General features: G+C 38.9%; 1 protein-coding gene across 2 annotated transcripts; it reads right to left on the bottom strand.

Annotated features, from left to right (window-relative positions):
• Positions 1–73268: 73268 nt before the first annotated feature.
• On the bottom strand, positions 73269–236270 carry AR (androgen receptor). 2 transcript variants are annotated; one of them, XM_065900896.1, is made up of 8 exons: positions 234735–236270; positions 145693–145844; positions 104144–104260; positions 85297–85584; positions 79291–79435; positions 75233–75363; positions 74185–74342; positions 73269–73524 (listed from the first exon to the last, which is right to left on the bottom strand). In XM_065900896.1, exons 1-8 carry the CDS (start codon positions 236267–236269, stop codon positions 73369–73371), a joined length of 2682 nt encoding a protein of 893 aa, XP_065756968.1. In that variant the 5' UTR covers position 236270; the 3' UTR covers positions 73269–73368. The 2 variants fall into 2 exon arrangements, with proteins under 2 accessions (XP_065756968.1, XP_065756969.1); XM_065900897.1 differs by lacking the exons at positions 73269–73524; positions 74185–74342; positions 75233–75363; positions 79291–79435; positions 85297–85584 and adding an exon at positions 100705–100766 and having other exon boundaries at positions 234735–236269.
• Between the last annotated feature and the right edge of the window lie 52088 nt (positions 236271–288358).

Here is a 288358-nt window from a genome sequence, read left to right as displayed (position 1 = left end):
CAATAAAATATTATACTTAATGTTGATGACTCTAAAGACATGTCTATATTAATTAGATCAACAAACAAACATTAATATCAGGTATTAATTTAATACTGAATATTTCTCAGTTCACTTGAACCTGAAATTCAGTTGGCTTATTTTTTCTTGTATTTAGAATTGTTCGGTTTGTAAGGGCTTACTTTCCTTTAAGCTAATTAAATAGAGCTCATCCAAAAATCAACCTCAGCAATGTTATCCAAAGACAAAGACACATACAAGGACACAAGCAAACAGAGAGACATCATAGGTCTCATTTCAAAATTTCAGCCCTGAGTTAGGTACAGCAATGTAAAACCCATCAGTTTACAAAAAGAGGTTGGATTAAAATTAGGTTTTTGGCAGATGGAACAAATCAAGCTCACCTGTGTAGATGGCTAAATTTTTACAGAAAAGACACTTAGGTATTTTACTTATCTTTGACAAGTCAATTTCTAAATTATTTTATCCTCTTTTCAAAGTTTGCATTTAAAAAAGATGGCAGAGATGCCGGTTCCTGAGAAGACCAGATAGGACATTTGCATCTTAAAATACAGGCAAGTTTTTCCTAGGATGATTTGTTTCCCCTTTGTTTAATATTTACAAGCCTCTTAAGATAAATAGGTGAGGTTTGGGGAATGGTATCTATTAAAGAGTCAATCAACTTGTTCCCCACTGTCAAAGTTACCTGGGGGCTCCTGTGGGGAAATTAGAATCAGACACCTCAAGTCCAAGGGAGTCCGCTGGCCTCTTACAGGATGTCAGATCAAGGGAAATAGCCCTGCTGCGGAAGTGGTTTCCAGTCCAAATTGGGTGCCCTGTCGGGTCTTAGATGGTGATACTAAATCAGGCTCCTGTGCTCTGGGGGTTAACATAGAAACTTCTATTTGATTCCCATGGGTAAGGGAAACAGGTGGCGGTGAATGATGACGGCATGGAGGGGGGCAGTTGGAACAACTGCCAGTGCAGGCTGCTCTTTTGCAAAACATTTCTAACGTCAAGATCATATAATTGAGGGAGCCATTCAGGGGCCATCGCTCTTCTGATCTTAAATATTGGGTCCACATTGTATTACAATAGTACATCATGTCTTTCTTAGTCATAGGCTTGTGGCTATGTTTCACCCATTTATCTAATATATGCCCCAAAGGGCTCACCTTCGGGATAGATGGAGTATTTCCCATTTTTATAAGTTTGATAACACCAAAATACAAAAAGGCACAAGTAAATTCCAACAAAAAAGGCCCCCAAAACTCTAGCATTGATGCACACAAAACTAAAACAAGACCAAGACGAAAACCGGTTCCGGAATCAGGTAGACTTACCATACAAAAACAATGAACTATTTCCCAAATTGGGTAGACTTACTCTACAAAACCAATGAACTAGTTCCCAACAAAACGATTCCAAATCAGGTAGAGTCCAACAACAATTCCCCTTCCAACAAGGTACCCCAATCAAATAAATTGGCTTATCCCATAAAGGAAAAGCCCAAATTGAGAGGGGAATATGTTTCTGGTGTGCACCCTGGAGCGACTTACCCTACAAACTCTAGTCTGTCGACTTGCAACACAAAAGGATATGCAAAAAAAAACAAGACCAAAACCAAAACCAAAGAACTGGTTACAGAATTGGGTAGACTTACCCTACAAAATTGAGTCCGTCAACTAACAGAAGGTGGTCACTTCCTTGTTTCAACTGACAAGTGCTGGGGTAACTGGTGCCACGTCAGGGAATTTTGAAGGGAACATCCTTAGGATAAATGATCCCTGCAGCTGCTAGGGCCTTGCCCCAATGTTCCCTGACCAGGGCTGGCTAACCACAAGCAGCAAGCCTCCTGATTGGCTAAGCCAAATTTGTTACCGAGTCCAAGTTCTCTCTGTTCGCCACATGACAGGCCAATAAATCCGAGATGAGGTGTTGAGGCAAGGAATACTTTATTCGGAAAGCTGGTAGACCAAGAAGATGGCAGACTACATTATCAAAATAACCATCTTATGGGGGTTTGGATGCCAGTTTCTTTTATAGCAGGGAGAGGGGGAGGAGATGAGGAAGTAAAGTAAAAAGGCCATAAGATTTGCAAATATCCCCTGGAAAGACCAGCCTCAGGGAGGGGATGTGTTAATTTCTTCTTTCTTGCAGCCATCCACAAGTGGACAGGGTCTGGATGTTTCCCTGAACAAAGGCACTTTGGTTTAACATTCAGACAGAGGAGCAGGGTTCCCTAAGGCAGGCCATTATATATAGACAGTATCCTTTTAGTGAACTAAGGCAATGGGAAGCAAAGGTTAAAGTAAAAGAAACTGATCCAACATGTAGTCAGATTTGGCTCTTTCCAGTTACATAGCGATAAGTTTATTTTCTACCTCTGTAACTCTATTTCTGTTTTGCAAATAAGTTCATTTGTATATTTTTTTTAGATTCTACATATAAGTGACATATGATATTTGTCTTTCTCTGTTTGACTTACTTCACTTAGTATGTTAATCTCTAGATCCATCCATGTCGCTGTAAATGATATTATTTCATCCCTTTTTATAGCTGAGTAATATTCTATTGTGTATATGTACCCCATCTTCTTTAACCATTCCTCTGTTGATAGACATTTAGGTTGCTTCCATGTCCTGGCTATTATTGTAAATAGTGCTGCAATGAGCATTGGAGTGCATGTATCTTTTCAAATTATGGTTTTCTCTGTGTATATGCCCAGGAGTGGGATTGCTGGACCATACAGTAGTCCTATTTTTAGTTTTTTAAGGAAACTCCATACTGTTCTCCATAGTGGCTGTACCAGTTTACATTTTCACCAACAGTGTAGGAGGGTTCCCTTTTCTCCACACCCTCTCCTGAATTTATTGTTTGTAGATTTTTTGATGATGACTATTCTGACCAATATGAGGTAATACCTCATTATACCTTTGATTTGCTTTTCTCTAATGATTAGTGATGTTAAGCATCTTTTCATGTGTTTGTTTGCCATCTGTATGTCTTCTTTGGATGCAGCTCAATATCAAAGAAACAAATAACCCAACAAAAGAATGGGTGCATTTACTCCTAACCAGGGAAATATGACTGTGCTAAAGGAAGCTATTCCTGAATTATAAATGCCTCCTCGTATGTTCTTTCTAGAACATTTAGGGACACAATTAGATAATCTAAGAGGCGTTGCTAGGTTATGTGCCAGTTATCTAAGCATTCATAGGCCCAAGAAGAATGATAACCATCACAGACAAAGACAAATCCTGTCAGGGCACAATATGGTCTCAGGCAACCTCAGCCTGCAGCATCTTGGAGCAGGATTTTGGTTCCCAGACAGAGATTGAAGACAGCCTGCGGCAGTGAGATTGCTGAGTTCTAGCAACTAGACCAGGGGCCAGTGACAAGGCCTTCATCCTTCAGCTTTGCAGAAATGAATTCCCACGAAGACAGAAAGAAGTGAAACAAGTAAAGTGTTTATTAGGAGGAAAAATAGTACATGGGGATAGACACACAGGCGGACTCAGAGACAGAGTCACACACTCGTGGTAGTTTAAATCACTTATATAGAGCATTTCTCCCAGCTTCCTTTGGCCAATCTTGCTTTACCTGGTTCTGAGTCCATATTTGGCATATCTCAGGATCCTCCTATGTGTGTGCACACATTTCTTAGCCAAGATGGATTCCAGTGAAGAGACCTATGGGTAGGTTGACATCACTCCCCTATTGATTTCCAAGGAGATTTTCTGTGCATGTATAGTTGGGAAGGTCTCCTTGACCTCAAGAATAAGAAATATGTGGTCTCTGTCTCTTATCTGGGCAGGGCTCCGCTCCTCCTCCTCTTCATCCTGGAGTATATGTCCACTGGGGACAAACTCCAGGTGTTTATCCTGGAGCCCATCTATCTCCTGCCTCAAAGCTACTTCCACTAAGATGGCACTGTTAATGGATTTATTCACAAGAATTGCTTCATTTGCCTATTCAAGCCAGGCGTTAGTTAGATTTTTTCCTAACCTGAAGTAAAAAGTTGTTCTAAATTCCAGAGGTTACCCCCATAACAATGGTCTGGGTTATATGAATGCTGGTGTTATCTTTCCAGGCCAATGCCAGAGTAAAGGAATGAAAGAAAAGATTTCATGTTTAGCTAAAGTGTAAAGTATTGATCTGTTGTCTTGGGTGGAAACAGTCTACCTCCCTCAATGTCAGTTACTTCTTTTACTCCTAAATTTGATTTAGAAGTCTCCAGAGTTTGTACAGGACCAGGTGTCAGTTGGAATCCTCCTTAGTTATGAGGTATGTACCCAAGGCTTAACACTTTCTACTTTTGTAGCAGTGTCAGTGTTTAGAAGCACTTGGTAAGGTCCCTGCCAAAGGGGCTCGAGGACAGCCTTCACTCCTAGTGATTACAAATCAAAAGAGTAGGAGAAATTTGGAAATGTTAATTTGGTGAGTCATAGCCAGATACTTGAGGAAACTACAAGAATTCAGGATCCAGTCCAGTTTACAATATGTAACAAAACCTCAAAGACAAAAGGACTAGAATTTAATATCTACAAAGGTTTAAACATAATTTTTCCCCCTACAATTACCCCCTTTTTTTTTACCAAATATAATCACAGTAAAAGAAATTTTTTTTGTAATGAACTTGACCTGATTATTTAAATATGGATAAGAATACTCACTGAGAGTTTCTTAATTCTGGAGGGACAAGGAAGGGAGAAAAAGTAAATGTTTCATCTTTATTCACGAAGTTATAGCTTAGCAAGTTGCTAGCTTAAGAGAAAAGATTTTTTTAAATTGGGAAAAAATTAAAGAATCAGTAGTATTTTAAACAAAGTCATAAAAATTATAATTATCCTCATCAGTTCTTTCAGTCTCATGTTATTAATTCTTGTCCTGCTTGAATACTGTTTTTCCATTAGTTCTCTCAACCTTGCCTGATGATTAAGGGTGATAAGGATAGTAATAATTTTCCAAGAAATTTGCAAGATTTTTGTTAAGGCTCATATGATTTGTCCAGTGAAGCAGGTGCCTCAATCACTGGAAATTGTGGAAGGTATACCCCAAGTGGAAAACACATTTTCTAATAGTTTCTCTACCACTATGAAGACATTGGCCTTACAACAGGGGAAAGCTTCAGCCCTTCCAGAAAACATACACACAATAACAAGAACATATTGATAACCCATACTAAGTAGCAGTTGAATGAATTCCAGCTGCAGGTGTAAAAGCGTCCAGAGGGAGGCCTCTAGGGACAAAAACTGTTTTTCTTAAATGCACTGTGGTGGGTGAAATAACATAAAAACCAAAAATTGAGGTTTGTCAGGGAGCCAAGAAGAACCAAGTGGTCACCTTGGGTTTCACACAGCCCTGACTCTTAGTTGAATTTATAGCCATTGTTTACCCAACCTAATTTTTCTGATTCAGGAGCAGACTGTTGCCTTGTTACAAGGACATCAGAATGGCAAAAGTTTGGTAATGAGGGTTTATTTTCTGCAGAAGCAGAACAGACTTCATCTACATGTGCTACAATCTTTATAGATTCTGTTGCTGCCACCTTTACATAAAAGCCAGCAAAGGCATTTCCCTGATACTCAGGTTCAGTTCTTTTAGTGTGAGACTCAATTTTGATGATGGCAATTTCAGAAGGTAAAAAAATAGCAGTAAAAAGATTATTTACTTATTGCCCATTTCTGATTGGGGTCCCAGAGGACGTCATACAACAATTTAAGATAATAAACTAGAATTACAAGTGAAAACATTATACCAGTATCAGATTTCTAAGAATTTCACACAATTCCTAGAATATTTGTATTAATAACATATATCTACACAAATATAATCAAACTTTAGCATCATTTATTTGACAATGCTTCTCATGCAATTTAACGTACCAAATATGCCTAATTAGTTTAATACCTCCCTTTTTATAAGGAGAGAGAACACTCTTTTGAAATGTTCCAGGAATCCTCTAGAAAATGTCAAAGTTAGTTTGTGGTCAAAATACTTCAATTACAATTTGCTTTTGGAAAGTTTGCCAAAAATAAATTTAAAAGTTTTAAAACACTTGCCTAAATAGGATCACAGATCATTATGAAACTTAATACTTAATTATCTACTAGCAAAACTTAGCTCTCTTAGTATTAAGAGGACTCGGTTTACTTAAGTAATCAAAGACCCAATTAAGACATCATAAAACAAAAAATTATTTTGATTAAACACAGAATTTTTGCTTTCTAGGCAGATTACTTCAAAGGTAAAGAAAAACCTTTCATAATCTCTTATTATCAAGAGCAGATCAATAGTCTAAAAAAACATTATCCTTTTAACAAATGAAGGGAAATTAACTTCTTGTTTTACATAAGTACATTACTGATATTAAAGCTTAATATATTATTATTATTTTTTAATTGAAATGTAGTTAATTCACAATGTTGTGTTAGATTCTGAAGTATGGCAAAATGATTCAATTATACATATATATATATTCTTTTTAAAATTATTTATTTAATTAATTAATTTATTTATTTAACTAAGATCCATGCACTGGATCTTAGTTGTGGCATGCAGGATCTTTTGTTGCGGCATGTGGGCTCTTCGTTGCAGTGCATGGACTTCTCTCTAGTTGTGGCATGCAGGCTCCAGCACACGTGGGCTCAGTAGTTGTGGCATGCAGTCTTTATTTGCCCCATGGCATGTGGGATCTTAGTTCCCTGACCAGGGATTGAACCAGCATCCCCTGCATTGCTAGATAGATTCTTAACCACTAGACAACCAGGGAAGTTCCTACATATATTCTTTTTCATTACAGGTTATTACAAGATATTGAATATAAGTCCCTGTGCTATACACTAGGACCTTGTTGCTTATCTATTTTATATATAGTAGTTTGTATGTGCTAATCCCAAACTCCTAATTTATCCCTCAACCGCCCCACTTCTCCTTTGGTAACCATAAGTTTGTTTTCTATGTCTGTGAGACTGTTTCTATTTTGTAAATGAGAAAGCTTAATTTTTGTAACCCTTACAATAACAATTCAATTTAGCCAGCTTTATTACACAAGTTAAAATTCTCTTTCTCTCTTTCTTTCTACATACATTTAGTTTGTCCTTCATCTTCTTGCTTCCCATTCTTAAATAACCAGAAGTTCTAGCTTAGACAAAATTATTCTCATTTTCCTTAACAAAAACGCATCTTCATTTCTTGTACCTTTTGTAAATCCAAAAACACATCCTTTTCCTTGTATATATTATTTCCAGTAGCTTCAATTACATATATTAGAATTTTTAACCCTTAGAAGCCTTAATTTCTAGTAAAAACCACATAACTATGAACCATATGTCATACTAGCATTTAATTAATTAATTATTTTTGCGACAAATTTTGCAACAAAAATAAAATGAATTTATTTGACTAATAAACCCATCTAGAATAAAAGTTGTTTATCTACATTTCAATCAATGTTGATAACTTTAAAGACATGTCTGTTTTAATTAAACCAACAAACTTTAACTATTATTTACTGAAGATTATCCCAGAACATGTGAACTTGAAAAACATTTGGGTTAGTTTCTGTATATATATATATATATATATATATATATATATATATATATATATATACAAACAGCATAAGGACAGATGCAACACAGAGATCTTACTAATGTTTGTGGAGAAAACACTTAAGATTTTTCATTTGCTCAATTTCAAAATATTTCTCTCTTTTTTTTTCTTTCTGAGGAGAAGCTTCTGCCTAAAGTTTGCATTTTCAAAGAATGGATCCTAGGTCCTAGAGAAGATGGGGGTAGAAAATCTACATTACAAAGGCACATATTAAGTGCAGGACCATTCTGTTTCCAGTATCTTGAATTTTTAAAGCATTTTGAGATGAAGAGGAGAGGTTTGGAGGATTGGCAAAAAGGGAAGGTGAACTTTAAATTTCTAGAGCGACACTGTGACCCTGAATACATTTACAAGACAAAGACAGTTTTCCCAATTCCCCCAAAGAACTTACAGTCTGAATGACAAAAAGGCTGATCTGCCCTTCCAACTTCATTTTCTCCAATTTTATTTCCCTCTAGGTGCATAGTTTTATTTTAGCCTAGGGAGAAAGCCTAAAAAATTCCTATCACGTTCTGAATATCAGCTTCTAGTTTTCCCAAATTTCTAGTCATAAAGTTATTAAATCCTTTCAGATATCTTGTCAGGGTTCAGCTGGAACAAACAGTAAATATTTCTGACAGTATTGAGTAACCCCATTAATTTTAACTTTAGTTTCCCCTTGGTTGTTTAAAGGAATAATATAGCAGTTTACCAAGAACATCAAAAATCCCTCAGAATTTCATCCACTTTGGAAGAGGCCCATATGGGGGCATTTAAACTGATGTTGAAGAATTTCCAAAGTGCCTTTGAGGACAATCTCTTTTGCAGTGTCCCAGTTGATTACTTTGGTAATCTACTTTTGTGCCAGTGTTTTGATAATGGACCCTTAGGAGGGTGAAATTGGGAGGCCTAGGTGTTGTTTTAAATCCTATTTGTATATTTAATTTTTCAGTAGCTTTTGGCAATGACTGTTTCAATTAATTTATTTTAGAACTTTAAAAACTTTTGTAGGCTTCCGTATACTAATTAAAATAACTATTCCATTTTGTTTGTTAGATTTCGGAGCTCTTGCTTTTAAGTGTACTTTTAAAATTATCTTTGGAACATAACTCACAATGGCCATTGTAATTCTAGGTTTTCTTTGGTAAAATCTTACCATCTTCTTATATACTGCTGCTTTTAGGACGGTAATTATTAAACATAAAATAAGCAGGTGTGCTGAAAGGTGGTTCACTCAACACTTTGGATATCAATGATCCCATTTCTTTGAGCTAGGGCTTTGGGTTTCTCAGAGCCAAACAAATACATAAGAGAGATATGCCACAGGGTTGGAAACTGTGGGGTGTTTTACAGTGTGCCTCATTGCATGGAAATTTTCTTGAGGTTGGTGGGTGATGTGGTGTCAATCTAACCCATTTTGTGACCAACTTATCCAATCACAGGAGTCTTCTTGAGATGGCTAGAATTCTAATAGCTTTTAAAGGCTTGGCTCATGGCCACCAATTTTTGCAGCTTTTTCGCTTCTGAGATTCCCATTTAGCAATAGCTTTTACCTTATTTGCACATTAACAGAAAGCAGCAGGAACAAAAATATCTAGAGATTGGGGAAAAGATTTAATCAGCAGACCTCAAAGAATGGATATTGATTCCACACAAACGGAGAAGTACAGCGGCCACAAACAATTCCCCAACATGGAATCTGGGGAAAAATTCCAAACAAATGCAGAACTGCAGACTAAAGTGTCAGAAGTTCCCAATATGGAATTGAGGAACAAAACCAAGGGCTGGGATTTAAATAATTACCGTGGCCTAAGTTGGACCCAGTCCATCCCAGTCATATTCCAGTTTTAGGTTTGACCCAGTCGAAATCAGGCCAGCAACACTCAACAGTTCCCTATGTGGAATCTGGGGACAGGGAAGAGGAATAAACCAGCAGGCTGCAAAGAATAGGGGCTGCAGACTGACTCCAAGAAAATGGAGAACAGCAGCTGTCACCAGCAGTTCTCAACATGGAATATGGGGAACGATTCCAAGCAAATGGGGAGCTGCAAACACGATACCAAACCCAGAAAAAGATGCCACAAAAAGAAAACTACAGGCCAATATCACTGATGAACATACATGCAAAAATACCCAACAAAATATTAGCAAACAGAAAACAGAATCCAACAGCACACTAAAAGGATCATACACGATGATCAAGTGGGGTTTATCCCAGGAATGCAAGGATTCTTCAATACAGGCAAATCAATCAATGTGATACACCATATTAACAAACTGAAGAATAAAAACAATATGATAATCTCAGTAGATGCAGACAAAGCTTTCAACAATATTCAACACCCATTATGATAAAAACTCTCCAGAAAGTGGGCATAGAGGGAACCTACCTCAACATAATAAAGGCCATAAATGACAAACTCACAGCCAACATCATCCTCAATGGTGAAAAAATGAAACCATTCCCTCTAAGATCAGGAACAAGATAAGGGTACACACTCCCATCATTATTAATCAACATAGTTTTGGAAGTATTAGCCACAGAAATCAGAGAAGAAAAAGAAATAAAAGGAATCCAAATCAGAAAAGAAGAAGTAAAACTGTCACTGCAGATGACATGATACTATACATAGAGAATCCTAAAGATGCTACCAGAAAACTACTAGAGCTAATCAATGAAGTTGTTAAAGTAGCAGGATACAAAATTAATGTACAGAAAGCTCTTGCATTCCTATACACTAACAACAAAAAATCTGAAAGAGTAATTAAGGAAACACTCCCATATACCATTGCAACAAAAAGAATAAAATACCTAGGAATAAACCTACCTAATGAGACAAAAGACCAGTATGCAGAAACTATAAGACACTGATGAAAGATATTAAAGACCATACAAATAGATGGGGAGATATACCATGTTCTTGGACTGGAAGAATCAACATTGTGAAAATGACTCTACTACCCAAAGCAATCTACAGATTCAATGCAATCCCTATCAAACTACCACTGGCATTTTTCACAGAACTAGAACAAGAAATTTCACAATTTGTATGGAAACACAAAAGACCCCAAATAGCCAAAGCAATCTTGAGAAAGAAAAACAGAGCTGGAGGAACCAGGCTCCCTGATTTCAGACTATATTACAAAGCTACAGTAATCAAGACAGTATAGTAATGGCACAAAAGCAGAAATTTAGAACAATAGAACAGGATAGAAAGCCCAGAGATAAACCCACGCACTTGTGGTCACCTTATGTTTGATAAAAGAGGCAATAGTATACAGCGGAGAAAAGACAGCCTCTTCAATAAGTGGTGCTGGGAAAACAGGACAGCTCCATGTAAAAGAATGAAATTGGAACACTCCCTAACACCATACACAAAAATAAACTCAAAATGGATTAAAGACCTAAATGTAAGGCCAGACACTATCAAACTCCTAGAGGAAAACATGGGCAGAACACTCTATGACATAAATCACAGCAAGATCCTTTTTGACCTACCTCCTAGAGAAATGGAAATAAAAACAAAAATAAACAAATGGGACCTAATGAAACTTCAAAGCTTTTGCACAGCAAAGGAAACCATAAACAAAACTAAAAGACATCCCTCAGAATGGGAGAAGATATTTGCAAATGAAGCAACTGACAAAGGATTAACCTCAAAAATATACAAGCAGTTCATGCAGCTCAATAACAAAAAACAAAAAACCCAATCCAAAAATTGGCAGAAGACATAGATATTTCTCCAAAGATGATGTACAGATTGCTGACATATAAAAGGATGTTCAACATCACTAATCATTAGAGAAATGCAAATCAAAACCACAGTGAGGTATCACCTCACACTTGTCAGAATGGCCATCATTAAAATCTACAAACAATAAATGCTGGAGAGGGTGTGGAGAAAAGGGAACCCTCTTGCACTGTTGGTGGGAATGTAAATTGATACAGCCACTATGGATAACAGTATAGGGGTTCCTTAAAAAACTAAAAATAGAACTATCATATGATCCAGCAATCACATTACTGGGCATATACCTGGAGAAAACCATAATTCAAAAAGAGTCATGCACCACAATGTTCATTGAAGTACTATTTACAATAGCCAGGACATGGAAGCAACCTAAGTGTCCATTGACAGATGAGTGGATAAAAACGATGTGGGACATATATACAATGGAATATTAGCCATAAAAAGAAATGGAATTGAGTTATTTGTAGTGAGGTGGATGGACCTAAGGTCTGTTATACAGAGTGAAGTAAGTCAGAAAGAGGAAAAACAAATACCGTATGCTAACACATATATATGGAATCTAAAAAAAATGTGCTGATAAAGCTAGGGGCAGGACAGGAATAAAGATTCAGACCTAGAGAATGGACTTGAGGACAGAGGGAGGGAGAAGGGTAACCTGGGAGGAAGTGAGAGAGTAGCATTGACATATATACACTACCAAATGTAAAATAGGTAGCTAGTGCATAGCAGCCGCATAGCTCAGGGAGATCAACTTGGTGCTTTGTGACCACCTAGAGGGGTGGGATAGGGAGTGTGGGAGGGAGACGCAAGAGGGAAGAGATATGGGGGTATATGTATATGTATAGCTGACTCACTTTGTTATACAGCAGAAACTAACACACCATTGTAAAGCAATTCTACTCCAATAAAGATGTTAAAAAAAAAGAAAAACAAAAAAAGAAACAGCAGTTCCTAAAGTGGAATCCAGGGACAGAATCAAGGTACTGGGGTTTTCCACTGTAAATAGTGAAATGTAGAAGCCAATTAGATTGGGAGTTTGACACAAAGAAAGCAGAACTCAAACTGATAGGAACTCACCCATGGCCATGGGAAACAGTGAGAAAGACAGTAAACTCATAAGGGCTCACAGGGCACCACACCTGTGTTTTTTCCATCACTGCCACCAATTGGTTAAAAAACAGAAGTCAACCAGGTAAATTTAAAGATATAATTGGCTTTATTAGTCAATTCATGAATCAGGCAGCATCCCCTCTAGCAACTAGAAGCTACCTCGAATAGTAGTACAAATGGAAGGCTATTATGAAAAGGAGGATAAGTCAAGGAAGTCATTAGCAAAAAAAAGAAGGGGTTTCTTTCAGCCAGGAAATCTTCTTTTGGGGGAAGGGAACAGTATGTGGGGGTTTTTTTTGTGCAGATTGACTCTTCTTCCTCTGGAGGATAGAGAGGGCTCTTGTGATAAGTTACCTCCACTGGTGCTGACAACAAAATTCCAGACTGGTTGATTAAGATTACATTTCTAGGGAAGGTCGAAACTGCAATTAGGTAAGTATTAAATCTGGTTTGGTATCATAGGCTTTAGCACAATTGATGCCATTCTGGGCCTGTGGGTTTTTTTAACACTGGGAAGTTTCTATAGACATATTTTCAAGCTCACTGATTCTTTCCTTGACTGTGTCCATTCTATTGATTCTTAATTTCTGTGTTTTTAGTTTTATTAATTAAATTATTTAGTTTTTATTAATTAAAAACACTTAATTTAGTGTTTTTAGTTCCTAGCATTTCCTTTTGATTCTTTCTTAGAGTTCCATCTCTCTACCTCCAACACTTATCTGTTTTTGAATGTTGTCTACTTTTTCCATTAGAGTCTTTTACATATTAATCATAATTATTTTAAACTCATTGCCTAATAATTCTAAAATCTGTATAAAGAGTCTGGTTCTGTTGTTTGCTTTGCCTCTTCAAAACATGGTTTTTTTTCCTGTCTTTTATTAGTACACCTTGGAATATTTTGTTGAAAGCTGGAAATTATGTGTCAGGTAGTAACACTTGAGGTAAATAGGACTTTGGGGAAAGTTTTTTTTTTTGGTTTGGTTAGAAGTAGGGCTTGTTTATTCTTTGCTATGGTACTAGGCTTCAGAGGCTGTACTAGAGATTTCAAATTCCTCTTTTCCTTGTTTATCCCTCCCCTACTGTCTTTACGTTTCCCTAAGACCTCCTCCTTAATTACATTCAGTGCCTTGCAGCTCTTTCTGTTTTAATCCATAGTCATTATACTGAGGCCCTGTTGGTGTAGGACTAAGGTATGGATAAGGGGAACTGTTGCTTGGTTTTATGATTAAATTTCAGTCTTGTAGTGGGCTTGGGTTACTGGATTATGACCATCTCAAATGTATTTTGTACTTTTTCCCCCAATCCTTTATGTGAAACAGGAAGGGTTCAGGGGACTGAAAAGTAAATGCCCTTCCCTGTATGAGGGATAAGACTCAGGTAAAGTCTTTTCCCAAAGAGAATAGGCCTTTGTTATATAAAATAATCTAGGTACATTTAAAAATGGTTACCTTTCCTCTACCTGCCAGAGCCACAAGGTATTTTTATCGACTCTTCACCATGAGAAAGTGATGAGATTCTTGGTGATAAACTCCATAAATTTGTGGGCCCTCCCATTAAAACAGAGGTCCCAGCTTACATTAATCCACACTCAGTCTTCAGCTATTTCTCAAATTTACAATTTAAGTGTTATTACCAGTTTATGGTTCCAGTGACATGTTTTAAACATATTTATTGGAGTATAATTGCTTTACAATGGTGTGTCAGTTTCTGCTTTATAACAAAGTGAATCAGTTATACATATACATATGTTCCCATATTTCTTCCCTCTTGCATCTCCCTTCATCCCACCCTCCTATCTCACCCCTCTAGGAGGTCACAAAGCACCGAGCTGATCTCCCTGTGCTATGCGGCTGCTTCCCACTAGCTATCTATTTTATGTTTGGCAGTGTATATATGTCTGTGCCACTCTCTCACTTTGTCACAGCTTAGCCTTCCACCTCCACGTATACCCAAGTCCATTCTCTAGAAGGTCTGTGCCTTTCTTCCTGGCTTGCCCCTAGGTTTTTCATGACCTCTTTTTTTTTTCCTAGATTCCATATATATGTGTTAGCATACGGTATTTGTTTTTATCTTTCTGACTTAAACCACCCTGTATGACACATTCTAGATCGATCCACCTCACTACAAATAACTCAATTTTGTTTCTTTTTATGGCTGAGTAATATTCCGTTGTATATACGTGCCACATCTTCTTTCTCCATTCATCTGTTGATGGATAATTAGGTTGTTTCCATGTCCTGGCTATTGTAAACAGAGCTGCAATGAACATTTTGGTACATGACACTTTTTGAATTATGGTTTGCTCAGGGTATATACCCAGTGTGGGAATGCTGGGTCACATGGTAGTTCTATTTTTAGTTTTTTAAGGAACTTTCATACTGTTCTCCATAGGGGCTGTATCAGTTTACATTCCCACCAACAGTGCAAGAGGGTTCCCTTTTCTCCACACGCTCTCCAGGATTTATTATTTGTAGATTTTTTGATGATGGACATTCTGACCAGTGTGAGGAGATATCTCATTATAGTTTTGATTTGCATTTCTCTAATGATTAATGATGTTGAGAATCCTTTCATGTGTTTGTTGGCAATCAATATCTCTTCTTTGGAGAAATGTCTATTTAGGTCTTCTGCCCATTTTTGGATTGGGTTGTTTGTTTTTTGATACTGAGCTGCATTAGCTGCTTGTAAAATTTGGAGATTAATCATTTGTCAGTTGCGTCATTTGCAAATATTTTCTCCAATTCTGAGGGTTGCCTTTTGGAATTGTTTACTGTTTCCTTTGCTGTGCAAAAATTTTTAAGTTTCATTAGGTCCCATTTGTTTATTTTCATTTTTATTTCCATTTCCCTAGGAGGTGGGTCAAAAAAGATCTTGCTGGGATTTTTGTCATAGAGTGTTCAGCCTATGTTTTCCTCTAAGAGTTTGATAGTGTCTGGCCTTATATTTAGGTCTTTAATCCATTTTGAGTTTATTTTTGTGTATGGTGTTAGGCAGTTTCTAATTTTATACTTTTCCATGCAACTGTCCAGTTTTTCCAACACCACTTATTGAAGAGGCTATCTTCTCTCCACTGTATATTCTTACATCCTTTATCAAAGATAAGGTGACCATATGTGCATGGGTTTATCTCTGGGCTTTCTATCCTGTTCCATTGATCTATCTTTCTGTTTTTGTGCCAGTACCATACTGTCTTGATTACTGTAGCTTTGTAGTATAGTCTGAATTCAGGGAGCCTTATTCCTACAGATCCGCTTTTCTTTCTCAAGATTGCTTTGGCTATTTGGGGCCTTTTGCTTTTCCATACAAATGGAGAATTTTTTTGTGCTAGTACTGTGAAAAATGCCAGTGGTAGTTTGATAGGGATTGCTTTGAATCAGTAGATTGCTTTGGGTGGTGGAGTCATTTTCACAGTTGATTCTTCCAATCCAAGAACATGGTATATCTCTCCATCTGTTTGTATCATCTTTAATAATTCATTTCAACAGTGTCTTATAATTTTCTGCATAAAGTTCTTTTGTCTCCTTAGGTAGGTTTATTCCTAGATATTTTATTCTTTTTGTTGCAATGGTAAATGGGAGTGTTTTCTTAATTTCATTTTTGGATTTTTCATCATTAATGTATAAGAATGCTAGAGATTTCTTTGCAGTAATTTTGTAATCTGCTACTTTACCAAATTCACTGGTTAGCTCTAGTAGTTTTCTGGTAGCATCTTTAGGATTCTCTATGTATAGTATTATGTCATCTGCAAACAGTGACAGCTTTACTTCTCCTTTTCTGATTTGGATTCCTTTTATTTCATTTTCTTCTCTGACTGCTGTGGCTAAACGTTCCAAAATTATGTTGAATAATAGTGGTGAGAGTGGGAAAACTTGTCCTGTTCCTGATCTTAGTGGAAATGCTTTCAGTTTTTCACCATTGAGGATGATGTTGGCTGTGGGTTTGTCATCTATGGCCTTTATTATGTTGAGGAAAGTTCCCTCTATGCCTATCTTCTGCAGGGATTTTAACATAAATGGGTGTTCAATTTTGTTGAAAGTTTTCTCTGCATCCATTGAGATGATCATATGGTTTTTCTCCTTCAATTTGTTAATATGGTGTATCACATTGATTGATTTGCTTATGTTGAAGGAGACTTGCATTCCTGGGATAAACCTCATTTGATCATGGTGTATGATCCTTTTAAGGTGCTGTTGGATTCTGTTTGCTAATATTTTGTTGAGGATTTTTGCATGTATGTTCATCAGTGATATGGGCCTATAGATTTTTTCTTTGTGACATCTTTTTCTGGTTTTGGTATCAGGGTGATGGTGGCCTCATAGAATGAGTTTGGGAGTGTTCCTCCGTCTGCTATATTTTGGAAGGGTTTGAGAAGGATAGGTGTTAGTTCTTCTCTAAATGTTTGATAGAATTCGCCTGTGAAGCCATGTTGTCCTGGGCTTTTGTTTGTTGCAAGATTTTTCATCACAGTTTCAATTTCAGTGCTTCTGATGGGTATGCTCATATTTTCTATTTCTTCCTCATTCATTCTAGGAAGTTTGTGCATTTCTAAGAATTTGCCTATTTCTTCCAGGTTGTCCATTTTATTGGCATAGAGTTGCTTGCAGTAATCTCTCAAGGTATTTTGTATTTCTGCAGTGTCAGTGGTTACTTCTCCTTTTTCATTTCTAATTCTATTGATTTGATTATTCTCCATTTTTTTCTTAATGAGTCTGGCTAATGGTTTATCAATTTGTTTTTCTTATCAAAGAACCAGCTTTTAGTTTTATTGATCTTTGCTATCGTTTCCTTCATTTCTTTTTCATTTATTTCTGATCTGATCTTTACGATTTCTTTCCTTCTGATAATTTTGGGGTTTTTTTGTCATTTTTTCTCTGATTGCTTTAGGTGTAAAGTTAAATCCTTTATTTGAGATGTTTCTTAAGGTAGGATTGTATTGCTATAAACTTCCCTTTTAGAATTGCTTTTGCTGCAACCCGTTCCCTTTGGGTGGTCGTGTTTTCATTATCATTTGTTTCTAGGTATTTTTGATTTCCTTTTTGATTTCTTCAATGATGTCTTGGTCATTAAGTAGTGTATTGTTTAGCCTCCCTGTGTTTGTATTTTTTTAACAATTTTTTTCCTGTAATTGATATCTAGTCTCATAGCACTGTGGTCGGAAAAGATGCTTGATATGATTTCAATTTTCTAAAATTTACGAAGGCTTGATTTCGACCCAAGATATGATCTATCCTGGAGAATGTTCCATGCACACTTGAGATGAAAGTGTATTCTGTTGTTTTTGGATGGAATGTCCTATAAACATCAATAAAGTCCATTTTGTTTAATGTATCATTTAAAGCTTGTGTTTCCTTATTTATTTTCATTTTGGATGATCTGTCCATTGGTGAAAGTGGGGTGTTAAAGTCCCCTACTATGACTGTGTTACTGCCGGTTTCCCCTTTTATGGCTGTTCGTATTTGCCTTATGTATTGAGGTGCTCCTATGTTGGGTGCATACATATTTACAATTGTTAAATTTCTAGGAAATATACCTTGATCATTATGTAGTGTCCTTTTTTGTCTCTTGTAATAGTCTTTTTTTTTTTTTTTTTTTTTTTTTGCGCTATGTGGGCCTCTCACTGCCATGGCCTCTCCCGTTGTGGAGCACAGGCTCCGGACGTGCAGGCTCAGCAGCCATGGGTCACGGGCCAGCCACTCCACGGCATGTGGGATCCTCCCGGACCAGGGCACAAACCCGCGTCCCCTGCATCGGCAGGCGGACCCTCAACCACTGCGCCACCAGGGAAGCCCCTAGTCTTTGTTTTAAAGTCTATTTTGTCTAATATGCGAATTGCTACTCCAGCTTTCTTTTGATTTCCATTTGCATGGAATATCTTTTTCCATCCCCTCACTTTCAGTCTGTATGTGTCCCATGTCTGAACTGGGTCTCTTGTAGACAGCATATATGTGCGTCTTGTTTTTGTATCCATTCAGCCAGTCTATGTTTTTTGGTTTTAGCATTTAATCCATTTACATTTAAAGTAATTATCAATATGTATGTTCTTATTCCCATTTTCTTAATTTTTTTTGGTTTGTTTTTGTAGGTCTTCTCCTTCTCTTCTGTTTTCTGCCTAGAGAAGTTACTTTAGCATTTGTTGTAAAGCTGGTTTGGTGGTGCTGAATTCTCTTAGCGTTTGCTTGTCTGTAAAGGTTTTAATTTCTCCATCAAATCTGAATGAGATCCTTGCTGGGTAGAGTAATCTTGGTGTAGGTTTTTCTCCTTGATCACTTTAAATTGGTCCTGCCACTCCCTTCTGGCTTGAAGAGTTTCTGCTGAAAGATCAGCTGTTAGCCTTATGGGGATTCCCTTGTGTGCTATTTGTTGTTTTTCCCTTGCTGCTTTTAATATTTTTTCTCTGTATTTAATTTTTGATAGTTTGATTAATATGTGTCTTGGCATGTTTTTCCTTAGATTTATCCTGTATGGGACTCTCTGTGCTTCCTGGACTTGATTAACTATTTCCTTTCCGATATTAGGGAAGTTTTCAACTATAATCTCTTCAAATATTTTCTCAGTCCCTTTCTTTTTCTCTTCTTCTTCTGGGACCCCTATAATTCGAATGTTGTTGCATTTAATGTTGTCCCAGAGGTCTCTGAGGCTGTCCTCATTTCTTTTCATTCTTTTATCTTTATTCTGCTCTGCAGTAGTTATGTCCACTATTTTATCTTCCAGGTCACTTATCCGTTCTTCTGCCTCAGTTATTCTGCTGTTGATTCCTTCTAGAGAATTTTTAATTTCGTTTATTGTGTTGTTCATCGTTGCTTGTTTCATGTTTAGTTCTTCTAGGTCCTTGTTAAATGTTACTTGCATTTTGTCTATTCCATTTCCAAGATTTTGGATCATCTTTACTATCATTATTCTGAATTCTTTTTCGGGTAGACTCCCTATTTCCTCTTCATTTGTCAGGTCTGGTGGGTTTTTACCTTGCTCCTTCAACTGCTGTGTGTTTTTCTGTCTTCTCATTTTGCTTATCTTACTGTGTTTGGGGTCTCCCTTTTGCAGGTGCATGTTCGTAGTTCCCATTGTTTTTGGTGTCTGTCCCCAGTGGCTAGGCCTTTTTCAGTCATTTTGTGTAGGCTTCCTGGTGGAGGGGATTAGCGTCTGTGTTCTTGTGAATAAGGCTGGATCTTGTCTTTTGGTGGGCAGGTCCTCGGCTGTTGGTGAGTTTTGAGGTGTCTGTGGCCTCATTATGATTTTAGGCAGGCTCTGTGCTAATGGATGGGGTTGTGTTCCTGTGTTGGTAGTTTTTTGGCATAGGGTGTACAGTACTGTAGCATGCTGGTTGTTGAGTGAAGCTGGGTCTTGGCATTGAGATGGAGATCTCCACCATTTGATATTACAAGGAGCTGGGAGTTCTTTTGTGTACCAGTGTCCTGAAGTTGGCTCCTCCACCTGAGAGGCACACCCCAGATGCCTGGCTGGAGCATCAAGAGCCTTTCATCCACACGGCTCAGAATAAAAGGGAAAAAAATAGAAGGGAAAAATAAAGAATATAAAATAAAATAAAGTTATTAAAATAAAAAATATTTATTAAGAAAAAAAATTTAATGTAAAAAAAATGGAGTGACAGACCCTAGGACATATGCTGAAAGCAAAGCTATAGAGACTAAATCACACACAGAAACATACACATACAGACTCACAAAAAGAGAAAAAGGGAAAAATATATATATATTTTGCTCCCAAAGCCCACCTCCTCAATTTGGGATTATTCATTGTCTCTTCAGTTAATCCACAGATGCAGGGTACAACAAGTTGATTGTGGAGATTTAATCCACTGCTCCTGAGGCTTCTGCAAGAAATTTCCATTTCTCTTCTTTGTTCACACAGCTCCCAGCATTCAGCTTTGCATTTGGACATGCCTCTGCATGTAGGTCGCCTGAGGGCGTCTGTTCTTCCCTCAGACAGGATGGGGTTAAAGGAGCAGCTGATTCGGGGGCTCTGGCTCACTCAGGCCGGGGGGAGCGAGGGTTATGGATGCAGGGCAAGCCTGCGGTGGCAGAGCCTGGCATGACATTACAACAGCCTGAGGCACACCATGTGTTCTCCTAGGGAATTTGTTCCTGGATCACAAGACCCTGGCAGTGGCGGGCTGCACAGGCTCCCAGGAGGAGTGGTGTGGGGAGTGACCCGTGGTTATGCACAGGTTTCTTTGTGGCCGCAGCAGCAGCCTTAGAGTCCCATGCCCGTCTCTAGGGTTTGCACTGATAGCCGTGGCTCGCACCCGTCTCTGGAGCTCCTTTAAGCGGCGCTCTTAATCCCCTCTCCTTGTGCACCAGGATACAAAGAGAGAAGAAAAAGTCTCTTGCCTCTTCGGCAGCTCCAGACTTTTACCCGGACTCCCTCCCAGCTAGCCTTGGCACATTAGTCCTTTCAGGCTGTGTTCATTCAGCCAACCCCAGTTCTCTCCCTGGGATTCCACCGAAGCCCGAGCCTCAGCTCTCAACCCCCACTCACCCCAGCGGGTGAGCAGACAAACCTCTCGGGCTGGTGAGTGCTGGTCGGCACCTTTCCTCTGTGTGGGAATCTCTCCCCTTTGCCCTCCGCACCCCTGTTGCTGCATTTTCCTCTGTGGCTCTGAAGCTCCCCCCCTCCACCACCAGCAGTCTCTGCCCACAAATGGGCTTCCGAGTATGTGGAAACCTTTACTCCTTCACAGCTCCTTCCCAGTGGTGCAGGTCCTGTCCTTATTCTTTTGTCTCTGTTTTTTCTTTTGCCCTACCCAGGTATGTGGGAAGTTTCTTGCCTTTTGTGAGGTCTGAGGTCTTCTGCCAGCGTTTAGTAGGTGTTCTATAGGAGCTGTTCCATATGTAGATGTATTTCTGATGTATTTGTGGAGACGAAGGTGATCTCTGCATCTTACTCTTTTGCCATCTTGAAGCTCCTCCCCGGTTCCTGTGACTTCTGCTGTAGATTTGGACTGTGATTCTGTGGATTTACCTGTTTCTCCAGATTTTGGTGTAGTGGTGTGCCTTGCAACATCAATTCTCTGATGAATCCAAGAAAAGTTATTGATGCTAAGTTTGTTCAGCCTTTTTCTTGTTTGAGGATGGGAGTGATGTTGGATCTAAAACTGGAAGTCGGGGGAAGAATTTTAAATATGCTTTTTTAGTCCATATAACAGCCTTATGAGGTGAATATATTGCCATGCTAATTTTCCAGATGAAGAAATTGAAGTTCAGAGATGCTTAAGAATTTTCCCAAGATCATTCTGTAAGTAGTGGATCTTGGATTTGAACTCAGTTCTTTGTGACTTTGATGGCTAGGACATGTATGCATATAACTAATATATGCACCAGAAATTGATGAGAATCATAAGAGAGTAGAAAAAGTAGTATGGTGCTATGGTGAATGGTGATGTCACTTCAGGATGAGGAAAATTAATCAGAAGAGGTAGCAGCTAGGTGGTTCTTGAAGGATTTAAACACAGGGGAGACCAGAGCAGAAGCCTGGAAACTTGGGGTCAGGGAATAAAGATATCTGGTTGTTAAGATTCCTTTACATGAATATCCCATGATTCCTATCCCAGACATTGCTAATTCTTCTCTACTGTAATGAGAAACAAGTAAGGTCATTCAGAGCCTGACAGGAGTCAACAGTTATTAGGGCACACTTTTTCTCTGGGCTAACATTACAAGTCAGATATCTGGGATTTGATTAGTTTTATTGTCTTCATGGGCTCCACCTTGGGAAACTGTTAGGGAGAGTGGTAGTCTCAGTGTGAGAAGGGCCTTGTCTTCCATAGTGTAACCAATGTCCTCTCCACATGGGGAGGCCAAGAAGGAGAAATGGCTGCCAGTGAATCGGGTCTTGAGAGAATTAGGAACTACAATAACTGGTTGGCACTTCTACCCACTCCCCTCAGGATAGGCATACATGTCAAAACATTCTTCATTCTGCTTTCTAACCATGACCCTGGCAACCCTTGACCTGTAAAGGAGCTAATGACAATCTCATTGCATATAATCCTGGGAACAGAGCTGATACTTTATCCTCTCTTGGGACAGTAAGATCTCTTCCTGTCTAAAAATGAATTAATCAAACACCTGCACACTGAAAACTATAAGGCATTGATGAAAGAAATTGAAGAAGACACAAATAAATGGAAAGAACTTCTTGTGCTCATGGAATGGAAGAATTCATATTGTTAAAATGTACACATGACTGAAGCACTCTACAGATTCAACACAATCCCTAACAAAATTTCAATGATATCTTTTACAGAAATAAAATAAACAATCCCAAAATTTCTATGGAACCACAAATGACTCCAGGTAGCCAAAGCAATCTTGAGAAAGAAGAACAAAACCAGGAGCAACACACTCCAAATTTTAAAGTATATTCCAAAGCCATAGTTAAAAAAAGAGTATGGTATTGGCAAACAAACAGACACAAAAGTCAATGGAACAGAGTAGGGATCCCAGAAATAAACACACGCATATATGTCAATTAATTTATGACAAAGGAAGCAAAAATATACAACGGGGAAAGGACAGTCTCTTCAACAAGTGATGTTGGGAAAACTGGACAGTCACATGCAAAAGTATGAAACTGGATCACTATCTTACACCATACACAAATATTAATTCAAACTGGGTTAAAGACTTGAATTTAAGAGTTGAAACCATGAAACTCCTAGAAGAAAACATAGGCAGTATGCTCCTTGACTTTGGTCTTGGTGATGATTTTAAAAGTCTGATTCCAAAAGCAAAGGCAACAAAAGCAAAAATAAACAAATGTGACTATGTCAAACCAAAAAGCTTCTGCAAAGCAAAGGAAATCATCAACAAAATGAAAAGGCAACCTACTGAATGGGAGAAAATTTTGCAAATCATATACCTGATAAGAGGTTAATATCCAAAATATACAAAGAATCATACAACTCAATAGCAAACAAAAAGCAATTTAATTTAAAAGTAAGCAGATTTCATTCTTTTACATGTAGCTGCCCAGTTTTCCCAGCACCACTTATTGAAGGGATTGTCTTTTCCTCATTGTATATCCTTGCTTCCTTTGTCATAGATTAGTTGACCATATGTGCATGGGTTTATCTCTGGGCTTTCTATCCTTTTCCATTAATCAATATTTCTGTTTTTGTGCCAGTACCATATTGTCTTGATTACTGTAGCTTTGTAGTATAGTCTGAAGTAAGGGAGTCTGATTCCTCCAGCTCTATTTCTTTTCCCTCAAGATTGCTTTGGCTATTCGGGATCTTTTGTGTTTTCATACATATTTTAAGATTTTTTTGTTCTGGTTCTGTAAAAATTATCACTGGTAATTGATAGAGATTGCATTGAATCTGTAGATTGCTTTGGGTAGTATAGTCATTTTCACAATATTGATTCTTCCAGTCCACGAACATGGTATATCTCTCCACCAGTTTGTGTCATCTTTGATTTCTTTCATCAGAGTCTTAGAGTTTTCTGAGTACAGGATGAAATTAGAACACTCCCTAACACCATACAAAAAAATAAACTCAAGATGGATTAAAGACCTAGATGTAAGACTGGACACTATAAAACTCTTAGTGGAAAACAGGAAAAATACTCTTTGACATAAGTCACAGCAAGATCTTTTATGACCCACCTCCTAGAGTAATGGAAATAAAAACAAAAATAAACAAATGGGACTAATGAGCTTTAAAAGCTTTTGCACAGCAAAGGAAACTATAAACAAGACAAAATGACAATCCTCAGAATGGGAAAAAATATTTGCAAATGAAACAACAAAGGATTAATCTCCAAAATATATAAACAGCCCATGCAGCTCAATATTAAAAAAGCAAACAACCAAATCAAAAAATGGGCAGAAGACCTAAATAGACATTTCTCCAAAGAAGCATACAGATGGCCAAGATTCACATGAAAAGCTTCTCAACTTCACTAATTATTAGAGAAATGCTAACCAAAACTACAATGAGGTATCACCTCATGCCAGTTAGAATGGCCATCATCAGAAAATCTACAAACAGCAAATGCTGGAGAGGGTGTGGAGAAGAGGGAACTCTCTTGCACTCTTGTTGGGAATGTAAATTGATACAGCCACTATGGAAACAGTATGGAGGTTCTTTAAAAAAACTAAAAATAGAATTATCATATGACCCAGCAATCCCACTACTGGGCATATACCCAGAGAAATCCATAATTCAAAAAGACACATGTATCCCAATGTTCATTGCAGCACTATTTACAATAACCAGGTCATGGAAGCAACCTAAATGCCCATCGATAGATGAATGAGTAAAGAAGATGTGGTACATATGTACAGTGGAATATTAGCCATGAAAAGGAACGCAATTGGGTCATTTGTAGAGACGTGGATGGGCCTAGAGACTGTCATACAGAGTGAAGTAATTCAGGAAAAGAAAAACACATATCGTATATTAACGCATATATGTTGAATCTAGAAAAATGGTACAGATGAACCTGTTTGCAAGGCAGAAATGGAGACACAGATGTAGGGAACAATCATGTGGACACTAAGGGGGGAAAGCAGGGGTGGGTGGTGGTGGGATGAATTGGGAAATTGGGATTGACATATATACACTAAAATGTATAAAATGGATAACTAATAAAAACGTGCTATATTAAAAAAAAAAGTAAGCAGAAGGTAGCCATTCTGACAGATGTGAGGTGATGTTTCATTATGGCTTTGATTTACATTTCCTTGGTGACTAGCAATGTTGAGCATCTTTCTATGTGCTTGTTGGCCATCTCCATTTCATCTTTGGAAAAAAGTCTATACATTTCTTCTTCCCATTTTTTAATTGAGTTTTTGTGTTTTTTATGTTGAGTAGTATGAGCCATTTATACAGTTTGGATATTAAGCTCTTATCAGTCACATTATTTGCAAATATTTTTTTGCATTCAGTAGGTTGTCTTTATGTTTTTCGATGGTTTTCTTCACTGTGCAAAAGCTTTTTAGTTTAATTAGGTCCCACTTGTTTATTTTTGATTTTATTTGCTTTAGGAGACAGATCAAAAACATATTGCTATAATTTATGTCAAAGAGTGTTCGACTTATGTTCTCTTTTAGTAGTTTTATGGTTTCAGGTCTTACACCTAGGTCTTTAATCCATTTGGAGTTTTTTTTTGTATATGGTGTTAGAGAATGTTCTAATTTCATTTCTTTACATGTAATTGTCCAGTTTTCCCAGCACTACTGATTGGGGAGACTGTCTTTTCTCCACAGTATATTTTTGCCTCCTTTGTCATAGATTAATTGACCATAAGTGCAAAGGTTTATTTCTGGGCTCTCTATTCTGTTCCATTGATCTATGTGTCTGTGTTTGTATCAATACCATACTGTTTTGATTACTGTAGCTTTGCAGTATAGTCTGAAGTCTGGGAGGTTTATATATCTAACTTTCTTCTCCAGTTTTGTTCTTCTTTCTCAAGTTGGCTTTGGCTATTTGGGGTCTATTGTGCTTCCATATAAATTTTAAAATTATTTGTTCTATTTCTGTGGAAAATGCCATTGTTGTTTTGTTTTTTTGTTTTTGCAGTACGTGGGCCTCTCACTGTTGTGGCCTCTCCCGTTGCGGAGCACAGGCTCCAGACGTGTAGGCTCAGCGGCCATGGCTCATGGGCCCAGCTGCTCCACGGCATGTGGGATCCTCCTGGACCTGGGCACAAACCCATGTCCCCTGCATCGGCAGGTGGACTCCCAACCACTGCACCACCAGGGAAGCCCGTCATTAGTATTTTGATAGGGATTTCACTGAATCTGTAGATTGTCATGGGTAGTGTGGTCATTTTATCAATATTGTTTCTTCCAATCCAAGAACATGGTATATATTTCCTTCTGTCTTGTCTTCAATTTCTTTCATCAATATCTTATAGTTTTCTGAGTACAGGTCTTTTATATCCTTAGGTAGGTTTATTCCTAGATATTTTATTCTGTTTCATGTGACAGTGAATGGTACTGTTTCCTTAATTTCTCTTTCTGATAGTTCATTGTTAGTTTATGAAATGCAACAGATTTCTCTACATTAATTTTCAAAAAGACCAAAAATAAAAGTTGGCAAGGATGTGAAGAAAAGGGAACCCTCATACATTGTTTGTGGGAATATAAATTGGTACAGCCACTGTGGAAAACAGAATGGAGGTTTTTCAAAAAACTGAAAATAGAATGAAATATACCAACTCCTGGGTAAATATCTGAAAAAACCAAAAACACTAATTTGAAAAGATACATGCACCCCAATGTTCATAGCAGCATTATTTATAATTGCCAAGATATGGAAGCAACCTAAGTATTCATCAACAGATGAATGGATAAAGAAGATGGGATATATCTATACAATGGAATACTACTCGGCCATAAAAAAAAAGAATGAAATTTTGCCTTTCGCAGCAACATGGATGAACTTGGAGAGTATTATGCTAAGTGAAATAAGTCAAAAAGAGAAAGGCAAATACTGTATGATATCACATATATGTGGAATGTAAAAAATACAACAAACTAGTGAATATAACAGAAAGAAGAAGATTCACAGATATAGACAACATGTTACTGATAACCAGTGGGGAGAGAGAAGGAGGTAAGGGCAATATAGGGGCATAACATTAAGAGATACAAACTATTACGTATAAAATAAGTTACAAGGCTATACGGTACAACATGGGGAATATAGCTACTATTTTATAAGAACTATACCTGGAATATAAACTTTAAAAATTGTGAATCACTACATTGTACACATGTAACATATAACATTGTACATCAACTATACTTCAATTAAAATAAATAAATAAATAACAAAAATAAAAACAAACAAAAACAAAGAAGACAAATGGGCAGAAGATCCAAATAGACATTTTTCCAACGTAGACATACAGGTGGCCAACTGGTCCATGAGAGAACACTCAACATCACTAATCATCATGGAAATACAAATCAAAACTGCAGTGAGGTATCACCTCACACCTGTTAGAATGCTTAGTATCAGAAAGACAAGAGGGAGATGAGGAAGATGGCAGAAGAGTAAGACATGGAGATCATGTTCCTCCCCACTGATACATCAGAAATACATCTACATATGGAACTGCTCCTATAGAACACCCACTGAACACTGGCAGAAGACCTCAGACCACCCAAAAGGCAAGAAACTCCCCACGTACCTGGGTAGGGCAAAAAAAAAAAAGAAAAAAGTGACAAAGAATAGGGGTGGGACCTGCACCAGTGGCAGGGACCTGTGAAGGAGGAAAGGTTTCCACACACTAGGGAGTCCCTTCACTGGTGGAGACTTTGGGCGGCGGAGGGGGAAGCTTCGGAGCTGTGGAGGAGACCGCAGCAACAGGGGTTCGGAGGGCAAAGCAGAGAGATTCACACACAGAGGATTGGTGCCGACCGGTACTCACCAGTCCAAGAGGCTTGTCTGCTCATCCGCCGGGGCAGGCGGGGGCTGGGAGCTGAGGTATGGGCTTCAGTTGGATTCCAGGGAGAGGATTGTGGTTGGCAGCATGAACACAGCCTGAAGGGGTTAGTGCACCACGGCTAGCCAGGAGGGAGTCTGGAAAAAAGTCTGGAGCTGCCTAAGAGGCAAGAGACTTTGTCTTCCCTCTTTGTATCCTGGTGTGCGAGGAGAAGGGATTAAGAGCACCTCTTAAAGGAGCTCCAGAGACGGGTATGAGCCGCGGCTATCAGCATGGACCACAGAGACGGGCATGAAACGTTAAGGATACTGCTGCCACCACCAAGAAGCCTGTGTGCGAGCACAGGTCACTATCCACCCCTCCCCTCCTGGGAGGCTGTGAAGCCCGCCACTGCCAGAGTCCTGTGATCCAGGGACAACTTCCCTGGGAGAATGAAGGGTATGCCTCAGGCTGTTGCAACGTCATGCTGGCTTCTGCTGCCACAGGCTCGCCCTGCATCCATACCGCTCCCTTCCCCCGGCCTGAGTGAGCCAGAGCCGCCCAAATCAGCTGCTCCTTTAACCCCGTCCTGTCTCAGGGAAGAAAAGATGCCCTCAGGAGACCTACATGCAGAGGCAGGGCCAAATCCAAAGCTGAACGCTGGGAGCTGTGCGAACGAAGAAGAGAAAGGGAAATTTCTCTCAACAGCCTCAGGAGCAGCAGATTAAATCTCCATAGTCAACCTGATGTACCCTGCATCTGTGGAATACCTGAATAGACAACGAATCATCCCAAATTGAGGAGGGGGACTTTGAGAGCAAGATCTATAATTTTTTTTCCCTTTTCCTCTTTTTGTGAGTGTGTATATGTATGATTCTGTGTGAGATTTTGTCTGTGTAGCTTTGATTTCACTATTTGTCCTAAGGTTCTGTCCATCTATTTTTTTAAAATTTTTAAATAAATTTTGTTCTTAATAATTATTTTTTATTTTAATTATTTTATTTTATCCTCTTTTTTTTTCTTTCTTTCTACATTTTCTCCCTTTTATTCTGAGCCATGTGGATAAAAGGCTCTTGGTGCTGCAGCCAGGAGTCAGTGCTGTGCCTCTGAGATGGGACAGCCAACTTCAGAACACTGGTCCACAAGACACCTCCCAGCTCCACATAATATCAAATGGCGAAAATCTCCCAGAGATCTCCATCTCAACACCAAGACCCAGCTTCACTCAACGACTAGCAAGCTACAATGATGGACAACCTAACCAAACAACTAGCAAGACAGGAAGACAACCCCACCCATTAGCAGAGAGGCTGCCGAAAATCATGATAAGGCCACAGACACACAAAAACACACCACCAGATGTTGACCTGCCCACCAGAAAGACAAGATGCAGCCTCATCCACCAGACCACAGGCACTAATCCCCTCCAACAGGAAGCCTACACAACCCACTGAACCAACCTTAACCACTGGGGACAGACACCAAAAACAACGGGAACTACACACTTGCAGTCTGCAAAAAGGATACCTCAAACACAGTAAGATAAGCAAAATGAGAAGACAGAAAAACACACAGCAGTTGAAGGAGCAAGGTAAAAAACCACCAGATGTAACAAATGAAGGGGAAATAGGCAGTCTACCCGAAAAAGAATTCAGAATAATGATAGTAAAGATGATCCAAAATCTTGGAAATGGAATAGACAAAATGCAAGTAACATTTAACAAGGACCTAGAAGAACTAAACATGAAACAAGCAACGATGAACAACACAATAAACGAAATTAAAAATTCTCTAGAAGGAATCAACAGCAGAATAACTGAGGCAGAAGAACGGATAAGTGACCTGGAAGATAAAATAGTGGACATAACTACTGCAGAGCAGAATAAAGAAGAAAGAATGAAAAGAAGTGAGGACAGTCTCAGAGACGTCTGGCATAACATTAAATGCACCAACATTTCAATTATAGGGGTTCCAGAAGAAGAAGAGGAAAAGAAAGGGATTGAGAAAATATTTGAAGAGATTATAGTTGAAAACTTCCCTAATATCGGAAAGGAAAGAGTTAATCACGTCCAGGAAGTACAGAGAGTCCCATACAGGATAAATCCAAGGAGAAACATGCCAAGACCCATATTAATCAAACTAACAGAAATTGAATACAAAGAACAAATATTAAAAGCAGCAAGGGAAAAACAACAAATAGCACACAAGGGAATCCCCATAAGGTTAACAGCAGATCTTTCAGCAGAAACTCTGCAAGCCAGAAGGGAGTGGCAGGACATATTTAAAGTGATCAAGGAGAAAAACCTACACCAAGATTACTCTACCCAGCAAGGAACTCAGTCAGATTTCATGGAGAAATTAAAACCTTTACAGACAAGCAAAAGCTGAGAGATTTCAGCACCACCAAACCAGCTTTACAACAAATGATAAAGGACCTTCTCTAAGCAAGAAACAAAAGAGAAGGAAAAGACCTACAATAACAAACCCAAAACAATTAAGAAAATGATAAGAGGTACATACATATCGATAATTACCTTAAATGTAAATGGAATAAATGCTTCCACCAAAACACACAGACTGGCTGAATGGATACAAGAACAAGACCCATACATATGCTATCTACAAGAGACACACTTCAGACCTAGGGACACATACAGACTGAAAGCGAGGGGTTGGAAAAAGATATTCCATGCAAATGGATTTCAACAGAAACCTGGAGTAGCAATTCTAATATCAGACAAAATAGACTTTAAAATAAATATGATTACAAGAGACAAAGAAGGAAACTACATAATAATCAAGGGATCAATCCAGAAGATATAACAATTGTAAATATGTATGCACCCAACACAGGAGCACCTCAATACATAAGGCAAATACTAACCACCATGAAAGGGGAAATCAACACTAACACAATCATAGTAGGGGACTTTAACACCCCACTTTCACCAATGGACAGATCACCCAAAATGAAAATAAATAAGGAAACACAAACTTTAAATGATACATTAAACACGATAGATTTTATTGATGTTTATAGGACAGTCCATCCAAAACCCCCAGAATACACATTTTTCTCAAGTGCTCATGGAACATTCTCCAGGATAGATCATATCTTGGGTCACAAAACAAGCCTTTGTAAATTTAAGAAAATTGAAATTGTATCAAGTATCTTTTCCGACCACAACGCTATGAGACTAGATATCTATTACAGGAAAATGTCTGTAAAAAATAGAAACACGTGGAGGATAAACGATACTCTACTTAATATGGAAGTGATCACTGAAGAAATCAAAGAGCAAATCAAAAAATACCTAGAAACAAATCACAATGGAGACTCGACAACCCAAAACATATGGGATGCAGTGAAAGCCGTTCTAAGAGGGAAGTTTATGGCAATACAGTCCTACCTTAAGAAACAGGAAACATCTCAAATGAAAAACCTAAACTTGCACCTAAAGCAATTAGAGAAAGAAGAAAAACCCCATAAAATTACCAGAAGGAAAGAAATCATAAAGATCCAATCAGAAATAAATGAAAAATAAATGAAGGAAACAATAGCAATGATCAATAAAACTAAAAACTGGTTCTTTGAGAAGATAAACAAAATTGATAAGCCATTAGCCAGACTCATCAAGAAAAGAAGGGAGAAGACTCAATTCAATAGAATTAGAAATGAAAAAGGAGAAGTAACAACTGACACTGCAGAAATACAAAAGATCATGAGAAATTACTACAAGCAACTCTATGCCAATAAAATGGACAACCTGGAAGAAATGTAAAATGTTTAGAAATGTACAACCTGCAGAGTCTGAAACAGGAAGAAATAGAAAACATGAACAGACCAATCACAAGCACTGATATTGAAACAGTGATTAAAAATCTTGCAACAAAGAAAAGGTGAGGAACAGATGACTTCACAGGCGAAGTCTATCAAACCTTTAGAGAAGAGCTAACACCTATCCTTCTCAAACTCTTCCAAAACATAGCAGAGGGAGGAACACTCCCAAACTCATCCGATGAGCCCACCATCACCCTGATATGAAAACCAAACAAAGATGTCACAAAGAAAGAAAACTACAGGCCAATATCACTGATGAACATAGATGCAAAAACCCTCAACAAAATACTAGCAAACAGAATCCAACAGCACATTAAAAGGGTCATACACCATGATCACGTGGGGTTTATTCCAGGTATGCAAGGATTCTTCAATATATGCAAACCAATCAATGTGATACACCATATTAACAAATTGAAGGAGAAAAACCATATGATCATCTCAATAGACGCAGAGAAAACTTTTGAAAAAATTCAACACCCATTTATGATAAAAACCCTCAGGAAAGTAGGCATAGAGGGAACTGACTTCAACACAATAAAGGCCATATATGACAAACCCACAGCCATCTTCATCCTCAATGGTGAAAAACCAAAAGCATTTCCACTAAGATCAGGAACAAGATAAGGTTTCCCACTCTCACCACTCTTATTCAACTTAGTTTTGGAAGTTTTAGCCACAGCAATCAGAGAAGAAAAAGAAATAAAAGGAATCCAAATCGAAAAAGAAGTAGTAAAGCTGTCACTCTTTGCAGGTGACATGATAATCTACCTAGAGAATCCTAAAGATGCAACCAGAAAACTACTAAAGCTAATCAATGAATTTGGTAAAGTAGCAGGATACAAAATTAATGCACAGAAATCTCTGGCATTCCTATACACTAATGATGAAAAATCTGAAATTGAAAACAAGAAAACACTCCCATTTACCATTGCAAAAAAAGAATAAAATATCTAGGAATAAACCTACCTAAGGAGACAAAAGACCTGTGTGCCGAGAATTATAAGACACTGTTGAAAGAAATTAAAGATGATACAAATAGATGGAGTGATATACCATGATCTTGGATTAGAAGAACCAAGATTGTGAAAATGAGTCAACTATCCAAAGCAATCTACAGATTCAATGAAATCCCTATCAAACTACCACTGGCATTTTTCACAGAACTAGAACAAAAAATCTCACAGTTTGTATGGAAACACAAAAGATCCCGAATAGCCAAAGCAATCTTGAGAACGAAAAATGGAGCTGGTGGAATCAGGCTCCCTGACTTCAGACTATACTGCAAAGCTACAGTAATCAAGACAGTATGGTAGTGGCACAAAAACAGATATATAGATGAATGGAACAGGATAGAAAGCCCAGAGATAAACCCACGCACATATGGTCACCATATCTTTGAAAATGAGTCAAGAATATACAGTGGACAAATGATAGCCTCTTCAATAAATTTTGCTGGGAAAACTGGACAGGTACATGTAAAAGTATGAAATTAGAACACTCCCTAACACCATACAGTAAAATAAGCTCAAAATCGATTAAAGACCTAAATGTAAGACCAGACACTATCAAACTCTTCAAGCAAAACATAGGCTGAACACTCTATGACATAAATCACAGCAAGATTCTTTTTGACCCACCTCCTAGAGAAATGGAAATAAAAACAGAAATAAACAAATGGGACCTAATGAAACTTGAAAGCTTTTGCACAGCAAAGGAAACCATAAATAAGACCAAAAGACAACCCTCAGAATGGGGGAAAATATTTGCAAATAAATGAACCGACAAAGGATTACTCTCCAAGATTTACAAGCAGCTCATTCAGCTCAATAGCAAATAAACAAACAACCCAATCCAAAAATGGGCAGAAGACCTAAATAGACATTTCTCCAAAGAAGAGATACTGATTGCCAACAAACACATGAAAGGATTCTCAGCATCATTAATCATTAGAGAAATGCAAATCACAACTACAATGAGATATCATCTCACACCAGTCAGAATGGCCATCATCCAAAAATCTAGAAACAATAAATGCTGGAGAGGGTATGCAGAAAAGGGAACCCTCTTGCACTGTTGGTGAGAATGCAAATTGATACAGCCACTATGGAGAACAGTATGGAGGTTCCTTAAAAAACTTAAAATAGAACTACCATATGACGTAGTAATCCCACTAGTGGGCATATACCCTGAGAAAATTATAATTCAAAAAGAGTCATGTACCAAAATATTCATTGCAGCTCTATTTACAATAGCCAGGACATGGAAGAAAGCTAAGTGTCCATCATCAGATGAATGGATAAAGAAGATGTGGCACATATATACAAAAGAATATTACTCAGCCATAAAAAGAAACAAAATTGAGATATTTGTAGTGAGGTGGATGGACCTATCGTCTGTCATACAGAGTGAAGTAAGTCAGAAAGAGAAAAACAAATACCATAAGCTAACCCATATATATGGAATCTAAGAAAAAAATATGTCATGAAGAACCTAGGGGTAAGTCGGGAATAAAGACACAAACCTAGTAGAGAATGGACTTGAGGATATTGGGAGGGGGAAGGGTAAGCTGTGACAAAGTGAGAGAGTGGCATGGACATATATATCCTACCGATAGCTAGTGGGAAGCGGCTGCATAGCACAGGGATATCAGCTCGGTGGCTTGTGACCACCTAGAGAGGTGAGATAGCGTGGGTAGGAGGGAGGGAGATGCAAGAGGGAGGAGATATGGGAATATATGTATATGTATAACTGATTCACTTTGTTATAAAGCAAAAGCTATCACTCCATTGTAAAGCAATTATACTCCAATAAAGATGTTAAAAAAAGAAAAGAAAGTTAAGAAATAACAAATTTTGTCAAGGATGTGGAGAAAAGGGAACACTTGTGTACTGTTGGTGGGAATGTAATTTGGTGCAGCTACTATGGAAAACAATTTGGAGGTTCCTCAGAAAACTATACATAGTGATAACATATGATCAAGCAATTCCACTTCTGGGTATTTAACCAAAGAAAGCAAAAGCGTTAATTAAAAAAGGCATATGTACCTCCATGTTCATTGTAGCATTATTTATAATAGCCAGGATATGGAAACAGCATAAGTGTCCATTGATGGATGAATGAATAATGAATATGCAGCATATATATATATATATATATATATATATATATACACAATGGAATATTATCAAGCCATGAAAAAGAATGAAATATTGCCTTTTCTGACAACATGGATGGACCTTGAAGGCATTATGCTAAGTGAAATAAGTCAGAAATAGAAATACAACTACTGTATGATCTCAATTACCTGTGGAATCTAAAAGTTAACAAACTCATAGATACAGAGAACCAATTAGTGGTTGCTAGAGGAAGTAGGTGCAGCTTGGGTGAAACGGGTGAAGGTGGTCAAAATGTACAAACTTCCATTTATAAAATAAGTCATGGGGATGTAATGGACAGAATGCTGACTATAGTTAATAACACTGTATTGCATACTGGAAAGTTGTTTAGACAATACATCTTAAAATCCTCATCACAAGAGAAACAATTTTTGTAACTATGTATGGTGATGAATGTTAACTAGATTTATTGTGATCATTTTGCAATATACACAAATATCAAATCATTATGTTGCATATCTGAGAGTAATATAATTGTATATGTCAATTATACCTCACAAAATGAGAATCCATGCTTTGGGAACCAGGAAGATACAGGCAGTGCTGGAGTGCCCTGTTTGTTATTCTCACTTGTAGGGAGGACACCAGGGTGAATGGGGCCTTGTGGCCCAGCAAATACTGAGGACCAAAGATGGAAGCCCCATTTCACCAATCCTGGAAGGCCCAGTTGCTCTTTTCCTTTCCAAGATGTGATTCTACATAAAAGGTCCCCTGAATACACTCCATTTTCTTGACAGGGAGGTTAGGACTACCTAAAATGTTCCAGAAGTTGTGTATTATATAAACAGAATTGGAAAATTCTACAGATAACAGAGAAGGTTGCTGCCTTTATTTGAGAAATGCTGAATCCCAAAAGACCTATGCCCAAAATTGTTTCCCCAGTGATATACTTATAGCTCACCTCTAGCCATCTTCTCTGTTTAAGGCTGTATCTTTAAACATTTTTAACTTTAACCCACAGTAAAGAATTCATTTTATACTGTGAACCAGTAATTGCTTTTACTTGTGTGTCTATGTGGGTGCATTTTCATATATATTTTCATGTACATGTGGATTGCAGTTTTTATATATCAAAAATTGCTGAATATTTGCAGTTTTATATTTTGTTTGACCAAATATAAAAACAAGTTTCACTAAACATTACTTACCTTTAGTATGTGCAATCACTGTGATATTTTCTATTTATTCTATTTCATTTTTAAGAAGTGCCAGTTGTTGACCACTAAATAGATTTCATAATCATAATTACTACTTTGTTGTGACCCACAGTTTGAAAAACACTGGGTTAAATTATTACCTCCTAAAAACTCTTCTTAAAATACAAGAATTTTGCCTGGGATAGATGATGCCACAAGTTAAGGCCAGAGGTTCCTCCAGAGAATGTGCAGATGAGAGGAATAGGGAGAGAGGGAGAAAAGAAAGGGAAAGGCCTGACATTAATAGAATGATAGGCCAAGTCAGAGTTTCTGGGAAGCCACAAAATAATAGAACTAGAAGGGTCCAAATCTGTCATGCTATTCATGGAGAAACTGAGATACAGATAAGGAAAGGACTTGCTAAAGGCCATTTTTATTTTAAATGGCCATATTTTAAATGTGTGGCAGAGCCAGGGCTAGATCCTGAGGCTCTTGACCTGTAGTCTGGGGTATCTTCCTGCAAAGGGGAATTATAGCAACACAGGGCTTATTCCCACATAGGAAGCCCCATAGACCAGAGCTGGCACAAAGTACTCATCAACATTTGGGGCCTAGAACATAAGCCAGTGGACAAGATTTAATCAGCCTCCGGCTGGATTCTGTATACAAGGATCAGCACTAGCATATTTGACATGCCTTGTCATCAGCAACATATTCTGCTGCTGACAGCTCCTGTTAGCAGAGCCAGTGTCCAGTTACATGATCATCCTAGCTAAGACAAAGGTGGGGAAGAGGAATGTGGCCCACATGCATAGCTGTTCCTTAAGCCAGCTATCTGGTTTGGTCAGGGAAGAAGTGGCTCATGGCTCATAGACTGATGGGAGCAGCTATAGACAGCAAGGAATCCTAGACTTTTCTTGTTGGAATGCTTGTACTCGAGCCTCTGCCTCCCTTATCTAAGAACAGCTAGGACATGTTGACCTGACCTGTAAGTCCAGCCTGACTTTGAACTGGGGCTTAGCACTAGCCTCAAACAAGTGCTACTTGTCTTCTTTTTACTACTGCTGTAGTACTATCTTGGGTGCCCAACTCTGGCATTCAGTTTCCTGCCTGGGTCACCTACCTTGGGCCTCCAGTCCAGGGGGTGTCACTCAGTGATTATAAGCCTGAGCAGGTAGCATGTGGTTCAGTGATTATGAACCTGTCCAGACAGCAATTTTCATTCAACTATTCTACAGTTGCCTCAGGAAAACTTCTCCCTGGTGAAGTACCTCAAATACCAAAGCCTGTGGCCTTTGGATAAGAACCATGAAATTCTGAGGAAATCTTCAAATTTTTTTCCCAGCAGAAGCAAAGGACTTGAAGCCATGCTCCTTGTGTGATAGTCTAGGTAGCTGTCTCCCAGGGAAGGCCAGACTGGCACCTGATGACATTTTTCACCTACATCCACCTTCCTGGTGGTGGTATACTCAAAGATACATTGTAGGGTTGCACTATTTATGTATTAGACAACAAAGGTGCTCAGCTGAGAGGGCAAGAAGAGACTGCCTGGCTTGTCAAGTAGCTGCTCACTTATAGTGCTGCACCCACCCAAAAGGGACACCTTTGTATAATGTCTGCCCAAAGAGGATGTTTTTTTCTAATTTATACTATATAGGCTAGGGCAGCACTGATGAGACATAAAGAACTCCTCTTAAAAGAAATGTTCAAGAAGCTTCTCTGGGCTGATCAGAGTTCTGAAAAGAGAGACCTCTGAAAACTAGGCCTTTCCCTGCTCACTTATTTTAACCATCTGGCATTTTCTATTTCAAGGCTTCAAGTCTTATCTACATGTTGATCTGTCCTTAATCCAGCTCTTCAGCCCTACTTCACTCTTGAACTTCAGACAGATATTATCTAACTATCTATCTACCATCTGTATCTGGAGAGCACACAGGTACCTCATACTCAGGGTACTTTCCAAACCACTTCTACTGCCAATATTCCCCAACTGTGCTGAACATTTTCTACTTGACCTGCAGATGCACTCTCCACTCTTCATACACTGCTCTGTTCCCTACAACTCTGACCTGTCCTCCTTACCGCCTTCCCTGATTCTCTTTCCTTCTCACATGCAGGTCAGAATCCATGATCCCTCTCTCTCAGCTCCCATAGCATTCTAGGTATGGGATGAAAAGGCTGTATATGTGAATGTCTCCTGTGCTGGAAAGTGATCCTTTTGATGGTAGAGACCATGCTGTTTTCATCTTTGTAGCTCCAGTGTCTATCGGAGGGTCTGCCACATAGTAAGCACTCAAATAATTCTCAATTGAGGTTGATTTTTTCCTATTCTTTAATTTTTGGGGTGTGTGTGTGTGTGTGTGTGTGTGTGTGTGTGTGTGCATACCTGTGCTAATAAAGGTAGGGGAGACAGGAAACAGGGTACTGGAGATCATGACAAATGAAGAGAAGGAGTTTAAAACCAAGGGTCCAGAATGGAAAAGACCACTAAGGAAGGAAGTAAAAAGCAGAAAGGGATTGAGATTTAAGGAACACCATTTATATGTCAGGCTTCTTAGCCTCAGAGAAATTAAGTAACTTGCCCAAGGTCACAAGACTAACTAAGCATCTGGGAGAAAGTTTAAGGGAAAAATAAAGGTTTGGGTGAGCTATGGAAACACAGATAGGAAGAAGAAAAGGCAGTGTTTGGAATGGCAAAATGGTGCAGGTTCTGGGGTGTAAATAAGCCCCTAAAGTGGGTAGGAGATAGCCAAGGAATTTGGTAAACATTCAGATTCCTTGATACCATTCTCCAATGATTCAGATTCAGTAGGCTTAGGGCAGAGCCTGGGAACAGGTGCTTCACATGATGCTGATGCAGAGGATCTATAAACCACACTTTGAGAAACACTGAGGTAGACAGTGGGATCCTGAAAGATTTTTTAAGTTTTTTAAAACCGTATGAAATAATTGAATCTCACAGATGGAAGAGACAAGAATCCCCTCTCCAACATCCCTGCCAAAGGGGCTTCCAGCCTCTGTCCCCATACCACTAATTGAGCCCACTCCCACATTACAAGGCAATCTACCCAGTCTATTGCTATACTGATGACCAAATTATTAGAAAATTATTCTTTAAACTGAATCTAAATTGGCCTCTCCATAGCTGTCACTCATTTGTCCTAGCTCTGACTTCTGGAGTAGCACAGGTCAGGTTTCTCTGTCACATGCTACACAGGCAGGCAGCCCCAACAAACAGGAAGTGAGGGTGCGCTGAGAATCTCTGCAGAGTGAAACTGAAATTCTCTGTAGGACTGAGTTACCACAGCTAGGAAGCGGCAGAGCCGAGGCTTAAACTCATAATGTCTGGGTTTTCTCTAGCACAAAGAGCCCTTGTCTGAGGATCTAAAGGATTAAAATTTAGCCCTAGTTCTTCTCCTAAGTCATTGTGTAACCTTCCCCTTTCCAGATCCCAGGTTCCATATTTGTAATACAATGTGTAATAAAATATGGACCAAGGGCTTCAACTAGATGACCCTTAAAATTTCTTCCAGCTCATTCGTTCATTCAGTCCCAATATGGTCACTCAAAAATCACCTCCTCAACCTGGGACTATGTGAGTAAGACACCACCTCTACCTCACAAAACTCCCACTTTAGTGAGGGCAGGGAGACCACACTAACTTGCTCTGAGTCTCAGGCAAGAGGGGAATAATCACTTGACATCTGCAAACCATAAGTGTTCTTGAATCAAGGCTCTTAAAAAGACCCAGGGTGGGAAAGGTAGCTGAAGACACATCCTGATGGCACTAGAGGAGACACAGATAAGGATTTTGGAAGGAAGCAGCATAAAAAGAAGTCAGGGAGACAACTGGGACAGCAGAGAAGAGGTGATAAAAGAGGGAAGAAAGGAAGGAGGGAGGTAAGGGGTAAGGGAAAGAGGGAGGGCAGTCATCCTAGCCAGTATGTAGAAACTAGGTTATCTATACATTCTTTTCTACAGTCTTTTGGTCTTTGAGGCCCACAGGCATCAGATGACTTGCCTTAGAACCTGACATGATTTAAAGGACCAAGGTGAGAGCATCAGCTCTATCACCTCTGTGTAGTGGCTTCTAAAGACTTTGGGTACACCAGGAGGTCCAGAGAAGCAATGAACATAGTCTGCAGATAAGAAACTTCATTTATATTCCATGCCATGAACTTTTAGCAGCCAGTCTTATCCTACGTGCCATTACTATCAGGTCTCAGCTGGCTGTCAATGAGTTGTTGCTCCGAGGCCTGCTAATAAGCCTCAGGTTGTTCACTTGGCCCCTCCCAGAGGTATGAAACACCAATGATGGAATTTCAGGCTTTGGATCAGGTGGTGGGGAGACATATTACAAGATCTGAAATGATAATCATGCAGTAAATATGCCACCATTACCCCATTCTGTGTCTGTGTACAAATCACTAATTGATCATACCACTTTCTTCTACAGAACTTAGATACTGTCTCACAATCATCCTCTGTAAATGGATAAACATTGGAATGAAAAATTATATCCATTTGCAACCCTGCTTAGGCCTATCAGATCATACTAAGCAGGCAACTATCTGCTCCATGTTTGCAAAAGTCTGTGGTTGAAAGCTGCAGTAAGTCTACAGGGGCTTGTTCAGCAATACTCTTCTTTTATACTGAGCACTATCCTGAAAAGAACCAGAAAAGACAGCCCTGAAAGTGTCCTTAGAAATAATCTAGTGTAACTGAGGCACTTATCTTACTTGCACTGAGAGGTTGAGTGCTTGAGCTTCCTAGAGGCTAGAGAAAAAAGAGATACATAGTGGGCTATGTAATTTCTATATTTGATAAAAGAAAATGAGTTGTTTAGGAGTAACAAAGTTTCTCCTGGATTAAATGGAAAGGGAATTTATGCAGGAAAAGATTTTTTGCACATATTGTTTCAACATTATGATAGGCATCCTGACATAAAATGGTGCTTTTTGCTGGTCAACATCACTAATTATTAGAGAAATACAAATCAAAACCACCTCACCCCAGTTAGAATGGGCATCATCAGAAAATCTACAAACAACAAATGCTGGAGAGGGTGTGGAGAAAAGGGAACCCTCTTGCACTGTTGGTAGGAATGTAAATTGATACAGCCACTATGGAGAACAGTATGGAGGTTCCTTGAAAAACTAAAAATAGAATTACCATATGATCCAGCAATCCCACTACTGGGCATATACCCAGAGAAAACCATAATTCAAAAAGACACATGCACCCCAATGTTCATTGCAGCACTATTTACAATAGTCAGGTCATGGAAGCAACCTAAATGTCCATCGACAGACTAATGGATAAAGAAGATGTGGTACATGTATATAATGGAATATTACTCAGCTATAAAAAGGAACAAAATTGGGTCATTTGTAGAGACATGGATGAATCTAGAGACTGTCATACAGAGTGAAGTAAGTCAGAAAGAGAAAAACAAATATTGTATATTAACGCATATATGTGGAACTTAGAAAAATGGTACAGATGAACCAGTTTGCAGGGCAGAAATTGAGACACATGTAGAGAACAAACGTATGGGCACCAAGGGGGAAAGCGGTGGGGTGGGGAGTGTGATGAATTGGGAGATTTGGATTGACATATATACACTAATATGTATAAAATGCATAACTAATAAGAACTTGCTGTATAAAAAAATAAATAAAATAAAATTCAAAAATAAAATAAAATACTGCTTTTCAATTTTGTAACAGTCCTATTAGATATGAATTATTAGTTTTATTTTGAAAGTGATGAAATTAAGGATCAGAGAGGTAAATAATCCTGCCGTAGGTCAATAGCTAGTAAGTGATAGACTCAATATTTGACCAAGATTTGAGAAATATGATTCTAAAGAATCTTTCCAACATAGCATGTTACCTCCAAAAGTAACACAAAATGACAAAATGAAATTTTATTCCGATTATTCCACAAATATATACTGAGTATATCCTATGTGCCAGGCACTGTTCCAGGCATTGTAAGAAACAAGGTAAATTGGGTTCTTGTACTCGTGGCGTTTATGTCTTGGGGGCCAAGGGGTTAAGGAAGACACAGGCAGTACTCAAAATATTATTTAGAATACATTATTATAAATTATGAAAGTGTTAATAAGGGGAAAAAGGCATATCACTGAGTTTGATATAGTCTGGGAGTTTGCATTAAATCTGTAGATAAAGGATAGGGAGAGTGCTAAAACATTCTCCAAGCTGATGGAAAAGTTTGTGCAAAAATCCTGTGGTGGGAAGACCTGAAAAAACTCCAATATGTCAGGAGCACAGAACATAAGCAGGAAATGATTGGTGAAGAAGGTCCCATAGGCCTTGTTGAGGAGCTTGGATTTTATCTTATGCACAAAAGAAACCATTGGAGAATTTTAAGCAAATGAATGAAAATGATCCAATATATATTTTAAGTAATTTTTTACCATTATAATATATAGCATGTATGTAGAAAGCTACATAAAAAGTATTTGTATAATCAGTGACAATTTATAAAATGAAATGCATATAACCATCACTGAAGTCAATAAATAACACATTGCCAAGACCACAGAAACACTTCCATGTGACCTTCCTTGATCATAATCCTCTCTTTTCCCCTAGAGGTAATTGCTATACTGACTTTTGTGATACCCATGTCTTTTTTATTTTTTTCTTTTGTAAAATTAAACTTTCCATTTGATAGCAATTTTAGATTTAGATGCAGTTGTAGAAATGATATAGGAGAGATTCTTGTACCAAATTTTCCTCAACAATAACAACTTGCAAAACTATAGTACTACATCACAACCAGGGTATTGATATTGATACAGTCAAGCTAGAGAACAGTTCTATCACTGCAAGCATCCCTCCTGTTGCCCTTTTAAAGCCACACTCACCTCCTTGCCCCTCCGCCCTACCCATTCCTGAACCCTGGAAACCACTAATCTGCTCTATATGTTCCCCATTTCTATAACTGTTTCCATTTCAAGAATGTTATATAAGTAGAATCATACATGTGACCCTTTTGGAATGGCTATTTTCACTCAGCACAATTCCCTGAAGATTCATCCAAATTGCTGAGTGTATCAATAGTTCAATCCATTTTATTGTATTCCATAGTATGGATGTAGTACAGTTTGCTTAATCATTCACCTGTTGAAGGACATGTGGGTTGCATCCAGTTTGGGTTGAGCTATTGAGAATAAAGCTGCTATACACATCAGTGTACAAGTTTTTGTGTGAACATACATTTAATTTCTTTGGGATAAATGTCCAAAAGTGCAATTTCTGGGCTTTCTGGTAATTACGTGTTTAATTTTGTAAGATATTGCCAAAATCCTTTCCAGGGTGGTTGTATCATTTCCATTCTCACCAGAAATGCACGAGTTATACAGTTTGTCCATGTGCTCCCCAGCGTCTGGTGTTGCCATTGTTTAGTTTAGCCATTCTGATAGATGTGCAGTGATGTTTCATTGTAGCTTCAGTTTGCATTTCCCAAATGTCTAATTATGTTAAACATCTTTTCGTGTGCTTATTTGCCATCTGTATACCCTCTTCATTGAAATGCCACCTCATGTCTTTTGACCATTTTCTAATGGATTGTTTGTTTACTATTGAGGTTTGAGAGTTCTTTATAGATGCTTTTCTTTGTCAGATATATATATATATATATATATATATATATATATATATATATAATATATTTAAAATGTATATATAAAATCATTTGGGTTGATTGTATTGTTCAGTTTTTCTGTCTAGTGGTTCTATAAATCTCTGAGAGTACAGTACTAAGTTTACTACAGTTATGGATTTGTCTATTTCTCCTTTCAGCTCTATCATTTTTCTGCATCTTGTGTTTTGATGCACAGTTGTTTGATGTATACAAATTTAGGAGTATGTGTCTTCCTAGTGGAATAATCCTTTTATCATTGTGCAGTGTGCTCTTTGGTCTCTAGTAATTGTTTGCTCTGAAATATACTTCATCTTATATTAATATTAGCTATTCTTGCTTTTAAATTAATGTTTGAATGACATATCTTTTCCATCCTTTTACTTTCAAATTAGTGATGTCATTGTATTTAAAGAGAGTTTCTTATAGAAAATATTTTGTTGGATAAGTTATTTTTTCACTCTGAATATCTGTATTTTAATTATATTTGGACCATTTACATTTAAAGTAATTATTGATATGTTAGTCTGTCATATTTTATTTCCTGTTTGCTCTGTTTCCTATTCCCATTCTCTTTTTTTACATTTTTCTGGGTTATTTGAACATTGTTTTTAGCATTCCATCTTGATTTATTTGTAGTATTTTTTAGTATATCACTTTGTATCATTTTCTTAGTGGTTTCTCTAGATAGTAAATATACCTACATAACTTAAAGTTTTCTGGTATTGCCGAGTTACTATTTTGATTTAAATGCAGAAACTTCACTTTCTTTAGGTCCTTTTACCCTCCCCACATAAAAAATATAATTTGTTAAGCATTTCTTCTGCCTACATTGGGTATTACATCAGATTTTAGAATTTTGGGTTCACTTATTAATTTGGATTTAAGAAATTCATGAGAAGTAAGATAGTCTACTGTATTCATCCCTAACTTTACCCATTTCAATGTTCTGCTTTCCTTTACATGGTTCTAAGCTTTCTTATGTCATCATTTATATGTAGAGAACTTCTTTTAGCCATTCTTTTAAGATAGGTCTACTGATGACAAATTCTCTCAATTTTTCTTCATTTTAGAATGTCTTTATTTTCCCTGCATCATGAAGTATAATTTAATTGGATATAGAAAACTAGATTGACAGTTATTTCCTTTCAGTACTCGAAAAATATATTACTTTCTCTTGTTCTCCATTTCTCAGACTCCAATGATACAAATGTTGGATCTTTTGTTATTGTCCCACAGGTCTCCACAGATTCATTTTCCATAGTCTATTTCCTCTCTGTTATACATATTGTGTGAGTTCTATTGTTTTGTCCTCAAGTTTACTGATTTGATCCTCTGTCATCTCCACTCTATTGTTGAGTTCAACTAGTGAGGGTATTTTTTTCCTGCTGCTATTAGTACTTTTTATGACTTCTTTTTCTTTGCTGATATTTTATAATTTTTTTCACTTGATTCAAGGGAAATTCTAATTGATTGTTGAAACATTTTTTGATGCCTGCTTTAAAATCCTGGTTAGATAATTCTAATATCAATGTTAATGTAATCTGATTATTTTTTCTCAATCAAGTTGTGATTTTCTTGGTTGGTATGGTGTGTGATTTTTTTATTGGATTCTGGATGTTTGGGACATTATAAGATGATATTCTGAGACGTATTGATTTATTTTATTTTATTTTTATTGGAGTATAGTTGATTTACAATGTTGTATTAATTTCAGGTGTACAGCAAAGTGAATCAGTTATACATATACATATATCCACTCTTTTTTAAGATTCTTTTCCCATACAGGCCATTACAGAGTATTGAGTTGAGTTCCCTGTGCTATACAGTAGGTTCTTATTAGTTATCTATTTTATATATAGTAGTGTGTATATGTCAATGCCAGTCTCACAATTTATCCCTCCTGCCTCTGAGACCTATTTAAATATTTTATTTCATGTTATCTTCTTTTCCTTAAGCAGGCAGTCCCCTTATTGTGGTATAGTGCAAGGACCAGATGGGTGTGTGTGTTCAGCTTCTTACTGGGCACTGCTGGCACCACCTTCGCAAAAGCAATGCACTTACTCATACTGCTTTATTGCAGATGGATGGTGTAGAAGTTTAGCTTCCCCCTCTACCCCTTTGATATGTGAAAGCAGGGCACCCTTTTGCTGCCTCCGAGTGAGGTGTAAAATCAACACTTCTCTGGTTCCACTGCCCTCGTGGAGGGCTGATTCAAATTGCTCTGCTGCTTCAGGGTGGAGGTGGAAGCTCAGCTTCCACTGGAATCCACTGACTTAGTGGGGAGAGGGAGCAGGAGTGCCCCCTAGCTCTGTTTCACGCTTCCTCTTACAGAGACATTGCTGCTAGGTGTGTGTGGAGGCTGAGGTTCAGCCCCAGCCCCAGCCCCACTGGGGCTACTCTATTTTGGCAGAACCAGAGTAATGTCTTTTGTAAATGTAATTTTACCATCTGCACATAAATCCATTAAAATATAGCTAGATTTGCCATTTGATAAACTATATTAATGGAATCATATAGTGTGTATTCTTCTTTGATTTCTTTTGTTCAACATTATGCTTGTGAAATCCATACATGTTGTTGTATATAACTATGATTCCTTTGCTGATATTGCTGTATAGTATTCCATTGTACAAATGCACTACAATCTATCCATTCTACTCTACATCAACACTTAGGTTTCTTCAAAGGTGTTATAGTGAACAATATTATCATGACCATTCTGGTATTTGTATCATGGTGCACAGGTACATTAACTTTCAGGTTATACCAGTTGTTGTGGAATATCTGGGTCATAGGATATGCATATGTCCATCTCTAGTAAATAATTCAAAACATCTTCACAAAGTGTTTATACAAATTTATATTGCCACCAGCAATATATGAGAGCTCCCATTACTCTATATTCTCACCACCACATCTTGTTGTCAGGTTTGTTTTTTTTTTTGTTTTTTTGGTTTTTTTGGTTTTTTTGCAGTACGCGGGCCTCTCACTGTTGTGGCCTCTCCCGTTGTAGAGCACAGGTTCCAGACGCACAGGCTCAGCAGCCATGGCTCATGAACCTAGCCGCTCCGCGGCATGTGAGATCTTCCCGGACCAGGGCATGAACCCGTGTCCCCTGCATCGGCAGGCGGACTCTCAACCACTGCGCCACCAGGGAAACCCTTGTTGTCAGTTTTTTAAATATTTTCCAATCTGATGGGCATGCCAGATGTGCAATTTTAAAAAGATCTCCCCAGCTCAATGTGATGCATGCAGTGGAAGGGGCAAGTAGAACACATCTTCAACAGCAATTTTATGGATGATGTAGACATACTGTTATTTTATTTCAGATTGCATTTACAACAAAGGACATGTTGTGGAAATAGAACTAAGGAAAGACATTTCAGCCAGTGGAGGGAAAAAAGAGGCAGTTACAACTAAGAATGTCCAAGAATATATAACCATGCGGTTCCTAAATTATGATTTGAGGTTCTTCAGGGTACCTCAGTGAACTCAAATGAGCATGTGACACATTTTAATTTTTGAGGGAAACACAGTAGTACTTGACATCTGTCAGACATCCTGCAAGCTACTAGCTTGAGGTAGTTCAAAGTTTCAACACTTGATTGTGCTACATTCCTTTTGATGGCTGCTGTGATAAAAATCAAGTACTGTGTGAAAATCCATATGGAACAAGAAATGAGAGTAGTGATGTCCAATCTGATTCAAAGATCTGAGAAGATTTACACTGCCTGAAATATGATTATTCAAGGTGACATAAAATAATATTTTACTGTATATTAATATGCATATTAATATTTTTTCTTTCAATGTATGTGTATTATTTTTAAACAGCTACTAAGTTATTAGGGCATGAATACTTTTTGACTTGTTTGGACTTAACTGTCTAATAAATGGAACTATTGGATGTTTTTTTTGGCTTAGAGACACTATGAAAAAAAATAATGAGATGCTAAGGGCGTCAATAACCAAGAAGAGTTCGGGAATTTCTGATATAACCTGATAAATGAAGAGAAATAGATGGGAAGGTGACCTAAATGTGCTTCCTTTCTTGCCTATCTCCCTGCTCTGTGTTAGAGGCCACAACACGGCCTGAAGCTTCCTTCCACTTTCTCTTTTCCTGTCTCTAACTTCTCAATGCTGGGGGAGGGGAGAGAGGACTTGAACGAGAATTTCTATATTATCTGACCTGTCTGCAGAAGAAATATTATCTCTGACTGGATCTACAAGCACCTATTATAGTTTCTGAATGGGGAGGGTTCATGGGTCCTAACATAATTTTATCTACTCTATATTAATAATACTGTCATCTGAAGGAGAGAGATGTTATTTATATGTTCCCATTATCAATGGACAAAATGAACTGATTAACTTACATTTTGAGCTTATTTTATAAGAAAAAAGGCCCACAGAGAAACAGATTACAATCAAAAGAGGAATTGTCATCCAGTTAATTGATAAGGAACTCATGTAGTAAATGCTATACTTAACACAGATAGGTATATAGGTAGGTAGATCAGTAGATAGATAGATAGATAGATAGACAGATAGATAGATAAATTGATAGATAGAGATAGAAGTTCTATAAATATATAGATTCATAATTATCCACAGAGGAAAATATTAAACTATTAAATAGTCTCATCAAGGACAGGGAAAAAAACCTCAGAGGCTAGATAATAATAGAATGTTAAGGTAGTACGGTATTTAGACACCTTCTGTCCACGTTACAGATGAGGACACCAAAGATTTAACCAGAATCTAATGGGGTAGGGGGGCACAGCAACAGGGCCAAAGCCCTTGTTTGCTAAGGAAGCAAGCACATAACAAAAGTTCTAGAATTGCCTTCCCTTTGTCACATGGTCTTGCTTTACATTGCTACCTCTAAAATTTCTTCATCAAAATCTTAGCAAGCAAAATGTCAACATATTATCTATTTTAAAAAATTAGAAACATTCCACTTCAGGAGAATATGTTCAGAGGAAGTTGCTATGTTTCTGGGAGATTCTGCGACCAAGAGAGGAAAAGGACTTTTCAAAGATACACACTCAGGAGTAGAACCCATGGCTCTTGACTAAAAGGCCAAGGCTCTGTCCAGTCAGTCCTAGAGTCTTACCTTTAATCTCAGCACCAGGGGTCAGGAAAGCTATAATACGAACTGTTTTTCTGATTTTCTCTAGGCTGGGGAACTCCTTCAACACAGGCAGCTTGACTTCTGCATCTGATTTCAGGACCAGTGCCGAGCTTGCTTTGCTTGGAAACTTCCCAGACCTGTCTGTGGCTCTTGGCTTCAATACCTAAGAACTCAAGGAAAGAGACTGGTGAATCCCTTGGGGTGGCTGGGATTTACAGCCCATCTGGGAGGCCTGCTAGAATGCTTGTTCCTAACTAGCCTGGAAGGAAATAAGAAAGGAAAGAGGAGGAAAAGTAGGGAAGGAGGCAGAGAAGCAGGGGGTTGATTTTTCCAACTGTCCCTCCTAGTAGGCACTGGCCAGGACCATTAGACCCAGCACTCACGGCCTCAGGGAGGCTGGTATCTGAGAATTACTTGCTGGCTGGGTTTTCTCCCCACCCCCTTTTCCCTCCTTCTGCTCTTTGGGTTATGGTGACCCGAAACCGTCTCTCACAGTGAGTTCTGAGGCAGCAGTGTCTGAGAATAGCTCGCAGAGCAGCAACACCCACCCTCTGAAAAGATAGGCAGGGGGAAAACTGTGGCACATTCTGCTCACCCTGCTTCAAAGTGACTTGGGGGGCTGAGCACTAGGGGTTGGGGGAATCATGAACTTGTGTTCCTTGAAGTTATTTGATGTTGGTTTTGGCTGCATTCAGGAAATTAAAAGGCATATAAAAAAATGAAGCTAATAAAACTGCAGGGCTAGGGAATGGGCCAGGCACAAGCTGTGGGCTCCCAGAGCAGCTGTGGCTGAGCTCTCAGGCCTGACTGGCTCACTATTCTTCCAAGGTGCAGGTTTGGGCCAGGCCAGAGCCAAATGGCAGAAATTAGTCAACTTTCGTGGCCTACCTTATTAGAAACACTGACTAACTTCATACACAGAGGAGGTGGACCTTTAGGCTCCATTTCTGGCAGCCATGGGTACAAGACCAAGGTTTCTTTCCTTCCAGGAAGCATTTACTCCATCCAGGCTGGAGCAATCAGGATTCTTCTGCCAGTCTGCCTACCTGGGGACTCTAGATGAAGAGTAAGGGTGAGAGCTGGTCCTACCAAGGGTAGTGGCATCTGGATGGAAATAAGAAAGAAGGGAGTCTGCTACCTAGCATCTGGTCCAGGCCAGGGAAGACAGCTTATTCAGGCAGATACTGAGAGGCTGAGATCTATGGAGTAACAGTGAAAACAGGAGCCGTCAGTACCTGCTACCTGATTACCTGGGGTGAGGCGTGATAACTAAAAGAATGCCTAGTGTGAGTGTGAGGGAAAGTTATCTGTAAATGTCTCCTCATCTCCACTATAAGTGGTGGTCTATGTATATATGAAACCAGAAGGGGACTTTTTGCTGCATAGGCCTGACTGAAGTGGAGACAGAGGATTAGGCTTTCCCAGAGGTGCTCATAGTTTCAAGGGCATTGGATGTGGAGTCAGAAAGCCAAAGTCCTGACTCTGTTGCTTCTTAACTGTGCGACTTTTCATAAGTTTATCACCTTCTTATCAGCCTTAATTTTCTCATCTGTAAAGTGATTATAGGACACTTTAAATGAGATAACAAAATGCTATGTATTTGGCTGTGTTTAGAATATGCTCTGCATTCAACAAATTCTAGTGACCCTCTTATTTACTAAAGTATAGGCTAAAAGAACAACTGGAGAGATCTGAAGTCATGTACCCTGCCTAACATAGCCACAAATGTTGGTAAATAGAGTGTAAATCTGGAGGCCTGGCAGAGCCCCACAAAGGATGGTTCCCATAGCTATTCCAAAAAGTGGAGTAGAGGCAGGGAAGAGGAAGGGAGGGAGAAGGATTTGAGCCAGGTGTCAGAAAACTTAACTGACTTAGAGCAGGACAGCTCCCACCTGATGGAGATCAAGGACACTTTCTATTTCACTGTAGGAAGTAGTAAAGATGCCGAGTGGGAGATAGGTGACCTCTCAGCTGCATTGGGCATTCTTATAGCTGCCATCTCCTCTCCACTTCCACTTGAGAATAGCCTTAACTCTGGTAATTTTTCCATTACCCTGACATCCATCCTATCTACAACCTGGCAGGGGTTACCAGACCCTTGCTCCAATCGTCCAGTAGAAGAGCCAGTTGGCCCAAGGCCCATACCACCCAGCAGCAAAGGGCAAGTGGTGCTATAATCTTGAGATTTACTGTACTGCCCTCTCTTGGTCAGCAAGAGACAGAGCTGCATTACATTCACTTAACACTGAGAAACCTCAATGAGAATATTGTGATATTATCTTCAGTTTACAGAAATGTCATCTAGTGATGGAACCAGGACTGGAACTTGGGTATGTCTGACTATGATGAAGACTTCTGGGGGAGAAGAAGAGAAGGGGAGCCAAAGAGAAAGCTCCATATGGAATTAGAATGTAAGAAAGACCTCCCCAACCCTTTTTTCTTCAACACCTGACTCCTTAAGCCATTATTCACAACCTCCCCAGTGGCCAGAATTTTGGTGCGCAGAGCCAGAGCCTCTTGCACTACAAAGACAAATTCTGTACCTGTAGTGACCCATGTGTATGCACTCTGATAGTAAGTTCAAGCCAAGCTTCTGGCTATAACAACTAACCTCTAGTCCATTGTTGAGTTTGGCTCACTCTTTCCCTTTCATCTTCAAAGAAGCATGGTTCCTTATGGTAGGTTTGGATGCCACCACCAGAGTTTTGGCTACAACTGCCCCTCAGGCAGCTCTTCCAACTCTGATTTACATTGTATCCTTTCCAGTCTGCAGACCCAGTGTTTCTCCCAAATCATGTTTTACCCAGACATCTTCTCCACTATTTCCCATTCCATTCTCATTTCATTCCTGCTTAAACCAGCATAGTCTTTGCCCCTAAGCTCACTTTTCAGTCTTTCTCACTGGAGCTTTTGGTCCAGTGGCCCTCTTGAGATTCCAAGTTCTCTCTCCTCAGATCTCCTGGTACCAAACTCTGTGTGCCCCTCTGCTTGTTTATTTCTCTTTATTCTTTTCCTTCTAGGCAACATTTACACCATCTAGGCTGGAATGATCAAGGTGCTTCTGCCAGCTAGCCTACCAGGGGACTCTAGCACAGGAATAAGTTTCAATGGCTCCATTATATTTGGAAAGATACTCCAGTTAACACTTAATATACTGAAATAATAAACTTGTATCAGAAGGGATTCCCCACCTCAATCTATGTGTACACAGGGAAGATGATATTCTGAAAACTATCATGGGGGAAGAAGAAGCCCACTTTTGTTGCTCTAAGACACCAAAAAAAGACATAGCAGGAAGTTGGGCCCTTTTGTAACTAACTATCGAATTATGATGCAGATGAGTGGGTGGCAATTACTGCAGTAAGGGGTGTGTGTTGGAATCATTATGCATCAAAATGAAATATTTGTATGACATTTTTTCTCCCATTTCCAATAAAATTAAGAGCTTTAGGGTCTAAATGCTATAACCTTCAAATGATACAGTCTGAGCGTGGCAGTGTTTGCCTATGCACTGGAATAAAGCTTATAAATTAGAATCTGTCAGTCAGAGTTCCCCATGGAAAGGTTATGTTGTACCTGAAAAACGTGTACTACCTAATTAATTCCAGTCTGGATTGTGGCCATAGAAGCAAGATAATGTGGTGGGGGAGGAGATCAGGCTCAGGCCTTCATTTAAGGCTAAACTCTGATTTCTTCATGACTCAGTCACAAGAGTTCCAGGGTCCCCAAGACCTTGGTAATGTGGGCCTGGTAGGAAGAAGATACCCCAGGAGAAGACTATCCTGACTGCAATGTTGGAACCCAGTAGATACAGGTAGCCTGGTCCAGGCAAGAGCAGGCAGGGAAGAATTGTAAGCTACTACACATCTTGCATGATATGTGATGCAATATCTGGCTGTGGGTAACAGATGGGAGGAATGGAAGGTACAGAAGTGGAACCTGCTCTAAGAGGAGGAAGGCTAAAGTGGGAGGTAGCTATGAGCATGTGTTCAGAGTCCCAGGCCTAGAGATGCATGAAGCAGGATAACAAGGCAGGAGGCCAAGATTATGCACTGGAGAAGCATGAGGTGAGGGGACAGAATACTGAAACCTAAGGGTTACACGGATGTTTATGTCTGACTCCTCACCCACCAAGTGTCAAATTCAATTAGCACCAAAAAAGACTGGTGGAAGTGGTAGATACAATATAGCAACCCAATGTCGGGTCCGGGGTTTGAGGAGTGTAACTTGTTTCCAGGGTGCATTGACGGAAGGGAATAAAAATTCTAAGATTCTTTCTATCTCGGTCAAGACTGGCTCAGGACCTGGGGCAGGAAGAGGTCTGAGAATGAAATCAAGAGTGTGGCAAATTTGGGTTGGAAAATTGGGCAGGGTGGGAGCTGGGACTTATACCACCTGGCCATTCCTCTCCCTTCCAACCTCTCCTTACACCTATTCTACACTTCTACTCTCAGTTTTAGCTCTAGAGGATAGGTATTAATCATTCCCAGCCCAGTAGAGTGAAAATAGCATGGACCTGACACAAATCTTAATGCTTACATGCAGGTGTAGTCATGCCTCTTTTCCTCACTGAACTTCAACACTCAGTTCAGTTTCCTTGCCTGTAAAATGGGAATAATAGCTCCTTATTTCTTTGCAAAGTTGTTGTGAAGAGTCAATTAAATTATGCATAATGAAACTGAGCATAATGTCTGATATATGTGGTTTCTCTATAAATATTTGTTGAATTGAAATATTTGAAGCGTTTGAGATCTCTTTAATTATAGAGATTGACCCTAGTACAATTCAAAGCTAACTACATTCTTTGGATAGTTTTGCACAGGCACCAGCAGGAATTGGCAAGATCTTAAAAGACAGGACCTGGGAGAGCTCACAGCTGAAGACTAGGGGAAGAGAGAGAGGGAGAGAGAGAGAGAGAGAGAGAGAGAGAGGGAGAGAGAGAGACTGAACTAGAAGGGTGGAAAGGGGCAGTAAAAATGAAAAAGAGCAAGAACATCAAGAGAAGGGAAAACAATAGAGAGAGAGAAAAGATAGAAAGAATGAAAGGGAAAGGAAGAAAAAGAAAAGAAAGAGAAAGTTTGGGCAACTGAGAGGGAAGGGGACAGATAGGGTAAAGAGACAAAGAAAAGACAGATTGAGGGAAAAAACAAGAGAGAAGGAAAAATAGTGAAAATGAATGAGGGCTTGGAACTAACCAAATTAAATTGCCATTTGGGCATATCTTACTCTGAGACCTAGAGAAGAGTTGGGTGGAAAGCGAGTCATAAAGGGGATTTTGGCAGAAGGCATGTTGTAGGATTTCTGTCCATATGGTGACAAAATGGGATGGTAGTAATCAAGAGAATGTAGTACTTGAATAAGGACAGACATATAGAACAATGGAATATAATTGAGAGTCAAGAAATAAACCTTTATATTTACTGTCAACTGATTTTTTACAAGGGTGCTAAGTAAATTCAGTGGGGAAGGAATAGTCTTTTCAGGAAGTGGTGCTGGATCAACCAGATATCCACATGCAAAATAATGAAGTTGGACCCCTACCTATCACTATATATAAAAATTAACTCAAAATGGATCAAAGACTTAAATGTAACTGCTCAAACTGTAAAATTCTTAGAAGAAAATATAATCATAAATCTTTGTGAGGATGGATTAGGTAATGATTCCTTAGGTATGATGCCAAAGGCAAAAACAACAAAAGAAGTAATAGATAAATTGGCCTTATCAAAATGAAGAACTTTTGCACTTCAAAGGACACTACCAAGAAAGTGAAAAGACATTCTACAGAATAAGGGGAAAATTTTGCACATCATATATTTGATAAGGGCCTTATATCTAGAATATATAAAGGATGTTACAACTCAATAATAAAAAGACAAATAAGCTAATTTGAAGTGGGCAAATGATCTGAATGGATATTTCTCAAAAGAATATATACAAATGGCCAGCAAGCACATGAAAAGATGGTCAATACCATTAGCCATCGAGGAAATGCAAATCAAAACCACAATAAGATACTACTCGACACCCACCAAAATGGCAATGATCCAAAAAAACAAAAACAAAACAAAAAAAAAGGTAACAGGTACTGGTGAGGATATGGAGAAACTGGAACCCTCATACACTGTTGGTGGAAATGTAAACTGTTGCAGCAACTATGGAAAATAGGCTGACGCTTCCTTAAAATGTTAAACACACAGTTGCCATGATACTTAGCAATTTCTCATCTATGTATATACCCAAGAGAAATGAAAACAGATGTCCACACAAAATCTTGTACATGAATGCTGTTAGCATTAATCATAGTAGCCAAAAAGTATAAACAACCCAATTGCCCATCAACTGATGAATGGATAAACAAAAAAACAACTTACCTGTAAATGTCTCCTCATCCCCACCATAAGTGGTGGTCTATGTATATATGAAACCAGAAGGGGACTTTTTGCTGCATAGACCTGACTGAAGTGGAGACAGAGGATTAGGCTTTCCCAGAGGTGCTCATAGTTTCAAGGGCATGGGATTTGGAGTCAGAAAGCCAAAGTCCTGACTCTGTTGCTTCTTAACTATGTGACTTTTTATAAGTGTATCACCTGCTTATCATTCATTGTGTTGTTCATCATTATTTATTTGCTCTTTAGTTCTTCTAGGTCCTTGTTAAATGTTGCTTGTATTTTCTCTGTTCTATTTCCAAGATTTTGGATCATCTTTACTATCATTACTCTGAATTCTTTTTCAGGTCAACTGCCTATTTCCTCTTCATTTGTATGGTCTGGTGGGTTTTTACCTTGCTCCTTCACCTGCTGTGTGTTTTTCTGTCTTCTTAATTTGCTTAACTTACTGTGTTTGTGGTCTCCTTTTCGCAGGCTGCAGGTTCGTAGGTCCCGTTGTTTTTTGTGTCTGCTCCCAGTGGCTAATGTTGGTTTAGTAGGTTGTGTAGGCTTCCTGGTGGAGGGAACTGGTGCCTGTGTTCTGGTGGATGAGGCTGGATCTTGTCTTTCTGGTGGGCAGGACTGCATCCGGTGGTGTGTATTGGGGTGTCTGTGACCTTATTATGATTTTAGGTAGGCTCTCTGCTAATGGGTGGGGTTGTGTTGCTGTCTTGCTAGTTGTTTGGCCTAGGGTGGCCAGCAATGGAGTTTGGTGGTCGTTGAGTGGAGCTGGGTCTTAGCGTCGAGACGGAGATCTCTGGGAGAGCTCTCACCGATTGATATTATATGGGGATGAGAGGTCTCTGGTGGTCCAACGTCCTGAACTCAGCTCTCCCACCTGAGAGCCTGAGCACCCGGCTGGAGCACCAAGACCCTGTCAGCCACACAGCTTACATCCAAGCCGGGCGGCTGATCCACGCTGTCCTGGACACTGCCTGGAACTGGTCCTCCTTTTCATTTTTTAGTCTCCTTACTATATCAGTTCCTGAGTGAAATATGCTAAAATCTCCCACTATAATATCAAGACTGTTAATTTTTCATGTATTTTCACATTTTTCTTTATATATTTTCAGGCTTTTTTATGAGAGGCATATAAATTTTAAATGATGTTATCTTCCTGGTAAACTGGGCTTTTTATCAATTCAAACATCTATTTTTTTAACATCTTTATTGGAGTATAATTGCTTTACAATGGTGTGTTAGTTTCTGCTTTATAACAAAGTGAATCAGTTATACATATACATATGTTCCCATATCTCTTCCTTCTTGCATCTCCCTTCCTCCTACCCTCCCTATCCCACCCCTCTAGGTGGTCACAAAGCACCGAGCTGATCTCCCTGTGCTATGTGGCTGCTTCCCACTAGCTATCTATTTTACATTTGGTAGTGTATATATGTCCATGCCACTCTTTTACTTTGTCACAGCTTACCCTTTCCCCTCCCCATATCCTCAAGTCCATGCTATAGTAGGTCTGAGTCTTTATTCTTGTCTTACCCCTAGGTTCTTCATGACATTTTTTTTCTTAAATTCCATATATATGTGTTAGCATATGGTATTTGTCTTTCTCTTTCTGACTTACTTCACTCTGTATGACAGACTCTAGGTCCATCCACCTCATTATAAATAGCACAATTTCATTTCTTTTTATGGCTGAGTAATATTCCATTGTATATATGTGCCACATCTTCTTTATCGATTCATCCAATGATGGACACTTAGGTTGTTTCCATCTCCGGGCTATTGTAAATAGAGCTGCAATGAACATTTTGGTACATGTCTCTTTTTGAATTATGGTTTTCTCTGGGTATATGCCCAGTAGTGGGATAGTTGGGTCATATGGTAGTTCTATTTGTAGTTTTTTAAGGAACCTCCATACTGTTCTCCATAATGGCTGTACCAATTCACATTCCCACCAGCAGTGCAAGAGTGTTCCCTTTTCTTCACACCCTCTCCAGCATTTATTGCTTCTAGGTTTTTTGATGATGGCCATTCTGACTGGTGTGAGACAAACATCTATTTGTAGTAATGCTTTGTCATATAGTTTATTTTGTCTGCCAATAATATAACTAAATAAGGTTTCTTTGGTTGATATTTGCCTAGTATACATTTTCTATTCTTTGACATTCAAACTTTCTGATTATTTTTAACAATATTATGTAGACATTTAACTTAATAAAGTCTAAAGTTGATGAGCAAAGTTCAATATCCATTCATGATAAAAACTCTTAACAAATTATGTGTACAAGAAACATACCTCAACATAATAAAGGCCATATATGACAAGCCCACAGCTAAGATCATACTCAGTGGTGAAAGGTTGAAAAGTTTTCCTCTAAGATCAGGAACAAGACAAACATACCCACTCTCACCACTCCTATTCAACATAGTAATGGAAGTTCTAGCCAGAGCCGTCAGGCAACCAAAAGAGAGAAAAGGCATCTGAATTGGAAATGAAGAAGTAAAATTGTCTCTAGTTGTAGATAACATGATTTCATATATAGAAAAATCCTAAATACTGCACTAGAAAACCATTATATTTAAGCAACTTCAGTAAATTTGCAGGATATAAAATTAATTTCTAAAAATCAAAGTTTCTATACACTAACAACAAATGATCTGAAAAAGAAATAAAGAAAACAATCCCATCTACAAAGCATTAGAAACAGTATAGGTTCCTCAAAAAATTAAAGGTAGAACTACCATAAGATCCAGCAATTCCACTTGTGGGGATATATTCAAAATCACTATGTTGAAGAGATATCTGCACCCTCAGATTTATAGAAGCGTTATTTATGATAGCTACGAAATGGAAAAATGTAAGTGTTTATCGACAAATGAATGGATAAAGAAGTTGTAGTATATATATACACAGTGGAATATAATGCAGCTACAAAAAGTAAAAAAAATCCTGCCTTTTGTGACAACTGGAGTGGACCTTGAGGGCATTATACTAAGTGAAATAAGTCAGACAGAGAAAGACAAATACATCTCACTTATATGTGGAATGTAAACAAAACAAAATAAAGCAACAACAAAAAATCCCAATAAAACAAACAAAAAAACAACCAAACTCATAGAAAAAGAAATCATATTTGTGGTTATGAGAAGCAGGGAGTGAGGGGCAGGGAAATTGGATGGAGGTGTTCAAAATGTACAAACTTCCAGTTATAAGATAAGTACTGGGAATGTAATGTACAACATGATGACTATAGTAACACTGTTGTATGGTATATTTGAAAATTGTTAAGAGAGTAGACCTTAAGAGTTCTCACCATAAAGAAAATAAAACATTTTTTTAGTATCTATCTGAGATGATGGATGTTAACTAAACTTACTGTGATAACCACTTCACAATATATGAAAGTCAAGTCATTATGCTGTACACCTTAAGCTTACACAGTGCTGTATGTCAGTTATCAATATATCTCAATAGAACTGGAAAAATAAAAGAACCGTATAAAAATTAAGTTAATGAGTATCTTTATCTTCTTTCTCAGCAAATTAAGGACTTCAGTTTTATAACTGTAATAATCCCCTCTCAATATATAAGCAGTTTTCAGATTCTTTAATTCTATCTTGTTATTTTCCCACAATATTAGACATCACTATATTTTTTGCATATAGTTAATATATGTTTAGATTTATTCACATATTTATGAATATCTTTGCTCACTATTACCTCTTGCATCTCAGACCTTCCATCCAAGATCTTTTCCCAAATATCTGAAGTATGTCACTTAGAATTTCCTTTACTGAGGATCTGGTCAAAAATATCTTTATTTTAACTTGAAAGATAGCTCTGCTGGGTAGAGAATTCTCTCAGTATATCAAAGTTCATTTTCCACTCTGTTCCACTACCATTATTATTATTGATAAGTTAATCTTAAGTGTAGTGGCTATTTCTTTGTAAATAATATTTTGTTCTAGTTATCCCTCCTCGCTGACTGCTTTTGTAATATTCTTTTCCTTTAGCATTCTGTAAAATCACTGTAATGTGTCTAGCATAAAAAGAAACAAAATTGAGCTAGTGTGGATTTCTTTTAATTGTCTAGCTTGGGATTTGTCAGGAATGTAGGTCTTAAAGGTGAATGTCTTTCAACAATGTTGAAAAATTCTCAGTTATTATGTTTTTGAATATTGCCTTTTTCCTACTCCATGACTATGCTCTGGAAGTCTAGTTAGATATATATTAGATCTATCTGCACTACCTTCTTGTCTCTTAACCTTTCATATTTTCCATTTTATTTCATTTCTGTTCTATATTATGGATAATTTGTTTGCATCCATCTTTCATTTCCCCAATTTTCTCTTTAGTTGCATATATTATGTGTTCTAACCAATCAATATAAATTTAATTCTACTATTCTACTTTTTTAGTTGGAGAGATCCTATTTTATACTTTTTCTAATATGTTTGGTTGTTCTTCATAGTCTCTTGTTCCTTGTATCTATTTCAAGCATTTTATAAATATACTTAATTACTTTAAGTAAAGTTAATTTTATATTCTAAATGTGATGGTTTTATATTCTATAGTCTGTGGGTCTGATTATGTTGTTTGTTATTTCTGAAGACTTTTACTCAGGGTGTCTTGTTTCTTTGTGTGTTTTGTAAATTTTGACTGTGAGATGCTTATTTTATTTGGACCTTTATGTATAGAAATTTTTGAGGTCTAGATGAAAGTTACATTCTTCTACAGAGGATTTGCTTTTGCCAGTCTCCTGTGAGAACCACCAATCTGGGATGTCATCTTTTAGTTTTTCAGACCTCATTAGTATCTTGAATTAGGACTAAAAACTATATGAAGGTCACTTATGGTTATAAATTCTCATGAGAGGTTTATTTTTCTCCTCCACCCAGTGCCAAGGTGAAGCCAGGCAGGTTTCCTTGCCATCTCCTTCTGTGAAACAGATTTAATTCTTCTTCACTCTTACATTGACTTCACTCTAGTCTTTATCTCATATTCCTTTACCTCTTGCAGTCATCAATGTAGAAATTCAGTCTTCCAGGTCTGGTAAAACCCCTAGGGCAAAATTTGGATTTGATACTCATTTACCTCAGTGTTCCTACTTTAACTTCCTTTTGGGCTGTGGATTTATTTTTTACTATCATACTAATTCAGCAATGAATTTTAAAATATTATTTTTATATTTTTACATTATATTTTAATTGTTTTCATTGGGAGAGTCATTCAGGCTATCTAGCAAAACACACTGCTAAAAATAGAAGTCTCTAGCCAACTTCTAAAATAACAGTGCTTCCTTCCTGTCACATATTTAACTGGGATATTAATAATTCCTGCTGTGCTTTCCTTATAGGGTTCATGTGAGTCTCCAATGAGATAGTTGATATCAAAGTGCTATATGGTATAAAGCACTATTTAAAAGACAATAAAATGCTATTATAACTAAGTGCAAGCCAGAGCAGTGGTGTGGGCTTAGGGGAAGGAGATTCAAAGTTTAAAAGAGAGAAAGCTGATTTCCGGCTGAGGAAATAGGGAAAACATACTGGAGTTGGCTTTTGAGCTGAGCCTTAATGTGTAGGAAGGATTTACCTAGGCAGAAGTGGAGGTGGTCATTTCAAATGAAGGGCACTGTATGAATGAAGGCTAATAGAATGTGTTGCTCTATTCCCAAAGGGAGGTCTTTGGTCTGGTCTCTTGTCCATTAGTGCTTATCTAATGGCACTGCCTGTACTCTGGTTCCTGACCTAGACCATTAATAAAGTCCATACCACGTCCACCTCAGAGATTCCTCAAACAGTCACAGTTGCCCATGTTTATTCTGTACAAGAGATATATCTAGCAGGGTCTTCGGTCCAATCAAAATTGTCCAGGTACAGAATGACCCAAAATGCATTAGGAGAAATATACTCTCACCAAGAATGACGGGTGTCTTAGGCAAGATGGCATGCTGTATGGTATAGGCTGTTGTGGAACAACAAGCAATGAAATACTGGCTATGTTGTCAAGGATGCTGGTGACTGGACATTTGCAAGTATAGCAAAAATATCATTAGTCTTTTCCATGGTACAGATTCTAAAATAGAGGAATGAGATTACAGGCATGGGAGTGAGATAAAGTTGGAAATTCCCAAATTGACAAAATTCTGGTTTTAGCCAAAAGTTTCACAGAATCTAAGGAGGCATGTAAGAGCTAGAAGAAACTAGCCTAGTTCTTATCTCCCTTGCTCTACAGATAGGGAGACTGAGGCCCAGAAAGGGGAAAGAGCTTGCTAAACTTCACCTGATGGTTAGTGGCAGAAGCTGGTACTCTGATTTCTGATCCAATGCTCTTTCCCCTGCATGCCTTTATAGACGAATATGCTCATAGGTTTTTTGGACACCCAGTGAACTGCTGTACCCCAGGCACCTCTAGCCAGAGACAGGAAAGGAAATCAAGAGGCTTGGAAAGACACTTGAGGGATGGTAGGGCTGGAACAGACAATTCTTCCTCCCAAAAGTACTCATCTGAAGTTTGGGGAGTAGGTGGCTACTCTGAGGAAATCATGGGCTCATGTACACCAGACATCTCTTTCACTCTTGGAATGAGTAGTTGTAAAGGCAATTCCATTGTGATATCATTCCTTCCTTATTCCTATTTGTAATGCTGCCTGTTTTGAGTTCCTTGGGCCTCTTTGCAAAAGACTGAGAAAATCAACTGGGCTTTCAAATAAGAAACTATACCGCAGTGATCAAAATCGTAGGCTTTGACAACAAACATACTTTAGTTTGAGTTCAGGCTTTATTACTTAGAAGTAACCTTGGGTCTGAGCCAGAAATAATTTGGGTCAGGGCCTCAGTTTCTTTCTATTATGGGAGTAATTGTGCTCAACTCATAGGGTTAATATAAGGATTATGTAAGATACGATACAAAGAGCTTTGCCTTAGCATTTCTTGGCACATAGTAAGCGCTCAATACATTTAATACTATTATTATTATTACTATTATTACTTTGAGTCAATCTCTGTGTTACCCTCTACTATATTCTTTCTTATACATGTTTTAATAAAGCTTTCAACTCCCCAAACTAATTATGTTACAGCTTTGTTCAAAAATCCTTAGTTATCTCAACTGGTGTTCTGTAATTACTTGTTAGGTGTGGCAAATAATATGTTGATAATATCTTAAACATTGAAATTGGTGAATAATTTTCTTAATATTATACTATAGGAGGTTCAAGATTTTCCTTTCAATATTGTCAGTCTAGGGCTTCCCTGGTGGCACAGTGGTTGAGAGTCCGCCTGCCGATGCAGGGGACACAGGTTCTTGCCCCGGTCCAGGAGGATCCCACATGCCACGGAACGGCTGGGCCCGTGAGCCATAGCCGCTGAGCCTGTGTGTCCGGAGCCTGTGCTCCACAGCGAAAGGAAAAAAAAATATTGTCAGTCTCACTTGTATTCGTATTTTCTCTCTTAAGTGGGAGAGAAAGGGGCTAAGTGACAGTTGTGTGTCAAGAATTGCATATAACCCTGGAGGCTCCCTTGAGGGCATGTCACATATGTGGCCATTAGCTTTCCCTTGTCACAACTGAGAATGACTGGCCTACAGAAGAAATTTCATTTCTTTGTGGCACACGCAGGCTTTTCTCAATAGACCTTAGCCCAGACTCATCTCCAACTATTCCTTTCTACTAGTTCCTATTTGCTTTGTCCCAAAGCAGTAGCCATATACTCTTTCCTGGCTGCTCAGCTACCTTTCCCTCCTGTGGAATTTCATCTCACTGTTCAAGGCCTGAGTCAGATATCATCACCTCTAGGAAGGTGGAATGTTGTATATTCTTCTCCAGCGTTTTTCCTGACTTCCTGTTTTGATGAATGAATGAGGCCCCACATCCATAGAGCACCAATTTGGTTGGCTTCCCATAGCCTCCACTACCCCTTATGGGGTATGAAGCTGCCGGTAATCCTCTCTGGGATGCCCTGTCTCTCATCCAGGAACATCATGCCAGTAAGTGTCACTTAGGAAGACCATGGAAGGTATAGGTGGCATAGTAAACAGTATATACTGTCATGACAGAGACCCTTGAACACATTCCAAGGATTATACCGTGTCCAGGTTTTTGATAGATTGTTCTAATGTGAGGAGCCTAAAACTGGAAATCAGGAGATTCAGGGCTTCCAGTTCAGACTTAGGGTCATTAATTATTCAGGAGCAGCCTTTGGGCCAATCACTTCACTGTGCTGAGCCTCAATTTCCCTATCTGATAAATGGGCTTGATCCCTGTTTTGCCTGATTTCAGGATGTTATGAGGTTCAGATGAGATCATGTGTCTGGGAACTGAAATGGTGGCAACGATTTCTATAGCTCCCTTTAACCTTGGAATAGAGGCTCAACTCTTTAGTGTGACACTTGAATACTCACTGGCTTTTGCTTGTGTTTCTTTCTTTACTCTTTTTTCTCACACCCATACCCTTTTTCAAACTTTTCACTCAGGCTAAACTAAACAATTTGTCTTTTCCCTTACAAGGTTGCTGCCTCTTGCCTGAGAAAGAATGCCCCTTTCTCTACCTTCAACCCCATCTTCACTGAACTTGGGTCACAGCATAGACTTCTCTAAGAAGTCTTCCTTGACCTTCCCACTAGACCAGGCTAGGCATCCTTCTTCTGCATCACAGCAGAAACTTGCTCTTCCCTCACCATAGCACCCATTACATTATAATTGTCTGTGTCTGTCTGTTTTTCCTACTAGACTAGAAGCTCCATAAGGACAGAGACCATGTCTGTCTTGTTCCTATGTGGGGTACATAGTGGTTACACAAATAAATAATTGTTGAATAAATGAAAGAACAAATGAATGAGGGGATAATTGGATACTGTGCCCCCATGAAGAGTCCCTGCAGTCTCTTGAGGTGGTAGGATTCTCCCACAAGTTTAGTCCAATCCTGAAATTATCTACTCTTGGCACTGTGTATAAGCATCAAAAGGACTTGTTTTCTTTGGAGACAAGTGTCACTGCCTAGGTGGTAAGTGATGTGTCTCTCACAGCACCTTCCTACTCAGTTGGCCTATTTTCTGGTCTTAGATTTGAATTGCTTCAATGGGGATTCAGGGGACAGTTTGCATAGAGTCTGGCTTAAGTCAGCTTTTTTGGTACAGTCTTGCTGATTGGCAGTCAAAGTTTTGCAAATACTCCTCTCTTCACTTGAAGTACTTTGGGAAAAAAGTTGAGGGAAGAGGGGGAAGTTGTGGCCTGAAAAAGTGGTGGCAGAAGAATCTGAGAATTTGAATCATCTGCATCTGCCTATTAACTCAGAAAACTAGGTTTTCATACTTCAGTGTGTCTTTTAAATGTTTCTCATTGCTTCTACAGTCCCAATTCCAGCTCAACAAATAATTGTCTTCTTTCACTCTCCCCTGCAATGGCATGAAGGAAACCTCTGTGAGTGGGTGGTAGGTGAAGTAGGTACTGCAGTTGGAGTAGAGATCCTTGGGCTGTATACAAGGGAACCACAGATGAGAAGTGCAGGCTCTCTCACCAAGGTTCTGAACCAGTATGCAAGGGGATGTAAGAGGTTTTCAGGTACTCTGCCACCCTGGCATGCTGCCTGCAAGCATATGAATGGGCTATGAGCTGGGTGTGCTAGAGCTAGTCCCTTGACACAGGTCCTAACTCACAATAACATTCAACAAGCTTTATGTCGTGACTCCCTTATGTAAAGAATGCAAAACTTGGACTAGATGCTAAGATCCCTTCTATCTCTAAAAGGCAGCAATTAGAAATCAGGGGTTAGACAAATCTTGTCTGAGGAATAGATGTGGGAGAGTCTGAGGAATAGATGTGATAGGTTGAAGTCCCAGACTGGCCTGGCCTAAGGCATTTAATAGACTGTAAACTCACTGAAAGCATGGACTGTGGCTTAACTCCTACTTATCTCTGCTATTTATGAGATCATCTAAATGGTAAATTATTTTACTTTTGAGCAGTATCCCCATCCATCAAGGGGTTGACAGCATTTATTACACAGGACTCAATTTTTGTTTTGACCCTCTGCCCCAGGTGTTTGGTAAATTTTTATTGAGTACAAACATGGGGATTCTAGTTACAAAACTATGCGTTCTAGGGATAATAAAAGGCCCTTTCCTTTTCCTTTTATGTTACAATTTTTAAAAGTGTTGCTGTAGTTTGCAATAACCACGGTGTACACATTGGAAGCGGCTCTACATCTCATCTAGTTCTATTTCGCATCTTCAGACACACTCATTTTATAGATGAGAAAGCTAAGGTCAAGAAAAGGGGAGAGGGTTGTCCAGTATCATACAGTGAATCAGCAGGTCTGAATCCTAGCTATATACTATATGATCATGATTAAGTCACATATAAGACTCCTGCCTCCAGGCTCTTTTTAATCCTCTAGGTGTCCTTTTCCCCCTGACCTCTGTGCTTTTCTACTCCTTGGAAAATCTATGGTGGATGATAACTACCGTGTCACTTTAGGCATGAGCTGAGTGGTCAATGAAACCAAATAGGGTGGCTGTTAGGTCACTCTCTGTAGGTCCAAGAGAAGAGAAGCTAAGCAATGGTGGTCAGAGGGGCTCTTTTGCAGGCAGGCTCTGACTTCCACACACAACCCACAAACATTCATATTCTCTCTCTCCTTACTTAGACACACACAAACAAACACACATCCTAAGAATCTCTCCGTCTCCTCTCCATCAAGCATTGCTCTCAGGAAAAGTTTGAGAAATCCATCTACTCTGAAGTGGTCAGTGATAAACATGGCTCAATGTGGGATCACTCTCAGGGGTTCTGGCATTTTATCAGGGATCAAAGCCAGAGCAATAAGCCCACCAGTTGGGTCATATACATTCTTACTGAATCCCCAATCTGGCCCAGTAAAGAGGCACTGTGACAACCCCTATTATAGGTGAGGACACTGAGACATAGAGAACTTTCCCATTATTCCTTAACACATCTGTCACACTTCATTGATGGCCTGTATCTCAAGCCCAGAATTCAATTTGGGATCTTATTAAGTATTCACACTGAGAGGAAACAGGAGTGGGCTTTGCTTGAACTTTTGCAAACCCTAAAGAAGGCTGGCTCTGATTTTACCTTGATGGTCAAGGACGATATAGGTCCTCAAAACCAGTGAGGGTGTGAACATGCCCATTCTTTACCGGAAGCTTGGCAAGAACAGGGCAGTGAAGCCCCTACCCATTTTATGCTCCCACGAGGATGAGAATGAGGGTGAACAGCTGGGTTTTGTATAGCTTTCTCCTGGTTGACAAACTCAGGCTTTTTGATAAGAAGTTGTAATGGGTGGCCAGTGTCCATCTGTGTTTTGTAGCCCAGACCTTTTGATATTTTGGTGGTCCCAGGTCAAACTATGCTAAGGCCAACACAGGACAAATGTATAACCGCTGTACAAAGATTTTTTAAAATATATTAAAATCAAAGTAGCATTAAAAAGCCACTGGGCATGATACCAATTCGACTTCAATAAAGACAGCCAATAAAAAGAGCTAATTAAAAGAACTCTGATGACATTCATCTGAAATTTTAGATTGTTTTATGTTTTAACAAATTAACAACGGTGATAAGAGGACATTAGCAGCTTTTCTTGGGTCTCTTTGTTAACAATAACTTGAGCTTGCAGCCACAACAGGGGCTGTGGCCAAGTTTTAGCTGGCAGACCAGCAAGGCAATATTTTACACAATGGATGACATTTCTGAAAGCAGAGACAGAGACAAACCCAGAGTCACACATGTATTCCAACAAACAAGTTTCTGCCATTTTTAATTGTATTTAGAGCAACAAAAGATTCCAAGATTACAAAAAGTGAATAGAACACTAGCGCTTCGGGCTGGTCCTGCTGCCCAGTGGAGGCCAAGTGCCGCTGTGAGAACTGAAGCCCCATCGAAAGAAGTTTCAAGCAAAATTAATGTTTCTTTGAAACAAAACCTTTTATATGATGCTTTTTTTCTTTTTAATTTTTTCCCTCAACATAAAAAAATAATTCTTACATCTGGTTACATAGTCTGCTCCCTCCTGCTGCCAAATGAATCTCAAGGACAGCACAAGAATGTCATGTCCAAGGCACTCCCTAATCAATGTTCCAGTCTAGGGGAAAGCAGAAAAGTGTTACTGAGTAGTGGGAGGGGACTCTCTTTTTAGTTTGGGTCATCCCAATGGTGGCTACTCTCAGCACCTGAGTGGCTTATGGGATAGGACAACCCCACATGCACTTCACTGCAGGACAGTTAGCACCAAGGGCTAAGGTTGGGAGAGACTGCAGGCCTGGTCTATGTAAATGCTCAGGGAAGAGAGTTCCAAAATATGAAGCATCAGCCCAGGAGGGTACCACCAGAGAAACAGCAGCATTCCAGAATTTCCTTTCCTTTGGGACATATGTGTGGGCTCCAGTCTTTGGTGGCCAATGGAACCTGTAGCTATGTGACAGCCTTTTTAAGTAGTGCAGGTGCAAACTGTTTTAGGCCACAAGGACCACTCAGATGATAGCTTCTCATTTAATTCTATAAAAAGCTGAGACAAGTGGGATAAGGAAAGGAATCAGCACTCCCACTCTACTGAATTGGGGTTGGAAACCAACCCATGCATATTATCTATTTTCTGGTCAAATCTAATGGGGAGAAATCAAAGATGAGTCAAAGGCTGCTTTTCCCTTTAAGACTCTGCCTGCTAAATTACAAAATTTACCACTTATTTTTGGAGTGGGAACATTCCGAATGGTTTGTTACCTCAGCTGAAGTGTCTTTGGAGGAGTGACTAATTGTGGATTTTTCTGCCTTCACCTAGAAATGGTTAAGGGTTGGGAGGCTCTGGGCAACAGACCCCAGTGTCAGTCTCTTAATTGAAGAAAAACACCCTTACCTGTGAGCAGAGATGGACCTGTACCTACAGATAAACTACTTCTAGTACAGTGATAAATTTTTTAACAAAGAAAAACACATTTTCATTGTCAAAATCTTTACAGAACGTATCCAAAACCAGAATAGACACCCAGTAGCAAGAGCACCTCAGTTGCAGGTGAGTGAATTGTTTGAAATGGAGCACTTGCTCCAGGTTCCCAAGTGCAGGAAACTGCCCTTTTCTCACAGGGATGGCGAAGAACAAAAAATACCCTTCCTTCTTCCAACTGCACAGGTCCCATTAGAGGGTCACTGGATAATTGCTTGGGTGGGCCTTTGGCCCCAAGTCTGGGCCTTCCCTATGGTAAATCCCAGTCAGTTCCAATGAGACTTCACCACCCTTTACACATTCATCTGTCTTGGGCTAGTAAAGTGCAACACATCATGTACCTTACGCTTTTCCCCCCTCTGCTCCTTTGCAAGGTCTGTGGGTCAGGCCTCAATAGGAGCAGAGATCTCTTGGTTATCTGATCAACCCAGGTGTCTTTTCCATTCTGAGAGAGCTCCCAAAACGTAGCTTTGGCCTCTCTCACAAATACATGGTATCAATTATGACCTGGAACCAAATATAAAGGTGCAGAGAAAGGTAAAGCTATCAGAACACATTATATCTATATATATAATTCAATTTTGAAACATGGATACAAATACTCATTTACAATATATTTCAACCTTCTGCCTTAAACCACAGAGAACTTTTTTGTGCCATTCAAAGTGGGCAGAAATGAGGATTACTGCCTGCTGTCCTTCTAGTGCAAAATCTAGTCCTTTAAATGCTCCTCTTATCAGCAAGGGCTTCACATCTTCAGATAAGCTAACATTGGCACTAGCAAACACAATGGCCAAGACAGCTCCACTTCTAACCATGCAATGATGGAGCTTTAAGAATTTGCTCAGCAACTACAACAGAAAAGGAAAGCTAGTTCTGCTTATAAAAAATCACTTACTGAAGGACCCATAATCCTTTTCTTTTCAAAATTATCTTCCACTCTTCTAAACGTGTATATTGTGGGGGAAACCCCACAAAACTCTTATAAGTCAGTCACCAGCAAAATCCTTTAGTCTGCCTTTGGATAGGTTACCAAAGAGGCACTAATGCTTGCTCCCTCCCTGGCCTTAAAAATTTTGGTATTTTAGCAGATACAGTGTAATCTTTGGTTACGTAATGTGATGCTCTCATCACTTTGTTTTTTAAAACTGCTTTCACAGATTTTCAAAGAGATTAGTGGTGAGAACAGACCTGCCTATAAAAGGCAGCAAGGGTAGAAATATCCTTTTATAAGAAATTGCACATGCTAAATGGCTTATTTTGACTTTAAGTTTGGGATTGGATCTTGTGTTTTAGCATTCCTGGTTCCCATGAGCCCCTACATGTGGTTGAGCATGACGGCCACTCCCTTGGCCCAGTGCCCTCTCACCTGGGCAACTGGCATAAGATAATTAGTAGTCAACCTCTTGTTTTTCCAGGGCCATGTAGGGACCATGCAGGGATACTTACTGGGCTGTCTGAAGAGAGTCTCATGAAATGCAACCTTAGCACAAGACTGGGAAGGGACAGAGGGAGTGGCTTGGGCTTTTGAGCCATGCTGAATATCAAGGGAGAAAGAAAGGCCATGTCTGTGCTCTGCCTAATGAAACAAACAGAAGCTACTTGATGCTTAAAGTTAGGTCACTTGTGTAGTGTCAGTATCATGTGAATGGTGGGCCTATTTTCTCTTAAAGTACAAATAGAATACTTCTTGCTATATATGTATATATGTATTTAGAAGTAGAGTATGAACAGAGAGGGACTCTAGCATCAGCACATTATTTCTCAACCTAGACAGTCACCTCAGCAACTACCCAGAGGACAGAGTGAAGCTTTTTCCCCCCCATATTTTAGTGCCAGTGAACATATATAAAAATATATGTATTACTGATTTTCTTTAAGATATATGACAGAATCCTTCAAAGAAACCCTTTCTCATTAAAAAAATAATGAACTCTCCAAGAACAAAGATACTGTCTGTGGCATAGAAAAGCTATGGAACAAAGAACCCAACCCCCGTTTCAACTCAGAGGCCAGGCCTGGGCAAGCTGCCCAATGAACAAGAGCTGAAACTGCCACACGACTGTTTTCTTTGACCACAGAGTTTGTGACCCTGGCTGCTGTCTGTTGCCAAACACAGATGGGGCCTTCGCCCTGGTGCTTCTTCTTTTTCTCTTCCTCACTCTCCATCCCCATTGAGCACTGCAAACCTTTTTGGAGAGAGTCCCCGTCGCTTGTCTGGTGAGTGATCCTCATCTTTAAGCTCACCAGTTGTGTGAGTGTGAGTTGCCGATCCTTCAAGGGTGAGCACAGTGTACCAACTACATCAACTCTGTTTGCAGAGCAGAGTGCATGCAAAATGAGACTTCTGTCAATTACACTGGCTGGAACAACAATGGCCAAAAGAAAAAAATAATCGCACTTTCATCTGTGGGAGACAAAGCCAAGCTAAAATCTCCTTTGCTCACTGAAACCCCAGTGCAAAAACAGTAGGCTTAAATTCTTGTTTAGGCCATTTTTCCCTAGTCTTGCCATTCGGAAATTCGGAGTAATCCAGTTGTTGCTGTTTTTAATTACACTGCCGTTTCACTGAATTTTGGCTTTCACAGATGAAAAACATATATTCATAAAGACAAGAGTCACAACTGGGAAATCCATAAAGATGAAAAACTTGATAGCCAGAGAAATGGAAAGGAGAGCATCTAATATTTACAAGGAGAGGTATTAGAATGATATAATTGAATCCATGCACCACAAAAGATGAGAATCATTTCAAAACAGATGTAAAGGAACTATTAAAAGGTAACCTAGTTTAAATGAAAAAGTAGTGAATTTTTTCTCTTTAAAACAGCTAAAAGTGATCCTGTGATCCTACATAAGCCAAATGGTGTCATAACAAAGAAAAACAGAATTGTTCTATCCTACCCCAGAAACAGAACCTGTCAGCTTTAGTTCTGTCCAGCAGTCTTGGATTGGTATAACACCCATCTTAGGTTCCCCTCTCCCTTGTTATTTAAAGAAGCTGTTTTGAAAGTTCATTTGGCTATTAATATCAACAGAAATCAGGGGAGGAAACCCATGTAGATCATATCATGTCACTCAGAAACTATCTTCTCAACGACAAGTAGAGTGAACCAACTGAAATGGGCTGCTTGGTGACTGGCCATTTCTTGTTTAGCAGATGAATTTAAGAGCTAAGTGAGGAGGCAGTGGCCAAGATGAGAAAGTAGGTGGACATTCCCCTGTACTCGCGACTGGGGGACAAACTCAACAGAACAGAGGTGTGCCAAAGGACTATATGAAACCAGTATCCCAGGAACACACCGAGTTCATGGGTGGCAGCCCATTGGAGCCACACCAAACTTTCCAACGGAGGCCATGGTTCTGTAGTCTCAATCTTTCAGCTTCCTCTGGCTGAAAGGCAGCAACAAAGGTGGGGAGTCTGAGTGAGTATGGCCAATGTCAGAGCCCAGAATCAGCAGCAGAGGAGGATGATGAGTAAACTCACCAGATGGTGCCCATCTGGCTTTAGACTTTGCTTCTGAAGACTTTTACTTCAGCAGTCAGTCTTCTCTTGGTTTCTTCTCTCTTCTTCCCATGACTTCTGCAGGTGGATATGCTGGGTGGCAAGGAGAGCATTTACAGAGTTTCTGGTTCTAGTGCCTTCATTCTTCCCACCTTAGTAATTGTGTTTTCTCTTCAACCCTGATCTGGGTAGCCCCTTTAGCTGCTCTGAAGGTGGAAGTCGGCATTTCTCCATTTTGTGGGAAGGTGTCATCTCTGGGGGACAAGAGCAAGACGCTCAGCTTGTCCAATCCCATTGATGCCTTCTTTCCAGTTTGTCTAAGGGCTCCAGAGATCTGATATTTGATGAGAGACATTTGCTAAGAAGTCTTTGAGCCTACTGGCATCTAGAGATAGACATTGAGACTGCTGGCTTGCTAGCCTTCTTAGTGGTGGGAGTTCTTAGCAGAGAGTCTGTGAACATGCCCAAGGAAGTGGACAAGCTTCACCACTGTGGATGTAATGCAGCATGGTGAAGTTCAGGCCCACAAAACACTGAAGGGAGGGTGGATGATGCTTGTAGCTGTATGGAGTCAGGCAGAAAACATTCAGATCTTTTAAAGATAAGGGCAAAGAGGGATCAAATCTTCAGTGTCCTAAGTAGGAAAACAGTCAAGCCACCACTTCCTTTTCCTCTGACTGCAGCCCCAAGCTTTTCCCTGGGCCACAAATGAGAAAGCAGACCTGGATCGGAATGGTGACTTACAAAAGGTCAGATCTCCCTCTCCCTCTTGCTGGTCTGATTCTTCAGTGGAAGTGGCCAAGTTTTGGCTAAAGAGAACATTCAGTTCAAAGCTCTTAGAAAAGCTATTGAAAGTCAATTTGAGGGTGGAGGCAGAGGATGAGAGAGAAAGGGACTGGTGGGGGGAGGCCATACAGACAAGTTTTCAAACAAGAAGTACACTTTTCAGTACCACGAACTGCGCTGCAGTCGAGCAGTCTAGCCCTCAGGAGCCAAGGCTCTGGGCAGGTACTGGTGATCCATCTGTCCTCTCTGTCCTCTCTTAAATCTGCCTCCCATCCACGTCAGCTCTGGTGTCACCCTGCCCTCTAATGGCAATAGCCATTGGCAGAAAATAAAGTCTCCCAGGGAGAGAGGGTTTGGGGAAAAAAAGCAGTGACTCCCCATGGGCTTGCAATTTTCACTTTATTCTAGTTACTGTTGGTCTCTTCAGGGATTTCTGTTTGTTTTTATATTTTTTAAGAGGCAAAACGCTAGCAATTTTTTTTGTTTGTTTGTTTGTCTTTTGTTTTCCCAGATACTCTTACCTCTCTAAACTTCACATGGCATTAGGTGAGTAAACGTTTGCATGGCTGGTATACAGTGCAGTGCTATAAACAAGCACAACTTGACACTGTGCCACAGGATCATCACAGATTTAAAGAAATACAACAGCATTCAAAACACAGATAAGGGCCACAGCGGGGAGCAGAGTTTGAGAGTGCCATGGAGGGTCAGATAGGGAGGCAAAGAAAAGAAAGGAGGAAAAGAGAAAAAAAAAGCCCAGCAAATAGAACTCAAGAACATCTTCATGACAGACTGTACATCAATAGAGGAAATTCCCCAAGGCACTGCAGAGAAGTAGTGCAGAGTTAAAACAGGCAGAAGATTTCTGAGAAAGGGAGTGGGGTGGGGGTGAGGAAATGGGGGCTTCCAAAGCTTCACTGCGTGTGAAAATAGATGGGCTTGACTTTCCCGGAAAGGATCTTGGGCACTTGCACAGAGATGATCTCTGCCATCATTTCTGGAAAGTCCACGCTCACCATGTGGGACTTGATTAGCAGGTCAAAAGTGAATTGATGCAGCTCTCGTGCAATCTGCAGAGAAAACAGGGTTGACAAGGAGTTGGCTTCTTGTCAGGGTCTATCCCCACATTCTTTGATTTCCTCCTCTTTCCTTCCATGTCCTTGGGCCTCCGTGTGTGTGTGTGTGTGTGTGTGTGTGTGTGTGTGTATGTGTGTGTGTGCGTGCATGTGTGCATACACACACGTACACTAAATTGTCTCCAGGGAGTCATTGAAGGCTCCCAAGAGATCTCTTACACCATTGCAAGCTCTCTGACTCAAGACTGCGTGTTCCTTTTCCTCAGCATAGACACACACACACACACACACACACACACACACACACACACACTCGCTCTCTCACACACACACACAAACGCACATGACTCGAGGAAGAAGGGGAAAACATCCAGGTCTGTTTTGTCTGCGTAGAGAACTTATCTACTCTAAGCCCCTTCTCTGAATCCCAACTGCTCTGTTCTCAACTCCTCCACCTCTTTCACAACATCCAGCTGGGACACTGTGACCTGTGTTCCTTTCTTCTTCATTGAATTTTCTTCCTGGACCACACTCAAAGCCAGAGGGGAATGGAAGCACCTCCCAACAGGTGGTGCCAGACCTTAGAAGAGCATATTATCACTTGGCTCTATCAGGCTGCTCTCCCTGACAAAGCACCCTCCATCGTTTGCTTACAGGCTGCACAGAGTCCAGGAGCTTGGTGAGCTGGTAGAAGCGCCTTGAGCAGGATGTGGGATTTTTTCTCTTGCATGCAATGATACGATCAAGTTCCTTGATGTAGTTCATTCGAAGTTCATCAAAGAATTTTTGATTTTTCAGCCCATCCACTGGAACTGATGTGGGATGAAGACAGAATGGGGAGGGGAAGCATGCCCACGAAGGAGCATTAGATAAAGCACCAAGTTTTCTGACCACAAACTTGACCCCCACCCCCACAGGGAGAGAACCATCTACTTGGTTTCCTGTCACTTGAGGCCTATATGCCTGGGACCTTCAGGAAGTCTGCTAGGAAGGTCTTAGGGAAAAGGCTAGCTGGACCCAGTGTGTAGGGTAATGGAAAAGCTCAGTAAATTTTATTTACTTGATAGTAAATAAAATTTACTGAGCTTTTCCATTCTCTAGACTTCTCATCTACACATTTCTTAGGACCTATGGTTTTATGCTGTTCACAGTCTGGCTCTGAATTAGAAAATTAAAACACGTGGTCTTGAATATCAAATTTTGTCTCCTTTCTCCCTCATAGAGGCTAAGCACTCTGCTTAGAAGAGACATTAAAGAAATATTCCTTGGCTGCCAAATAAGCCCTTTCTGAGTTGCTTACACAGAACTTCTCTTTTTGGCAGAAGAGGAAATTCCTTCCAGGAGGCAATCCCTTCTGCCCTACAAGACATATAAGGTGGTCCTTGCCTGTTTCTATGGTAGAAGCTATGGAAAAAATTCAGAGACCTGCTAAAACCAGACAAAAAGGCCTTGTACCAGAAAGAGATAGGGGGTAGGTGGGGATCTAATGGAGGTTGAATTATAGCAAAGAAATTGGTCTCTAGCCATGAAATTCATCCTTGTTAGGAAAAAGGATGCTAAGGGAGAGTGGAGGAGGGAAGGTGAAAGAAGAAGGGAAATGTTCAGGAGCTGGCTTCTTCCCAATAATCCTTTAATGAAAAAAGCAGCTTCCCTCTGATCCCCTATGCCCCTAGGGGCATTCTCTGCCCTTCCAGGCACTTACTAATGCTAAAGAGCAGCAGAGCCTTCATGCACAGAAATTCCTGGGGGGTGATTTGGAGCCATCCAAATTCTTGAGAGAGGTGCCTCATTCGGACACACTGGCTGTACATCCGGGACTTGTGCATGCGGTACCTGGGAAGGAAACACAGAGAAAAAAAGAGGAGTAAGGAAAGGCTTACAATAAACCCAGAGAGAATATCTGTGGTTGCCCTCCCCTTTCCAAGTTCTCCAAGAAGAGCTTGCTGTTTCTCTTGCTGGTGCTTCAGTGACAGGAACGAAGTTGTTCTTTTTTTTCCCAAAATCGTGATATCATGATAACTACTCATCTTGCCTGGCCAGGATATGGATTACCACATGGAAATTCCAGGTCCCCGTGGTCCTCCTGTTTCCTGGCACAAGGACAGGAAAGCCTAACCAAATGAATACAATGGGACTGGCACATGGTCTCCCTGACTAGTCCTAATATCTCAGCTGCAGCCAGAGCCAGAACCTGCCTCCCAGACGTTCAAACTTGGAGGATTTCTAGGAGACAGGCCTTAGAAATCAACTCTTAAAATAAGGACATCAGGATTCCCAAGTGACCACACTTCCCATATTAGAAATTTAATCATTTCTTTAAAAACTCCCAGAAAATGAGATTCCCCATTGTCCCTTTAAATGAGTTCCAATGCTTATCAAATCAGCCAGAAAATATTTCTGAATGTCAAATCTAAATGTCCCCTGCTGAAGCGGAGCCTACTCCCTCATATCCTGGCTGTTCCTTATCACAGTTTGGGAGTTATAAACACGTGTGAGCTGCTTTTATTATAGTGACTTGTGAAAACATCATCACATTATCACCTATAAATTATATAGGGAAGTGACCAAGGCTTGGACAGATTCTCGAGGGGAGCAACCTCTCTGTTCCATGACTGGCCATGACAAGCCCATAAGAGAAGATACAGCATCCTCCTGCTAGCAAACCTTCCTGGTTTTCAGCACTTCAGAAATTGTGTGTGTGTGTGTGTGTGTGTGTGTGAGAGAGAGAGAGAGAGAGAGAGAGAGAGAGAGACAAAGAGGAGAGGGAGAGAGAGAAATTGATTTTATATCTTGTGGAGAAAGGAAAGGGAATTTGACACTCACTTAAGTGGTGAGGAAAAAGCCCTCCCAGATTGGGTCTGAAGCCTGTGGTTTGACATTTTGGTCCCCAAACCACTAGCCTTGTTCACAGGTTGAGCAGACCTGGTACTGGCTGGGTGGAAGCTCAGCACCCTATCTCAGAGAGATCTTGGATGGCCTAGAGAAAGAGGGAAAGGAAGGGGCAGATAGTGTAGAAATATTCAATGCAGGCTGGAACCCAACTGGAAAAATGAAGCATTTAGATAGTATCACAAGTCAACTGACCAAAACAATGCTGCTCCAAGCTCTTTTTCCCTAAGGAATTTTTAAGTAAGATTTGCTGAGCCTTAGGGCATGGCCTTGCTCTGGTCTGTCTGTGCTTCCAAGCCTCTGTTGATGACGACACTGCAGTATTTTTACCATTGAAATTGTAATCCTGACATGAAGGATTGCTCTAATACTGCTGCAGACCCCAGGAACAGAGAAGGTGTAGAAAGGAGGGGAGAAAGGCAAGGGAAGGAATTCAAAGGGGAAAGGAATAAGACCTGAGGAGGAAAGAAAGGAATAGAGTGCAGAAGGTAGAAAGCAAGGGGCAGGAATGGAATTCAGGAGGTGAGCAGAAGTAGGTGGGATTAAAAGAGAATGGAGAAGTGGGGAGACGAACATTGGAAATAGATGATGGAGCACAGTGCCTGGCACATAGTAATTGCTCAAAAAATGATATGTTGGAAAGTGCCATTATGATTCTATTCACTATTCTACAGATGAGAAGAATAAGCCTCAGAGAAGTTCAGTAATTTACCCAAGGTCACACAGCTAGGGCTCAGGTCCATTACCCTCACAAACTGTGTTCTCCACAAAGAGAGGAGGAGAAAAGAAGAAAGCAGGGTTGATGACAGGGTTTGGTGTCAGAGAGGTTAGCAAATGGGTTGGCCCAGAGTCCCTGTCTTTTTCTTTGGACCTCCGTTTCCCCATTGGTACCTTGAGGAGGCTAGCAGCAACTGGTGGCTTTTAACTGGAGAGGTACTGCTCCCTTAGTGGGTGCTAGAAATGTGTGGGGGCAGTTTGGGCTGTCACAGTGACTAGGATCCTATTTGGTATTTAGTGGGCAGGTACCAGGGCAGTTAAACACATTCCAATATGCAGGAATGTGCTAAAAGATGAAAAACCATTCCTCGGAAAATGTCAACAGCATCCCTGTTAAGAAACATTGGTTTAGATGATTCTAGGGACTTTAAGAGCTCTAACATGGTGGGTTCCTATAAGAGGAAGGGGGTCTGCTGTTTCAGGAGCCCTGGGGCTTGATATAGGACCCTGACTCTGTGGGGAATCCTGTGGTACCTTTTGATGAGGTACATGGAAGTGGACCAGATAGCTGAGGTAGGGTGCCACATATTTACACAGATGTGGAAAAGGAAATGAAGATTTAGAAAATAGCCAATTATCACCTTGCAAAGGTTCAAAGGTCTTCAGGCTCTGGATGGGGAGGGTAGTGCAGGTGCCCAGTAGTTGATTTAATCGCTGGAGGGCAGCAAGAGGGTGGGTTGAGAGATGAACAGGAAGAGGGCTTTTTAAGGCCTGCTCCAGAAGATGGCATCATAGGTAACTCTTTGGAGATCTGGAAACCACAAAGCAGGTTGTGCCAAAAGCCCAATGGTTATTCTTAGCTTCTGGCTACCAGGGCTGGCTGAGTTGGAAGAGGGCAGCTGGGGACGCTTATTTTCCCCCATATGGCACTGCTGTACTGGAAGGAACCACTGGCCTGTAGATTTTATTTTAAGGCTCTTCTGGGTTAAAGGGCTAAAGGGGAGGGAAGGTCAATTCCTTCCTGACCAAAGGGATTCTCTGTGGTGAGACTAGCTCAAAGTTCTTGGGAAGATTTTTTCTGGCCAGCTCCATTCACAATGCCACAAGGGACCTCAAAGAGCAGACACAGAACAGATTATCATTGTTAGGAAAAGAGAGTATTGGAAAGGTACTTCCTTTTTATTTCTTGCCCATTATGGGACAGACATTTCACATTCATTAGCTCCTATTTTAGTTGTCATAACAAAACCATTTAAGAAAGATTTATTTTATTAACAGATTAGGAAACTGCGGATCAGGGAAGGTAAGGGTCTTACCCAAAGACAATGATGTAGGAAATAACAGAATAGAGGTTTCAGTTGAGGAAAGTACAATTTTAAAACCTGAGCTCTTGGCCAAATTCATGAAGGGTAAATAGAGCTGGTGGCAGGGCAAGCATTTATTAAAACTGTTTGTAAGAGAAGGGAAGTGGCTGGGCCAAGGTCACATGGCCAGAAAATGGTGGAGCTGCACTTCCTCATCACTTACCATCAGGAGGCAGTATAAGAGCTAAGAGTTACAGAGCCATACTTTGAATTCTGTTGCCAACATGCACTAGCTGTTTGACGTTGTTGGGTAAGTCACTTTATTTTGTTGAACCTAATTTTCCCCATCCATTAAAAAAAATTTTTTTTAAAGGGGAAATCAAGTTCTCATGAGTGCTCAATGAGAAAGGATTAGGAAAATATCTAGTATGGTCCTGGCACAAAGGAGTTTCTCAACAAATGGTGACTGGCAGTAGCTTTTGATGGTAGCATAAGGGACCAAAGGAACTTCAGCCCTCACAACTAGAGTCTCTCTGTTCACTCCCTATGTTGCTCAGAGTGAAGAAAAAGGATCCTGACATGAGGGTCTGAGATAAGGGAAAAGCAGGTCAGAAGCACTGCCAAATTACCAGGATTGAGTCTTGATTGGGAAAAGCGACAGCCTTCCCCTGTTGCCTCCTACCAATTGGCCTTTCAGCCAGGCAAAGCCACCTCAGATTGAGCAGGCTGGCTGGGCTTCTACTGCCTCACCTAAAGGTCAAATGAACCAACTCTCACCATTACTTACATTACCATCATCACCACCAATGAGGTCTGTGTTTATGTGAGTTCTGGACCCATAAGCACTTACTCATTGAAAACCAGGTCAGGGGCAAAGTAGAGCATCCTGGAGTTGACATTGGTGAAGGACCGCCAGCCCATGGCAAACACCATAAGCCCCATCCAGGAGTACTGAATGATTGCCATCTGGTCGTCCACGTGCAAGTTGCGGAAGCCTGGAGATAGGGTAGAGGCAGTGGTCAGACTGAGCACTGATGGGCTGAGTGAAGTCTAGGGCTCTGCTGGGCTGAGAATTTCTGGCACTTGGGCTGCCCTTGAGGAGCCCCAGGGGCCATCAATGCTGGGGAGCAGGAGGAGAACAAACTATATGGTGGGGATAACACTCCTTGCACTCCCTACTTCATTGAGCTGCTCAAAAGAAACAGAGGCAAAAAGTGCACTGTCCATTGGAAGAGAATAATAATCTAACACTTACTGACTGCTTACAATGAATTAACTCTTTTCTAAGCATGTTACTTATATTAATTCATTTATTCCTCACAAGAATCCAATAAAGTGTATACTATTATTGTTCCCATTCTGTGAATCAATAAAAGTGAGTCACAGAAGGGTTGAAGAACTTGTCCAAGATCATAAGGCTAGTAATTGGCAGATCAAGTTCCAAAGCCAGTCTGATTCCAAAGCCTTGATCTTCAGAAAGGCTCACTGCCTTTCCAAAGACACAGTGTAATAATCATTTCTCTCACATGAACAGCACTTTTCACTTTACAAAGCTCTTTTCTAGCTATAATCTTGTTTGTACCTTCTAACAACCCTGGGAAAGGGATACTATTACATATCAGCATATGGTGGAATGCCTTTGACAGCCATGCCTTCTCCACACTACCTTCAGCTTCCATCTCTTTTCTCTGACCCTTTTCCTGCCTCCCACTTCCTCTCTATTGTTTTCTATTCAATAAATACCTGGCCCTGCTAGTTTCCTACTCTACTGCCATTCCTGCCTACTGCCATTATTATACACAAACAGGCCCTTTATGACCTGCTTTCTTAGACTAATTTCTTACCATTTGCCTTCTCATAATTTAGGTTCTAGCTATTCTGAAAAACCCACAGTTTGCTGAACATACACACACACACACACACACACACACACACACACACACACACACATCATGCCTCTAAATCTCTGCTATCTCTGCACAGGCAGCTGCCTTTCCCTAGAATGCATTCTTCCCTCCCCAGGCTTTCCATCTGATAAACACCTACTCATCTTTCAAGTCTTCACTGAAAGGCTACCTCCTCTGTGATGCCTCTTCCAACTCATCCAGACAGAAGACCTAGTGATTCTTCTCTTACCATCTTGCTGAATCCGTCCAATTATAGCACTCATTACACTGTACTGGAATTTATCTATGCACATATCTGTCTCCTCTGTGAGACTTAGAACTTCTTGAAGACAGGGACCATTCCCTTCTTATTCATCTTTTCCTCTCTAGTATATAACACAGTTCAGATATTTGAGTAGGCGTTTGAGAAATATTAATTAGACTTAGGATTCTCATTATTTTCATTTTATAAAATAAGAATTATAGATGATCTCCAAATTACCTCCCTTAAGCTCAGAGAACAGAGGCTCCCAGATGCTGCCTCCACATAGGTAGAACAGATATGGCTATGCTCTCCTGGAGGTTTCCAAATAGTTGGATACTTAAAGCATCACTTCAGAGCTCATCCCCTACCAGTGCCTCATTTATCTTCTCCCTAACAGATCCAGAATTATCTGAAATTTTGTCTTACTTACCTTATTAGGAATGCTTACATGAATTTGTATAATGCTTCTAACTTTCCTGATGATGACCTCATTTAACCCTCACAATTACCCTAGAGTGTGGGCAATGTGACACTTATTTTGTCAACAAGGAATCTGAAGGCCAGAGAAGTTAACTGACTTCCCCAAGCTCATACAGTCTGTATGTGGCTGAAATGGGACTAGAACCCAGGTGTTCTAATTCTCTTCTTCAGTGCTTCTCCCATACTACTGCTGAACAACACAGCTCAAGAACTACCAACGTCATGAGTTTTTTCTTAGCCATAGGCTCAGGTCTGAAGTCTACACTATCTAGACACATTGTTCTGTTGGTTGGTTCTTGCCACACACACCCCCTATTTACCCTTTTTTCCTTTAGGTCCCAAGCCTACCAGACATCAGGATGCTAGAGTTCCTCACATCACCACCTTTGACTGCAATCTTAGCTCCCAGGCGTGTGCCTCACATCTTCACAGGAGCTAGTCTGCTAACAGACTAGCTGGAGCCTCAGACCCCAGAGTATTTCCTGCCTGAATCCCTTCTGTAGTACAGAATACCTGGGACTGATTCTTTCCAGTAGGAGACGAAAAGCCAGGGTCAAGCATGGAACATCAAAGAATCTCTTTGGGAGGGGCCCGGGAGCTTGAACCCTGAACCCTTGGGGTGGGAGGCAATGGGAATCAAGAAAAGCCTTGGTTGGTGAGTGTGTGAATATGAGGGTGCATGGGGGCATGAGGATTAAACTGTACAAATACCAAGGAAGCCGTCAATACTGATGATTTTTCCCTCCCTGAGATGCCAGAGAACTAACAAAGAGGAGAAAAAGGGAAAGCTTAGTTTGGCTGTAATACTAATTAACAGTCCTTAGTGAGAGCTGCTTAGAACTCAAGCCTAATTACTGTATATGCATCAACAACATAGCTGCTTCAAAGGCTGGGCATTAGAGAACAGAGTTAGGTATTGTAATCAGATTAGACCTATAGGAAAATTAGCCTGCTAATGCCCATCCTTTGAAGCAGCCTGCTCAGATACTACGGCTATCAAGGGATGACTTGAGGAAACAGTAGTTCCAGTCTACAGGTTTCCCTCAACATATATTCATTCACTCAACACCTATTTGGCGCTGCATTAGGCTGTTTTGGAGAAACAGAGAGAAGTCATGGTTTCAGGTTATGAAACACACAAAACAGGTTAGGGAGCAGAGGCTAACCTGAGATTCTGTTTTCTCACTAGAATCCAATCAACATCATTTCTTAGCAATCTCCAGTAGAAACCTATAGTCTCATGTCTAGTCTGGAAGAACATACCCAAAGAAAGGTCAATTAGGAAATATTTGCTGCTTTATTGCACCTCACAGCTAAGGTCTTCAAAGAAGACAATTCATCTTTGGGACCCATGAATGAGCTTCTAGGAAAAACTAGTGGCAGCTTAAAATGATTTTAGTGGTTTAGCACTCAAGCTTGGTAATAATGACCCATCATTTACAGAGCATCTTCTATGTTTCAGCTATTATACTAGATGCTCTTTATACCTAATTTCTGTGTTGATAACAATCTGCAAGGTAGCAATTGTTCTACCATCTCTACAAATGAGGAAACAAGTACTGCAGACATGTGATTTGCTCAAAGTCACACAACTAGTGTATAGCTAAGATTCCAAGCCAGATACATCTGATTATAAATATACTGTGTACACACAGTCTACTCACCCTCCCTCAATACTAGGGTATTTACTAGGGTACCAGGTGCTGTAGTAGGCAATTTACATATATCATCACTATCACAGAAAACTTCACAACAAAATTGATCTGAGTAGGTACTTAGCACAGTGCCTCTCAAAGGACAGGAACTCAATGTGTTCAATGAGCAAATAACTTGAATTAGTAGGTGATTATTGATAATATGAATAACAGTTCTAATGAATGTGGTACTTGGCTTTCTTTTGAAGCTATTCTTTAAATTACTCAGGGTCAGAGATCATTTCCTTAGACAAGCTAGATGGTGAACTGATATTAACTTGCAGACTTGTTAATGTAAGGAAAGGGCTTCCAACCCTGGAGGTTAGGCTGAGGAAATCCAGTGGCTCCCAGTTATACAAATTGTGCCATAATGCTTTGCACCAGGTTATTGTTAAGACCATCAAACTAGAACTCAGAGGGTGTGAGCCCAAGCTCTGGCTGCATTTGTTAAGTGACCAAATGGAACAAGTTAATTAACCTCTCTGAACCTTATCATTTGAAACAGGAGTGAAAGTCCTTATGATTCATGGGACTGCTATGAGGATTAAGTGGAATCATATAAAAGAAAAGGTCCTATCCTATAAAATGAGACACTAAGGTGTCTGGCAACTGCTTGGAAAGATTAAACTGAATCTCTGTTAGACACATGACATCAGGACACCCAGCTGAATAAGTGATAAGAATTAAAGCAACTTTTTCTTTTCTTCCTTTTTTTTTTGTATTTTTTTCTTCCCTGTGTGAACTCTCTGTTTTTGGTACAGTGTATATGCAGCCAGAGTCCTTGGGCCTTCTTCCCAGGGATCTAATTGGCTAGTCAACCTCAGCTTTCCAAGCTAGGAAGGTGTTAGGGACAATCTGGTAGCTGTAACTGGGCCTTGTGAATTGGAAAGACAAAAAGGGGGCTTGACAGTCAACATGCAATGTCTTCCAAGGCAGCAAGTCCACATTATGACCCAACTGGCCTTGGATAAAGTCTTGGTCCCTCACTGTAAAGCCCGAGGCTAGAGAACTACAGTGGTACTACACAGACTATGAGTAGAGTTGGATGAGGAGGGGATTTGGAGTTAGGAGGGGATGTGGGCTCAAGTTCTGGCCCTGATACCTTCTGAATGTGCAACTGTGGGCAAGCACATCACCTCTCAGAGCGTCAGAGTATTTATCTATAAAACAGGGAAAAGAATCCCTACTTTACAGAATTCTTAGGAGGATCAAATGAAGTACTACATATGAAACTTCTCTGTTCACCATAAATTCACATCTGATTGACAGTTATTATTAAATGGCAGGTTAATCTTTGACTCCACAAGGAGAGGTTTGATTGTTGATGTTTCAAAAGAATCTTTCAGTCATGGAAGTTTAGGATTAAGAGAACCCTTAAAGAGTTTATGTTTCTCTTGTTTCCAAACTGTGTTCCCTGGAGCCCTAAGATTCTGCAAGAGTGATCTGAGGCTTCTCTAGGGGTAGTGAGGGAGAGGCACTGGCTTTAAATCAACCAGCTCCACTTGGATCTGTGTACCATGTTTTTGAGAAATAAAGAGTTTGGCTGCTAAAGGAACGTTTGTGAATCGTTGGACAGAGGATCTCTGGGGCTTCTTTAAGCTCCAATATTTTAATAATCAGACCTTTCCAAACAACAGATGGCCAAGAGAAGAAGTGAATTCCCCATCACTGGAGGTATCCATGCAGAAGTTAGAAAAACACTTCATATTTCTTTCACTATCACCTAATGTTTCCTTCCACTATGATGATGCTAAGGTAGTTTATTTTATTTCCTTTTCCTTTTTTCTTTTTTGGTCGCATGGCGCAGCTTGTGGGATCTTAGTTCCCTGACCAGGGATCGAACCCATACCTCAAGCAGTGAAAGCATGGAGTCCTAACCACTGGACTGCCAGGGAATTCCTTAAGGTAGTTTAAAGAGCACCAAGAGTTCCTTGAAGTAAAACTGGAAAACCATCAATTTAGTCCAAACCACTTTTCACACATTGTACAGTTGGAAAAACTGAGACCCAGAAAGGGAAGGGATCACATAATGAGTTACCAGCAGAGCTAAGGCTAGAACCTAACTGTTTTGACTCCCAACCCCATGTTCCTTCTATCATACCATATTATAAGAGTTCCCATGGTATGGGTTCCAAGTAATATTAAAGACAGAATATCAGTTAGGCTCAAGATTATCTTTGGGGTGAACCTGTGTGTGTACATATAGAAGAGCATCTTAAGGCATTTAAGGGTATGTCTATGTGATCCATGATTATGGGAACATTTGCTGACTAAATCTGTGGGTTGAACATAGAAACATGGTTGCTGTGTGCTGTTGTGAGGCATGTGGGATACTCAATAATGTTGCTTTTCTCCTTGATTTCTGAGTTTCCTTATTTTTAATGTAGGAATTTCTACCAATCTCTTCCCTCACAAGGTTATGGTGAGGATTGCATGAGTTAATGGATGGGAAGCAAACAGGCATGGTGCTTGGCCCAAAGGAGTCTTCACTAAATATGACCTCCCACATTCCATGCCCCCACTTTCCTTACCAGGCAAGGCCTTGGCCCACTTGACCACGTGTACAAGCTGTCTTTCACCCAGTTCATTGAGGCTAGAGAGTAAAGCTGCAAAGGAGTCAGGTTGGTTGTTGTCATGTCCAGCACACACCACACCTGGTTCAATGGCTTCCAGGACATTCAGAAAGATGGGCTGACACTCATAGCCTTCAATATGTGACACTGTCAGCTTCTGGGCTGACTCCTCAGTGGGGCTGGTGGCACTGGAAGTCTCCCCTTCCTCCTGTAGTTTCAGATTCCCAAGTTTCTTCAGCTTCCGGGCTATTGGGAAACAAGGGAAACTTGGATTTATTATCAGTGGCCAAAAACACACAGCACAGCTACCCTGTTAGAAAAGCTGTTTGAGCTAAGAAAACAAGGATGTTCATTCTCCCTAGTCACAGACTTTAAACTCCTTAAGGACAAGTGCTCAGTTTAAACACTGGTTAAATGAATGATTCATCATTCTAAATTCCTCCTAACTCAAACTTCCATATCTTGCTTTCTCTGTGATCCTCTTGCCAGACAGACCTAGTATATCCTTGGATTGGACTCTGCCTAAATGCAGTCTCCAGTATTCATACCTTGGATCTTCAATTAAATCATTTACTAATATATTCATGATTCACTCATTCGTTCATTCAACAGACATCCATTGTTAGGCCTTTGCTTTTCGGTGGCGAAAAGAACATAGGCCCTAACCCAGTTTGGTAGAGGAGAAATAAACACCCGCTAACAATTCTAACAATTAGAAAATGTCAAACTGGTGAATGTTACAACAGGAGTATTAACAAAAGAGGAAGAACAACAATCTCTCTGCATAGGTGGGGTCAGGAAATGTTTATGGTGATATATGACCTGGACCTCGAAGAATAGTGAGGATTTCACCAGGCAGAGAGGAATGGAAAGGGCATAAACAAAAGCACTGAGTGTTTAGGGGTAAAAGAGACCAGTGTGGCTGGAGTGTATATTGTATATGTGGGGAGACTGGCTATTTATGAGGTTGAAAACAAAGGTGGGGTTTGACTTTAAAGGAGCATGTATATCATATTAAGAAATTTGGGTTTTATCACACAGATGATAGGCAAATATGGAATGTTTTAAATCAAGGGAATGTTGTACTTGTGTCTATGTCTATCATGTCTAGCAAACTGCTAGGGAAGGAGACTAGAAAGGCAGATCTGTTGGAGAAGGACTAGACTTATCATCCCACTTTGGGGTCAATGAATGGGAATTTTCTGGTGTTGCAGCATTTCTCACTTCAACTACAATAGTCCCAGGTATTGTCAGACATTTACACTCATAGTTGAACATACACTGTAACACATATATTGATTTTCATCTTTAGTAAAGGGGAGAGAAAGAAGCTGAAGTCTGAAATCCCCAATTGTATCAAAGAAATAACAGAATGTCCCTACCTTTATAATCTGCCTGTAAAACAGGAACCATCCATTAAAAAGGATGATAGAAATAACATTATTTAAAAAAACAAGAATAATCTAAAACTCAAACCTTATGAACCATCCTCCCCCTGTGCTCTCATACACACAATTTACAGGTCCTTGGGCATCCTGGTGTTTACTTTGTGCTATTTTCCTTAGCATTTATATTGGCAGAAATATAAATAATTGAAAAGGTCATAACTCTGAGATCTAGCATAGGCAGTTGCACCGGGACAGACCATAAACCACTTTATCTCTAATCCCTTTAAAATAGTAATAAAATTTAAAAGGTATAAAACAAAGAGAGAAGCTGATTGCTCAATTTTAATGGATAAATACAACAAAACCTGTTGCTGATCTGTTTCTGGCTCCTGCAAAAAATGATACTTATCTGGAACTGACTCTCAGCTCTAATTAGAAAAATAAGTCTTGCAATGCAAACTCCAATCATAGTACAACTCAGTAAATCAATGAAAGAATGAATCACATGTTTGGATCAACAACCAGGGTAGAGGAGAAGAAAATAGAGGGTTTGGTGGTGCAAGAAAAGCCCAGAGAAGAACTCAGGGTAAAATAACAAGGAAGCCTGGAAAATCAACACAGAGTTCAAGATGACCTTGTCCAACAATCATTTCTGCAAGGTTTGGGCACAGTCAGTAATGAGATATGCACACTCACTGTCAACTCCCACCTCCCATCAAGGGCACAAGCTGGAGGTATGGGCAGGACTAAGCTCATCTTGTCCCAGAGCTACTGGCCTGGCCCCTAAAATTTTTTGTCATCTGGGGAACCCATTGCTGACATGGGCTCAAGTAGGCAGCTCCACAGACTGACAGTGACTTCTGGATCTGCTCCCCTGGTACAGGTTCTAGAGGTAGACATTCTCTTCCCCATCACTGGTACTTTCTGACCTTGGGCTCAGAAGTTGCCAGGCCATGTAGTCCCCCTTTCAGCCTGGGAGAAGACAGATATAATTAGCCTTATGCCTGAGGGAACTAAGAGATATAAGGTTAAATATTTTTTCTGAGCCTTCTGTATACTTCACTTCATAAACATATTATATCACTTAATTCCACAATGATCTTAGGAGGTGAGGAATATTTCCTATCTCTGTTTTGCAAGTGAGTAAACTGAGGTAACACAGCTATCAAGAAACAGAATCTAAAAATCTTAACTTAGTCTGACTATAAAGCCAATGCTCTTTCTACTATATCATACTGTATCCCCAAGGAGTCTGAAGCCCTAAACCCTACTTCTAGCCTAATAGAGTTGAGGAGTAGGGCTAGGGTTATATTTTCCCTGCCTTCCACCCTCACCCGTGACTCTAAACTTCAGTAACTAGCATCAACTCCAGAAAGGAAAAGGCAGAAGCTATGAGACTCCTCTAGTCATTTGCCCAAAGTAGAAATAAGTTTGGGGAACTACAGTGGCTTAGAGATTCATAGCATGATGAAATAGGAAGGGTCATTAGAACTCATCACATCCAGGGGGTTCACAGAATTAATATACCTTCATTGTCTACACAAATAATACAGTGTGTGTGTGTGTGTGTGTGTGTGTGTGTGTGTGTGTTTATAGGAGAATGGTGGGAACTCTGGTGAACTGAAGTGAATGCTTTACCACCTTCTTGCCCCTGCAATGCATGTGCACATAACACACACACATATACATACTCCTAGAAGGCATTCATATAATATTTTAAATTTTTCCTAAAACTCATCTGTATCCCAAAGTTGAATTCAGGCCTTAGCCATTATTTTGGGACTTCTGTTGTTAATTCAACATTTCAAGTCAAGGATGGAGAGCCTGAGGTCAGAGTGAGTGTGGTCACCTACTGGCAGAGCAGAGACTGGAACCAGGCTCTTATTCCTAATCCAGAGTTCCCTGTACCATACCAGCTCGTTTTCTGAGTAAGTAAGTCATTTCTACTCTATCTCAGTACCTGCCTCTGAATTCAAGATTTGCACTGTCCAACACAAGAGCCACTAGACGCATGTGGCTACTTAAATTTAAATTAATTAAAATTAAATAAAATTAAAAATATAATTCTTTAGTCTCACTAGCCACAGTTCAAGTGCACAAAAGACACATGTGGCTTATGGCTGCTACAATGGACAGTACAGTTACAGAGCATATCCTTCATTTCACAAAGTTCTATGGAATACTGTTGTGAATCTAGACTGTTCTCTGGGGCAGCTGTCCCATTTGTCATGCCCTACTCATGCTATTGATTAAAAAACAAATCCAAATGAATTTTATATAGAAGAATCCATGGGCTTTTCAAAAAGGTGGAACGACACAGAGGAATTGGTGCTGGTGCAATCAGCGAGGTATGCTCTGTCACCTTGACTCTCCCACCAATGACTCAGATCTCAGTGGGCTGATGACTTGTGGACCTAAGCAAACTCATTACAAGCAAGATCAATATGTGCAGAGACTTTGGGGAGAATCCATCAACCTAAAATAATTCCCCTTCTCTGCATAGTGCTAATGAAAACTTGGCTGGTATTTTCATATCTTCCTCCTCTAGACCTATATGGCATCTGCTTGAGAAAGAGAATCCGCATTCCCACTTGCCTCCACGACCTGGGTAACCTGCTGTCCCTGCGGCCACGGTGGCCCAAGCTGCACCAGGTGTTCTGGCCTCTCTGCCTGAAGAGGGTGACTGTACTGAACATAATTGAAATCAGATTCCATTCATTCTGCCGGGGGATCCTCTGTTCTCTCTGTGCAGCAGAGGCCAGCATGTTGCTAGACGACTTGGAATGCTGGACAATGAGGCTTGCTAGTCTCAGCTGTTACTCAATGCCCAAGGCCTTGTTTTCATCCATGAAGGCCGCCCCCACACCCCTCCTGTCTCCTGCACCTGAGCCCCAGAGTCATACCTAACTCTTTCATGTGAGGTACAGGCTTGTCAGGCCCCTGTGTTACCACAGAGACCCATTGGTTTGCTCAAATTGAGTGATGAAGCCAGGATAAAGGGGACAGTAAAGGTTGATAGTTCTAATGGTGTGTGAGTTGCTTTGCATCTCATCACTGTCTTTCAATCGTAGGTCAAAGCAGTGACAAGAAAGGGACATTGGCAAGGCACATCCTTGTCTGTACCTGATCTTTAGGGGAAGAGAGCCCTTGAAAACATGCCTGGATCCTGCTGCCTGGACCTTATAGGGAGCTGACTTTTCAGCATAGTGGCATTAGACCCCTATGAGGGCTGTCTCTACAGCAACAGAGAAAGATTTTTCCAATCAGGTTCAATGGTATATCCCTCAGGAGAAGTAGATGTGATTAATCTGTAGCTTCTATAGCCACTATGACCATTAGGCACTATTCCAGCCTCATTCTTTGCTACCTCAAGACAGAGGTTTTCTCATCCTTGGGCAGGGGAGAGGCAAGGTGCAGTAAAGTTTACAAAGTCTTAGAAAATTCAAGTTCCTCTCCCCAAGGTCAAGGATGTTTCTCTTTCTTGAATCTCACCATGGAGTTTGAAGGATAAAAGAATCATTTCCTGTGCTAGGTATACTTGATGGCCACCAATATTCCCAACCCTTGGTGTACACATACCTTCTTCCAGTTATTTAGTCGAGCACCAATATAGGTGCTCTTGTAAAAGGATTAGGTAGATGTAATTAAGGTCACAAGTCAGTTGAATTTTGAGGGTCGTTATCCTTGATGGGCCTGACCTAATCAGATAAGACTTAAAAGGGACTGGACTCTTTCTGGAAAGGTATTCATGGAATCAGGAGGATTCAATATAAGGAATATTCTCTGTTGCAGGCTTTGAAAGTGGAGGTGTACACATGGCAAGGAATGAGGGTGGTCTCTGGGAGCTAAAAGCAGCCTCTGACAGACAGCCAGAAAGGAAACAGAAACCTCAATCCTACGACTGCAAGGAACTGAATCCTGTGATAATCACATGAGCTTGGAAGAGGACTGTGAGCTCCAGATTAGAACAAAGCCCCTGACCAATAGTTTTATTTCATCCTTGTGAGACACTGAGCTGAGAATCCACTCATGTTGTGTCAGACTTCTGACTTACAGAACTGTGAGCTGATAAATGTGTACTAAATTTGACGTAATTTGTTATGCAGCAGTGGAAAACTAATACACTTTCCTTACAAAATTGGGGTATAGACAAGATAATAGGCTTTGGAATCAGAAGATCTTGGATTCAAACCCCAGCTCCATCAATTACTAGCTTAATAACTTTGAGCCAATTGCCTAGCTTCTCTGAGATTCTGTTTCCACCTTTATAAAATGGGGAAGCCGCTTCCTGCTTCCTAGGACACTTATGAGAACTAAATGAGAGAGAATGCCTGGCACATAGTGAACTCTCCAAAATGATTTTCTTCACTCTCCATCCATTCCTAAAGAGTAGAGAGTGACTGGATTACAGGAGACCAAACTCAGACATGGGGAAGAAGAGACAGCAGGATTAACAGAGAACCAGATATGGCAGAGAAGGGAAGGGAAGAGTGACACATTATGAGATGAAAAAAAGTAACTGAGTTTCTTCAGCATATAACTGCCTATAAAACTGAATTCAGGTCTTAAGTGTAATTCTAAATGCTAACTAAACACAAAGGTACATTTGGTGCAGAGCTTCAAATTCTTTGTGAAACCAGACTAGGCTGTACTTACGTGAATGTCTGAAATTATGTGTGTGTGTGCAGGTGCTTATATATTATAATGCTTAAATGTATGGGTCATGAATTTGAATATCTTCACTAGTCAGGCAGATACGCAAATGATCTAAAACAGCCTAGTGAACATAAATAGGGTGGGCTGGGGAACAGGAAAGTGATTGATGCCCTGCCTAGGGGCAGTCTAAGTCTGTTTGTGCTGGACAAACAATTCTGCAAGTCAATTTTGGCCTGTGGAAAACCAATTTGTGGCCTCTGGCTTAAATCATGCCAACCATCTTTTCATCCACTAGGATTAGAGTCAGGGGATCTCATTGTACAACTTTAGGTTTAGATATTCAGAGGAACACCGGATTAAGATCCAGGGGAGCTCACTGTATGATCTCCAGAACATCCTTTTCCTTCTTTTGCTCTTAGTTTCTTGATATATGTACAAAGGGTAGTAGTTAACAGCAAAAAGTCTGGAGTCAGACTGTCTCAGTGTTAAGCCTGGCTGTATTGCTCACTAGCTGTGTGACTCTGGGCAACACTTAGCCTCTCTGTACCTCAATTTCCTCATCTATAAATCGGTGATAACATTAGCACCTAACTAATAAGGTTGTTAAAGAGGAATATAGACACTGTGGTGGTGTCTGAGAGTAGAGGGAAGATTCTACACCACCAGTAGAACCCTCCAAGACTGTGGCATGGTGAAAAATTTCACTGTACTTAAGGAGGCAGAATGAAATGATGACATCAAAGTTCTAAAATGTTATTCACAAGAAAGGGCTTTTTATTATTGGTGGTGGTATTCACATTCTTATGGGATGTCTGACCTTGAACATATCCCTTGATTTATCCTACACCTCAGTTTTCTCATCTGACCTGACTACTGCATAGGACTATTATTTGGAGAAAGTGAGATGGTCTCAATGAAAGTACTCTGAATTCTGTAAAGGTGTATATCAATGGGCAGGCTATGACATTTTCCAAGAATGAATGTCTAGCTAGAAAACATTCTGAAAAACTGCTTAGGGTGGCAACCTATAAGTAATATTGTCTTCCATCTTGGTCAACTGGTCTCAAGTCAAAGATTGAGGGCCAAACTGACAGGTTCAAGAATCCTAAGATAATTATAAGATCTACCTCACAGAGTTGTAACTTTACCTAACAGAATACATGTAACGTGCTTAGCACACAGTAAATTCTGTACGTCAATACATGATGCCTCTCATTCTTTCTTGCTAGTTGCTAAACCCCACATTGCTCCACGTCATTCCCTTTATCTCAAGCAGCTGAATTTCTCTCTGAAAAAGCTAACTGATGAAACAGGGAGATCAGCTTGGTGCTTTGTGACCACCTAGAGGGGTAGGATAGGGAGGGTGGGAGGGAGACACAAGAGGGAGGGGACATGGGGATATATGTATACATAGAGATGATTCACTTTGTTATACAGCAGAAACTAACACAACATTGTAAAGCAACTATACTCCAATAAAGATGTTATAAAAGAAAAAAAAAAGAAACATACAGAGTTTCCCCAGGGATTTAAATCAATTAGGAGAGAGAATCAAAACAGAAGTTTCCCCAGACATCAATCTAGTACAGTGGTGGAGCCCCAAGGATTTTAAAGGGCCCTGAGAAGAGGCAAAGTAGGCCTGAGCATGTGGCTCCAATAAACCCTCCTTCTTTCAAAGTGGTGCTCTATTCCGTATCTTCATTTGGGACTCCGCATCAGATTTTGTTTGAAGAAAAGATTCCATTGCCAAGAAAATGTTTGAAAGCCCCAGATATTGTCTATTTCTTCCTTTCCCATTGAAACAAATCCCTATTATAAAGATGAGCAGACTGAAGGCCAAAGCTAAGTCTTGCTCAAGGTCACACAGCTAGATAGTAGCAAAGCAGGAACTAGAACCAGGTATCCTGACTTCTAGGGTAGTACTCTTTCAATTTTATCAGGTAGGGTAGCATGTTAGTGGGGAGAAGGGTCAGCTGGAAATGAGTGGGGAAGAATTAGGACAAGGATAAGAGACAGGGAACAGAGCCAGTTCTTGGCAGCCATGGAGTGAGAGATTAGTAGGGGTGCATCCAAGTATAAGTGTACACAAATAAGTGTAGGCCAAATTCTCTCAGGCAATAAGGTTTCTTGGTCCTTCCTCCCATGCCCCCATTCTCCTCACTGTCCCAATTCTGAGTCATAGGAATAGCCAGGGAAAAGAATATTGAATTTTATCTTTCAAGGTTTATGTTGGACTATTTAGTCTAATGGTTTTTAGTTCATGGAGGAGTAAACGTAATTAATAATAGAATGATATGCAATGCTGCATATGCTTGCCAAAGCACAGGACCTGGCAGAAACTATTTCCAAGTCTCCTCTCTCTGACTACTGAGCCAGAAGAAAGAGGTTCACTGTCCAGATGCCATCCTGGGTGAGGGGCACAAGGTCATTACCAAAAACCTGCTCATGTGAAATTGCAGAGCCTGGAAATGGTTTCGCATATGAGGCTTTTCTACTGGAAAAAGTAACTACGTGAATTTAGAGCATACATGCTTTTACAATTACATTTAAACTGACATTAAAAACAAATGTGAAACAGTCCAAGCCGAACAGGTCAGCATGACCTGGAAAGCAAACGAGAGAAAAAAAAAAAAAAAAAAAAAAAGAAAAGCGAAAAAGAAAAAAAGGCCCAATGTTAACAGCATTAGTCCTGTCAGTCTGTTGTAAATAAGAAAATACCATTGGTGTATTAACGGCTTTATTAAAGGAAAATTCACTAGCAGAAATATGCAACATTCAAACAAATAGAAAGCAGTTAAAAAATAAACCACATTAGCCTTTCAATTCACATTAGGGAACCTCTTGTTGGCCTGGAGATTAAAATTCTGCCCCAAGGAGGGGGAAACTCCCTTCCCTCCTTGAAGTCCTTCCTTGGCTTTTCTCCAGAGTGTTGCTGAGTCAGGGGAAGAAGAAAGAAGTGTGTGTGCGTGTGCGTGTGTGTGTGTGTGTGTGTGTGTGTGTGTGTGTGTGTGCGTGTAGATGGAGAGAGGAGAAGGAAGAGGGTGGAAAATGCAGGTCCCAGGCAAGGCTGGAAGAGTGTTTCTGACCCTCATACCTGTCTGCCCCTGGCCTCAAAGACTGCACATCCACCAGAAGGAAACTAATTTCGATATGGAGGCTCTGAGGCAGAGACAGAGCATAGCAAGGTATTACAAACTCTAAGGACCTCTCCTCTTACATCAATGCAAATTTTGAGGCTGGCTTGGGAGAAAAATAAGGCTTCATACTTGCTGGAGAAGCAAGTGTATGGTGTGAGTGAAAAGTGTGGGGCACTAAAGCTAGAAGAGGTAAAGTCTTATCTACTTTCCTCCATCATCTTAACTTTAATAGAAAACAAGAGAGTAGGCACTGGTTCTTGGATTTTGCCTTCCTCCTGCTTTATGAAAAGTTCAAGTGTGTGTGTGTTCCTAAAAGCAGAGTCACATTAACTTTGGGAATAGGGAGAAAAGAAATGTCTGACTGTAGTCTCCTGGTCTGTTTGAAGAGAGAGGCTGGCTGGCTTCTTGGGGGTGTTTCTCCAGGAAAAACAGAAATCTGGTCTTTGTTTACTGAATTTCTATGGATCAGCTACTACCTTCAGCTCAATGATGGAGCCTGAGGTTAAGATCTAGTTCCTTGGCAGTGGTCCAGCAAAATGGAGGTAAGAGGAAACTCATGAATTGCCTAATAACTAAGTGAAAATGCCACAGGAGCCTCAGATAGGCACAGTGGCTTCTTGTTCAAGGTAGCACTTTGAGTCCTATTAGCAAAGCTTCTTCCCAGCAGCAGCACACTGTGGAAAGCAAGTAACTGAGCCAGAGCTTCACTGCATCCACTTGAGTCAGTGCCTGATGCTATCATATACAATCAAAAACAATCAAAGGGCACTCTGTTAATGCCAAGTCATATTATAGAAAACAACAATCATGATGCTCATGACTACATGAATTGGTAACTCTATTATTTAGTCCTCACAATATCCCTGTGAGGTAGGGAAACACCATCAGTCCCACTGGGAGGAGTCATCAACTAAGAGAGTAGCCCCCAGTCCCAACATTAGAGTATCTGTTGAGGAGCAAAGGCTTAAGCCCCTAAGCTTGATTCCAGGTGTTTCCTGCTATCCACTAGAGCCCTCTAGAACCCTCAGTTTGAATGAGGCAGGTCAGCCTTTCTTCAGTGTCTGGTCATTTTGAGATGCTTGCAGTATCCAACCTGGATTTTTTCTAATATGAAACAGCGACACTGGTGAACATAGCAACTTAACGACGGGCTAGCACCTAGCAGGCCCCATAATCAGATACTTGAGTCAGATTCTCTGACATAGGAGGCAGCATGCAAAGTTGGGGAGAATGAGTGACTGCCATTTTGGACTGGGGGTTTCCTTGTCTCCCTACCTACCCATAATACAGAAGTGAGACTGGGAAATTCTTTACTTGGAGTTTTGCGGGTTTTTTCCCCTTTCTTTTCTGCTTTATTGACGAATATACTAAAGAGCTTATATATGTGTTTGTTATGTGCCTCTTGCTATGTAGCGGGCACGAATTAAGTGGTGGTAGTGGTTGGGCAGAGAGGATGTGGAGGAAGGGAAGGGAGGTGAAATTTAAAGGTCTCATTATAGCCACTCAGAGGTCAACAAAGACTCCTTATACAGTTTTCTGAATTTCTTGCAGCTGCCAAACAATCCCATAATATTACAAACATTATTACTCAGCTTGGAAATGGGAATGCTTCGAAATTAATGTCTGTGTGCCTAACAGCTCACTAATCAAAGCTTCCATGCCTCATTTTCCACCCTGGTGAGAGTCCTCATTCTCTTCCAGTTTCACTGTGGCCAGCATGATACACCACACTGTGGAGGCCCAGGCTGGTGACCTTCTGTCTTGGTCAAGATCCAGATTTTCTTTTTAGTTCCAAATGTCAGTCCAAGTTTTCTGCAGGTGATTTCTTCAGGATTGGTGCTTACATTGTTTTAAGTGCTGACTGTTAGAAGTCTGAAATGTCCATCAACAATCAATTTTCACTTCAGCCACAGAACCACTGGTCCAATGGGGTATTAAACAGGAGAAAGAAATACATTTCTATGCCTGGGTTAAGAGATCTAAAAAGTGTAGCAAGAATTAAATGGACTGAAGAGAATGGAACTTGATTCCAAAAGAGATGATCTAAAGTAGTGATGCCATTTGCAGTTTACTTCCTAGATATATGTTGCCATGGAAATATTATCAATAATAGATAATTTGAAGGCTCTACTGGTTTCTGGGTGGTTGTGTATTTCCCCCTTAGTTCTACTTCATACAAACATGATCCCAAAGGATGTACAAAAGTCTCTAAAAAAGCATCTTTCTCAGGTAAATTGTCTATGTATAAGTTCAGGACAATAGGAAAATATTCTAAACACTTTTGTTGATCCAATTCTCCAATTTGTAACTACAAGTGGCACTCTTCTTAAATCAAAAGTAAAATGTTTTCATACAAACCATTATGCTATCAGTTCATATGAAACTTTTTTTCTGAATTTTTATATTTGGAAAATACTTGCCTTTGTATATATGACCTATTGTGGGCTGTGTACTCTTAGCTTTCTGCATACTACTTTCAAAAAACATTGCCTGTGACATCATTTTACTCTCTCAAAAGCACCTCAGGGAATCTGGAGCACTCACAGCAAAAGTAAACAACAATAAAATCTTTCTGCTGCTATTACACTTTAAAAACTCAAGGATTTTAAGTGGAAATTTTATAAGTTAGATACTTATTCAAGAACCAGATATGTGGTATCATCAATTTTGATGATCAGAGAAAATTATTTACCTCTACCATAGTTCTCTAAAAACAAATATTCAGAGACAGACTACAGCATATATGTGCTGTACCAAATAATTTGGTTTGGAGGAAATAAGAGATACGGTCTCTCATCTCTCCATATACAAGTTCACTTGAGAACTACAGTTAGAGAGAAGTATACCTTTTTCTCTCCAATGTCACCAAATATATATGCAACCAATTGGAGGATGGCAATATTGACCCTGGAGGACAGATTGCAATGGTTAATTTAGGGGAAATTCAGAGACCAGAGAACCAAGGAACCAGTACCATAATCCACACTCCTATAGCAGAAAGAATAGGCTCCATTAGTGACTGGGAGCGCACAGACCAATTTTCATCCAAAAAGGGAGATACAGTGATATTTATTGTGTGCCTACTATGTACCAGTTTCTTTACAAATTTACCACCATTCTGTAAGGAAAATTTTATTATTCCCATAGTGTAGTTGGAAAACTGAGTCAGGGAAACTGAGGCTCAGAGCCATCTAATGATTTATCCAAGGTCATCAAGATACTAAGTGCCAGAGCCAGGACTAGAAACAAGGCCTGTATGTATCCTAGTCCACCATGCTATTTCCACTATACACAGGACCTCTTAAAACACAAAACCAAAAGAAAAAAAAAAAAGCAAAACAAAACCAGAAACTGTAAGTGCTGAGCCACATGTTGTACAGGTTGGTGTCAAAATTTATGGGGCAGTTCTGCTCCTCTGTGCATGCCTCAGTTATGCTGATCTGTAGGAGCACTCAAGTATCTAAGAAATTTGTGTGGGGAGTAGCACTTCTTAGAATTGAGACTTACTGCTTACATCTCCAACCTAGAGACTTTTTGGACTCTAATCTACAGAGTCCAAGTAGAAGGGAGGAAATTCCATTAACTGAGTTCCACATTGTTGATTCTTTATGATACTCTACTGCTTGCTGAACAGGGTTTAGAGGGGATTCAATCATTGGGTGGGCAGTGGGACACAAATTCTTAAAATCTGTGATTTCTAGGCCTCCTACATGAGCAATGAGTGTATGTGGTAGCACCATGATGAGGTTCTGGGTGGATGTTGGAATGCTAGTCAGAGAGTACACAAAAGGACTGTTAAACTTTACGGTAGAATGTCTAGATAGCCAAAATATTTAGTGATCACTTTGCATGATGCTAGAAGTCATTATATTTCTCAGAAATTATGTATCTAGCATGCTCCTTGGGTCAGGAATATGTACCTGTGGCTATTAGATAACTTGGGCCTGAATTATATCCTATCCTTTGTGTATGACAATAATACTACAGACCCAACATGGTTTACTTTAGTGGTTTTAGTAGCCTCTGGTGCATACAGTTGAGATGTGGTGAAGATGGTCTGCTCTTCGTCATGAAGTCATTCTTAATTGATTCTCCTTGTGAGCAATATACATGTAGGTATACACATCTATAAAATGGATGACCTGGGCTTGGGGTATTGCCTACTTATAGGATAGAGTATTTATCTATAACCAAGTTTTCCAAAGTACATTCCAGAAAACAGTGGTTTTATAGGATATTAACAGGTACTATGTGAAAACAGGTTTCTGTGCTTGAGTTAAATTTGGGAATACTGAATTACCAAGCTCCTCAGGTTACTTTATTGCAATACTTGACAAGGTCTGTGATATGCTAACATGCACTGTAAATCTTCCTGATCAAGACCATAATATGCAAGTTTTCCTAACTTATTTAACCATAAAAATAATTTTTCATGTATCATGTCACAGAACTATTTTTCTCAGAACCCATACTGAGAAGCACTGGCCTAGATCAAGGCAGCAGACTTGTATAAGGGAAGGACTTATGCACATGGTCAGTACTTACAGGTATCAATCCAAGCAGAGGCAACTAACCCCAGGAACCAAGGCTATAATCCTAGGTGTTTAATGAAATCGATGCTAGAAATTTCTTTCTCTCTCTCTACCTAGCATACTATCTCTTTTTATAAAATTTAAGCCCTCATCTATACAGCATTGATGTCATCGCTAATTCTCTTAAAAAAACAACCATGCAAATAAACAAAATGGTATGTGAACATGTCTATTCCATGTCATAGCTCTTCAACTGCCTGAAGTTCAAACCTTTTAGCATAATAACCAAGTACATTTTCAGTGTGGTTTCAGCTTGCCTTCCCCCTTTCTCCAGATCTGGCCATATTAAACTACTTGTGCTATTCCTTAAAACCTCAATGAATTTTTTAAATGTCTTTCTGCCTTTATTCAAACTGTGCCCTTTGCCTTGAGTGTCCTTTCCCTCTACCTCACTAAACTTCTTCCCAGCTTCTTCATTTCCTATTTAGCCTTTAAAGTTAAGGTGTATTAGTTATCATGGTCTGTCTCCCCTTGTTTAACTTTCTGAAGGCAGGAATTGTATCTCATTCACCTATGTTCCCCCAAAATGCCTACCACAGAAGCTGGCACATAGTTGGCACTCAATTAATATGTGTTAAAGGGGTAAATATATGAGTGAATGGATGGAAAGATGAAAGGGCTAGCTAGTTGGCTGGTAGGAAAGATGAATGGATAGTTTGATGGATGAATAAATGTTGTGAAACTTTTCCGCTGAAGAACAAAGCCATGAAATGGTATTTCAGCATTGGAATCACTCTCTTGCATCCAGGGCATGTGATCCAGAAGTAACAATGGTGGGCTGCTCGTGAGCATGGGGAAAGATGAAAGAGCTGACATCAAGGCTCTCTTCAACACTGGAAATGAGAAGGATGTTCATAGTGTCCATGGCAACATCAGACCAGGCCATCCTCTCAACTAGAGAATCATGGAGGTTGTTAAAACCTACAGATCTGTTAACAGTTTTGAGTCTCAGATGTGGAGTTCAGCCTCCTAGTAAGAACGAGACTTCTCAAATATGCTAGAGTAACCTCTGAAGAAAATGCTGCACATCTCAGATTCTCACATGCTCTGGGGCTCCATGTTTCTTCTCCTCTTCTGGGGTTTGGCTGTTACCTGAAATTCCTAAAAGGCTTACCATTTTCCATGTTTCAGGAGAGGAGGGAGTAGGCAGGGGACAAAGCCATTTATTAAAGGTTGAGAACTCAAAAGTTGCATAGCACAGAAAGAAATAATGTTTAGGGAGGAATAGGAGAGAAAATGAGAAGGAAGGAAGGGTCAGGGAAGAATATGGCGGGTAAAGGTAATTCTTTCTTTCTTATTCCATCTTAGAAACTGGGAGTATATCCTTGAGAAGTGCAAAGAAAAGTAAGAAATGGCTGTATATTTATTCTAATTATGAACTGTGAAAAAGCAGCAGTTAATTCATCAGGGAGAAGGTGCTTCTTTGGACATTTATATTTTTAAAAATTTTCTTAAACAAAAAGTAGGCAAGGAGGTTAGATTATTGAAGCAATTAGCAACATGTGGTTTTTCAAAAGCAGCCAGAAATGAACCATGTTCAAAGAAAGGCCTATCCTTGTTGTAGATGGGCAGTTGAGAGCCTGAAGGTAGGCTTTAAGGAAACCACTCTGAGAATCCAACCACCTCCAGGATCCTTTCAGAAACACCAAGAGCTGCTAAGATAACAAGAATCAACAGGTAGATAGGCCTAGAAGCAAAAAGGAAAAGGGTATGTGTTTTAAGTATCTCTGAGCTGAGGAGATTCCATCACCAAACATAGAGGGAACACTAAAGAGAAAGCCAAATTAGAGACCTTGAGGCATCAAGACCAAGCAGCCATCAGCTGCAGAGTGCCAGCTTTTCTAAGATATAAAGACAGTCCTTCTGCCCTCTACTCCATCAATAACCTATCCATACAGTCTAGACACATGATATATCTTATTTAGGTGTGACTTGAGGTAGCTAAAATTACTATGCAAGTCAATGCACTCAAGTCTAGACTAATCTATACCTCTGGAACAGTGAATAGACAATCCAAAAAAGGGCTGATACATCTACAATCCTTTCTCTGTGACTTTAGACATAGAATCACAAAATGGTAGTGCCTAAAAGGTCCTTGGTGAAGCCCACTACCTCGTTTTTATGATGAGAAAAATGAGCCTCAGATGGGAAAAGGGATTTGACCAAAGCTACATTCTTAGTTGCCGTTTTGGAAGATATTATACAATTTTAAATTGAGTGATGGGAAAAATAAAACAAAATTATCCAAAATCTCCTTCAAGGTGATCAAAATGTTGATGCTAAACCCACATCTTGTGAAAAAGGATGTCTATTACCAATGTATTCAGAAGGATCACTGTATTGATGCTTGCTTTCTTTTTTCCATTGTTTGAGTAAAGGTATAGTATACACTGAATTTGCAAGTTAACAATAAACTGGGAAGGGTTTGCAGCAGGGAAGCAAGGAATGTGAAGATAAGTTTAGCAAAATGGAAAGGTTTGTTTATTAAACAATGGTGTCTAAGAGGGTAAACATTTGGGTTTTTACTGACTTGGTACTTGAACATAATATATGATTCCCTTAATTACTAGAATCGGCTTCCAAGTAGGATCTTGATGGTACTTTTGTTTTGAGATGATTTCTGGTGATGGTCTGCCTGTTAGAGCTATTACATATTATAGGGCATGCTAAGTAACTCAGGATTAAAGCCAACTGGGAAGTGCTGTGTAGAGCCTTACCAGCTAAATTACCAGTGACCTTACCATTATAATAAGTCCTCACATTTGTCTAGCACTTTGTCATTTACCAAGCATGTTCACATTCATCATGTCATCTGACCCTATCATAGCTCTGTAAGAATGGTATGTCTATATCACAGATGAAGAAATTGAAGCTTAGAAGGGGCACAGTGAATAATGGAGCTGGGCCTTTAACCTAGGTCTGCCTGACTCCAAAGGCAAGATCATTTACAAGACATCAAGAATCCTTGTAGTTTTTGGACATTTCTGGAAGTTTGCCTGCCTGAGCTCTATTGCCTAGCATGGTACCTTGTACATAGCAGACACTCAGTAAATGTAAAAAGGGAACTGAAACCAAAGCCAGCCACAGCACTTCTCAGCTTCTTTTCATTGTATTGACCAAGCCCATTCAAATTTGAACACTTTAGTAAATCAATCTGAAAACTTACTTTACCACTCTCTTCAAGAAATTAATTTACAGATTTATGTTGGACTGCTATATGGAATAGTGAAATTGTTATACACAAACTTCTTTTCAAAAGAGATTCACTGTAATTATGTCACAGTCTGCTTTATAACAGAGGATATTAGCTGATACATGAAACTAATTTCACGATTTGGGCCCAAATGTTATGAGGACTTTTGTTACCATTAAACTTTACCTGTGTCAAAGCGGCTTGCAATTCATATCAGCAGATGGAAAACTAAGCAAAAGTTTTCCATACCTGGGAGCCCCCATATCTTATACATAATTCACAGAGGGCTAAATAATTGGGAGTCCAAAGTATCAGAACCCTCACCATGGGGTGACCCCCCACCATGAATGTTGTGACAACATTCATATGGAGAACACTTCATCTTGTCAACCCCTTTGTCAACTTTCCTGGCTATCTTTCTGCCCTCTCCCTCCACACCCAATCCTGTTTCTTCCTCCCCACTGTAGACCACAATTATAGGATTTTTCTGTAGTAAGCCAAGCAAAGAAGAACAAAGTTGACTTTTCTTATATTATTTGAATCTCATTTGATGCGGTTGCCTGGAAAACCACTCACAGAGGATCTGGCTGCAATGTCTAGGAGTACTAGACACTACTTGAGAGGCTGTCTCAAGCTGAATCTGCGTCAATTCATTTTTAGTACTTTGGTCTGTTTAAAGACTATCACTAGCCTGTGAGGAGGGGAGGACACAGTTACCCACATGAAGACCCACACATGGTTAGAAAACAACCATGTTGGTTTCTGTAAATATGCACATAAGCAGACAAGGTATTAAGCACCTTGCAGAAAGCCAATGATAAACAAGTACTCTAAATCAGCCTTGAGAAGGGGAGGGGAGAGGGCAGAATTATAGACACGTGGGTTTTCCAGGCTGATAATAAGTAATCAGATATGAGGCTACAGTTTCAGGTGTTCAGAAACAGGTTTGCCTTTCTTCAAATTTCCAAATCAAAGTAGACTAATAAGCTAGCTTTTCTCATGAAAAGTGCATGTTTTTGGAAGCAGCAGGCAGTAGAGAGGACCCTGGCACTGAGTAGATATAAACATGAAGAAATGAGGATTTTGAAGGGGGAAAATGTAAGTGTCAGCCAAACCTTTCTGTAATAGTGACAACAATTATGGTAGACATAGAATAAAGGACAGAGAGCATTACGATGGGGGATTACCCTTGAAAGAGCTGTATCTTCGTTCTGTCAAGTTACTCTGCTACTAAAAAAAAAATGCTTTTGGAAATGGTCAATAGATTTGCAAACAAAATGAAATGATTAAAAGGCCTGCTCATCCCTGGGAGATGTGGGATAGGAAATTGGCTCTGCTTGGCAGCCTAGTCATAGGCTCCAAAGAAAAGCAGCTTCTCATTCCAGGTGGCCAACTCCACAACACAGGCAGCAGCTAACTGAGGGATATTCCTGGGTTTTCAGGGCCAGCCTGTGCCTGGGTCATCCTGCACCTGTGACTGTTCTGGATTCCTTAGTTCTCTCATCCTAGCCACCATTTAACAACAGAAGGTCAGTACCATTATGTCCCCTGGGGAACCCTTCATAGTCAAGTCCACACTCACTCACCCTCTGATGGGTCCTGATCCCTGCTTCATACCTCCTGCTCCTATGCTGAGCCCCACAGTGCGGTGTGGCATGGTTAAAGATAAAGAAAAGCACCAGCTGGCTGATGGCCACATAGGATATGAAGGGGTCAGCCTGTATCTAGAGCATGGCTGGCCTCCATGGAAGCATCAAAGAGGAAAATCTGGTTTAAAGAGAGAATAAGAGAATGAGGGAGGGAAAGGAAGAAGCAGAAAAAGGAAGAAAAATATTGTACCTCCCAGAGTCATCCCTGCTTCATAGCATTTCCGGAGGCGACAAGATGGACAATTTTTCCTTCGGAATTTATCGATGGTGCAATCATTTCTGCTGGCACACAGGTACTTCTGTTTTCCTGGGAGAACAAATATAAGGGTAGACAGTCCTGTTAATGTGTTGCCAGAGTCTCTTTGGAAAGTATTTCTAGGCAGAAAAGTTGTGACGATATACCCTGCCCAATGAGAGAAGTGGATAGAAAATGGTCCCATACAATTTGATCACAAAGACTCTAACTATTAAACCAGGATGGCTTAATTCAATGCTATATTGTTTGGTTTTCATAGGTGTTTTTCAAAGGGATGAACAATTCAGGTCCTGCTGATACTCCTTTATTAGGATTACATACTGGCTTTTTAAATAAGATGCTCTTTACTAAAAGTCAATAATGTCCATGAGAAAATATGGTGGAAATTGTCACTCCTTTAGGATGGCATAGCAGAGACTTGGGCTCAGGCAATATTCCCTTCTCCTGACTTCTGTAATCATCATAGGATCATACTTGAGCTAATAACATCCTTATTTTTCATAATACAATTAAGCCTTCTATAAAAGAGAACTCCATGTGATTTTTAATTGTTTTTAAAATATTAGTGATCATACCCTCACTCCTTCAGGTTGTAAAAATCAAACAGATAAAGCCCACTCTTTGCAAAGTGAACACAGCAAATGAAAGGAAGTCCTCTGAAGATAGCAGAAGAAAAACAATCACTGTCATGCACATGTGAAGTTGTGAGAGATACACAGAAATATACAAACACACCACACACATTCTCAGACTCAGAAATCCCTAGGATTATAGCTGTTCAAAGAAAAACATGGAGGTCCACTCAGAAACACATATTTCACTCAATACTTTGTCTCCTTGCTCCTCGCACAGGCCTGGCACACAGTAGGCCTTCAATAAACACTGACTGAATGAATACTCGAGTGGAACAGAGAGATCCAGAGGCACATAAGGTCACCAGCAGAAATAGACAGCGGTACATACCCTGATGCTCTGAAACATGCAGAACTTACACTTGTGGCCCTGCCTCCCAGCCTGAGCCTGTGCATCCCTTCATCACACCCCTTTCTTTCTCCAAGTCCTTGGTATTTTTTCTCTCATTTACTTCTGTGCTTTACTTTATGGGATAGACCGAGATTTTAAGGAGGCTTCTTTTGGCAGAGTAAGAATGTTTGTGGTAGAGAAAAGGAATAAAAAATGAAGCACAATTGCTATTTGATATCGGGGGAAAAGCCCACAAATCTAGCTATAGCTCAGCTTTCTTCTCTCTTCACTCAGTCTATAATTTACATTACAGTCACATCTATTGTAGTAGGTTATTTTTTGTAGGAGATTCATTGTAACCAGGTTAGCAAAATTTTCTTTTCCTTCCTCTCCCCTTTTCTTTTTCCTTCCCTCCCTCCCTCCCTCTTTCTCTTCCCTTTGTCAAAGGACTCTGAAATGCTGGGCTTGAAGGAACTATTAAAAATCACCCCAGGACAACACTTTCATTCCAAGGATGAGTTCTGGGGAGGTGACTTGCCCGAAGAACACTGAATTGGAGGCACCTTAAGGAAGAAAAACTACCATTTAATAGGCACTTACTATGAACAAGGCCTGTGTGAGGGGGTTTACATATGCTATTTAAATAAATCGCCTTGGCAATGCTTTGAGGTAGGTACTGTCATCACTTTCACTCAACAATGAAAAAACTAAGGCCTCTAGGCCAATACCCTTTCTACCATACTGCAGGATTTTACTTGTATAAATAGAACACATAATTTGCTAACAGCTTCTTTCTGCTGCAAACTGAGGACTGTAATATGTACGCAGAATGGATGGTGCTTTGATGATTGCCATATAGCCTTTGGGTGTCAACTCCTAGAAGGCAGGCCCTGTACCAAATTCCAGTGGGTTCATTTCCAGTGCTGTGGGTATTCTAGACCTGGGACACCCCCACAGTATCAGTGCTGCTGCAAACCTCAAGACTACAGGCAGACCTCAGACATATTGTGGGTGTGGTTCCAGACTACTGCAATAAAGTGAATATGCCAGTAAAGGGAGTCACATGAATTTTTGGTTTCCTAGTGCATATAAAGGTTACATTTACACTCTACTATATAATACCTATTTATTTATGTATTATAAATAACATATAATAACATAAAGTAATAATAAATTAAAACCTAATATAAAGCATAATAAAATAAAATTCCATCCCATTTGATTAGCTTACAAAAGCTTGTACAAATTAAGTATAACAGGGATTACTATATACCGCATTATACAGCTGAAGAAAATGATGCTCATTAAAATGAAATTGACCTGCATGGCACCACACAGTTTATTTGTTCCATATCATAGTCCGTAAGGCTATGAATCTTACATATTGGAAAGAATTTTAAACACTGGTCACACCACCCCTACTTCTCCATAAAAAGCTTGAATCCCCTCTATATCATCCCTGCCCCATCTTTTCTTGAATTGCAGCCCACTTCATTTCTGGACTCTGTTATGAAGCTCTTACTTCCAGGAAACTCAGTGTCTGTCTCCTTGTAGCTTTGACCTATTGGTAATAATACATAATAATTATATATTATTAAAAATAGATAATCTTTGATCTGTAAAGGACTTTAAAAGCCTTCTAATAAAATGTCCCAAAGTACTGCTTGACTCTTCAGTTATGAAAATGGCCTCAAGGTATTGAAATGACATGCCCCAAATCGCAGGAAATTGGTAGAGCCAGCACAAGATCTAGTAAATGCATCCGAAGGAGACATGTTGTGGGTGGATGTAGTCTCAAGACTGAGCACTCTGAGGATGTTAAGTATCTTTGTTTATTGTCTAGTAAGTGTATGGCCTTCTCAGTTGACAAAAGAACTGTGTAAATGGGATCTGGGCCTGCTCCAAGATGGTCCTAGAAGGTCCTCTGTTCCCATGCTGTAGCCAAGGTGACTGAATAATTAACATAGAGAACACAAACTACAATCCATCTTCTTCTCCTCCTCAGATTCTACAAACATTACACCTGGCTCTTTGACACTGTTGACCTCCAACAGCAAAATTTTATCAACAACCTATAATCAGTCTCACAAAAAATGTCATTGTGAAAACTCTGGCAAAACATGAAAACCCCTCTCACATGCTGAAGGAGGTAAGTCCAAACTCTAGAACTACAAACAGATCGCACATTTAAGTACTTGATAACTCTCTTATTAGAACAGCTCAAACCCTTTATCCCTGTGAATGGTCACATAATGAACTGATATGAGGCCCTCTGCATGCCAGCTGGCTCTGAAATTCTTGACTGCCTGATAGTGTTCTGCATTTTTCTTCATGGGTCTTATTCTTCCATCATAAACCTTAAGTCTGATTCAAAGCTCCAGCAGAAACAAAGGTCACAGGACAGGCTTCAGATATTTTCTCCAGAGACTCCCCATTTCTATTGTTTTCTGTCAGCCCCTTTGGTGCTGCCATGCAGTATGAGCTGAGGTCAACGTCTGATTAGGTTTTTTTCAATTTGTTCATTGTGAAAAATCTTATTTGGAGCTGAGGAGGTAAAGTAGGGGAGTTACCCACCATCTGTGGCAACACATCATGCAAATGAGAAGAGGGTCAAGTCATCATCTTTATTATGAACCTATAGAGAAGACTGAAGAAGTAGGACTTCTCATGCTTCATAAATAGAGTGTTAGTGTAGGGCCTATATAAACAAAACTAAAAACAAAACAAAACAAAACACCTTTATCGAGGTATGTAAAAGAAGACTGGAATTAAATGGAAAGATGTACAGTGTTCCTGGATGGGAAGATGCAATACTGCAAGGATGCCAGTGTTTTCCCCATTCAAATCTATAAATTTAAGCCAATCCAAACAAAATTTTGGCAACATTATCCCAAAGTTTATCTAAAGGAATAAAATGTGTGATATTGCCAAGATATTTTTGAAAAAGAAGAGTAATAAGACTTTTCCTACTAGACATTTAAAGTATTATAATGCCATAATAATTACAACAGTTTGATATTGACTCAGCATAGACCTATCAGTGCAAGAGACCAGAAAAGCCAAAAACAGACTCTGCACATGTAATATGTCATTCCAAATCAGTAAAGAAAGGATGATTTATTCATTAAATGGTGTCAGAACAACTCGTTATTCATTTGGAAAAGATAATAAAGTTAAATTACTAGTTGAAACCAAAACAAATTCCAGATGGATTAAATATGTCAATAAAAAAAACAAAAAGGAATTATTGAAATATTGTTAGATATTGAAATATTGTAGGTGAACATTTTTTAATTTTTGAAGGTCCAAAAGGGATTTTTAAAACATGACAATAAAGAATACATAAGCAAAAATTCTGACAGACATGACTAGAAAAAAATTTAAACTTTCTTATGTGAAACAAACATAATAATACAATTTAAAGACAATCATGAACTAAAAAATACATATCAGTATCAAGTATGTAAAAGCAGTGGTCAATTTCCTTGACATATAACGATGAACAATACAACAGAAAGATGGGCAACAGACATGAACAGGCAATTAAAAGAAGAACCACAAAAGATCAGTAAGCATATGAAATTTGTGCAATTTCAATTGTATTAATAATTATAGAAATACAATTTAAATAAGATATCATTTTCACAAGGAAGACTAGTAAAAATTTAATACTAATTACTGGTGAAAAGGTATTGTTAGTGGGTGTGTAAACTTTTTAGAGAGCAATTTTGCCATATACCTAAAAAAATTAAATTCACATAAACTTCAACCAGTAATTCCACTTTTGGAATGTTTTATAAGAAGATAATAAGTTAAGCACAAAAAAGTAGTTCAGTGTAGCATTATTTAAACAGGGAATGCAGTCAGCCCTTCATAGTCGTGTGTTTCACATTCATGGATTCAACCAACCATGGATCGAAATTTCAACTATATTCATTCTATTATGCCAGTTTATTTTTATTATTTATTTATTTGTTATTCATATTTTTTTCTCTTTTTAATTGCACTATAGTGACATACAGAATTATATTAGTTTCAGTTGTACAACATAGTGATTTGATGTTTATATACTTTAGGATTTTATCAGCATGATAAGCCTAGTAACCTAGTAAATCATACAAAGTTATTACAATATTATTGATTATATTCCCTATGCTGTACATCACAGCCCTGTGACTTATTTTATAATTGGAAGCTTTTATCTCTTAATCCCCTTCACCTATTTCTCCCAACCCCTCACCCTCCTCCCCTCTGGTGACTACCAGTTTGCTCTCTGAATTTATGAGTCTGTTTTGTTTTTTCATTTGTTTTTTAAAATCCACATATAAGTGAAATCATATGGTATTTATCTTTCTCTGTCTCACTTATTTCACTTAGTATAATACCCACTGTATATATACACCACATCTTCTTTATCCATTCTTCTATTGATGGACACTTAGGTTGCTTCCATATCTTGGCTATTGTAAATGATGCTGCAATGAACATAGGGATACATATAATCTTTTTGAATTAATGTTTTCATTTTCTTCAGATAAATGCCCAGAAGTGGAACTGCTGGATCATATAGTAGTTCTATTTTTAATTTTTTGAGGACCATCCATATGGTTTTCCATAATGGCTGCACTAATTTACAATTCCACCAATAGTGCATGAGGGTCCCCTTTTCTCCACATCCTCTCCAACACTTGTTTTTTGTTTTTACTTTAAAAGATCTTTATTGGAGTATAATTGCTTCACAATACTGTGTTAGTTTCTGTTGTACAACAAAGTGATTCAGGCATATGCATACATATATCCCCATAAGCACTCCCTCTTGATCCTCCCTCCCACCCTCCCTATCCTGCCCCTCTAGGTGGTCACAAAGCACAGAGCTGATCTCCCTGCGTTATGCTGCTGCTTCCCACTAGCTATTTTACATTTGGTAGTGTATATATGTCGATGCTACTCTCAGTTTGCTCCAGCTTTCCCCTCCCCTCGGTGTCCTCAAGTCCATTCTCTATGTCTACGTCTTTATTCCTGTGCTGCCATTAGGTTCATCAGTACCGTTTTTTTTTTTTTACCTTCCATATATATGTGTTAGCATATGGTATATGCTTTTCTCTTTCTGACTTACTTCACTCTGTATGACAGACTCTAGGTCCATCCACCTCACTACAAATAACTTAATTTCATTTCTTTTTATGGCTGAGTAATATTCCATTGTTGTCTTTTTGATGATAGTCATTCTAACAGGTGTGAGGTGATATCTCACTGTGGTTTTGATTTGCATTTCTCTGATAATTAGTGATCTGCATTTCTCTGATAATTAGTGACGTTGAGCATCTTTTCATGTGCCTGTTGGCCATCTGTATGTGTTCTTTGGAAAAATGTCTATTCAGGTCCTCTGCTCATTGTTTGGGTTGTTCGGGTTTTTTTTTTTTTTTTTTTTTTCTGTGATGTTGGGTTGTGTGAGCTCTTTATATATTTTGGACATCAACCCCTTATCTGACATATCATTTGCAAATATCTTCTCCCATTCAGTAGGTTGTCTTTTTGTTTTGTCAATGGTTTCCTTCACTATGCATAAGTATTTTAGTTTGATGTAGTCCCATTTGTTTATTTTTGCTTTTGTTGCTTTTGCCTGAGGAGACAGATCCAAAAAAGGATTGCTAGGACTGATATCAAAGAGTGTACTGCCTTTGTTTTCTTCTAAGAGTTTTACAGTTTCAGGTGGACTACGTCATTTTATATAAGGGACTTGAGCATCCACATATTTTGGCATCAACCGGGGCTTCTGGAACCAATCCCCAGCAGACACCAAGGGACGACTGCATTGGAAAAATTTAAATGTCCAACATTAAGAGAATGATTAAATTATTCTATATTCATGCAAAGGAACACTGCAGTCAGTGTCTTATTTTTTAACTTGGAAGGATATTCACAATATACTATTTTATTCAAAAAACAACAATGGTGTTATCAAACAACATATGTTATTGAATCCCACTTTTAAAACTTAAGGCTTTAGAGAACATCCATTCAAGTTATTTTATTCTTTTGTGGTGAACCTTTTTATAAATGAAACATTACATAAAGGCCCCATATAACGTAACAGATAAAAATTAAACTTAATGTGCCTGAAGCAGGTATAGGAAACTTAGAACTTCTGCTAGACCTCTCCTTTTCTCCCCTTCTCTGCAGCCTTATCACTGTGGTACACCTTAGAAAAACTCTATAGGACTCCCCAGGGCTTTGTGGAAAAGTTTAGAGACCTACATGACTTAGTCCAACCCTCAGTATCTCCTATTTCACAGACTAAGAAACTTAGACTCAGAGAATGGAAAAAACTTGCTTAAGGTCATACTATGAGTCAATGTCAAAGTAGCAACAAGAATCCATGTCTCCCTATCCCCAGTCTAGCAGTTCAGTGCTATTCTCACATAAGATAATAGATGTAAAAATAACATAAAGCATTATACAGATCTTATCTATTATTATTATTATTTAAATAATAAACTCCTTGAATATCAGAAGAGGCAAGGACCTCTGCAGAGATCATCTAGTCCAACACTCTTATTTTACAGGTGAGGAAATTGAGATCCAGAAAGCAGAGTGGACTTGACCAAGGTTAAACAATGCATCAATGACAGTGATGGAACTAAAACTCAGCTTTCCTGCCCACAATGTTCTTTGCACATTTGCTTTATTACTTCAAAATCATTTTCATATTCATTATCTTGCTGAGCCTTTCTTCAAAGTAGGGAGGGTACAGAACGTTACCCTCAATTTATGAGGAAACATGAGATACAGAGTACCTATTGAGACCAAATAATATAGCTCAGTTTCAATCCAGGCTACCATATGCTTTCTACTGAACCACTATAAAACCAAGCAAATATTTTATTGAATATTTGCCTCTCTCCTGACTTATTTGCCCTGTAGTTTCTACATATACCCATTGCCTCTTCCTAGTGTCAAGGAAGAGTAATCCTTGACTTTCCTAGAGAAAGCAATGGAGAGAGGAGGTAACCCACTGTGCTTTGGGTACTATTCCAGGTGCCTTTAAAGATGCTGACTCACTTAATTCTTGCCAAAATTCTTCCAGGTAGCTACTATTCTTAATTTAGGGTTGAGGAAAATAAGGCTCAGAGATGCTGAATGACTCACCTACAGTTACCAGCTAATAAGTGGCAGAAGCAGAATCAGAAGCCAGGTCTGTGTGACCTGTGATATAGATGCTTGTCTTTGTCAATGTGATATCTTTTCTCATATGGACCCTGACACTATATTTCAAAGAAAGAGGTAGCACAGAATAGTAAAAGATCATAGAGCAGGAAGGAGGAAGACCTGAGGACCAGCCCTGTGGTCTTACTGAATCACTATGTGACCCATATTTCTACTTCTCTTTTTCTTTCTTTCTTTCTTTTTCTTTTTTTGGCTGTGTTGGGTCATAGCTATGGCACGTGGGATCTTTTGTCACAGTGTGGGCTCTTTGTTGTGTCGCACGGGCTTCTCTCTACTTGTGGCGTGCGGGTTTTCTCTCTCTAGTTGTGGTGCATGGGCTCTGTAGTTGTGGTGTGTGGGCTCTGTACTTTGCAGCAGGTGGGCTCTCTCATTGAGGCATGTGAGCTCAGTAGTTGTGGCACGTGGGCTTAGTTGTCCTGTGGCATGTGGGATCTTAGTTCCCTGTCCCGGGATCAAACCCATGTCCCCTGCATTGGAAGGCGGATTCTTTACCACTAGACCACCAGGGAAGTTCCTCTACTTCTCTCTTCATCTTTCCCCCCGATCTATAACTAGATGGGAATATGTTAGGCATTAAGAGAATAGTAGCAGACTAAGGAAGGTAGGTTCAGAAGTCTTCTATTCACATTAGTATTTGTGATGGGAGTCTCAGAGTCCCTGAGTGTGACTCTAGGAGGGCTGAAGCCAGTCTGCATACCTATCTTGTTTTTCCAATCTCAAATCTCTTGACTTTAAGGGCTTTCTCTGAAAAACAAAGACAGTACCCTACAGAAAGAAGTAGCTAAGTGCCTCTTCCCTGAGTGACCTACATATACTGGAAGGAGACCAAGGCCTGTTTAGGGCCATGTATCCTGTGGACATTACTTTCTCTGGGGCTGAGGCAGCCTAGAACCTCTGGCCTAATCACCCAAGGTCTCTCTTCTATGAAAAGCAATCCCAAGTATTATTGATTCCTAGTACTTTTTTTCCTCCTAGAATACTGCTCTTTGGCCTGTGGAACAGGCTAGAAAACTCTAAACAACAGTCTGTGCCCTGCCACAGGGCAAGTCGTTTGTGAGAAGAACTTATAAGGTAGTTGACTGCTTGTGATTCTAGGGCTGGAACCATTCCCCCACCTGTCCCACCCACCCAGAAACACAGATGGCCGTTAACCCAACACCATGATGGGCCCTCAGCCAGGCCCCTCAGCTAATGCTCAACAGGAATGCTTCTTGGGAGTGGTTATAAACCCATAATCATTTTTGATTCTTTTGATGTTATAGTTAGCTCTACTGAGGGGAACAGGAATCAAGCCCACACTCCTTTTCTTGGCTTTCTGTACTTTCCACAGTCTGGCCCAAGCTCCACAAAATAGAAATGTAAAGAGTACTAGACTGGCAGTCAGAACAGCAGGTGTCAAATCCCAGCTCCAAATGGCCTCAGGCAAGGTCTTGAACCTTGAACCTTGATTACTCATCTAAAAAATGAGGATATAAATAATGGCATTACCTCCATCCTAGAGTTATACAAAACAAATAATATAGAATGCATGTGCAAGTGATTTGTAAAAGGGAAAATATCAGGTACATTAGATGAGTTATGTATAATGTTACTGAGTCTATCTTGTCTTCTATTCCCCTCCAAGAGCAACCTTCTTATGACTATGCTACTCTCTTCATTGGCCCCTGCCCTGGCCACAAACATTCCATCCTCTGCCTCTTTCCCCCAGTACACACACAAATACACTTCTCTGTTAAAGAAAACCCTGCAGTGTTCAGTTCCAGACCACGTTCCCTAGCTACTGCAATTCATATAGACCTCCTGATTCAAGAGGACAGCAAGTAGAAGGTGAGGCTGACAAGTTTGTTGGTGGCTAGGTCACGAATAGCCTTGAATGCAATGCTATGCAGTTTAAACCTTAACACAATGAAATATTTGAATACATCATTGAATTCAACCATAGAAGATGTTTAATAACTATCCCCTGATGGTTAAAGGACAATCTTTGAGTGTATACCTACTATGCTCCAAGCACTATTCTAGGCAACCAGGGAAACAACAGTGAATAATACAATCAAAGGCCTTGCCCTCAAGTTGGGTGATCTTGGTGGAAACAGACAAGTAATAAATGAGTGATAAATAATAATTTAGATATTTTCAGATGGTGATACATATAATGAAAGAAATAATACAGAGTGCTGTGATAGAATAGGAGAGTAAATTTAGGTAGAGTGGGGAAAGATTATCTGAGGATGAGGTTTTGAGCTGAAACTTGAATAATAGCACCAGACATGCAAAGAGTCAGGGGGAAAAATTCTCAAGAGAAGTAATAGCAAATACAAAGCCTTAAAGTCATGAATGTGTTTGGTGTGTTGTTGGAACAGCAAGGTGGCCAGTGTGACTGGCATATGATAAGGGAGGGGAGGTGGTAGGAAGAGTTGATTCAATGGCAGAACCAGGTAGTGCAGCACAGTAATTCTCAACCTTGGCTGCAAGTCAGAATCATCTGGGAAGCTTTTACAAAATACTTATGCATGGTTTCACTCTCACTAGTTTTTATTCAATTGACTGGGGGTAAGGGTGGGCACTATGACTTTTTTTTAACACTCCCCTATTGTTTCTAATGTGCAGCTAGGGGAGAGAACTGCTGATGTTGGACCTTGCCCGTGAGTTGACTGCTTATGTAGTTCTGCAGCTGACATCAGGTTAATAACAGGATGAATGTTTGACATTGAAATAGCACTTGACAATTTACAAAACTCCTTGGTTTTTTTGCTTCTCGAGAGACTAGTGAGGTTCAGTCCACTCAGATGAATAGTGTCGGGAGCACCAAACAGATAATGTTCTTCAGATGGGATTTGGAAAGACCATCTTGGAGAAGTACAGGCTCCAACCTCACCAAGGAAAACACTATGAAGAATAGGCAGCTCACTTCTGCCAAGGTCATCTGACATTTGGTCAGACCCAAATTGTATGTTCTCCAGCTGTCTACCCTTAGGTTCTGTGCAGTGTTGTGCTGGAGTTGGTTTGTAGTGATTCATAAATACCAATTCTGAGCATCTTCATAATTTCACATTCAGTGCTGTCATACTGGTAGCTTGAAATTGGTCCTGATAAGAGTATCTACATCATGGAAATTAGTGAAGAGTACAAATATCAAGACTTCCTGCTGACCCCTGCCCCCTCTCAGACAGAAACCCAGTTTATTGGCACGACACCAGTCCTGCCCTTGTGGTAGCTTTACTTCCTTCTAGTTGAGTCTGACCCCCTTGTTCTTTTCTCCACACACTTTCACCTGATCACACCTCTGGGGTTTGGTAATATGATTAGAAGCACAGTTTATGTAGCCTCAATTGCATTTTAGAAACATACTGCCATCTTCACATGCTTTACCCAATAGATGTGTTCCTGAACAGTAGTGTATAAGTCACATTTCTTTAAACTGAATTCTCATTTGAGTGTACAGTGGGGATTGATCATTTAAAGAAACACTGTATTGAACAGTTCTGTAAGGTCAAGACAATCATTCTTTTGTAAAATTAACAGTAACTATTTCATTTATAAATTTTGTCAAATACAAATTTTGCATAGTCTTACAACCTTTGTGGAGGACAATTTGGCAAAAGCTTTCAAAATTGAAATGTACATATGCTTAGACCCAGCACGTGTTTGCACATGTGTGGCATGACACATATACAAGAACATTCTCTGCAACTTTGTTTATAATAGCAGAAGACTGGAAACAACATAAATGCTCATCAATAGATGGAGTCATACAATTCAGCCATTTAAAAATGAAGCAGTTCTGTATAAACTGAGTGGAACAATCTCTAAGATATATAGTAAAGTGGGAAAAAATATGCAAAACAGCACAGAACACTAATTGTCTGGGGAAAACTTTATGTATTTTCTATATGTGTCTATAAATGAATATACTATGTATACAAGGGCACACAAGAAACTAATAAATATTGGTTGCCTCTGAAGAAGAGAACTGCATGCCTGAAGGATGGGGGGCTGGAATTATTTTTCACTCTTTAACCTTTTGTGATTTAAAAATTTTGTACCATGTGCATGTATTGTCTTCTTTAAACATAGATTTAAAATAGTCACAGCTCTGTTAGGCTTCCCTGTTTCCTTGAGACAAATCATTTACACTTTCTAGGCTTCAGCATCCCTATCTATACAACAAGGGGGTTAAACTCCATACTTCAGAGAGAAAACCAAAATGGGGTGTCCCCAAGCACATCCTCGTCCCCAATTTATTGAGTCACCATTCACAACAGGTGTGTTTCCTGTTCACCATACTGTGCAATTAAGGAAGCTGCTTTTCTAATATGGCCAGAGAAGGTACTTCTGTTATTGACAAAAAAAAGTTAGTTAACAAATACCTACTGAAAACCCAATGGTCCAGGGCTTCCCTGCTGGCGCAGTGGTTGAGAGTCCGCCTGCCGATGCAGGGGACACGGGTTCGTGCCCTGGTTCGGGGGGATCCCACACGCCGCGGAGCGGCTGGGCCCGTGAGCCATGGCCGCTGAGCCTGCGCGTCCGGAGCCTGTACTCCGCAGTGGGAGAGGCCACAACGGTGAGAGGCCCGCGTACTGCACAAAAAAACACAACAAAAAGCAAACAAAAAAACCCCAGTGGTCCAGCCCTGTGCTGAAGTCTGTAGAGGAGAAAGAGAAATTATAGCTCTTGCCCTTTAGGGGTTTGCATCTAGTGGGAGATGAAATAGCAATAAGACAAAAGAGGATGAGAGAGTTATGGAATGAGGCAAGGAGGTGTAGGTCATGGCTTGACTACAGTGGCTCACTGTGAGGACATTTCTTTCTGTTGAGAAAATGATGGGGGAGCATGAGGAGGAGAATTCAGTAATTTCTCAAGAAATTAATATTCATCCCAGAGATTAAAAGACTATAACATAGACTGTGAAATTTCTATTACCTGTTCTTAGCTATTTGTTAATTAGCAAAGAAGTATGGTGTGGTGGCAGAAGCAAGAACTTAGGAGTCAGAGGGACTGGGTTATGAGTCCCAGCAATGTCACTTACTAGATATGGTAAATAGCATAAACTTGGGCAAGCAGCGTAAACCTCTTTGAATCTGTTTCCTCCTTTGTAAAATCTGTATCATATCATCCACTTTTGCAGAGCCATGGAGATTTAAAATAACTTATGTAAATCTGGCAAATTTTAGCTATTTGGTAAACAAGAGCTGTTTGAATGGTGTGCATTCTCCTGGAATCACGTGGAATGCGGGAAGAACTGACCAAGGCTGAAGTTACTGCTGAAATCTTTATTGTGCAGCATTCAAGGACTGTACTTAATGTTATTTATTTATCAAGTACTCCACAATAAAGAGCTTTAATAAAATTTCTCAGATTTTTCTTCCTATATAGTTCTAAAAATAAAGGTCACCTAAGATCAAATTTGAAAACTGAAATTTAATCTGCAGCTCAAACATACCCTCATTATGCTCCCTTTCTGAGTGCTATTTTGATTGGATTTACTAAAAATTCAAAAACTACTTATCAAGATGATTATAGTGTATACCTTATCAAAGCACATGCTTCTTGACAAGATTAATGACGCAGGTGGGGGGGGAAGGAGGGGCAGAGGAGGAGGAGAAACAAGAGGAAGAAGGGATGAAGAAGAAGGAGAAGGAGAAGAGGAAGAAGAAGAGGAGTAGAAGGGGAAGGGAGGAGGTAGGACTAGAAGAAGAAAAAGGAAGATATGAGAAGAAAAGAAAAAGAAAAGAAAAGTTTTATAGAATGAAAAACTCAATCCTGGGCCTCACTAAGGACCTACCGAGCTCTGTGACAGCTTCAAGAAAAGTTGAAGAAGCCATTACCACCCTCCACCAAGTGCTGCCTCACTGGGCTCAACATTACCTGTGGTGTCACTGCCATCCCTACTGAGGGTAGAAGCATTCCTGGTTGCAGTAGGGAAGATGTGAGCTTGTATCCCAATTATTTTATAGCCACCTTCTCCAAGTCTCTCTTCTCCAAGGATTATTTTTAGTTACTTCCTCTTAGGGAGTAACACTGTGATGGACCCTGAGCACTAAGAAGCCAAAATTCCTTTCTTACTTTAGGACAGCCCCATAAAGGCACCGAAAGATTGATTTCAGACACACATAGAGGAATCAATTGAAACTATAGAGAAAGGAGCCAGTGTAATAGAGTAGGGAAAAAATAGGGCATTGTATTTCCACAAAAATCCCTGCTTACTAGCTGGAACTTTGGAGCAAGTAACTTGACTTCTCTAGACCTCAATTTAGTGCACTGTAAAATAGAGATAATGACTTATAAGTCTGCTGGGACATGTAAATGAAATAAATGAAATAATGTGGGCAAAACAACTAACACAATGTCTGGCCCTCATAGGCATTCACTAAATATTGAAAGAGAAAGAGAAAAAGAGAGGAGTAAATGAGTAAATTAAAACAAAATAGGACCTAGGAGAATATGTACAACGAATTGGGCAAAAGAGAGTAATAGTTGTTATATAACATCATCAGAAGACAAAATAATGGGATGCTAATAAGCTGTATTGTAAAAGAAATGCAAACAGCTTGCTAATGTTAAGTTAAACTCCTAAAATGAAAGAATTAAGAGTAGTTGCATTTCACAGCAGTAATCTTGATGGAAACACAGAATTTTACTATGTAAACAAAGCACAGGTAGAGCATTCCAGGCAGAGGAAATGATGTATTTGAAAAGGCATGGAGGTTGGAAAGAGCCAACATTGATGGATAAAATAAACTGAAATTAATGACTTGTGGCTCATCAAAAACTAAGATATTTAATTAGTTTTGACCAAACACATTGACTCCATACACTTTTTCTTTTCCTTTCTACTAAAAACAAAGTTTTTTCTTTTTACAACTTCCTTAAGACAGCCAAATGGGTTTGACTGTTCCTTTCCCCAACCTCTACTATGGCCTGTATTTTGGTGATTACTACCTGAAAGGTCAGTTGCTAGAACTGACCAACAGTCATGGCCAGAAAAATGACATGTGGAGGCTAGCGGGGTATTAGAAGGAATACTGACTGCTTACTTAAAGCACTCCTGGGCTTTACTTTCCAGCCATCAGAGAATAAGAAGGTGGTGAGACTACATCCATCAAGAAAGGTCCACCCATACCATCCATTTGCCATAAAGATAACGTCTTTTCCTGTCATATATTGGGTTGGCCAAAATGTGACTTCAGATTTTAAGTAAAAATAAAAGACACATTTTTCATTTTTACCAAGCATTTTATTGAACAGCATATGCATCTTTTTGTTCCACTACCTACTGCCATTTTTCAGGTAACTTCATAATTCTATATTCCCAAGACTTTTTATATTTTGGAGCAAAGAACTGTTCAGTTACCTTTTATAGTCTTCCAGGGAATTGAAATTTTTTCCATTAAGAGAATTTTGTAAAGCCGAAATAAATGGAAATCTGAAGGTGCAATGTCTGGTGAATACAGAGGATGGATCATAACTTCCCAGGCAAGCTGTAACAGTTTTTGCCTGGTCATCAAAGAAACATGCAGTCTTGCATTATCCTGATGGAAGATTATGCATTTTCTGTTGACTAATTCTGGACGCTTTTCGTCGAGTGCCACTTTCAGTTGGTCTAACTGGGAGTAGTACTTGTTGGTATTAATAGTTTGGTTTTTGAAAAGAACTCAAATAGAGGACTCCCTTCTAATCCCACCATATACACAACATCACCTTCTTTGGATGAAGATAAGCCTTTGGTGTGGCTGGTGGTGGTTCATTTTGCTTGGCCCATGGTCTCTTCTGTTCCACATTGTTGTACATTGTCCACTTTTCACCGCTTGTCACAATTTGTTTTAAAAATGGCATGTTTTCATTACGTTTCAGTAGAGAATCACACGTGGAAATATGGTCAAGAAGTTTTTTTTGCGCTTAACTTATGTGGAACCCAAACATCAAAGCGATGAACATAACCAAGCTGGTGCAAATTATTTTCAACACTTGATTTGGATATTTTGAGTATGTTGGCTATCTCCCACATGGTATAACATTGATTTTTCTTAATTAATGTCTTGATTCAGTTGCTATCAACTTCAACTGGTCTACCCGACGATGCAGCATCGTCCAGCAAGAAATCCCTAGCATGAAACTTCACAAACTACTTTTGACACATTCGATCAGTCACAGTACCTTCTCCATACACTGCACAAATCTTGTTTTTTTTTTTTGCGTTTCAGTTGCATTTTTACCTTTCTTGAAATAATAAAGCATAAAGTGCTGAAAATGTTGCTTTATTCTTCCATCTTCAATATTAAAATGGCTGCACAAAAGTTCACCAATTTTGATAAGTCTTTTTTAAAATGCACACTGATATGACAGCTGTCACGAACAATCTAACAAAATTGTTTCAAATGAAGTTAAAGACAACTAAGTGCTACTAGAGCCATCTTATGGGAAAAACTGAACGAACCTTTTGGTCAACCCAATACTTCAGTTCCCCAACAAAACTCTCACTGAAAATGTTGAAATCAACTGAATTACAAACAAAAATAGTGGTCACTGACAAAATGAGATGTCTCTCATTAATCTTAAAATTCCTCTATAATGCAGGACCCAAGAAAAATGAATACATTATTCCTTTCCATTTGTGATTTGGAAAGTCAGAAGAACTCAAAGGTACATGTTGCTAGCCTTTCCTTAATGGAAAACAAACCATGGACATATATACACTACCAAATGTAAGGTAGATAACTAGTGGGAAGCAGCCACATAGCACAGGGAGATCAGCTCGGTGCTTTGTGACCACCTAGAGGGGTGGGATAGGGAGGGTGGGAGGGAGGGAGATGCAAGAGGGAAGAGATATGGGAACATATGTATATGTATAACTGATTCACTTTGTTATAAAGCAGAAACTAACACACCATTGTAAAGCAATTATACCCCAATAAAGATGTTAAAAAAAACAAAACAAAACCAAAACAACAATTACAAAACAAACAAAAAACCCCACCCTGACCAACTTGAGGAACTTGAGCTGACAAACGACTCTAACTTTCTGTTCTTTTTTCACTGTCCCAGGGTTCCCTAAGTATCTGAGCGTCTTTGCATTTTGGAGTACATTTTCAGTACCAAGGGCACCAGAGTTATTCCTAGGAAACACGGGAGTCATCTTTGGCTCCAAAACATGTAAAAAGTTGATAATTCTTAATACTCTAGGGCAAGGAGACTTACAAAATTCCAGTGTTGAAAGATGCTCACACTAAAACATCAGGAATCTAAAATTATTTTCAACTAATGACAGGTAGAGCTGATGTTATTCAGGTTTAGCTGTTCTCACATTGAGTGTAACCCTTCTCTGTTCCCTAAAAACTCACCAGTAGGGATCAGTTCATATGTATTCAGCATCTTCCTAAATCATAAACATTTGTATCAACTCTACCTTGCATTTGTTGGTAGCTTTACAACTTAGAGATAGTATTCCCATGCATTATCTTGTTTGAACCTCACAGCAATATATGAGCTATTCAGGGAAGTTATTATTATCTTTTTACAAACGATGAAACTGAAGCTGAGAATGGTTAACAAAATTGCTCAAGCTCATACAGTTAAGTAAGAGGTTAAATCCTTGCCACACAGGGTATTCTTTTATTCCTATTATTTTTTCCATAGTTTTTCAAAATCCAACAAAAACGTTAAATTATAGTCACTCTGCTGTGTTCCGGAAGGCGTGAAAACCATTGTACCCATTCCATGAAGAGATATATAAAAATGTTAAAACCTAGACTTCTTGGAGATCAGTTATATGGGAAAGTTCATTTAGGTGGAACATTTCATTTACCTGACAATACTGGAAAAATAAAGGGTTAGAAATGGAGCATAATATTCATTGTGCTATTCAGTGAAAAATGAATATACACCTAATAAATACCAGAATCTATACTAAGCACATGCCCATGTAACAGATAAAATATTAAGATAAATCTAGGCAGAATTAATTAATTGAATATCTATTAAATTCAATATTAATTAATTGAATGCCTATTAAATATTTACTCTATCAAGCAGTGTTCTAGATGCTAGGGATATATCAATGAACAAATAATCACAAGTTCCTATCTTGACTAACATCCATTTTAATGTGTGTGGGGAAATGAAAGAGGGAAGGAAGCATAAAATAAACAATACACATAATAAATTAGGAAATTAAATTGTATGTTAGAAAGAAACAAGTACTATGTACAAAAAGCATGGTAAGGGGAATGGGGAGTGCTGAGTGACAATGATTTTAACTTGAGTGGTGAAGGCAGGTTTCATTGAGGTGACACTCATCCAAAACTTGAAGGAAGTGAGAAAGTGTGCCACACAGTTATCTAAGGGAAGATCATTAATGGCCTAGGGAGCAGTTGATGTAGGTCCCTAATGTGGGAGAATCCTTATCATGTTTGAGAATTGGCAAAGAAGGCAGTGCAGCTACAGCAGGGAAAATGTGGTAAACGGGGTCTGAGAGGCAACAGCAGAAGAGATCATTTGTGATCTTATAGGTCATTAACTTATAGGTCAAATACTCTTATAATAAGTGAGATGGGGATACACTGGAGGATTCTGAGTAGAGGGGAAACATGGTCTGGCTTATATGTTTATATCACATGCAAAAAAACATCTTTCTTCTTGCTTGTCAAATGAAAAACAACATTGGGATAAGTGACCTCAGAAACAGCAGAAGGATCCTGAAAATCCAATTAACTTTCAGGGTCTTTTTTTTCCTGGACACTGTAGATATTCACTTTTTTAAAGGTCGAGGAGTGCTCGATCAAAACACTTTAGACTGGAGTAATGTCAGAGTAAATGATGAAGTGAGGAACTCCTAAAATTCTCTCCTCCATTAAATAAATTAGAAAACTGGCCAAAAGATGGTCAGAATAAACATTTTCAGAACTCTAGAAATTAACCAAATGTTTGTAGCAATCTGAGGAGGATTTATTCAAAACTTTATGACATTTAAACTTGCCCTATTGCCCATCATCCCCTCCCAGCTCCATAGTAACCATGAAAACCAACAGTCTGCAATGATGGTGAAAACTAGCAGCCTGGTAATCACTGGAGGAGGCGGAATGGGGCTGGGACTCCTTTAAAGCCCCCCTTTCAGAGAACTGTCATTATTTGACCATTTGGGGGTTCCCTGAAAGACTCCATTTTCAGGGCTATGTTTATTTAACCTGAATCAGAGCTTGCCAAGTGTGAATAGCTTTTTCCCTGGGGGAGTTTGTAGAAGATAACGAGAGACAAATGTTGAACATCAAGGCTGGCTGAGTTGGTGGTAACAATTGTGGCAAACAATGAGCTAACCAAAAAGCTTAAAAAAGAGGTGGAGAAATGAGATGTCCAATGGAGGCTTTGAAAATCTCCAACATATTCCCAGCCATCTAGAATTAGTTTTTTTTTTTTTTAATTTTATTTATTTATTTATTTTTGTGGTACGTGGGCCTCTCATTGCTGTGGCCTCTCCCGTCGCAGAGCACAGGCTCCGGATGTGCAGTCTCAGCGGCCATGGCTCACGGGCCCAGCCGCCCCATGGCATGTGGGATCTTCCCAGACCAGGGCATGAACCCGCGTCGCCTGCATTGGCAGGCGGACTCCCAACCACTGTGCCACTAGGGAAGCCCTAGTTTTTTTTTTTTTTTTTTTAAGTCACTAAACAAGCAAACAACTAAAAGAAGAACAAACTGCAGCAACAACAATCCATGAGGTTTGACAGGTGTAAATCCTGCCTAAGTAATTAAGTGTAATTGGATTAAACACTGCTATTAAAAGACAGAGATTTGAGGAATGAATTGGAAAAAAAACACGAGATACAACTATATGCTCTCTACAAGAGACACCTTAGATTCAGAGATAAACTCTTTGAAAGTAAAAGAATGGAAATAGATATTCCACACAAAGAGCAGCCAAAGGAGAGCTGGAGTGGGTATACTATTATCAGACAAAATAGGCATCAAGACAAAAACTGTGACTAGAGACAAAGATGAACATGTTATAATGGTAAAAAGTTGAATCCGTTAGGAAGACATACAATTATAAATATATGCATCTAATAACAGAGCCCAAAAAACATAAAGTAAAAACTGGTAGAACTGAATGGAAAATAGGTGATTAAATAATAATAGAAATTTAAAGACCCTACTTTCAATAAAGGATAAAACAAGTAAGCAGAAGATAAGAAAAAGGAAATCATGAACAACACTATAAAAATTAGACTTAACAAACATCTGTAGAATTCTCCACCCCCAAAACACCATAATGCACATTCTTAAGTGCACATGGAACATCCTCCAGGAGAGAACCTACTTAAGGCCATGAAACAAGTCTCAATATGTCTAAATGGACTGAAATCATACAAAGGATGTTCTCTTATCAAAATAGAATGAAATTAGCAATCAGAAACTTTGAGAAATTCACAAATATGTGAAAGTTAAACAATGCAGCCGAAATAATCAATTGTTCAAAGAAGAAATCACAAGGGAAATAAGAAAATACCTTCAGATAAATTGAAATGAAAAAACAACATTCCAAAACTTTTGGAATTCAATAAAAGCTGTGCTTAGAAGGAAATTTATAGTTCTAACTGCTTACATATACATTATTTACAGCTATTGAGAAAGATCTCAAATAAGTAACATAACCTTCTATCTTAATACACTGGAAAAAGGAGAGTTAAACTAAAAAAGAAGAAAGCAGAAGTAAAAATAATTTAAAAAATAGGACATAAATAAATGAAATAGACAATAGAAAATAAAAGAGAAAATGAACAAAACCAAATCTTGGTTCTTTGGAAAGATCAACAAACTGACAACCTTTTAATAAACTGACCAAGAGGAAAAAAACCCCAGTACTTTTAAATTATGAAAATCAGGAATGAAAGAAGAGATAATACTACTGAAATAAAGATTATTTATTGAATCATCTTTACTGAATGAAATCTTACAGAAATAAAAAAGATTATTTAGGAATACTACAAACAATTATATACCAACAAATTGAGTAACACAGATGAAATGAAAATTACTAGAAAGATACAAATTACCATAACTGACACAAAAATAAATATAAATTCAGAATAGACATATTACAAATAAAGATACTGAATTAGTAATAAGACTAATTATAGTAATAAAAATAATAATTCCCCACAAAGAGAAGCCCAGGGACTCATGGCTTTATTACTTAATTCTATCAAATGTTTAAAGAACTAATACCAATTCTTCACAAATACTTCCGAAAAAGAAAATGATGAGGGACACTTTCCAATTGATTTTATGAAGGTACTATTACCCTGGTAACAAAACAAGACAAAAATAGTACAAGAAGAAAACTACAGATCCATTTTCTTATGAATATCAAGGTAATATCTGAACAAAATACTAGCAAACCAAAAAGCAATATATAAAAAGGATTATTCCCCATAACCAAGTGAAATTCACCCCAGAATATAAGGTTGGTCCAACAAACAAAAATCAATCAATTTAATATAACATTTTAACAGAATTAAAGACAAAAACCACATGTGATCTGAATACACACAGAAAAAGCATTTGATAAAAATACTTCAACAATCCAGGACTAGAAGGAAACTTTCTCAACCTGATAATGGGTATCTATGAAAAACCCACAGCTAACACCATACTTAATGGTGAAAGACTGAAAGCTTTCTGCCTAAGATTGAGAACAAGACAAGGATGTCTGCTCTTACCACTTCTATTCAACATTGTACTGGATGTTCTAGCCAGGGCAATTAGACAAGAAAAAGAAATAAAAGGCATACAGATTGGAAAAGAAGATGGAAGACTATCTCTATTCACAGATCGCATTATCTTATATGAAGAAAACTCTAAAAAAATATGCAAAATAACTATTAGAGTTAATAAATGAATTCAGCAAGGATGCACTATAATAGATCAATATACACATATTAGTTACATTTTTAGACTAGCAATGAGTAATCCAAAATAAAATTAAGAAAACAATTCAATTTACAAAAGTGTCAAAAAGAATAAAGTATTTAGGAATAAGTTTAACAAAAGAACTGTGAATCTTGTACACTGAAGACAACAAAACATAACTGAAAGAAATTAAAGAACAACTAAATAAATAGAAAGACATCTTGTGTTCATGAATTTGAAGATTTAATATTGTTAACATGACAAAACTCCCCACATTGATCTACAGATTCAGTGTAATCTCTATCAAAAACCCAACTGTCACTTTTTCTGAAATTGATGATGTTTTTCAAAAATTTATATGAAAATGCAAGTGTCCTAGAATAGCCAAAGTCATCTTGAAAATGAAGGATAAATTTGGAGGACTCACAGTTCCCAATTTCAAACCTTATTACGAAGCTACAATCATCAAGATGGTGTGCTGGTTTCATAAGAATATATATATAGTTCAGGGGAATAGAACTGAGAGTTCAGATATAAGCTCATATATTTATGATTAATAGTTTTTCAACAAGGATACTAAAATGACTCTATTAAGAAAGAATACTCTTTTCAACAAATAATGCTGGGACAGCAAGATATCTACATGCAAAAGAATGAAGCTGGACTCTCACCTCACATCATATAAAATAAAAATCAACTCCAAATGGATCACAGACCCGAATGTAACAGCTAAAACTACAAAATTCTCTGAAGAAAGCATAGGTGTAAATGTTTGTGACCTTGGATTAGGCATGAAGTTTTAGATATGATGCTAAAACACAAGCAATAAGAGGAAAAAATAGATAAACTGGACTTCCTCAAAATTAAAGATTTTGTTCTTTAATAGACACAATCAAAAATGAAAAGACAACTTCACAGAATGGGAGGAAATGTTTGCAAATCACATATCTGATAAGAGACTTGTATCTAGAACTCATAAATAACACAAGTCTGCAGTAAAAAACAAATAATCCAGTCAAAACCTGGGAAAAGATGTGAATAGTTATTTGTCTATAGAAGATACACAAATGCCCAACAACCACGTGAAAAGATGCATAACATCATTAGCCATTAGCTAAACACTAATCAAAACCACAAAATACCACTTCATACCCACTAAGATGGGTATAAGAGTACTACTACTACTACTACTACTACTACTAATGTAACATAATAACACGTTGGCAAGGATGTAGAGAAATTCAAACCCTCATACACTGCTGACGGAAATGTAAAATGGTGGAGTCTCTATAACAAACAAACAAACAAACAAATAAAAAAAACCTTGGTCCCTCAAAAAGTTAAACGTAGAGTTACCATATAACCTAGCAATTATTATTCAGTCAGAAAAAATAAAATACTAATACATATTAAAACATGGCTTAACCTTGAAAACATTATGCTAAGTGAAAGGATCCAGATACAAACGTCACATATTGTATTGTTCCATTTAGATAAAATGTCTATTATTGACAAATCCACAGAGACAGAAAGTAAATTAGTAGTTGCCAGGGTCTGAGAGGAGGGGAAATTGGGAGTAAGTATCTTTTTGAGATGATGAAAATGTTCTGGAATTAGACAGTGGTGACGTTTGCATGATTTCTTGAACATATTAAAAACCATGAAGTTGCACACTTAAAAAGGGTGACTATTGTGGCACGTGAATTATATCTTTAAAAAATATCCTAGCACGCCTTTTGGTGCCAATAATAGGAGTCAGAAAAGAAAATCAAGACTGCCTTGTAAGTTGTAGTCCAAATGATCTAATTTAAAAGCATGCAGACATCTTTAAAGACACTCCGAATCATTAATGAAGGCAGGTCTACTTTTATAAGGTCCTAAAATCAATTTCATACATTTGTAAGCTGTGGTAACATTAGCAAATCCCTTCCTATACATCATCTCACAACATACCCATGAAGTAGAAAGAGCAAATACCATTAACAGCTTTGCAGATGCAAAAGCACAAGTCCAGAGAGCTTCAGTGACTTGCCTAGGGTCACATGCTAGCTTTCTTTTTCCTAGTAGTGGTTTACTCTGCCATGATGCATGCATAAAGTATACTCTTCTCTAAAATAAAATGAACACTTTAACTATTCCCAACTTCTCATCTCATTTATGTCATTATCACCCATGTTCTTGCCTCCAGTGACAGCAAGATTCTATTAACTGCAGTGCCATGGGGTGAAATTTCAAAATAGTCCTTTGAAACTGCAACCCCAGTATTTCAAAATGGAGCCTTGAGAGTGGTTAGATACACACTCAGTCCTCCTGCCCCTGTCTCGGCTTTTCAATCATTCCCTTGTGTCATTACCATGTATAGATATCCAGCAGTGTATGAAATGTGACAGATCATTACAAAATGAAAGAATAGCTGTCTTTATTAGATTGTGAAGGAGACAAGGATAAAACTTACTCCTTTTTGTCATTCCTGTGTCTGGTACATAAAAAATTATCAGTTTACATTAGTTGAATGCATAAGTGAATAAATGATTGGTCTTTTAATATTTTGTTGGCCAAGACATCTCCCTGTAATGTGCTTCTTAAGAAAGCAGTCCAGGTCCTAGAAGATCATTAGGGTTTGAAGGCTTCCTAAAAAGAGTAGTTATCTTTCTGGAGTGAAAAGACTCAACAAAGAGATCACTGTAGTTTTATAAATGTTAAGTCTCATTCCTTCCTTCCATAAGAGTTATTTGAAATCCTGGTTCCTCTTCAGTCTTAGTGAGTTTGGTGAGGCTGCTCTATGGAATGCTGGCCTGGAGCCTCTTGGATGATGAATAGAAGGGGTCAAGGGAAGCCAGAGGACAAAGCTCAGTTTGTTGCCACCTCACTGTTAGCTCACCACAGTCACTATTGACCCTGGTAGCTTGGGCATCAAGAGAAAACAAAGAAAAGGACCTTGGAAGCAATTTCTCAAGGTTCCTGTGTTAGCCAGGCAGCAATGCCCGTGAGCTCAAAGCAAGCTGAGAGACGGCTCCGTTGGGGAAAACAGATAAAGTTTTGAGGGTGATGAAACTGAAAAAGCCCATGTATTTATAACTTACAACAAATAAATTCATTCCAATAATATCACCACTCCTCCCCAATTTGTATACAGCAGCTTAGGAACCTGCCCTGCTGCCAAATGCCAGATCAAAGTCATGTCTGATGGGGATTAAAACACTAAGCAATGAAACAAGGGCTTGCTCTTAGAGCAAGTTTTGCTTTTGCCATAAACACTGCAACTTATCTGCACAGGCTTTTAGAAACCGTGCAGGTAAGACCCAAAGCTGAGCTGTAATAGGACAGCAATCCTCATGCCTCTCTTGTCCATTTTCTGGCTACCGCTCACTTGCAGGAAGACAATAATTATCTCTATAAATAAAATTATCTGCCTAGCCCTATATCTTGCAAAAGTAGTTGGACATACTGTCAATCAATTTGGAGGTTATCTTTGCGATAGACTATTTTTGGAGGAATAAAATTCATTTTTGAGGATTTCTGGAAGGTATTTCAAAGAGGTAATCATTCTGGTGTGACTGCAGATTGGAGAAGATGTACCTCATGTTAATAAGCTGTGTATATAGAAAACATGCAAATTAAGGAGTAATTTGCATATTAAACTGTTTCTCCTATAGACAACTCTTTGCAAAATGTTTCCAGGGTGGTCAGAGGCAAGTATTTATATAACATAGGCATGATTGTCTTGAATGATGGTAAGGAGATCCTCTAGAAACTACTACTCATAGGATACTTTGCAATTTACACAGTGTATTCACAAGCATCGTTTCCTTTAGCTTTTTCAACCACTATATTATCTCCATTTTATAGGTGAAGAAACTGAGGCTTAGAGAGGTCAAGTGAATTTCCTAAAGGCTAAATCTACCACATCCTAGCTGCTTTAAACATGCCTGAAGCTAATCAGAAGACGGCTTATCTGCAGGCTCTATTCTCTGTACATATTCCCTGGTAATAGTCAGCAAACTTTGGAGTTATATTTCCCAGAACAGTGAGGGTCTCCTTGAAGCAATACACCAATCACATTCTTCTCCAAAGAGGGGTCAGGTTACTCACAGGTGTTCCTAGCAACATGGGTGTCAAATGCTCACAGCATCATAAAAGGGTTTGCTATTAACGAGTGACCTTCCTCTTACTGGATATGTGTGTAGATTTTTGTCATTTCCCTAGGACCCCATAGGAGCATAGTGGATGGGTTAACAAACAAGCAAGAAGGGTTACCAAGTGAAGACTGGGCCACGTTGACATGACTAAAAAAGAGCCACAGGAAGGCATCTAATTCTTGTTGTTTAAGAATTCCTTGGTATCCCAGATTAAACAATAAAGAATTTAGCGTTCTTTATTGTTTAATCTGGGATACCAAGGAATAGAATCCTACTTTTATTTTCTATACTGGATTTCCCACTTGTTCTCCCTTAGTATTTACTAATGTGCATTTTGGTGAACGAGAGGTCATCCCTATTGTTTTCTGGGAACCCAAGGAATGTGCTCTATATTTACACTCAAGGTGAAGAATGGAAGAACACTAGGAACCAGAGTAAGAGAAATTGAGTCCCAAGGGGGACAAGAAATTCTGGGGGGCAGAACTGGAAAATGCTGTCTGACTTCTTACAGAACACCTCTATCCTTAACCCTGCAGGGTTCTATGTTCTGTTCTAACTCAGGAGACCTGTTTTTTTTTCTCACATAGAATATGCAGTTCTGTAGTAGATCTTGCAGTCTCCACCTAAACAAGAAAACCTGAGTATCTGAAAGCTTCAACCCCCAAACCATGTCAGTGAATTCAACCAATAGGTAAAAACTTCCTTCCAATTCCTCAAATGTGCCTACCACCCCTAAAGATCTGCCCATCACAGAGGGCAGTGGCAGCTGGCCTCTATCCTGCATCAGTAATCTTAATCCTGTGAGATAACTGGTGTGCACTTACTTGTATGTGCTGAGTCTGCCATGCTGCCCTGAGTTCTTCTGCCCCTGATAGGTTTCTGATATCCAAATGCCTCATGGTTTTCTGATGTCCACAGAAGCTGGCCTGGACTTGGGCATCCCCTTAGGCCTTGACCCCTACAATTCTATCTAAAATCACCTATTGGTTGCCCAAAACTCAGTCATCTCTCCCTAGTATAAAGTGATATCACAAAACCAACACAAACCCCAAATTCCAAGTCCTGTTAAGTAGGTGAAACCTGTTCATCTCTCACCACAACTCCTCCTCTGCTTCCCTCTTCCCCTTCTGTCCTTTCATCCTACCAAATGCTCAATGCCTTAATTTGACCCCTGGCTCCTGAGAGCTTGCCACTTTGATGCTCTATCTATAAAGTTTCTTATTCTAGATAAGCACCTTATGTTCAGAACTTGTCCTGAATCCCTTATCCCTTTCAAAATTTATGAGGCTGGTGTTCCTATCCTCCAGAATCCTGCCAAGGAACATACTGAGAACCTATGTCCCAACAGCATTTCTTGATGATGGCTGAATGTGTCCCAGGAAGCAGTCTTCCAAAACAGTCCTACATATGGCGAGTTTCAGACCCTGTGACAGATCATGTGTGGCAAGATACTTTCAAACAGAGGCGCTTTTCATAAATTCTTAAATCATAACACTTTATTTTGGCTGTCTATTCAGTCATCTGTCTCCCTCCAATTCCTCGAATGCATCTACCATTCCTAAAGATCTGCACATCACATGCTCTCATCCCCAACCTCTGCTTTTGATCCAGTATTTCTACTGGTGGAAATGGATCCTAAGGAAATTTTTAAAAGAAAAAGAGTAAAAGTAATGTACATGAATGCAACCTAAGTACGTGTAAACAATCTAAACATCCAACAACAGAGGCCTGAGAGGAAATAATAAGACTATAAATTATGTATGACTGAGGGCAAGACCTAAAAGAAATGAAGACACATTTTAGTCATTGTTATATTAATGTAGTAGGCTTTATTAAAAGCTAGGAGTAGAACGTGTTAATCTCCAGATAGGTTATGCAATTTCACATGCTTAAGATTGAAGGGTAAGGCCCACTAGGCAACAATACAATCCAGAAGAGAATTCCAATGAATTTAAAATAAAATCATGGTTTCAGCAAAGTGAATCTTCCACTAAGGAGCTCAGTCTAGTAGAGGAAAAAAGATGTGTACATCACCTAAAGATAAAGCAAGGAGTGGTAAGAACCACAAGAGAGGCACCCATGAAGTGCTGTGGGAGTACGGGAGAGGGTAGAATGCCTTTTTTTTTTTTGCTTTTTTTAAAATTTTAACATCTTTATTGGAGTATAATTGCTTTACAATGGTGTGTTAGTTTCTGCTTTATAACAAAGTGAATCAGTTGTACATATACATATGTTCCCATATCTTTGCCCTCTTGTGTCTCCCTCCCTCTCACCCTCCCTACCCCACCCCTCTAGGTGGTCACAAAGCACCAAGCTGATCTCCCTGTGCTATGCGGCTGCTTCCCACTAGCTATCTATTTTACATTTGGTAGTGTATATATGTCCAGGCCACTCTCTCACTTTGTCACAGCTTACCCTTCCCCCTCCCCATATCCTCATGGGGTGGAAACTTCATGGAGGAGCAGGCACTTGAGTGAGGCCTTGAAGGAAGGTGGGACTTAAAAAACATTTGAGGTAGAGGGATGTAGCCTGAGTAAAGGTGAGGAGGGGGAAAGTGTGGGCATGAGATGGGATAAAGGGATAGTTTAATAGTATAGTTTGATAGTATTTCATCATCCTTCCATGGGAAATAATACTGATCATCCATTTTAGGGATAGAATGAAAAATGGAAAATAACTGACCAAGCCTGAATAAAATTAGATAACACTGGTTTTTATTTTGGGGGTTTGATGTAAATCAATCAGTTTCTCTATTATTCTTAGTAACATTGCTTCTTTTGGGCTTTGATTTAAACCAATCATTTGCTGCACAATCTCTGTCCCATTTTGCACTTATCTCTCTTATGACACTTCTCACAGCAGTATATAATTTTTGTTTCCACATTGATATCCCCCAATAAACTTTGAGAGCTTTGCAAGAAGGCCTGGAATATATTAGCCTCACTGTGCACTTATTGGTTTGCTCCCTCTGGACTGAGAGTATGTTTTACTCATCTCTCTCTCCCTAGCACTTAGCACAGGCCTGGCATATAAGATGCGGTATGTTTGTTGAACTCAGATGAATTAGTTCCCTTCCTGCTCCCTTAGTCCTTGAGCCTCAGTTTCCCCATTTGTAAAATAAGGGTAGTAAGAGTATCTACTATCTCATTACGTTGTTGTGAAGATTAAGTAAGCACTTAGTGTAGCGTCTAACACAGAAAATGTTCAGTAAATATTAACTGCTATAACTATCATCATCATTATTTTCTGTTGTTGTTGATAAGGCTTCCAGACCTGCTCATGGGAACAGTTCCCTCAAACTGTGCCAGCCTTGGTCAGTGTTGTCCTTGGGTATGGGAAGCTATGCCTGTAGATTTTTCTCTCCCTTGTCTCATCACACTGCTTCTGCTGCGCTTAAATACTCTGTGTAGTGTAAAACTGTAGCTGACCTTGGAGGGCACGTCCACCAGACTAGAAGCTCCCTGAGGACAGGGCCATCTCATACTCATCTCTGGGCCCACATAGGGCCTCATACAATACATGCGTGTTTAAAAAAATGAATGAGTGAAAGCTACTCACCTCCAGCTCTTCTTCCCTGACACTAGACTATATGAATACAAATGCCTATAATCCAGAGTTCCCTCTAACCAAGGGACAGGTCTCAGGGAGCCCTGTGTTGTCTACCTTTGTACTACCCCTCATAGCTCTAGCTAATTCCTTTTAGGTCTTTGGTAATTGGGAATGAATACATCTGCAAAGCTGCAAAACTATTACAGTCTGAATTATGTCTGAAATATGTCACATGTCTAAAAATAATTACTACCAAACTATCCATGTAAATAGCAACAGGTGAGTTATTTAATTCATACTTGCATTTCTACAGTGAAATCATGGGACCCCTGGAAACATGCTGAAATTTGACGTGGAGCTGATTTCTCATTCACACATTAAGAGGCATTGTCAAAAGTGTTTGGTTCAGTTTTTTTGAAAGTCTGGCACTATGTAAGAAAACTTCTAGTTGCTTTATCTCACGTAATCCTTAGAATTTCTCTGGTGGTCATCATTATCCCAATTTTAAAAGTGAGAAAACTAAGGCTCATGGAGGACATGTCATTTTCCCAAGATCACAGAATCAACAAATGTTGGACTCAAATCAAATCTTTTACCCCTATATCAATAGGGCTTCTGAGTAGAGAACATTTCAATATTTTTGTAGGGCTCACTACATAGGTGACAAATCATTCTACATCTCCAAACCCCTTTCTATTGTTTTCTGCATCTATCTCTGCCCCCATGGAAGCATAATCTGAAATTAAACTTGCTAGCTAGTCTTCATGAAATTGCAAAAGAGACAAGAAAATCTTTCCGAGTGACATGGGTTATAGAGGAGTTTCTGGGGAACCATGGAAGCTATAGAGGTGGGGTGGCAGAAGAAGTGTGGTAGGACAGTGGGAAGTAGGATGCCTTTAATCATAAGCAACACATATGAAGGATCCTGTCTCTATTCTGAAGCTGAGCAGAGCTAAGGGACCTCAAGGACTGGATATCCACTTACTGATGGGCCCAGGGGGCCTTAGGCAAGATGCTAACCTCCTTTCCCCATTTAGGGTTTTGGACAAGATCTGAAGGTCATTCAGTTAGGACTTAGAGATAAGTAGTATGTTACATGCTGGTTTGGGTTGACTGTTTTGTTTTTTTTAATTTCCTTTATTTTAATTAATTAATTAATTAATTTTATTTATTTATTTTTTAAACATCTTTATTGGAGTGTAAATGCTTTACAATGGTGTGTTAGTTTCTGCTTTATAACATAGTGAATCAGCTACACATATACATATATCCCCATATCCCCTCCCTCTTGCGTCTCCCTCCCACCCTCCCGATCCCACCCCTCTAGTTGGTCACAAAGCGCTGAGCTGATCTCCCTGTGCTATGCAGCTGCTTCCCAGTAGCTATCTATTTTACATTTGGTAGTATACATAAGTGCATGCCACTCTCTCACTTTGTCCCAGCTTACCCTTCCCCCTCCCTGTGTCCTCAAGTCCATTCTCTATGTCTGCATCTTTATTCCTGTCCTGCCCCTAGGTTCTTCAGAACCTTTTTTTTTTTTTTTTTTAGATTCCATATATATGTGTTAGCATACGGTATTTGTTTTTCTCCTTCAGACTTGCTTCACTCTGTATGACAGACTCTAGGTCTATCCACCTCACTATAAATAACTCAATTTCATTTCTTTTTATGGCTGAGTAATATTCCATTGTATATATGTGCCACATCTTCTTTATCTATTCATCTGTCGATGGACACTTATGTTGCTTCCATGTCCTGGCTATTGTAAATAGAGCTGCAATGAACATTGTGGTACACGACTCTTTTTGAATTATGGTTTTCTCAGGGTATATGCCCAGTAGTGGGATTGCTAGGTCGTATGGTTCTATTTTTAGTTTTTTAAGGAACCTGGTTGGCTGGTTTTTAAAAGGATCAGAATTGAAGAGCGGGCGTGGATGTAGGGATATAAAGCCAATCTGTGGGAGGCAGAATGAATGACGGTACATCACCAGTTTCATTTTATACACAGTGAAGTCACAGGCCATACCAAGGCATTATCCGATTTTTGAAACAAATGCCCCTCCCTCACAAATAATAAACAAAACAATAACACTACAACCAGACTACATTCCTCCAAGGGGTCCAAAGCACTAGGAATGTAGGAGACAGCACTCTAGATAAAATAAAGTCCAGCTTGGTTTAAAAAATATCCATCCGGCTTCAGGAAAAGAAGCCTTAAAATTTTATTTACACAGGTGCTGGTTCAGGTTTCTATTGAATCTGGCCCCAACATACTTTTATGACACGCCACTGGCTGGATGAGGGAAACCAATTGCTGAAGAATGTGGAAGATAATTTATGACCTCTCTTAGCTTTTCTCCTGGCCTGTGGCTATGGATCTGAATTTACCAGGGAGGTCAGACAAATCTTGTTGCAGACAAAGATACACAGAGAGCTCTGACGCTTTCGAGTCCAAAGCCCAAAACTCAAGAGAGGCGATGAACACAGGCTTGCTGGGCTTTCTGAGGAATGTTACTCATAGTGCCCAGAGAGGCCAAGAGGAAAGAGGAAGAGATTGACCTTTGCTATGTTCTTATACAAATGCTACTGGCCCTTCGGATCACCAATTAAGTAACACTGAAGATAAGTGGTTGTTTGAGGACCTTACACCAAACCCAACCCAAAGCCTTCTTTACCAGAGAACTACGATAAATACTATTTGCCATCTCTCCTTTCTGCTACCCAGGGGACACCATAAGTGTATGTGTGCCAATAAATAAGGCTTCACTCCAGTAGAAGGAACCAAAACTTATTGGGCACTGGAGCTGTGGTACATATCATTTAGTTCTTACAATAACCTTGTGATCTATTGCTATCTTCACAGAGGCACAAAGAAGTTAAGTGACTTGCTCAAAGCTGCATATCTATTAAGTCTTGGAGTTAAGGATTGGGTTGTCTATTTTCCAAGGCTGATGCATATAAAGTGAACCACTGGCCAATAGAAACATCTGGAATATCTATAACATTTTAGAGATTTATTGTTAAAGATTTAGGTTTTTATAGATTTATTGCTAAAATATTCAAGATCATTTAGTTCAACACTTTTATTATTTAGATGGAGATTTGAAGTGAAAAGAAGGAATGAGACATGCCTAAGGCCACATAGTAAGTCAATGGCAGAACCAGAGCTCCATTTGGTGCTCTTGCACTGCATCTTATTCCACTACCTAGATAGCAGTGTGCTTCCAAAAAGTCCAGAGAGTAGAGTAGGACAGTGATGTACAGCTCAGCATCGGGGTGGGGGGTGAAGGCATAAAAGGCTAACTGAAGGCTGGTCAAGGGACCTGCTGCATCTGATGAGGTTCCCCTCAACCACTTCTGGACTCCAAAATGTTCCTAAAACAAGTATCCAACTTTCACGCAGCCCTGTCTTTGGCCAGTCTGTTCCTGAAGTCCTGTCTTCCTGAAGTTCACTTCCTACCTTTTGTACTTGGCAAACTATTATGCATCCCTTCAGACCTAAATCAACCCTTAACTCCTCTGGGAAGCTTTCTTAAACATTCCAGGTAAAATAACTCATTCTCTTATTCTGTCTGCTCAGTGGATTGTGTACTAACTTCTAGTACAGCACTTATCTTACTCTATTATGTTGGAAACTCTGTGTCGTATTCACTCCACAGCCACTAACAAGTTATATGACTTTGGGCAAGTCACTTTAACTCTTCTGTGCCTCAGTTCCCTCATTTGCAAATAGGGCTAATGATAATACCTACATCATAGGGTTATTATGAGGACGGAATGAGAAAACGTCTACAAAGCAACTAATACATACTGAGTGTTCAATGACTAGTTTTTGTTGTTATCTCTTATCCCAGTGCCTGGTATAGGTCTAGTGTACACAATAAGCATTGACTGTTGAATAAATGGATGTTATCTGGGGAAAGTGCCAGTCATCAAATAGCAATTTTAGATATCCCTGCAGTCAAGATAAAGGTTTATTATGCTTCCTTACATAATTCTTGGAGGTTCCAAGGCAACAATCTCTGAAGCTCTGCTGATCAGCTGTGAGGCTGGAGAGCCCCTCAGACAAGAAACAAGAAATGGCTGGGAGACACTCATTTCTGCCTTTTATATGTTCTATGAACCGGGAAAAGTCACTTCCTCTCTCTGGGCCTCAGTTTCCTCATCTATAAAATGGCTTGGTCAAATTTTTAGATTTCTGAGTTCTCTTCCTTCAAATTTTAACAGGTTAGCATTTAAAGATCCTGTGATTCCAAGTACCGCAAATCTTTTAAGTCTTTTCATTAAATAACTCATGGCTGAGTCAACTGCCCAGAAAGTGAAAGAACTTGTGAACATGGGACTATAGAAATGTGGTTATCTAACTTATGGACCTGTAAGAGGCCCACAGTCTCCAGGTCCCATATCCAAGTACCACAGTGAAATCATGGTCCGTCTACACTATGAGGTGAACCAGGAGAGGAAGGACAATTAAAAATTTAAAACCCTGATAAGGGCTTCCCTGGTGGCACAGTGGTTGAGAGTCCGCCTGCCGATGCAGGGGACATGGGTTCGTGCCGCGGTCCGGGAAGATCCCGCATGCCGCGGAGCAGCTGTGCCCGTGAGCCATGGCCATTGAGCCTGCATGTCCGGAGCCTGTGCTCCACAACGGGAGAGGCCACAACAGTGACAGGCCCACATACCGATAAAAGAGAAGAAGATTTTGCCTAATTTTTAGCTCTGTCCTGAAAGACAATATTTTCTGGTTTATGACATCAAAGAGGAGGGGAATGGAGTTCTCTTGCTCCTGGCCCCATGGAAAACATTCTGTGGCACACTTATCTGAGAAGGCTCAAAGCAAAGAGTCAAGGAACCATGATTCTACCATTTGTATCCATACACCCTGTCTCTGAGTTCTTCCCTTAGCTTGGTAGTGAGGAGTAAAATTCTCATGTGCATAGGTGTTAAATCATGCTTCCTGTTCTGTGGTTGTGTGATGAGAGTGAATTAAGAGCTACCAAGCCTCGTTTCATCAGAATCAGAACTTTCCCTCTGAAGAATAGGAGTTGGCAGAAGGACTATTACTCACATGTCCCTGGCCCTACCTAATGAAGAGTTTTAAGTATTTGGAGCTGTTTTAAGTATTTGGAGTTTTTTTAGGAAGAAAGCTCCCTGTGATATTGGTGCTACTCATTGGCTCCTTGGTTTCTCCCCACAGTACTTAAGTCTTTTGTAAATTCTTTAATTTCTGACTCTATTGTTCCTCTTCACTATTGTCTTTCTTGTTTGCCTAGGCATTGCACTTTCTTTCTGCTTTAGGTTAGTATGCTTATATATTTGAGGGGTAGCTGTGCTGTAAGAGAGTGACTGCTAGCATTGGACCCAGAAGGCCTGGGTTTACATCCAGATAGTCCACTTACTACCTGTTGATTAACTGAGAAAACCTCAGTTTGCTTACATGGAAAATAAGGAGGATGACATCTTCCTCTGTTCTAGGTGGTTGGGAAGTTCAATGGAAATCGGATATGATAGCTCTTCATCTACTGAAGAAATTTAAAAGTGTCCAGGGTTATGATCACTAAGTTCCTTCAGGCAGGCTCTGTATCTTGAGTATGTGAGCCTAGTATCTCATGTGTAGTAAGCACCCAGCAAATGTATACTGACTGAATGCATGAGTAGATTACCACCAGGCCTGTTCTTATGAAGTACTCAGTAAAATATTGGCACAAGTCTAGCCAGAAGCTGTGGTGATTTCAGTGGGATGTATCAGGAGTCACAACAGGGGCTGGAAGCAAATGGACTGAGAATTCTAATCTCTTTGCTCCCTTTATAAAGAATCATTCACCTCCAAGTCCCAGTTTCCTTTTTTGGATAGGAGGAAGTTTCCTTTTCTGTGCTCTCTTCTGACAGGTAAAAAGATTACCTGTCTCCTTGGAATGCTGAGGGCAGTTACCTAGCCATGAAGAGAAGGAGCGTGAACACCTGAAAAATAGGTTCCAGAAGTATGCACACATGACTATTATAACTGAAGAGATTGTTTTTTGAAATAACGGCTTCTCCCAGAATTCAGTTATTATGAGGGACAGTGTGTTTCTTGCCATGGGACTAGACTAGAGATCAGAGAAGTAAGAAGTAACTCCTACCTCTGAAGAAAAAGTGGGTCTAACACCCTTGCAAGAGCAACCAACTGCTAAAATCTACCACCCAGAGTTTCACAATTATCAAGAGATTCTGTGAGGGATTAAAAAAGCTTCTGGCTGCAGTATATGGACGGGCTTTAAAAATATAACACACTGGGGAATAATAAGGCAAGGTGGAGTGAGACAATGGACTCAGAAGATCTTACAAGTGACACAGAAATTTCATGTTAATCATTGTTTCATAAAATGCACATGCTATAAATAAGCAGCCACAGGGCACTATAGACGAGCAATGGCAAATTCTTGACATGGCTCCCAAATTGGGTTCTAATAAGAGACTTAGGTGGGCATCAACTGGAATGAGTTACAGAGCTAAATTACTTATTCTGCAAGCCTGTGGTCTAGTCTTGTGATAGAAGGACCAGAATTAAGCAAGCAAATGTGTAAAGACAAAGAATCATGGGGAAATATATGGTAGATTCATAACTCAGCTGGCCACCTGGGCCTTACTTTCTATGAGACAGAGAGTTTTTCCATAACGCTTAGTACCAGAGAGTCCCCAAAGCCCTTCCTCTATACCATCTGGGGTATATGTGGTGTCCATCAAAACTCATTCATATATATTTTATAGTTATCCATATGGTTACAGTACAAAAATCTAAAAAGAAAATGTGTAGAATATTTTCAACTTCTCCTCTGGGTATTGCAAGGGTGAGTGATCTACAAGATCATCAGAAAAAAAGTATCCTCTTGTAGCATTCCTAGATTTGTTTATTTTTCTCCTGTTTAGTGAAAAATGCTCAAGACCTAGATGCCACTAGACCAGGCATTCTAGGCAAGCAAGAGGAACAAACTTTGACTGGCCAACTCAGAAGAATGTTTAAAATTAGATAATCTAGAGAGCTGCTAAGATACCAGGAGACCAGAAAGAGCAAAATTTACTATGCAGATTTGTAAGCACAGGAGCAAGAGTCAACAAACTACAATTCACAAGCCAAATCCAATGTGCTGCTTGTCTTTGTGTGGCTCAAGAACTGAGAATGATTTTTACATTTTAAATGGTTGGAAAAAATAAAAAAATAGTATTTAAAAGCACGTGAAAATTAAATGAAATATAAATTTCAGTGCCCATAAAGTTTTACTGTAGTACAGTCATACCCATTAGTTTTGTCTAGGTTTGCTTTCATGCTACAAAATGCTTTCATGCTACAACATGTACTATTCATGTTGAATAGTACAGTCAGAGACCATATAGGCCACAAAGTCTAAAATATTTACTATCTGGCCCTTTATAGAAAAAAGTTTGCTGGCCCCTAATCTAAAGTCTGGCTATGATATTTAAGAAAACCAGAGACAGAGAAAAGATAATAGCTTTGTGAAAAAATCTCTAGGACTCGTGCAATCAGGATCAGTCAACTTCTTGGCCAAAGGTACCTGATTAAGTCTCTGTTGAAGTTGCAAGTAGATCCTCCTAGCAGAGTTAACTTGCCCCTGGGAAATGTTCCTCTGAAAGTCAGGGAGTGAAGGGGACACTGATATGCACCAAAAACTCTCTGCAAGACTCCAAACAAGAAGTAACATTCAATTCCACATGAGTTGAGGTGGGAAAGAGTAGATTTAAAGGACAGAAAGAGTTCAGTGAGGGTTCACTTACATTTCTTCCCTCACAAAAACCTGGGGCAAGAGAAAGAATCAAAGCCATACTTATATAAAATTTGCCAAGGATACTAAATTGGGACATATTGTAAACATCAGTGAGGATGGTGTAATTCTTTGAGTTCAGAATGTAAACTACAGTTTCAATTTTATGATGTGTACCAAACAGTGCTTCATGTGTACAAAACAAATGGATGTACAATCTCCAATGTTTTACTAGAAAATGTCTGAAAAATAGTAAATTCTTGAGCACATAATGCACATGATGAATTAATTAACCCTCTTTGAAACATGATGAGGTAGAGATGAGGATTCATATCCTGATTTTCCAGATGAGAAAATGGAAAAGAAAGGAAGTTATCCAGCCATGGTCATAATGCCGGGAGAAGAGGGAATCTCAGTCCTGACTTTTAACCCAGCCCATCCACAGTGCACTCTCTCAGCTGGCTCTATCCCCCTCTGAAGATTGATTTTTTTAAGAGAATGGGAGCTAGGATTCACCATCTTCTAGGAAGGCAACACCAAACATGCATACAGGTATAAATGCATGTGTGTTTGCTGAAATAACAGTGATGGTGTTTGGAACTTGTAGAATTGTCACAAAAAGTCTAAGCTGAAAAGGCATTTTAAAAGTATCTAGTTTAACTCCCTTATTTTACAGACAGGGAAAACTGAGGTCCAAAGGGGGAAAATTTCTTATCCAATGTCACAAAACTAAACCCCCTCTGAGCCCCTACCCTGCTCATGGATATCACCTTCCTTTGACTTCCTGGTCTTTTTGATAGCATCTAACATGCCTTCCCCTTTTACCTCCCCACTCATCTCACCCATCCACCACTAACTGATTCTCTACATGCCTGTTTCAAACCCACAGACCATCCACTCAAATGCGCTTACACACACACACACACACACACACACAAACACATTATTTCACTAAGTTTCCATCAAGCAGATTTTAATGGTTTTTACCCCCTTGACCTATTACCATTATTTTTTAATCTCAAAATATTCAGATCCTTCCCTGACTAGCCTCACCATCACCCCGAACTCCCAGCATTACTGACAATGAGAAAATGTGGGGCTCTCTTCTCTTCTTCCTCCTCAACAGGAAAACCTGGCTAGATTACAATCGACTCTGTGCTGAGCCTTGCACCAATGACAGCATTAAAGCTTCATGGTTTATGAACTACCAAAGCTAGAAATGGATTTCTGTCTGACATGCCAGGCTTTTAAGTCTTGTACCTGTGCCCAGTCCAGAGATTTCTGAAACCATGAATAAAGTGGTAATCAACACTCTGAATACTCCATCTGAGCTTACTGACAATGACAGACAAATGAGGAAGAAAAGATTTGTGCTCCCATTCCCTCCAAGACAGGTGGAATTCCAAGTTTCAACAAGGCAGATTCACAATCACCTTCAGAAAGGCCATTTGGGCAATAAAGACGCATTGTAAAAAAAAAAAAAAATCAATAAATGTTCTCTGCAGGTAATAAGACAGCCCCTTGTCTTCAAATAGAGATAATAATGGCAGTAAACTCCAGCCACCAAGCTTTACAGATGGGAGGTGAAAGAACACACCAATAATTTTTTTTTTGCTTTGTTTCATGTTTTTTCTTAAACCACATTGTCCTGTCCCTCAAAGGGCTCAGGACTGGAACCTGGGGTTCACATTCCAAAGGAACCAATGGGCTCCATAGTTTTGCAATGAATCCACTGGAGATTTTAATATTTCAAGCAGTTAAGAGCATTTGGCTCCATGAGTTCATACAGTCTCATTTTCTCAAATAAAATATCACCAAGTTTCCCTAACAAGTGATTCTAGGGACTGAAGAATTTTGAGACCTTGCTGGATTTCCAAGTGTTCAGTAATATGAGTGATTACCCCTCCCCCCAGCTTCCTTGTTCTCAAATAGTCCAAGATCCACATAATAGCAGAGCTCCTCCCAGGCAGCCCTGCCAGCTGCCCTTCTGCCTGCCTCCCTCCTTCAGCCCTAACTTCCTCAGAAAGCTCCCATGTGGAATAGTTATGACAGAAAAATCTTCCCTTTTGCAATATGGTTGATCATTCCCACTGTTTTCCAAAAGCAACAATATCATGACCCAGATTTGTAAAACCCAAAGGCAGCGTCAAATACAATCTAATCTATCTGACTATTGAATTTGCTTTTTGCTTGCTTTCTTCAACTCTTTTCCCATATAATATGGCTGCTATTACTGTGGTGCCTGGGCTTACTGACACATTAACTCTAGATGGGTGCTGTGGTTCATTCTCTGCTCTATAGATAGGGCCTACCTGATGACAGGGTATGGGGAAGAGACAGGTTCTCACTGGAGAAGGTGGGGTGATCTGAAGTGTTTGGAGCTACTCCTCATTTCCTTTTCTGACAGCCATTCTTTTGTGAGTACTCTTAAGAAAGAAAGACACTGCTCTCTGTCTCTTTCCAAACTGCCTAAGCCTAGGCACTGGTGCCCTGGACTTCATACTGTCCAGTGTAAGCAGTAGTAATGCACCACTCAAGGCTATGGGTGGAACATGCAGCATATTTTCATTAATACTAAATGCTAGCTGTCTCCTTGTTGCCTGGGGGACTGGAAGAAAACAAAATAGCTTTCCATTTCATAGGTATTCCTGCCATCTGGCTAAAATGGTGAAAAGGTAATCATCATTCCAATTGGCTATCAATAGGGAGGCCAGTTAAAGGGCACACACTTTCTACCTTTTCTCTAGATGCCAAGAACTCTATGGTGCTTCTGCTGTCCTCTGGTGGGTGTCATCATATTCCTGCTGAAAGGTGTGGTCTATATACCTGCCACTTTCAAGACTGTCCTCAGGGATTGTAGCCTTTATATAAGGAAAAGCTGTCTGTTTTGATTCTGACTTGGAACTCAAAACTTCTAGGCCAGTGAGAAGGAAGAAAAAGGTCTTGGCAGGACGTACTTCCTTTGTGGAAAATGGAGGCAGGAGTAAATAGTGGTGTTTAGCAACTGGGTCTGCCCCCAGAGCAGAGCATCTCTGTCTAGAAACTGTTCACCAGTGTCCCTTTGAGAAGAAAGCCCTTAGTACAGGATGTGGAATGAAGTGGATGGGTAGGAGGCTTAAGCCCAGGGATATTGGGAAGGAAGGAGGCACTAGTATATATAGGAGGTATGGAAGTGTGTGTTCCTCCTGTAAGATGCAGTCTGAGCACCTCTGGGGGCTAAGCAGACATTAATTGTTTTAAGTTAAATAATATTAAGGAGCCAGGGTTTGAGCCCACTTAGCCAAATATAAGATGCAACTTAGCTTATGGTTCTGGACCAATGGACAGGGCCTGAGGACAACTCTCTGGAGAGAATAAAAATGTTTCATCACTTTGGGTCCTTATCTACCTAGGAGCTATTAATGCAAAGAGGCCCCAAGGATGCAGCAGCAGGAGGGAGCAGGTGCATAGACTGATGGTCTGCTGAACAGTGAGAACACTTCCTTTCTGGGGCCGAGGCCAGAAAGCCTTCACGAAGGAACAGTTTTGTATTCACCACAGAGAACAGGCTGGGGATTCGGTTGGGGTTTCTCCACTTCTAACCTCTCTAATAAGGACAATTTTTTCCCTCACTAGGCAGGAGAATGGAACACAAGCAAGGAGGAAATTAAATCTTTTCAAATCATTAATTTTTCTTTCGTTCCTAGGACCCACCAAGCTCCAAGCACCAGCTGGGACCACCTTCATTGCCTACATTGCCTATGCTACCAAGGCTGCCAAAGCCAGGGGACCAGCAAGTATGAAAACTGACTTTTTTTTTTAAGGCTCTTAGGTTCTTTGAACCAGCCCTGCCAGTTACCTTGTCTCAGAGATGATAAAATCCTGGGTCCTGATAGACTGGTGTCTCTTTTTAGAAGATAAAGGAGAAAGGGAAACAGAAGTTAGTGTCCAAGACCCTTTACCTTCAGCGGCTCTTTTAAAGAAGACTTTGCAGCTTCCACAAGTGAGAGCTCCATAGTGACAGCCAGAAGCTTCATCCCCACAAATTAGGCAGGTCTTCTGGGGTGGAAAGTAATAGTCGATGGGCAGAACATGGTCCTTGGTAGTCTCCAAACTGAAAAGACCCAAGAGGAACAATGCAACACATGTCAGTACTTGACAGAAACAGGAGGGTAGAAGTCTGAAGTCTTCAGCAGTAAAGTGCACGTGTGAAATATTATTTATTGCTTAACTGAGTCAGGGCGAAGCTGAATTTTCCTTGGACTTCTCCTAGGGATTATGTATGTAGGGTTTCCTGTCATGTGGACAGAGCCCTTTTGAATCCTGTGAAAGGATGTGAGAAGTTCTCTGGAATCAGCCAATCTCATGGGCTATGTCTACATGAGGGAAGGATGAAGGCAGAAACCTGAGGTTAAGGTCTTTAACTTAAGTTGGTGGTCAGGAAACAATTTCAGAGTAACTAAACGGTATGTACTCAGCCCTAAGACCTTACCTTATCCAAAGGGAGACCAATGGCAAAACCAGACTAAGCATCAAAGCACTTTGATGTGCTTTGCTCTAGTTCTCTGAGCCTCACTCTCATCTGTAAGTAGGAATAATTATCACCGAGCTACTTGTGTGAGTGGAGGTATGAATTAAACAAAAGTATAAAAAGCTCTTGAAATGAATACAGAAGTGAGGGATCATGATTGGTATTATCATACCAGTCTTCTTTGGTCTTTTTTCCATTCCCTCACTTTCTTTAGGAGTCTATCTAAGTCACATGTAAATCCCCCACCCACATTCTGCAACATAAAGTAGCAGAATCCCTATGCCAGATTTTATTGTGAAATGATGCACAATGGTGCTGGAAACCTTTCAGGCAACCATCTCAACACTTAGCCATTAGAATACTCAGGTTCCTTGGGCTAGGATGGAGCTTCACAGGTCACCTAGTTTAACTGCCTATCTCCAAGAGGATCTGTGTCTGTGTCCTTCCAAGTGGACTGAAGGAGAGGGCCAGAAAGCCAATCCTAAAACCTTAATGGAAAGGTAGCTCTTAGTCTCCCATGGTAATTAATTCAAGTTTAAACAAATGGAACATGGTTCGTACTACCCAAAGGTCAACTTTTTTCTCTTCTATGTCCTATGTCTAATCATTAAACAAAGCGTAATTAACTTCTTGGGTAAATCTGCCACAGATAGGTGACAACTGCATATTCTCTCATCCACAGGAATGCAGCCACCATTTTTATGAATACTTCTTTCTTACTAAGCAAAGAAGGAAGGAAAATAAGCCTGTTCACTGTGTTGGGTGATTTCAACTCCTCAAAACAATTCTGTGAGACATTTTTTTCTCATTATTATATCAGATGAAGAAAGTCAGACTCAGAGAAGAAAAGCTCAAAACTATTTGACCTAAGTCCAGGACTCTCTAACTCCAAATCTAACACAATTTCCATTATCCTATTGTCTTCTCAGTACTCACCTTCACTTTCTACCCATGACTCTTTGGTTATCATACTCAGCACAGACATCAGAATCCCAAAAGAGAATGAAAGGTTATCCTCTTCTCAATGCTCAGTGAGCAGCCCTGGCAGGGCAAGAGCAAAGAAGGCTTTCACTCAGGCTACACTTGACAAGCACTTTATCTCTAAGACACAAATATTAGCTTTTATTCACATCCCAAGTACAACAGAAAGCACTCAGAAAGTTCTGCTCATATGCAAACCCAGCAGCTGATTATGGCGGCCTATCTCTTCTCCCCATAATCCTTCCCTTCCCTACCTTAACTGGAAAGCCAGCTGGAGTCTGTCCACCAGTCCAAGACTAGGAGGGCCACAAGTTCCACAGGAAAAGAGCTCACTTTCCATAAACAAATGGGAGAAAAGCTAAGAATGTCATTCCTTTGACTAAAAATGTCATTTCCTTGGGTAAAAATTGTGCCTCCATCCTCATTCATGAAACAAGGAGAAGACGCAGAGGGTTTTTGCTGTTGTTTCTTTGTTTTAAAGTGTCTTAATCTTCTTCTTACATTTTATGACTTCTGTAACTAATACAGTTAAAATCTAAAGGACATGTATTAAGGCACTTTATGTGCCAAGCTATTTCATATATATCATCTCATTTAATCTTTATAACAACCCTGCCAGGTAGTTCTGTATCATCCCTATATTGTAGGAGAGGAAGCTGATGCTCAGGAAAATTAAGTAAACTTGTTCAAGATCACTCCTATAGTAAGTGGAAATGCCAGGTTACCATCTGAGGTAAGTCTGACTACAAAGTGTGGATTTGTAACCAATGGCTAACCATATTATGAGACTGAAGGTCTAGATTAGATAAGTTGATTAAACTCAACTCCTAGCACCTGGCCCTATGGACCAGGTACAAGGATAAGTGCTGGGGATATAGTGATGATCAAGATATTATCCTTGCCTCTAAGCAACTTGCTATTTAGTAGAGAAGAAAGACAGGAAGCAAAGAACTGTAAAATAACATAGTAGATGATATAATAAAGTAGAGTGCATATTGCTACAAATGAGAAAGTACCTCAAAGATAGAAATGCATTTTGAAAGGTATAAAGGTATATATGTGTATATATGAATGAAATGATGATGGTAATGACAGTAATTATTATTATATGATTGAAGAGTAAATATTAGATAAACAAAATGAGAACCTGCATAAAGTAAATAAGTGGTCTTTTTGGAAAGATCCTTTAAAAATAGAAATTTTCATCCATACTAAAATTTAAAATACAACACAAATTATTTAAAAGAATCTAATTAATCAAATTTATAATCAATACTTAAAGACTGAAGAAAGTCATCATTTTATTTATTAGATATGAGTTTAATAAAATACACCTCACACAAAAATAGCTATAAAGGAGGTGGAAGAGTAGGAGAAATAATGAAGGCAATTTTAGAATTTGAATTTTTCCTAATTACAACCCACTTTGGCTAGAGGCCTGAGACATTTCCTGACCTTACCAGGCCAGTCTCTGCCTACCTCCTCACTCCTCTCCCTGGCAAAATGATTTGGACAGGATTCCCACTGACCCTGGCCTAGTGTGAACAAAGGGCACATTGCAGTGACTCATGGACTGATTGATCTTCTAGCACTGGAAATGAGAATTACAACTGCAGTCCTCTCCCAGGTTTGTATTCTAGAGAAACTTGTGCACATTTGTACCAGGAAGCATATGCAGAAATGGACATACCAGCTTTGTTTATAGAAGCAGAAATGATAAACATCCACTGAGAGGAGAAAGGATAAATAAATTATATCATACTCATTCAATAAAGTACAATTCAGCAATGACAAGGAACAGAATATATCTAAAAATAGGCGAATCTCACAAGCTAACGTTGCATAAAAGACAATTCATAATAGCATACATACAATATGATTCCATTACATAGAGTTTGAAAAGAAGCAAAAGTAAACAATATGTAATTTGGGAATATATATATGAAAAGACATAAAAATGCCAGGGAGTGATAAACCCCAAATATAGGACAGTGGTTATCCCTGAGGGGAGGCTGTGGGGTAATGATATAAGGAAGGAAGATACAAACTGATTTATACATTAATTTAAAAATATTTATTAAGCACCTGCTACATATCTGGCACCATTCTAGGTCCTGGGGTTAGTTAAACTAGTGAACAAAAAATAGTGTTAATGTTCTCATTCCTTAATCAGGGCTCATGAGTGTTTGTTTTATTATTATGCTGTATAAGTAACTTGCATGTTACATGTATTTTGTATGGCTATAACAGGACACAATAAAAAAATTAAAAGAAAAACCTCAGGAGTTTCTAACATCTCCCTACATAAAATTCTAACTGCAATCACAGCAGAGGTTTGCTCTGAGAATAAGTAAGTGTAGAATTTGAATGCAATATTGTGTTTTTTACCACCTCCCCTGTGTTATGTGCTCACTTATTATCCCAGTGCTGGGCATTCAGTTTTATGAAGTCTGAAGCAAAAGCCCTGCCACATAGCATGAAAGTTTTCCAAACAAGAACATGACTTGCTATTCTCCAATGGTTTCACAATTAATTAAATGAAAGTGGTTTACTAGAAGCTATAGGCTTACAAACACCAGCTCAACCATGAGGAAGTTGGGTTCAGAAACCCTTGGCACCCAGCTGTAATCTCAGTCTCTCTTTCTCTCTCTCTCTCCCCTGATCTCTCTCTGTCTCCCTCTCTTTCTCTGTCTTTCTTTCTCTGTTTCTCTGTCTCTCATACTTGAGGATACTTTAGATCCCTTAAGGGGTCTGGCTAATTTAAGCAATTCCCTCAGTAATTGTGGAACCAGGATGAAATGTAAAAGTCACAGACCAGTTTTCCCTGTTTGGGAGAGAATGTAAGCTCAGCAGGGCTTTTGAGCCAGCCAGACCTGGGTTAATATCTTGCCTCCACCACTGAACCTTGGGCCCAGTAATTAGGCTCTCTGAGATCAGCTTGTCTCATCTGGAGAGTGGGGATATTTTCTACCCTTGAGAGCTTTTGTGAGAACTACATTGAAAAACAAATGTTAAGCCCTTCCTTCTATGCTGCCACATGGTAGCTGCATTATAAGTCTAGAATGTTATTACCTTTTGTCTTACCATAAAAAAGGGAAATGTCTTATAGTCTTAAAATAAAAAAGACCATCCTTCTTGGCTATACAGTATTCTTAGGGAAAGGTAAATACAGGTGGAGAGAGAAGGAAAAAAGGCTAGATGTGTAAAAGTATAACATTTTTGTACATACCTCTGTACTTTTCAAACAAGAAGGGATTTAGGAAACCACAAAACATCTTTACAGAGCATCATATTTTTCCTGATGTTGAGTAATTAAAAAATATTTTTATTAATCACATTGTGGAATATAATGAAGACTTTAAATGAATTTTTAAGATAAAAATCAAAGAGTTCAAAGTTATTTTCTCCTCATAGATCACTTGTGCCTACTTTGGGGGTATAAAGGATATTTCAGTAGAAAAATTGGCAAAGTAATGACATAAGACTTGTAGCTACGTTTCCCCTGACAGCCTGAGATTCTAAATTTGATAACTGTCTGTCCAAGAAGACAATCATGTTTTCTTTTAAAAGTATTACCCGAGCTTATGTCATATCTCTCCAATTCTCTTTAATGATGCCCTTTGTTGAAGCGGGAAGGTATACAGGTACAACATCTGGTTTTCATGGTCATCTCTGCCACTTTCTAACAGAATGACCTTGAACAAGTAATTTTGCTTAAATTTCTTCACATGCAAAGTGCATAAAGAAATATAGAACTCATACGACTGCTATGAAGATTCAGTGAGATTCTGGAGGTAAAGCAGCTCACACCATTGCTGAGAAGTAAGTTGGGATTTTGAGAGAGATGGCCTTGAATCCATGGAAAGTATTACCATCTTAACAATACTAAATCTTTTCACATCAGGACTCAACTCCACACACCAGCTAGTCAGCACCAGCACAAGACTCTTGGGGTCACAGAGGCAGCTGCACGAGGGCCCAGCCCTCCACATCCACAGACCAGCATCAGCCCTGGGACCCAACAGGATCTGAAGCCAGCTATACCAGGGCCAAGCCCCAACCACCAGGGGGCTGGCATCAGCCCCAGGAACCCTTGAGCCACACAGCCAGCTGAGTCAGGACACAGCCCCACCCACCATCAAGCTACTGCACAAGGGAGGGCCTGGCAGCCAGCCAGGCTGGGAACCAACTCCACCTACCAGCATTCCTACAGTAGTCAGCCCTGCCACAAAAGAAGGGCACATGCATGCACAAGGGGGCACCTTCAGAGCATATATCTCTGGTGAACAGAGGGCAGTGTGCTGCTGGGCCTCATAGAACACCCTCTATATAATGTCACTTCTCCAAGACTGTGAAATGTAACTGATCTGCCTAATAAGTAGAAATAAAAACAGAAAATAGGCAAAATGAGGAGACAGAGGACTATATTCCAAACAAAGGAACAGGACAATACCTCAGAAAATGAAGTAAATGAAATGGAGATGTGCAATATATCCAATAAAGAGTTCAAGTTAATGATCATAAGGGTGCTCAATAAACTTGGGAGAAGAGTGGATGAACAGAATTTTAACAAGGAGATAGAAAGTATAAGAACCAAACAGAGCTGAAGAATACAATAATTGAAATAAATAATACACTAGAAGGAATCAACCGTAGATAAGGTGATACAGAGGAATGGATCAGCAAACTGGAATACAGAGTAGTGGAAATCACCCAGGCTGAAGAGAAAAAAATAATTTAAATGAGAACAATTTAAGAGACATATGGGACAACATCAAGTGTACTACCATTCACATTATAGGGATCCCAGAAGGAGAAGACGGAGGGAAAGGGGCAGATAACTTATTTGAAGAAATAATACCTGAAAACTTCCCTAACCAGGGAAAAGAAACATACATCAAGGTCCAGAGAGCACAAAAAGTCCCAAACAAGATGAACCCAAAAAGGTCTACACCAAGACAGACAAATAAAATGGCAATAGTTAAAGAGAATCTTAAAAGCAGCAAGAGAAATAAGCAATTAGAAAGACTAACAAGACTATCAGCTCACTTTTCAGCAGGAAATTTGCAGGGCAGAAGGGAATGGCAAGATATATTAAAAGTGATGAAAGGAAAAAACATACAACAAAGAATATTATCCCCAACAAGGTTATCATTCAGATTTAAAGGAGAGATAAAAAGTTTCACTAAAAAAAAGAAGTGAAAAGAGTTTACTACCACTAAATCCACACTGCAAGAAAAGACCATTACTAGAAATATGAAAAGTATGTGATAAAAGATTTCATTGGTAAAGGCAAAGATACAGTGAAGGTAATAGATTAACCACATATAAAACTGGTATCAAGGTTAAAAGACAAAAGTAGTAAAATCATCTATATCTATCCACTATAGGTAGTTAAAGAATACACAAAACAAAAAGATGTAAAATATGATATCAAAAACATCAAATGTTTGGGGGGTGATAAAAATGTAGGGTTGTTAGAATGCATTCAAACTTAAGAGATGATCAACATCAAATCGTTATCATTTTATATATATATATATATATATATATATATATATATATAAAAAACATAAGGTACACATGCAAAAAAGAGAAATTCAAACATAACACTAAAGAAAGTCATCAAATCAAAAAGGATTAGAGGGGCTTCCCTGGTGGCACAGTGGTTGAGAGTCCGCCTGCCAATGCAGGGGACATGGGTTCGTGCCCTGGTCTGGGAAGATCCCACATGCCGCGGAGCAGCTGGGCCCGTGAGCCATGGCCGCTGAGTCTGCGCATCCGGAGCCTGTGCTCCGCAATGGGAGAGGCCACAGCAGTGAGAGGCCCACACACTGCGAAAAAAAAAAAAAAAAAAGGGAAGAAGAGAGAGGAAGAAGAAGAAAAAAAGTGCAAAAACCACCAAAAAACAATTAATTAAAGGGTAATGAGTAAATAATTACTTTAAATGTAAATGGATTACATGCTCCAGTCAAAAGATATAGAGAGAATGAATGCATTAAAAAAAATAAGACCCATATATATGCTGCCTACAGTAGACTCACTTCAGATTGAAAGACACACACAGACTGGAAGTGAAGGGACAGAAAAAGGTATTCCATGCAAATGAAATGAAAAGAAAGCTAAAGTACCAATACTTATATCAAACAAAATAGATATTAAAAAAATATAACAAGAGATGACTAAGAACATTAAATAATGATAAAGGGATTAATTGAACAATAAAATATAACAATAGTAAATATATATGCACCCAATATAAGAGCACCTAAATACATAAAGCAAATATTAACAAACATAAAGGGAAAACTGATAGTCACACAATAATAGTAGAGGGCTTTGACACCCCATGTATATCAATGAAAATATCATCCAGACAGAAAATCAGTAAGGAAACACAGGCCTGAAAATACACATTAGATAAGATGGACTTAATAGATCTATATAGAACATTTCATCCAAAAGCAGTGGAATACACTTTCTTTTTAAGGGCACATGGAACATTCTCCAGGATAGGTCACATGCTAGGCCAGAAAACAAGCTCAATAAATTACGAAGACTGAAATCATATCAAGAATCTTTTCTGACCACAACAGAATGAGGCTAGAAATCAACAAGAAAAAAAAAAAACACTGGAAAAAACACAAACACATGGAGGCTAAAAATATGCTACTAAACAAACAAAGGGTCACTGAAGAAATCAAAGAGGAGATAAAAAATACCTGAAGAAAGATGAAAACACAATGATCCAAGATCAACAGGATGCAGCAAAAGCATTTTGTAGAGGAATTTTTATAGTGATAGAGATAGAAGCCTACCTCACAAAAACAAGAAAAATATCAAATAAACAACCAAAACTTACACCTAAAAGTCCTAGAAAAGGAAGAACAAACAAAACCCAAAATTAATAGAAGGACATAAATAATAAAGAACAGAACAGAAATAAATAAAATAGAGATAAAAAAACAATAGAAAATATCAATGAAATAAAGAAATGGCTCTTTGAAAAGATAAATAAATTTGATAAACCTTTAGCCAGACTCATCAAAAAAGAAGTAGAGAGGACTCACATAAAGAAAATCAGAAGTGAAAGGAAAGATACAACTGACACAACAGAAATACAAAGCATAATAAAAGATTACTATGTATACTTATACAAAAATAAAATGGACAACCTAGAAAAAATGGATAGGTTCCTAGAAACATATAATCTCCCAAGACTGAATAATGAAGAAATAGAAAATATGAAGAGACCAATTAATAATAATAAAGTTGAATCAGTAATACAAAAATCCTAACAAAGAAAACTCCAGGACCAGACGGCTTCACAGGTTAATTCTTCAAAACAGTTGAAGAAGATTTAATATCTATCCTTCTGAAACTATTAAAAAAAAAAAAAAATGAGGGGCAAGGAATGCTTCCAAACTCATCATATGAGGCCAGCATCACCTGGATACCAAAACCATAGAAAGATATCACAAAAGAAGAAAATTACCTGCCAATATCACTGATGAACATAAATGGAAGAATACTCGATAATATATTAGCAAACAAAATTCAACAGTACATCAAAAGGATCATACACAATAATTAAGTGAGGGAATTCCCTCCCTGGTGGTCCAGTGGTTAGGAATCCATGCTCTCATTGACGAGGGCTCAGGTTCGATCCCTGGTCAGGGAACCAAAATCCCACAAGCTGTGTGGCATGGCCAAAAAAAAAAAAAAAGATCAAGTGAGATTTATCCCAGGATACAGGATGGTTTGATATCTGCAAATCAATCATTGTGATACACCACTTCAGAAACTGAAGGAAAAAAATCATATGCTACTCTCAATAGATGTAGAGAGAGCATTTGACCAAATTCAACAACAATTTATGATTAAAAAAGTGGATCTAGAGGGAACATACCTCAACATAATAAAGGCCATATATGACAAACCTACAGCCAACATAATACTCAATGGTGAAAAGCTAAAATCTTTTCCTCTAAGATTAGGGACAAAACAAGGATGCCCACTCTTTCCTCTTTTATTCAACATAGTACTGGAATCCTAGCCACTGCAATCAGGTAAGAAAAATGGGTAAAAAATACTCCAAGTTGAAAAAGCAAGAAATAAAGCAGTCAGTGTTTGCAGATAACATGACACTATATATAAAGAGTCCTAAAGATGCTACACACACACACACAGAACACTTAGAACTAACACTGAATTTGGTAAAGTGGCAGGATAAAAAATTAAGAGACAGAAATCTGTTGTATTTCCATAAGCTAAGAACAAACTATCTGAAAGAGAAATAATAAAAAACAATCCAATCTACAATTACATTAAAAAGAATAAAATATCTAGGAATAATTTTAACCAAGGCTGAAAGACCTGTATACTGAAAACTAAAAGATACTGATGAAATAAGTTGAAGTCAACACAAACAAATGGAAAGATATACTGTGCTCAGGAATTGGAAGAATTAATATTGTTAAAATGACCATACTCCCAAGGCAATATACAATTTCAAAACAATCCCTATTAAAATACCAATGGCATTTTACACAGAACTAGAAAATATAATTCTAAAATTTCTATGGAAACACAAAAGACCCTAAATAGCCAAAACAGTCTTGGGAAAGAAGAACAAAGCTCTAGATATCATGTGCTGTAATTTCAAACTATACTCCAAAGCTACAGTAATCAAAACAGTATGGTATTGAATCAGTGAAACAGAATAGAGAGTCCACAAATAAACTCACACTTCTATGGTCAATTAATGGAGGCAAAGGAGGCAAGAATATACAATGGGGAAAAGATAGCCTCTTCAATAAACAGTGTTGGGGAAACTGGATAACTATAGGCCAAAAAATCAAATTGGGCTACATTCTCACACCATATACAAAAGTAAACTCAAAATGGATTAAAGACTTAAATGTAAGATGTGAAATAACAAAATCCTACATGAAAACAGGCAGTATGCTCTTTGACATCAGTCTTAGCATTATATTTTTTATATATCTCTTCAAGTATGAGAAACAAAAGCAAAAATAAACAAATGGAAACAAATGGTATCAAACTAAAGAGCTTTTGCACATCGACTGAAACTATCAAAAAAATGAAAAGGTAGTTTATTAAGTGAAAGAAAATATTTGCAAATGATATGTCTGACAAGGCGTTAATATCCAAAATATATAAAGAACTCACACAACTCAACATAAAAAAAAAACACAACCCAATTAAAAATGGGCAGAAGACCTCAGTAGACAATTTTCCAGAGAAGACAAACAGATTGCCAACTGTCACAGGAAAAGATGCTCAGCATCACTAATCATCAGGGAAATGCAAATCAAAATCACAATGAGACACCACCTCACAACTGTCAGAATGGCTACCATCAAAAAGACAACAAAAAACAACTGTTGGCAAGGATGTGGAGGAAAGAGACTCCTCGTGCACTGTTGGTGGGAATGTATTTTGGTGCAGCTGCTAGGCAAAACAATGCGGAGGTTCATCAAAAAATTAAAAATAGAATTGCCATCCAATCCAGCAATTCACTTCTGGATATTTACCCAAAGAAAACAAAAATACCAATTCAAAAAGATATATGTACCCTATGTTCATTGCAGCATTATTTACTATAGTCAAGATATGGAAGTAATCTAAGTACCCATCCATAGATGAATGGATAAAGAATATATGGTATACAACCACACACACCACAGTGGAATATTACTCAGCCATTAAAAAATGAAATCTTGCTATTGCTGACAGCATGAATGGATCTAGAGGGTATTATGCTATGTGAAATAAGTCAGATAGAGAAAGACAAATTCTGCTTGTTTTCACTTATATGTGGAATATAAAACATAAGAAAGGGACTTCCTTGGTGGTCCAGTGGGTATGACTCCATGCTCCCAAGGCAGAGGGCCCGGATTTGATCCCTGGTCAGTGAAGTAGATCTCACATGCATGCTGCAACTTAGAGTTCACATGCCACAGCTAAGAGTCCACATGCCACAAGTAAGAAGTCTGCATGCTGCAACTAAGAAGCCAGCATGCCATAACTAAAAATCCCATGTGCTGCAACTAAGACTCAGTACAGTCAAAATAAATAAATAAAAAATATTCAAAAATAAATAAACAAAACTTAGAAAAAGAGTGTAGTCCTTGGTTATAAAAATAAATAAATAAAAAACAAGAAAAACAGACAAGAAAAACAAAACAATAAATGACTTATAAAGAGAAGAAACATGTGGTTCCCAGATGAACGGGTGTTGCGGGATGAGGGGAAAGGTGAAGGGGTTGAGAGGATCCAAACCTCCAGTAATATCATAAATAAGTCACAACAATGTAATATGCAGTACAAATAATTTAACAATTTTGTATGGGACAGATGGTTACTAGACATCATGATGATCATTTCACAATATATACAAATGTCAAATCATTATGTAATACACTTGAAACTATATTAACTATATTTTAATAAAAAATAAAATAAAACATTAAATCTTCAGATCAATGAACATAGAATATTATTACATTGATTTACACCTTAAATTTATTTCCATAGTGTTTTATAGTTTTTTTTTGTAATTGAAGTATAGTTGATTTACAATATCATATTACTTTCAGCTGCACAGCATAGTGATTCAGCATTTTTGAAAATTTTTCTCTGTTATAGGTTATTACAAGGTAATGGCTATAATTTGGTATGCTTTACAAATCCTTGTTGCTTATCTACTAAACACAGTAGTTTGTATTAGTTAATCACATGCTACTCATTTCTCCCTCCCCTCTTTAGTAACCACACTTTTGTTTTCTACACCTGTGAGTCTGTTTCTGTTTTGCATATACATTCATTTATATTATGTTTTAGATTCCATGTATAAGTGATATCATACAGTATTTGTCTTCTTTTGTCTGACTTATTTCACTAAGCATGATGTATTCTAGGTCCATTCATGTTGCTGCAAATGGCAGAATTTCATTCTCTTTTATTGCTGAATAATATTCCTCTCTCTGTGTGTGTGTGTGTGTGTGTGTGTGTGTGTATCACATCTTCTTAATCCAACCATCTATTGATGGGCACTTGGGTTGCTTCCATGTTTTGGCTATTGTAAACAGTGATGCTATGAACAGTGGGATGCATGTCCCTTTTCAAATAACTTTTTTCATTTTTTTCTGGATATATACCCAGGAGTGGAATTTTTGGATCATGTGGTAGTTTTATTTTTAGTTTTTTGAGGAAATTCCACACTGTTTGCCATAGGGGCAGCACCAATTTACATTCCCACCAACAGTGTACAGGATTCCTTTTTCTCCCCATCCTCTCCAACATTTGTTATTTGTAGACTTTTAGACGAATGGTCATTCTGACAGGTCTGAGGTGCTATCTCATTGTTGTTTTGATATGCATTCCTTTAATAATTAACGATTTTGAGCAGCTTTTCATGTGTCTGTTAGCCACCTGTATTTCTTTGGAAGAATGTCTATTCAGGTCTTTTTCACATATTTTATTGGGCTGTTTGTTTGATATTGAGTTGTATGAGCTGTTTATTTGCTTTGGATATTAACCCCTTGCTGGTCACATCATTTGTAAATATTTTCTCCCAGTCCGTAGGTTGTCTTTTTGTTTTGTTGACAGTTTCCCTTGCTGGGCAAAAGCTTTTAAGTTTAATTAGGTCCCATTTGTTTATTTTTGCTTTTGTTTCTTTTGCCTGAAGAGACCAATCCAAAAAAACATTGCTGTGATTTATGTCAAAGAGTGTTCTTCTTATGTTCACTTCTAGGACTTTTATGATTTTCATTTTTATATTTAGGTATTTTGATTTTATTTTTGCATATAATGTGAAGGAATGTTCGAATCTCATTATTTTACATGTGGCTGTCGGGTTTTCCCAGCACCACTTGTTGAAGAGATGATCTTTCCTCCATTCTATATTCTTGCCTTCTTTGTCATATATTAATTGACCATAGATGTTTGGGTCTATTTCTGGGTTCTCTATTCTGTTCCATTTATCTACATGTCTGTTTTTGTGCTGGTACCATGCTGTTCTGATTACTGTAGCTTTGTAATATAGTCTGAGAGGGTAATACCTCCAGCCTTGCTCTTTTTTCTCAAGGTTGCTTTGGCAATTTGGGGACTTTGTGGTTCCATATGAATTTTATAATGATTTATTCCAGTTCTGTGGAAAATTTCATGGGTACTTTGGTAGGATTGCATTAAATCTGTAGATTGCTCAGGATAGTATAGACATTTTAACAATATTAATTCTTCCAATCGAAGAGCACAGGATATTTTTTTCATTTCTTTGTATAATCTTCAATTTCCTTCATCAATGTTTTATAGTTTTCACAGTATAGTTCCTTCACCTACTTGGTTATGTTTATTCCTAGGTATATTTTTCTTTGATGCAATTTTAAATGAGATTTTAAAAATTTCTGTTATTTCATTATTAGCATATAGAAATCCAACAGATTTCTGTATATTAATCTTGTATACAGGAAACTTACTGAATTAATTTCTTGGTTCCAACAGTTTTGAGCTGGAGACTTTACAGTTCCATATATAAAGTATCATGTCATCTGCAAATGGTGACAATTTTACCCTCCCAATTTGGATAATTTTTATTTCTTTTTTTTTTTTTTTGTTCTGATTGCTGTGGCTAGGACTTCCAATATGATGTTAAATAGAAGGGACAAGACTGGGCATCCTTGTCTTGTTCCTGAATAAGCAGGAAGGCTTTCAGCTTTTCACCACTGAATATAATGTTGGTTGTGGGATTGTTGTAAATGGCATTTATTATGTTGAGATATTTTCCCTCTATACACACTTTGATTAGAGTTTTCATCATGAATGGATGTTGAATTTTTTCAAATGTTTTTCCTGCATCTATTGAGATGATCATGTGATTTTTATTCCTTCTTTTGTTTTGCTAATATTAATGATTGATTTGTGAATGCTGAACTATCCTTGCATTCCTGGAATAAATCCAACTTGATCATGGCATATGACCCTTTTTATATATTGTTGGATTCAGTTTGCTGATATTTTGTTGAGTATTTTTGCATCTATATTCATCAAAGAATTGACCAATAATATTCTTTTTGTAGTCTCTGTGTCTGGTTTTGGTATCAGTGTAAAGGTGTCCTCCTAGAGTGAATTTGGGTGTCTTTCATCCTCTTCAATTTTTGGGGGTAGTGTGAGAAGAACTGGCATTAATTCTTCCTTATATGTTTGTAAGAATTCACCTATGAAGACCTCCAGTCCTGATTTTGTATGCTGGGAGTTTTTTTGCTTTTATTAACAAATTTAATTTCACTTCTAGTCATTGGTCTGTTCAAGCTGTTGTTTCTTCTTGATTCATTATTGGCAGGTTGTATCTTTCTAGCAATTTGTCATCTTGAATAAAGATGTTTTTCTTTCTTCCTTTACAATCTGGATGATTTTTACGTTGTTTCTTGTCTAATTTCCCTGGCTAGAACCTCCAACACAATGGTGAATAGAAACGGTGACAGCGGACATCCTTGTCTCGTTTTTGATCTTACAGGGAAAGCTTTCATTCTTTCACTCTTAAGTATGATGTTAGTTGTGGGTTTTTCATAGATATCCATTATCAGTTTGAGTAAGTTCTCCCCTTTTCCTGGTTTTTTGACTGTTTTAATCATGAAAGAATGTTAGAGATTTTGCCAATGCTTTTCTGCATATATTGAGATGATCATGATGCCTTTATTCTCTTAAATATGGTGCGTTATATTTATTAGCTGATTTTCCAACCTTACCTTCCTGAGATAAATCCCAATTTTACATTCTTGATATAAATCCTACTTGGTCATTATAATCCTTTTTATGTGTTGCTGGTTTGCTATTATTTTATTGAGGATTTTTAAAAAATCTATATTCAGAACTGATATTGGTCTCTAGTTTTTGTTTTTTGTTTGTGTGTGTATGTGTGTGTGTGATATCTTTGGTTTTGGAGAACCACAAAATTTGGGGGGAAGTGTTTTCACTTCTATATTTTGGAAGTTTGTGAAAGACTGGTATTAATTCTTCTTAAAACATTTGATAGAATTCACCAGTGAAAACATATGGATCTGAGTTTCTCTTTATGGGAAGTTTCTTTATTAGTAATTCACTCTATTTACTTGTTATAGAACTATTAAGATTTTCTATTTCCTCCTGAGTCAGTTTGGAGAGTTTGTGTCTTCCTGGGTATTTTCCATTTCATCTAGGTTATGTAATTTTTTGGCATACAGTTGTTCATAGCATTCCCCTTAAATCCTTTTTATTTTTTAAGGTAGGTAGTGATGTCCCCACTTTCAATGCCAATTTTGTAATGTGAGTTCTCTTTTTTTCTCATAGTTAACCTAACAGTTTGTCAATTTTGTTGATCTTTCAAAGAACCAACTTTTTATTTCATTGATTCTATTGATTTCTTCTATCCTATATTTCATTTATTTCTACTTTAATCTTTATTAATCTTCCTTCTTACTTTCTTTGTTTTTATTTTGATCTTTTTCTAGTTTCCTAAAGTAGAAGGTTAAGCTATTAAGATTTTTATTCCTTGTTAATGTAGGTGTCTTAGTCTGTTCTGCTACTATAACAAAATACCTCAGATTGGGTGGTTTATAAATAAAAGAAATGTATTCCTCACAGTTTGGGAGGTGGGAAATGTGAGATCAGGAGGCCAGCATTGTCATATGTATGCCCTCTTCCAGTTTGCAGACTTCTTGTTGTATTCTTACATGGCAGAAGGGCAAGCAAGCTCTCTGGGGCCTCTTTTATAAGAGCACTAATTCCACTCATGAGGGTGCCATGCTCATGTTCTCAGTACCTCCCAAAGTCCCCAACTCCTAATACCATCATATTGGGCATTAGGATTTCAACATTTGAATTTAGGTGGGGATACAAATATTCAGGCCATAGAAATAGGCATTTATCACTATAAATTTCCCTTTAAGTACTGTTTTAGAGTATCTGTATCCCCTAGGCTTTGTTATGTTACAATGTTGTTTTTATTCATCTCAAATATTTTCTTTTTTTTTTTTTTTTATTTGCAGTACGCGGGCCTCTTGCTGTTGTGGCCTCTCCCGTTGTGGAGCACAGGATCCAGACGTGCAGGTCCAGCGGCCATGGCTCATGGGCCCAGCCACTCCGTGGCATGTGGGATCTTCCCAGACTGGGGCATGAACCCGCGTCCCCTGCATCGGCAGGAGGACTCTCAACCACTGCACCACCAGGGAAGCCCTCAAGTATTTTCTTATTTCTCATGTGATTTTTTTTTGTTTGACCCGCTGTTTTTTAAGGAGTGTGTTTAATTCTACACATTTGTGAATTTCACAAATTTCCTTCTGTTATTGATTTCTAGTTACTTCCATTGTGATCAGAAAACATACAGCAGTTTTACTTGAATAAATTTTCCTCAGATTTGTTGCAAGCCTTTATTTCCTTTCTAGAGATCTGGAAAAGTTCATTTTCACAAATTTTGCTAGTGTGTTTGTTGATTTTAAGAAAGGGTAGATTTATGTCAGTATTCACTTTACCATTCTAGAAGCCTTGTTTTCCAAGTCCGGTTATATTTTGTATGATACAAGAATCAGCCCTCCCCCAATACACACACACTAATCTCCACCATACATCATGAAGGGGAGAAGACGAGGTTGCTCATACTCTTCATTCATCCATTCAAAAATTCATACTATTCATACATTATGAAGAGACAGCTCTGCTACATGGTGGTTATGTAAAGATGAGGAAGGCATAGCCCCTATCCTCTAAGAGCTTTCATGGGCTCATTTTGGGCTATGACAAGTGCCTGAATGGTTAATGCAAGGTATAGAAAGAGAAATACTGTAAAAGGGGCCAAGATGCTGATTACTCTAGAAACAGAAAATTGTGTGTGTTGTCTGAGAGGTTTAGGGAGTAAAGCCCACCATGTACTAAATCCTATTACTAACCAAACTAGGTGTTTTACATACTTGTCAAACATTTAGAATAGATCAGATGCCCATGTCTCTAATACATACTCAAGTCTAAAACCTGACATTAAGAGATTGCTTTGCACAATACACAATGATGAATAGAAAAATACATGTCACTATGCATCAGGCAGTTATAGGCCTACTGCTGACTTCCATTTTCCTGCAGTTTTTATCACGGACAAACATGCTAAAAGAGCAAGACTTTTATCGGTGTGCCCCACCAAAATGATAGCTGTCCATTTCCCCTGAAATCACTCTCAGAAATGGGTCTGAACAGTGAATCCTTACTACAGTCATGTCCTTGTATCTCCCAAGCTACACCTGCTGTATTCTGTGAGCCAAAATCTTTCCAATGGCTTCTGAGCCATCAGAGCCAATTGGTCGCATAAGAACTAGCCAGATTCCTTTCTGCAGTGTCATCAAATCTGAGGACTGAGAGCTGTTTCCACATTCTTTGTTTCCGGAATCCATTGCCAAGAAAGCAGGAAACGAGAAAACAACTTGATTTTAATTTACTTCTTAAATATTATTGGACCAATATTTTCCTCACATCCTCCTTTGGAAATCTGATACTAAAAAGACTATTTACTGAGAACATACTATCTGTTAAGCACTGTTGACAGTGCATAATCCTTACAACTACTACTGCAGGGTACGTAGAATATCTCTATTTTACAATGCAGAGCCAGAGGCATTGAACAATTTTTTCAAGATCACACAGCTAGTAAAGTAGGAGAGTCATGACTTGAATGCATATCTGGCTAACTCCAAAACCTATGCTTTGTCCACCACACTATCTATATAATGACCAACATTCTACAGTCACTCAGCTATACTCCAGAACCCTTTGAAAAGATGGTAATAGCATTAAACAGTATAGCAGCCCCCCAAATGGATTTCATCCATTATGGAACTACCCTGTTGCTAGAAAGAAATCAGCAAATATTTATTGAGTGCCCTACTAGGTAGTAGGCACTGTGAGAGGCACTTAGAATACATTAAAGACCCAAAGATACAAATATTGCTGTCTCCTATCCTAAGTCTGAGAAGATTTACTGTCATACAGAACAAAGGTTACAGCACCCATTTTACAAATGAGGCAAATGAAGCTCAGAGTAAATGGTGTTTTCTAGTAAGTTGCATTGTCACAAGAAAAAAAAGAAAGGCTTTGGGGGTAGAGAGACTTGGGTTTGAATCGTGCTATTACTGATAACTAGCCATGTGATGTTGGCCACAAGATGAACCTAACCTCCCTACCACCAGTTTCATTATCTACAAAGTGGGGAAAATAATATACCAGCCTCAAAGGAGTTTTGTGACAAATGCATCAGATAATATACAGAAAAAGGCCTGGCACACTTAAAATAAATGATCATTTATCCCCAATTTCCTCATGCCATCCCAACTTCTCCTTGGGACTAGAGTCCAAGGCATCTGACTCCTAGTCCAGTGAGCTCTGAAATACACCATACTGCTTCCTCCTCTGTCAGACACTACTGGTTAAGGCAGAAAAGCAGCAGACACTGCTATTCTTTTTGCAAAATTTGTGAAAGCACTGAAAAAAACAACTTTAAAGTCTTTTTGTGACTTTGTCTGAGTCAGGGAAAACACAATGTAGCTTAAGAAATGTGAAAATATTCAGCAAAGTGTCTGAGGGCTTCAGAAACCCAAAGAAGGAAGATAGTACCATGAGAGCAGACACAACATGGGTAGGAATGAAATGCTGATGAGATTCCAAGCTCAGTCCACAACCAGGAAATCCAAGGTTAGACATTTCATGTTGGCCTAAAGAACCTACAGGATCTAGGAAAACAGCCTCATTGAGACACTCACCAGCAAAAGGGCTTACCCTGCTCTCTTAAACACACAAACAGCAAGGCCTGCCCCAAGGCAAAACAAGGCCAGGTATTAACTTGACACTTGGGAAAGTGCTTTGATCCCCAGCATAAAATACTGATTTTGATTGTTGGGAGAGGGGGTCATTGGCAGAGAATAAAAATCCCCTACTCCATCTCATTCCAGTATACGTCCCAACATATGGCACAATAATACCAGCTAACGTTTACTGGGTACTTATATGTCCCAGCTACCATACTGCACTCTATATACCTTAACCTCATTTAATCTTTACAACAAATGTAAGATTATCCCCATTTTATAGAAGAGAACACTGAAGTCTAGCAACCTTAAGCATTCTGCCCAAGATTCACAGACAGTAAATGATGGCTGCAAGATTTGAACTTAGGTCTCTCTAACTCCAAGATAAATTATTAGACCATAGTTTCTCACAGGGGATGGTATTTCCCAATGATTCAACCCAGAAAACTATAAGTCATCTTGGACTTAATGTAATACATTTCCTCAATGTATCCCATGTACCATCACTATCCAGTCCATCAGTGACTACTATCTGTTAATTTTACTACCTAAATCGTACCCCCCACACAAAAATACATACATACACACACACAACCTTACCTTCAAAATAACTGAACTCTCTTATTCACGTCTTTCTGCCTCCTGTCTGATCCTCTCCAATCCACAAATTACACTGTATCCCAGAGGAATCCTACCTAAAATATTTGTTTCTGTAACTTCTCTCCTTAAGAGCTCTCAGAACTCCCCATGGTTTACAACAGTGGCCTAATTCACTGATGGATCATAATCCCCTGAAGAGCTACTTAGCAATACAATTGACCCTCCATATCTGTGGGTTCTGCATCCACAGATTTGACCAAGTGCAGCTCAAAAATATTCATTAAACAAATTCCAGAAAGTTCCAAAAAGCAAAACTTGAATTTGCTGCACGCTGGAAATTATTTACAAAGAATTTACACTGTATGTACAACAATTTACATAGCATTTACATTGCACTAGGTATTAGAAGTAATCTAGAGGTGATTTAAAGTATACTGGAGGATGTGCATAGGTTATATGCAAACACTACACCATTTTATATAAGGGACTTGAGCGTCTGTGGATTTTGGTATCCACAAGAGTCTTGGAACCATTTCCCTGTGGATAGTGAGGGTCAACTGTACAGAGATCTGATCCCATCTCTACTTAGCCCAGAGTCTTCTGAATCTGAAGCTACAGGTAAGACCTGAGGATCTGTAATTTTATTAAATGTCTAAGCAATCTCCTCAGGCAGGCACTGGAAACCACTTATCCTACAGGATACAAATTCAAAGCACTAGCTTGGTATTCAAGGCTTATTTCTAGCTCTTTCTTTCACCACTTCCACAACCTTTTCCAAATGACCTTCCAGCAGTACTACCCTATTTCAGTTCTCCAGTCTAACCCAGCTGTTTAACACCCCTGTGTCTTTGCTTACATTGCCATTCCCTCCAACTGGAATGACCTCATCCTACCCCCATCCGCCTCCCTGGCTGCATCTCAAGTCTCAGCTCAAGAGGCCATCACCTACTCCATGAAGCCCTTCATGACTCTGCATCCCTTACATAGAATATGATCATGTCCCCAACTTGTACAGTTTTCTTTCAGAGCACCTATAATATTTTATACCACAAATTACCCACTTATGTATGTTGTTCCCATCCATCATATGGCCTTCATTGATGAACTTCCAGTGTCTAGCCCAAACACTGCCAGAGAACTTTCTAATCAACTCTCCTCCCTCTTTCTTTGCTCTTCCACTTATCCTTAAGCCAAATAACTTGAAAACTATCAATGTTGCCTTTCAAATAGCATGTTAATTTGAAGGCCAAGATGGACCCTGAACAACTTTTGAGTTCTAATTAAGACACTGCTAACCTATATCAGATGAATGAAAAGCTCTTCAAAAAATACCAAAGATTTCACAATATCAACTTTTTCTCCGAGAAAAAAACAATTATCAGTTTTTTATTCTCAATGGAAAAACAACAAAATCACAAATTGGAGCCATGGAGGTAAAATATGGATGAAACTGAAAACATTCTCTTGTCCCGATCTCCCCTTTCCGAATGCCGCTTTACCACGGGAGTTATTTTACTGGGGCAAACGTAAGATCAAATACTGTATCTTTGATCAGTTTGGAGTCTCTTATTTCTGTAAAAAGGGGAATAAAAAATTGCCCTTGAATAAAAAGTTGATAAACAAAAAAATAGCAAAATCCTTTAGCAAAACTGTAAAGCTCTAAAGACATACTTATAAATTTATATTTTACCAATAAAAGATGGTAAGGGGTTTAAAAGAGAAAAAAAAGATGACTAGGAACTGGTGCCAAACCAAAGTAAAGGATTAAGTTTTCAGTGCTTTTTCTAAACTCCTGTCATAAAAGTAGTGTTTTTCAATATTTTTCAAAAGAAAGATTACTGTGAATTCACTCTATTATCCCAATTCATCTCTCTCTCTCCCTGTTTCTCTCCACTCCCCATAAACAAAAGGGAAGCAGAATTCTGCCCAGCACCACTTGGTGGCCTTAGGAGGTGGCAAGGAATCCTTGCTACCCTCAGTTTTAACAAATATAAACAAGGAACAAGATCATTCTGCAGTTGTGTTTTAAGTCGCAGGTGTGCAACCTGACTTCATGAATTAAACCTCTTATGATAAATAACAGAATTAAGTCATAATTTTAAAAGTAATATTTACTTAAAAGCAAAAAGGGAAAAAGAAAAGCTTCAAAACCAGAGTGTGATGCCCTGTTAAGTATGTCTAATGTGCATTCAAAGTATTGGAAAGCAGGCTATTTTACCGAAGGGCAATGTCACTAGGACACATGGACTTACAATTATAAAAGAAAGTTTTGAAACATAAAGGTGCTCGTGGAAAAGAGTAAAGAGAGGAAACAAAGGCAAGGACACAGAACAATGAGCCAGTGCTTTGAGAGTAAGGCTCTGAGAAATGACTTGGACACTGGCCCCAGGGCTGAGGCAGATGTCTGGCCAACAGTCTGGGGTCCGAGGGAGAAGAATACTTTTGGCAGTGTTTGAGAAGAGGGCACCGCTGCAGCCTCCAAGCAAGTCTCTAGTTCTCACTCCTAAGTGGATGTGCTTTCCAGACTTCAACAAGGTTTCCTGAGGAGGACTTGCTCTCCACCGTGTAGTAATGATACAGAAAACCTAAGAGAATAGCACCTATGATGGGGAAGATCCAATATGACCAGTAGCTTTTGCACATATTGCTCTTCAGAGGGTCTTTACTACCACTTCCAGGTTTAAGGTCATTCAGATGCACATCACCAATATAGTACTGCTTGAGCATTTCTCTGGCATCAGAGGAGTGGCCTACATCTTCAAAACTTTCGGTTGCATCTCCACCAGCTTGTTCCGGCAGAACCTCTTCTCCGCCAGGATGCTCTTCTCCACCACTATCCCAGTTTCCGCTGCCAACTTCCTGCAGGTAGACCTTGCGCTCAGCCCTCCCACAATATCAATTTGATCACAATACTGCTCACATCCTGGCTACAAGTTCTTCCTCATATCTAATCCAAATCCCTCAGATTTTTTTTCCCTTTGTCCTCAATAGAAATAGAGAATAATTGTTACATACTCTTAGCTTGCCTTATTCTCTTTCTAGATTACAGGTAAACACAAGTTGAACAAAATGTAATCTAGGATAAAACCTGAGGAAGAAAATGTGCCATTCTTGGCATCTTTTTGAACTAGGTAAAAGTGAAGTGGTAAAGAGTTGATGGAACTGTCATTGTTAGATAAATGTAGATAAATATTTCAACTTGATGAACAAGCTCTTTCCATTCTGCAGAGTGATCATGTGGTCTCTGACACACTACCTTCCTAGTTCCCCTTTGTCATTATGATGAAAAGACAAGAGTCAGCCAGACAGAGCCTGCTTTCCCTTATCCCTGGCCACTATCTACTTTCCTCCACTATTTCTGCTCTGGAATCTGCCTCAGTATAATAGGATAGGAGTTAGGAGCCTGAGATTCCATTATAAATTCTGATACTAACTTGCTGCATGACCTTGGACCAGTTACCCTTTTTCCTAATTCTCAGTTTTCTCATCTTATAAAACCTATATTTGCAGAACATTTTAAGGTCATAAAGCAGGCATATGAATTTATCTCATGGTATCTGCATAGCCACTCTGTGAGGAAAACGGATGAGTTAAGGGAAGTTTGGGGAGGTTAAGTAACTTGTCTAAAGTGGAACAGCTAGAAAGTAGCAGGGTTGTAATTTGAACTCTGGTTTTAATTCCTAATCCAACACTCTTTCTAATATACCAAATTGTCTTCAGAGATCTATAAAACAAGGGGGTTGGATTAGAGATTTTAACAACTATTATATGTATAGCATTTAATAAATTTAAAATACCTTTATATTCATTATCATCCATTTTGTCAATAAAAATGTATTCAGTACCTGCCATAAACCAGTACCTACCAGGCACAATCTGAGTAAGGATATAGTGATGATCAAGTCAGACAAAGTCACTGACTACCTTTAGAAGGCTTCCATTTTAGGAGAGGTGCATGAAACAAGTATATAAAGAATTAAAAAATAATTTCAGATATTAATAAGTACATCAGGGTAGGTGGATACAGAGTGACTGAGAAGTATTTTATTTAATCTCCCAATACCCCTGCTATGTAGAGATTTTCATTAACCTCATTCTCCAGATGAGCAAAAGGAGGCAGAGAAGCTAACTGTCTTAGCCAGTGAACAGGAGAGCTGGGCCCAGGCACAATAACTTCTGACTATATGTTCCATGTTCATTCCTTTCTGCTGCCTCACTCCTGGCACTAGTTTTCTGAGTTTCCATGATTCAGTCTCCAAATGACTAACTCTTGAGTACTTGGTTTAATAATGCTCTTTCTCTGAAGGAGGATGAGATTTGGGCTAAATGTTTTGTGATCATAAGATTGGTAACACCAGACACTTAGCCTTCAAAACAGGACCAGGGTATGTGATGGTTCATTTGGTTATCTCTATCAGTTCCTTGAGAGTGGCAGAAACTCTGTTTTGTTCACTGTTCTATCCCCAGTGCGTAGCACATGACTTGGCTCTTATATTGTTTGTCAAATATTAATTGTCTGTGGATGAATGAATGAATGAATGTACAAACCAATGAAAACACAAATTAACACAGCCTGCAGAAAGCTGGGTTGGTGTGTTCCTGGCAAAGGAGCTAAACTACCCTCAACTTCCTCCTGGAAGCAAGCTTTAGCTGCTTTCTCCCAGGAACAAACAAGCATGGCAAAGAGATAGGTAGGAACTGACATCTGAGAAGAAGGAGAAGGGAACATCATACTACAAGAAACATAACCAGGTCAGTTGAAAATTAACTGCACCCTCTAAGAGGTTGTTAGGAGAGGGCCGTGATATGATTTTCTTCAGCTCTCAGCCCTGGAAAACGGAACTTTGTTTGCTGTACTTCTTATGTGATGAGGAAGTAGTAGCTCTGAAATGTGGTGGTTCTTGCTTTCTGCACATTTTGGATGCTGAAAAGGACAATATTCCATCCAGGGAGGACTAGAGTGGCCTGGGGACCTTTCATGGGGCTAAGTAATACTGGGCTGCCTGGGACCCTGTGGTCCATTTTCATTAAATGTCCTAGTCACAATTTGCCTAGATGCTTGTGCTATACACACATAAAAACAGAGTGGTCTCTGAGCATCTGCAACTGACTTAGATGGAGAGTGGAAAAAAATACCTATGGAAAAAGGAAGGTAATATTTACCTAGCACTCACCACAGGCCAGCATTGTGATACCTATAGTCACTACAACTATAGTGACAATATCTACCCCCCTGGTTGTTGTATGGATTAAGTAAGCTAGTCCATGTCAGGTGTTCTGCACGGTGCCTGGCATATAATATACATTGAGTAACAAAATGAGCCTCCACTGTTATCATCGTCACCGTCATCTATGTGCAGTGTGTGTTTTCAGTGCTTTCATATCAATTATCATAATGCATCTTCTCCACGGCACTGCATAGTAGAGAAAATAGATGAGGAAACTTAAGCACACTGAGACATAGTAACTTGCCTAAGGTCCTGAAACTAGGAAGAAACACGGCAAGAACTAGCAGCTAGATTCATTTGACTATTCCTTCATTGTATCACACAAGTCCAAAATAAAGCCTGGCATCAACTAGTCACTGATGTTCAGAAATCCTGATTGACTTACAATAATTCCAACTGCACACCAGTGTTGGTAGCACATGTAATTATATCTTAAAACTCCATTTTTATTCCTTGATATAAGCTAGGGGAGGTGGCTAAAACTGAAAAAAATAAAATCAAAGATATTGCTTGGGATTTGGAAGGGAAAAAAAGCATACTTTTATAAAAGTGTAAATCAAACTGGACATTTTTAATATAAGATATGCTAAAGTTCATTTATGCTAACGGAAAAAGCACATTTTATGCAATGAGCCCCTCTACCATGGAACTGATATCTTATAGATTTGCATATAGATAACTAAACTGCCATATTCTTTTCTTTTAATTTTAATTTATTTTGTATCGAAGTATAGTTCAATTACAATGTTGTGTTAATTACTGCTATACAGCAAGGTGACTCAGTTATACATATATATTCATTTTCTTTTTGATTATGTTTTTTTTTAATATCTCTATTGGAGTATAATTGCTTTACAATGGTGTGTTAGTTTCTGCTTTATAACAAAGTGAATCAGCTATATATATACATATATCCCCATATCTCCTTCCTCTTGCATCTCCCTCCCACCCTCCCGATCCCACCCCTCTAGGTGGTCACAAAGCACCAAGCTGATCTCCCTGTGCTATGCAGCTGCTTCCCACTAGCTATCTATTTTACATTTGGTAGTGTATATATGTCCATGCCACTCTCTCACTTTGTCCCAGCTTACCCTTCCCCCTCCTCATGTCCTCAAGTCCATTCTGAGTCTTTATTCCATTATGGTTTACCACAGGATATCAAATATAGTTCCCTGTGCAATACAGTAGGACCTTGTCGTTTATCTATTCTATATATTCCAAAAATTGCCGCATTCTATATTTGTTACAACTCATTGTCTTTATCAAAGTCTTCCTACCCATTCAAAAGGTGGCAACCGAATCCTATGAGCCAGTGAAACAGAAGGGAGCAGGCAGCAGACCTTGTCTTTTGAGGTTCTCAGAAGCAAATAGTTATTAAAATGTAACTTGAAAAAATTCATAAGTGAGAACAATACAGAGTGCTGCAAAAACATGGTGGGGGAGGAACACAGTCATTTTAACAGCTTTATTGATAAAATTTACAAACCATTAAGTTTACCCATTTAAAGTATACAGTTCAATGGTTTTTAGCGTATTTACGGAGTTGTGCAACTATCAAATTCCACAATGCTTTCATCACCCCAAAACAAAACATATACCCATTAGCAGTCACTCCCTATCTTCTCCTCAAAGCCCCTGTGAATCTTAACTACTTTCTGGCTGAATGGATTGGCATATTCTGGACATTTCATATAAATGAAATCATACAATATGTGGCCATTCATGACTGGCTTCCTTTACTTAACGTTAATATTTTCAAGGTTCATCCATGCTGTAGCAGATATCAGTACTTTGTTTCCTTTTATGGATGAGTAATATTACATTATATGGATATACCACATTTTACCTATCTGTTCGTCAGCTGATGGACATTTGGGTTGTCTCTACCTTTTGTCTAATATTAATAAAGCTACTATGAACATGTGCAAGTTTTTGTGTGGACATATATTTTCAATTCTCTTGATATTTACCTAGGAATGAAATTGCTATGTACCTGTACTTATATATCTAATAGTGAATTCGCATGTTTAGCTTTTTGAGAAACTCCCAGAATGTTTTCCAAACCAGCTGCAACATTTTACATTCCCATCAGCAGTATATGAGGGTTCCAATTTCCCAAATTTCTTGCCAACACTTGTGATTTTACATGATTTTATGATTATGATTATTACTGCCATCCTAGTGGGTATCAAGTGATATTTCACTATGGTCTTGATTTTCATTTCCATAATGTCTAGTGATATAGAGCATTTTTTCATTTGTATATCTTCTCTGGAGAAATACCTATTCAAATCCTTAGCCCATTTTAAATTGGGTTGTCTTTTTACTATTAGTTTGTAAGAGTTCTTTATATATTCTACATATAGGTCCCTTATTAGATACATGATTTTCATACATACTTTCCTATTCTATAGGTTGGATTTTCATTTTATTGATTGTAAAATTTGCAGCACAAAAGGCTTTTCTTACACTGTATTATACAGTCTACTCTGGAAAATGTTTCATATTCACTTGAGAAGGTTTTGCGTTCTGCTATTGTTGAGTGGAGTGCTTGATGAATGTCTGTTAAGTCCAGCTGCTTTATAGAGTTATTCAAGTCTTCTTTGCTGATCTTCTGTCTAATTGTTCTATATAATGGATAGAGCTTTCCAATTATTATGTTGAACTATTTCTCTCTGCTTCATTTATTTTAGGGCACTGTTGTTAGGTGCATATGTTTATAATTTTTATATCTTCTTGATGGATTGATCCTTTATTATTACAAAATGCCTTTTATCTCTAGTAATAGTTTTGACTTAAAGTCTATTTTATCTGACATTACTAGAAGCCACCCCAGTTCTTTTTTTTTTTTTTTTTTTTTTTTTTACAGTACGTGGGCCTCTCACTGTTGTGGCCTCTCCCGTCGTGGAGCACAGGCTCCGGACGTGCAGGCTCAGCGGCCATAGCTCACGGGCCTAGCCGCTCCGCAGCATGTGGGATCCTCCCAGACCCGGGTACGAACCCGTGTGCCCTGCATTGGCTGGTGGACTCTCAACCACTGCGCCACCAGGGAAGCCCCCAGTTCTCTTTTGATTATTATTTGTATGGAATATCTTTTCCCATCTTTTCACTTTTAACCTATTTGTGTGCTAGAATCTAAAGTGAGTCTCCTGTAGGCAGCATATACTTGTATCTTGTTTTATTTATCCATGCTGACAATCTCTACTTTTTGATTTTATTGTTTAATTCATTCCCATTTAATATTATTACTGGCATAGTTAGAGTTACCTTTTCCATTTGGTTTTCTATATTTCTCATTACTGTTTTTTCCTCTGCTCCTCTCTTACTACCGCCTCTTTTTCTAAAGTAGATATTTTCTAGTGAACAATTTTAACTATGTTAACTTTTGTAAACTATATTTTTGTATTATTTTCTCACTGGTTGCTCTGGGGCTTCTAACATACATTTTAAATGATCAAATCTATCTCAGATTTATACTAAATTCCAGGAGGTTATAGAAACTTTACTCCTCTACAGATCCATTCTCTCCCCTTATATAATAACTGTTTTGCCTAATATGTCTATATATGTAATCAAGCAAACAATACATGTTTATAATTATTGCTTTATATAATCCTATGTTTATTAAAGAAGCTAAGAAAGGGGAGAACAATTTATAGAGGTTTTTATGTTAATCTTCATATTTACTATTTATTATTATTTTTTTCATTTCTTTCTGTGGATTCATTAACTGATATCATTTCTTTAATTTAGCTTGGTTCCCACTCTTCTCCTTTGCATTTTATTGTCAAATATATTACATTTCTATATGTCGTAGACCCAAGAGTACAATTTTACTCATATTGTTTCATACTATTGATCTTTATTGAGTTAAGAGAAAAAAAATTTTTAAATATATAATTATACTTTTTATCATTACCTACATAATTCCCTTTACTTTAGCTTTTTGTTTTTTCCTGAGGATTCAAATTATTGTCTGATGTCACTTCCTTTCAATATTTCTTTTTTTTTTAAAGTTTTTATTGGAGTATAGTTGCTTTACAATGTTGTGTTAGTTTCTGCTGTACAGCTTTCAATATTTCTTGCAAGGTATGTCAGATGGAAACAAATTCTCCCAGATTTTGTTTATTTGGGAATATCTTTATTTCTTCTTCACTTTTAAAAATGTTTTGCTGAATACAGGACTATTAGTAGGCAGATTTTTCTTTCAGCACTTTGTGCCATAACCCTGTCTTCTGCTCTCTTATTTTCAATCAGAAGTCAGTCGTTAATCTTATTTTGTTTTCATTGTCATTTTCCTCTTGCTGATTTCAAGATCTTCTCTTTACATTTGTCCTCAACATGTTGACTGTGATACAACTGGGTGTCAATCTCTTTTCATTTTTCCTGCTTGGAGTTGACTTTCTTTGATGTACAGATTGTTTTTCATCAAATTTGGGAAGATGTTACCCATTATTTCTTCAAATATTCTTTCTGCTCTTTTTCTTCTTTCCTTCTGATACTACCATTACATGTATATTGGTGCACTATTTAGGTGTCCCACATTTCTCTGAGGCTCTCTGTTCATTTTTCTTCATTATTTTTCTCTTTCTGTTCTTTAAAATGCATAATCTTATTAATATATATTCAAATTTGCTGATTCTTTCTTCCACCAGCTCAAATCTACTGTTAAGTCTCTCTAGTGAATTTTTCATTTCAATTACATATTTCAACTCCAGATTTTCCATTTGGTTCTTCTTTATTTTCTATCATTTTACTGATACTCTGTATTTGTTGAGAAATTGTTCTCATATTTTCCTTTAGTATTTTATAAATGATTTCCTTTGGTTCATTGAATATATTTAAAGTAGCTTTAAATATATTACTCTGTCTGGTAAGTCCAACACCTGGGTTTCCTCGTGGGCAGTGTTTGTTGACTGCTTTTTTGTTTTCCTGTGTATGGGCCATACTTTCCTCTTTCTTTGCACATCTCAATTTTTTTGCTGAAAACTGGATTATTTCAGATACTAGATTGTAACAACTCTGGATACTGTCCTGCCCCTTTCTAAAGCTTGTTGCTCTTATTTTCTGCTTGGTCATTTGTTTGTTTAGCGACTTGGATGAACTAATTCTATGAAGTCTATTTCCCCCACATTGTGAAGCTTCTAATGTCTGTTCAGATACACTTCCTTATTATCTTTTAGACTGGCCTCCCATAGGTTAACCCTGGATGTACATAAACCCCATTTTGGTTAAAGGCTGCTCTTTAAGTCCCTTAGCCAGTTAGATTTGTGCCCTTTACCATTGAACATACACGTGGTTTGGAGACTACATTCACAGTTCAGGGAGTTTAGGATTTTGCCCCACATCCAGCCAGGGACAAGTATTTCGGAAGTTTTTTTCTCTGTTCACTCTTCAGAAGGTACAGCTTTGGGCATTGTCTTACATTCCACTAAAGACAAGTATTTTATTATTAAGCCTGGCTTCCTAGGAGTTGCCCCAGGGTCAGAGTAGCATATTGTTCAGGCAATGTTTGCTCAGAGGTTGTACTTAAGCATCTTCAGCCTTAAGCCTTCTGCATTTTACTAATGCATTTTGCAGATCTGTGTGTGGCTTGAGGAATGTTTCAAAGTGTGCCCCACCTCTTGCTCTCATTTCTGCTTAGTGGGTACAGCCTACCACATGTACATAACACTCTACAAACCTAGAAATGAGTATGATTCCACAGGGCCTCTTCTTGGTTGTCTTTTTTCCTTCTCTCTGGTAACCTTCTAGCTTGTGTGATGTTTTAATTGTTGCAACTACTGATGGAAATATCAATCCCCTTCTTTTTTTTTTTTTTGCCACACCACATGGCTTGAGGGATCTCAGTTTTCTGACCAGAGATTGAACCCGGGCCATGGCAGTGAAAGCCTGAATTCTAACCATTAGGCCACCAGGGAACTCCTTCAATCCCTTTCTAATTGCTTATCTCCAAGATCTCCATTACAATGCTCTTAGGCACGAATTTGTCCAAGCTTTGTTCCAAATAAAGTCAGTTCCCTCGTGCAGACCTGTGGAGCTCTCCATACTAATGGCCTGCCTTTTCCACTTTGCAGAAACTCTGTCACTGCAGTAGAGTTGGGGGACAGAGGCAGTGACCTGCTTCTCCCAAAGTGATTCCTCTGCTATCGTTGTGGATCCTGGGGAGTCAAAGTAGTCCCTAGTCCTCTTGGCTTGCCTTTCCCAACCTTCACCCTTTGTATGAACTGGGTCGTCCTGAGTTACCACCACTGGGGTAGAATCCTCATGAGTGGAAACTAGGTGATGGGAGGGATCTCAAGTCATCTCAGCTGTGTCTGCCTAGAATAGTGCTTCTGCAATACAGGGCTAAAGGGTCTAAGAGATGCTGATGAACTGCCCCTTTGGGTTAACAATAGCTCTAGAATAGGAGTTGGGGGAGAGGGATCCCTCATCTTCTTGATTGTACCTATCTGGAGAACAGTTTCCATCACATGGAGCTAGGGTGAGGATGAGAGTAGGACATGGCTCAAATACCATAGACTCCTGCTGTTCTTACTGAGATTTAATTATTTCCTTGAATAAATGTTTCTCCCTTTGCTTTATGCCTTTAGGGAAATTTCCAGAGATTTTAAATGGTTGTTTTTATTAATTGTTACCAGTTAAATGGCTGCTTCGCTGGGTAAAGGATGCACCATGATGCTTGAATTGCCACTCCAGAAGTCCTGACTATAGGAAAACTTAGTCTTGGGGTGAAAAGATTGGAAAAGCCTTCACAAGAAGTAGCAGAAATAATGTTTACTTAAATTGGTTTTGTCAGGCAGGCAGGTGGGGAACAAAAAGTTGCCACAAACAGGGAAACAGCATGTATAAACAGAAGTGTAAATAAGACTGGAAGACTATGCATAGCTGCTAGAGGTCAAATGGCTACAGTAAGTTTGACTATGGAGCTTGGACCTTATCTTACAGGAAATGAGGAGCCATGAGAGGGCTTTAGAATAGGGAATGCTCTGAGTAGATCTGCATACAAGATAGGTCACAATGGCTAAGGTCCCAAATAATTTAAAAGGAATTAGATTTCATTCCAGGCTTTGTCAAAGCAGGGAAAGGAAGGTGAGAATGCAGTTAGCAGCCAAGCCAACATTTTTCAGTTCTCATCTCTATCAGACACAATACATTTCTGTTAAAATAAATCCACATTTCACACTTGATAATTGAGAAAGTAAAAAACAAAACAAAACCAGATATGCTCTTTTGGTTAGAATACTTGCACATTTGTTCAACTAAATACCTAAAGCACATACATGATTTATTTTTAACTGAAAATATGCTGATGTTTCTCTAAGTAAAAATTAATTGAAAAATAAAATGAATCTTTGTTTTAAAATGTGCTGTGTACTTTCTTAAAAACGAACTCTATCTCTAAGTTGTTTAAATATGTGTTTTTTTTTAAGTAAGAAAACTCTTTTTCTGAAACAATCTGGTTAAACTAAATTGATCACTGGAATAGGCATCAGGAGTCCAGCACTCCAGTCTACATTTTTACCATTAGCTTGCTATGAAATCTTTCCCTTCATTGGGCTAAATTTCTTTTCCTCTGCAAAGAAAAATTTAAAAGATATGAGGAGAGGAAAGTTGAATTATGCAACCTCTAAGATCCCTTCTAGTTTTTACATCCATAATTGAGTCTTTTTGGCAAAACTACTTCCAGTATGTGATTTAAATCAAACCCACCTAGAAAGACTTTCTAAGCATAACCTCCAAACTTAAAAGCCATAAAGGAAAAGAATGACTAATTTAATTATATAATTTAAGACTGCTGGACAGAAAAACATATAAACAAAGTTGAAAGATAAATTGGGAAACATATTTGTAACACATAGGAAAAGGAGCCAAATTCCTTTATATACAAAGAGCTCTATAAATCAATAAGAAACAGACGAAAAGCCAAACAACAACAATGAATGGGCAAAAGCCAAGAACAGGCAGTTCACATGGATAGAAATATAAATAGCCAATAAACATGTGAAAAGATGTTCATGCTCACTCATAATTAAAGAGAAGAAACTTAAAATAATAAGCTGCTTTTTTTCCCACCTATCAGGTTTAAAAGATTAAAAAATTTAATAATAGCAAATGCTTGCAGGGTTTTTTTTTGGCAAGGAAAGGGGTAATATCTACCAGCATTTAAAATGCATACACTGTTTTATCCAATTATTTAATAACTAAGAAATTATATTTGCAAAAGTATGCTAATAAAGGTATACAATCATATTAACTAATGATTGTTAATATTTTCTATGTGTCTGGCACGTAATGTATAAATACTTAAGTTCTTAATGTGTATTGTTAACTCATTAAATCCTCCTAACCATCTTATGGGATAGAGATTATTATTATGTTAATTTTTTCACAAGAAGACACTGAGGCAGAGACAAACTAAGTAACTTGTCCAAGATCATACAGTAAGGAGGTAGCAGCACCAACATTCAAATCAAAATAGTCTGCTCCAGAACCATTCCCCTTAAGCACTGTATATACTGCCTCTTGAGGATGTTAATTACAGTACTACTTTTAATTTAAAAAGTTAGGAAAAAAATATCCATCAGTAGTGGGAAATGGCAAAATAAATTACAACACATCCATACAAGTGAATATTGTGAAGCCTTTATGAAAATTAATACAGCTATATATACTGATATGGAAAAGTGTGTAAGATCTATTAAGTGAAGAAATCAATTTGCAGAACAGTAATTGTAGTATGATAGCATTTTTGAAAAATAATATGCATGTATTTAACTATATAAACAAGTTTTTATATGCACAGAATATCTCTGGAATCATATACAAGAAATTGGTCACCACGCTTACCTCTGAGGAGTGAAACCAGGAGGGGGGGATGGAGAATAGTAGGTAAGGTCATGAGTAGGACTTTTATCATTCCATATACCCTTTCGTAAGGTTTGATCATTCTTCCATGAGAATGTATTACTTTTATTATTTAAAACAACTAATAAAAAAATCATGCCAACTTTAGGCACTCTCCGAAAGTTTCTATGTGCTGCTTTTCCTCCTGTAGGGAGAGAGACCTTTGAGAAACTAATCAGTGTGATGTACGAAATACTCTACTACTTAGCTGCAATTCCACTGACTTCCCCTTTGGGTCTCCCAGACATCAGGTCCAGGACTTCAAATGATTCTGGACGTTTCAGGACTGGTCCTTATGAATTAACACAGTGTGTTCTTTTGGGTGGTTGCATCTCAGAGTTTCAGATGTGCCTTAAGTAGAGGGAGCAACCATCTAAGCCTAAAATTATTTAAGAGCCTGAAGCTGCTAAGTCTCATTACAGGTTAGGGAGTTGGGGGAAACTTACAAAATTATAAATCCTGCCCTCCTTTCTGATCTGTAGAAATCTGCATGTCCCTTGTATTTCCCAAGAGTTAAACACTCTTTATTGAAAAATGATTTAATTCTCACTGTCTCTTTTTATGACCCTTAAATTAACATTTAAAAGTGATATAAAAACAATCTTTAAAAATCTTCAAATACTTTAGAGCTTATTTAAATTTTTCTAGCATTTTGGAGGATACATTAAGATTATATTGTGTAAAAAAATCTTTAAAGATTATATTGGTGGAAAATTTGATATATGTTATAAAGACTTATTCAACTGATAAGGAAAGCACTAAGAAATCAAAATGTAAATGAGGAAACATGTAAATATACAATTCCATGCAAGAAAAAGTAAAACTATGTAGGAAACCATGTTATCACCAATAATAAAAGAGAATGTAAATTCAATCAAACATAAGTTATCATTTAATGAAAAACAGGGTAGAATAAAAACTTAAAATTGATAATGTCCAGTGCTGTTGACATTGCAGTGAAACTAGTACAATCATATGCTACTCAAAGCACTTTTAAGTTGATATAAATCTTCTTGAAAAGACTATGGCAATACACTACAGGTTCTAAAAAAATCATGTTCATACTCTTTGACCCCATAACTCAGTTTTTGAAATTGATTTTAAGAATTAATTAAACCAAAGCAAATAGCTACATACACAGGTATATTCATTATCAAGTTATCCATAATATATAAAAATGAGAAATAATTAGATGCCCAATAATAGAAAAATGGTTTACTATATTATGGCACATTTACTCTATGGCTATACTTCCCTATAGAACTTTCTCTGTTGATGGAAATGTTCTATATCTCCACAGTCTAAAACAGTAGCTGCTAGACACATGTGGCTATTGAGCCCTTGACTTGTGGCTAATGAGATTGAGGAATTGAAAATTTAATTTACTTTAATTTTATTTAGCTTAAATGTAAATAAAAATAGCCACATGTATTGGACAGTGCAGCTCTATGGTATGTCAAGAAGCAATTAAAATAAAAAAATACTATGTATAATATGTCCATAAAAAGACAAAATATAAAAGAAATAACCCATGACCAAAAAAAACATGTTTTATATACACCAGATAAAGAAACACAGGTTACATGTATAAATATAGAAAATTAAAATGGTTAAATGTTTGTATAAACATGAAAATGAATTTTGATAGGGTGATTAGGTAACTAGTGATACATTTTACTTGTCTTTAATTTTCTTTCATTATTTTTCCATGTTAAATCTTTTTAAAAGATTACATTACAGGTTGGAATTTCAACTCTTATGGTACAAAATTCTTGAATATGCATTAGATTCACTAATACTGACTCATGAATTCAGCCAATAGAGCATCTCTTTAAACGATCTAATCTTCTTTGCCAAGAGTAAAGAGACAAGGAATCAGGCTCTTCCCAATGTCTTGTCCTCAAAAATAACAGTTTGAAAATATGGCATGATCCATGAAAACCAAAAGCCAGAGCATCTCAAGCTCCACTGAAATTAAAATAAGAGAATGGAGAGAGAATTACTACACAGCTTCTGTTGACTGCTGATGAAATGAACAATGGGATAGAAGAGTTTGAAGTTCTCTTTATCTTAGAATTTCAAAGGTGAGGGTGGAAGCTGCTCTGATTTTTCACCTCTATCCGCCATCTCATAGACACCAAAGGCAGAATTTCCATGTGGCTGTTAACTCCACTGGAAACAACAAACCATGGTGGGGTCTGCTTGGTAAGGTATTTCCACTGATCACAAGCAATAGATTTCCAGATCATGCCTGGTTTCATGGTGTTTTCTGCCCAGTGAAAACCTGTAGCCCTGCTCGGCACAAAACTTGAAGATTGGTATCTGGTCAATTGAACGGAAGGAAACTTGGGGTTTCTGTTGGATCTGAGGGCCTGTGCCCAAATTCAGCATGCACATGGGTATAAAGTAACTCAATGTGGGCACAGTGTTGGTGACAGCTCATGTAAAATGGGTGTTCTGTTAGTCTCAGAACCAAACTTTGACAGGAAAGAAGCCGATGCATAGAATCTTTTAGTCCCATTCGATTGTTACGTGTGGGAATCCAGACTGTGAAAATTAAGTGGAGATTCATCTGCACAGTTCTGAATGAGTACACGAGTCACAGTGGAGACAGAACATCTGAATGTAGAATGAATTGTTCTCTTTTATTATTATTATTTTTTAACATCTTTATTGGAGTATAATTGCTTTACAATGGAGTGTTGGTTTCTGCTTTATTACAAAGTGAATCAGCTATACATATACATATATCCCCATATCTCCTCCCTCTTGCATCTCCCTCCCACCCTCCCTATCCCACCCCTCTAGGTGGTCACAATCTTTTATTATTTTTACTAATTCTTAATACTTGAATCACACTTAAAAGTTAACAGAATGCTTTCAAATCTATTATTCCATTTGGTGGTCATAACAACTCTGTGAGATAGGCACAATACTAAGTACATTAAATCACAGCTGCCTCAAGAATCGATATTTGTATAGCACACTCTTTCACGTGTATTATCTCAATTGTTCCCCATAACTCTAGAAAGTAGCTAGCAAGTTTCAAACTCCCATTTTATAGTTAAGGAAACTTTAAAGAAGAAGAGCAAGATTCTTATAGATTCACAACTAGCTATGCAGTAGTGTCAGGGCCTGAACTCTAATGTTCTAATAATTCCAAGCTCCAAGTTCTTTCAAAAACACCATGTGGTTTATTTGTATTCATATATGTTAATTATATTCCCAGACTATTTATTCAAATTTAATGTATTTGAAATCTCTAGGACCATCCAATAAACATACTGCACATCCTTTTCTGCCCATATACAGCCCAGTTTAAGCGGTGGTCTCCTGAATGATCTCACTACCTCTAGTTTCACCACTGAATATTGCTCTCAAAGCCCTTATTCTAAAATGCAAATTCTCAGGGTCACACTTCTAGTTAAAATCCTTCTAAGGACAGGCAAACTAAAAACTACCAAGCCTCAATGGGGAAAACTAATGTTAGAGAAGACAATACTCACTTCATGCACAATGCCTGGTACATAAGAAGTGCTCAATACTATTTTTTGTATTAATTAACAAATTATTTTTAAATCCTTCTAAGACTGTGTCCACAGGACAAAGTTCAAAACCTTCACAATGACATCCAAGGCCTCTTGTAACCTAACACAGAATATTAACAACTACCTGCACTCTGCTTAAGCAACACCGGACTATTTGCCATTCCCTCAAACTCAATGTGCTAGCATGTTTCTTTGCTAGTCCCTCTGTCTGGAGTGCCTTTCTTCCCTCAACTTGACCTCCTCTGAGAACATTCCATTATCACTCTTTTCCCTCAGAATTAGTCACCTTTTCAGTACTTTATACTCACATACACTGTGACGTTTAAAAAAATAGCAATTTGTTTATATTTGTTCCCTGCTAGACTGAAAACACCTAGAGGACAGAAATTTGTCTCATCTCAGTTAAGAGAATGCCTAGCACAGGTGCCTGGTAGATAGCAAGCATTATGGATTAATTCACCTCAATGAAGGGGTACCAATGATCTGTCAGTTATGTTACCTGAAAAAAACAGAAAATCACATGTCCAGTTTGAGCAAATATACAAACTGATAAACTTCAGATTTGGTGTTCTTGTACCGTTCCTGAATGGTCTCAAAACAGACAGATTGAAGGAAATCATATGGCTTCCCTGAGTTACTCTTCTGCTGTTTGGCAGCCATGAAGATAAGAAGGGGAAAAACTGCTTTTCTCAGGCAAATAAAGAGGCCAGATGACCATTCCACAGCCTGCAGAGTGGCTGTAAAACAAAACAGCAAACCACTCCACAAATGCTTTCTTATAAAGAAGGCTCCAGGGTGGAATAAACACACACGTACAATGAGCTGGCCCTCTGGAGAGTCTGTCTGACCACAATGTAAGAGAAACCATCCAAGCAAAAAGGGTGAGTCATCCTACAACCACGTACACATCTCCTCTCAAAATTAACAGGCAATTCCAACAGTGTCCTCTGTAATACAGGCCACTTGAAGAGTCCTTTGGGAACGCCTGAGGCTGAGACCTTGATGCTTCCCAGTGCATTGAGATTCCTACCTAATTCAATCCGAAAGAAAGAGCTGCTGTCCTAATTATTTTTGGATTTCATTTAACCAGCTCCAACGCATAAAATTCCCTTTCCCACACTGGTCACTGAGGGACTAAAGTGAAAGAGACTGTTCTAAGGAGGCCAAGACAATCAACCTTGCATAGAATGTTCAAAAAAATGCTACAGTTACCATCACCAGGTCAAGCTTCCTCATCTGGAGGCAGACAATGGTGACTTGCAGTGACAATTATTCTACTCCCAGTATAAAAATTTCACAGAAGAGAAATGTAAAGAAGAACTTTTTTAGTTTCCTTTAAGATTAGGACCAAATTTCTTCAGGTAGTGGGTGAATATGCTAACATTAAAGTTAACTAGATGTATTCTTGTTAGAGTCACACACAAGTTGTTGAGAATCAAGAAAAAAAATTTTAACAACAGCAGGGAACTCTACTCTTATTCTTTTTTTTCTTTTTTTTTGTGGTATGCGGGCCTCTCACTGTTGTGGCCTCTTCCGCTGCAGAGCACAGGCTCCGGACACGCAGGCTCAGCGGCCATGGCTCACGGGCCCAGCCACTCCGCCGCATGTGGGATCTTCCCGGACCGGGGCACGAACCCGTGTCCCTTGCATCGGCAGGTGGACTCTCAACCACTGCACTACCAGGGAAGCCCCTACTCTCATTCTTTAGGTAAATGGTCTAAACTTTAATTATCAAACAGGATAGATGAAGGGAGATACATATCAGAATCTCTGGGAGAAGGTGTCATTCAGAGAAACATATCCAGTATCATAATTACTTTGATTATTCTGGCACAATGACTAATTTATTTGGAGATTTCAAACAACAAATACAAATAAATAAAAGAAAGAATTTTTATGTTTACTGAAGACAGACCCAAGCTTGTTACAAATGTTGATTCCTGAGCCTCAATAAGACTGAAGGTGAGCCCTGGAATCTGCATTTGCAACGTGCACCACAGGGGCTCCATATAGGCAGTCCTGAGATCATATGTCACAAATCCTTCCATAGACTATTTGGGAAGCCTCCCAAGGCCTTATGCTATAAGTGCTACATATTTTCCAATGAATCAGGCTGTGCATGCCAGGGGTCAAGCAGAGAGTTAGCAAATCTTTAGAACAGACTCAGAACAAATGAATGTGGATTCCAAAAGTAACCTTCAGGCATTGTGTAATGCAGTCATCCTATATGAGTGTTTATTATGTGGTGATGCCCGGTGAAATGATCCAAATTTCTACAGACTCTCCTTGGAGCAGGCGTGTGCGGGTAGCTCACAGATTTCACTGTGGTGGCCTTGCCTAATCTGCTCCCCACTTTCATTCCCAGAAGCAGTGCATGTACACACACATAAACACACTTATATTCCACCCCAACTCCTCCTAGCCTTCAATCAAAGAGCAGCTGGAGGTTGGATGGGAGTGCTGCTCCTGTCACACTGCATATAAAAGTGTTCTTTTCCTTGACTATTACTGCTCTCCACACTCTCAGGAGTCAACTACAGTGGTTAAGCAAGAGCTCCACAGCCAGGTTGTCTGGGTACTAATCCCGACTGATAACTTCCTAGCTGTGTGCCTTCTACCTATCTCAGCACCTTACAAACTTCTTGAGCTTTGCCTCCTTGCCATGCTATGTCCATTTTACCTCAGTGACTCCTCTTCTCATTTCCTAAAACCACTCTCCTAAGTTTTATCATCTCTTATTTTATTTCTTTCCTAAATTGCCTCACTGTCTCCAGTCTCTGCCTCATCACCTTCCAAACCTCACCAGCAACCCTTATCCCCATAGCTGATATAATTTTCTTTCTAAATCACAAATCTGATCAGTTCACTTTTTGTTCAAAAAACACATGATAATGTCCAAACTCCTTAACACAGAAATCAAGATCTTCTATGATCTGGCCCCAATCTATTCTTCCAAACTCATTTCCTATTATACTTATGCATCTTACACTTCAGTTATACTGAACTACTTGTTACTCCCTCATGTAACCTTCTAGGTTATCAACGTCTTTGCTTATGTTCCTCCCTCTAGCTGGAATGCTTTTCCTTTTCTGTCTCCTACTATTCAAATCCTCACTATTCTTCAAGGCCAAGTTAGTTCACAGGAAACCCTCTTTGAACTCTCACCAAACTTTATTTGTTCATCTCAAGGCCTCAAGCACTTCTTATCTTGGCGTATATTAGTGTGACCCCATATCTTCTCTCTTCTACTACCTTATGTGTTACTTGAAGGCAAAGACCATGTCTGATTCCTTTCCCTTTTATATCATCTACAGATCTTACTACAGTGCAAGGTACAGCCTGAGTTCTCAATCAGTATGTGATATGAATGAACAGTTTTACAGGCTCAATATTGTCTCTGCTACAGTAGAGCTGCAGGTATATGGCCTGGTTATTCTAAGATTACATTGTGGGAAATTCTACCTAGGGTCAAATTATATGCCTTTACTTTTGTGTGTGTGTGCGAAAAGGATTTTTACAGGCCTGGGAGAATAAAAATTGTTATTAATAGTACCACCCAAATTTAATAGTACATCTCCTATTACTGTGGAAGTCACATTTCACAACTACAATTTCAAAGCAGTACAGGTTACTTCCATTATGACAAGCAAAAGGAAACTGAGGCATGTGAGATTTGATAAATGGCTTACCTTAGACACATGGTACAACTTTTAGTTTTTTTATTGCTGCATAACAAATTATCACAAACTGAGAAGCATAAAATAACACCCATTTATTATCTCAAAGTTCTGTATGTCAGAAGTCTTGGTTCAGCTGGGTTCTCTGCTCAGGGTCTCACAAGGCCAAAATCAAGGTGTTAACCAGACTGATCTCTTATATGGAGGTTCTGGGAGAATCCACTTCCAGTTTCACTGGTTGTTGACAGAATTCATTTCTCTGTAGTTCTAGATTTAAGGTCCCCATTTTCTTGCTGGTTGTCAGCTGGGGATCATTCCTAAAGGCCACTCTACTCTCCATGTGGCTCCCTCCATCTTCAAGTCAGTATTAGCACATCAAATCTCTTTCAAGTTTCATATCTCTTTCTATTCTGTTACCAGGTGAAGAAAAGTCTCTGCTTTTAAAGGGTTTGTGTGATTAGACCCCTCTTAAAGTCAATCATGCCATATAATATAACCTAATCATGGGAATGATATCATATTCACACGGTCTACCCATACTTAACTTATTGCCATATTTTTCAGGACAAATTGCTATGGTCAAGCTATAATGCAAAAGGGGATTTGACACTGGTATGAATATCACCACAGGAAGCTCACTAAAATGGAAGTCAAGAGACATAATTAGGTCCTCCTCTGACTTGCTGTGTGACTTTGAGCAAGTCTCTGCCATTCTGTGGGCCTCAGTTCACCCATCTGCAAAATGAGGGGGTTGGACTGAGTTATCTACAAGCTCCCATTCATTTGAATCAGTCTATGGTTCTACTTCTCATTCATCTCTCTACATTATTCTGGTGAATTAAAGGTGAACCTTTCAAGAAACTACACTTGCTGATAAGAGCTGAAAAAATGAAACCAATGAAGGAGTCAATTGTGTAAACATTTGAATCTGAAAAAGAGACTTTTTAAAACAGTTTTCTGGTCTGTAAAGAATAAAATAATAATCTAAATTATTATTATTATAAATAATCTAAAAGTACCTACTATACAGTAAGACTCAAAAAGTCTCCTCTCTGAATAATTAAATAACTACAGTGTGGAGTGCCTTCTCTGCATTTAGTATTTCCTACTGCAGGGGGATTTCAAGTGTCACACAGGTTGGACTGTGTAGATGGTGTTTAAGACTTCTTTCAACCCTGATAACCTAAGATTTAAATTCTATATCTTAAATCCTAAATTATAAATTATAAGATATAAATAAATTGTTTCCTAATATACAGGATACATAGCTTTTACTAACAATAAACTTACAACTGTACTGGAGAGACAGGGAATTATTTGGGAAGTAAAGAGGCCCAAAATGTATTTTTATTTCCTAAGTTATGAATAAACAACAAGAAAAAGGTACAGACTGGGCTTCCCTGGTGGCGCAGTGGTTGAGAGTTCGTGCCCCGGTCTGGGAAGATCCCACATGCCGCAGAGCGGCTGCGCCCGTGAGCCATGTCCGCTGAGCCTGCGCGTCTGGAGCCTGTGCTCCGCAACGGGAGAGGCCACAACAGTGAGAGGCCCGCATACCACAAAAAGAAAAAAAATAAAAAAAGGTACAGACTGTGAGCTGCTGCATAACCCCTTATTATCCCATGTATTTTCATGATTATCTGCCTGAAATATCCATTTAATTTACTTTAAAAGCACACACAATTTATACTTAAAACTTTAACTAAAAATACATAATACATCATTTTACAAAGAAAATGTGCCATTACAAAATTTATCTTGAACTAAGCAGAATTTGTTGAAGAATCTTCTTTTCTAAGTGACCATTGTTGAACTAATAGACAAATATGTCCCCCAATATACCATTTAATTGGAGATCAGTTTCCTCCTAATTAGTTTTGTTTTGTTTAAAACTTGTATTGACCTGCTCTACTTTTAGTACCAGAATTTTAAAATAATTTTCTAAAAAATTACAAAAGCAGTTCATAATCATTGTTTTAAAAATCAAACAATACAGGGTGTATAACATAAACACTGAGACCCAGGTCTCTTCCATCTTACTGCTCAGGAGGATCCACTTTAAATAACTTGAGATATATTCTACCACAGCTTTTCCTATACACATATAAACATATGCATATATGTTCATTCAAATGCAGTGATTTTATTTTACAAAAGTCAGATGATACTTAACATAGTGATTTGAAATTTGCTTTTTCCACTCAACAATATGGTGTGTCAGTATATGTATATCTGCCTGATTTAATGGCTGCATAATATTCCATATTATGAGTATACCATAATTTATTTAACAATTTCTCTAGACATTGACATGAAAAAATCATAAGCTTGGGACAAATAAAGTAAATAAAATCAATTCATCATTCAGACTTGACATTTAGCTTCAAACTTATTTTGAAATAATTAATCAGTACTGTGAAATCTCTAAAATGAAAATCGACATGTAGTTCTAAGTAGTAAAAATTGCCTTTACAATTATGTTCCTTTGTCAAATAGTAAACTTCATGGACTATTATTTGTGTTGTAAATAAGTATTTATTGAGCACCTGTTTGGTGCTAGGCACAGGAGAGAGACAGGTATAGGTTCAGAGATGAATAAAAATCTGTCTCCCTCCTCAAGGCTCTTACACTGTAGTAACTGGAAGACAAAGGCTCTAACATTCAAACACAGTATTGGTGAGTTAGAAATTGCCCAAAATGAGATTCCTGAATTAAGGGAACTGAATCCAGTTTCCTAACCAGCCATTTAAATCAAACCCAATCTCAGAGTCTAATTTCAGTGGTGAACTCACTATGACATGAATCTATCCACTGAGCATCTTGTATTTTCCATGTAGCAAAACAAGCAAATTATCCCCCACTGTCCTGTACTCTATGGATGAGTAGGTATTCAGTATACATTGCTGAAATACGATATCTACATAGCAACTTTACCTATATAACGTAGAGCTGAGACTACATCCATCAAAGCCACAAAAAGTGAAAAGCAGAGTATATAAGAGCAAGTAATGTCACACATATTAGTCACCTCCCTAACGATTTATAGCCCTCTTTTCTAATAAATACCCATTTCTGGTGTACTTGAGTACCTTCCTCTGGATAATTTCCTTCACTTCCTACTCCTACTCCCTCCCTCACATTTCTATTTGAACTAGTGACATTTCATGAGCTCTACAGTCACATGTCACTAGCGGCTACATAATGGACAGCATGGATCCAGACTGAGTTTTCTGAGACCAAGGATTCTACTCTGTTCTTCACACAGTTAGGCACTCAGGAAATTGCTCATGGATAAGTTACCATCATGCTAGTCTTAAGATCACAAGAGGATTTTCTTTGCCTCAAACTTTGCCTTGGGTACAAAAAAGTGGAAAGAGATGAGGTGAAGAAGAGAATATCTAAGAATGTTGGCTAAGAGGGTTGTGGCTCCAGTTGGAGCCAAACAATTCTGTATTATTAAAAAAATATTTGAACTAATGTTCTAAGGGTACACTGGTACCCTTATTATAGGTAAACTCAGCAAAGGGCCAAAGATTACTTTTCTAATTAGAATAGAAACTAATTACTATGAAGTGTTGCAAAAAAGAAAAGCAATAAGAGATGATTATTTAAGCAGTAGATTTTCAGCACTTTTTGGGCTACTGACCCAATGGCCCACTCATCTCAATTATTCCCTCACCTTTTTTTTTCTTACATCTTTATTGGAGTATAATTGCTTTACAATGGTGTGTTAGTTTCTGCTTTATAACAAAGTGAATCAGTTATACATATACATATGTCCCCATATCTCTTCCCTCTTGCATCTCCCTCCCTCCCTTATGTGTGGCAATTCTGGGCGCTTTCTCATTCATTATCTCCTTTAGTTCTCAGAAGAACTCTGAGGGATAATTATAATTGTTATCCCCATCTCATGGATAATAACCTAAGGCTCACAGAGGGGAAGTGACTTGCCCAAGGCCATGAGCACCGTGGTTAAGCTGGTAGTGAAGGCAGCTAGGACTTGGAAATCTTGTCCAAGTGTTCTGTGCCTGCAACAGGTTGCCTTTCACCAAAAGTGTATTTGGTCTGCTAAGATGATTTTTATCCAAAAGAATCCATGTCCAATTACAAAGTGGTAGTTGGATAATTCTATTTTCCCTCTTCTAGCCAGCCCTGATGGAACACATCTATTCCAAAAGCAAGGGATATCCACAATTTCTATACCATGACTAGCAAAAAGCTCTGTGTAGGAAGGGCAGGGCACCTACTCACCTGGGAAATAGTTACCGGGGCAGAAAGCAGATAGTCATAGGCCACTATAAGCCAACTGTTCTGCATTCCGCCTCAAATAGCTTTCTGGAAAGCCTGTGTGCCAGCTTTTGTGAAGGGGCCAAAGGTGTGGCTAGAAGAGAGCAAATCAGAACAGTGCCTAGTCTGTGGTAAAAGAGTTCAGGAGGTTAACTTCTGGTGATGTGAGGAGCCCAGTGTTTTACATGTGCTCTTACTAAAGTACCTAATGAAATATTTAACTTAGCTACGCTCCCAAAGGGTGAAAAGGAGGGCAAATGGATATATCAAGCAGGGTCATGGAACCTTAAGGAATGTTCAAGAGCAGGGATGGGCAAACTATGGCCTACACGCCAAATTCAAGCTACTACCTTATCTTGTAAAGTTGTACTGGAACACAGCCATACTCATTCATTTGTGTACTGCCTATAGCTGCTTTTGTGATACAACAGCAAATTTGAGTGTTTTGACAGAGACCGCATGGCCCACAGAGCCTAAAATATTTACTATCAGGGCCCCTGCAGAAAAAGTTTGCTGATCCCTGTTCAAAAGAGATACCAGAAACTTTTCCTCTATTTTGATGAAATGGCTTTTTTAAAAAAATGAGTTATAATTAACATACACTATTATATTAGTTTCAGGTGTACAAATATCAAATTGATGAAATGACATTGTGAAGAAGTTTCCACACTGAGCAAACTACTTCTTAGCTATGTAATTTGGGGCAAGTCACTTACCTCTCTGTTTCTTCCCCTATAAAATGGGTGTGATGTGGCTGTAAGGCACAGCACAAAACCTAGCTATTGTTTTAGTGCATAGAACAATGGTTGGCATATGGTACCAAGAGAAACAGGGAGAACCAGAACAGCTGCTCTTAAAGGAATCAATACTTTTCAGTACAAATTAGGGACCACTTTAGTTTTTGAACTGCCTGAGAAAACATCCCCACATGTGGCTTTTTAAGTGAGATTTCTTCAGGAATGACACAACCAGTTTCTCTGGAGAAATGGCATATAATGTGTGGTGCTCACTAATCTACATATGCCTAAAATGAGTGTGTGAAGATTGTGTGCCATGATAATCTAATTATCCATCTGACTAACTTCTTACAGGGTTGTGTGGGAGAACTGAATACACACAGCCTGGACACAGGCAGAACCCTCAAAGCAATATGCTTAAAGTGTGTTGTTTGTTTAATTGCATATGGAGGACACGGTAGATTTGTAAACAATTTTAAAAATTAGATATTCAAAATAATCTAAAATAGGACTTTATATTTCAACTGCTTTGTGTAAAATAGATTTTAAAATGCTTTAAAGATATCTAGATATCTCTATATATATTAGTTTGATTAAAAAATAAAAATTAATTGAAAAACAAAGTAAATAAGTACATCATCTGGAAGGCTACCCAAACAAAGAAAAAATTGGAGTCATCAAGGAACCCTTCTTTCTGATAACAAAGAGACGACCATTAGGTTTCATAGGTTTCTAAGCTTTGGATGCTGAAAAATTCTTTAAAGATCATGTAACTCAGTCCATCATTTTTCAATGAGGAGACTGAGGCCCAGAGAAGTGTTAAATGACTCGATGGTTAGTGGGAGAGTTGAGACTAGACTCCAAGTTTCCTGGATTCCATTATACCAGATTTCTCAGTCCCCACGCTATTGACATATGGCGCCAGATAGTTCTTTTCTGTGGGGGCCTGTTTTGTGCATTATAAGATGTTTAGCAGCATCTTTGATCTCTACACTAGATGCCAGGAGCACTGTTCCCACCTCAGTTGTAACTAAAATGTCTCCAGTCATTATGAAATGTCCTGGGAACAAGGGGGGCAAAATTGGCTTCAATGAGAACCACTAAACTACATGATGCAAATAGTAATATCTTTTCTCCAGCTCTAATGAGAAATAATTGGCATATAACATTGTGTATGTTTAAAGTGTACAATAAGATAATTTGATACATGTATATATTGTGAAATGGTAACTACAGTAGGGTTAGTTAACACCTCCATCTTCTCACATATTTTTTTTTTTTAGTGAGATCATGTAAGATCTACTGTCTTAGCAATTTACAAGTAAATAATACAGTTTTGTTAACTATAGTCACCATGCTGTACATTAGATCCCTAGAACTTATTCATCTTAACACTGGAAGAAATCTATACACTCTGACCAACATCTCCCAATTTTTCCCACCCTTCAGCCCCTGTCAACCAGCATGCTACTCTCTGTTTCTACGAGTTCAGCTTTAGATTCCACATATAAATGAGATCATACAGTATTTGTCTTTCTCTGTCTGACTTATTTCCCTTATGCTGGTAGTAACTTAATAGTGTTTTATTCCCTTTCTTTACATTTTGAAGAAAAATAAAAGACATTAAAAAAAAGAGTACCCAGGAGCAAAACAGGAAAAAGAGTGGAGCTTCCCCAAATCCACAGGATTAGTAAAGCACAAGAAAATATAAGATTTTATAAACAGTAATTAGGATAAACAGACGAAGTCTTTCACTGTTTGAATTTAAGTGAATAGATGGAACAGTTGCCTCTCTGAAATCCATCACCAAATCAGAAATTTCATGACCTAATGAAGTCAAAAGTCCTTCTCATGAATTTTAAAATTGCATGGGAAACTTAATAAAATAATAAACAAGGATAAAAAGGATCATTTAGATTTAAAAAAAATCTTAATCTGAGTTAGACTGAAGTATAATATAAAGACAGAATTATGAAACTAGGCTTATACCTTCCATTGTACAGTATTTATAAATAATATGGTCCATAACCTTTATAAAAAGGTTAAAAAAAACTGGCTGTGGCAGGCCATGATTCTTTTCCTCAAACTCATGCTAAATTTTTCGATAATCAGTATGAGGGTTTTCTAAATCTTTAATTACCAGAGTTAGCTGTGATGCAGTATCCATCAACAATCCTTCCACAGTAATTTCTGAAGTGTTCAAGCTAAGACCTTTCAAGTAATCTGTTTGCTCAGAATGTTTTAAGAAAGACAGGTTTAAGCACTTGTGCGGCTCATTTTAATTTAACAGATATTCAAAATCAAAGCCACAACTTGTGCAGATTTGAAATGGTAACTGTCTTCCTTTGGAATTTATCACGTGCTACATTGGGAAATTATTTAGGAATTTAAAAAATAGGGAAGTTTTTCATTTCCTAATTATCAGTAGATAGGAAGAGGAAGATGAAGACTGAATGGTCCCATAAGCCGATATTTTAAGTTTTTCACTACCAATTTATGTAGTGATTTTTGTTGTTGTTGTTGAGGTTTAAAAAACTAACACAACTGTAAGGTTTTTGTCTGGTTTGGTTTGGTAATGCTAAATTACAGATGGTTGCCTAGTTAAAACATTTATGTTTGTTGTTCAACATAAAATATTTTCTCCATTTCATTAAATAAAAATATTACAAAGACCAGCTTGTTGGGGGGAGCTGTTGTTTACTACATAAATTATGGTAAAAACAGCTCCAATTATCCATAATTTGCCCATTACATTGGAAATTTTTCTCTTCCCAAAGCTTAACAAGATCTAAAATAACCAAATCATTCCTCAGTTCTCTCTGATTAATGGCTTTTGATGCCTGAAGTGAAGTAAATAGAATCAGTTACCTTTCTGAAAATTAATATGAAAAAATTAACTTCTTCCTTAAATATATCATGTACCTTCTAAAATTAAACTCACTATCTATTAGTTGCAAAAATATGTTCAATATTATAAAGATATTAGTTGACTTTTTGAGGAAAAATCCACGTGTATTTGCTTTATGAAATGGTTTAGCATTTCATTCTGTTGCGTAACAAAATAGTTTGGATATTTAAAAAGAAATCAGACTACTAAGAAATCACTTAAAGAAAACTTATTACTGGGACCAATTATAGAAGACCCAAAGCCACCAGTCTAAGAAGTTCAGAAATTCAGGTAAGGAAAATAATCCAGAGAAGAAACTAAAGATAAAGGTATTTCCAAAAAGATGATTTCAACTTCAATGAAAAAGTAAAAGGTTCAAAAAATATCAAATGTGAAAGAGGCTAAGGACATTTAAGATGCTGTGCCTTTTAAAAACTAAAGTTGCAATTAAAACAATTGTCTTAACGTGATGAAACATTAGAACTTTGATTCCTAAATCAGCTGGGAATGGCCTGAAGTAGAGTTAGAATAGCATTATCAAAGTAAATGAGTTATATTGTTGAATTTTGGGGTAGTTAGGTTATATTCTTTTTCTCTAGTATTATTTTTTTTAATAGAAATACTAGAGTGGCATTTCCTTGGGCTTTCTTAGTTTTCCACTTATTCACACTTCTAAGCTATCAAAACAAGAAGCACCAAAATCAGTTACTAGTAATGACTCAACGAAACACAGTTTGTAGAGGTAACTATTCCCTTTAGTATATGCTCAAAGCTCTGCAGTGATAAGAATATCACAAAATCTTTATAAGTAGTTGATAATGGCTTAATTTAAACAGATTCATCTTCAGTCTTATCCATCATACCTAGTACATTAAAAAAAGTTTTCCTTAGGAATATTAAGACAAGAAATCAATAAGAAACATGATGTTATAGACAATAAATTAATTTCACAATCTCTTAAGAATGCCAAATGTATAAATGGAAGCACATTTCCTCTATAAGTTGCAGAATTATGTGTTTTTAATACAATTCCTAGAAAGGTAAATGTATATACATCCAAGTATATTTGAAATGTACTCAGGGAGCTTCCTATTTAAAAGGAATCATATTCAAAATCTTTTAAGGAAATGAGGATAATCGTTCCCTAATTAATCCTTTGTGTAAATCTTGGTTTTCCTTTATTGCGTTTGCTTAATATGAGAAGTATCTGTAGTTTGCACTCTTACTTATTGTTTAGCCAGTGTCTCTGCCAGCTCCAACCTGCAATGGAGGCTGCAGCTGGTGGACACAGATCCACATATCTCCACATAAACTTAAAGTGGCTGATTTTAATGAACACCCAAACTACGAGTTCTTTATTAATAAACCTATAGTTAGTCAAATAGAGCAATAGGGTTTCCAGAGGGCTCTACATTAGCAAAGCATCACTGTTGAATCTATCACCTTAGTTTCATATTTAGATATAATATTGCCTTTTAAATTCAGCATGTATCTCCTAGCTTGCTTATACCTCTTCCCAAATCCTCTAATCTACCTCTGAAAAGAGAATCACCCCTTACATGAAGAAAATACTTCCACTGAGGGTTATTCTAGAGAGCGCTTCTTTGGTCATATGGAGGATTATACCTTCTGCTTATTTAAGATAAGACATTATTTTACAAGTAGTGTCAGCAGTAGGAACAAAGGAGAGGCGATGATAACGCAAAGGGAAGTTGGGGAGCTGTCAGTGCTGTGAAGATGCCCTTCTAGCCTGGGGTTTTCATCTCACAGCTCTTTCCAAAGCAAGCCCCCCTGAGGACTTTATGTTTGGTTAATCAATTCTAAGAGATGATTTCCCTTAACTACCTTCATGTAATATACATGTATCCTCAGGAGCTTGACTCCTTAGAGAGCCCTGTTAAGCCTTACTGGGGATGTGGAGGCGTTACAGTGCTCACCAAGGGGTACAACCTATCCAGCAAGCCCACCTTAAGGATTCAACTTTGATCTGCCATAGAAGGGAACCAAGTCTGCTTCATTTAGAGTAAAAAAAAGGACTACTTTATCAAAAAATATATTCAGGATAACTCAAAATCTCCAATGGGGTTTCCCTGGTGGCACAGTGGTTGAGAGTCCGCCTGCCGATGCAGGGGACACGGATTCGTGCCCCGGTCCAGGAAGATCCCACATGCCGCAGAGCGGCTGGGCCCGTGAGCCATGGCCACTGAGCCTGCGCGTCCAGAGCCTGTGCTCCACAACGGGGGAGGCCACAATAGTGAGAGGCCCGCGTACTACAAAAAAAAAAAAAAAAAATCTCCAGTGTATGTCTCACAATCTAGCCTGTGATGATTCTATTATCAGAAAACTCATTTTTCTATGTGTTTTCTTATTTCATATTCTTCTTTTCTCAGCTTTACAGAGACATATATTCTGACCCTATTCTCTCTACTTTCTTCCACCCAGCCAGCCAACAAAATTTTCTACCAACCCATCCCACACTTACTGGTGTCAACTATGACAAATGCAGATTTGCAGTAGTCAAATGCAGATCTGTCTGAATCCAAGTCAGGTACTCTTTCAATAAGAATCCACAGGAGTTCCCTCTGGGGCAAGATTCCAACCTATTTTCTGCAATGTCATCTCCAGAACTCCTTACTCAAAATCTCCTCCTGAGCCTATCTGATTCACTTTCCTCTGTGCAAACCATGGCCATGGCCTATGAAGACCTTGACCTTCTCTTATACCTCTTGCCTTGACATCTATCTCCAAACTTTAAAGTATAGCTCAAGTTCTCCCTCTTCCATGAACTGTCCCCTGGATCTGTGAATATGGATAGTGATGGAGATAGGAGTTTGTGAGTGGGGAGGAGGTCTGAGTGAACAGTGGACATAGACACTATGTATTATCTCCCAGAATCCCCAGTAACTAGCATCTGCTAGAGTTATTGAACACCCAGCAAATATTCATGGAGTGACTGGACAAGAGAATTGGCCCATTTTCCATTTATTTTGTATCTGTTAATTCATTTCTCCTCGACCCTGGACACAAAAGGATCCTATGCCTTGTAGGTGCTATACAAATAGGCAGAAATCAGCAGTAATCTGTGGGCATGTCCTAAACATTAAGAAAAAATTAACACCAGAAAACTCCACCAGGATTGCCTAGGGAACAGGCAATACCTCAACATGTATAGGTCAGATGTACATTCCTAAATCCTACCTGCAAGATGTAGGATGCTGCTACTGAACAATATATTTTTCCCCACTCTTCTTTGGTATTGGGGAGTTGTATTGGGGAGTTATATACCACCAGCGTCTACACTCTTGACACACTTCTTGAACTTTAATTGTTTTCACTGTGGTTGTTCAATATATCTGGTGTGTACCATGATTAAGCCACAAATTATATAAAGACCTGAATTTGAATAGGTCTCTATCTAAAGGAGAACTGGAGTGGTTAGCAGAGTGACCACTGGCAGACAATATTCAAAACCAACCTCTTGATTCACAGTGGAGACCTACCTCCCAGATGACTCCATTAATGTAAACACAGATTCATTCAACAACAGGCAAAAAGATCAAGCACCTGCATGGTCTTGTAGTCCCATGGCAATCTGATGGCTGTGCAAATACCAAAGAGCTGTTGTGGTTCTTTGTTATAGAAAACGTTGTATCATTTTCATTCTATGACTCCTGACTTTTGCAACAGAACTGGAGATCACTGCCTTGTAAAGGAACTCCACTTGAACAGTTTGGGTATTTTTACATAAATCAAACTAAAATGGAACATTTAGGTGGAATGCTGTTCTTCTGGAGGTATCTGCAATAGAAAAAACTAATAACTGGCTCTACTGAAGAAAGAAGTAATTCTCTTACTCTTCAAGATCTCAAGCTTGGACTTCCCTGGTGGCACAGTGGTTAAGAATCTGCCTGCCAATGCAGGGAACATGGGTTCGAACCCTGGTCTGGGACGATCCCACGTGCCATGCAGCAACTAAGCCCGTGTGCCAGAACTACTGAAGCCCTCATGCCTAGAGCTCAGGCTCCACAACAAGAGAAGCCACTGCAATGAGAAGCCCGCACACCACACAGAGTAGCCCTCGCTCGCCAAAACTAAAGAAAGCTCATGCGTAGCAACAAAAACCCAGCACAGCCAAAAATAAATAAATTTATTTTTAAAAAAGATCTCAAGCTGGGGAAAGAGATTCAACAGTAGTATATGGTTCAGAGTTAAATCACCTTTATAAGCAGAGACGTGTATCAAGGTTTCCATACAAAGGAATTCCAAGTTGGTGCACACCATCTCTTTTTCTTTACCCATACATTGGGCACTGCTATCTGCTTTGTCCAGAGATAAAGCTTCCACTTCTCTCATTGGGAAAAAAAAATCCAAGTTCTGGCAGCTCTCATATTTTTGTGACTTTTTCTTCCAAATTGCATCCACATGGAAAGTCTTCACTTTCTACTCATCTTTGCATATTAAATCTCCACCTATTCTTCAAGACCAAGCTTAAATGCCACCTTAGGGAAATATTGCAGGGTATGGGAGAGTGAACAACTTCAACCACAGGTTTTCAATTATAGCTGTGTATCAAAATCACTGAGTAATTTTTTTTTTTTTTTGTGGTACGCGGGCCTCTCACTGTTGTGGCCTCTCCCGTTGCGGAGCACAGGCTCTGGACGCGCAGGCTCAGCAGCCATGGCTCACGGGCCCAGCCGCTCCACGGCATGTGGGATCTTCCCAGACCGGGGCACGAACCCGTGTCCCCTGCATCGGCAGGTGGACTCTCAACCACTGCGCCACCAGGGAAGACCCATCACTGAGTAAATTTTAAAAGTATAGATTCCTGGCCTTCATGCCAGACCAAATGAATCAGAACTTCTGGGGAAAGGAACCAGTAAAATTAATTTTGATTTCCTAGGAGATTTTGAAGAGGTCATGACTGGGAATCATCATCTTCAGTTCTGTGTAACTAGCCACAAAATAGATGTATAAGCCTAAAGTGTCCATTCCCTCAGGATGACCTGGGCATGAACAATAACAGAAACAGATGAGGTGAAAGGTCACTCTGTCTACTTAGAGTTGAGTCCACAAGTTTTCCTTTCCCAAAGCCAACACATAATCAGGTACTTTCTTCCTATGGAGAAAATATCAACTGCTCCTTCCTGATAACCAGGAAGAAGTCCTCATCCCAGGGCTCTGGAGATGCCAAATCTCCTGATCAATGTGATGCAGAAATAATGTTACAGACAAAAGCTCTGACTGTCAGCCAAAACAGTCAGGAACAAAAATGAGAAAACTTGCTCTTGGATTGGTAAGTATATTGTACCTTTACTCCAAAGAGCCCATCGTATTTGAACAGCCAAGAAACATCAAAGAATAAGAAAAGAGAGCTCATATGAGCAAATGTGGATACATTTATTACTACAGCTTTGCAAAATAGATGTGATATTAAAAAGTTGTAAGGAAAGTAAATTTTAACTGAATCTGGTCTTGACTTAAACTACAAAATTGTGAGGATGGTCTTTCAAACAAATGAGATCAAGCACAAGGGTTAAGATGAGTAGTCTAAACTACAAGGCAAGCCAGGTACTGGTACTCTGGAACTCACTTCAGTGGCTGGAAACTGTACCTTTTCAGGAGGCTTGTAAAATTGGACTATGTCTTTAACAAATCCCTTCTATCACTTCTACTGCACAGGGTAGGAAAAGGGGAAACTTAATGAAGGCTGCTTTTTTTCCTCACACACCCTAACCTGTCTGAGATCAGTTTCTTCATTTATAAACTGGGGATGATATTAACTATCTTGAAGATTGACTGACTTATTGATTGTAAGGAGAGTAGAGGAGAGGAGGATTGACTTTGATTGACTGACTGATACTAATACTCAGTGAGTGCCTGCTATGTGCCAAACAACAACAACACTGTGAGCTATTATTTCCATTTTTACAGATGAGAAAACTGGAGGCAGAGATAAATAAAGTGACTTGTTGAAATTCATCCAGCCAGTAAGCTGATTTTACACTGTTAATAAGTGGTTCTTATCTCTGGAAATGCATTAGAGTCATTTATGGTCCTTTTAAAAAATAGACATTCCCAAGTAGATCTGGAATAGATTGGGGTGGCCTTGACATTGTTTTAAAGTTCTATTAAAGATTCTCATGTGCAGCCAAGGTAGAGAATTCTTGGCCTAGATTTATTCAACTAAGAGAATATCAACTCTTCCTTATGACTTATTCATTCAATGAATATTTACTAAGCATTTTCTATGTGCTGAACACTCTGATAGTGCTGGGAATGTATACAGCAGTGAAAAAAAGGATCATGGTCTCTGCCTTCATAGAGCTGACAGTCTAGTGGGGAAGATAGATAATAAGCAACTGAGTGAACAAACTAATTTATAATGAGACATCGGAATACATGCTTCAAAGGAAACAAACAGGATACTATGACAAGGATTACTGAGAAAGTTAGCTTGAAATAGAGTGGACAGTGAAGGCTGATCTGAAGAGGAGGTTTTTAAGGCAAGACCTAGAGTCCAAAAGACCATGGAAAGTCAGACAAAGATAGTATCTTTAGATTTGGCAAAAAAGTACAATGAACATTCAGGTTATAGATTAGTAATTAGGGACAAACCCTCCATCCTTTGGCCAGAATAATAGTAACACTTTAAAGCTGACTTTATAAGTTTCAAAATTATGGGGTAAAATTATTACAAAATTAGTATTCATAGTTGTTCTTAAACCATAGTTGAATGGTTTATAATAAAGAAATCTAAAACTCTGTATATTTTTGACAAAAGATACTACTACTTGTTAAAGTCATTATTGTGTACAATATAATCATTATTATTAGGTTATACATCTCCCTAAACACAATAAAAGGCAAATGGAAGTAAAGGGTTTTGGTTAGCTTTTGGGAACAAATTTCTGTCAGGACTGTGAGGCACTAGATTTCCCCTGGAGATGCCTTTTTTCCCTTGGGGATCTTTAGGAAAAAGACAGACAGCTATCTGCTTAAGATGAATTAAGAACTCCTGTGGAGTTAGGGAAGTAGGCTATATGACAAATATGTGTGAGAACTGTTGAATGGCAGCTGAGGAAAGGCCAAAAAAGACAAAAATGGCCACCCTACCTTTACTGTCAGGGTTATGTGCCAACTTTAAGAAAAAGGAGCAAACTGACGACTTATGGCAACACTCACAGAAGGAACTAATCCAACTTTTGCAATCTTCTGTGTGCTGCCATTTTGTTTTGCAAGGGGATGAACTAACAGATGAAAATTACAAATGTTTGCATTGATGACATCTGAAGGAAAACAAACTTATTTGTTGTTTTTAACCAAAAAGAAGGAGAGTGAGAGCAAGAGTGAGAACAACAGCACAAGCATGCAAGCAAGAGCCGGTGTGAGCTCTAACCAGATTAAATATGCTTTGTTTAATAGCTATGTAGAAACCTGAAGCTCATAAATTCTCCTTCATGTGCCCAGGACGACAGAGAATTGCAGAGAATTGCAGATTTATGAGCTTCGTGTTAGAAATCTGTAACAGTATCTTCTACATTATACAAGGTTTGTTGAAATAGCATTCCAAGGACTGCTTGCTAGACATTAAAGAAAGTAATGCGAGGCAATCATCAACCACATTTTCACCCATGCTTACAGTCTTTTCTTCATTTAAAGTGTCTATTTTGATCTCACAACACCCTTCTGAAGTAGTGCTTTTAGGTAATACAAAATAGCCTTGCAAATAGCTTCAGTAGGAAGTCTACCAGCCCTAAAAATGATGTCTGGGCATCTATCTACTCTTCTGCAGTCTTTTCCAGTTTTCAGTGTCCTTCTAAAGGGCAAAGCTGTTCACCAGGACCACCTGAAGTATTAGGATATTCAATGACAATTCTGTAGGTACACTAACAGACGTGGAACCGTGAAAAATCTTGCCCAAGGAAGGCTGCTGAAAGGATCTTCAAGAAAACAAGCTGGCAACATAATGCATTCCTACTATGTATAACATAATGCATAGAAAAAGAGCTATGTTGGGAAATAATACTAGTAACTGGTTCATATCCTGTCACTGAACTGCTGGGTGAATTTAAACATATCTCTAAATGTTTCTGGGTCTCAGTTATTTCATCTGAAAAATGTAATTGATACTGACTGCACACCTGCTTCAGAGGCTGTTTATGAGAAGACAGTGAAATAAGGAGCATTAAGTACTTCTAAAAACACAAAACAATCTATAAATGTAAGAGATTATTATTACAAGAAAGTTCTGCTGGCTAATAGTCTCCTCAAAAGGTCAGATAACCAGGAGAAGAAACTGTCAGTAGCTACCAAGCACTTATGCCTAGATAAAGGAGAAAATAAATGCTCAAAGTCTTTTCATTTTTCCAGCCTATTCTGTTTTATGGACTCTCTGCTACCATCCCAGATTGAGCTATACCACCAATGTACAGTTTCCCATTAATAAATCCACTTGCCCCTATCCTCAAATACAAAAATAGTTGCTAGCTTATTGGGCACATATGTGCCAGATACTTTAACATACATTATCTTATTTAGTCCTCACAGTAATTTGAGAAGGTAGGTTTTCATCTATCTCATCAATAAAGAAATGGAGATTCAGAGAAGCAAAGTAACTTGGGTAAGGACACAGCTAAGAAATAGAAAAACCAATATTTGAAACTCAGGTCTGTGGGATTACAAAACTATTTCTTCTTACGTGGAGTTCTATGACTTTCCACTTTCCATTATTTTATTTTTAAATCATCAATATAAATTGCTAAAACAAAGGGGGGATATTCTTCATGTCCACTGCTTCATACACAAGTACATAGAAACCATACATAAAGCAAATACACGTTTGTGTATGTCTTATTGGTACTTCAAAGTATCCCAGAGCTTAAAATGAGAGATTTCTTCAGCCACCTGACCCGTCACACAAACCAACATAAATATGCTGATTTGAATAAAACCTAAACACTTTTCTATCACAATTTCTCGTGCTATTCCTTCCCTGTTCAAGTATGCACAAGGCAAAACAAAAAGAAAAGGTCCCAGACACAACCAAGCTAAAATAAAAAATAAAACAACAACAAAAATACAGACCTTTAAATGTAGATTCTCCTTGTCCCAGATAAGGATGGGGGTGGGGGGCTTAAGTGGCAAATTTCTGATACATTTCTGATAAATTTCTGTCCCTGGGCTGCATTCTCACCAGGCAAGCCAAGGTCACTCATTTTACTGGCATTCATACCCAGGAAAGCGGCTAATGCAGCTAAAATACATAGCACCAATAAAACTACACAAATGACCACTAGAAAATATCATATAACTGTAAAGTACTATCCTTAAAAAGACAAACATACCAAAATATATTTAAAAATCTTACAACTCAATAATAAAAGGACAAATAATCCAATTAAGGATCTGAATAGACATTTCTTCAAAGAAAATATATGAACAGCCAGTAAGGACATGAAAAGATGCTCACATCATTAACTATCAAGGGAAATGCAAATCAAAAGCACAATGAGATACCATTTCACACCCACTAAGATAGCTATTAACAAAAAAAACTAAAATGGACAATAACAAGTGTTGTCTAGTATGTGGAGAAACTGAAATTCTCATAAACTGCTGGTGAGAATGTAAAATGGTGCAGTTGCTTTGGAAAAGTCTGGCAGTTCCTCAAAAGGTTGGACACATAATAACCATATGACACAGCAATTCCATTCCTAGGTATATACCCAAGAGAAATGAAAACAGACGTCCACACAAATATATACAAATATTCACGACAGCATTATTTATAATAGCAAACAAGTGGGAACAACCCAATATCTGTCAACTGATGAAAGGATAAATAAATGTGGTGCATTCATACAATAGAATAGTATTCAGCCATAAAAAAATGATACATTCTACAATGTGGATAAACCTTGAAAACATTATGCTAACTGAAAGAAGCCAGATGCAAACGGGCACATATTGCATGATTCAATTTATATGAAATGTCCAAAATAGACAAATCAATAGAGGACACCCAGGGCTGGAGAAGATAGGGAGAAATGGGAAGTTACCGCTAATGGGTACAGAGTTTTTGGGGAGTGATGAAAATATTCTAAAATTGACTTGATAATGGTTGCACAACTTGTGAATATACCAAAACACTGACTTGTACACTTTAAATAGGCGAACTTTGTGGTATGTACATTTTATATCTACAAAGCTATAAAAAGGCAATATGTCTCATATGAAAATCCACCATCAATTTTTTTCAGAGAGGAAAAGTAGAAAATAAAATAAAGGTTACACAGCCAGATATTACAATGAAGAGAGAACTACAGAAGGACGCTGAAATTTCCAACAGCAAACATTCCCCTTTAGTGTATTTGCCTGAGAAGAACCCTCTCTACTGGCTCTCAGCTCACCAGCTCCAAAAACCAGACTCTGTAAAAAAAATCCTCCACTGCTGGGGGCCACTTTGCTGAAAACATGACCTATGAGACTGAGACCAGGGTATCCCAACTTGGGTAAGTATTGGGAAGAGGGCTCTTGCCAGCCTGTTTTTCTACCTTTATGTGTTTTTCTTTCCAAAGAGAAGTTTCGCTAAGTAAGGGAAATAGTAAGTGTTTAAAGCATAGCTCCCAAGGCACCAGCTCATTATTTAATTTATGAACACAGTTCCCTGGCCTTATTGTCCATGTATATACTCAATATGGCAGCACATCAGCAGGCACAGCAGAAGATGAGTATAATGCCAAGGAAGTTAGGGCTGGGTTAAATTAACAGTAAGCTCTATTTGTCAACTACACAATGCAACTAAATAGAGGTACGGTTGTCACCTCTTTTCACAGCAACAATCAAAAAGGAAAAAGAAAATTTAGTGGAGTACCACTGAGGGACTGAACTAAAAGCCTGCTCTAACCAGAGATTCCAAAATACCCATATTCCAGTTCTCCATGAAGACTATGGTCTGCAGCCATATTGCTGATGTGGAAAGGCAATTATTTTTCTTTCTGAAGATAGAAGCGTTTTTGGTATACATTCGAAGTCTCCTGGCCACTGGTTTGGCAACCAGATGACAGAAAATCTTTCCTGTGTAATATACATAAAAAACCACAAGTTTCTTGGACATTTGAAATAGGTTCTTTGACTCTCTTTGTTCTTTCGTTCTGCTTTGACAAGGTGTTCTTCTCTTCCTTGCCTCTTCATGTGAAATTTAAACAAATAAAGCTTTAGTTGAAAAATGAGCTGATATTTACCAAAATAACAAACACACACACACACACACACCAGTTTCCTATGCAAGCAAAAGCAAATGACATAAACAGAATGGTTAGTACTGCAGCGCATCCCAAATAGACACCCAAGTGTTAAGGGGTAAAGGAGATAACATCTGAAGTCACTATCAAGCTAAAATATTGGCAATTACATTTCTGAGATGCTAATGGAATTTCCATATTCTTTTCAGTCTGACTTACAAGGAGAGGAGAGATGATGGCTCTTCCATATTAAGCCCTTCTCAGTATAGCACTGAAATTTCTAAAAGTCCTTATTGCCTTCTTTTAGGTTCCGGACCACAGGTATTCCATTTCTTCTTTTAAACAAAAGCACTATCATTTGCAATGATATTCCATTTTGATAACTCATGGAGTATTTGGCATAGCCACATATTGTATAAATTCAAACAGATCCTAAAGGCATAGTGCAAAAGTTCTGCCCTATGCCAGAGCTAAGCTACCTACAGTTATTTCTACATCCTCTCACCATTCTGCAAGAGAAAAGAGAACTCTCTGACCTCTACAATTATCAGGGGGAAAAAAACAAACAAACAATTATCATGTTTAAGAAGTCAAGGATTTCTAAGGATTTTTGGATCTCTTTCAAGGTTTCTTTTTAATGGATGGATGACCCAGTTTTTCTTTTTCTCGCTCCCTCTCCTTTTAAAACATAATCACAAATACTCTTACTAACCCCACCATACCCCCTCCACTGTCCAGTAAATTACTTCTTGAGGATTCAAAAATGTGTTAATTCTTGGCCCAATTCTCATAACCTCAGCAAATCTTTCTCCTCTACATACATCCAATGCACTTGAAAGTAGGACCATAAGGATTCCATAAGGACCCTATGAGTGCAATTAGTAGATATCTCTGCTGTCTGCACTTTTTTTGGTTACAAAAAAGTCTTTCCCTTACCCTTTCCAATGTCACCAATCAGACATCATCCCCAAAGAAAGAAAGAAAGAAAATTGGCTCTATTTTTGGGGTTTATCTTTAGGGTTTTCTTACTTTGATTAATATCACTTGGCGCTACCAGAAAGTCAGAAACTTCAGCTTGTAATCTTTACCTCATATTGAGAAGTAGAATATTCTGCCCTGAGTTTTGCTAGTAATCACAAGGCCTTAGGCTGACTCTTTCTATCCCAGCAGTTCCCACACCTGTATGAAGAAGGAAAGCTTTATTGACATCTTTTCTTTTACTTGGATTAATTGTAGCACTTCTGTAAGAGAGTTTATCTTCTAAAGATTGAGAAGTAATTGGGAGATATCTAGAAGTACTACATTTTACTCAAGCTTTTGTAACTCAACACTACTGTCAAGGTTCTGGGGATGTGAGCCTCTGCTGCAAAGACAGTGAAGGAAAGCTGAGAGGCAATAATTGAGCTATGATGACAGCCATTTCCCAGCTGGGTGACACAAAAATCCTCAGCAGATTAGGGAGTGGGCCTAAGCAACAACTGGGAGCACCAAGCACACACACGTCTAAACTAGTCCAATGGGTCACTGAGGCACTTGAATATATTTCCATTTTGACAAAAGGTGTTTTCAGGAATACGGTCTTATGGGAAAGTATATAAATAGGTGCTGTCTCTGTTGTTTGACAAGATGGGTGGAGAAGGGGAATGAAAGCCAAATTCAACTCTGAGGAAAAGCTGGAACTCATTACCATCTAGAAGACATGTCAGGAAGGAACACACTTAGTCACTAGTGTTTTTTTACCAAACTATCTTCTACGGGTGGTGTTCAATAGGCCTTCCAGAGCTGAAGTGAAGTAAATCACCACTTAGAAGAACATATGTCCTAATATGCTGGCAGGAACCTTAGAGATTCTCAACTCTTATCTTTCATACATTTCCATCATGTTTTACAGATGAGGAAAATAGTACCCAGAGAATGGAAAGGAATTCTATCCACTTCAATATCTGTAAGATTCAGAGCAATGTTTCCTCAACTGTGAAACGTATACTGGTGGTGAGATGATGAGATGAGTTAAGGTGGCACCTCAGTAAACTCTTTTAGTACTTATGCATTCATTTTAATGAGCATGGTAAGAGCACAGGTTCTCACAAACTATTATATTATATTTGGAGATTATTACTATTTTTAGGTGTGGTGATAATCTTATGGTTATGTTAAAAAGAGAAAGTCCTTACCTGTTAGAGACACACACTGAAGTATTTACAGGTGAAATAAGTCTGAGATTGGTTTTAAAACACTGCAGCAAGAAAAAAAAGTGAGTGGGGAATAGACAAAACAAAAACTGCAAAATGTTGATAATTGGTGAATCTAGGGATGGGTATATGGGGGAACATTATATGTTGTTCTAATTTTGTGTACTTTTGAAATTTTCTATAATCTTTTTTATAAGTAGGGGAGGAAATCCTGGTTTCTCATGTACAATACTTATGTGAAAGTTTCTTTTTAAAATAAATTTATTAAGTGCAAAAGGCAAGTCGATAAAAAATGTTAAGTACAGAGTAGTAGAAGTGGTAGGCAGGGTCAAAACCTGTGAAGCTGAAGTTCACTGGGAATGAATCATGTTCAGGAACACTACCCTAGATCAATAGTCCCAAGAGAACTATGAAACAGGAAAGTATTACTGACAAGTACTACGGAAAAGTTCTTCTCCTCAAAATGCTCCTAGATGACAATAACTTATTTTAACGGGATCTTCAATCACTAATTGGAGCAATTATATTTTAAGTTCTACTTCTAATTTTCCTTTTTAAGACTTTCACAATAAACTAAAACACCAGGGATAAAATCACCTATTCTACAAATTCGAAATACAAATTTACTCTTGCAATAACTAGCTGCGTGACCCTGAGAAAGTCCCTTCACCACTCTGAGCCTCAATGTCTCTGAGCCTCAATGGCTCCTTATATACAATGAGAAGGTATTAAAAACATCTGTCAGGGCTTCCCTGGTGGTGCAGTGGTTGAGAGACCACCTGCCAATGCAGGGGACACGGGTTCGTGTCCCAGTCCGGGAAGATCCCACATGCCACGGAGCGTCTAGGCCCGTGAGCCATGGCCGCTGAGCTTGCGCATCCGGAGCCTGTGCTCCGCAAAGGGAGAGGACACAACAGTGAGAGGCCCGCGTACCGCAAAAAAAAAAAAAAAAAAAAAATCTGTCAAAGGGTGGGGGCAGGAGCCTCAGTCCATACCCCGTGGGTCAGCTTGCAGCCCTGTGCTGTTAATCACAAAAGCAATGGAGATGGTATCACAAATGAAGGCTTGGGATCCGATGATCCTGAGAAAATATCACAGATTTGAAGGGTTGGGAAGGACTTTTAAAAGTCAGTCAGTGCAGCCCTCTGTGCTACCCAGAAAACCAATCCATTTGTGCTAAATCTGCTGTCCTCAAACGGAGAAACATTATGGGGCTATTCAGAACAAATAGGACTCTTGGCCCAGACTTCAGAAGATCATGATAAATAAACACTGATCCAGAGAAGAACTGGTTCCTCCATCTTACTCCACCTTTCTTACACAAAGCCAAATTATCAAAGGTTAATTGTTTCACAAGTACTTTCTGAAGGTGTCGATATTTCAGTTGTCTCTGTTTGCTTTTCCTTAGCTTGGGCATTACTAATGGCCCTCTGAAAGTATAGACACTTTACCTGAATGGCCTTCCAGTCTCTGCTTTGTAGAATGGCTAACCTCAGAGAGCAGAGACCATGGTTGGTGAACAGACTTCTACATAATCATAAAACAAATATTTATAGGAAGATGACTATGTGCTAGGTTCAAATCCTTACTACATCACATGTTAGCAGTAGAACCCTAGTCCAGTTCATTTATGTCTTTGAATCTTAATTTCTTCTTCTATAAAATGGACATTAAGATTACTACACACTTCACTGGGTCATTGTGAGGATTAAAATGTCAGAGCGCTTTACACATATCTAACTTTGCAATAAATAAGGTAGGATGGTCCTGGAAAGCATTTAAGCACAGCAGAACAAATTTCAGAATGCTGATTTGAGTATATGAACTATTTTTGACTAACCATGGTACAGTGAACTAGCCAAATAAATGGCAGAGTTTCCTCCTTGAAAAGTGATTTGATAGACTGGTTTGATTGGTTTTGTTCCTCAAGGCTCAAGGCTTACCCTGCAGTCTAATGATCTACTTACAACTTGAAATCCAGCTTCTATCACACTAGTAAAATAGAAAAAGTAAATTTGGATTGATGTTTCATAGCAAATCACAAGAAGCTGTCCTTATTCTTTTACATACTAGAATTTTTTAATCTAATATTCTATCAATAACTGGACCAACATCTAGGACCTCCATTCTTTTAGAGGATATGAAAAGTATCTTTATAATAATATTCTTGTGAATGATATTTTACTTGATATTCTGATTTGGATTTTTTTTTTTTTTTTACAAAAGGTTAAAAAGAAAACAAGGAAGTCCCTACACACCTGAGGTCCTAACACCTGTCCCTTAAATATTTGTTGTTAACAAAATTGGATACTTTATGCCATATGTATAAAACATTATTTTTACCATGGATGTATAATCTCAGAAAAGTCATGACTCCCCCTCAACCCAATACTCACCCTCCCTCCCTAGAAAAGGCAGAATTAAACCAAATCAGTATTTTCCCAAACAAAACAAAATGACCAGGGTTTGTCGCAAAAGACTATCTCAGAATATTACTTTAACTGAATAAATTTTGTTTTATGAAATATCTACCCATTGCCCTTACTTTTCTTATTTTCCCTAAATAAGTGAAAGTTTGTCATATGCAGTCATTTGGTACTTACTGAGATAGTCTTTATTATGACCATATGCAAATGAGGAAATCAAGGTCTGATGTTGATCAATCAATCAATGTTGGCTAGAATGTGGAGTCTACATACAAACCTCCATCTTCTGACTGGAATCCAGGACCACAGACTCCTCTGTATTCAAATCAATGTAACAGAAGAAAAAATCAACTGTCTGAATTATAAAATATGATAGATTTTACTCCTTGGTTTTGTTATTTGCATTATTTTACATTCAGTATATCAAACTAAGTTAAGAGCGTATAAACAGATACAATTATTTAATCATCATATCAATTGTATATAAATAGTATGTCTAGGTGTTTGATAATTTTTAATTGTCTTAAAATATTTTAATTATCTTTCCTATAATCTTATAGGAGGATTAGATTAAAATACTTATGGAATCTCCTTATTAATCATAAAACAGTTGACTTCTAGATAGATATTCCTTTAGCATAGTACCAAATTAATTTCCTACACCTAGGTAACTTAGATGTTCCCACTGAGCCTAGTCCTCTACTAGTGACCACTTCCTTGTCAAGGCTTACCATAATTGAGAAGGAATTGTACTCTTTAGAATTCTGTATACACACTAGATAAATGAATAAAGGGTGACATCAGAAAAATCATGGCTGCCCCCATAAAGGACCACAGGTACCCTGGGAAGAGTGCAAAACTTCCATAAAGGGTGCCTGACCACATCAATGGATCAATTTGTATGACAGCTGCAGTGACATTTAACAATCTCTCTTTAATATCTTGCAAAGAAACAAGTATAATAAGCAGGTGAACCACATTTGGAAGTTTCCTTCTTGCAGTGGCAGAACAAACACCAAAAAGAGTATATCAAGCAAAGAAAGAGAAACCAAAAGAACTTAAATTTAAATACAGGAGATCACCTTCTACCAGGAAAAAAAAAGGAGGACTGGCCTCCTCCTCATCCCTGCCCCTCTCTCACTGCCTTCCTTGGATGAACACAGCAGCCCAGGACAAGGAAAGATGGGATCCTGCTAAGCTTCTCTCTGTGGCCCTCATCGTTCCATTTCCTATGAATTCCATCTTGAGCCCCCAGCTGACTCCATACAGATGAAGAACATGTTCATCCCTCTGTCATTTTTCATTCTCCATTGTGTCTATACTCTTTGTGCTCTAAGTCCACCTCAGAGCCATCTGTAGTAACTCCTCAAAACAAAAAGCCAAACAAAAGCAGAGAAGTAACATCTTCTAACCCAGTAATGAACATCACATATAAGACTTCACAGTACAAATAGATGCCTTCTCTACCATCAGTATGCTGAGTTTCTCTACAAGCATGTAATATCTCATACAGCCAGTCCTTTCAAATTTAATTCACTGACACAGTGAAATTAGCATGAAAAGGTTTACAATTTAAATACCACTCATTTACCAACAATTCTCCCCACACACATGTCCTGTCAATAAAGACACAATATATACAATTCTTAAATTACTCTTTTGACATCATACATGAAGAATTATGCAGACCTAAGTATCAATGCACACCTAAGTACCATGGTGGCTAGAAAGCCCCAAAATAAACAGTAAGTTCAACATATCTGAGATATCTCACAAAATAATCCAGTGGATTCCTCAGAAAGCAGATGGGCATCTCGTGAGATCAATGGGTACACCTGCACAAAGATATAGCCAACAACACAGAAACAACAGAGAGACAGCTACATGGAAATATCTGGTCACAGAAAAACAGAAAGATACATGGACCATTACATATACAGTCAGATACACACAGAGGGACACACACAGAGACAACCATACACAACAGATTACAAACATAGACAGTTCTTCCCAAAGCTGATGCACACAAGCTAAAATGAAAGCACATGCACAAAAAAGATAACAGGCCAATTCCAACTGATGCATACAGAAACATAAAGGAGTCAAAAATTACAAGGGCCCAGAAAAGCAAGACACAAGTATACAAGGTCAGAGAAACATGAACTAAGTACACAGATGCATCAAAACGTACACATAAAAAGACACATGAAGACAGGGACACTAAGGGCAAAGAAAAAGACACACAGAGAAGGAGACACACAGGGAAGGGCTAATACATAAACAAAAATGGTCATCTCAAAATTGGCTTGCATTGGCACTCGAAGACCCAGCCAGTTGTAGAAATTCATACACTGACAGGAACAAAGAGCTATATACATAGACGCAGTGACACAACGGCTGGGAGTCAGAGATGTCCACAAAGATGTCCAAAACCAGAGGGAAAAAATATAGGAAAGCACAGAGACACAAGAACAGAAGAATGGAAGAAAAGACATAGGGGCACATTGACTCAGTAAGATGCATAACTTGGAGACACAGGTACAAAATAAGAGCCATGGTCCCACTCGGAGAGTACACAGAGTTAGACGCTGTTTCTAGGTCTCTGTGCCACAACTGTTCAGAAATGGATTCATATAAAGAGACACACAGAGTCTGGTACACAATTACATATAAGCATTAAACCAGAATACATGAGCAGAAACTCACACCTATCCTGTGCACAAAGGCTGAAAACTGGAGGACACAAAGCATGCTGCTTCCTGTCCCTAAGGGTCCTGCAGGCAGGCCAATGTGCATGAGAAAAGCAGCCTTGGTTTAGGTGATAGTGTTTTTTTCATGTTAATAATAATGAATTGCTCACCCCCCACCACAATCCCCCACCTACACTGTAGTCTTCCTCAAACCACTTAATACTAAAACAGCTTAATAAGCAAGCTAATCTATATGCCTAATAGATAATGGTGTGGCTGCATCCCACAGGTCACAGTCCAGACCTTACAACACTCACCACTGAGTTCCAAGTTTTCAACCAAAACCTCCCACCTGTGAGGCCAGAGTATCATGGGAAAAAGTGACAAGGAATGTCAGGAGCACTTTGCATTCATTTCACTGGTATACTTGTACAAAGTCCTGTTCAAAGCAGGCCTCCAGCACCTTGGAGGCAGGCTTTTGCAAAGGCAGTAAGATGAAACAGATGACCTCTGAGGAATCCCTCTCTGCTCTTAACACCTACAGGAGAAGAGAGCAGCTTGGCAAATCAGAGCTGAAAAATTTTATTGGTATGCACAAAGTGGGAGAAGGAAGGGGGCAGAAAAGCAAACATGCCCTCTCCATGCTAATCATTTCTTTGCTAATTCAGAATTCACAAACATGATCTAATGCGGACAGTGGTATTACACATGATAATCACACTTCCTCCATCTTCTAGGTCCTTGAAAAAAACAAAGGGGAGGGGAGGGAAATATTCCCACTTTAGCTAGAGCTGGAGTCTCAGATCCCATTGTCCCCAATGTATTATAGAAAGGGTAAAAATCATGGAGATCACAGAATCTCTGAGCTGAAAAAGGCCTTAAAGAGCATCTAGTACTGATGTGGGAATAGAAGCCCCTGATTTCCAATCTGAATGCGCTATGATGAGTTTTGTGAATTTGGTCTAATCCCTCTTCCTGCCCAATCCATATAAAAGGGTACTGATTTCCAGAGTCCCCTCTAAATTCTGATAATCTCTGATTCTTTGGTATAAGCTTGACCCTTTTCAACTCACTGTTTTGAATTGATGTCTAGAAGAGAAGCACAATTAATCCTTAGAAGTGGAAAGAGAGTAATGTTTTTCACCAAGTCAACAAATGCCTGTTACATACAAATAAGGAAAAAAGCCCAGATAGACATGCCTACTTGAAACAAGCCTCAGATGTTAAGTCTGAATAAATAAGAGAGGCTTTGGAGAGTGAGAGAGGGACTTGGTCTTCTTTACTTGCTGTCTGCTGACCCCTGAATGTGTAACCCTCCTTTTACACTTTCTCAATGCTTAAGCAGTCCACTGCCCTCAGCCCATAGTTACTACATCTGTAATGTGGCTGGTACAGGGGCAAAGACCCACCCCTTTAGCCACACATGTTCAGGCTTTTAGGAAAAACAGGACAAGGTTTCATCAGTGAAGAATAGCATAATTTTGTGACCATACAAAATCAACACTTTAAATCTATAAGCCCTTTCTGAGTTTACAAAACACTTTTAGACTTATCCTTTCAACTATAAAATTAGAATTTATGTTCTAATTTACAGATGAGGAAATTCTGACTCACAACCGTTAACTTGTCCAAGGTTACACAGATAGTAACCAACAAAGTCTGGACACAAATCCTGGTATTTGAAGCATACCTTCACTGCTCTTTCATGTACCCCTGCCTTTTCCTTCACTCATGGTCCTCCTAGTAATCATTCAACTTCTCCTTCCACTTTGGTTCAGTGGGAGGAAAAGAAAACCCTGGCATCAACTCAGTGCTGAAAGGAACTCATGTCTAGCTCCCACCTCCATGTCTGCACAGAAAATAGGGAAGCAGGAGGGGGTGTGGCCTTGGCTGAAGGGCTCTTGGAAGGGAAGGGAAGGAAGCTTTTCCCCATCATTCTCATTACTACTAGCTCTCAGAGAACATTGTGGGTAAGTTTACGAAGCTAAGGAAGTAAAATAGAGATGACAAGTTGCCAATGAAATTCACATCCCAAACTAATATTTCCTGAAGTAGCTAAGACTTTGATTTTCCATTTTACAGTTAACCAAGACACTTAAAAGCCTGGATTAAGCTCTGGGCCACAGTACTCATGAAGGTTGTAAAAGTTTTTCTGAAGATTTCTTAAGAACATTCTAGAGAAGAATAATGTTGAAGGGAGGCAAGAAGCTTTGGCTAATGGAGAATAGATTTAATGGTCTCTATGAAAAATAAAGCTGAAGTCGTGTGGAATAGTGAAAACAGCAGTGAGGTCAGAGGACAAAAAGCTGAAAACCGAAATTCATATCCCAAGTCCACTAAGTTACTCATTGTATGACCTTGAACAAGTCATTAACCGTCTAGGATCAGATTAAAGATTAAACAAGAAAATACCTTGATATACACCTAGCACTGAGAGGGAGATGCTCAAAATATGTAATATCTGATAATAATTAGTTTACCCACACTAGGAAAGAGCCTTAAGTGTCATGTTTTCAAAGCAAGTGAAATAGTGATGCTCTAGTTCTGCTGACTGGTTACTTGGAAAAAGTCTAAGATCAGCTCTTATACAACAATCCTTGTCACCCTGATCCTCTACATAATACATACACACTAGGTTGGAACCCACTAGGACAACTTAACCTGCCCCCATAGCTCCTACTTGGCAATGCCCTAGCTCTCATCTATCATCACACATCCAACCCACAGCGCGCTCACATGTGTGTGCGCGCACACACACACACACACTGAAACTTTCACTTTTGTTCTTAGGAAGATAGGATTAGATTAAAAAGCAGTTACTCATTAAAACTTCATATTCATATACCCAAAATAAAAGACATCTACATTTTTAGGAGGGCCATACTCACTATGCAAGAGGGATATGACTTGAAATTTGGGTAATGTTATTTCATAAGCATCTGTTCTTATGTTTACTATTGAGATGTCAGTCCCCAGTCTCTGAGATCTTTCAGACCTGAGATGATGTCTTATTTCTCTTTTCATCCTCAGAATCCAGCACAGGGTCAGTTACAAGTTGGCACTCAGGAAATACATTAATGGATAAAAGAATGAATTAGTGAATTAATGAATGAAATGTTTATCATTTGACAAGACTGATATTGCTGATAATAAAAATGATGATCCACAAAGGATGGAGCGAATCTTTAACTCAAAGTTGAAAATAATGTTCCCAAATCAAATGTATACTCATTCATTCATTTATTCAAAAGCAAATCTGTACAGTGAGCTTGAAAAAAAATAGGGCTTACAACCAGAAATACATGGTCCAAGTCCTGGTTCTTCCACTTTTTGTCTAAATTACCATGGAATGTCCCTCAATTGCCTCCAGCCTCAGTTACTTCATCTGTGAAATGAGGATTTTGATCCATATTGTGCCCACCTCCAAGTTGGTTTTGAGAAGACAATGTGCCTGAAAGTACCTGGTGCACTTTCAAGCACTTTATACTTCCCAGGAATTTGAATCATTTAGTCTCAAACATGTCCAATGGCTCCACTCCCATTTTCCAGTCCTCTACCATTTCACATATCAATTGGCTATAAAAAAGCCAGCCACCATATACTCTGAAAACCATCTAAAACTGAATGCAAAAGGGAAAGGATATACAAATATAGAATCATTATGTTGTACACCTGAAATTGACATATATTATAAATAAATTATACCTCAATAAAAGAAGGTGGTGGGGAGGAAGGCAGAGGCCTAGGTCTCCTGCCAATTTCAAGCAAATTTTGGCTTATCTGATTTCTTCTAGGTCCTGGATATGGCTGTCTGAACAAGTTACTGCTGTCACTGATAAAAAATCTTAATACCAACCTTTTAAAGTCATCCAAGAAGCATCCCTTTTGGATCCACTCTGGCTCCTATGCCCAGCAAAGTGAAGGGCTGTGAGGAAGATTCTGATGGGAGGGAGATGGCATGATAGAAAGAAGGGGGAGGCTATGTAAGTCATGGGATGCAGACTGAATAAGTAGAAATGGCAAAAGTAGATGAAGGGAGACAGCAATGGACAAAGAGGAGAGCAGTTGCCTTGAAAGAGAAAGGGGCTTGGAGTCTGTGGAACAGGGTTCAAAGAGGCAAGGACCAAGTTGAAGCTCAGGGCTTTACAGGATGAAACCAGGTTTATAGGAGAAAAGCCCAATCTTTACCTACAATGAACCACTTGCTAACTGCCATTTTCTCCACTAATAAATTCATAACTGCAGTGGTGGACAAAGTATAAAGAATTATACTACCTATAATAGATAATATATTACTTTCAGCTACCTATAGCAGAAAGAAGCATTACAATTTCAGACAGCTGACCCACTGGTACAAATGCTGCCTCCCTCTCATCTTTACTCTTTTATAAACTAAGAAGAAAACCAAAAGTGATAGAATAAGAAGTCTTAATAGATGCTCTCTAGAGTCATGGGGGCTAGAAGTGGGTCACCTTTCCTGTCCCCATTGGAGGAAGTCAGATAGATTCTACCTCTCAACTTACTCCCCCATAGATTAGGGTACAGTCCTTTCCTCCTGTGACATGCCAGCTTGCTCTTCAGTGACTCAGCAGATCTTTAAATATACCCAGGCAAGGAGCTGCTCTGAGACACAGTAAAAAAAATGTTTTAATCTGTTTGGGGTGTTGAGAGGCGGTCAGGAAGGTCCTCTGTTAACATGAGGTTCCCAAGCAAATTCAGCATTGCCATGAAGCTCTCTCTCTATGCTAAGAGGCTTGTTTTTGTTCTGCTGTCTGCTGTTTGCCAGCTGTGTAGAGCACAAGAATGAGAAGGGGGATGGTTCCAGGCCATGGAAGGAGTCAAGGAAATTCCTGCCCAGTGATTCTGTGGGGGAAGGGGACAAATGTATGCAATGGAGTGACTTGTTTAAATGTAGGGGCCCCAAACTCACCAAGGGCCCAGACTTTGCACTGGGTCATTCTGTTCCCTGTGGAGGACCATGACCTCTAGCTGAGAGGAGGGGTCTTCTTACTCTCCCTGTCTTCTCAGACCAGCTCAGTCTTGCACTTTGAAACAAGCGTCAACTAGTAAAAGATTTCAGCTGGGCTGAGGGAAGTAACTGAATAACTTGCATTACCAAAACAAATCACGCTCCTGTTATCTGCAATGACCTCACACTTACATTCCGGCCAAAGCATTTTGGAGACAGAGCTTTGTGGAGGGGAGGAAGGGACAGCAGTGGCCTGAGGAAAGGCTCATGTACTTCAGAGTCTAGCCATGCGTTTTCCCAAGCTCTGCTGGTCTGTTCTAATAATAATAATAATGAGGAGGAGGAAGAGGAGGAGAACCATTTATCAAGCTTTTATTCTAGGTCAGGCACTGGTCAAGACTTTTTACATCCATTATCTCACTTACCCTCACAAGAACCCAACGAGAGAAGTATTAATATCTTCATTATATAAATGAGGAAACTGAAAGTAAGATTAAGTGGCCCAGAACACACAGTTGGTAATTGTCAAACTCAGGATTTAAACTAAAATCTGTCAGGTGCCAAAGCCTATTCCTGAATGTCAACACATTATATTTTAGCCCTGACCCCAACTTTTTCCCTAAGAGCCCTCATCCTATCTGTTGTTTATTAAAAGTCCCTAACTCTGCGATGTATGTCTAAATTCATCCAGATGGGCATTTTGGAGTTATTGATAGGCTTTTAAATTGTTAGAAAGTGACTGTGGAAATCACCTACTATGAGTTGAAACCTCTTCCCTGTATACATGTCTCCAACAAGTCCAGCTTCTTCTTTTTTTTTTTTTTTTTTTGTGGTACGCGGGCCTCTCACTGTTGTGGCCTCTCCCGTTGCGGAGCACAGGCTCCGGACGCGCAGGCTCAGCAGCCATGGCTCACGGGCACAGCCGCTCCGCGGCATGTGGGATCTTCCCAGACCCGGGCACGAACCCGTGTCCCCTGCATCAGCAGGCGGACTCTCAACCACTGTGCCACCAGGGAAGCCCCCAGCTTCTTCTTGAATGCCTTCAATGAGGGTGAATTTACTACTTATGTGATACTCCCAATGGACATAAAGGGTGCCATAAATAAGAAGAAGGGAACTAGTATTTCATCATTTACTAAGTGGCATGCCCTTTATCTAGTTGTTTTATTTAGTTTTCACAAAAATGCTATGAGGAGAGCGTTATACAGACAAAGGAGCTGACGTTCAGAGAGGTTAAGTTAACTCACCCAAGGTCATACAGTTGGTAAATGGCTGTGCCAGAACTGAAAGCCAAGTCAGATCTGATTGCAGCATCCCTTGTACTTTTCTTTAGTCCCTCCTAGATGAGGAGTACAAGCCCCTGGGGTAAAGAAGGCTGTCAAGATTTTCCCAGGTCCCTGATCTGACAGGGATGGCAAATTCAAATGCCTAGAACAGTCAAGCAAGTAACTTAAATGAATAAAGCAGGTTGCTTGTGTCTGGGTAAACTGGAAAGTACATGCTCCATCTAGAGGAGCACTTGCTTCTCACCTCCAGCTGGTTACTGTCATGCAGGAATGTAGTCCCAATAATTCCAGATCTTCATTTCCCAAACTGGAAATCTGAATTTTTACGTGAAATGTTAGCAACTAATTTCATAAACACACACAAACACACACACACACACCCCAAAACTCATTTGGTCCTTGTTGGAAACTTCCAATATAGGGTGAATCCACTATGAGAAAATGCCTTCCTTTTACTGAACTGCAATCTATCCTCATTGGTTTTGCCCTTTGGGATACTACAGAAAATATCTAACTCCTTTATTCCATGATAGCCCTTCAGATATATTGAGACAATATTTATGTCCATTGCTCCCTACCTCCCTTCCCATACCCAACTCAGCATCTCAGCTTCTCCATGCTTTACAAGAGGAGATGCCTCATGAAAAATTGGGTTGAACACCACATTGTAAATATGGTCTGACCAGAATTCACTTCCTTTATTCTGAATCCCATATTTCTATTAATTGAACTTATAATCCATTATTTGTTTTTGGCACTTAATATGATTGGCTCAGATTCACTGAATAAATAAATGTTTATGGAATACCTACTATGAGCCAAACGCTAAGCTATGTGTTTTGTATAATTTACACAAATATATCCATGAAACAACTTTTGCCCTAAAAGAGAGTACAATTTAAAAAGATATATAAGATAAGCATACAAATAATTATAATTTAATAACTAAGTATATATCAATGGAGAAGGTAAAAAGGGCTGAATCTAAAAGGTATTAAGCACTAACTCTTGACTTATACCTGACATCCATCATGCATCACATCATCTGATCATCTCCTTGCAAAAGTCTTATAATCTAGAGATTTCGAGCACTAGTTTACAGATGAAAACTGAAGCCTACATTCTTTCAACCATATCATGTCACAGAGATAACTTTCTCAATGGATTAGGGGATGAGAAATTTCATCTCATATGAGACTATATTTGAGCTAAGGTTAGAAAAATAGATAGTATTAAAATTGGGATAGCCTTCAAGGCCAAAAGAATAATAGGAAAAACAACAAGTTCAAAGAAAACAGGAGTGACAACGGTTTAAGGTGACAGATCCATGTGGCTGGAGTTAAAGATTTCTGTAGGGTAATTATAGGAATTAAGGTTGGAAAAGTAATACAGATAATGAAAAGCTTTGAACACCAGACTTAAAGAATTTGCATTTTAACCTATAAGCAAATGGAGAGGAGCTGCAATTTCAAACATGCATTACACAACTGCTCAGGAAGGCTTCTTCTGTGCTAAGCATTGAGAATACAGAGATAAATTAAACAGAGTTGTAACCCTCAAGGAGCTTATAGACTAATGGATGTTTAAAGGAAGATATTAACAATATTGTAACTGAGTTTTGGGAAAGTTAATCTGGTAGGATGAATACAATATGAATCAGAGAGCAGCACAGAGGACTAGGGAGAGCAGGCATGAGGTCACTGCGCTAATCCAGGCAAGAGGTGATGAGGACTGGAACTCAGGGAGAGGGAATGACAGAGACGTCTTTGGTAAGCAACAACACATCATTTCACTACCTTAATTCCCAAAGCCTCCAGTGCAGCTTTTCCCAGACACTGTGGGATCATCTCTGATGATGGCACATTTTGAGTCAATCTAGCACCTCAACAAGGCTTAGCAGGTGTCCAAAGAAAATGACATACAAAAATATGAGTATGGTTAAGGTTTTTGGTTTATTATTAGGTAGCTGGTGACTGAAATATCTCAGTATAATTTGGTCCTTTTTATTTAAACGCCTGATCAAACAGATTTTTCAAATGAGCAACTGGAAACTCAGACTACACACTTGCTAACCTTTGTATTTTTAAACAAAGATGAAAGGGAAGGAGGGGTAGGTAAAGTAAACAGACTCAAAACATGTTTTGGAATCCTTTCTGCACCCAAACATCAAAGGAGTTTCCATCTTACTCCCAACTCTCAGTTTATGAGACCTCATCATCTAATCAGAGGTTGGACAATGCTTCAGAGAAGTAGACCAATACGACAGTTTTGGAAAGATGCTTCCTCTTATGTACTGCCAATTTTCAAAAGAAATTCCTAAGTAGTTATCACTTATATGAGTGGGAAGATTGCACCTTCCTTAAAAAAATCTGGAGAGAAGCAGACTTCCATAGTGGCCTTCTTACATTTCCACAATAAAAAAGTCATCTGACAATCATATTCATGACTTCCTATGGAATCCTGCACAACCAATTTGGGCTAGAAGAACAGAGGTAGCATTTTCTCATACTGGGAAGTTCCCCTTCTTATTTAGGGCAAATCCCATATGCTGACATTTTTTCCTTACGTTTTTGTTCCTTTTGACAATGCCTGGTAGGACATGGATTCTGATCATTCTCCCATTCTCTGTCCAATCTTGCTGATGCAGAAAGTTAATTTTTAAAAAATGAGAGGCAGGGCGATACAGCAGGAGGAATAAAGGGAGACAAGTCAGTGTGAGAATGGAAACAGAGTGATAAAATGCAAAGAGGTTTGGCAGTCTGGAGTCTCGAGTTCAGACTCTGGTTCTACTAATTACTCACCATGTGCCCTTGGATAAGTACCTTTCCTTCTAAGAGTCCTTAAAAGAAGCTGGTGTATTTTAAGGACAAGAGGTGCTCAATGTTTGAAGCTCAGGCACAATGTTTTTGCATTAAAAAAATTCTATAATATGAATAGCACTCCTTTCCCTAAATGTAGTGGAAAATAATATAAGTTGAGGAGCAGAGCTACCTAGATTCTAATATAGTCTCTTTCACTTACTTGTTCTATAACCTTGGGCACGTTACTTAATTGTTCTGTTCCTATTCACTCACCAGTAACATAGAAGTGATAATCCTACTTACCTCAGGGAGTTATTTTGAGAATTAAATGAATTAACACATGTAAAACACATAAAAGAGTTCCTGACTTCAAGAAATCAGCTATTTTATTTTTCTTACCTTGGTTTCTCTCCTATTTAAGCAGGCATTGCATTGCCCAGGTTTGTAGTGGGCATTGAGATTTTCAACCACCTTGGAATCTCCAGGCCTTTTTCAACAATTTCTGTAGTTCTGCTTTCCAATCCCTATTGTAAATGATCAACTTCTTCCCACCACCCCCTTTATGTCCCTCCACCTCCACTTTAATCTCCAGGAACTCAGGTATTCTGTGAGGATCAGTGTACTATATAGGGTCAGTGCTTAATGAGGTCACCCTAGTCACCAGTCTTTTGGGATAGTAGAGGTGAATGACTAGCTAATCTGAGAAGCTGTTGGTACTAAACAGTGATTAGAACCTCGCAGTTACAAGCCAGACTTCTATTACTTCCTAGCTGTGTGACCTTTGGGCAAGTCACTTAACCTCTCTGGGACTATTTACCAAGGTTTTTGTGGGAATTAAATTAGTTAACCCATGTAAGGCACCAAAATTTGGCACATAGTAAGTGCTATCATTATTACTGCTATTATAATTCTTTGTTCTGAGTGGGGAATCACTTTTCCAACATAGAATTTTCCAAAGGAGCAACAGACAGCTAACCCTCAGAATAGGCTCTGACTAAAAGAAACTAGCTTTTTGTGTGACTTTGTTCAAATTCCTTTCCATCTCTCTGCCTCAGGCACCTCATTCATAAAATGACCAAACTGGACAAGATGGTTTCCCACGTTCCATAGACTCTAATATCCTACAATCTCAGGCCATTTATGTTCCAGATCTCTGTAAGTTTCAGCTTAGATCAAAGCACAGTGGCCTTTAAAAGTCTACTTACTGTGTTTTTCATGGATAAATTATTTTGGTGTGTGGTTCAGTAAAAACATAATAACAATATTTTGGTTCGATTGAAGGCAGCAGCCACTTTGCGTGGTGTTCTAGGTTTTTATTCATTATTTAGTTTGGTTACCTGGTTTAAGGTTTGGGCAAGAAGAAGAAACTCACACCACCCTCAAAATGAGGTCTCAGAATAACGTTAAGAAGCACCAAGCTGGAATCCAGGAGAACTGAGTTTGTGCTCTAGTTATGTTGCCAGCTTGTTGTTTCGCCCTAGACAAGACTCCACTCCTCTCTAGGCCCCTATAAAAAGCAAAAGGGGAGAAGTGAGAGGGCATCAAAGATCTAGGTGGTCTCTAAGGTTTTAATCTCCTTGAAAAGCAGAAAGCTAAGGGCACTGCATGAAAACTGAGAAGAAGCCAACAGGATGTTCACCAAATAACTCAAACTTTATACATCAAAAATCAAACTCTTGATTCCTATCCACCCACACACACATACCGGCTTTACCTACAATATTCATCATTTCAGTAAATGGCAATCACATTTTTCAAATTGCTCAGATCAAAAATTTGGCAATCAGCCTTGACTTCTCTGTTTTTCTCACAATGATTATCTAATCTGTCAGTAAATGCTGTAGGATCTACCATGAAGACACATCAAGAATCCAGCTACTTCTCATCTCCTCTACCAATAACCCCTGGTCTAAACCACCATCATCTCTTACCTGGATCACTGCAGTAGCCTCATCTCCTTGCTTTCGCCTTGCTCTTACAGTGTTTTCTCCACACAGACAATCAGTAAACAAACAAATGTATAAAATATCAAAGAGTGGTGGATGTTCTGAAGAAGAGAATCTGTTAAAATATCAGTCAAATCATGTGACCCCTCTATTCAAAATCTTCCAATGACTCCCCATATCGGAGTAAAAACCAAAGTCTTAAGGAAGACCTGAGATGTCCCTTATTAACTCTGATCTCATTTCTTATCACTCTCCATTTACTTAAACTGCCATACAGGTCTCTCTGCTATTGTCCATCATACAAAGTATGCTCCTGCCTCAGGTCTTTTCTACTTGTGGTTGTCTGTATCTGGAATATTCTAACTTCAGATATCCCTATGGTTCACTTCCTAATTTCCTTCAGGTCTCTGCTCAAATATCACCTTCTCAGTAAGGGCTTCTCTGACCAACAGATATAAAATAGTCCTTCCCACTATCAATCCCTATTCCCCACACTCTGCTAAATTATTCTTCATGACATTTATCACCATCAGATATATTCTACATGTCTCCTTTCATTAAACTGTAAACTCCATGAAGGGAGGAATTTTTGTCTGCCTTGTTCATTGCTGTGTCATAGGTGCTTAGCATAGAATTTGATATGTAAAAAGCTCAGTAAGTATTTGTCGAATAAATGCAGTCTATAAAGTAGGATGGCAAGACTGTTGGCAACTTGAATGCCCACACAAGCCAATCCATCAGTCCAGTAAGTGGATAAAAGACCCAGAAGCCTTAAGAGCTTCATGAATTTCTATTGATACTAGTTAAGGTTATTTTGCCTCTCTGACTCTCCTATTTCCTATCTATGAGGTGAGCGACCTGTGTGATAAAAAAGGAGCACTTGATTTGAGGAACAAAGAGTGGGGCTGAAATCCCAGCTCTGCCACCTTGAAGCTGTTTGACTTTAGACATGTCACTTAACTTCTCTGAACATAATATTTACAATGGGAATGACAGTATTATAATAGTATGGAGAATATTAAAACACAGTAAACCTGGCTACTTGTATACGGTAGAAATGCAGATGAAATGCAATAATGGAATATGAAACAACTCTGTAAACTGTAAAATGTTACTGGAATATGTCCAATGTCACTGTTCCCTGCGCTACATTCAGAAAAAGTTATCAAGGAGTCAAATAGTGCTACTAAAAATGTTTTGAACTTTGGAAAAGAATATCCCAGATAAAATACTAAGTACAACTGTAGCTTATTTATTGTCTGGTACTAGGTGGTTCTGGCTCAAGTTATCCTGTGACATGTTGAATCCACCAAAGGAGGCCAACTATTTCCAGGGAAACCCTGTCACAGGACACTTGCAGTCCCCCTAGCGGCCATATAGTAAGACTACACTTCCACAAGCAAGGAACACACTCAATTTGCACAAAACAGAACCCATAATTAAGGTTGGCCATTTTAAAGCTACATCATCTAATTCAGCAAAGGTCTTATTAAAAAGTTTTCATGTTCCCCTTACTCCCAGAATTGTCTGACTTGTGCTCTTTGCTTCTCTCCCTTAACCAACACCCTGAAAACCCATTTATACAGAACCTCAAAGCAAGCCACCATGATCAATGGAAAACTTGAGAGCAGAATGATAATTCTTGATCTGACCACCACACTGGGCATCTTTATTGGCTCTCACGCCAAACATAGACCCATTAATCACCCTCAATTTTAATTACTTCCTCATATATTGCAGACTTGTATAGTCAAAGACATCAAAACATGTTCCCAGAAAGTGCAAAAATATAGCCAAAAATGAGAAAGTAACTAGTAACTGACTTGACTGGGGTGGCACTGTTGAAAAAGGAGAAATAGATTACAACCCCTTGAGTTCAGTCTTCATTGTCTTTCCAGAAATACTACCTTCTGGTATCTGAAATATTCATCAAGACCTATAATCTATTGCTTGAGTTAAATCATGTCCCAACCTCATCCATAAGGATAAGAAACAGCCATAGATAATATTGTTAACCACTTCCACCTATGTTGATCCATTTCTTTTTTGGATATATGCATTTAAAAAATACATACCATACAATCCAGCATCTCATCATACTGGCATCATGGTGTTGCCGTTCTGTTTTGTTTTTATTTTTGTTTTAATAGCTATAAGCTCCTTGAGGGCAGTGATCTCAAGATTCTCCCTGAATTGTGTTCCCTTTACCCTGATCTCTCTCTAGTACACAGATGGGCATATAGAAGGTGTTTAATGAAAAGTGGTTGATTGATGAATACTTTTTAAAACTCACTTTATTAGGGTCATCTCTAAAGACAACTACGTCACAAGAGGACCTTTTGTTCAGTGGCCTGCCGTTCACTTACCATTTTCAGGACACAATAGCTATAGCTGATTAGATATGACCCTTAGCCTAGAGTGTTAACAAGACCAAAGTTCAATCCCTTTATAGGTAAATTTTCTCTTCTTTATGGGTATAGAGTACACCCCTGAAAAGAAGCCCAAATTATATGAGAGTAAAGGGACCACTTCTTCATCTACAAATACACACCAGAAGGAGTGGTGGCATTTACCTTGTCTAAAGCACAACATATAAAAACATAAAATTATGACTCCAGCTGCTTACACAAACCTAAACATAAGCCAAATACAGCTAACTAGTGATTTCTTTGGCTTAGTTTGCATCTGTTACCTCTTCATGTTAGTTTAGTGCATAGAAATTATTATTCCTCATCCCCTTGCTAGTAGTTCCCAAATCCAAATACTAAAAAGAGGACTACTAACTGCATAAACCTTATTAATATGTTTCTTCTCTACTGTTGTCTGAAGACCTGAAAATTTTAGAGACACTCTTCTATTCATCCAGGAAGGGGCTGGCATTACCAATTCTAATTCACAGTTGAGGAAAACTGAGAACAGTGTCCTTATGCAGCCTTCATACAGGATGAAAGAAAGTATGCTTTAACTTTCAACACAGCAGCAGAAACCTTTTGCCTCTTAAGTCCCAGAGGGGTTAAAAACTCAGGTACTTTCAGCGAGGTTGCAGGATACAAAATCAATATACAAAAATCAGTTATATTTCTATACACTGGCAATGAACAATTTTAAAGGATATTAAGAAAAGTCCATTCATAGTAGCATCAACAATTAAAACATTGAGGAACAAATTAAACAAAAGAAGTGCAAAATTTATACTCTTAAAACTACAAAACGTTGAAAAAAGTGAAAATGACATAAATAAATGGAAAGACATTCCATGGCCATGGATCAGAACACTTAATGTGGAGATGACAACACTCCCCAAATTGATCTACAGATTCAATGTAGCCTCTATCAGAATCCCAAATGGCTTCTCTGTAGAAAATGACAAGCTGATCCTAAAATGCATATAGAAATTCAAAGGACCCACAATAGTCAAAAACAATTTTGAAAAAGAAGAACAAAATTAGAGGACTCACACTTCCTCATTTCAAAACTTATTAAAAACTTATAGTAATTAAGACACCGTGGTATTGGTATAGGATCAATGTATTGTAATATAGCCCAGAGTCCAGAAAAAACATTTACAGTCAACTAATTTTACACAAAGGGTGACAAGACAGTTAAATAGGGAAAGAATCAACATATGGTGCTGTGGTGACTAGATATTTACATAAAAATTAATTCAAAACTGATCAAAAACCTAAATTTAACAGCTAAAACTATAAAACTCTTAGAAGGAAAGGTAAGTGTAAATCTTTGTGACCTTGAGTTAAGCAAAACCTTCTTAGATATGATACAAAGATCACAAGCTACATACAAAAAGTACATTGGACTTCAAAATTTTTAAAGCATGTTCTTCAATGAATACCATCAAGAAAGTGAAAAGACAACTCAGAGTATGTGATAAAATATTCACAAATTGTAATTTCTTATAGGATTTTTATCTAGAATATATTTTTTTAAAACTCTTACAACTCGGGCTTCCCTGGTGGCACAGTGGTTGAGAGTCTGCCCGCCAATGCAGGGGACACCGGTTCGTGCCCCGGTCCGGGAATATCCCATATGCCGCGGAGCGGCTGGGCCGTGAGCCATTGCCGCTGAGCCTGCGCGTCCGGAGCCTGTGCTCCGCAACGGGAGAGGCCACAACAGTGAGAGGACCGTGTACCGCAAAAAAAAAAAAAAAACCTCTTACAACTCAATAAGAAAAATAATCTAATTACAAATGAGCAAAGATCTTTTTTGCAAAAAAGATATACAAACAGTCAATAAGCATATAAAAGGATGCTTAATATTATTAGTCATTAGAGAAATGCAAATCAAAACCACTTTGACATACCACTTCACACCCACTGTGATGTCTATAATTAGAAAGACAATAACAAGTATTGGCAGGATGTGAAGAAATAGGACCCTCATACATTGCTGGTGAGATTGTAAAATGGTGTAGCCACTTTTAAAAACAGTTTGGAAGTGCCTCAAAAGGTTAAACACAGAGTTACTATATGACCCAGAAACTCCACTCCTAGGTATGTACCCAAAAGAATTAAAAAACATGTTCATAGAAAAAATCTTGTACATAAATGTTCATAGCAGTATTATTCATAATAACCAAAAGGTTGAAGCAACTCTAATGTCCATCAACTGATGAATGGATAGATAAAGTGAGGTACATCCATAAAATGGAAAATATTGAGATGTGCTTCAACATGGATGAACACTGAAAATATTATTCTACATGAAAGAAGCTAGTCACAAAAGGTGACGTACTGCATGGCTCCATTTATATTAAATGTCAGAATAAGCAAATCCATAGAGACTGAAAGTAGACTGTTGGTTGATAGTTGCTCAGGGTTGTGGTGGAGTTTGACTGCTAAGTGGTTAAAATGTTCTAAAATTGATTGCAGTGATGGTTGCCCAACTCTGAATATAATAAAAACCATTGAATTTTATGTATACTTTAAATAGGTGAATTATATATTGTGAATTACGTCTCAATAAAGCTGTTGATTAAAAAAAATAAAACTCTGGTACTGCATGATCTAAATTGGCAGCATTCTCAAGTAACCAGCACTTTAGAGCTATACGCTTATCTAGATGAGCCACTCTCAACACTGCTCTGCCCTGTAGGTTGGCAACAGGAATTGGTGTAAGAGAGAAGGGATGGCAGCATTCATGAGTGTGCAAGGAACTGTGCATAAATCACAGCAGCAGTCACTAAAAGTAGCCCTTACTGAGCAAAAATCTAAAACATCATCTGTCAGGTGGGAAAGTTCAAGAAAAAAAGTTGGGAAGTGCAACTCTAGAGAGGTTTCCCTATGGTAAACAAATGTTATAGAAAATGCAACAACTTCTACTCCCTCAACTAGCAAAGGGATGTACACTAAGCACCCTCCTGGCTTACTCAAACTTACATGAGTGCTAGTGAATAAACAAGAAGATGCTGGGTCTTTTCTTTGAAAAGAGTGCTATATAAATATGAGATTTCATAATTCTCTTCAATACGGCAAATGCCAACCAATACTGATAACTGTATGGAGCTTTACAAGCAACGAGGGAAAAAAAGTCAACTTTGTGCCTAGGATGAGGATAACTTACTCTGAGTTCAACATCTCAGAACGTGATGTAATGCTGGCAGGCAAATTCTGAGGTTGAATAATTTCTTCAATACCTTTCTTTTTTTTAAATGATTAATTCACATATAGCATCACCATATTAGCTCAGCCAGACAATTCTAGCAAGCACCATTGCATATAGATCAGGTACTACTTGTGAAAGCACTGCAGAAGTTTGACCCAGACAGAGCTGTCTCAGAGGCGAGAGGGTCCAGTTATTCTCAGGTTTTGAGAAAACGTTGCCAAAATAGCCAGTAGACAGAGAGAGACAGAGAACAAGAGACAGAGACAGCAGCCAGCAAAATACTTCATTAAATCACCAAGTCCTCAAGCCATCTAGTTCAGCTCCCTCAGCAACTGTTAAATCAGGCTCTAACCTTAAGGTAAGAAAAGCCCAGCTATTCATTTTGCAATTTCTTCAAGTCATCTATCTAGCCTTAAAAGAAAGGTGCTGAGGTTGATCTGATCTGTTACTCTCCAGATTAAAAAAAAAAATTCTTTAGGAGCATGCCACAGGTGTAATGAGAAAAAATATCCTGAAAAGTAGAAAAAAAAGTCTATATTCCAATATCAAAAGCATGAAAGGAGTAGAAAGAAAGAAAATCGGGGACAGGCAGCACTTAAGGAAGCTGCGGACAAAGAGAAAATACTGGAGGTAGGGGGTGGGGAGAAGTTTCCTTTTCCCTCTCAAACCAACCTCACAAAACTTGATTTTTATTTGCTTTCTATTTTTCAGAATCATGATTTCACGTTTGGTTATAAAATAAGCCCCTTGCTTACCACTTATTATAAAATAAGCCCCTTGCTTACCAGCTGGCATTCTGCTTTCTGCTTAGCACAGTTCTGAATGAAACTGGTGGTCTTGATATCACAGTAAATAACAATAATAATAAAATTGTCCATGTCCCTAACTCCAACTCACATAATCCCACCAAGAGCAGCCACAGTACAAGTAAGAGTCGGGAGACCAAAGAATTGTTTGGTTTAAATACATATATGTATACCAGATGAGAAAATTACTACAGGGAGGTAAAACATTTAAAAAAGAAAATGAAATGTGCCAGCAAATTCAATATATTAATATCAAAGTTTACAGCCTAAAAAGAATGGAAGTCTGATGAGGCAAAATTAGCACTGGCAAGAAAGCTCCGTTAAGTGACCCTGCAACAGGAAAGCTGCAAGCTTCTTCAAAAATGTCTCTCACTGATGTTAACCTTTGGCCAAGATGAGAGAGATACTCTGTGGACAACCAAGAGAAGAATTCTATCACTACATCTTGCACATATTTTCAAATGGGGTACCACCCAGTGTGGCTATATGGTCCTCGGGTTCTGATTACTGGTACCCAGACAGAACTCACCAGTTATTTACTGACCGTGAAGAAAGGATGCTTCTTTCCAACATATTGACCCTGAAGGCCTATGGACAGAGAGTGTCATTCCCAAAGCAAAACTCAGATTTACAAAAAAGACAAACTGCTCCTTGCAATATAGTCATAAAAAGTGACTTGATAACTGTGGAGAGGAGAGGAGATGGAAAGGGGAATTAATAAAATGACTTCTTTTGAAACAACTAATGGAGAAAGGCAGGATTTGCCAATTTCAAAGCACTACTAAAATACTACCTATTATGAAGACCAGAACAAATTATCAAGAGAAAAATTTAAATGTTCTTTTTGCATCTGGATAATTTATTTAAACCCCAACTCTAATTCCTGAACAGGCTCCCCTTGGTCTCATCTCCCAAGAATAAATATTTGTCATATTATTACGCTGTTTGCTGGGATATAAAGGGCCCTACTTCTGTCAAGTGAGACAGTGGTCAATTAACAAAGTTGTAGTCTTATTTATTCTTGGTGGAAGACAGCTCCATAAAATATTATCAGGGTTTCACACAAGCCCTATCACTTTTTATTATTCCTTCTGCTCATACCACATGCTAAAATAAGTAAAAATAAAAATTAAAGGACCACCTTAGGCCTCTCTCCTCTCGGCAGAAATATTGTAGATGCATAAGAACACAGAGCTATTCCAGAAGTTATTAAGTTAAAAAAAACCCTACAATTAAATAACGTATATGAACACACACACACACAATTGGAAAAGGGAGTAATCCAACAGATTATTGAAAGTCTCTAGAATGTTGAGATTTTTAACTCAAAGTTGGCACATAATGCATGCAATACAGAGAGGGTGGAAGCTCTAGCTTTGGCTTAAAATAATTCCTTGCCTTTCACCAAACTGTGCCCCTACAAAGTGAGGGAAAGAAAAAGAAAGTAAGAAAATAGCAACTTTTAGATTGGGATTGGTTGAATTCTGATGAAATTGATAAATTTTCAAAAACCTGATTCAAGGATTTTCTTTGTCCTAGAAATGAAAAATCTTTGTCAACACACAAGACAGGAATGCCAGTTTTCCCTTTCACTAGATTCCTATAACTAGTGCAGCAATCACAAACCAGGAAAGATTAAATAATCTTGTACTTTCTTCGGGTACTGCTAATGTCTCACTAGTTGAGGTCATTAATTTATGCAGGTTTTAGAAATAGAGAAGTTTTTCCATTAAGACCTGGGATAAAATCCCCTAGCTTACTGCACACCTGATGGGAAGAGCTATTTAAAAGCTCTCTGTAGCCACTTTCTGAAAATTTCAGGTTATGTCTTCGAACACACACACATCTCTTAACAAATATGTGGAATCATTCACCCCCTCCCTGTTAACTGAGCTACTTGGGTGTTGGGGGAGGCATACAGAAGAAGGACAGGATGGTTCCAGTGACTGGGCAGGTCATGAAGCACCTTATACATTCCCCCCAACCCCGCCAAAAGAAAAATAGTTCACAGTAGAAGAGAGCTCCGCTGACTAGCAACCGCCCTAGGAAAAAATATATACTCTAGCAAGTAAATCTGTTCTTATGAAATGAAGACCTTTTGTCCCACAGTATAACCACATTGAAAAAATTAAAAAGAAAAAAACAAACTTCAAATTAACTAGAAAAGACTGACAATATAAATGAAGCCTTTGAAAATCCTGTAAGCCAAACCTTAAGAACCTAAAAAATATAAAGCCTGGTTAGAAGCTGTTTCTTCAGTAACCCAGAAAATAATATTTTATGAACTCCTATCCTCCTCTTTCTTTTCTAACACTGTGCTATCAACCTTCCAAGAACAGAAGCATCAGTGAAAGGAAGCAAATTGTTGGATTTAAGTCTCCAAACAAAGATGCTAAGTCTAACAAATTTTGAAAAGTCACAGGTAAAGAAAATAGCTACAGAAACACAGAACAAGACATCAACATCCATGAGGACATCAGCACCCAGCAGATCTGAGGAGTTAGTTCCCCAGTCAATATTCCCTCCCTCATGGAGATAAACTAATATCTTAGTTTGCTAGGAAAAAAATCTTTAATGTGGTCTCCAAAGTGCTCAATTGTGGTAAGTAAGAATTTTTAACACGCAAGATGAAATTGACCGCCACTTTTCTCATGTCCTAATGAAAACTATTGGGCAAGATTAAGGCTCATAGGTCCCTAACAGTTCTTACTTAATTTGTTAGAGGTAACATATCATGTTTTAAAATGCAAGTATGTCCTTAAAATGAAGGAAAAGCCCTATTCCTTTTGTAAACCCTAATCTCACAAAAGCAGATTTCTATGCACGCTGGAATAGCAGGAAATCCTTTAACTTTTTTCCCAACACTTTTGTAAGTCAGACTCAAGTCTGGTTAAATTGTTCATTAAAAGAACATTCTCCTCTTTATAGAGCTAATGCAAACTCAAAGTAGGAACTGTGGATCTGTTGTAATCCATAGAGCAAATAAACACTTTACAAGAGAAAAGCAACACTACCATCTGGTTCCAACATTGTCAACCTGTGAGGGCAAATCCTGCCCATTGTTTACGGGGAAAGGGGACATTTGGCTTTCCCCTACCTTTGCCTGCTCTAATCTTGCCTGGTTGGAGTCTCTCTCCTGACCTCCAACCCTGGGGCAAGTCCTCTTTGTTGCCAACAAAGGGACTTCACCCCTTCTTCACACAGCGGCACTCAGAACCCAGAGACCACCTTCTTCCCGTAATCCCATACTCCATTTCATCTCTTTGGAGGAGGCGGGTTGAGAAAAGTTTGGGTCGGTTATTTCGCCTCTAACCTGCCAAGACCAGCCACAGGCCAGGGGAGCAATCCCTAACAGACCTTAAGAGGAGAAAGTGCCCATATTTCTTGTCCAGGTTCTCTGATTTGGGGGCGGGGAGAAGGAGAAGTAGTGGAGGGCTTAAGGGCTTTATTTCGGAAGATGGCCCTTGCAATTGGATTTAAATTTGGAGTCAGCGAGACATGGAGTACCAAGTGGCAGGCAAGATTTTTGGAGGCTGGTGGGGGGCGGGGGTTGTCAAGGAATCTGGAAGGGCTTGCACCAGCACCCAGGGCTCACAGTGGTGGGGACTGGAGCACACAGTGGGGGTTCAGAGCGCAAAGGTCGACTCTTTGGTAGGCCAGAAGTCCAGGGAAAGGCTCCAGATTTAGGGCGGCCCTTTCTGTGGAAGCTTGTTCAGCTCACCCAAGAACAGAGCGTTTGCGCGGGGAGGAGAGGACTGACTCTAGGCTTAAAGACATTTTTAGGAGGAGAAACTTACCGCATGTCCCCATAAGGTCCAGAATAGCTCTCCATCCAGGGGCCCATTTCGCTTTTGACACAACTTGGACTTGGATAGGGCACTCTGCTCACCACGCCGCCGGGATACCACACATCGGGTGGGGGAAAGTCACCTTCCTGGCCCGCCAACCCCTGAGGTGGCCGAGTGTAGCCGTATGGGGCTACAGCCCCTGCCTCGCCTGCGCTGCCGCCCCCGCCTCCGCCACAGGGCCCATAGAGCTGGCCTTCTTCGGCTGTGAAGAGAGTGTGCCAGGAAGAGGAGGCGGCAGCTGAGGGTGAGCCTGAGCCCGGTCCTGCTGCACCTACGCCGTGCAGGCTCGCCAGATCCCCATAGCGGCATTGTGCCGCCGCGGCCGCCCAGGCGCTGCCATAGTCCAGGGGGTTCTCCAGCTTGATGCGGGCATGAGGTTGGGGAGGCGGCGGAGGGGGCAGCGGCCCAGCCAGGGCTAGCGGAAAGTTGTAGTAGTCGCGACTCTGATAAGCTGCTACCTCGTCCAGTGCTCCAGACTTGTACAGAGACAGGGCGGATGGCAGCTCAAGTGTTCCGGAGCCCCCTGCTTCGCCGCTGCCAGAGCAGCGCAGGCTCTCACTGTCCAGCCCTTTGGTGTAACCTGCCTTGAAAGGGGAATACTCAGCAGTCTCTTCGGTGCCCTTGCTCGGGCCATCATCCAGCAGAGAACCTTTGCATTCAGCCAACGGGGCACAAGGAGTGGGACGCACAGCTGGTGGACCTCCCAGGAGCGGGGCGTACATGCAATCCCCCCGCAGCTGTTCCCCAGGACTCAGATGCTCCAATGCCTCCACACCCAAGCCCATGGAAACCGACACTGCCTTACACAACTCTTTGGCGCTGTCCGAGATGGTCGAACTGCCCCCCAGGTAACTGTCCTTGGAGGAGATGGGAGCCCCAGTGGCCTCCCTCGCTCTCCCGCTGCTACTGCTGCCTTCAGATACCGCCTCCTGCTGCTGCTGTTGCTGCTGCTGCTGAAGAAGTTGCATGGTGCCGGCCTCGCTCAGGATGTCTTTAAGATCGGTGGAGCAGCTGCTTAAGCCGGGGAAAGTGGGGCCCAGCAGGGACAACGTGGATGGGGCAGCTGAGTCATCCTCTTCCGGAGGTGCTGGCGGCGGCTGCTGCAGCCCCTTGCCGGCTGCCGAGGCAGCTCCCGGCTCTGGGACGCAGCCACGATCCGGGGGGTCCTCGGGAGCTGACTGCTGTTGTGAAGACTGCTGTCCCTCATCCAGGGGCAGGTAGCCTGTGGGGCCTCTGTTCTGGACTTGGGGAGAGCCATCCTCACTCTGCTGCTGCTGCTGTTGCTGCTGCTGCTGCTGGGGACTGGTCTCCTGCTGCTGCTGCAAACGGGCGCCGGGAGGTGCTGCACTCGCGGCCGCAGGGTGCCGGGGACCCGGGTTCTGGATCACTTCGCATACACTCTGGAACAGGTTCTGGAAAGCTCCTCGGTAGGTCTTGGACGGCGGCCGGGGGTAGACCCTCCCCAGACCTAATTGCACCTCCATCCTTAAGCTTGGGTGAATCTTCCACCCAATTCTTTTATCCTGCTCCCCTTCTCTTGCTGAGAAGAGTTCAACAGGCTGCTATGCGTAGTTGCTGCAGCTAGTTGCCCACCTGCGGGAAGCTCCTGGGGAGGAAACTTGCGGGAGTAACAACTCCAAAGAATTCTGACAGCCTCAAAGTCTCGTGCAGAGGAAACACGCGCTGGACACGATCTTCCCTGGCAGGCTCACAATCTGCTCCTGAATACTTGGAGGGTAGATTCAAAAGATGCTCAAATCTTGAAGGGGGGGTGGGGAGGAAAACCCTCTGCCTTCTGAATTTGGTGTCCACTGAAGCAGGTGCAAATAAGAACCAGGTTATTTTCTTTTTGTTTTGTTTTGTTTTGGGTTTTGCTATTGGGTTTTGTTTGTTTGGATTTGGTTGGGGTTTTGTTTGTTGTTTTCTTTTTGGGGGGGCTACTGAAGTCCTGACTGCCTTTTCATCCTTTGATCTCTGGCCCCACAAACTGGTGGGAGGGGGAAGCGGCGTGCAGGGGGAGGTGGAGAGGGAGTAAGAGGAATCTGGGGGTCTGCCCTGCTTACCGCCTAACCAGCCAGATTCTGGCTGCAGTGCTGAAGCGGCTCCCCGGTCTCCTGGCACCCCAGAGCCGTTTTTGCAACGTGCAGCTAGCTCTCCCGCTCGCAGCCAAAGGGAGTTACCTCTCTGCAAACTCAGGCTGGCTGCGCTGGGCTGACTGCAGGGGGGTTGAGGGGGCTGCGAGGAGAAGGCGGAGGCAGCAGCAGGACAGGAGACCCTGGAGGGGGGGCGGGGTGGAGGGGAGGAGGACAAAGGCAGGCGTCAGTCCTACCCGGCACTTTCCTCGCTTCCTCCGAGTCTCCAGCAGCTTTTAAAAACTTCACTGAAGAGGAAAAGGCAGCTCCGGGGAGGCGGTTTCGAAGCCGCCGCGCCGCAAGAGGCGTTGGCTGTCGCCAGAGCCGGCTGGGGTTGACGCGGTGCGTCCCTTCGGCTCCTGTCCCACACTGAAGCAGCTTGTTCAGTCGCTTTCCTTCCGTCGCCTCCTCTGCCTCCAGGCTTGCTCCGGACCCTCTGGCTCTCGCTCCACGCTGGCTCCCCGGGATCTCGGAGGGGGCGCTGGGAAGTGGAGAGCAAATGCAACAGTTTGCGAGTCGGGTCCCGCCCCCGCCGGGCCGGCCTCCTTGCCTTCCCACCTCCTTTCTCCCTCCCCTCCCCTTTGATTTTCTCCCCTCCCCTCCCCGTCCACTAAAGCCGGGCGGCTTTGGAGAAACAGGTGTTGGCGCAGCGTGGGTGAGGGCAGGAGAGGCTTGTTCTAGCCCAGGAGCACTCCAGCTCCCCGACTACCTCCTGCTTTCCTGGACCAGGTTTTAAGCATCGGGGCTGAAGCTTTAACCCGGAGCTTTATTTTGACGACAGAGCCACCAAACTCTCAGAGGACCATACTTGCCAGATTTGGTTCTGAAGTCCAATTTCAAAACAGACCCTGTGCACTTGTGGGAGGGGGGAGAGAGTGGGAAAGGGCAATAGAAGTATAGAGGAAATAGATGTCCTTCAGCGAGAGACTATGTTCAGGGAAGGCAGACCGAAAAGCGCAGACGGGAGGATCTCCTACAAACTGAGGAACAAGCAATGGCCAAGCCAGCCTATACTTGTTGAAACATTTCAAATTTCTCCATAGGGGTAGATTGGGTCTCGTGGCACTGTATCAGTTGCTCTAGGAACCCTCTGCCTGGGAACAAAAGGTAATCTCTATCCTTTTCTCTTCCCTTTTTCCTGTCTGGAATTGCTTCTTACCACACACTTCTCATCTATCCTGATGTACAAAGGAAAATCACCCAGAAAAGCAGGCAAACACGTAAACTCCAGAAAGACTTGTCATGTACATAGAGATCTTGATTTTGTCCAGGGTTTTGCAGACATTTGCTTATATACAGGCACTTGCTTTTCCAAGTTGCCTTTGAATAGTTTAAGCTTGCAAACTGCAGTATTCAAGGAATGGAACCTATATAAGACTGCTTTTCTTCCTCTTAGTAGACAACCAGGAGTGGAAGGTCATTTGGGCTATTGCAACTGTTCTTTTCTGGAGGAGGTCTCATCTTCCCTGTGTAAAGATGGAGAGGCAGTTGGGAATGGAAGAGTAGAGAAAATGAAAGGGGAGATCTATAGCGAAAGAGGTGTCCCTTGGTATCAGCAGGGTCCCTGGGCCTCCCTAGCTTTTAAATTCCTTAGACTTCTGGATCTGGGCAGGGTCTGTCTGTCCCAGAGGACAAGTGGAGTTTTTCCATGTGGGCCTGTTCTGTTTTTTACAGGTTTCTACAGAATCTTATCTTGTTCACAGCCAAGCATAATGGGAATTAACTTACCATGACCAAAGGAAGTAACTTAATACTAAAGGCAGGGAAGAGTGGGCATGATCTGCTCTATTTTCCAGATGAAGACATTGAAGCAAGGATATAATTTGTTCTATGTTCCACTTTAGTAGAACCTAAACTAGTCTTCCATCTTATTGCTGTTTTAGTTAGACTCATCAATGTCAAGAGAACTTAGAAAAAGGCTATAAATGAAACTTCCAGAAGCATGAGGAGCTTTTCACCTGAGGAGGTGAAAAATTATCTTCTGGGATTTTAATGATTTCACCCCTGCCTGAACATATCACAGATATACACCCTTTGTTGGTAAAGAAGCTCACAAAATACTCCTTATGGTAAAGAAGCAGTCTTATTCGTAGAGATGTCAAATTGTAACAGGGCTAATTCTCAATTCCTTATTGTCATGGAAAACAAGAATATGTAATTGGAATGCACAGATACTTTGAAAACCTTATTTAAATAGTCATCAAAACCTTTAGTTCCACCAAAGCTTTTAACAAGGGTTCCTCAAAGGGAATTAAGTAAGTTGGGCTGGCAGGAAAGTGAAATGGAAATAACATAGGTCTCAAAGTCAGAAGTTTGTCTACAGATTAACAATGAATCTCTTCCTCTACATAAGCTTCGGTTTCTTGCTCTGTGAAATGGGAAGGGAAGGAAATAGAAGCTGGACCTGACAGTCTTTCAAACACTGACAATTTAGAGTGCTGTGACTGACGTGAGTTTTCTTCTTATCTACACTCCGTAGAGGGTGGGTATGGAGGTGGATATGGAGGGTGGATATCTACACTCCATAGAGGGTGGGTATGGAGGGATATCACTATTTTTCACTAGTGATAGTGAAAAATCCAATGGACAGAGGTGAGGAGGGTAGTTATAAGCAAAGAAGCCTGAGAAAACATAAGGTGAGAAATAATTTCTCAGAGCTGCCCATTGAATAAATGGCATCCCAACAGACATTCAAACCCAGGTCTGAAGAATTCCAAAATTCATGTTGCTTTCACAGCACCAAAATTGTCTTCAAAATTTTCTTATAAAATTCTGGCCAATAATATGTACCCTTAAAATGCTGATGTGGTAATTAAAGGAGATCATGTGTGTGGAACAACTTTATAAACAGGAAAGCATTGTACAAATCTGAAGGATCACCTTGTTATGTTATATTTTTAAAGGTGGTGCTATCTACATTTATGTTATTGTCAGGGAAGACTAACTACTGTGAACATAACAGGAGCTTATACTTTATTTTGAATTTTGAGTTCTGATCCCCAATCTCAAATCTTATTTTTCTCCCATTGTTTTAAAGAAGATCAAGAGACACTATTGGAGACTATTACATAAATTATGTGCTTGTACCATCTTTCTTTCTCTTTTTCTTTTTCTTCTTTGCAATTTTTAGCAACCACATAAGTAATCAGTAGTGTCTTCTCAGGACATTCGAGTTGAGGGTATGTTTTTGCCATGGGCTTCCTCTGCAATTTCAAGGGGACTTTGTTAATAGAATTTTCCCTAGTTCCTTGCTCTGGAAAGCCAGGATGAGCTGACCTTTGGAAAATGATGGACATTCGCCAAGTCCTGTGGGCTTTATTTCCTAAATATCTCACAAATCTGCCTACTTCTCTTCATCTCTGCTACTGTCAACCTAATTCAAAGCACTGTCCTTTCTTACCTGGACCACTGTAAATGGCTTCCTCCTTCCACTCTTACTTTCCTGCAGTCAGTTCTGCATTGAGCAATTAAAGGGACTTTTTAAAATTAAAAAAAAATTAATTAGAACAGTTTAATGTCACAACAAAACTGAGGGTAAGGCACAGATATTTCCCATATAACCCCTGTCTCCACACTTGCATAGCCTCCCTGATTATCAACATTCCCACCACAGAGGTACATTTGTAACAACTGATGAGCCTGCAGTGATACATCATAATCATCCAAAGCCCATAGTTTACGTTAGGGTTCACTCTTGGTGTTGTATATCTATGGGTTTGAACAAACATATAATGACATGTATCTATCATTATGATATCATACAGAGATTTTTCTCTGCTCTAAAAGTCCTCTGTGCTCCAACTATTCATCTCCCCCATCCCCAGGCAACCACTGATGTTTTTACCGACTCCATAGTTTTACCTTCTCCAAAACGTCGTATAGTTGGAATTATACAATATGTATTGTATTAATCATACAATATGTAGCCTTTCAGATTGGCTTCTTTCACTCAGTAATACACATTTAAGTTTCCTTCATGTCCTTTCATGACTTGATAGCTCATTTCTTTTTAGTACTGAATAATATTCCATTGTCAGGATGTACCACAGTTTAGTTATCCATTAATCTACGAAAGGACATCTTAGTTGCTTCCAAGTTTTGGCAATTATGAATAAAGCTGCCATAAACATCATGTGCAGGTTTTTGTGTGGATATAAATTTTCAACATTTTAGGTAAATACCAGGGAGCATGATTGCTGAATAGAATAATAAGAGTGTGTTTGGTTTTGTAAGAAACCATCAAACTGTCTTCCAAGGTGGCCGTACCATTTTGCATTCCCACCAACAAAGAATGAGAATTCCTGCTGCTCCACATCTTCACTAGCATTTGGTGTTGTCAGTGTTCCAATGTTGGCCATTCTGGTAGTGGTATCTCATTTCTGTTTAAATTTGCATTTCCTTCATGGCATATGATGTGGAACATCTTTTCATATATTTATTTGCCATCTGAATATCTTCTTTGGTGAGGTGTCTGTCAAGATCTTTGGCCATTTTTAATCCAGTTGTTTGTTTTCTTATTGTTGAGTTTTGAGAGTTATTTGTATATTTTGGATAACAGTCCTTTATTGATGCATCTTTTACAAATATTTTCTCCCAGTCTGTGGCTTGTCTTCTCATTCTCTTGGCATTGTCCTTTAAGAGCAAAACTTTTAATTTTAATGAAGTCCAGTTTATCGATTCTTTCTTTCATGGATTGTGCCTTTGGTGTTGTATCTAAAAAGGCATCACCACACCCACGGTCATCTAGACTTTCTCCTATGCTATCTTCTAGGGGTTTTATAATTTTGCATTTTGTATTTAGGTGTGATCCATTTTGAGTTATTTTTATGAAGAGTGTAAAGTCTCTGTCTAGATTCGTTTTTTTACATGTGGATTGCCAGTTTTTCCAGCATCATTTATTGACAAGACTACCTTTGCTCCATTTTATTGCCTTTGCTCCCATGTCAATGATCAGTTGACTACATTTATGTGGGTCTATTCCTGGGCTTTCTATTCCAGAGGGATTTTTCTAAAACAACCATATTAAGGTATGTCATTATTGACATACAATAATGTGCACATATTTGAAGTTGTATGAATTGATAACTTTGCCATATGCATACACTCATGAAACCATCACCCAGTCATGATAGTGAAAATATTCATCACACCCAAAATTTCTTTTGTGTACCTTTTTACTTCCTCTCCCCACCCTTCCCCACACTCCCCTTCTGGCAATCAAAAGTTTGCATTTTTGTCACTATAGATTAGTTTTCATTTTCCAAAATTTTATATCAATAAAATTATCATCTTTTTTTGTCTGGCATCTTTCACTCAGCATAATACCCTTGATATCCATCCAAGCTTTTATGTGTATCAGTAATTTGTTCTTCTTTATTGCTAAGTATTATCCCATTGTATGGATGTATCAAAATTTGTTTATCCATTAGCTTGTTGATGGAATTTGTGTTCTTCACAATTTTTGGCTATAACGAATAAAGCTTTTATGAACATACATACATACATCTTTGTATGGACATATGCTTTCATTCCTCTTGATTGTATATTTAGTAGTGGAATGGGTGGGTCACAGAGTAGGTGTATATTTGCCTTAATAAAAAAACTGCCAAGCTGTTTTCCAAAGTAGTTGTGCCATTTTATATCCCCACCAGCATTTCCTCCACATCCCCACCAACACTTGGTATGGTCAGTCTTTTTAAACTTAGCACTCTAATTTGATGTGTAAGCATTTCTCATTTAATTTGTATTTCTCCAATGAATAATTATGTAGAGCATTTTTCATGTGTATATTTGCCATTTATATATTTTCTTTGGTAAAGACTGCTCAAAATTTTTGCCTATTTTTTTAAAAAATTGGGCTGCTTGTATTTTATGGCGTTTTTAGAGTTATTTATATATTCTAGATACAAGCTCATTGTCAGAAATATGACTCAGTAATATTTTCTCTCAATTTGTAGTTTGTCTTCATTGTCTTATAACTATATAACTATAACTTATAACTATAATTCTATATTTAATTAATTAATTTATTTTATTTTTTGGCTGCGTTGGGTCTTTGTTGCTGCATGTGAGCATTCTCCAGTTGTGGCCAGCGGGGGCTACTCCTCCTTGCAGTGTGAGGGCTTCTCATTGCGGTGGCCTCTCTTGTTGCAGAACATGGGCTCTAGGCACGTGAGCTTCAGTGGTTGTGGCCCCTGGGCTCAGTAATTGTGGCTCGCGGGCTCTAGAGTGCAGGCTCAGTAGCTGTGGAGCACAAGCTCAGTTGCTCTGTGGCATGTGGGATCTTCCCGGACCAGGGCTCAAACCCGTGTCCCCTGCATTGGCAGGCAGATTCTTAACCACTGCACTACCAGGGAGGTCCTTATAGGTCTTTTTAAGAAGAGAAGATTTTAATTCTGTGAGGTCCAGTTTATCAATTTATTTATTTATGGATTAAGCTTTTGGTTTCAGATTTAAGACATCTTTTTCTAACCCAACGTCACAAACTATGTTTTTAAAACCCTGTGTTTCTTTTTCTAGAAGTTGTATAGTTTTCAGTTTTATACTTAGAATGATCCATTTTGAATTGAATTTTGTATATGGATATCCAGTTCCATTTGGTTAAAAGACTATTCTTTCTCCTCTTAATTGTCCTTAGACTTTTGTTAATAGTCAACTGTCAATATATGTTTGTGAAGAGAGTTTTTTTAAGTTGAATCTTATCATATCATTCACTCACTTACATTCTATCTCTGGCTTCTCATTGCTTTTAGTATAAAAGCCCAAATCTTTAACAAGACACTATATGATCTGGTGTCTCACCATCTCTCTGATTTTATCTCATACCACTTTTTCTCCTGCTCTCTGAGCTCTGCTCACACTGGCCTTTGTTTAGAGCTCCTCAAACGCTCAATAATCTTTCGTGCCTTTTCATATGCTGTTCCTTGTACCTGAAATGCTGGCTTATCCTTCTCCCTGCTCATTAGTTAATGCCTATGCATAGAGCACTTCCATAAAGACTTCCTTGATCCCCTAGGCTAGTTCAAGTTCCCCACTCACCCACCTTTTAACATGTTTTAACAGTACCCAGTATTTCTCCATTGGAGGTCTTCACACAAATACAATTATAATAATTGTGCATTTAGTTGCTTAATATCTATTTTCCTCATTAGACTGTTTCCTCATTAGACTTTCCTCATTCCTGATAGCAGGGACCATGTTGGTTTTGTTCATCATCGAATCCTTAAGACTCAGCCTGGTGTGGCATATGGTCAGTATTTAATAAATATCTGTTGAATAAATGGATGGATTCTATTTTCACAGAATTAAAACTCTATTTCCAAACTGAGAGCTTGGCTTTGGGGGTTTGCAGAAACCCTTGTGGTTTCAGCATGCTTAGGCATGCAGTAAACCTTCTCTGCCTAAAGTAGAGAATCTCTCTAATTCATGCATTGAATGGGTATCTATTAAGCGCTTACTTCTTGCCAGGCTCTGTGCTAGGCACTTGGGATTCACTGATGAATAGGATACTGTGGGCTGTGTCTTTGAGAGCTTATATTCACAGTCTAAGAAAGAGAGTGAAAAATCATTTAAATACCTGTAATTTAGTTGGGCTGGAAATGAGGAGTGGGGCTTATGAATAAACCCTTAGAGTTTTTCATTCTGCTGATTTGTAGATGTTTGCTATTTCCTCCACTTAGAGGGTTATAAAAGACTACTTTCTCATCTCATATTTTCTTCTTTCCCTCTAAATATTGGAACCTCCATCTTATCTTATCCTCCTCCACAGCTACAGCCCTAATTTCTCCCCTAACCACCTTCTTCCAGGCTATCTTCAACAGAATCAATCAGAGGGTTCTTTATAAAATGATAACTCTGATAGCATTGTTTCTCTTCTCTATAAACTTCAATTGCCTATACTAGGGGTTTCAAACCTGAACGCCTCCTTAAACAAAAGTGAGTGAAGAGAACCTGGTATTAAAGAGAGAAAAGGTTGTGGTGGGAGAGGTTGTGGCCAACTAGAGAACAGATGCCCCATCTAAAGTGGGCAGCCTCCACTCAACTCCAACTGGTTGTTGCCAGGCAGGAATGAAGTCTCAGTGTTCCAGATGCTCCATTATTTTTAAGAACAGAATTCCAGACTTTAATGTGAAAGCTCCTGAATTTTTTAAAAAAAGTTGGCAACTAATTCAATTGGTTTAAAAACATCCTACAGGCCAACCATTTTCAGGCCAAAAAAAACATGTCTGTAGACAAAAATTAGTTCGTGGGCTGCAAATCTGCAACCTCTGGCCTGCAGGTTCAAGTCCAAGTTTCATAGCCTAGACTTTAAAGTTTATCACAGTTATGTCCTAATATTTCTCTGCAGCCCCTTCTCCCATCTCATTCTCCTGCCAATCACCCACCTCCTCAACCATATCAGACTTCCTGGGTTCCCTCTTAAAATATCCTACACTGTATGGCCAGCCTACCTTTGGGTCATGCTATTGTCTTTTATAGAAATGTTATTCCTTCGCTTCCCTCACGACCAAATTCAACTTAACTTTCAAAACACAGCTCAAATCTTGAGTTTTATGGGAAGTATTTTTGGATTTATTAATCATAATTTATATAGCTCTTTATCCTTATCACTTTTAAAACACTTATCACAACCTGCTATTTATATAAATATATCTGATATAAAAACTTACTCCTCCACCAGGCGGTATCCCACACCTTGTGCATTCCCATTCATTAATTTTTCATTTTTTTCAACAAATGTGTGGAACTCCTACTGTGTGTCAGGCACTCTACCAGGGACTATGACTAAGAGCTCTAGATGTTCCGTTTAACCAAAATATAGGTATAAAATTTTAAATGCAAGCAGATTACAAAAGTATTATGAGAAAGAGAGGTTTGTCCACACTTCTGCTATTTGACTGCTAATAATGATAATTCAGTAAGAATCCACTGACATTACAGGACATTGATAATCACTTTTTTTTTTTTTTTTTTTTTTGCGGTATGCGGACCTCTCACTGTTGGGGCCTTTCCTGTTGAGGAGCACAGGCTCCGGACGCACAGGCTCAGCAGCCATGTCTCATGGGCCTAGCCGCTCCGCAACATGTGGGCTCTTCCTGGACCGGGGCACGAACCCGTGTCCCCTGCATCGGCAGGCGGACTCTCAACCACTGCACCACCAGGGAAGCCCTGATAATCACTTTTGTATAATAAACCAGATGAGTAGGGGTTACCTCTATTTTGTAGAGGGGGAAACTGAGGCTCAGAAATATTAGGTAATTTGCCCAAGGTCAGACAGCTGATAGCAGGCAGGGCTAGCACAACTATGAATTTAGATGTTCTATCACAAAGCAACTGACCTATTACCACTATGCCCCAGCTGCCTCTCTAATGCTCTGGTGAGGTACCTTATCCATCCATAATATGCAATCCAAACATTAGATGAGCAGGGACAGTATTGAATCTATGGTAGAGCAAGGCATTTCATAATAGGTTTTATAGTGACATTTGATGAAGAATGAAAATTCTTTCCCCTACAATTTATGTGCTATGTGACCTCTGGTAATCTCCCAGTTTGGACCTCCCTTTACTTTTTTCTAAAATGGAGATAATAATTTTCTTCTTCACAGTTTGTTGTGAAAACCAAAGAAAAAGAAGAAGAACTCAGAGACTATGCAATAAGGATTATTATAATAATCTGTCCATTAAGTGCTTCTCCAAGAGAAGCATTATTGTTATTATTCCCATTTTAAAGATGACAATATTGAGGCAGAGCTAGAATTTGAAGCTTGCCCTCTTTGACACAAAACAGAATGTCATATTTTCTCTCATGCATTAGGCAACAGTTAATTACTGGTATCATCTGTATACTGCTATTTGCTTTTCAAAATGCCTAAGGATATTTGACCTCAAGTTCAGGTGCCAGGGTTAACATTTGGGATTCAAAGTTTAAACTCCACACTTAAAAGGTTTCAAAACATGTGCAACAGAGGTTTACAGTTGGAAATCATTTCAGCAAGACCTTTCTTTCTTCCTACCCACCCACATCTCACCCTTCCCCAGCAAAAAGACCCTATCGCATTCTACTCTAGAAATGTCCTTGGCAGCATTTGTTGTGAAAAACCCATTTGAATATGGCAATATGCAGAGAATCTTGGCTCATATTTGTTTCTGCTTTACCAGGTAAGGAGGAGGGAATCAATAGCTGCCAAAAGGAAAAAAAATGACAATCAATCAGAGAACATATATCACCTATGGGCCTTTAAGAATAGAAAGGCCCGTAGGTGATATGTGAATACTCTGGGAAAACCAGAGTAAGGCTAAAAGATGCACTTGAGATCATTTCTATCTTTTATAGTAGCAAAGTCTCCATATAGTGTTTAAAGCTAAGAGAGATGCTACTTCCTTGGTGCTCCAGTGGGCCCCTGTTACAGAGAGCAAACCAGGACAGGAATATAGATACAAAAGTAATATAGTATTGCAAGAGCATTTGGATTATGTGATCAGATTGAAACAAAAGGGCCTCATCTAGTAATAATCAGGTTGTAGTTCCTTTATCACCAGAGTCTATGCAATGGACTATAATAACAGTTAATATTTATTACACACTTGTGTGCTAACCATCCTTTTAAAAGAGCCACACATGAACCAACTCATTTAGTACTAAAAGCACTTACTCTGTGTTCAGCCATTCGTCTAACAGCTTTATGTGAATTAAATCATTTAATCCTCACAACAATCCTGTGAGAAAACTATTATTATTACTCTTATTTTACAGATGAGGAAAGAAAAGCTTGGAGAAATACAGCAACTTATCTGAGATCAAACAGCTAGCAAGTGATAGAGTCAGGTTTAGAACCCCTGAAACCTGGCACTATTATTTATGCTATCCTGACTACTGAATGATATTTGCATATCATCTGCCTGGTCCTTTTCTTATTAACAAAATGCCAGAAAGTCTCAACAAGTAACTGACCTTTTCTCAGCACCTACTATGTACTAGGCATACCATCAAGAAATTTGCAATAGAAAAACAACCAAGCCCATTATTTTCAACATTAGTAGAATTAACTTTTATTTTGTTAAAAAATAAGAACAATTAGGATATGTTCAGCATTTTAGAATTTTCAAAGCCTTTTTCCCTACCTAATCCTAACAACTCTGTGAGTTCAGCTAGGAACGTATTTCTCTTCTCATTTCACAAGTGGGAGAACTGAAGCTCAGAGAATCTAAGTTACTTGCTTAGGACCACACAGTTTGAAAGTTATACAGATAAGATTCAAACATCTTCTGACTCTACAAATTGTGCTCTTTTAACTACTGTATGCCATAGTGCTTTAAATGAACGTGTCAAACACCTGGGACTCAGAATGACTATACTCACATGCTATAACAGCTTCAAGCACATAGATTCTGTCACTCAAGTGGTTAGAGGAAGCCTTTTAGCTTTTTACCCTGCCATTTTTATGGCATTCTCACTGGTATAAAGCCAAGGCAGCCCAACTTGGGCTGAGACAATGAAATTCATGAATAATCCAAAATCATAATGCTTTTATATGTGTTATAGCTCTGATATTGACCCTAGATAAATCTTTGCCTTGCTTTGAGCCCCAGTTTCTCTAGGTCTCTTAACCATGCAAATAGCACTTGGCCTACAAGTTAATTAAAAAGTCATATGTGGGGGATGGAAAAAGGTATTCCATGCAAATAGAAATCAAAAGAAAGCTGAAGTAACAATGCTCATATCAGACAAAATAGACTTTAAAATAAAGACTGTTATAAGAGACAAAGAGGGACACTGCATAATGATCGAGGGATCAATCAAACAAGAAGGTATAACAATTATAAATATATATGCACCCTACATAGGAGCACCTAAATATATAAGATGAATACGAACAGTCATAAAGGGAGAAATCAACAGTAACACAATAATAATGGGGGATATTAACACCCCAGTTTCATAAATGGACAGATCATCCAGACAGAATATCAATAAGGAAACAAAGGCCTTAAAAGACACAATAGAGCAAATGGACTTAATTGATATTTATAGAGCATTCCATCCAAAAGCAGCAGAATACATATTCTTCTCATGTGCAGATGGAACATTCTCCAGTATTGACCACATGCTTGGCCACAAAGCAAGCCTTGGTAAATTTAAGACAATTGAAATCATATCAAACATTGTTTCTGACCACAACACTATAACACTAGAAATAAACTACAAGAAAAAAACTGTACAAAGCACAAACACGTGGAGGCTAAACAATATGCTACTAAACAACCAAAGGATCACTGAAGAAATCAAAGAGGAAATTAAAAAATCCCTAGAGACAAATGAAAATAAAAGCACAATGATCCAAAACCTATGGGATACAGCAAAAGCAGTTCTAGGAGGGAAGTTTATAGCAATACAGTCTTACCTCAGGAAACAAGAAAAACTTCAAATAAACAACATAACCTTACACCTAAATCAACTAGAGAAAGAAGAACAAGCAAAACCTAAAGTTAGTAGAAGGAAAGAAATCATAAAGACCAGAGCAGAAATAAATGAAATAGAGACAAAACAATAGCAAGGATCCATGAAACCAAAAGGTGGTTCTTTGAAAAAATAAACAAAATTGATAAACTTTTAGCCACATTTGTCAAAAAAAAAAAGGGAGAGAACTCAAATCAATAAAATTAGAAATGAAAAATAAGTTACAACTGATACCACAGAAATACAAAGGCTGATAAGAGACTACTACAAGAAACTGTATGCCAATAAAATGGACAATCTGGAAGTAACAGACAAATTCTTAAAAAGGCACAATCTCCCAGACTGAACAAGGAAGAAATAGAGAATATGAATAGACCAATCACAAGTACTGAAATTGAAACTGTGATTAAAAAACTCCCAACAAACAAAAGACAAGGACCAGAAGGCTTCGCAGGTGAATTCTTTGTTTTTGGCTCTTATTTACTTTTATTTATTTATTTACAACAGGCTTTTCTTAGTTATCTATTTTATACATATTAGTGTATATATGTCAATCACAATCTCCCAGTTCATCCCACCACCACCACCACTCCGCTTTTCCCCTTTGGTGTCCATACGTTTGTTCTCTACATCTGTGTTTCTATTTCTGCCTTGCAAACGTGTCTTCTGTACCATTTTTCTAGATTGCACATATATACATTAATATACGATATTTGTTTTTCTCTTTCTGAATTACTTCACTCTGTATGACAGTCTTTAAATACAACCACGTCTCTACAAATGACCCAATTTTGTTCCTTTTTATGGCTGAGTAATATTCCACTGTATATATGTACCACATCTTGTATATCCTTTCGTCTGTTCGTGGGCATTTAGGCTGTTTCCATGACCTGGCTATTGTAAATAGTGCTGCAATGAAAATTGGGGGGCATGCATCTTTTTCAATTATGGTTTTCTCTGGGTATATGTGTAGTAGTGGGATTGCTGGGTCATATGGTAATTCTTTTTTAATTTTTTTAATGGAACCTCCATATTGTTCTCCATAGTGGCTGTATCAATTTACATTCCCACCAACAGTGCAAGAGGGTTCCCTTATCTCCACACCCTCTCCAGCATTTGTTTGTAGATTTTCTGATGATACCCATTCTAACTGGTGTCAGGTGATACCTTACTGTAGTTTTGATTTGCATTTCTCTAATAATTAGTGATGTTGAGCAGCTTTTCTTGTACTTCTTGGCCATCTGTAGGTCTTCTTTGGAGAAATGTCTACATAGGTCTTCTGCCCATCTTTTAATTGGGTTGTTTGTTTTTTTACTATTGAGCTGCATGTGCTGTTTATGTATTTTGGAGATTAATCCTTTGTCCGTTGATGCGTTTGCAAATATTTTCTGCCATTATGAGGGTTGTCTTCCGTCTTATGTATGGTTTCCTTTGCTGTGCAAAAGCTTTTATGTTTCATTAGGTCCCATGTGTTTATTTTTGTTTTTATTTTCATTACTCTAGGAGGTGGGTCAAAAAGTATCTTGCTGTGATTTATGTCAAAGAGTGTTCTTCATATGATTTCCTCTAAGAGTTTTATACTGTCCAGTCTTGCGTGTAGGGCTTTAATCCATTTTGAGTTTATTTTTGTGTATGGTGTTAGAAAGTGGTCTACTTTCATTCTTTTCCATGGAGCTGTCCAGTTTTCCCAGCACCACTTACTGAAGAGACTATCTTTTCTCCATTGTATATCCTTGCCTCCTTTGTAATAGACTAGGTGACCATAGATAGGTGCATGAGCTGATCTCTAGGCTTCCTATCCTCTTGCATTGATCTATATTTCTGCTTTTGTGACAGTACCATATTGTCTTAATTACTGTAGCTTTGTAGTATAATCTACAGTCAGGGAGCCTGATTCTTCCAGCTCCATTTATTCCCCCCAAGATTGCTTTGGCTCTTAGGGGTCTTTTTTGTCTCCATACAAATTTTAAGATTTTTTGGTCTAGTTCTGTAAAAAATGCCATTGGTAATTTGATAGGGATTGCATTGAATCTGTAGATTGGTTTGGGTAGTATAGTCATTTTCACAAAATTGATTCTTCCAATCCAAGAACATGGTATATCTCTCCATCTCTTTGTGTTATCTTTTATTTCTTTCATCAGTGTCTTATGGTTTTCTGAGTACAGGTCTTTTACCTCCTTAGGTAGGTTTATCCCTAGGTATTTTATTCTTTTTGTTGCATTGGTGAATGTGATTGTTTCCTCAATTTTTCTTTCCAATCTTTCATTGTTAGTGTACAGGAATGCAAGAGAGTTCTGTGCATTAATTTTGTATCCTGCATCTTTACCAAATTCATTGATTAGTTCTAGTAGTTTCCTGGTGACATCTTTAGGATTATCTATGTATAGTATCATGTCATCTGCAAGCAGTGACAGTTTTGCTTCCTCTTTTTCAATTTGTATTCGTTTTATTTCTTTTTCTTCTCTGATTGCCATGGCAAGGACTTCCAAAACTATGTTGAATAATAGTGGTGAGAGTGGACATCCTTGTCTTGTTTCTGATTGTAGAGGAAATGCTTTCAGGTTTTTGCCACTAAGAATAATGTTTGATGTGGGTTTGTCATATATGGGCTTTACTATGTTGAAGTAGGTTCCCTCCATGTCCACTTTCTGGAGAGTTTTTAACATAAATCGTTGTTGAATTTTGTCAAAAGCTTTTTCTGCATCTATTGATATGATCATATGGTTTTTATTCTTCAAGTTGTTAATATGGTGTATTACATTGATTGATTTGCGGATACTGAAGAATCCTTGAAGCTCTGGGATCAATCCCACTTGATCATGGTGCATGATCCTTTTAATGTGTTGTTGGATTCTGTTTGCTAGTATTTTATTGCGGATTTTTGCATCTATATTCATCAGTGATATTGTTCTGTAATTTTCTTTTTTTGTAGTATCTTTTTCTGATTTTGGTATCAGGGTGATGGTGACCTCATAGAATGAGCTTGTGAGTATTCCTTACTCTGTAATTTTTTGGAAGAGTTTGAGAAGGATGGGTGCCAGCTCTTCTCTAAATGTTTGGTAGAGTTCCCCTGTGAAGCCGTATGGTCCTAGACTTTTGTTTGTTGGAAGATTTTTAATCACAGTTTCAATTTCATTACTTGTGATTGATCTGTTCATATTTTCTATTTCTTCCTGGTTCAGCCTTGGAAGGTTATACCTTTTTAACAATTTTTCCATTTCATCCAGTTTATCCATTTTATTGACATAGAATTGCTTGTAGTAATCTCTAATGATGCTCCGTATTTCTGCAGTGTCCATTGTAACTTCTCCTTTTACATTTCTAATTTTACTGAATTGAGTCTTCTGCCTCTTTTTCTTGATGAGTCTGGTTAAAGGTTTATCAATTTTGTTTATCTTCTCCAAGAACCAGCTTTTAGTTTTATTGATCTTTGCTATTGTTTTGTTTCTATTTCATTTATTTCTGCTCTGATCTTTATGGTTTCTTTCTTTCTACAAACTTGAGTTTTGTTTGTTCTTCTTTCTCTAATTTCTTTAAGTGTAAGGTTAGATTGTTTATTTGAGTTTTTTCTTGTTTCTTGAGGTAGGATTGTATTGCTATAAACTTCCCTCTTAGAACTACTTTTGCTGCATGCCATAGGTTTTGGGTCATCGTATAGTCACTGTCATTTGTCTCTAGGCATTTTTTGATTTCCATTTTGATTTCATCAGTGGTATCTTTGTTATTTAGTAACAAATAATTTATTTCTAATCTTATAGCATTGTGGTCAAAAAATATGCTTCATATGATTCCAATTTTCTTGAATTTACTGAGGCTTGATTTGTGACTCCAGATGTGATCTATCCTGGAGAATGTTCCATGTGCACTTGAGAAGAAAGTGTAATCTGCTGCTTTCAGATGGAATGTCCTATAAATATCAATTAAATCTATGTGATCTATTGTGTCATTTAAAGCTTGTGTTTCCTTATTAATTTTCGGTCTGGATGATCTGTCCATTGGTGTAAGTGGGGTGTTAAAATCCCCTACTATGATTGTGTTACTGTCAGTTTCCCATTTAATGGCTGTTAGCATTTGTCTTATGTATTTAGGCACTCCTATGTTGGGTGCATAAATATTTACTCTTGTTATATCTTCTTCTTGGATCAATCCCTTGATCACTATGTAGTGTCCTTCCTTGTCTGTTGTAACATTCTTTATTTTAAAGCCTATTTTATATGATATGAGTATAGTTACTCCAGATTTCTTTTGATTTCCATTTGCATGGAATATTTTTTTCCATCCCCTCACTTGCAGTCTGTATGTGTCCCTAGGTCTGAAGTGGGTCTCTTGTATACCGCATATATATGGGTCTTGGTTTGGTATCCATTCAGTGAGCCTGTGACTTTTGGTTGGAGTATTTAATCCATTCACATTTAAGGTATTTATCAATATGTATGTTCCTATTACCATTTTCTTAATTGTTTTGGGTTTGTTTTTGTAGGTCCTTTTCTTCTCTTGTGTTTCCCACTTAGAGAAATTCCTTGAGTATTTGTTGTAGAGCTGTTTTGGTGGTGCTGAATTCTCTTAGCTTTTGATTGTCTGTAAAGTTTTTGATTTCTCTGTCGAATCTGAATGAGATCCTTGCCAGGTAGAGTAATCTTGGTTGTAGGTTCTTCCCTTTCATCACTTTAAATATATTGTGCCACCCTCTTCTGGCTTGTAGATTTTCTTCTGAGGAGTCAGCCGTTAATCTTATGGGAGTTCTCTTGTATGTTATTTGTCATTTGTCCTTTGTTGCTTTTAATAATTTTTCTTTTTCTTTAATTTTTGTCATTTTCATTACTATGTGTCTTGGCGTGTTTCTCCTTGGGTTTCCTGCCTGGGATTCTCTGTGCTTCCTGGACTTGGGTGGCTATTTCCTTTCCCATCTTAGGGAAGTTTTTGACTATAATCTCTTCAAATATTTTCTCGAGTCCTTTTTCTCTCTCTTCTCCTTCTGGGCCTCCTATAATGTGAATGCTGGTGCATTTAATGTTGTCCCAGAGGTCTCTTAAGCTATCTTCATTCCTTTTCATTTATTTTCTTTATTCTGTTCTGCGGCAGTGAATTCTACCCTTCTGTCTTCCAGGTCACTCATCAGTTTTCTGCCTCTGTTATTCTGCTATTGATTCCTTCTAGTGTATTTTTCATTTCAGTAATTGTATTTTTCATTTCTGTTTGTTTGTTCTGTAATTCTAGGTGTTTGTTCTTTAGTTCTTCTAGGTCTTTCTAAACATTTCTTGCATCTTCTCAATCTTCATCTCCAGTGTTTTTCTGAGGTCCTAGAACATCTTCACTATCATTTTTCTGAATTCTTTTTCTGGAAGGTTGCCATTCTCCACTTCATTTAGTTGTTTTTCTGGGGTTTTATTTTGTTCCTTCATCTGGTACATAGTCCTCTACCTTTTCATTTTGTCTATCTTTCTGTGAACGTGGTTTTCATTCCACAGGCTGCAGGATTGTAGTTCTTCTTGCTTCTGCTGTCTGCCCTCTGGTGCATGAGGCTATCTAAGAGGCTTGTGCAAGCTTCCTGATAGGAGGGACTGGTGGTGGGCAGAGCTGGGTGTTTCTCTGGTGGGTAGAGCTCAGTAAAACTGTAATCCACTTGTCTTCTGATGGGTGGGGCTGAGTTCCCTCCCTGCTGGTTGTTTGGCCTGAGGCAACTCAGCACTGTCGCCTACAGGCTCTTTGGTGGGACTAATGGTGGACTCCAGGCAGGCTCATGCCACGGAGTATTTTCCAGAACTTCTGCTGACAGTGCCCTTGTCCCCTTGGTGAGCCACAGACGCCCTGCTCCATGGCTCTGCAGGAGACCCTCCAACACTAGCAGGTAGGTCTGATTCAGTCTTCTATGGGGTCACTGCTCCTTCCCCCTGGATCCTGATGTGCACACTACTTTGTGTGCCCTCAAAGAGTGGAGTCTCTGTTTCTCCCAGTCCTGTCAAAGCCCTGCAATCAAATCCCGCTAGCCTTCAAAGTCTGATTCTCTGAGAATTCCTCCTACTGTTACCAGACCCCCAGGTTGGGAAGCCTGATGTGAAGCTCAGAACCTTCACTCCAGTGGGTAGATTTCTGTGGTATAATTGCTCTCCAGTTTGTGAGTCACCTACCCAGCCATTATGGGATTTGACTTTATTGTGATTGTGCCCCTCCTACCATCTCATTGTGGCTTCTCCTTTGTCTTTGGATGTGGGATATCTTTTTTGGTGAGTTCCAGTGTCTTCCTGTCGATTGTTCAGCAGTTATTTGTGATTCAGGTGCTCTTGCAAGAGGGAGTGAGCACACGTACTTCTACTCTACCCTCTTGAACCAAAATCCACAGGCAAATTCTGTCAAACATTTAGAGAAGGGTTAACACCTGTTCTCAAAATTTTCCAAAAAGTTGCAGAGGAAAGAAAACTCCCAAACTCATTCTATGAGGCCACCATCACCCTGATGCCAAAACCAGACAAAGACACCACAAAAAAAGAAAATTACAGGCCAATATTATTGTTGAATATAGACGCAAAATCCTCAACAAAATACTAGTAGTCCAAATCCAACAATACATTAAAATGATCATGGGATCAAGTGGGATTTATCCCAGGGATGGAAGGATTTTTCAATATCCGCAAATCAATCAATGTGATACACCATATTAACAAACTGAAGGATAAAAACCATAAAAATATCATATGTGATTAAGTCATAATAAAAATAAAAACAAAAAAAATACTTGTACAGTGGTAGGATTGTATGAATATAAAAGCTCACTAATGACTAGCTTTTGCTTTTGTTGAGTAGGAGGCTTTACTAGTTTAGATGTATGTTTGCAAGTAATAGAAACCCAGTTAAGCTCACTAAGGAAAGAGAGAAATTGGATAACTTAGCATAAAGAACTGCTTGTTATTAAGCCTATAGGGGTGTCTTACAGATCAGAATTCTGCTGGGCCTCAGAAACAATTAGAACAAGGGACTCAGTGCTGTCAGGTCTCTTTCCCTCTTATTGTCTCTGCTTCTTTTGGCATGTCTCCTCCTCCTCTCTCTACAGACCACTTTCTCCATTCTAAGTCCACACTGGAGAAAATGGCTACTGATAACATCTGTACAATTAAAGTTAGGAGCCAAACTGGCCTTGAATCGCCATGTCCAAAAACAAAGGTAAAGAAAGACTGATTGTAAAAACTTGGGTTATATGCCCATCCTTTGGCCAGTTAATTGTTACCAGCGAGAGGGAGCATAGTAGAGCTCTCTCTCCCTGTAAGAGCATAGTAGTGTAAGAGCATAGTAGCATAAGAACATAGTATCTCTCAGTGTAAGAGCATAGTAAGTGTAAAAGAGCAGAGTAGCTCTCAGTAATATGTGAATGGGGATATTCCTTCTGGAAAAAGTGACAGTTTCCTTCAAAGGGGTTTTCTGGGAAGACAATCAAATGAGTAGATTTTTCTACAGAAGCAAAGAATATATATTTTTGCCAACTAATGCAACCTGAGTACATTACTAGTGAGATTTAGAGATGGGTTTCTCTGCATGTGCCAACAGGTCTCCCTCAATCCTAACAATGGCTCCTAAAATATCTATGCTTAATTCCAGGGCTATTGGCCATCAGTTCTCCATTCTCTTCTTTTCTAGAAGAATAGATAAATGACTAGTGTTCCAGTGAACATACTTTGAGAAATCTTTTAGTGCTTATATTTTCCAGTTCCATTATTGTTAAGTCTCCTATCCACCTGGTTTCAGAGGAGCCTGAGCTTTATTGATACTCCCCAGAATTCTACCAATTAGTGTTCTATTTCTTTATCTTAAGGCTTAGCCCCCAATTCAATATCCCTTTCCTTGGGAGTGGTCATCCATGAGGTCTTTTCAGTCACTGACACATTGATATGAATGCATTGACCATATCATTTCCCTAGAGCATATTCACTTACAGGAGGGAGAAGGGGAAAATTTGGGAAGCCAATGGGAATATGGACTTCCTGACAGGGAAGGTAGGAATTTGAGCATAAGAAGAATGGCTAGAGGCCCAAGACAAAGGCTTTCTCCTTCACTATTATAGACAGCCAGACCTCCCTGGCTATACAAATTGCCTGGGTACCTCCAGCAGCTGGCCCTTAATATTGATGACATTATCATATTCACTCCATCTGGTCAGGCTTTTGATCAGGATTCTATGATAATATGTGCTATGGCACCCATAAGTAACAACTCATGCTATTCTGGCCAGACTGCTGGTCAGGATTCTGTGATAATGTGTTCTCTGATACCTACAGCTACCAACTTATGTTTTTAGCCCCTCTTGCTATCAAATAGGAACACAACTACTAATAATTTCATTAGTACAATAAGTTACAGTTCACAAGAATGTTTCCATATGCATTATATAATCTGATTCTCACAACTTCCTAATAAAGTATGTTGGGCAATGACTATCATTCCTTTGAGCAAACTGAGGCTAGTGGAATTAAATATTACAGGTACACAGCTACTATATGTCAAAAAGGCTTGGCCTGTACACTCTATAAAAATAAAGGTCTTGTTTGCTTTGTTCACTGTTCTTTCTCCAGCCCCTAGCACTGAGCCTGACACTTAAGAGGAGCTCAATTGCAATATGTTGAATGAATTTCCCTTCACTTGGGTCTATATCTTCTCTGACTCTCAAAAGTATGCTGTATAATGCCAGAGAACCAAAGAAGAATTGATATTTGAGGAACATTCCAGACTTTATAGACACATATTTTATTTAATTCTCATGAGAATTCTGCAAATTAGGGATTATTTTTTCTCTCTGAGCCTCAGAGAGGTATAAGTTCTCATGGCTAGCAAGTGACAGAGCCAGGATTTAAACCTACAAGTCTTAGCTCCACAGCCTTCAAGAATGCCTCTATAGAACTGTAATATTAGTTCTCATCATCTCTCAGAGTCAGAGTGAGATGAAGATGAGTCCACAGAAATAGCTGAAAAGACCAAAGTGCTAGGCAAAGTGAAAGATGATAATTAGTGTTGCTGACTCATTTTTCTAAACTTTATTTTTCCTTAATAAAGAGACATGTACCACAATGTTCATTACAGCACTATTTACAATAGCCAGGACATGGAACCAAGCTAAATGTCCATTGACAGATGAATGGATAAAGAAGATGTGGCAATATATACAATGGAATATTACTCAGCCATAAAAATAAATGAAATTGAGTTATTTGTAGTGAGGTGGATGGACCTAGAGTCTGTCATACAGAGTGAAGTAAGTCCGAAAGAGAAAAACAAATACTGTATGCTAATGCATATATATGGAATCTAAAAAAAAAAATGGTACTGATGAACCTAGTTGCAGGGCAGGAATAGAGATGTAGACATAGAGAATGGACTTGAGGACATGGGGTAGGAGGAGGAAGCTGGGGCAAAGTGAGAGTAGCATCAACATATATATGCTATCGAATGTAAAACAGTTAACTAGTGGGAAGAAGCAGCATAGCACAGGGAGATCAGGTTGGTGCTTTGTGATGACCTAGAGTGGTGGGATAGGGAGGATGGGAGGGAGGCTCAAGAGGGAGGGGATATGGGGATATATGTATGCATATGGCTGATTCACTTTGGTGTACAACAGAAACTAACACAATATTGTGAAGCAATTATACTCCAATAAAGATGTTAAAAAATTCATTTTCCCCATAACTCACTTCCTCCAAGAAGTTCACTTTAAGTGTGAAGGACTAACAGTATCTGAAGTCACCCACCTGCTGATTCAGGTCCTCCTGAACTTCTAATAAGTTCAAAACAATGTGAGAAGAAAGAACGTTTCCAATTTGTATATTTTCTTTACTTGTCTTTCCTGGAAAGGGCTATGCCTTTTATTGCTTTGTAGAAATGGCCACAGCTCAATGATGAAAGTCAGTGATGATTAAATCAAACCACTTACTGTGCAGTCCGTCGAATAGCAATAACAAAAACAACAATAATACTTTAAATCATTTCCATGTGCATTGTAATTTAGTTTGTAAAGTTCTGTCACTTTCAGTAACTCATTTCACAACTTTGGCCTCCCACTCTAATACTTGTTTATCACCTTCTTTCAATCCTCAAAACCATCTAGGTTTTCACTTATCACATATTGCTCAAAAGTTTGTTTCTTACTGTTGGTACAAACCAGCGATGCCCGACCTGGTTTTGCAACACCTTGGGAAGATTTTGCCCAAATTATTTCCTCTCCTTGAAATTCTCTCATACTCTCACCTTTCTCTATCAAAGTCTTACTTATCTTTCAAGGCTCAGCTCAAAGCTCACATTTCCTTTGGAGCCTTCCAGGTCCACTAACTCACAGTGCTCTTGTCCTTTTCATAAGGCCTGGGAAACTTCTGCCATTCAGTTGGAACTTAACAGAGCATAACCAATGTTATTAATCTTTATGTATACATCGTTCCTACCCAGCAAACAATTGGTGCCCAATAAATATTTTTTGATCAAATTACTAATGCTCACAATAATATACAATGAATTCTCCCAAATGTATAAAAATAAAATTTACTTTATTTCAATTAAGATATATTGAATGCTTACTCTAAGGGAGGTCTAACATGTAATAGAGAAAGCCTTGGATGTAGAATGATAAACATGAGTTAGAGCTCTAGATCTTTCATTTTTCAGCTGTGTGAATTTATCTAAGTCTCTTTACCAAAATTTTCAGTTTCCTCATCTATAAAAAGAGGCTAGAAATAAGTTCCCTGCACAGTGCCTGGCAGGTAGTAGATTCTCAATAAAATTTTCGTTAAATAGGGAGTCAATATGTATTTAACAGGATGAGTGTGACTGTCAAATGGGATCATGTATTCAAGAGTGCCTTGCCAACTACCTTTGTAAAGAAAATAATCAGTGGTCAAAATTACATAAATGAAGAAGGCTTGGTATGGGGTCCTGCCAACCAAGTTGCTGACAAACTCCTTCAGGGAGATGAAACCAATATACACAATATAGCAACTAGGTAAATACTAGATGGTTCAGAGTAGTACAAAATGACTTCATTGAGTTTTGGGACATGAGCAGAGTGGGGTGGAGAGCAGGCTTCAACATAAAGTAAGGTTTGAAGGAATGCTGAAGTTGGTATGGGTGTGGTACCAAGTGTGAAGAGGGCACTCTGGCTAAAGAAAAAGAGGTGTAGAGGAGGGCTGAGAGAAAAAATTGGCTTGGATATGACAGGGACAGGTTATGGAGGGTCTTGGGTCTTTAGTGATTTGGGCAGAATGATGTGGAATTGATATGGGAAAGGACAGGAAGCCATTACATACTTTTGAGCTGTGGGGTGATATGATGCAGGTGGTCTTTAGAAAGATATGGTAGGCAAAGTTGGAAGATACAGGAAAAATGGAGTCAATGAGACCATTTAATCAGATCTTAATTTGGTCCAGGGCCAAGGTCTTTGTTTTTCTACCACAAAATACTATATTCTAATCATTGTTTTTTTGGTCTCATGAAAAAGGGTCTTAGTTGTCAAAAGTTTGAGGTTTCAGGCTTGATCTTGAAACAGGCAACCTAAGATCCAGATAAGGGTCTTAATACCTACCAATTTCTACCAACTCCCATCAGTGTCCTTCTGTTCCTTTATTTACCACTAATTAGGTGCTAATAGCCTCACCATTAGCTGTCAGAATCCTGAGGCCATCACACCCCACTAATTGTCACCTATAAGGGATATTAAAGTTAGTGCCTATGTTTCTGAAAACCTGTGGTGTCCTCATCTGCAAAATGGAACATTATAATATAGTGGGAAGAATACCTATTTTGTAATCAAGGAGACCTGGGCTAAAATTCAAACTTCTGCTTTCTAGCCGTACAAACTTGGGTAAGTTATTTAACCACTTTGAGCTTCATTTGTAAAGGTGAGAAAGATAATACCATTCTTCAATAAATAGTAACTATGCACCAAATATGTACCTGGCTCTGTTCTAGGCACTAGAGATACAATGAGGAGTATGTTAGTTATGGTAAAATAGCTGATATGACAAACCAACCCCCCAAATTTCTGTGGCTTAACAAGCTTATTTCTTGCTCACATGACAGCCCAATACAGATATTTCTGCTCAACAGACAACATTTCTCCACACAGTGTTTTAGGGATCCAGAAGCCATGCCTAGGCAGTTTTTCTCAACTTTGACTATCCTTTAGAATATCCTAGGGAGCTTAAAAATTACTAATGCCTGGGTGTCTACATACAGAGATTTAATTGGCTTGACATGCAGTAGAGGTATCAGAATTTTTTAAAGTTTCTGGGTGATTCTAACATCACAGTCAAGTTTGAAAACCACTGCTCTAGGGCCTCAGAAGCCTCAGTATCTAGGTTGGAGAAGTACAAAGAGAAGATAAAGAAGGCACAACTGCTTTTTAAATACTGTGGCCCAGAAATGACATACTTCTGTTTGTATTGCATTAGTAAGAGCTGGTCGTACTAAAAGGTACGTACGCACATACCTTTTCCTTCCCCAAGATGTTAGGAGGGTGGTCATATGCACGGAGGGCTGATGTTAGGAGGGCTGATAAATGTAGTCTCTGGCTAGGCAGCCACTTCTCAACAACAACTTTATATTATAGAGCTGTCATAATTAAATGCTCATGCCCACTCATGTAAAGTTGCGATTATGATAAGAAACAAAGAAAAGTACCAGTGCCATGAGTGTGTAACAGAGAGACTTGACATAGACAATGAAGTCAAGGAAGGTTACCTTGATAAAGTAATCATTGAGTTGAGACCTGAAGCATTCGTAGAACTAGGCAAAGATAGGTGGGAAGAACTGTCCAAAGAGAAGCACATGTGCAAAAGCCCTGAGGTTCAATAGAACATAGTTATTATAAGAATCAAGATGATTTATGCTAAAAAGGATTATAACAGTAAAGCACTATGAAAATGCTATCATTTAAATTTTTCATTATTATTTATCTTCACACTATGTCCTGGAACCCTGACACTCACTTCTCTGGGCCTCGCCAAACCAACATTTTTCAACGTTGGGAGGACAAATGGGTCAGGGTTATAGAAGTTTGGAAGTAGTGATAAAGGAGTCAGAAAAGCGCCTGGGCTCTGTTTTCACATTAAATGAAAAATATGCAAATTAACTACTGACACATCCTATTAGCCATCATTTTGTAGATGTTGTTAAGCTTTTCCCCTTTACTGCCAGGCAGCTAGGAAAGGTCCTATTAATGTGTTTAATTCCATTTTTTCTCCTTACCTGGCTTGTGCTACTGTGGCTTTGGTTTCACAACCAAATCCAGGAAAACACTATCTTTTTTAGATTGGAGAATATCAAACAGCAGATCTCTTGATGTAAAAAAGCTGCAAATGAATGAGTATGTACCCTATGGAATTTAACTTACAAGGCTCACTTTGTGGAATCTTTTGTATGGGCTTTCGTGGGCTATTGCAACTAGGCAAAGTCAACTCAACACAACTCTAAATGCCACTGTACCCCATTCTTTAGATATGAGAGGAAGGAAGGGAGAGAAAGCTGTTTCCATTATGAGATGTTCTAAAGTATCTCTTAGATACCTTTCCCAGTATTCCTCTATCATAGGACTTAACATATTTTTTCTTCTCAACCCAAGTGCTTTATATATCCCATTGCCATGGACTCTGCAGGCCTCTAGGATATAAGAATGTGGATAATATGAATAATATTATCCTAGAGAATTAGATCTGGATTGGGAGAGAGATTGGTAACCTTTTAGGAGATCAGTTGGACTAATACATAGTTTGGGACTACTGCAGTACAGAGATAGGAAAAGATGACTACAGTAAGTCAACATCAGGACATGGAGTGAAATTTCAAGTCCTGTCTCACACCCTACACCTTGGTGATTGGTGCTTTTTCTGCTACACTCCACAATTAACCTCCTACAGTGCCAGAATGATTAGAATGGTCTATTTCTGACCTTCTGTTTTAACCTGTTGATCTTTTGATTATTTCAACCAACATTTATTGAGTGCTGACTATGTAAAGTACTGATAAAGTAGAAATAAATAAGTCATCTTCTTTGTTTTCAAGCAGCTCATGCCAAGTGGGGAATACTCAGGGAAACAGAGATGTTACAACACTTTGTGATAAAAACTATAAAGCATGAGCAGGGTCCTCTGGGAAGACAGAGGAGGAATAGAGTAAACAGAGGTCAGGGAAGACTTCTCAGAGAAAATGATAATTGCCCTTATTTTCAAAGAATTATTATGAATTCACCAGAGAAGGGAAGCATACAGGGACAAATTAGCAATAAGGAATAGCATGAGCTTTAAATGAGTAAGAAGAGTGAATTTTATGTGGCTAGAAAAGAGTGAGTTGAGAATAGAAATTTAGGTTAGAGAAGCCTGAGGAAAACCAAGCAAATGAATTCTGGCTTTATTCTGTAGGCTCCTTGGAAAACATTGCACATTTTCAGGTAAAGTTGTGACATAGACATGTTTATTCATTCATACATTCACTGCACTCCAAGTGATATTTTAATTGACAGATCTTCCCTGCTTAAAACTCCTTACTGACTCCCCATTGCCTTTAGATAAGCTAAGCTCCTTAAAGTGATATCCAAGACTCCCATGACTACTTCCCCATCCATCTCCCTCTCTACTCTCGTTTCTTACCACTCCAAACCTTGTACTTTAAATTTTAATTTTCTTGACTTTTCATAGTTCCCTGAGCATAGAGTGCTGTTAGACACTCCTTTGCCATTGCTATTGTTGTTCAGTTTTTGATGTTTATTTCTCACTTTTTTCTCACTAACTCCTTTGAACCATACCTGTTGAACTCTCCTACAGGAAGAAGTCTTCCCTGCTGCCTCTAGCCTGGGTTGGGTGCTTCTCTTCAGTGCCTTCAAGACATCAAGTTCTCATCTCTTGCCTGTCATTAATCACATTATATTGAAATCATCTGTTTACTCCTCTGGCTTTGTAAACAGGCTATGAACTCCTGAAGGGCAAGGACTAGACCTCAGTCCACTTTGTACCCTTAGTTCTTGGTACTGGCCTGGCACAGAGCAATTGGCTCCATAAGTACACGTTGAACTGGACTGAGAGTTAGCCAGTTAGAAGCCTTTAGTAGCCTATCTAGGTTCCCATTACTCTGAAATAAATTCAGCTTTCCAATGCCCCAGAGCCAAGGGCCAAAGGCAATACAGGACATTAAGCCATGCCCAAGGAGCTTCTGAAATCAAATTATTTTAAGAGCATCAACTGGTTTTGGTTAAGGTAAGGCTAGCAGCTGATTTTCAACAGTATGTAGGTAGCCAGACACAGCTAAAAAGCCAGGAGATGAAGAAGCAAATCTTCCTCAGCTTTGCCCCATGACACAAGTATTGAGGTGGCCTGGTTTAACCTGGCCTACAGTTCACCCAGGAGGCAGATCAGGGAGATGAGACAAGCCATAGGGTTGAGTGGAGATATTTACAGTCTAAGGCTTGGGCTGAGGCTGGAGCCCCAAGCAGAGCCCAATCTGTCTTACACTGCTTCAGCTCCCTGCTGTCAGGGTACTATTACAAAGAGGGACATTCTGAGTAGTCCAGTTATACCTTACATGGAATTAAAAGCATAGACTCCTTTCTCCTTCCTTTCAGGGGAGAGGGTGAAGTCCCCTCAGAAGCTTTGGGGGAAATAAGCTCAGAATCAGCTTCTTTATTTCCCTACAACTTCCATTTCTAGCTAGGGCCTTCACAGCACCAGAATAACAGGATAGAAAATGCTAACAAAATCAGTCATCTAGACATAAAAAGCAGAGGTATGTGTAAAACTACTGTGATTATTATTTTTGATCTGTGTCTGTTTTTTTCAGGTTTCAGTCAAACCAGTTTCTGTGTGTAGACAAAGATTAAATGCCAGCCCACAGGCAAGGTATTGCTGAGCATACTTTGCTTAATAATATGAAGTACTTCCCCGCTAAGAACCATCTTCAAAGTATGGTGTGTGCGTGGGGAAGGGAGGGAGGAGGTACTAAAGACCAGAGAGACAAAACAGCCAACACTTCTCTTCTAAAGCAACTCAGGCATTCAGTATTGGAGCTGGGAAAAACTCCATCAGATGTTGTGGTCTCTTTATTTGGCTTTTGCTATTTCACCCAAAGGAAAGTACAGCCACTCAGCTACAACAAATCTGTCAAAGATCACAATGTGCGGTAGTGGCAGTTCTGAGAGGAGGCCCAGACCCCAAAACTCTCTGTTCTATCCAACTCCAGGGTTTCCTCTACTCACCAAGGATTTCATCTTCAAAGTATTTTTTATAAATATTAACCAGTGAAGGCTCTGACCCAACTGTGTGGGATGAGAAGAGCAGTCATGCACTGGTCCAGTGAATAAATGTGAAGTGGCAAGAAGCCAACATGGGTTGTTAATTATGCTCAAAAGAGATTCTGGTCTTTGCCAGGGAAAGTCAATGAGGGTTACAGAAATAGTATCATTTTAAAAGATTGATAAAAGGTCATTTAATCAATTCCTCTGTGTCTAGGAAGTCACCATCTCAATTAGTAAAGTCTTCAAATGGTTCTTTAGCATCATTAGGAGACTTTTATTTTGTCTTCCTGCAGCATTCCACAATGTAATCATCACATAGGGGACGATAGTTTAATAACCATTATACCTATCAGGTTTTCTGTCAAGGGACAGCTTGAATTCAAGAATCATGTTCTGGTCTGTGTGTAAACAGGGAGCAAGGATGGCTTCATAAGTGTGTGACCTGTGCAGTCACAAAGAGCCCCATATTTAGAAGGACCCAGGATTGGCTTAGTGATCTATAGTCCCCGTGATGAAAATTTAATAATTTTAGAAAAGGGTCCCACATTTTTATATGGTACTGGACTTCTGCCAGTCCTGGCAGCTTCACATCCTGCCTGACCCATTTGCATACCTGCGTTTCTGAAAACATACACTGCCAGTTCTGAGCCCACCTAGCATGGGAAATATAGGAACTGGTATTATGAAACTTTAAAAGACATGTCTAAGAACACTGCATGCAAAACTCTCCCAAATTGCATGCTGCCTAGAGAACAGGTGTTGGTAATTTCAATTTAGATACAATTTAGGGAAGTTATGGCCAGAAATGAGAATCTGTAAAAAAAATCTACCCCAGTGCCTCATATTTAACCTCTAGCCATTCCTATTTTGAATCTACTCAGGGTACCTGTTGAAACAAGAAGTACCTAAGTGCCAAGCTTCTGTGCTCTGCCAGGCCTGTGAAAAGCACACATGACTCTTTACACTTCGTAGTTTCATTTGTGGGAATGGTTCTAGAAACTGGTGTTGGCAGAGCTTTGGAGTGGTACAGGAGGCAGAACCCAATCCAACTCACTCTTTTCACAGCTGTCCTGGCTTCTGACAGCTGCAAAAATTAGTTTTTGTCAAGTATGCAGCTCAGACTCTAAACAGGCCTCAGGCAAAACAGGACCCTGGGAAGCCAATTGCATAGTTTTTAGTTCCTGACCACAAGGCTTCTCAATGGCTGATAGTTCTTCAGAGAATGTTCATTCTAAATTTGACAATTAAACTAGTGCTGCTTGGCTTATTTCCTAGGGCAACAAAGCAGCAACATGAGTCTTGGGGTGAGACACAATTAATTCCTGTGGAAGTTTGAAGGTATTTTTCTCTTGAAGTATAGTATATAGGCTTTAGTCCACTTATAGGGAAAGGGGAGGAGAGTGAGCCAGCACTTTCACAACTTTCAGTTTTTATCAGTCTTAATTTATGGTTTTTCTATTTACAAATGTGTCCTTGATAACCTTGAGAGTCTTTTCAGGCCATGCAACCCTGATACTGGCTGTAGAAAATAATCCAGAGAAAACACAACCTGGCTTGAAAAATCCCTGAGTCCACACCCAGGCTTTTCTGTTTGGGTTCCAGGCCATATTTCCAACATTTTAAGAGATCCAGTGTGTGTTCAGGGTTCTGGGATAATCTTGACAAATGTTACGTTGAAGAGAAAAAACTTATTTCTGTTCATCTTCCAGATAGAGCAATAAGGAAAAACAGAAGGATAGGCTTGTGTCCGGTCTCTGCCCCATAGTAACAATGTGGCTTTTCACCTCTCAAATCCTCAACTTTATTATCGATCAGATGGGAGTGATGACCCTTGTTCTACCTATGACATCATTTTTTATAAAGATCAAATACTATCATTAATTTTTTCAATATGTATACCTAGTTGTACAAGATACTATCTTAAAAATACAGGGGCTAGGGGCTTCCCTGGTGGCGCAGTGGTTGAGAGTCCACCTGCTGATGCAGGGGACACGGGTTCATGCCCCGGTCTGGGAAGATTCCACATGCCACGGAGCGGCTGAGCCCGTGAGCCATGGCCGCTGAGCCTGTGCGTCCGGAGCTTGTGCTCTGCAATGGGAGAGGCCACAACAGTGAGAGGCCCGCATACTGCAAAATAAATAAATAAATAAATAAATAATACAGGGGCTAAAGGTAAAGAATTATACAAGAAAGAGCTATGAGGCTTCACAGGAGGTAGGACTTATTTTCAGCTGCAGGGATCTTGAAAGGTTTCTTGAGCAGGAGCATGCAAGCTGACTTTATGACATTGAAAAATGGTCAAGTTTATCCAGGGGGAGATGGGGCAAGTAGGGACTGTGGAAAGAGCAGGCTCTTCTGGAAAGCACAGATTGTGTGTGTGTGTATGTGTGTGTGTGTGTGTGTGTGTGTGTGTGTGTGTGAGAGAGAGAGAGAGAGAGAGAGAGAGAGAGAGAGAGAGAGAGAGAGAGAGAGAAACAGAGACAGAGACATTGGGCAATTCAGATTGAAAAGAGCACAAAGTGAAAGGTCAGGCCTACTCAAAGTCCCAAAGCCAATATGTCAGAGACTCTGCAAGTACCCAGTTTTTTCTCTTGTACTGTCTGGATCTCTGGCTTTAAGGAAAACATGAAGCAGAAGTAACCTTGTACCATCTCATAATTCCTATTTTCATCAGGCCTTCCTTTTGCTTGTTTTGCTCAAGCCTGTCAGGAGAAGCTGCCTGAGAATCACCTGTTCCTGGCTACTATGCCCACAAGGAGGCAAGAAGCCAGGTTGAGTAGTACAATCTATAGTTTCTTAACATCGAGTGAAAAGTGGACATTCCCTTGCGAACCTGATGGGTCTCAGAGTACCACTAGCTTCTTCTCAGCAGGCTTGGACCAAATGTCACCTTTTGTCATTCTCTGCAGACGATAGCAGTATGCAAGTAGTCCCAACTCTGCCTCTAATTCATCATGAGATCTTAGGCAGGTTACTTTGCCTTTCTGTGTCTTTGTTGCTCATCTGGAAACCAAGTGTGTTACAAAAGTAAGAGAATGGTTAAGCAAGAAATTCCATTAACGTCTAAATGCAAATGATATGTCAGTATATAAGAATGTGTATATAAAACAGAGTTGAGGCAACAGCAGTGAAAACATGTAGCTCACTTCAGTCTGTAACTCTTAGGTCTTGCGCAAGTCCTTCCCCTCTCTGAGCCTCATTGTCCCCATTGTAACATTGGAGTGGGGGTGGGGTTGGGTTGAACTAGAGAATCTCTAAGTACCTCTAAGCACTGACATCCTATGAATTTGTGCAATAATGTTAAATGAAGAAAGCAGATCATAAAATTCACATGTACGTGAATAATTCTGTAAATGTGTATGTGTGAACACTGTTGAGAATCAGAGGAGATTCAGAGGAGAACTCAGACTGATTTAAATAACTGTGTTAAAAGTATTTTAGACTTTTTTCCTACTAAGAGTACAATAATATTAAAAATAAAATTGAATATCTATGGACACATTTTGAAAGTTTTGCCCAGTTCAATATTCTAGGATTTAATCTTCAAATACATTTCTTTAATAAAAAATGAGCTGTCAGTATATATATACATCTCCTGATAAGTTTTCAATGCTTTTTCTACCTTGAACCCCTGTTACTATTAGATTTATAATAACACTTTCAATAAAATAGTCCAGGTGTTAGCACTTTCAATGAAATAGTCCAGGAGTTGGCAAACTTTTTTCTGTAAAGGGATCAATAATGAATATTTTAGCCTTTGTGGCCTATTCAGTCTCTGTTTCAACTACTCAACACTGCCAATGCAGCACAAAAATAGCCATAGACAATATATAAAGAAATGAGTGTGACGGTGTTCCATGAAGCTTTATGTACAAAACAGGCAGTGCCTGTAGGTTGTTAACCCCTGAAATAGTTGATGATAAAATCTAAAAATATAAAAGAGTTCAATAGTTATAAATACCATCAATGTCTTTGAGTTTTAAAAACATTTAAAAGAGAAAATATTCTAAATGTATAGTTTTATAGACAGTTCTACATGGTAAATAGGTTCTCTTCTGACAAAATTTACTGACAGCTACAGGGTGTAATTTATGGTAAAGTTTGCACACCCATACCTAGTCTTGCCTTGTGTGTCATGATCCTTCTGTTATTTCAGGCTCTGGCATATGTGAATTACACAAAATGCCAAGTAGAAGTAGAAGAAAAACATCATTTTCAAAAAGTGCTTGGTATTTCCTGGTGCCCACTCAGGCCAAATAGCCATACTAAACTATATTTCCTGATGAAATGCTCACCTGTGTCAGTCCAGAAAGTGATTTGTGAATTTATCTCAAAATTAGTCGAAATTAGATTATTGATGTATTTGAGCATATATGTGTCACTAAAGTTCTGTGGCACTTTGGATGTGGGAGAAAGGGTTGATATGTGGTTTGGGTGGTATGGTTTGGATTATAAAATATTTGCATTTCTGGTACATTTCAAGGGTTTACAGAGACATTAGGACTGGCTATTAGCAGTCAGGATTATCCTGAATCCCAGTATTCTAGTGACACCGAGTCTTTATATGTTGTTTCATATGTGTTAATCTTTTCTCCTCTGATAGTCTGTAAGACCTTTGAAGGCAAAGACATTGTCTAATGTTTCTTTTATCCTTAATGTAGTGATTAGCACTGTGTGAAGCACATACTGGGTGCCCAATATTTATTTTGGAGTATACTGAACATTCAAATTATTCCAGTGCCTGGTACATATTTAGGGAAGTTTAGAGAGACAGTAGTTCCATGCACTAAAGCCAGACAGCCTGTGTTTTAATCCTAGCTCTATCAGTTTTTAGCTGTGTGACCTTACAGTAGTTACATAACCGCTCTTATGTCTAAGTTTTTTTTTAAATCTTTAAAAGAGGATAATAATAGTCCCTGTGTCATAGGGTTGTTATATGAAATAAATGAGTTAATAGGCTCAAAGTGCATAGAATGGTGTGTGGAACATAGTAGTGGAACATAGTAGGCACCATCTGTATTAGCTATTATTATTAATATTTGTTGAATAAATAAACAGTGGATAAATAAAGTCTCTAGTACTTACAGAGCTAATATTAACCCTATTACAAGTTTTTTTCTTTTTTTACATCTTTATTGGAGTATAATTGCTTTACAATGGTTTGTTAGTTTCTGCTTTATAACAAAGTGAATCAGTTATACATATACATATGTTCCCATATCTCTTCCCTCTTGCGTCTCCCTCCCTCCCACCCTCCCTATCCCACCGCTCCAGGCGGTCACAAAGCACCGAGCTGATATCCCTGTGCTATGTGGCTGCTTCCTACTAGCTATCTATTTTACGTTTGGTAGTGTATATATGTCAATGCCACTCTCTCTCTTTGTCACAGCTTACCCTTCCCCTTCCCCATATCCTCAAGTCCATTCTCTAGTAGGTCTGTGTCTTTAGCCTAGGTTCTTCATGACATTTGTTTTTCTTAGATTCCATATATATGTGTTAGCATACGGTATTTGTCATTCTCTTTCTGACTTACTTCATTCTGTATGACAGACTCTAAGTCCATCCATTTCATTACAAATAGCTCAATTTCGTTTCTTTTTATGGCTGAGTAATATTCCATTGTATATATGTGTCACATCCTCTTTATCCATTCATCTGATGATGGACACTTAGGTTGTTTCCATCTCCTGGCTATTGTAAATAGAGCTGCAATGAACATTTTGGTACATGACTCTTTTTGAATTATGGTTTTCTCAGGATATATGCCCAGTAGTGGGATTGCTGGGTCATATGGTAGTTCTATTTGTAGTTTCTTAAGGACACTCCACAGTGTTCTCCATAGTGGCTGAACCAATTCACATTCCCACCAGTAGTGCAAAAGTGTTCTCTTTTCTCCACTCCCTCTCCAGCATTTATTGTTTCTAGATTTTTTGATGATGGCAATTCTGACTGGTGTGAGATGATATCTCGTAATTTTGATTTGCATTTCTCTAATGATTAAGGATGTTGAGAATTCTTTCATGTGTTTCTTGGCAGTCTGTATATATTCTTTGGAGAAATGTCTATTTAGGTCTTCTGTCCATTTTTGGATTGGGTTGCTTGTTTTTTGTTATTGAGCTGCATGAGCTGCTTGTAAATTTTGGAGATTAATCCTTTGTCAGTTGCTTCATTTGCAAATATTTTCTCCCATTCTGAGGGTTGTCTTTGCTCTTGTTTATAGTTTCCTTTGCTGTGCAAAAGCTTTGAAGTTTCATTAGGTCCCATTGGTCAATTTCTGTTTTTATTTCCATTTCTCTAGGAGGTGGGTCAAAAAGGATCTTGCTGTGATTTATGTCATAGAGTGTTCTGCCTATGTTTTCCTCTAACAGTTTGATAGTACCGGGCCTTACATTTAGGTCTTTAATCCATTTTGAGCTTATTTTTGTGTATGGAATTAGGGAGTGATCTAATCTCATACTTCTACATGTACCTTTCCAGTTTTGCCAGCACCACTTATTGAAGAGGCTGTCTTTTCTGCACTGTATATTCCTGCCTCCTTTATCAAAGATAAGGAGACCATAAGGGCATGGGTTTATCTCTGGGCTTTCTATCCTGTTCCATTGATCTATATATCTGTTTTTGTGCCACTACCATACTGTCTTGATTACTGTAGCTTTGTAGTATAGTCTGAAGTCAGGAAGCCTGATTCCTCCAGCTCTGTTTTTCCTTCTCAAGATTGCTTTGTCTATTCGGGGTCTTTTGTGTTTCCATTCAAATTGTGAATGTTTTTGTTCTAGCTCTGTGAAAAATGCCACTGGTAGTTTGGTAGGTATTGCATTGAATCTGTAGATTGCTTTGAGTAGTAGAGTCATTTTCACAATGTTGATTCTTCCAATCCAAGAACCTGGTATATCTCTCCATCTATTTGTATTATCTTTAATTTCTTTCATCAGTGTCTTATAATTTTCTGCCTAAAGGTCTTTTGTCTCCTTAGGTAGGTTTATTCCTAGATATTTTAATCTTTTTGTTGCAGTCGTAAATGGGAGTGTTTTCCTGATTTCACGTTCAGATTTTTCATCATTAGTGTATAGGAATGCCAGAGATTTCTGTGCATTAATTTTGTATCCTGCTACTTTACCAAATTCATTGATTAGCTCTAGTAGTTTTCTGGTAGCATCTTTAGGATTCTCTATGTATAGTATCATGTCATCTGCAAACAGTGATAGCTTTACTTCTTCTTTTCCGATTTGGATTCCTTTTATTTCCTTTTCTTCTCTGATTGCTGTGGCTAAAACTTCCAACACTATGTTGAATAAGAGTGGTGAGAGTGTGCAACCTTGTCTTGTTCCTGATCTTGGTGCAAATGCTTTCAGTTTTTCACCATTGAGGATGATGTTGGCTTTGGGTTTGTCATATATGGCCTTTATTATGTTGAGAAATGTTCCCTCTATGCTTCCTTTCTGCAGGGATCTTATCACAAATTGGTGTTGAATTTTGTGGAAAGCTTTTGCTGCATCTATTGAGATGATCATATAATTTTTCTCCTTCAATTTTTTAATATGGTGTTTCACGTTGATTGATTTGCGAATATGGAAGAATCCTTGCATTCCTGGAATAAACCCCAATTGATCACTGTGTATGATCCTTTTAATGTGCTGTTGGATTCTGTTTCCTAGTATTTTGTTTAGGATTTTTGCATCTATGTTCATCAGTGATATTGGCCTGTAGTTTTCTTTCTTTGTGACATCCTTGTCTGGTTTTGGTATCAAGGTGATGGTGGCCTCATAGAATGAGTTTGGGAGTGTTCCTCCCTCTGCTATATTTTGGAAGCGTTTGAGAAGAATAGGGGTTAGCTCTTCTCTAAATGTTTGATAGAATGTGCCTGTGAACACATCTGGTCCTGGGCTTTTGTTTGTTGGAAGATTTTTAATTTCAATTTCAGTGCTTGTGATTGGTCAGTTCATATTTTCTATTTCTTCCTGATTCGGTCTTGGCAGGTTGTGCATTTCTAAGAATTTGTCCATTTCTTCCAGGTTGTCCATTTTATTGGCATAGAGTTGCTTGTAGTAATCTCTCATGATCCTTTGTATTTCTGCAGTGTCAGTTGTTACTTCTCCTTTTTCATTTCTAATTCTATTGATTTGAGTCTTCTCCCTTTTTGTCTTGATGAATCTGGCTAATGGTTTATCTACTTTGTTTACCTTCTCAAAGAACCAGCTTTTAGTTTTATTGATCTTTGCTATCGTTTCCTTCATTTCTTTTTCATTTATTTCTGATCTGATTTTTATGATTTCTTTCCTTCTGCTAACTTTGAGGTTTTTTTCTTCTTCTTTCTCTAATTGCTTTAGGTGCAAGGTTAGGTTGTTTATTCGAGATGTTTCCTGTTTCTTAAGATAGGATTTTATTGCTATAAACTTCCCTCTTAGCTCTGCTTTTGCTGCATCCCATAGGTTTTGGGTCGTCGTGTCTCCATGGTCATTTGTTTCTAGGTATTTTTAAATTTCCTCTTTGATTTCTTCAGTGAATACTTCGTTATTAAGTAGTGTATTGTTTAGCCTCCATGTGTTTGTATTTTTTACAGATCTTTTCCTGTAATTGATATCTAGTCTCATAGCATTGTGGTCGGAAAAGATACTTGATACAATTTCAATTTTCTTAAATTTACCAAGGCTTGATTTGTGACTCAAGATATGATCTATCCTGGAGAATGTTCCATGAGCACTTGAGAAAAATGTGTATTCTGTTGTTTTTGGATGGAATATCCGATAAATATCAATTAACTCCATCTTGTTTAATGTATCATTTAAAGCTTTTGATTTCTTATTTATTTTCATTTTGGATGATCTGTCCATTGGTGAAAGTGGGGTGTTAAAGTCCTGTACCATGAATGTGTTACTGTTGATTTCCCCTTTTATGGCTGTTAGTATTTGCCTTATGTATTGAGGTGCTCCTATGTCGGGTGCATAAATATTTACAAGTTTTATATCTTCTTCTTGGATCGATCCCTTGATAATTATGTAGTGTCCTTCTTTGTCTCTTCTAGTAGTCTTTATTTTAAAGTCTATTTTGTCTGATATGAGAATTGCTACTCCAGCTTTCTTTTGGTTTCCATTTGCATGGAATATCTTTTTCCATCCCCTTACTTTCAGTCTGTATGTGTCTCTAGGTCTGAAGTAGGTCTCTTGTAGACAGCATATATAAGGGTCTTGTTGTTGAATCCATTCAGCCAATCTGTGTCTTTTGTTTGGAGCATTAAGTCCATTTATACTTAAGGTAATTATCGATATGTATGTTCCTATTACCATTTTCTAAATTGTTTTGGGTTCGTTACAGTAGGTCTTTTCCTTCTCTTGTGTTTCTTGCCTAGAGAAATTCCATTAGCATTTGTTGTAAAGCTGGTTTTGTGGTGCTGAACTCTCTCAGCTTTTGCTTGTTTGTAAAGCTTTTAATTTCTCCATCATATCTCAATGAGATTGTTGCTGGGTAGAGTAATCTTGGTTGCAGGTTTTTCTCCTTCATCACTTCAAATATGTCCTGCCATTACCTTCTGGCTTGCAGAGTTTCTGCTGAAAGATCAGCTGTTAACCTTATGGGGATTCCCTTGTGTGTTATTTGTTGTTTTTCCCTTGTTGCTTTTAATATGTTTCTTTGCATTTAATTTTTGACTGATTAATATGTGTCTTGGCATATTTCTCCTTGGATTTATCCTGTATGAGACTCTCTGTGCTTCCTGGGCTTGATTAACTATTTCCTTTCCCATATTAGGGCAGTTTTCAACTATACTCTCTTCAAATATTTTCTCAGTCCCTTTCTTATTCTCTTCTTCTTCTGGAACCCCTATAATTCGAATGTTGGTGTGTTTAATGTTTTCCTAGTGGTCTCTGAGATGGTCCTCAGTTCTTTTCATTCTTTTATCTTTATTCTTCTCTGCAGTAGTTATTTCCACTATTTTATCTTCCAGGTCACTTATCCATTCTTCTCCCTCAGTTATTCTGCTATTGATCCCATCTATAGCATGTTTAATTTCATTTATTGTGTTGTTCATCATTGCTTGTTTCATCTTTAGTTCTTCTAGGTCCTTGTTAAATGTGTTTTGCATTTTGTCTATTCTATTTCCAAGATTTTGTATCATCTTTACTATCATTATTCTGAATTCTTTTTCAGGTAGACTGCCTATTTCCTCTTCATTTGTTAGGTCTGGTGGGTTTTTATCTTGCTCCTTCATCTGCTGTGTGTGTTTCTGTCTTCTCATTTTGCTTATCTTACTGTGTTTTGGGTCTGCTTTTTGCAGGCTGCATGTTCTTAGTTCTCGTTGTTTTTGGTGTCTGTCGCCAGTGGCTAAATTTTGTTCAGTGGGTTGTGTAGGCTTCCTGGTAGAGGGGACTAGTGCCTGTGTTCTGATGGATGAGGCAGGATCTTGTCTTTCTGGTGGGCAGGTCCACGTCTCGTTGTCTGTTTTGGAGTGTCTGTGGACTTATTATGATTTTAGGTAGCCTCTCTGCTAATGGGTGGGGTTGTGTTCCTGTCTTGCTAGTTGTTTGGCTCAGGGTGTCCAGCAGTGTAGGTTGCTGGGCGTTGAGTGAAGCTGGGTGCTGGTTTTGAGATGGAGATCTCTGGGAGGTTTTGGCCATTTGATAATATGTGGAGCTGGGAGGTCTCTTGTGGATCAGTGTCCTGAAGTTGGCTCTCCCACCTCAGAGACACAGCACTGACTCCTGGCTGCAACACCAAGAGCCTTTCATCCACACGGCTCAGAATAAAAGGGAGAAAAAGTAGAAAGCAAGAAAGAAAGAAAGAAAGAAAGAAAGAAAGAAAGAAAGAAAGAAAGAAAGAAAGAAAGAGGAAAGAAGAAGGGAGGGAGGGATGGAAGGAAGAAGGAGGGAAGGAGGTAGGGAGGGAAGGAAAGAAAGAAAGAAAGAAAGAAAGAAAGAAAGAAAGAAAGAAAGAAAGAAGGAAAAAAGAAGATAAAATAAAATAAAGTAAATTTTAAAAATAAAGTTATTAAAATATAAAATAATTATTAAGAAAAAATGTTTTAAAAGAAAAGACGGATAGAACTCTAGGACCAATGGTGGAAGCAAAGCTATACAGACAACATCTCACACAGAAGCATACACATACACACTCACAAAAAGAAGAAAAGGCGAAAAAATCATAAATCTTGTTCTCAAAGTCCACCTCCTCAATTTGGGATGATTCATTGTCTATTCATATATTCCACAGATGCAGGGTACATCAAGTTGATTGTGGAGCTTTAATCCGCTGCTCAGAGAGATTTCCCTTTCTCTTCTTTGTTCTCACCGCTCCCGGTGCTCAGCTTTGGATTTGGCCCCACCTCTGCATGTAGGTCGCTGGAGGGCTTCTTTTCTTCACTCATACAGGATGGGGTTAAAGGAGCAGCTGCTTCGGTGACTCTGGCTCACTCAGGCCGAGGAGAGGGACGGGTACGGAGTGCTGGGTGAGTCTGCAGTGGCAGAGGCTAGCGTAACGTTGCACCAGGGTGAGGCATGCTGTGCGTTCTCCCAGGGAAGTTGTCCCTGGATCCCGGGACCCTGGCAGTGGCGGGCTGCACAGGCTCCCAGGAAGGGGGGCATGAATAGTGATCTGTGCTCGCACACAGGCTTCTTAGTGGTGGCAGCAGCAGCCTTAGTGTCTCATGCCCGTCTCTGGGGTCCACACTTTGAGCCGCGGTTCGTGCCCATCTCTGGAGCTCCTTTAAGCAGCACTCTTAATCCCCTTTCCTCATGCACCAGGAAACAAAGAGGGAAGAAAAAGTCTCTTGCCTCTTCGGCAGGTCCAGAATTTCCCTGGGACTCCCTCCTAGCTAGCCGTGGTGCACTAACCCCCTGCAGGCTCTGTTCTCGCCGCCAACCCAGTCCTCTCCCTGAAGCCCGAGCCTCAGCTCACAGCCCTGCCCACCCCGGCAGGTGAGCAGACTGGCCTCTCGGCCTGGTGAGTGCCATTCGGCAATGATCCTCTGTGCTGAAATCTCTTCGCTTTGCCTTCTGCACCCCTGTTGCTGTGCTCTGCTTCACAGCTCCAAAGCTTCCCCCTCCGCCACCCGCATTCTCTGCCCACAAATGGGCTCCTAGTGTGTGGAAACCTTTCCTACTTCACAACTCCTTCCTACTGGTGCAGGTCCCGTCCTTATCCTTTTGTCTCTGTTTATTCTTTTTTCTTTTGCCCTACCCAGGTACGTGGGGACTTTCTTGCCTTTTGGGAGGCCAGCAGTCAGCAGTTGTTCTGTAGAAGTTGTTCCACGTGTAGTTGTATTTCTGGTGTATCTTTGGGGAGAAAGGTGATCTCCGCATCTTACTCTTCCGCCATCTTCCCCTCGTCCCGACCAACCCTATTATATGTTAAAGGATGTGGGCTAGCAGTGACTTGAATAACATTTAATCAATGGGAAAGCTCCTTTAGCCCCAGGATTCCTCAAAACTGATTTACATTTCCAAATCTTAAGTTTTGGCCTTTAGAGAAACAGCATTTCCAAGGTGAAAGGGCTTATATGTGTGTGTAAGTGTGTGTGTGTGTTTGTGTGTGTGTGCGTGTGATTCTGGGAGCAAAGGCCTAGAGCAGTTTGTTGAAAAAGTGTGCTCTGTGGCCAGAGATGAAAAGGTAATCTTCCCATATGCTCAAAAAACAAGAGACTTCCTAGTTGCTCAATAGATATGTTGTTCACTAATGAAAGGCAGTGATTCTTGAAAGAGCTGTAATTATTTTTTTTCATTTGAAGGATGAAGGATAGGTGCACGTGTTCTCTATCTCCTTCATAATGGATTTCTAAATGACAATTTATATATCTGCCAGGGTGATAGTGTGGTTTAATGGAAAGGCCATGAGCTCTGGAATTGGGTTTGAATTCCAGAGCTGTCACTTAATGTCACTTACCAGAGACCCCTTGTGCTTTTTTTTTTTTTTTTTTTTTTTTTTTTTTTGCGGTACGCAGACTTCTTACTGTTGTGGTCTCTCCCATTATGGAGCACAGGCTCCAGACCCGCAGGCTCAGCGGCCATGGCTCATGGGCCCAGCTGCTCAGCAGCATGTGGGATCTTCCTGGACCGGGGCACGATCCCGTGTCCCTTGCATTGGCAGGCGGACCCTCAACCACTGTGCCACCAGGGAAGCCCCCCTTGTGCTTTTTGATCCTCAGTTTTATCATCAGTAAAATGACCATAATAAGATGCATTTCACAGGTGTGCTGCAACAATTGAATGTGATGTGACAATCGAATACTATGATGTGTCTCTGTTACACAGGGTAGTGGCTAATAACTTTAGAGTCAGGCAGCCAGACATGGGGAAAAGTGCTCTACACGTATTACCTCATTTAGTCCTCACAGCACCTCTATGGATGAGTGCTATTATTATTGCTATTATACAGAAAAGGAAAGGATATGAAAACCTTAACTTGTAAAAGTAACACATGAGGGAATGGTCATTTGTTTCCAAAAGTAAGTTTAGCTTTATGAAGAACTGTAGCCATAACCACCCTCCCAATCATGAAACTTCCTTCTTAGAGAGGGTGGCCCAGAACTAAGCATTTAATGTTTGTATGGGCAGATTAGCACATAAGATGTAGCTGTCAGCTCTCTCTTTCTGGACACTGTATCTGTTGAAATGGCCTAACAACATCACGTTACATTTGCTGGCAATAGCACAATTTGATTAACAAGGAGTTTACCTTATACAGTTATTCTAATTAAATTTCATCTCATTAGATTTAAACTTATTTCTGGATTCTCACTTGGTTATGTAATATCAGTCTATTATCTATTTATCTGTCTGTCATATATCATCTACTTAGATGCCTATATTCTTTTCTTTTTCGTATACCTTAACATTAATCAAGTACCTACTCTATACCAGGCATTCTTGATATGGATATTAGAGATCCTAAAATGAACTAAATATCTGCTGCTTTCAAAGACTTCCCATGCTCTTGGGTAAGACCAATTATACGTAATAAATTTGAGAGCACAGAGGTAGGAATCACTAAATATGTCCAGGGTGAGTTGTGAGATCAGAGAAATCTTCACAAAGTAGATGATGTTTGAGGGCAGATTTATTCTCTTTTTTTGTAGTATGCGGGCCTCTCAGTGTTGTGGCCTCTCCCGTTACGGAGCACAGGCTCCAGGCACGCAGGCTCAGCAGCTATGGCTCACAGGCCCAGCCGCTTCGTGGCATGTGGGATCTTCCCGGACCGGGGCACGAACCCGTGTCCCCTGTGTCGGCAGGTGGACTCTCAACCACTGCGCCACCAGGGAAGCCCATTGAGGGCAGATTTGATAATGATGATAATAGGCACTATTTATTCCCTCAATATTCATTCAATAAATATTGATCAATTTATCTAATGATCAATTATTGAATGTTAATTATGTTTCTGGCATCCACATTGAGAGATACAGTGGTAAATTACACAGACCTTGAGTTTATAGTGTAGTATAATTACATAATTATATGCTATTAAGTAATTTATTAAAAGTGAGGGACAACATAATATAGTGATTTAAAAGCATGGATTCTGGGACCAGATCACCTGGCTTCAAATCCCCAGCTCTACTACTTACCAGATGTATGGCCTTGTGTAAATACCTTCTCTGTACTTCAGTTTCATCATCTGAAAAATGGGAATAAAAATAGGACCTACTTCATAGGATTGTCATGAGAATTGCATTGGACAATAATCTAAAGTGCTTAGTTCCTGGAGAACAGCAAGTGATATATAAGTATTTGTGCATCAAGTGCAGAAAAGAAGAAATAGTGGGAGTCTTGGAAACACATAGCACATAACAAAGAGAAGGGGCAATCTAGTTTGGGGATACAGGAAAGGTTTCCTGATGATGTGACAATTAAGCTAAGAACTGCATCAAGGAAGACTTCTCAGAAGGGACATTAAAGTTGACACATCTGAAAGAACAGTAGGAGTTTGTGATGCCAGGTCCTTGAGAGCTGGTTTAAAGAGACTGGTCTTTGTCATAAAGAAAATGGGAGGCTATTGACATGTTTAAGTGGGTTAGTGAAACTTTGCATATTGGGAAAATCACTTTTTTATTAATTTTTATTGGAGTATAGTTGCTTTACAATGCTGTGTTAGTTTCTGCTGTACAGCAAATTGAATCAGTTATACATATACATATATCCACCCTTTTTTAGATTTCCTTCACGTTTAGGTCATCACTGAATATTGAGTAGAGTTCCCTGTGCTACTGATGTTTGAAATAAAAGGATAGTAGGAGAAAACTAGAAATAAAGATACCAATTAAGAGACAGTGGCAATATACATGTGAAAGATGATGGTGACTGGGACTAAGGACATATCAATTGGAATGAAGAGGCCTGGAGAAATCTGAGAAATATTCAAGAGGTAGAAATGGCATAAAGAGCTTAAGAACTAAGTAATTTAGTGTGTATGTTTGTGTGTGTGTGTGTGTGTGTGTGTGTGTGTGTGTGTGTATCAGTGATAGAGGGAGTGATGAGAGAGATAGAGGAATTAAGGATGATATTCAAGTCTTTGGTTTTGAGTAGCTAGGTAAATGATGAGGCCATTCACTGAGGAAAGAGAACCGTGATGGAGAAGCAAATTCATAAGGAAAAGAGATGAGGAGTTCTGTTGCTGTGTTATTTATATGTGCTAGATACCATGTTATACACTTTATATGCATTATCAATATTCAGCAGCCCTGTGAGATGAGGTTTATCATTTTACACTAATTACTCTTTTTCAGATTATGAAATCAAGGCTTAGAGAGGTTAAACAACTTGCTCAAGATGACATAGCTAAATAAATGGCAAAATTGAGATGTGAAATATGTTCTCTCTGACCCCTTAAGCCCATGTTCATTCCATATTTCTCCATAGTCTCAGAGGATAATTTGGATCACCCTTTTCAACTCCAACCAGCACCAAACACCTGACGTCTTCCTTGCTTTATTTCTCAACATCTGCCTCAATGACTAGAAGAAAGTCCTTAAGTGTAAGTAAGATGTCCAAGATTACTAAGTAAGCTCTGAGTTTGCAACCTAGAAAGGGTGGGAAACTAGAGAAACCAAAGTAATAACTTCTCTAAGGAGAGAATTCAATACAAATAGCTTTCCTTCCAGCTAACATTGCCCCATCACTGCTACCAAAGTCAGTTTTCCTGCTGGCGCTCTTGCTCCTCTGCTTTTGTCCTTCCATATAACTGGTGACATAATCATTTTCCTTATGTATAATGATATTTTCCTAATTCTGAACTGGCACAGTCTGGCAGAGGGATTTTATGCTGTGTCCAGCTGTAGAAGGAAGTCTGGTGGGTATATTTTGGTTGCCAAAATTTTGGAATTTCTGGGACATTTTGACCATTTTGGTGGTTTCTGGGGACACAATATATGAAATCATGGCTGCTCTAAAAAAATCCGGGTTATTTGCTTCCTCTTCCCATATCCATAACTGCAAATTATACCAGTATATCTTCTCAATTTTCATTTAGGCCATTGATAAATCAGTGAATGGGCCAAGGCCAAGGCTTTTTAATCAGGTTTATGTCAGCCTGTTATTTAGTTACTCATCCCCTTTCAGAGTTTGCCCTGAATTAGTTGTGAACCCTATCAGTATTCCCCTATGGCCTCTATCTAAAAAAGATTAGAATGAGAGAGCTTACTGAAGTCTCACACTCTATTCTCTTGCATGGATACCTTGTTAACAACACAAACAAAAACAAAGTTTATTTGTCATCACTTGTTTTCAATGAATGCATGTTGGCTTCAAGTATATACTTTTTATAAGTCATCAAGGATCATTCCTTAAACAAGTCATTGAATCTCACCTGATTTCAAGAAGTTCATTTGTGGTTTATCAAAAGCACCCTCTTCCCCTTTCTGATAATGCTTACCCTGTTAAACTATCTTCAGCTTTCAAGCTTCACTGCAATTCTCCAGGGCTGTTTAATATCCAGTGGCTTAACCTTTCTCACAATTCTTGGTATGTGATTTTTCTGATTTAGGAGGCTTGAACTCATTTAAACTCATATCACTTGTATTTCGAGTACTTCTAACCAATGTTCATTTCACTGTGAATGAGGACTATTCTCCTTCTCAATCTATTTAACACTGGTAGTAGGAATTAATTTCTCAGATTAGCAGTTGTCTCCCAGAAGAGAGCAGTACCCTGAGTTGTGAGATAGTGTAACAAGTCTGTAAAAGCTCTGAGAATTATCTGTAATGATCTATCAGCAGGTCAGCTGCTGCTTCATGCAGCAAAATTTTGTGAATTAGCAAAAGCCATTCTCACACTCTCCTCGACCTCTCATACCCCTAACAGTTCCAGCTCTGCAAGTGAATAGTTGGAGAGGGAACTATGCCTTTCTGCAAATTAGAAAAGGCTGTCCTTCCTTTGGGGAGTTGTGGCTTGAAACCAAGGCACACAGGACAAGAAGAATAGGGGCTGGTTTTCAGTCCTCACTCATGCCCTCCACCAGGCCTCCTTGTGTAGTGAATAACCTGCAAACTGCACATGGTGGGTTCTGTCTATGAGGATAGGAAGAAACACCAGTAGACAGGACAAGGCCACTGTCAAAACTTCCCTACATCAATGTTGCTAAAGGCTGGCTTGGGGCATGGAATTCATTTTCCATCTTAATTTCTTGACATTATGTCTGTGCTTCCAGAAAAGTGTCTCTATGAAGGGTTTGTCTCATAGGGATTTACAGAAATATTAATTCCAGGTGAAATGCATCAACTGATTTTGATTTCAAAACAATGATTCAGAGAAGACCCTTCAGACATTAAAAATGGGACAAGACTGCCCTGTTTGATCAAGATATCTCCTATAATTTCCCTGGAAAATGACTGGAATAGAAGAAATGGTCCCTTCTAGTGGAACCAGTGGTTCAAACCATGGGCTCTTGAGTCAAAATACCTGGATTCATAACTTGTCTCTGCCACTTCCTGTGTAAACTTGAGCAAGACATTTGATCTCTGTGTCTCAGTCTGCTCATGAGTCAAATGAGAATCATAATAGCACCTACTTCATAGATTTGTTGTGATAATGAAATGAAATGGTAAATGTAAAGTGTTGAGTACAATGCCTGGCACATGGTGAACATGTAATAACTATTAGTTATTAATAATAAACAGCAGGTTTCATAGAAGAACAGACTGTCAGACCTTGAACAGCAGAATAATTTAGTCTACTCTCCTATATGTGGATTGAAAGGAATTCCAGAGAATATGAATGTTCAAACCAGAAAACCCCCAATTGTATAGGAAACTGAGTCTTACTGATGAAAATAAACTTGTCTTAGGTAACTCAGAGGGTTAGTGGCCTCTCCTAACCCAGTGTATCTGTCAATAAATAATTCTTAACTGGGATTGAAGATTTCGAGGGCAGATGAAGGTGATTATTTAAAAACTATAAAACAATGGGCCTGTTCTTTCTCTCCAGTTATGATGATGGACCTCCCTTCATACCTTGAAGGAAGACATGACCACTAATAACTTAGTGGTTTCACTGACCCAGAGATGCATAGCACAGAGAGCATGGAGTTTGATGTACAGAGTCTTGAATTCTAGTACTGATTTTACCACTGAATTAGCTGTGTGACATTGGGACAAGTTGCTTGCCTACTTGGAGTCTCAGTTTCCTCACATGCAAAATGTAGATAACAATAATTGTCCTGCTTTCTTGACAAAGTTCTTGGAAAACTGAATGTAATAATGTATGCATATACCAAGTGCTGTCCAAATGCTGATTGATATTCATATTACATTTATCATGTTCATGCTGGTCATTTATGATGCTTCCCAGGATGTGTTATTTTAAAAAATTTTTTTTAGTGGCAATTTATTTTATTTTTTAAATTTTCTTAATTTTTTAACGTCTTTTTTGCAGTATCATTGCTTTACAATGGTGTGTTACTTTCTGCTTTATAACAAAGTGAATCAGTTATACATATGTTCCCATATCTCTTACCTCTTGCATCTCCTTCCCTCCCACCCTCCCTATACCACCCCTCTAGGTGGTCACAAAGCACCTAGCTGATCTCCTTGTGCTATGAGGCTGCTTCCCACTAGCTATCTATTTTACGTTTGGTAGTGTATATATGTCCATGCCATTTTCTCACTTTGTCACAGCTTACCCTTCCCCCTCCCCATATCCTCAAGTCCATCCTCTAGTAGGTCTGTGTCTTTACTCTCGTCTTACCCCTAGGTTTTTCATGACATTTTTTTCTTAGATTCCATATATATGTGTTAGCATACAGCATTTGTCTTTCTCTTTCTGACTTACTTCACTCTGTATGACAGACTCTAGGTCCATCCACCTCACTACAAATAACTCAATTTCGTTTCTTTTTATGGCTGTGTAATAATCCATTGTATATATGTGCCATATAATCTTTATCCATTCATCTGATGATGGACACTTAGGTTGCTTCCATCTCCTGGCTATTGCAAATAGAGTTGCAATGAACATTTTGGTACATGACTCTTTTTGAATTATGGTCTTCTCAGGGTATATGCCCAGTAGTGGGACTGCTGGGTCATATGGTAGTTGTATTTGTAGATTTTTGGGAACCTCCATAGTGTTCTCCATAGTGGCTGTATCAATTCACAATCCCACTAGCAGTGCAAGAGTGTTTCCTTTTCTCCACACCCTCTCCAGCATTTATTGTTTATAGATTTTTTGATGATGGCCATTCTGACCCGTGTGAGATGATGTCTCATTATAGTTTTGATTTGCGTTTCTCTAATGATTAGTGATGTTGAGCATTCCTTCATGTGTTTGTTGGCAATCTGTATATCTTCTTTGGAGAAATGTCTATTTAGGTTTTCTGCCCATTTTTGGATTGGGTTGTTTGTTTTTTTGTTATTGAGCTGCATGAGCTGCTTGTAAATTTTGGAGATTAATCCTTTGTCAGTTGCTTCATTTGCAAATATTTTCTCCCATTCTGAGGGTTGTCTTTTGGTCTTGTTTATGGTTTCCTTTGTTGTGCAAAAGCTTAGAAGTTTCGTTAGGTCCCATTTGTTTATTTTTGTTTTAATTTTCATTTCTCTAGGAGGTGGGTCAAAAAGGGTATTGCTGTGATTTATGTCATAGAGTGTTCTGCCTATGTTTTCCTCTAACAGTTTGAAAGTTTCTGGCCTTACATTTAGGTCTTTAATCCATTTTGAGCTTATTTTTGTGTATGGTGTTAGGGAGTGCTCTAATCTCATACTTATACATATACCTGTCCTGTTTTCCCAGCACCACTTATTGAAGAGGCTGTCCTTTTTACACTATATATCCCTGGCTCCTTTATCAAAGATAAGGTGACCATATGTGCGTGGTTTACTCTCTGGGATTTCTATACTGTTCCATTGATCTATATTTCTGGTTTTGTGCCAGTACCATACGGTCTTAACTATTGTAGCTTTGTAGTATAGTCTGAAGTCAGGCAGCCTGATTCCTCCAGCTCCATTTTTCATTCTCAAGATTGCTTTGGCTATTCAGGGTCTTTTGTGTTTCCATACAAATTGTGAAGTTTTTTGTTCTACTTCTGTGAAAAATGCCGGTGGTACTTTGATAGGGACTGCACTGAATCTGTAGATTGCTTTGGATAGTAGAGTCATTTTCACAATGTTGATTCTTCCATTCCAAGAACATGGTATATCTCTCCATCTATTTGTAGCATCTTTAATTTCTTTCATCACTGTCTTATAATTTTCTGCATACAGGTCTTTTGTCACCTTAGGTAGGTTTATTCCTAGATATTCTATTCTTTTTGTTGCAATGGTAAATGGGAGTGTTTTCTTGTATTCACTTTCAGATTCTTCATCATTAGTGTATAGCAATGCCAGAGATTTCTGTGCATTAAGTTTGTATCCTGCTACTTACAAAATTGATAAACCATTAGCCAGATGCATCAAGAAAAAAAAGAAGTCTCAAATCAATAGAATTAAACATGAAAAGGAGAAGTAACACCTGAAACTGCAGAAATACAAAAGATCATGAGAGATTACTACAAGCAACTCTATGCCAGTAAAATGGACAACCTGGAAGAAATGGAAAAATTCTTAGAAATGCACAACTGCCAAGACTGAATCAGGAAGAAATAGAAAAGGAACAGACTAATCACAAGCACTGAAATTGAAACTGTGATTAAAAATCTTCCAACACACAAAAGCCCAGCACCAGATGGCTTCACAGGCGAATTCTATCAAACATTTAGAGAATAGACACCTATCCTTCTCAAACTCTTCCAAAATATAACAGAGGTAGGAACACTCCCAAACTCATTCTACGAGGCCACCATCACCCTGGTACCAAAACCAGACCAAGACGTCACAAAGAAAGAAAACTACAGGCTAATATCACTGATGAACATAGATGCAGAAATCCTCAACAAAATACTAGCAAACAGAATCCAACAACACATTAAAGGGATCATACACCATGATCAAGTGGGGTTTATTCCAGGAATGCAAGGATTCTTCAATATACGCAAATCAATCAACGCGATACAACATATTAACAAATTGAAGGAGAAAAACCATATGATCATCTCATTAGATGCAGAGAAATCTTTTGACAAAATTCAACACCCATTTATGATAAAAACCCTGCAGAAAGTAGGCACAGAGGGAACTTTCGTCAACATAATAAAGGCCATATATGACAAACCCACAGCCAACATCATCCTCAATGGTGAAAAACTGAAAGCATTTCTACCAAGATCAGGAACAAGACAAGGTTGCCCACTCTCACCACTCTTTTTCAACATAGTTTTGAGAGTTTTAGCCACAGCAATCAGAGAAGAAAAGGAAATAAAAGGAATCCAAATCGGAAAAGAAGAAGTAAAGCTGTCACTGTTTGCAGATGACATGATACTATACATAGAGAATCCTAAAGATGCTACCAGAAAACTACTAGAGCTAACGAGGGTGCATTATTTAAAGTGCCTCCATAGGGTGGAGTGGGGTAATGGTTGGCTTGCTTTTCCAATTATATAAACATCCTTCTCCTTAACTTGGGGGGACTGTGTTTGTTTTCCCCACTGGCTGTTTTCACTCACTGGAGATGTATGTTCCCATTTCTGTGAAGGATCTCTAAAGTCTAGTCTCTCTTTTTATGGTCTTCATCAAAATTTTGGATTCAGAAGCCCAGGGATTCAGACATTTTGTCACAAATATGTATAAAACAATTTCGCACATATAATCACTGTTAACAGTTTGGGATATTTTTTTCAGACTTGTTTTATCCCTAATACACACAAATAAGTACATGTATATATATTTACATAGCATTTTATTTTTGCAAGAATAGGATTATACCATTATAATATATTGTCGTTTTCTTTATCCAAATCATACATCTTGAATACATTTCCATTTAAGTACAAAAGATTGGCTTTATTCCTTTTAACAAAGGCATAGTATTCAATTTAATCACTCCCTTATTAATGTATATTTATGTTGTTTCCAACTTTTCACAATGTCAAACAGTTCTGCAATTGGAGATTACTGTGTCCCTCCCCTCTGTGTATGTGTGTGTGTGTGTTTCTGCAATTATTCAGATAATTCTATAGGGTAAATTTCAATACAATTTTTGGATCATAGTGTGTGGACGTTTCAAATTCTCATAGAGACTAGCATATTGTCCAATTTTCACTCCAATTGTCAGTCAATATGTGAACTGGATTCCACACACTTTTTAATCTATGCATTTGATTGGTGAAAAATCCAATTTCTGTTTTAATTTGAAAATAAAGGTATAAACTGAGCATCTCTTCATAT

The sequence above is a fragment of the Phocoena phocoena genome, chromosome X (assembly GCF_963924675.1).
Source record: "Phocoena phocoena chromosome X, mPhoPho1.1, whole genome shotgun sequence".
Classification (NCBI taxonomy): Eukaryota; Metazoa; Chordata; class Mammalia; order Artiodactyla; family Phocoenidae; genus Phocoena; species Phocoena phocoena.
Note: the sequence above shows the minus strand (reverse complement) of the source record. Positions and strands in the feature narration are given on the sequence as shown.

What these genes read in the sequence shown, in the direction of transcription:
- AR (XM_065900896.1), bottom strand. Translation starts at nt 236,269, where the DNA reads ATGGAGGTGCAATTAGGTCTGGGGAGGGTCTACCCCCGGCCGCCGTCC. An exon ending in GGACCTTATGGGGACATGCG is followed by an intron (nt 145,845 to 234,734) that starts GTAAGTTTCTCC and finishes GGGTCTTTTCAG; the next exon opens with TTTGGAGACTACCAAGGACC. An exon ending in AGCAGGGATGACTCTGGGAG is followed by an intron (nt 85,585 to 104,143) that starts GTACAATATTTT and finishes GTTTCCCAATAG; the next exon opens with CCCGGAAGCTGAAGAAACTT.